Raw genomic sequence first — 248,486 nt, forward strand, 5'->3', positions numbered from 1 at the left:
CAATCACTTCCAAATCTAAGCACATAAATGACTTTCTCCCCCAGAAACACCAATGCCCTCAGCTTAACTGATGGCAAAAATTATGCCTATATTGGAAAGAAACAGAGCTGAAGGCCAGTGAATGTCTCTAGGGGTAACGGGTAGAAGACAGTGAAGGAGACAGAAATGGAGGGACATTAAGGAGAGACCAAAAGGTATTTGGAAGAGCAAGAGGTCTTCCTGGAAAAGATGTTCAAGTGACTGGCCTTCGTGGGAAGCTCCACCCATGGGTTTCCTGCATGGGTCCTTAGACTATTAATAGCTACCATTTATTGAGCCATTGCTATATGCTAGATATTATGGTAAGCACTTTTAGTATATTGCCTCATTTTAATTCTTAGAACAATCTTGCAAGTTCAGAATGGGTACCCACCCCCCTCACCCATTCATAGATGAAATTAAAGGTCAGGAAGCTATAGTGATATGTCCATGGCCATACAGCTAAGGAATGCAAAAGCCAGGATTTGAATCCCTGTGGATTTGATCCAACTCAAAGCTTCTGCTCTGAGCCCTTAACTATCTTCACAAAACCATTTTGAGGTAACTAATATTTCCTCTACTTTACAAATGAGGCAACTGAGGCCCAGGGATGACCCAACTTGCCTAAGTGACACAGATAGGAAGTGTCAGAGCCAAACCAGGTTTGACTCCAAAATCTACCCTACCTCCCATATAGAGGAAAAGCAAAAGCCAGGGATCAGGAATGTGCCTGAAAGCCCCTGCATGTCAGGCCCTACCTTTTCCTATCCACCCTTTGTTTCTTATCCTCTCCGTCCTTAACATTTAGGCCCCTTACAAAAATCTTTTCACTGTCTCTCCCCAGTGTGACCCCTGGGCTAAACAGGGACTGGTTAGTTCTTGGGAAGCTCTAAGACACCCCTCCCCCCAAGGAAAGGAACGACTAGCTTGGAGGAGGGGGTCCCATACCTACACATCTGAGCAAGTCCTGTGCATAAATCTTGTGGGTGCTTGGATCTGGAGCCAGCCAAACTGGGTTCAAATCCAGCCTGGAGACTGGCCCATAACAGTAGCTCCTCTTTAAAAAAAAAAAAAAAAAAAAAAACAGCACAAAAAACCATCTATCCTAAGACAGACATTTCACTAGGAGTTTCCTCCATATTTAAAAATTTTAATCCCTCAGCCTCCATGATTGGCCTTGTTTTACAAAAGGAGCCTGAGTTCCCCGGAAGGGAAGTAAGTGACCAGTGTAAAGACCGCAAGTCTATATAAGCCTGGGACTGGAACCCACCTAGGCCCCAGATTCTGATGTTGAGCGGAAGAGGGAGGAGCTGCCAGAGCGGAGGGAGGAGGTGGAAAGAGAGAAGAGCTCAGCAGCGCGCTCTGACGACAGCAGGTGATTTTTTTTTTTTTTTTCTGCAGCTCGCTTTCTCCCAGCATCTTTCCTGGATTTTTTTCCCCCTGCCGAGCGGCAGAAAAGGGTGGGGCCGCGTTCCTGCAGCAGATATAGCAGCGACAGCAGCAGCGGCTGCAGCATCAACGAGAGCAACCGCAGAAGCAGCAATGCTCCGTCTCTGCTGGAGGTAATCGCCTCCAAGCCCTGCTGGGTGGCCGGCTGCGACAGGACGCCGGCGGGAAGGAGAACAGAGCCTTGTTCACGGATTCTGCGGCCACATTGCCTGGCCTTTCCTCTGCGCCATGGCTTAACCCGGGGGCCACCTCGCCTCACGTTGCCTGGCTCGGGCCGGGGTCTGCGCGCCGCCGCAGCCTCAGGGAGGGGCGGGTCCCAGACGCCTTCGCCCTGGAACTCTGAAACTCGCGGACGCTGTGTCTCTCACCCTCTGTTTCCTGCTGCAGACTGTGTTCCCAAGACCTTTGCAGGAGGCTCCCGCAGGCCTTTGCAGCCGGTAATCGAGGGACTTTACAGACTTTATCTCAGTGATACCTTTGCCGGTCCAGCCTGCCCGGGTGCTTCCTAAGAGAGAAGAGCGAGGTAGCTCAAGCCACCAAGAAAAAACGGTGGGAACTAGGTTGGCTGGTCGAGGGTTAGGGCACTTAAGGAAGATTGGAGACTTGTTTTAGAACCACATAAAGAAAGGGTGGGCCAGCTTTGCAGCTAGCATCATGGCGTGGCCGTGCATCACGCGGGCCTGCTGCATCGCCCGCTTCTGGAACCAGCTGGACAAGGCGGACATCGCAGTGCCGCTAGTTTTCACCAAGTACTCGGAGGCCACCGAGCACCCCGGCGCCCCGCCACAGCCGCCACCGCCGCAACAGCAGCAAGCGCAGCCGGCGCTCGCGCCCCCTTCGGCGCGGGCGGTCGCCATAGAGACACAGCCAGCCCAAGGAGAATTGGATGCAGTTGCCCGGGCAACAGGGCCGGCGCCTGGGCCCAGTGGCGATCGCGAGGCAGCGGCCGCCTCTGGCCGGAGCGCACTGGGCCCGGGCCCCGGCTCCGGCTCCACCTCCGGCGCTGGCCCCGCGGACTCAGTGATGCGTCAGGACTACCGCGCCTGGAAGGTGCAGCGCCCGGAGCCGAGCTGCCGACCGCGCAGCGAGTACCAACCTTCTGACACACCCTTCGAGCGCGAGACTCAGTACCAGAAGGACTTTCGTGCCTGGCCATTGCCGCGCCGCGGGGACCACCCGTGGATCCCCAAACCCGTGCAGATCCCCACGTCCTCCCAGGCTTCGGCGCCTATTCTCGGGGCGCCTAAGCGCCGGCCTCCGAGCCAGGAGCGGTGGCCGGTGCAGGCCGCCACTGAGGCCCCGGAGCAGACGGCGGCCCCTGGCGGAGCGGGTGTACTTGCAGCGGGAAAGGCGTCTGGTGCGGACGAACGCGACACACGCAGGAAGGCCGCGCCCGCCTGGATGGTGCGTCGCTCCGAGGGGCTGGGGCACGAGCAGACGCCGCTGCCTGCAGCCCAGGCCCAGGCCCCGGCCGCGGTCCCCGAGGGTGGCAAGGGACGTGCAGCCGCGGACGCCCTCAACAGGCAAATCCGCGAGGAGGTGTCGAGTGCGGTGGGCAGCTCCTACAGGTGAGACGCGGAACGCAGCTCCTGTGACGGGGCTGGTCACCCTTACCCTCTCCCGAAAACTGTCTGGAGCTCATTCTCCTCATAGCAGGCTTCACATCCAGCCTCCCCCTCCCACCCCGGACCACACCCTCTCCCCAGCCCCATCCCAAGCACGCTCGCATAGCTGACTTCCTTCTGCTCTTTCTTACGTGCTCTTATTATCTATCAAGGCCTGCCCAGGTCTTTCGCTTTACCACTTCATCCACCTTTTCCCCGTCCCCACCCTGCCTCAAGCCCCTGCCCGTCCAACCAAGACCGTTTGCAATTTCTTCACAGTCTGTGCTTCCATTCCATCCTACCCGACTTCATTAGTCTGGATGCTACACCTTACTGGCTCAGCTGCCACCCACCAGCCTTCGTGCCTTCCTGCAGGGCCCCATTCTCCAAGAAGAGTTCTTTCCCAGTTACCAGTACCCCTCCTCCATAGCCCAGTTCACTTGGTCTTTCATTCTTCACTCTGCTCTCAGTCCCTGGATGATATCCAAGCACCACACCCTTTTTTTGATTCTTCGCAGGCAGGGTCCTTAGAGATCACCCTCCTTCAGTTGGGCTTTGAAATCAGACTCTACTTTTCATAGCAAGTGGCACCTCTCTCTCTTTCTTGATCTTTCTTTCTCTCCCTCTTTCTCTGTCTTTCTTTCTTTGTTTCTTTCTTTCTTGCTTTCTTGATTTCTTGCTTTCTTGCTTACTTTCTCTCTTTCTTTCATAATGATTATATCTGGGCTGAAGGACAACTTTTATTTTATTCTTTTCTTGGGCAAGTTTCTTAACCTTCTGGACTTCAGGCTCTAATCTGTAAGATGTGATTGATAATAAATTGTTCTCTTAGAATTGTTCACTTATTTATTAATTTAATATTAAATATTCAGCATATATTTGAGCACCTACTATATGCCAGTCACTATGCTAGACATTGTGAAAATTAAATGAGATGCTTCAGGGGGAAAATTGTGCCTGGCATATAGTGGGCGATTAGTACATTTTGGTTTCATTCCAACCTTCAGCATGATGCTTCATTATTCTGATTTTCACTTCCTGGATATGTCCAGCCTTCTCTCCTTTCTCTTTATGTTTTGCATCTCCTTTCTCTCTATGGTCTCCAGATGTGTTTCTCATTCTCTTACCACCAAGAACTTCCTCTTTAATGCATTTAAATTCCCTGTAAATGAATGCCTTCAATCAAGGGCATAACCTCTCTCTTTCTTTCCATCCTTCTAGAATTTTCCTTCTGCTGCAGTCTTGGCTTTTATGGACTCTTCATACATCCAATATGTATTCCTGAATGCTTAGCTTTCAGTCCTGCCCTTAGGTTTCAACCTGAATTCATCAGCTAACAGATCACAGTTGACTCTGAACATGTAAAGTTGGGCATGGAGGTCTCTGGGGAAGCAGATGTGCATGATGAATAATTAAGTTCGAGGTTTTTCCAAATGTGATTTACGGGATCCTTCATCAGCGCCACAGCCAATTGCCTCCTGCCAGCCAGAGAATGTGGCCAGGACTGCAGAATTAGTGACTTTTGCCAAGACCCTATATGTAGTAGCCTCAAGTTATACTGATGCCTTTCTCTATGAACATAACAACTACTCCCTTGTATGGTTGGGAAAGAATAGCATAGATAGGCATTCTCTCTTATTAAGACAAAATCCACACACACACCCCAACCCAGGTTTTAATTCTGAAAAGCATTTTCCAATGAGAAGGATACCTAATCAGTTGGCCCCTACTTCATCTTCCCGAAATCCACTTCCCACTTGGCATTTTTCTCTTGGTTTATTGTTATTGTGAGCACACTGGTCCCCCCGGGAGTACACTACTTCCTTTTAAAGCTCTGAGTCAGGCAAGGACACAGATCCTTTTCCTTGGTTCATAACCATCAGGAGGTAAAATTTTCACAATATCTTTATGCCGCTACCAAAGGAAGATCAAAAAGAAAAGAAACGAAGCAAATAAGCAAGAGGCATTAAAAACAAAGCCAAGATGTAATTTTGCAATTCTGTCATGGCTTTCTTATTTATAGGATCCTACTTCATTCCCTGAGAACCCTAAGGTTGGCCCAGAATCACAGATTCCTGGCCTGACTTCTTCATCTTCCTATTTTTATTCTACCATGCTGTGGCAGGAGGAACCTTGACATCCACAAGGCAGGAACTACTTCTCCTCACTTCCATAGAGTCAATGCTAATCAAGAGACATTCCAGAATCTCAGGTCTCTGTGGGTGGTCCCACTCAGTTTATGTTTCAGAGTTGGTGAGACTTGCTTTGTCCATTGATGACTTGCCAGATAGTCAGGGAATGACCCACCATTCAGATACAACTCACTCAAATATTTTGGTTTGTACCTTTGTTCCATATTGCTCTTCCCCTGAAACAACACCTTACCTGCACAGTAAGCATATCATGCTTTATAGTTAGAATTACACACATATCGAAAGTGATTGGATTGAATGGGGGCAGGCTATGCTCTCGTAGCTGGTGAGAATGCTTATTTTTGTGTGTATTAGTATTCCACCAACCTGTCAAAAAAAATCTCTGAGTACCTCAAAAATATTTTTTCCTAATTTGGATTTTCTGTAAAATTTAATTATGCATATTATTTCGGGCAGCAGTTTTATTTTGTTGTATAATCAGAAGAGTTTTGAAACATTAAGATAATGAGTATTGCTAAAAGACATCAATTTCTTTAATGGACAATACAAATGTATGACAAATTTGATGTGAAATTTCTAGAAAAAAAATAAATCAATAATAGGTAAATGTACTGTGGGAAAAAAGTAGATATGAAGAAATAAGATAATCAATTAATTAAGTATACTATAAAGAAAAAATGCCTGGAAACTATAGGCTTATTTGGAACGATGATTTTCCTTCTCTATTGTCCTCACATTCTTTTCCTTGCTATGATTCTGAATATCTCCTGAATTTAAGTATGCCCTGTGTCTGCTGTAAATGAACCTTACATTTCCTTAGAAGCCAAGTTGGGCTCCATTTCAATGATAATTTGATTTATACACCCTTTTCTTCTGCCACTCTACATAAATCATGGTGGTTTACACCATGGTGACTGGCTCGTCTCTTGAGCTTTACAAAGGACATCTGTCACATGATATTAATACAAGCAGTTTACTTAGAAAAAGGACACACAATCCATCAGCTTAATATATTAGTATATAAGGTAAAGTATACATTCAACATCCAGAGTCATATACATACTAATTTGTTTTCCAATACAATATACAGTCGGGAGATAGCATTAGGTGTCCTTTGACACTATGGTTTTGAGAAACCTTCCCTGTTCAACGGTTCATCTAATTTATAACCTATGCACACTAGCCTAGGATTTTTGCATTCAAGTGACATCTAAGGTATCTATAAAATTATTCACAATCATGAAGTTAATTTTTAATACATATTACATAGATGATATTATAAAATTGAGAAGCATGTCTTTGTTATCATTTTTAATGCTCAGGATGGATTTCACTAGGCAGCCATTTGTGACTTTGGATCTAGCATTCTCAATTAGAAAATAGATGGGTCATAAGGAGGGGATTAAAATTCCCCTCTCAGTCAAGCCCATTGCCCTAGCCATCAACCTTAATAGGGATAGATGGGTTAGCAGGTGCTCCCCATAGAAATGCTAATGACAACTTTTCCTGGAAGAAATCAGTTGAGGCACCAGGAGGTAGAATTAATAAACCAGAGGCAAAATACTTGAAAAATGAGAGCAGTCACAAGGAAATCAGAAAGAAAAGGAGCCTTTAACATCTGCCCTATAGTCTTCCACGAAGGTTAGAGAAAGGCACATCTGACTTGGCATGTGTTGTGCAGACCTGCTTTATGCCTATAATTCAACTTCCCTAATTTCTTTCTGGGTAAGTCTCAGCAACACTTCGGGGCTACTCTTCAACTATGCTTGCCAGGGTTTGCTGTTCAGAACTAATTTTTCTTTTATTTCCTTATTATATTCTGTACACTTCTCATTGTCTGTTCATTGTCTACTTGTGAGATACTTTTGTCCGTATCTGCCTTCCCCACCAGATCATGAACACTTGAAGGACTGTATTTTGTTCATCTCTGTACCTCTCATAGCATAACATTGTGTCCGTGTGCCATATAAGTTTGTTGAATCCCGTGGAATTTTAGAGTTTGGTGAAAATTATATTCACCTACATATTGATTCATTTCATTCAGTTCTATTTAGTTGAATTTATTTCAGAAAATGACCACCAAGGCCCTATCAGGATGCTGGGAATACCAAATGAAAAAGTTATAACCCTTACGTAAGGAAATTGTGCCTTCCTTAATCAAAATAAAGTCCAGTTCCTACTTGGTTAGCACTAGAAGTAAATGTTCAAATGGGGAAGGGCAGCAAACCTTACAGACTTGACTTTAGATGCACCCCCATCCAGGGCAGTGGTCCTCAATCTTGGCTGCACATTGGAAACACTGGAGAACTTTTAAAATGTATAGGTACCTTTACCACAAATTCTGATTTAATTTGTCTGGGGTGTGGTCTGAGCATCTGATTTTTTAAAAACTGTCCCAGATGATTGTCATGCAATTCAGGTTATGATCTACATTCCTAAGGCAAAGGTTCTCAAATTGTAGTACACAGGGGAATCATCTGGGGAATTTTCTAAAGTGCAAATTCCTGGGCTGCATCCTCAGACATGCTGATTTAATAGGTTTAAAATGGAGCCTAACGATATATATTTTAAAAGGTAATTTTGATGCAGGTGAACTTCAGGCTTGGGAAAAAATTGCTTGGAGAGATTTGCTATATTTAAGGTATTGCATTTTCCTATATACAAACACGGTATTGCTTGCAGTTAAGTCTTTTATGTCTTTCACTTACATTTTGTAATTTTCTCCCAAAAAGTCTCACACACGTGCACATATACAGTAGTTTGTGATTTCCTATATTTAAATCTTTAATAATCTAAATGGATTTTAACTTTATGTGTGGAATGAGGTAAGGACCTAATTTTCTTTTTTTCCACATGGAAAGTCATTTATTCCAACATTCTTTTTAAAAATTTAATGTTTCTCCACTAATATCCTCACTAATATCTCCTCTATCACATAAGGCTCACATATGATTGGATATATTTCTGAAATCTCTATTCTATTCCATTAGTTTGAGCTAATGCTACACTATCATCTTTTTTTTTCTAAGCTATTTTAAATTATTCTTTCTGCCATACCTTTAAGGTATCTGCAATACCTTAATGATATAGCAAATCTCTCCAAGCACTGTTTTCCCAAGTAAAGCCTGAAGTTTACCTGCATCAAAATTGCCTAGAGTGCTTCACAGACAATCTAAGATAGTGTCTATTTTTTAGCGAAGGTATTTCATTCCAGTGTGTGTGTGTGTGTGTGTGTGTGTGTGTGTGTGTGTGTGTGCGCGCGCGCGCGCGCATATGTGCTGCATTGGTGAGAACATTTTGATAATAGTAGGTGATAACAGGTTTCTTTGTCTTAGGTATGGGCATGCTTTTAAAGTTTTATGATTAAGTATAGGGTTTGCTCTGTGTTTTTATGAGTTAGCTTTATATCAGATTAAGAAATTGCTCTTTATCCTGGTATACTAGATGTTTCTAAAAATGTGGATGGGTATTGAATTTTATTGAATGCTTTTTCTGCATCAACTGAGATGATTATATGGTTTTTCTTTTTTAATCTGTTAATAGATTTTTCTGATATTGAGTCTTTGCATTCCTGGAATAAACTTTGCTTAAATGAAAATGTATTTTATGATGCTGAATTTGCTGATGTTTGCTATTTTTTTATTTGAAATGTTTTCATACATAGTCACAAAGAAAATCAGTTTACAGTTTTTTTTTCCTTTTTTATATTGGTCTTATATGATATTGAGATCAAAGTCATGTCTATAAAATTAGATAAGTAGATTTCTCTCCTTTTCAGTTGTTTAGAACAATTCGTAAAATAAGAGCTGCTCTGTAAATATCTTATAAGCTTCTCCAATAAAGCTTTCTGTACCTTGTGTCTTTTTCATGGATAGGTTATTTTTTTTTACCATCAATTTGCAGTCGTTAATAGTGATTTATGTATTCAGCTTTTCTATTTCTTCTTGAACCAATTTTAGTAATTGACATTTTTCTGGAAAATTTTACATTTTTTTCCGATTTTTAAATTTATTGACTTAAAATTGATCATAGCATTATCTTGTGGATTTAAAAATAATCTCTACTTATCTGTAATTATGTCTCCTTTTCATATCAAATATTAACTTGTGTCTTCTCTCTTTTTTCATGATTCATCTCATTGAGGTGTATTTAGTTTTTTAGTCTTTTCAAAGGATCGAATTTGGATTTTGTTGATCATCTCTTTTTCTAGTAAATTTGGCTCTTCTTTTTTACCATTTTGTTTCCTTTTGATGCTCTGAGATGTAGGAATAGGCCTGGTTAGGAAGAGTCTTATATCTCTGGATAAGGAGTTTGAATTTTCCTCTAAAGAAGTGAGTAACAAAGACAGCTCCCACTGGCTGGTGACCTGGGGAGGTTAGAGAAAGGGAGGCCAATAAGGAAGCTATTGAAATAATCCAAAAAGGATGATACAGTTTGAACTGTAGCTGTGGGGTTGGAGATTTATAACATTGTATAGTTACAAAACAACAGACCTTAATGACCAATTGATTTGCAAGGAAGAGGATGTAAGAGGATATAAGCCAGGATGACTTGTTTATGGTTTGGGTAACTGGTAGTGGTGCTAGTCATCAGAACAGACTTTTATTTAGACTTCTGTAAGAAATATGAGTAGGAAAAAAAAGTCAGGAGTGAAAGCTGAGTTTCTTTTTTTGTATCCAAAATATGGGTTGTCTATAGGATATCTGACAAGAAGTGTTTATGGACCACTGAGTAGAAGAATCTGAAGCATAGGGGAGAGATGGGCTGTAAACATAGATTCGTAACACCCTGTGGATATTATTAAAGCCATGGGAGGAGGTGAAATCATCTCTAGAGAAGGAGTAGGGAAAATTAGCCATCAGACAATGGAGCACTATGGGATACAAGTATTTAGGGGTACTGAGAGCAGGAGGAATAGTCACGAAAAAGACAAAGGAATGATCATAGGGGAAGGAAGAAAAACACGAGAGAGATATATCATGGAAACCACAGTGAGTACCTCAGTAGTGCCTTATGCCCATTTTAAAATTTTTACTGAGGGATTACTGTGTGCAAAGCATTTGGCCAGATCCTTGGTTGACCTTATGCGGTCAACTCAGAGATCTAATGCTGACTGAGATTAACCCACAAAGAAGAGAGGACATAAGATACACACAATCAATTCTTGGTTGCATTCACAGGAAAAATTCGCATCTAATACATATATAAACTTGAAAAAAAAATCTAGCCAGTAATAGTTCTAAATCTATAATCACTAAGAGTCACTCGATGTCCCAGACACAAAATTAAAATATTCACTAGGATTAAAGAGCCATCTCCATAATCAATGCAGCTTTGGCTTTACAAATTATGTCGGTTGTATAAATATAGACAAGTGAGTTTCTAAATCTCTACTAAATGAAGAAAACTGCAAGATGGGCCACAATCAGCAAACTAAAAATTCTCTTGATGTTCACTGAGGATGCTAGTTTTCACCATTCGAAATAATAATAGTGGCTAATTGAGTGCATATTGTGTGCTTGGAAGGCTGCTAGAAACCTTAGGTTCATTTTTTCCTATAATGTCCATAGTAGCCCCGCAAAAATGGTACTGTTACTTCCCTGTATAGCACTGTCTTCATGTCCTATTAACACATATTGTCTCAACTCAGTTTTATTCCATTGATTAGTGTCTATGATGTATCAGTCTAATGCCTAGGATGACATCCTAGTCCTTGCTCTTGAAAGGCTTATATTTATTAGGCAGAGACAGTGTAATGAAAAGTTATAGGTACCCTAATAAAAAGTCTATGCAGGGCATGGTGGGGCACAGAGGAGAGAGATGTTGTCTACTTGATTTGCGGGTTATCAGGGGGAAAAGTTAGGTAGAGAAGGTACTAGTAGGCCGACTCTTTAGAGATGAGTGGACATTAAATGGGAAAGGATCAATTTAATAAATTGTAAGCAGTTCTGTGAAGGTAGAACTTAGAGGTCTCTTTGAACAAGGATAGAATAGTGAGAGGTAGATAGGCTAAGTAGTCTGGGGCCAGCTTCTTTCTCATATAAGCAAAAAGAAGAAGCAGAATTAGGTTTTGAATTTTAGAAAAGGTGACTGCGACAACAGTGGGAAGGATGGATTGGAGGAGATTAGACTTGGAGCATGGAGTCCAGGAAGGAATCTATGGTCTAGATGATGAAGACCTCCGTCAAGGAAAGAATGTAAATGAGGATGTAATGAGAATGTAAATAAGAATGTATGTATGTCACAGGTAATTGAGAGTAGGCAGAAAGGGAAGAATCTAGAATGCTTCCCTGATTTCATGCTTCGGATGTCTAGGGAAACAATCATACATTGACATAGATGACACAGTTTTGGACAAGTTGAATTTGAAGGGTCTTTGGAAAGTCTACATGGAGGTGTTCTGTAGAAAGTCAAAATAGAAACCCACCATGGTGGTAAGGGTGTAAATTGGTACAATCACTTTACAAAACTCTTTTAGCCTTATCTACTCAAGTTAAATGTATGTTTTACTCTATGACCCAGCAATTGCATCCTTGAGTATATACCTAACAGAAATGAGAATGTGCATATCAGCTTTATTAATAACAGTTAAAGGTAAAAAGTTCCCAAATGTCCATCAACAATTGAATAGATAAATTGTGGTATATTTATACAGTGGAATACATATGGCAGGGTGTGGTAGACAGAATAATGCTTCTCTCCTCCATCTATATTCAAATTCCTGGAACCTGTGAATGTTACATTACAAAGCAAAAGGGAATTTTCATATGTCATTAAGGATCTTGAAGTGGGATGATTATCCCAGATTATCCAGATGGGCCCACAGAATAATCACAGAGATCCTTATAAGTGAAAGCGTTAATGTCAGTGATGCAGTATGACAAAGACTTGGCTTTGAAGACAAAAAAGGGGAAGAGCCAAAGAAGTCAGGCAGCCTCTAAGAAGCTGGAAAAGACAATGAAATGGATGCTCGCCTAGGGCCTTTAGAAAGAACACCTCGTTTCTGCTAACACCTTATTTTAGCCAGTGAGACCCATTTCAGACTTCCTAATTACAAAATTATAAAATAATACATTTGAGTTGTTTTAAGCCATTCAGTTTGTGGTAATTTGTTACACCAGCTACAGGAAACTAATATACAGGGTTTCTCGATCTCAGCACTATTGACATTTTGGACCAAATAATTATTGTGAAGAGCTATTCTGTGCATTGTGAGATGTTTAGCAGGATTTCTGCCCTCTATCCACTCCATGCCAGTAGCATTCCCTACCACACTCACCCCAAGTTGCGACAATCAAAAATGTTTCCAGACATTGCCAAAAGCCACGCACCCCCAGGGGTAGCAAGATTGCCCTAGATTTAGAGCTACTATTATGATGCAATAAAAAATAAAATTACTGCAATATCAATAATATGGCTAGCTCTTCATGATGATGAGTGAAAGAAACCAGATACAGCATACTTACCAAATGATTCCATTTACATGAATTTCAAAAACAGGCAAAAGTAATTAATGGTGGTGGAAGTCAGAATAGTGGTGATCTCCGGAGATGGGGTGGGTAATTGGCTGAGAAAGAGCACAAGAGAACCTTCTGAGATACATCAACCTTCTTGATGTAAGTGGTGGTTATGTGGGTCTATACATACAAACAATTAGGATTTATGAACTTTATTCTACATATGTTATACCTCAACAAAAAATAAAAAAACAAATTACAAACTAAGTAAATGGAGATATAGGTTTGATGCTCAGGAGAAAGAGCAGAACAGAAAGACCTGGACATTGAGCTGTCAGTGAGGATCAAACCCATAGGTGTCAGGGTGGGTGAGGAATAAAGAGACTGAGAAGCAGAGAAGATGGCCAGAGCCCAGCAAACTCATAGCAGGGACGGGCAGAAGAAAGATCAGTCAGGGATTGACTTTTGGTGTCTGAGTATCATCCCCATCCAAGAGGAAGAACATAGGCCCACCAGTGTCCCAATTTCCAACCTCCCCTGCCTCTGGTCTTGTGTATTACCTGCAGTATCTACCCCACGTGTGTATAACATAAGAGTACTCCTCTCTATCCTACCTATTTTGGCATCGTTCATTGTCCATGTGTATTTGTTTCAAATTGAATGAAGAGGCTTTTGCAGGACCAAGCCTGGTATAACCTTTTTTGGTGGGAAAATTGGGCCCACGCCCTAAGCCACAAAACCCACCGTAAGTGCCTCTTCCCTGTGGTCACTGTCTATTTCTTGCAATGACTTCAAAAAGCTGGACCATGTGGTGGCATATCCTAGAGTGCATTTTTACAATCTTCTTAGCCCCTAAGAATTATTCTCTGTTAAACTGTAATGCTAGACAAAGACAAACAATGGCAGAATGCAAAAGAGCAAAACAGAGATGAACAGAGAGAACAGAGATGTAATTGAGTTTCAGCCTCATTTGCTGAATGCTTAATCTGTGCCAATTGCTTATACATTTTTTTTTTATTTAGACTTTACAATGATCTTTTAAGGTAAACATCGCTCTCTCTAAAGATAAAGAATAGTCAGGGAGGTCTGGGGACTGCGGTCACACAACCGGTCAGTGGCTGAGCTGGCTCAGCACCTGGTTCTCCTCATTCCAGTCTACAGCTGTGCCTTACTTGTGCAGCTCACACAGACCCCTGCCATGTCCCCCACCTCAACATACCATTCTTGGGAGGGCTGCTGTGCACCCACCCCCTTCATGCTGTCTTTGCGGTTTCAACTCTCCTAAGCCCAGGCCATCCTCCTTTACCAACCTGTTTCTGCAGTGGGAGAGGAGTGTTTGGTCTCACAACTCCTTGTCCTGAAATCTCCAAGATTCCCCTTCCTCTCCAGGGCAAGACCCAGATACGTTGGCCTCAAGGCTTTCCAGGATATGACCTCTCTGGTGCTCCCAGCATTTTTGCCCACTGCTCCTCACACATACCTGATGCTTTTTCCTGCGGGTTCTCAGTTTTGGTTACATATTAAAATCATGGGGCCCCAGCAAGTAATCTGGCCAAATCACAGTTTGGGCCGGGCCTTAACAAGCACCATGCTGCTGGATTTTGCTCACAGTCTTCCCCCCTGCCCTCCATCCATCTTCTTCCTAAATCCTTCCTATCTTTCAGGGGTTTTAGTCCATTGTGAAAGAGGCTTATGCTATAAAAGCAGGAAATTCAGTTGGATTTATTTGATCACAGTATCATAATAATAATGCATGGGGCTTAATATTACTTTAATTCCAAGTTCAATGCAGCATCTTAAAAGCATACAAAAGCTGGGGCTATGGGCCCTGAGGATTCAAGGTGCAGAGCATGTGATCCCTGCTTGCAGGAGCTGACTGTCTTGTGAGGGAGGTAGCATGGATGTGAGTATCTAAGTACCAAGGAGGGCCTGGTGAGGGCTGAAATCAGGGGCCAGAGCTTTCTAGGACTACACAAGTGTCAGTTAATTGTTGGTCAGTCATGGAAGGGATGGTTGTATGAATCCTGGAAGGTGTCTTGGGGTCCTCTGAAGGATTCGATGACCATTAAAACAATTTGAATCATCTCTCTGTAACTTAAAATCTATTTGACCTTAAGATAATTACACAGTAGTGACTTCACAGAATCATGATGAAGATGGAGGGAGATAATACTTTTTCCCAGTACATACTCATCACGGTAAATACTGGCTACTTTTATTATTATAATGGAGAGAATGGAATAGAGTAAGTTACCAATGAAGTCTTTCACTTACTCATTTAGTAAACATCTATCACGCCTGTGTCGGGCACTATGCTAAGACCTGCGGATACAGCAATGAATTAGACATATTACCTGTCCTAAAAGAGCCCCACGCCTAGTGAGAGAAACATTAAGAAAATTATAGAAATGGTAGTAAGTGCAATAATAGAAAGATGCACAGAAGATTTAGAGGAAAAGGAGGATCCAACTCATCTAAGTTAGGCACCGTTACTGAAGGAGGTGTATCTGTGCAGTATGTCAGAAAATCGTGGAGTTAATTCCATTGGGAATGCAAAGATAAGTAACTCTATGTTCCTTCCTAGAGGTCTTTAACAATGAAATAAGAACAAAGAAGGCCATTTAAGAGTATAATACTTACAGTACTTCCAGCTCCTCTCAGATGTCTAGTTTTGTTTGGGGCTTTACATTCAAATCCTGCTCACCACTTATTAACCATATGACTCTGGGCAAGTTATTTAACCTCTCTTCTCTGATCTTGTTTCCTCATTGGTAAAATAGAACCAATAATGTCTACCTTGTAAGATTGCTGAAAGACAACATTCCATTAAGTCTGCAACTCTCTTACCTGTCTTATTTACCATTGCACCCTCAGAAGCAAGCTTAGTGCATGCTATTTAGGAGAAGTTTAATAGATCTTAACTGAACAAATGAATGAATGCTGTATGTATGGTACTTAGCACAGTGCATAGCACATAGTAAGCACTCAATAAATGCCAACTCTTTCCATCATCATTATCCCCAGTGGGTTTGAGTACCATTTGGCTAATCCAAAGGGGTAATTTGTCCTTCTCTGTGCACACATTCTGAATTTCTGGGAAGAGAATCATGAAATGCTCAGATAAAAGATTTTCTACAAGTATTTTTTTAGTCTGACTTGATGGATTATGGAAGGCTTCAGAAAGGAAGGTAGCAATCAGGTGGACCTTGAAGGATCAGTCTGATTTCAGTAAGTAAAGCAATCAAGTGGGCAGGGAGGTGGTACATTCCAGGCAGAGGGGACAGCTAGAACGTGGAAAGCAAGGTGTGTATTTGGGGAAATACGGATATTCGGATGTGACAAGTATTCCGAGTGTGAGGAGTGACATGGCAGGAGATAAGTCTGGAAAGGTCTACATCAGTGATCAGCAAACCTTCTGTAAAGAGATAGATAGTAAATATTTTTGGCTTTGTTGGCCCTTATATATAAGAAGAGAACAAATTTCCCAAAAGTTTTTTTGATGAAATTTAAAAATTAATAGTTGGGTAAAAATCTTTTGTAATATAAGCCTACTAATAAGAATAGTTGTTTTTTTTTTTTTTTTTTTAGGGGAATAACATTTGCTGAAATGGGATTCAAAAATAGCATTTCTTTTCATAATATTAATTGCAAATATCTACAATAAACTATTCTTAGCTCATTCATTGCTGAACAAAAACAGGTAGAAGGCCAGAGTTAGGTCATGGACCATAGTTTGCCAATTTCTAATCTCTATTATTGAGTACAGAATACTGTACTACCAAGTTTCAGACTCTGTATTTAAGTATCAAATAACCACCTGAACAGAATGCCTGAGAATACTTGGTTTGACTGTGCCTTATTAAAGACATCATTTATTCTTTTCAAGTGACATAGTAACTCTCTTGTTTCCTTACAACTGAAAGCAATAGGGCACTGACATACGTGTGAGAGTTTCTTTGTCTTCATATATAATGGGTACCCAGCCCATCCCTTATAGCAACCAAGGATGCAAGGTACAGAAGTCGTCATTGTGAAACAATATTATTCTCTGGCTGCTATGACCATTTGGTGTGGGGTTTCCCTGGGAGCTAGAACAAGGCTTTATAAAAAAAATATATACAAGGAATAAGTGGTATTAAAAGGTGCCCGGGGAGTTATTCCACTTGTCTAGGATTCAGCACCTACTAAAAGCACAGAAAAGAGCTCTACCATGAGAGGATTGCTATGACTCCTCAAAGAAGCCCTGACCCAGTATTTCTCCAGAGTCTGCCAAGGGCTGGCTGTGAACTGGAGAGAGGCTTGGTGGTTCTAGCTGATAAGAATTTAATCTAGCAACACCATTCTCCAGGGAGCATTTTAGCATCTCATAATAGTCCTAATCCAAATTACATTTGGGAGGAAGTAATGCTTTATAAATACTTCTTTAATCTCTATCTCAATAGAGGAATTTTGGTAAAGAGTATTACTTTCTTAATAAACAATTGCAATTTAATTCAATTCATATTCAATTCATTCATTCAATGTAATTTATATATGTTGAGAAATTCCTATAAATAAGACACTGAGCTGGGTTCTGGGATATGACTGTGAGGTCCACAGTTTGGGACATCCTGATTTACTCTGTGTCCACTCCTACTTCAATAGGGAGAGATATTAAGATGAAGATGATGGCAATGATGATGACGATGATGATGACTGATGATGGAGGAAAATGAGGAGGAGGCAGGGAGAGATGATGCAGTGGCAGAAACATGAATGATTTAACGAAGAAAGGTCTTCAGGGCTGAGGGTGCTAGAAGAGGGAAGGTTTCCAAAGAAAGTGAGAAACATAAGGTAAATTAGTAATCACAGCTGCTGATCCGGTAGCCATGGTGCAGTGGATCAGCCAAGCATTTTGACATCAGATAAACCTCACTTCAAATCCCAGCCTTTCCATTTACTATTTATGTAACCCTGGTGAAGTTATTTCAAGTCTCTGAACCTCAATTTCCTCCTCCAGAAAATGAGGCAATACTAGTCATGTAGTAGGTTGCATGGTTGTGAACATGTTTTATAAACCATTAGGTCCTTGTAGTTGTAATTATAAATATTAATACTCAGAAATGAGCATGGGATCCAAATGCACACCAGTTTAGATGCCAGGAAAACAGTCACTCAGACAGTCTCTGAAATAAGTTCTTGGATTTTAGCTATGAACAAGACAAGCAGTTCCTCACGGAGTGAGAAATATAATAGTAGATACAGTGGTAAGCATACATTCCAATGACTATTTATTATAGTTATGTGATGAATTTTAGGCAGGGAAAGTACAAGGTGCTAACAGAGCAAATGGAAGCCAACAGGCTTACCTAGACCAGGAGCTGTAGCTGTTAACCGAGGAAGTGTCGTTAGAGCCGAGCCCTGAAGGAGGACGATGAGCCTTGATGCCTGCTGTACCTCCTATGTGACCCTGGACAAGGCTCTCCTCCTTCGCTTCATTTTCTTCACCTGTCACTAGGTTGCTGGCCCAGTCCCTTCTCACTTAACCACACTCCAAGATCCCCTTAAAGACTCCAGTGCACGATACCAAAGTACCCATATCATGCGGCTTGCAGTAGAGAACATAGGGTAGAGGAGGGAGCACAATTGTGGCCCAAAAATCTGATGACATTGAAGAGGAGGGAGCTAGTGGCTGAGGATTCTGTTCCATCCATTTGATACTATTCTCATTCCCTCTGATGGTACCTTGTCCGAGAAATTGTCAAAGCATTTTCTGTTTTTTGTAAGAACTTTAAAAAATATACTGTAAATAATAGTATAACATCTATATTCTCACTACTCAGAATTTTTTAAATGAACAATTTATTATATTTACTTTCAGTCTTTTTTATGTTAGACCATTTTTTTCTTTCATAGTAAATTTTTCTTTGTCCACCTAAGCCAGACCCATTCTGCTTCCCCCTCTGCCCTGAGGAGGTTACCACTGTCAAAACTTTGGTGTGCATACCTCTTTATCCATATACTATGTGTAAGTAATTGCTGTGTGTGTACATGTTTTTACTTACATGACATCCAACGCTATGTATCATTCTGGGACTTTATTTTTGTCACTCAACATCATCTATCTTGAAAAAATACAAGCACACATACATAAATACCCACTCACATACAGTTCCTGCTTTAAATGGCTTTATAATCTGTCACCATATGAATATATTACATATTTATCTTTCTCTATTTACATTTAGGTTTTCTTAATGCTGTAATAGATATCTTTATACATGTCTCTCTGTGCATGGATTTAAGAGTTAGAGGTGAAATTGTTGGATCTTGGGTTATATATATTTTACTAGGTATTGGGAAATTGCTTTTTTTACTGGCTGGACTCATTCGTACTTCAACTAATGGTGTATAAAAGTATCCTTTTTTCTTATAATATCAGAATTTTAAAGTTTCACCAATTTCATAGTGTGGACATGGTCTATTGTTTAATTCATATCTACCTGGTGTTCAACAAAATTGATAAACTTTTCATGTATTTATGGATAATTTGCATTCCTCTTTCATGGATTGAATATTCAGACACTTTGCTCATTGTCCAGTTAGAGTATCTTTTTTTAAAACTGATCTACATTGATTCTGATTACTAACTTTTTTCTATGACTTGCCTTTTACCTTTGTTTAGTGTCTTGTAACACAGAAAATATTTCATTTTAATGTATTCAATGTGTTTAGTCCTTGCCTTTACAGTTTATATTTTTTTATTCTTAATTTAAGAAATACTTTACTATCTCAAAGTGATAGACATATTTTAAAAATATTTTCTTTGGTTTCAAGGTTTATTTTTCACATTTAGGTTTGTAATACACCCGGAATTCGTTTTTGTGTATAGCGTAAGGTAGGAATGCATCATCATGTTCTTCTATGTAGAAACCCAAATCTATTTAGTTGACAGGTCATCCTTTCCCCCTGATTTAAAAAGTTCCCTCTATCTTATAGCAAGTTCCCTCATTTGTGTGGGTCTGTTTCTGGGCTCTCTAATTTGTTTAATTGACTGACTTGTGTACTCCTAACAAATACCGTGCTTACCTAATTATTATAGTCTTGTAATATGTTTTGATTTTTAGCAGGGCTGGTCTCCCTCTTGGTTGTTCTTTTTTAGAATTAGTCTTTCTTACACATTTACCTCTCCATATATATTTCAAACTCAGTTTTCAACTGCCACAAGAATTACTATTGAGATTTTCATTGGGCTTAGGTTAACATTACAGATTAATCAGAAAATTGACACCTTTGATGCATAAATCGAGTCTTTTGATGCATAAACAAGATGTCATTCCATTTAATAGGGTCTTTTTTATATCCTTTGGAAAGGTCTTTTTTTCTTTGTCTTTTCCTAGATGTTTTCTAGATTATTTTGCTATTGTGAATGAGATTTTTTTCTGTTATATTTTCTAACTGGTTGCTGCTGATGTATAGACAGGGTTTGCTATAATGCTGTGGGGCAGTCAGCAAGGTGTCAGGTAATGTCAGTCAAGAGGTAAGGGACATGCATTTCAGACATCTAAACAGCATGTGCATAGGCTTGGGGTATAGAATCCAAGCACAGAAACAGGGATAGTGTGAGAGGCCTGGGTATAAACTTTCTGCCAGGAAGTGGCAGAGATGTGATTGGAAACCTGGGCACAGTTAACACGACGTCAAGATCTCTTGTGCCAGTGGATGTGTTGGATATAGTCCTGCTCATGAGGTGCACTGGCAGGAAATAGGGTCAGTGTTTTGTACTCTCTCTGAACCAAGCTATTGAATAATTGCTGAGTCCTTTGGCTCACCTAATTGGGCATTTGGCAGATCAGAGCTGTATGAACCAGCCTGTGAGGAGTTGACCATCTAGGTTCTTGTTATGCAACGAGTGGTCCGTGAACCTGTAGCATCAGCCCCACCTGGAGCTAATCAGAAATGTAGAATCTCAGGTACCGCCCTAGACGTGCTGAGTCAGACTGCATTTTTATCAAGATCCCAGGGGAACCCTAAAGTCTGGGAATCCCTGAGCTAGAGAAGGTTTTCTCTTAAGTGGTCCAGACCACTGGTATTGGAATCACAGGGAATACTGTTTGCCCTGTCCCAGACCCCTGCGTCCTACCCCAGATCTTCTGAATCTGAATTTCTAAGTTTGGGCCCCAGAACCTGAAATTTCAGTATGCTTCTGAGATAATTCTTAAGCATATCAAAAGTCCACACTAATGCCAAAAAGACTTAGCCCACATAGTCATGTTTGAACTGGGTAGAAAAACTGAACTCCTTAAACTGTCCTGGTAAATTATTTCTTTCCCTTTGTATGCAAACTATTTCATAGGTAATTGTCTGGCAGATAGTAGATGATCAATAAATGTAAGCAATTGTTGTAGTATTTGTGATATTTGAAACATCCTGAGTTCCTCGTCAAAGCCAGACAGACCAAGCAGGATCCAGGGTAAGACATGTGTGTGTGCATGCACAGTGTGTTGGGGAAGGGGTGAACAGAAGGATGCCTGCTGGATAACTCAGATATCCCCTCAGCCTGTTCCCTGTTCAGTACTGGTGACCATCTGCTCTGAGCAGCTGCCTGTCTGGGAGTTGAGGGTATCCATGGGAACCAGTGTGGAGGTTGCCAAGAGGCCTCCATGGCTGCCAGCCAGAAGGGAGAGTGGAAATCAAGTGGAACCAAAGTGACAGACTGGTGTGTATTCAATGGAGTGAGAGGCAGTCAGCTGTGAGAGCAAGGGTGGACACGAGCACAGCCAGCGAGCATCCAGGCATCTCAGACCGCACTGTGGCTTGCAGAGCTGTCTCCAGGAGGATCACTTGAGGCAATGTGAACAGCAGTATTTCACTCTCTTTTCCTCCTTGCCTCCTTCCCTCCCTCTTCTTCCCTTCCACAGTTACTCTCTCCCTCTTTTTTTTTAATAGGAAATTTAGTGTTTTAAAAAAGTACAGCAGTAGAAAAGTAAAACTCAAAAATTTAGTCACCTCAAATCCCACCGTTCATAATCAGATACTTTAATATGGGTATTAGTTTTTTTTTTCTCTCTCTATTTTTATCTCATGTTTTTATAGGGTTGAAATCATGCATTTCTAGTTCTGTATTCTACTTTCTAAAAATTTCTTTTGGGTCAGGCATTTAGCTTTGAGGAAAAAGCATGGGATTTGGTATGAGATACCCCCTGCATTCACATCCCAGATTGGCATAATTAAAAATAAATGGCTAAGACAAGGTCAACATGACAGATGTAAAGTGGATCTTCCCGAGTGAACGCTACTGTGCCATCTTAGTAGGTGATGCCTATTTTAGTCGTTTCACTAGGTTTTGAATTGGGTATTTCTGGTGTATACAAGCCTGTGCATAAAGACAAAAATTCTTCCCATAGAGAGAAAAGAATAGGGGATTGTTTTGCTTACGTATTTCTGAAAAGAACATTAAAATGTAAAATACTGTGTTGACCCCAGATTGTGTCATTCGTAATGGGGTGAGCAATCTGGATCATTTCTCCCTAATTTACTAGTACAATCAGAAGCCTTGCTGTTTGTGTTACCACCACAGTACTTATGCCCCAGTGGCAGGTGCTGCATCCTGAGCGACAGGTCATGTTTGGGAGGAAAGTGACCATCACCAGCTGAAATGTGCAAACCTGCCGGGGAGACCAAGATGCCATTTCAATCAGAGCATTTCTCAGATCAATTTATTGTTTAGACCAGTTCTTTTTTGGATCAATTCATCCAGTTGTGTATGACCTTGAGCAGGATACTTCATGGAGATGATAATAGCCACCATGAGAGCTGTAACGTTTGCTAGCTGTGATGTGTGGGGGGAGCTTGAGTTAATAGGGACTCAATAAGGGCCACTTCAGTATTATTGGATTTTTTCTCAGGGCATCACAAACTCCTTATTTACATCATTTCAGTGATTGCATACCATTTCATCATGTGGATGTAGCACATTTTATTTAATCGTTCTCTTATTACTGGGCATTTACTTGCTTTCAATTTTTCACCACTGTTAATTCCAAATTCATAATGAACTTCATTTTCTCCCTCTCCTTCCTTCCTTCCTTCCTTCCTTCCTTCCTTCCTTCCTTCCTTCCTTCCTTCCTTTCTTTCTTTCTTTCTTTCTTTCTTTCTTTCTTTCTTTTCTTTCCCCTTTCAAAGCCTTAATTTTTATACACTGGAAAGTAAGGCTGGCAGCTAGATTTGCCCAGTGGGACACAGAGGTGGGTTTCAGAGTCGAAAATTGAATACGATTTTTTAGACTCCTGCTGCAGTGCTCTCTTCTCTCTCACCCGGCGACCTGCAGCTCCGTCTCTTTGTTCTGCTTGCTCACTATATTTTACATCCCACGATCAAGAAACATTTTAAAGTTAGCTCATTCAAGACACTATAAATAGCTGGGTTTATTTTATGGGATGTGTTTCTGCCCTTTTAAATATTTCTGTCCTTTTAAATATTTATTTATGAGTGAATACTAGTTTCTAGTTTTCATGGCAAACTAGAAAGACGAACTACGTTTTTTTTTTTACTTAATATTAATAGATACTTTCTTTTCATGACTGGAGGGAGCCCCTGATAACCCAGCCATTCCATATGGTCTGCCATTTGCTTTTACACTTTCACTTAAGGAAAGCGACATAAGTTTGGGAGCAGTTTAAAAATCGACTTGAAATTCTAATCCCAAAGTGACCACAATTACTGATAGAAGGTCTCATTTAAGCTTCTTGATTAATTTTTTAAATTAATTCAACAAATATTTTTTGAACACCCACAGTAAACAAGACACTGAATTAATCGGGTAGCTGTTTGAAGAGAAAGAGTTTGTCCTCAATTTGCGTCTAGTTTAACAGTATGGGAGGCTGATTTAAAATGTAGGCTTTATTATTATCAGGTATGGTAAACCAACAGATCAGATGCCGACTGCCCTTAAAGAGATATTTGTTCTCAAGAAGAGGGGGCAGGCCACACCATGTCATGCAGGGCCTCATGAGGAAGCACCAGGAGTGTTTACTATCTCAAGGAATGCCTGGCTCTGAGGAGGGGGTGGGGTCAGTTTTCCCAGGTTCAGTTAGGCCCCAGATGCCAAAACACCAGCATAAAAAGGAATACTTGCTTAATACAGAGACAAAGCTGACACTTAATTCTAGCATTGTATAAGGTAGAAAGCTGTAAGTAACAACAAAAGAAGCATACTTTTTTTTGTGACGAGAAAGAGAATATTTCAAGAATACTTGTTCTGACAAAAGCTTAATGGAGGAAATGGCTTTTCAATAGGTGGGGTGAGGGGAAGAGTCCCAGCTCCCACCACACACTGGCAAGTTGCCTACCTTGGGCAAATTATTTAAACCCTCTGAATAATGTTTATTCTGTTTATATCTCAAAGTTGAGCAGATGAAATAAATACCTCAGTGTTTCTCTCACTGTGCATGTCCATGGACCTGTGTCAGATGGCATGAGGGTTGGTATAAAATGCAGCTTCCCGGAACCCAGAATCAGACTATAAGGGCGGGCCCAGGAGTCTGCATTTTAACACTCCCACCCTCGGGTGATTCTTAGGAACACTAAAGTTAGAGACCAGCCTGGAGAAAACGAATGTTAGGCACATTCTGGACCCTAAAGGGTAAAGTACTATATATATGTAAAGAAATCTTTATGTACTTATTACAACTCTAGCCTTCACTGTGCTTCAGTATCTTATACGCTTCCACTTCTTAAACAAGAATTGTGTTTGGGTTGCCTGCCTCATATAGCATCGCTGAGCTAGGTATTAAACACATGGACAGCATGCCTCCTGCTGCTCCGGCTGTCTGAGGCTAGCTGCTAGGGGAGGCTAATGTTACAGATGTCAGGATAGGCCTCTGGAAGGAATGCAGCCAAGGAACCAAGTCCTCAGACTGGGAGCTCAACTCACAGCTTGGCCTCCAGTGCAGCTGTGTGATTTCAAATTCCATGTTTATCCCTACAGGTTTCTATTTTTATCTCAAGTTTTGAAAATATGAATTGACAGACTAACTGAAAGTGATTTTGACATGTTTAGGGGAAAACATGTGGGTAAGAATTATTGAATAATTGCTAAGTCCTCTGGCGTTGCCTAATTGGGCTTTTGGCAGTTAGGCACCATATGAACTGATGGTGGTTGAAAGAAGTCACGTAGAGTAACACTTAGTAAGCACCACTTTTTTGACCTTGGTGTTGATGTTTTTAATCCTCACACAAGACCCAGGAGATATGTTTTTCCCATTTTACTTTAATAAATTGAGGCTCAAGTGTATCCAGTTACTTGTCTGAGTTTTCATGGGAAGGAAGGTATGAATGAGATTTCAGGTGGGCTCCGTTCGATCACAGAGGCCCCTCGCTTTCCCACCAAACTGCCCGTAAGAAGATGCTGGATCCCTAGGGTGAGAAGGTTAAAAGCCATGCTTCCAACTAATTACTTTTATAAAACTGGTGATGTATCTGTCATTTTATGAACTGAAAAACTTTCAGTTTACTTTCACAGAGATAATTCTCACCAAGTCTCTGACAGAGCAAACCAAATCCTGGCTGCTTATTTTGCTCCACATTTTTCTTCCCACTCCCCCAGTAATTATGCAGTAATTATTATGCTGGTAATTACCTCATTAGTAATTTGGTGTGAGGAAGCTCAGTGAAAGAATAATAAAAGGGCGTTTCTTTATAGCTACAAGATTGCAAATGACAGAGTCTTAATAGCCCTTAAAACTTCATTAAAAAAAAAAGGAGAATTTTTCCTGCACAATATTTTGAAAAGTGTCAGCATATCTCTTAATCAGTACACACTTCTCTAAAGAGTTCAAGCTTTCTCTGTGGTGTGGAGAGCTCATTTCTAAGTGAGCAATGGCACTGTGAGAGTTCTAATACAGAAGAGCAGCAGCCACACCGTGACAGGCCTCCCATGCCCCAAGCCTCCCCAGCCCAGGGTGGAGAGCAGAAAGAATGGGAGATGGCTTCATAAAAACTGGAAAAGCCACACTCCCTGACAAAAGAACTAGTTTCCCAGGTAGTTGGTCCCCAGCACCTCAAAGTTCCCTTTACTGAAACCAGGTCGGAAGCCCCTGGAGGCAGAAACTTTATTTTGCTCAGCCTACCTGGCCTGGCTCTTGGCACCAGGAATGGAGAAATTTGAGTCAGGGCTCCTCCCAGTATAGGCCTGGCGCTTCCATATTCCTCATCCTCCAGAATCTCAACCACAACCACACTGTGGGGTATTTGTAAAAATAACCTTCACCATTTTGGCCATAAAAAGCCCTATGTCTCCCATCTTTGGTGACTTCTTAATAATTGAGAATCAATTCACGTCCTCGTCTACATTTCTGCCCCTTCTCCTGTAGGGTAGAATAAATCTTTTTATTTATTTGCCTTTGGCTTTTTTTTTTACATACTTCTCGTAATTATTTAATAAATAATTATTATTTATTCCTTCAGCAAATCTCTTCACTCAGAGTTTCTTCTGCCTGGCCTGGGGATAGGACACAGCTACTATGGCCCACTCCACTCATCTCTCACCTGGGTTACTGAAGTGGCCTCTTAACTGGTCTCCCTGCCTCTTCCTCACACAAGCAGTGTGAATTCTTAACCTCCTGAATCAAAAGGCAAATCACGCTGCTTAGCATTAGATGGAGCCTGCTCAATTCCTCCAGTGGCTTCCCATCTCACACAGAATAAAATCAAATCCCTCATGCTGATGTTCAAGGCCCTATCCCATCTGCCCTTCCTTCTCTGATTTTATCTCCTATTCTTCCCTCTCTTCCCCTCATTAGCTCCAATCCCTTGACACTGGCCTGGGTTCCTCACATACATCTTTTGCCTTAGGGTCTTAGCGTTCTGCCGAAGGGCTTGTCTGGAGATGTCAATCCACAAGGCTCATTTCCTCCAGGTCTCTGCTCACACGTCACTTTATCAGAGAGGCTGCCCTTGACCCTAGGTAACACAGCACACATATATACACACGCACAAGCACATGGGACTGTCTGTGACCTTTATTGGTCTTGTCAGAACATAACACCGTCTGACATATTATAGAACTGCTTATTGGTTTACGTCCATCTCCCCTCACTAGAAGGTACATCACTGCTCTCCCAGATAGCTATTCTGTCTATTCTGTCCTCTGTTGTATCCCAATCATCTATCTATATCACCTAGGTTAATATACATTGAACAAATGAATGAGTGAATTATTGAGCATCACACAAAAAAGTCTCAGCAAACATGGATGGAAAATCCTGAGTTTGCTCAGAGTATCTTCCAAAGGAGGCAGATTTAATTTTTGGTTACATGAGGATTAACATATAGAACAGGCAGGTGGATCTGTTGGAAGGATCATTTGCCTTCACAAGTTCCATGGGATGGGGATTTGTCAACAAATACCAAGAAACTTGGAGAACACAGTGGAATAATTTCTAATGCCCTGTAAATGGTAATGCAAATGAAATACTTATGTAAAAGTACATTGCAAACTGTTAAGTTTTGCGCAGATATTATATATTTTTTGTTTTTAATGACAATATATGTTAACAACTTTAAAATAATCAGTCTATCCTGGTGGAAAAAATTAAAAAACTGGACTAGGAAATCCGAGGCCTGAGTGTGGTTCCAGGTCTGCCGCTGTCTGCTGTGTGATTTAATGCAGTTGCTTTCTTTCTCTCTCCATTTCATTTTCCCAATCTGTAAAATTAACATACTGGACTAAATTACCTCTGGAATGTCTACCAGCTCTAAAGTTCTAGGCTCCAGGAATTGCTGGCCGGCCAGCTGGCTGGAGGGGTAGGTAGAGGACCCTAAACTTCATGACATTTCCCAGCCTTAACGCTCCTGGTTGGTTCTGGTTTCTTCTTCCCACTCTCTTCCCACTCTTTCCTAGCTCAGAAGGGCCTTTTTTATCTGAAAATTTGTTATGTGCATTCCTGAGCTCTTCTTTGAGTAGTAAACAGTTAAAAAAAAAAAACTGTAGTTATTATGATCATAAAAAAGCAGAAATGATGGTAACCGAAGGAAGGAAGCGTGATAGATATGCTGACTTACATCTAAGAATGAGGGTAGCATGTAAAGTTCATGGAGCCTGCTTCATTTGTGACTATCTATTTTCGAGAGGCATTTCTTTACACGCTTTGGTACAAGAATCACAGAGAATTAGACATCGAATCTTTCCTCTGGCAGACTATAATCTCAGATGGTTGGACATGGAACAAAAAAGAACATCTGAAAGAGAAATCTTGCCCATCTAACTTGGTGGCCTTGGGGAAGTCCCCCGAGTCGGAATGGATGAGAGCACAGAGAAAGCCCACTTGGGTTCAGGTCTACCACTCACTAGCTAGATGACCTTGGTAAGGCATCCTCTACACCTCATTTTTTTGGAAATAAAATAGAGTTAATAGCGTTGAAATGAGAATTAAATAAGAAAGCTCAGTGAGGTAAAGTAATTTGCCCCTAAGGTCATAGAACTAATCATTTAAACCCCAAAGCCCTAGCAAGAAACAGATATAAAAGGAATCAAAAGAGACTCTCTTATAATTTTAGATGACCTGTTGACTAGTGAATTTAAAGCAAGAGATGTCTAGATAGTGCCCACAAAGGTAATTTCATCATTGTTAGAGATTTACCCACATACTTGGTGTCCGTTGCAGCAACATATACCAGAAATGCCTTTGCAGGTAACATTCGCTGGATGGAATTATGTTATTTCATCTAAGTAACATAATTGGATACTCAGTGCCTATCTCCTGGGACGGCAGAAATGATCACTTTTCATTGATCTCCTTTTAGACCTGACCTTGATATTCCTTCCTGCATCCCCCTAAATATATCAAAGCACCGAGGATATAAGCATGTTCTCTTTCAATTCACTTTCACTTGTCTCATGTTGAAGTTTGTGTTCAGAAGCAAGCAATTGAAGAGGCTAGATCTAGATCTGATTTTCTAGTCCCCAGCCTTTGAATCTGCCTCTTTTTTTCCCTTTTCATGTTTGAGATTTCTTAGCTAAGAAAGCCACTTGACAGCCATCGATCATCATAATTATGAAAGTGCATTTGTGCTATGTCCTACTAACCCTCTGTTAAATGATCCCATCTGCAGGAGGAAGGGTGGAAAGGGGGCTAAACAAAGGGCAATGGTCCATTAAGAAACATACTTCTGTATTTCATTAAATCCTAATCCTCACATTGCTACACAAGGTAGATGACATTATCCTTATTTTGCAGATGAGGAAACTCAAGCTTAAAAAGGGCAGGTGACTTTCTTGAAGTTACACAACTGATAAATGACATGTTTGGGATTAAAAACTAAAGTTCTTTCTGACAAGCTATGATTCATTATTGTTGAGAATGAATGGAGATTGTGTAAGAATTACCAAAAATACCTAGATATGGCCTCCAATTTTTACCCAGGTGTAACAGTCTTCAAGGTAATTCAGATTATGCTTAAACTAGTCACACTGGCACCCACAGCATGCACTCTAGAGCCAGGTACTGTTCCTGGACCTTTAAGGACACTTTCTTTTATTTAGCCACATGGCCATAACTTTAAAGTGGTCTTTCTCAAAGTGTGTTCCTCTGACCAACTGAGTTAGGGTCAGCCCAGGAGCCTGTTAAAATACAAATTCCAAGGCTTCATCTGGGAAAGGTGGAGGTGGGAAGTGAAGAGGGTACAGTGGAATTTTCATCATTAAGAAATTCTCTGATAATGTTTGGCATTCAAAGTTTGGTAACAGTTGTTCTTAAAAGGTAATAGATCCTTGTTATTAATGAAATATTTAAAATCACACTACCTTTTTTGAAACCTTTCTAAGTTAAGCATTTTGTATTTAAAATGTGATTATGGATTCTTTTAATGAATAATGAATTTAGGAAGGATACAGGTAGTGAGCTGGAACTCAGTGCAGGGCTTAGCTGAGTGAATTTTACTCGGCACCCAGAGGAATTTGAGGGGATTTATTTTTAGGACAATTAGTAGGTCACAACTTTAAAATTCAAGTCCTGGTATAAATTGTCTGAAATTTGGCCTTTGGCGTAGGCTTTTGTAATATTCTATGCTCTATCAAGTATATGCTTTGAAATATTTAAGTAAAATATTCATAATAAATTATATCAGATAAGGTATGAAATTATAGCAATAGATTCATTTCAACTCAGTATCCTTTAATAAACATCAACCATGTACTAGGGACAATGGGTCACAAAAATAAATAAGCTGATGAATTCTAGCAAACATTTAAAGAAGAGTTAATACCAATCCTTCACAAACTCTTTCAAAAATAGAAGAGTACACTTCTCAACTCATTCTGTGAGGCCAGTAGTACTCTGATACCAAAACCAGAGAAAGACATGAGATTCACTGGTGAAGGTGGCAGGTGTTTAAGCCCAAATCATCTACTGGCTCTCTGACTCTGGCTGGCGGATTTCAGAGAGAGCACCTAGGCAGAAAGAACAGTTACAAGAGCACAATGAGGACAGTGAGAGTGATGGTGGTGATGGCGACAGTGGCAGTGATTATAATTACAGCAGTGCGCGCGCACACACACACACACACACACACACACACACAGTTTCGAAATCCAGCAGTGTGTTTTTGTCAAGGATTCTTCTCTAAGATAGGTCCTGGACTTTTCTGTGCTCTAGATAGCTCATTGCTGGGTTATTTAAACTGTATTCACAGAAGATGTTAAAATCAATATGTAACTTATGAACTAGAATTGGGAATTTTGCTCCTGTGTTGACAAAATTTACTCTTGCTGACTTATTTTCTTTTTTCCCCATCCTCCCCGCTCTGCTGACACTTCCCTCCCATTATTCTCTCACTGTCCTGTTATAAGAGCTCCCTCCATATAAAACCACCATCGCCCCCCTGCAGTGTATCTCTAGCCTTGTTTTACAAACTTGAATTCAGATCTAGATCTAGACTCTTTGATCGTTTTATTTGGTTATGACTGCAAACAGTCAAGTGATGGCAGCTATGGAATAAACTGTTTTCTTTCTAATCCCTTTGGTCTCAAAATAAAAAAAATACATTTGTATCACTTAGTATTTAGAGAAAAGCCTTTTATCCCTTGTGGTGAAATCTTTATTGAATGCATGAGAGCAAAATTAATTCAAAATAAATATACTTGTGATTTCAGGATCTCCAAATAGCTCCCATCCTGGGAACCACTTTTTTTTGGCACATGTTAACCTGCTGGAGTCACAAGCAAAGACACAAGAGAAAGGTCTGGGTTTGGAGTCTTCGTGAGTTTGGGTCCTGGCATTGCCATTTGCCAGCTTTATGACTTTAGACAGGTCACTTTATCTCCCTGAGCCTCCATGTTCTAATCTGTAAAATAGGAATAATAACTTTTATCGTGAAGGGTTGGTTTGAGATTAAATTAGGTGAAGTATATAAATCAATTTATTAAAACTTCTGGCACACAGTAAGTTTTCACAAATTGTGAATGGAACTTTTACATTAAACAAATGCAACTCATAGGACATATTGTAAGGTGAGTTTATTTTTTGCTTCCCCCTCTTCCTTTAAATTTATTCTGTGGAGGAAGTTCCTCCCCAACCCTTACACAAAATTTGTGGCAATTTCTATAACTTGTACAACAAATTTCAGTAAATAAAAGATCTCCAGTCATTAAAACGTCCAGTCCCATGTCATAATCAAGATGCCAGTCTTCGTAAAGTCCATACTGTCTCCCTCCTGCAGCTCTGGCCTACTCCAGATCAGAAGCCTACGGTGGGGCTTCTACCCACCCCGTCCTACTCCCCTCCCCCAGCATCTAACCAGGGCTGGGGTTCATGGCGCAAGAGTGGAAGATGATGGGAACAGGAGAGTTCTTCCTTGGACTGCTGTGGTCACAGTGATCTGTATTCTCTGTACCAGCAGCCAGTGTTTAGAGTGGACTCTCGTGGGCCCTCTGCTGCTGATGAAGTATGTAAATAATTGATTTAAATCATCTAATTTAATCTTAAACCAACCCTTCAAGATAGAAAATGTTATTCCTATTTAACAGATTAGAACATGGAGGTTCTCTGGAGGCCCCCACTCATCACTGCTTTCTCTCCTTGCACATCCCTTGATAAAGGTGAATCCCTTTGGCTGGTCTCATACTCCTTCCTCCACCCTGGGCATCCTACATTCCCTCCAGCTTTTCTGTTGAGATCCGTTTGCTCCTTGAGGTGGCCCTCTTGACCCCCTCTGACCACGGAAACTGGACCATGCATTCTTTGCCTCAACCAACAGAGAGCACAGGTCTCCCTCAACACAGCCAGATGTCCTTCTCTCTGCTCTGGCCAGACTAGCCAGCCATATCTGACCTTCAGATTTCTCAGGAGGGTCACCATTGGTCCACCACATCCCCCAAGATTCACCACCCCCAAGACTCAGGTGTCCTTGAACCTCTCTCTTGATTTTAGTTGAAGTGACAGTGGCTGCCCTTTCACAGCACATAGAGTTCTCACCAATATCCTCTCCCTCCACTACTCCCAGGCTTTCCTTTGAAAATCCTGCGTTGTAATCTTGTGCCTTATTTTGGGATATGGTATAATCTCAGTGCCTCAGCTGAATTTTCCATTCAGTCCTAGGACATGGCTATTATTGTATTATTATTATGTTTAATCTCAGCATCTCCACTTATTGCTTTCCGAGGCCATGACCATTAATTACCCTCAGCTCTGATTTCCTCATCTGTAAAATGAAAATGATAATAATAGTGCTTGACTCATAAGGTCTCTGTGAGGATTAAATAAGATAATGCATAAAATGTACTTTATACAGTTCCTGGCACCGAGCAGGTTCTCTTTAATGTAAGCTGCTTTCACTATCATCACCATTATCATGATTAATCTCAAAGCAAATCAGCTTCTAACTGGAAAGGGCCCCTTATTTACATTATTACCTTCCCTCCTCTTATTGCCTATCCAGAGCGCGCGCGTGTGTGCGCGCGCGCGCACACACACACACACACACACACACACACATAAACATGTACCTGGGGCACATACATACGAGCGTAGCTACATGTGCAGAGTAGTGACTGTTTGGGGGTGTCAGTCTCTGACCACCTTTGATGCTGGCTCTCCTGTAGCCAGCACCCTGGGTGCCCTGTACCCCACTACCACTAACTTGTTTATCTCTTTACACTATCCTTCGCAGCAACCTAATTAAGAAGTGGGCCTGTGTGGGGCCATCTGCTGCTGGATTATCTACCATTTCTCTTCCAGAGTCCCTGGGGATCCCCTAATGGCTCCAGAGTTTCCTGAGGCAGAAAAACAGGGCTAATCCCATTGCTGGGAAATCCTATGCAAGAGCTCCCATATAAAATGATTAAAAATATGAGGAGTGTTCTGCATACTTTTCCTTCTACTGGTAGTCATTTCCGTTTAAGCTTGGCAAAGTCTGGTTAGGCTCCAAACGATCTAAGTGTTAGGATGGTAGGCCTGTTTCCAACTTGTGATCATTTTTTCCTGTCACGTATCACAATAAGACTTCATCTAATCATCCCCTAAGAGTTGTTAGAGGCCCTGCTCTGGGCCTTTTCAGCCCCTGTGTTTCTTACCTGTCGTACCACATGACTCAAGTCTGCCCCTCGCTAGACAGCGAGCTCCTCATCTTTTATCACAGGTGCTAACACAGTGCCTGGCTCATGGTCTCCCTGACCATGACCTTAGACGGTAACTTCACCTCCCTGAGCTTAGTTCCCTCATCCATAAAATGGAATGTAATAGTGTCCATCTCAAAAGGTGTTCCCGAGGATTAGATTAAACACAGCAAAGCACCAGGCGCACTGTAGGCCTTCTGTAAAGGGTAACCATGTTATAAATGCTGCAGTCACTCAGTAATTGAATTAAATAATTAGCTAGCAGAGTTGACACTAAATCAATGATGATTTAATTCAAATCATCATTAAATAAAACATATGTGAATCTTCAGCCTCCAGTCTCTCTCTATCCCAGCCTTAACTTTTGGTAAAGATGAGGAACAAATTATACCTATTGTGTATGCTGATGGGAGTATAAATTAGTATAACTACTCTGGGAAACAGTTTCACATTATTCAATAAAGGAAAATTGTACATATCCCATTGTCCTAAACTGGCCTGAGTCACCCAACCAAAGTACCCCCAGGCCACATCTCCACATCACTCCCCTGGTTGCTGGCCCAGACAGGTGACTAACGAGACTGAGTTTTACGCTGCAGCCTCATAAAGAAATTCTAAACCTCATTTTTGAAGAAACCCCTCAGATTTTGTGGCCTGAAAAACAGTCTCACATTTCTCAGACTCTGATGCTTCTAAGCATGTCTATTACTTCCTTAGAGCTAGCAGGTTGCCGATGGACTTGCTGCAAGTAAAATGACATTGTAAAAAGATAGAAAGGTATTGAAGCCAGGAAAGGTTAGTTGTGCCTGGGTAAATGAAGTCCATAACTCCACTCACCAGACTGCCCACTCCTTTCCTGCCAAGCTGACTCTCCCTGCTGCGTCCCAGAGCGCCCATTACCTCGAACGAGATGGAGTGTGGACAGCCTAAGGCAGAATTTAGTGGGTATCGCTTCCAATGCATCATTAGCAACAAGAAAAAAAAGCGACGTTTAATGTACCCAAAAGGGCATCATGGGGATTACCTATAATGTTCGATATTTATGTTCGGTATTATTTAATGATTTCTGAGGTCTAGTCATGCTCCAGCGCTGTCAGACTTAGAATGCATTTGTGTTTCCAAACAAAGGACTGATGTGCAGCCTTCACACATGGTGATAATCAAGAGTTTGTCATACACAAAAAAGTGCTTTCGTGTCGTTATTTCCTTATGAAATGGAATTGCTAGATCCAAAGATAGCAATTTTAAAGGCTTCATTCACTAACTCACATATTCAACAAATATGCATTGAGCACTTACGGTGGACCAGGCACTCTGCTGAGCCCTAGCATTACAGTGGTGCCTGCTGTGCTGATCCAGTATCCTTGCCAACAGTGGATACTGTTACGCTTTTCCCCTTTGGCAGTCTACATGAAAATAGTTATATATTCTGATTTTAAATGTAATAAATAAGTACATAAATGTGCAAAGAAGATAGATATTTATATGATTGTGGCATAAGGAAAGACTTTCAAAGCATAATCTCAAGAGTAAACAGGATAAAGGAAAAGATGGATAGCTTAGGCCATGTACAAATTTAAAGCTTATATACGTATATATAGATATACATATATCCATATCTTATCCATATCTCTCTCTAATATATATATTCATATATATTAGGCAAAGGAAAACTGAGAAACGTAGTTGCAAAGAACTATCATCTTTTATTTTTATCTCTAATATTTACAGAGAATTCTTACAAGTTAATAGGAAAAAGAAAAATGGAAAACTGACTAATTGCTGTGTTATTTTACAATTTAAAAAGTAAAGACGAGTGTTAAACCAACAAATCAATGAAAAAGTTCTTGCCCCCACTAGTAATAGATAAAAGAAAGTCAAAACCAATATGAGATATCATTTCAAAAGTTAAGTCTTAGAATTTAACTGCTGGTAAGGATGAGGAACAAATTATACCCATTGTGTATGCTGATGGAGTATAAATTGGTATAATTACTCTGGGAAACAGTTTGGCATTATTCAGTAAAGGAAAAATGTACATATCCCATGACTCAGTAATTCCACTCCTGGTTATATACCCTAGACATGTGTAAGAATGTTAACTGCAGAGCTGTTAATAATAGCAGGAAAATAAAATCAATTCAAATGTCAAAAAAAAGAAAAGGATTTGTTCAGCAACACTGAGTGCATGCTGAACCGTTCGAGCCTTCAAACGAGGCACCAGGGACACAGAGATGGCTCAGAAGCCACCTCTGCCTTCCTGAGCCTCACAGATGGGCTCGGAAACAAATGACTAAGAACACAATGTGAGAAATCAAACAAAGAAGCTAGTGCAGGGCAGTCCCAGGGCACCATAGGAGGCAGGCAGCACCTCCCTGAAAGGGGAGGGGTTCCGGGGGAGAGGACTTTGCGCATTTATGTTCCAGTTGGATTTTTTAAACAGCTTTATTGAGTTATAATTTACATAACAGAAAATCTACTCCTTTTAAGTGTGCAGTTTGATGAGACTTAAGAAATCTATACAGTGGTACAACCATCTCTGAAAGATAAGGTTTGCTGCCATTCCTCATGTTCTATTACACTCAGGCCTCCCTCCTGGCCCATGCCTAGGCAACCACTGATCTTTGTGTTTCTACAGTTTGTCTTTTCTAGAAACTTCATGTAAATGGAATCATATAATAGATGGTGTTTTCTGTTTAGCTTTTCTCATTTAGCATGATATTTTCAAGATTAATCCATATTGGTTCATTCCTTTTTACTGCTGAGTATTATTTCATTAGATGGATTTACCCATTTTGTTTACTCGTTCATCAGTGAACAACCCTTTGGGTAATTTCCAGCTTTTTGCCTGGCATGAGTAATGCTGTTATTAACATCCGTGTACAAATTGTTCGTAGGCGTATGTTTTCATTTCCCTTTAGCACTTAGGAGTAGAATTGCTGGGTCATATTGTAAGTGTATTGTTAGCTTTAAAAAAATGTAGAGTTTTTTTCCCCCACAGTAGCAATGTATGAGAGATCCAGTTGCTCCACATTTTTGTCAACATTTAGTGTTATCCGTATTTTTTATTCCAGTACGTGGTGGTATCTTACTGTGGTTTTAATTTGTATTTCTCTAAAGACTAGTGGTGTTGACCATTTTTTCACGTACTTATTTGTCATTTGTATACCTTCTTTAGTGAAGTATCTATTAATAGTTTTCCCATTTTTAAATTAGATCGTTTGTCCTCTTATTACTGAGTTTTATGAAATCTTTATATATTCTAGATATAAATTTAAAGCTTATATATGGATATATAGATACAGACATATCCATATTTTATCCATATTCATAAGGTATATGCTTTACAAATATTTTCTCTCAGAATATAGCTTGTCTTTTTCTTATTTTAATGGTATACTTTGAAGAGTAAAAATGTTTAATTTTGATGAACTTGAATTCATCATTTTTTTCTTTTATTGTTTTAGGTTTTGTGTCATATTTAAGAAATCTTTGTCTACTCCAAGGTCACAAATATTTTCTTCTCTGCTTTCTTTTAGAAGTTGTATGGTTTTAGGATTTCCATTTAGGTCTATAGCCCATTTCTAATTACAGTCATGCTCTGTATAAGGACGATTAGGTCAGCGATGGACTGCATGTATGATGGTGGTCCCACAAGATTATAATGGAGCTGAAAAAGTCTTATCACCTAGTAACATCGTAGTTGTTGGCAATGTCATAGTGCAACACATTATTCACATGTTTGTAGTGATGCTGGTGTAAACAAACTTACTATGCTGCCAGTCCTATTAAAGTATAGCACATACAATTACAGTAGTTAGCTATACCATCTAGGTTTGAGGAGGTATACTCTATGATGTTCAGACAATGATCGAATCACTTAAGGACACATTTCTCAGAACATATTTCCAGTTGTTAAGCAGCACATGCCTATAATTTTTGTGTATGGTGTAAGGTAATGGTTGAGATTCATTTTCTTTTCATACGGATATCCAATTTTCCTAGCACCATTTGTTGATAAGACTATCCTTTCCCCATTGAATTACCTTAGCACCTTTGTCAAATATAAATCAACCGTATATGTGAGCAGGGGTATGATGGTGAATGTTTAACAACTGGCTCTCTGGGAAAAAGGAGGGACCTGATTTGTAGTGTTGGCCAATTTCTTGATGTGGTTGATTTCAAGCTAGCAATAGTTTACAATTAGCTCAACAACTTTGTAAAAATTTAACAACAGGCTCTGTGATCCAGCAAACAAGCTCCAACAAACAAAGATTGATTTCTGACCTTTCTATTTTGTTCATAGATCTATGTGTCTATATTTATGCTAGTAACATATTTGATTACTATAGCTTTGTAACAAGTTTTGAAATCAAGTAGTGTGAATCCTCAGACTTTGTTTCTCTTTCTCAAAATTTTTGGCAAGTCTAGATCTCTTACATTTCCATCTAATTTTTAAGATCAGCTTGTCATTTCTACAAAAAGTCATCCTGGGATTTTGATAAAGATTGCTTTGAATTTATAGATAAATTTCTAGAATTGCCAGTTTAATACTATTGCCTCTTCTAATTTATGAACATGGTATATGTCTTTATTTATTTAGCTCTTCAATTCCTCTCATCAATGTTATGTAGTTTTCAGTGTGCAGACATTGTACTTCTTTTGTTAAATTTATTCTTAAGTATTTTATTATTTCTGATTCTATTGTGAATGGATTTTTTCTAAATTTTTATTTTCCCAATGTCTATTACTACTCTATAGAAATGGAATTAATTTTTGTATATTGATTGGATATACAGCATCCATGCTAAACTCACTCATTTGTCCTAGTACTTTTTGTAGATTCCTGAGGATTTTTTAAATTCAAGATCATGTTATATGCAAGTAATGAGTTTTACTTCTTTTCTAATCTATGTAACTTTAATTTCTTTTCCTTGCTTTATTATACTAGCCTCTAGTGCAATGTCGAATAGATAAGAGTAGACATCTTTGCCTTGTTCCTGATCTTAAAGGAAAAGGATTCTGTCTTTCACTGAGTATGATGTTAGTTGTACGGTTTTTGTAGATGTTGTCTTTTAGGTTGAGGAAGTTCTCTTTTATTTCTAGTTTGCTGAGTTCTTTAATCATGAAAAAATGTTTGATTTGTCAAATGTTTTTTTCAAATTTATAGACATAAATCAAGAAGTCATAAAATAATGTTTTCTTCAGTACCAGCTTTATTTGTTTAAAAAGATACTTATTAAGTACTTATTAAGATACTTATTAAGTGCACAAAACAAAAAGTGAGGAAACAGATTTATTGAGTACTTCACTAAATGTATCATCATACAACGTCCTTGGCACTTTGCGCAGATCATCTCTTAAGAGTGTACTCCCCGAATTCTATGTATACCCGAAGGAGGCAGCACTTCCTCCCACCTTTCAGGACACACTCGCAGTGTTCCCATTTCCTACCTTAGGAGACATCTTTCTGCAAGTAATGGACACAGATTCTCAGGGACCCAACTAACCAGAAGGGTGCAGCCTTCCTTCCTCGCCCTCAACCAGATAACTCTGTGGCCTTTTGGCATAGGCACTCCAGCATAGGAAAGGACATTCCTATGCCTAACAAACCCAGAAAAAAAAATAGAAAGATGAGGGATGAGGCAGAATGAAGAGAGGAATTGTAATTTTCTTATAACTTCATAACTAGCTCTTATTTTTTTTCTACTTGAGGTATATTTTTTCTACTTGAGGTATATGTACTTATTTTAATCACCACACTCCTCCATTCTAATCTTTCACCTCTGCCAACCGTAGGCTTCTTATTTTACACCCTTTTTCTCCCCTACAGTTCCTAGTATAGTACCTAATAAATACTGAACTAAGATTAGTTTGTATAGAATCAAATTGACTCCTAGTTTGAGCAGTTTTCATTTTTAACTATCTGTCCTCATAATTCTATATATTGTGTACATGGGCTTTCTTTGTGTGAGACATTGTTTCCCAGGTGTACAAGGGTCTGTGAGCCACGTGCAGCCTATGACAGGACTCAGCAGCTTCCAGCAGATGAGCTATTTACCTAATGAGGGGACTCCAGTCCTTACAGCTGTTATTGCCAAATGTTGCCCGTGTCAGGTCTTTCTATGTAAGGGAAAGGGATGATTTTTTTCCACTCATTCTCTATTCTTACTAGATTAGCGTCAACCTTTTTTTACATACAGTCATCTTTTTGCCTAAAGATTTCTTTTTCTTATTTTAGCAAACCATCATACATGGTTTTATTGGTATGCATGTGTCTATTGGATATTAATGGATAAGAAGAGCAACCCTACATGGTTATAATGTCGGCATTCTCTAGAAGATTCTCTTTTCTCCCTTTCACACAAAAGAAGCTGAAAGGTGCATTCAAGCATATACTCATGCATAGATTATAAATCTCCTCTCTTGATCCAGTCATTTCTGCCAGGAAAAAGCAATCTCCTACTCCTCTCTGAAAGGGGGGAGAAGCCTTTCCGAGGCCTCCTGCAATCCTCTAGTCTCAGGGACATTCTTTCCTTTTTAATCTAAAAATCCTACTTTCTTTAAGCAACCCCTGGCAGCCGACAGTGTTCACTGACTGCCTCCGTCAGAGTTCATGAAGGAGCCTGTTTCCCTTCCTCGAGAGCACTTTAATAAAACAAATGTAGACAAGATTTTTACAGAGATTTAGTATGTTTCCATGACAACATAAATTATCTATGAAAATCTCTAGGAAATTTTTAGACCATTAAAATCTTAATGCACAATTTTCTTCCTTCATAAAGCAATAGAGGAATGTTGAAAGTTTTGTTGTCAAGAAGTCGGAGAAAGAATTTTATTTCCCAAGGACTTAGATACATAAGAAATAAATCTGGGACTTATAGGCAGAGAAATAAAATTTATATATGATTGTAGTTGGCAGTAATCCATTATTCTAAGTCTCCATTTTTGTCAAAAAAGATTTATACTAATTAACACATGTATATATTCTTCACAGCAGTAAAATCGTTCCTTCTATAATTCTATGTCATTGTATCTTGTAAATGTCAGGTTTTCAATTTAGAAATGAAAGGCCGGCCTCTCTTCTTTTACTATGCTTCTTTTCCAGAGCCAAACTCGCATGCCATTTTCCTGATGTCTCCCCTCCTCCCGCTTCTGGGACCGGGCTTCATCAATCACCCGGCTCTCGCCTATCTCAGTCTCTCTCTTTATAATTGCTCTTTCAATATCTCCCCTTGAATCAATGCAAGAAAATGTGCTTAAGTGGGATGAGGCCTTAAGAAACAAACATCTGTTTATGGTGGACACTCGGTATTGGAGATTTCATTTAATCAGGCATTCATTGAATGCGATTTTGTTCAAGTCTAATGCAAATTGCATTCAGAAATAAATCTGGCATTGAAAGCTGCTGCCCGAATTTTGCCCACTCTGGATGCCAAACTATTGACAGCAGTAGTTGTAAATATAGCAATAGCTAAGCATATTTGATTGTGTAATTGTTCAGATCATCATACCTAACTACAAGGTCAGTGGGGGCAGAAGCTGCTTCTGCCTGTACCTGCTGCAGTTCTAGCTCTGTGCCTGGAAAATAGAAGATATTCAATAATTTTTCTCAAACAAACAACGCTGTACTGTAAACCAAATCCATTATTATACAGTTATCCACCGTGGACTTTGCAATTCTAACACAAACGTCCAGTCCTCTTCTGAGACCTTGTGTCAGTCCTTCCCAGATGAGCTCATTGAAGTTCAGAGCAGGCGAGCGACTGGCCCAAGGGTTAGAGCCAGGATCAAGCCCAGGTTTATCTTATTCCAGAGCCTGTGCTCTTGCCAGTGAACCACTGGCTCTGTTCTGGCCCAGGCTCTGTGCTTCTCGCCTTGGTAAACTCTGCTTGCACTTTCCCAAGCCTTGTATGTGCTGTATGCACTGAGACCACTGAGGCCCATGAGGGCCTGTCTTTCCTTGTTTCTGCTTATGAGCTGGCCCCAATGCAGGTGCATCTTGCTGCACAGAAGGATGTGCTACCTACTAGAGAACACTGCAAAATGTTCGCCCTCAGTTTCTTATGACCAGAGCATGACCAGCTTTGTTAACTTGATGCTGCAGCTCTGCTGGGAACTCAAACTTCCTGTGTTTTGCTCACACCAGTGCTTCCTGCCTTGCGAGATGGAGCCTGGATGTCTTAAACCCCTTTTAATGGGAAGAATAATTTCCAATTGGGATCTCTATTAGACTCTATGGCTGTGTGGCAAATTATTCCAAAACTTAGCAGCTTATGCCAATAAACATGTATTGTTTTATATGATTTCTGAGGGTCAGAAATCCAGGAATGACTTAGCTGGGTGGTTCTAGTTCAGGGCGTCTTATGAGGTCACCTGAACTGTTGGCTGGACCTGAGAGTCCTCTTTAAAGATGGCTTACTCACATGGCCTTTGGACCTTGCCACACAGGGGCTGCTTGAGTATCGTCATTACCTAACAGCTTGCTGTCCTGAGAATGAGTGATCCGAGGGAGAGCAAGGAGGAGGATGCAAAGTCTTTACCCGTCCAGTCTCAGAAGTTGCATACCATCACTTCCACTAAATTGTTTGTTGGAAGCAAGTCCAATCACATTTAAGGAAAGAGGAATTAAGCTCCACCTAAGGGAAGAGTGTCAAAGGATTTGTGAACATCATGCGAAAAGTGACAGATGGATGCCAGATGCTATGAGATGCTCGTGTAGCAACTTTATGCCCCTCCCTGGCTGGGGCAGCCCAGGACTTCCTGCTTAGCTGTTCACACGGGTGAGGCGGAGGCTGCATTCTTCACACCTGTCCTACGCATGGTGAGGGTCATACCGATGCAGAAGGACAGTCCTCACCCTTAACAACTGCACAGTCTGGGAGGGGAGAATGATGTCTGCACAGGTAGCCTACTGTAAGATAGAGCATGGTGAGTGCTACAGAAATGAAAACAGGAGAGCAAGCTTGATTCAGTGGTGGGACTGGGGAAGGCGCCCTAGAGGGGAAGGCGCTTGAGCTCGGCATGGAAAGTCATGCAGATATCGGTAGCTGAAGGTGTGGAGGGAAGGGTGTGCCAGGAACGGGAACAGTATGGGCAAAAACTCAGTGGTAGGAAAGTACAATACATGTTTGGGGAAGGGTAGCATATGTTCTCAGTGGTAAAAATTGGTGATAGTACCTGTGGCACAGGGTCGTTGTGAGTATTACACAAGATAATGCATTTAAAGAGTTTTGCGCAGTGCCTAGCACACGGAAAAGGATCACTAAATGATGATGGGAATAAATGACTGATGAAGATAAGTAAATAGGCTGCAAAGGTAATTTGGGACCAAGTCACAGGGCCCTACATGTCATCCCGAGGAATCATAATGTGTGGGGACTAAAGGGGACCTTAGTTTGGAATTCATCATGTAGGAAACTGAGACTTGCTGAGGTGTTTTAGCAGGGGAGCGGTGTGCTCCCAGCCAGGCTGGAGGAAGGGTTCTTCTGCAGCACGTACTGGATGAATCAGAGTGAGGAATGAGGAGCCAGGATCCAATGTGCTGTGATCCTGGTGCCACAGTCCAGGGACTGGAGGTACTGAGGGCCCAGGTGAGATGGGGCAGAGGGACTGGACGGGAGATGAAGATAGAATATTTTTTGACTCCTTTAAAAACTTTGCCTGGTCAGCAAGATCTTGAAGTCCCGCTTTAGCAGCTGCTTTGAACGTGACTATAAGTTGCCTAAAAGTCCCAAGGGAGCAGCCCAGGAGCATCTTGTCCACCAGGTCTCCAAGAGATGGCTCACACTGGGCCTGGCTCTGCCGCTGGGGAAGGGGGTGCTTGGAGGCTGGCCCGGCCTCTTCCTATAGACTTTCCCAGCACAAATGAGCCACCAGAGGGGTCTCCGAACCTCAGACCTGAACATATTGATCAAGCCTATTTCTGTATGCAGTTTACCGCACCCCCCCCCCACACACACAGAGGGGCATCATAGTCCAAAACCCTCCTCTGCCCCTGCAGAGAGTGTGCAGGAGATAAATCATGCACCAAGCCGCAAGTGATGGTGTCCACCCACAGATCCACTGTGGAAGGGACAGCGGGCCCTTGACAATGTAGTGGAAAATCATCCTGTCCCCATGACTCCCCCACATCGTGATACAGGAGAAGGCGTGGCATGTGGAACACCCTTGGGATACCAGGGGCAGCAGCCCGCCAGTAGGGACTTTCCCAGTGTCTGCTCAGACTGAAGGGAAGGGCTCTGTTGTGATTGCTGCCAGGAGTCACGAGCTGAAAGCAGGTATTTGGCAAGCGTTAGTCAGGTTTTTCTCTCCTTATCTGCCCCCCGATTCTCAGGTGCTCCTTCCTACCCCCAGCCCTTTACCACCATGGCAGCTTCACTCAGCAGCGGCACTGGGCTGCTTCCTATCAACCTAGGGAGAATGGGTTTTATGAAAGCTTGGGAGACTCCAAAGGTTTACTTTAGTAAGGGAAACTCTTCTCTACAAAGACTTACAGACACAGCGCGCATGCGTATTAGGGGATGGTTTTAGCAATGCGAGAAGCCCCAACTGTGAGCAGCCTTTGTAAGTATCTTAAATAGAACAGAACACTTGATTTTCTCTAATTCTCCAAGTGTTTCTTGAGTGTTTTGTTCTGTGCTGTGCAGGGCACCAGGGAAACACAGAGCTCAGTCCCTGTTGAGGAGAGACTCCTTTTAGAGCAGGAGACAAGCTTGTGAGCACATTATCATTTCAGCATAATCAGCACTGGAATAGAAGCACATTCGGGACCTTTTCATGTCTCTAAGGAGCAAGCACCTGCCCTGTCAGGGGCAGGGCAGGAAGGGCTCAGGAGGAGAGCCATGAGCTGACCAGAAGTGAAACCGAATAATAGTTACTCCTATTAAAAGCTCACTCAGTGCCAAGCCTTTACATCCTGTGAAGGATGCGAGAAAGATATGGAGCGTGGCCTGGGTGAAGGAAGGGCCCTGGCAAAGCAGGCAGGGACTGAAGTCCTAGTTCAGGTCTGCCCCTAACCTGCAGTCCGACACAGGGTAAGTTCAAGGACATCCCTCTGCAACCACGCAAATGAGATTAGACTCGAAGGTAGAGTCCTGTCATGAGTTTTCTATTAAGTATCTTATCTCTCAAGAGAAACAAAATGAATTCAAGTAAGCATTAAAGAACAACTTGAAACTACATAAGGAACCACAAAGTTGGGCAGTAGAGTAAAGGGTTCAGGAGCTGAAAGAGGGGAAACTTTGGGCTCAGAAATCCAGGAAGGGCTCCTGGAAGAGGAGAGCCCTGAGCTGAGCTTGAAGAACTATTATAATTGGAGCAGCCTGAGAGGAGAAGGACACCATAATGGAGGAATAGTGCAGCTTTTCTCAGGAACATTCAGTGGCTCCCCAGACCTACCGCACATGGCATTTCAGGGTCTGTCCAGCCTGGCCAGCTTCTACCTAGCCCAGTCATCTTGACATCCCCCCAAGAACCTCACCCTCCTGCACCCTGAGCAGTCCACCTGCTCTCTGAATGTACAGATACAGACTGCCGCCTGAATTCCCTTCATCTCCTGCTCTGCTTCTTTCAGTGCCCCCTTCCCCACTCCTCTGCTTCAGAATCAGTCTTTTCCCTTTCCCTCTGATCTCTCTCCCATTTGCTTAGGGTCACACGTGGACAGAGCCTAACTCACTAAACTACAGACACCTCAACTGTGGTTTACCCCTCCCCGTGGACCACACATCACACCAATGGCTCATGTTTGGCAAATGTCAGATGAATGAATGAATGAATGACCAAGCCAGAATATGGTTTCACAGAAAGGGAAGTTCATGGCTACAGGGGTTCATGAACTTGTAGTAAGAGGCCCTGAACGTGACTGACCTGAGTGTGTGGCCCATACTGCTATGGGTGGGGTATCTCAAAGCTGGAGGAGCTCAGGTGTCATCTAGCCCAGTCTGTGTCATATGAACCCTCCACAGCATTGCAGACAGCAGGCCAGACCTTTACAAGCACCTTCAGTGCAGACCCATGCTGTAGCTATAGCACGTTGCCCAAGTGCCGTGGGAAGGATGTAGTCTGTGGAATCTGACTGGGTTCAGATTTCAACTCTGCTATTTGCCAGCTCTTTGGACTTATGCAAGCCACTTAACCTTTCTGAGTCTTGGTTACTCTTTTTTTGTAAAAGGAATATAATACTACCTCCTTTCAAAGGTGTAAAGATTATAGAAAATATACCAAACACACACACACACACACACACACACACACACACACACACACACACACCCCAGATTATAAAAGGTGACTAATGAATAGCAGCTAATTTTATTTTTATGATGTGATTAGTTGTTACATATGGCTGGGAAAGTTTAGTGGAGAGTTCAAAGTAACAAAATTTGGATTTAAACCTAACGGTCTGTCATAATTACAATGAACTTAATATGGGACTCATTAACATGGTCTCATATGAAGACGATGTGCCAAAGATGTTCAGGATCAGGGGTAACCACGCTTTTGTCCTAAGGACACACCGCATGGAAAATACTCACACTGAGACACTTGCCAGCCCACAGGGGCTGCTGCAGACATCCAGAAAGCTGCAGAGGCTGGCCTGGGAGAGATGGCCCAGAAACAGTGATCAGAGCCAGTGAACGCCAGTCTCAGTCCTAATTCTGGAATCAGGCAGGGATAGGAGCAGAGGACGCAGGTCTCTGCCATCATATATTTAGGACCCAGGTTGTTACTTGTTTGGCTGCTGGGAGGTTTAGGACAAGTACTAGGGGCACATCCAACAGACAGGGCTTCGGTCCTGAGGGAGGCAGCCTGTAGCCTCAAGCAGGTAATGGTGCCCAGAGCCCCAGATATAACCAGGGCCAGCTCTAGGCCTGCGTATAGCGCCAAATGATTCAGAAGTCAGGTCTTAGTAACTGGTTGAAACTTTGGAAGGTGGAGAAGGGAGGAGGAGAAGTGAGGAAAGAACCAAAAGGTAGCTTTGATGCCAGAGTGGATGGGCGGCATTACCAGAATCAGGAGGTTCTCAAGTCTCATCCCAAATTCTTTCTCTCAGTTTTCCAGTCTCAGTGGATAGCACCCCCGCCCACAGCCCAAAGCCCTGGAATTTTCCCTGGAGTTTCTCTCCCTGACCCTGACCTCCCACAGTGCGGCTGTTGTCAAGTCCTGCCCATGTCCCTCTTGAAACAGTGCCCTATTCTCCGTCCCCAGTGCCACTATCCTGGTTCAGGCCTCCACTTTCCTCCTAGCTTCCTGCCTCACCTCCCCTTTCTGTCCACCATTCACACTGCTGCAAAATTCTCTTTTCTAAAAGTATTCTAACCATACTCATCCGTAGCTTGAAATCATTTTGTGACTCCTTGTTACAGTCCTAAGCATCTTAGCATGGCTAGCAGGACCTTCATGATCTATCCACCTTCTTATGCCCTTCCCCATAAGCTTCGACCCAGACATCTGAACTTCCTGCAGGTCCCCCACAGGGGCCATGCCTCTTGTGACCCTCTTCCTGTACTCCCCACTCTGCCTGGGCCTGTTTCCCCCTCTTCTAGCCAGCACCCTATCAGCCTCTCTGACTTCACTCCAGAACCAATCCCCCCACGCACCTCCCTGACTCCTGGGCTGGCATCAGAGAAAGTTCTGGCACCATAAGAAGCAAGCCCTCTTGGGGAGGAATTATCCTTAAGAATTCTGGATAACAAAGGGTCTTCATCATGACAAAGCAGGAAGGGAACTGGCGTTTGTCATTTGACTGCAATATACCAGGCACATTGTCTAACAAAACGCCTAACACATTCTCATTTAACTTTCTCAACTCTAACCTCACACACAACAGACACTCAATTAGATGTGTTTAACCCATGAAAGACTGAATGGATTGAGTTTTCAGCCTCATTTTAGATATCGGGAAAATAAGGCCCAAAGATTAGAATTGCCTGTCCTTGATCATACAGTGGGAGCTGGGAGCTCTTCTCCAAGGTACTACTGCTATTGCCACAGCCCGCATTAACTTGGCAGGAGAAAAACTTATATATTTATCCGTGAGGACAGAGTGAAGTTAATTCTTCAGCCACACATCACTCAGCGCCACAAGCACTAAATGCCAACTTTCTGAGTTTGCAGCCCTGTGTGAGGAGCGCTGCTTCTACGCATATGACGTTTCCTATCCCTGTACTTTCTTTGATTCACAGGAATGAATTCAGAGCATGGACAGACATCAAGCCTGTGAAGCCTATAAAAGCAAAGCCCCAGTACAAGCCTCCAGATGATAAGATGGTTCATGAGACCAGTTACAGTGCCCAGTTCAAAGGGGAAGCCAACAAGCCAACACCAGCTGATAATAAGGTCACTGAGCGCAGAAGAATACGCAGCCTCTACAGTGAACCTTTCAAGGAACTCCCAAAGGTGAGACAGATCTTGTGGGGAACCCATTAGCACAGGCTGGAACTGAGGGGTTCACTGCAGCAGAGCATGGGGACCCAGTCCCCAAGGGCTCCTGTAAAATCTCTCCTTTTCCTTGTATCGCTCCGAGACAGAAGGGCTTTCTTTTTCTTTTTATTAAATTTATTGAGGTAACATTGGTTAATAACATTATATAAATTTCAGGTATACGGCTTTATAATTTAATATCTGTATACTCAATTGAATGCTCACCACCAAAAGTCTCGTTTCCGTCTACCATCATATATTTGACCCCCTTTACTCAGTTCGCTCTCACCCACCCCATTTCCCTCTGGTAACCACCATTCCGTTTTGTGTATCTGTGAGTTTGTTTTCATTTTGTTAGCTCATTTGTTACTTTGTTTTAAATTCCTCTACGAGTAAAATCATACAGTTTTTGTCCTTTCTGTCTGACTTAATTTCACTTAACATAATACCTTCAAGGCCTATCTATGCTGTTGCAAACGGCAGTATTTCATCTTTTTTATGTAGTATTCCATTGTGTGTGTAAGCGTATGTGTGTATACACATTTTCTTTATCCATTCATCCATTGATGGACACTTAGATTGCTTCTATACCTTGGCTATTGTAACTGCAATGAACATAGGGGTACAGACATCTTTATAAATTGGTGTTTTCCTATTCTTTTGATAAATATCCAAAATAGAATTACTGGGCCATATGGTAATTATAGTCTTAATTTTTTGATGAACCTTCATACTGTTTTTCATAATGGCTACACCAGTTTATATTCCCACCAAAACTGTACCAGAGTTTCCTTTTCTCCATATCTTCTCCAACACTTGTTATTTCTTGTCTTCTTGATAATAGCCATTCTAACAGGTGCAAGGTGATATCTCATTGTGGTTTTGATGACATGATTTTATATAGAGAGAACCCTCAAGACTGCATCAAAAACTATTAGAAATAATAAATGAATACAGTAAAGTTGAAAGGTAAAAAAATCAATATACAAAAATCTGTTGCGTTTCTATATACTAACAAAGAAATATCAGGAAGAGAAATGAGGAAAGCAATTCCATTTACAATCACACACCAAAAAAATTAAATAAAATGCCTAGGACTAGACTCAACAACAGAGGGGCTTCTTAACAGGAACCTTCATTCAAAGGGAATGTGAAAAAGGAATATTATCTAAAATAAAAACATCTTGAAGACTGGCAGATGTCTAGAGAACTAGCTCTTGATTTTAAGAAGCCCAGGAATAAAGTGGCAGAAAATCTCACCTGGGCCCTAAATCCCTTGTCTTAAATTAATTGCATTTGCCCCCTGAAGTGCTGGCCCAGTATTGGAGGCATCTTTGCCTGCTTCCTTCCCACCCTGGCCCCTGCTTCATCCTCAGCCCCAGTCACCGGACACTTCCTCTCCGTACCCCCCCCCCCACCTTTTTTATCCTTTCCCTCAATAAACACCATCCATCAGCAATTCTTAGCCTGTCACAGTATGCCTGTCATATCAGCTGCAAGATGTGTTCTGAGTAACTTATTACTATAATAAACAGCTTGTGAAAGATTTACATTTCTAAATAATTTACAGTGGATTCAGGGATTTTCCTCTAATGACACTACTTTGCCTTATTTACATCCCAGAATGCATGAGAGAGAAAGGGGGAGAGAGAGAGAGAGAGAGAGAGAGAGAGAGAGAGAGAGAGAAGCATGTTGGAGATTAAGCTGCTAAAACAGGAATCATACACCTTAGAGTTTATTCTTTGAAGTCAGGCCACAGGGAATTGTCTGAATATCAGCTCTCCCATCTGTAATAGCAGAAAAAGTCTGAGAACCTCAATAGCCTTTTCTCTGCTTTGCCCTAAAGTCTTGCACTCAGTGGTTTGCTCTTTGGCCCAGGACTGGTTGACAGGTAAGATAACTAACTGACCCAGTTTGCCTGGACTCCTCCTCCAGTTGTAGCTCTGAAAGTTTCATGTTCCGTGAAAGCCCTCAGGCCCAGGCAAACCAGGATGATCGGTTACTTTACACACAGCTTAAGGGTGACTGAAAACTCCTGGACCTCAATGAGTAAATGACCTAGCCTGTGAGGCCCGATGTCATCTCTGTCCACCTCCCACAGATGAAGTGAGACCCAGGACGTGGGGTTGACTTTGCACAAAATAAGATTCAAGGAAAATAAATCTAGAGATGGATGGGAGTGTGGCATATTGAGAGACCATACCCAGTGACCTCAGAGTTCTTGAGAAAGAGAAGGCGAGGCCATCTCCTAGGAATAAGGGGGACAGAGCTTGAGGAGGGAGCTTAGGGAGAATGGAGTAGGCTTGAACAGCTGCTCTGGGGAATATGGTTCAGGGAGCCAGCCTGAGAGGAGGAGAAGATGGCTGGGCTGGGTAGTTCTAAAGGCCTCACTGAGACAAGATTGCCTGTCCAAAGCATCTCGGTGAAAGCATTTCTCCATATGCACTCACCAGTCTAGAGACGGAAACAGAGGAAAGGCCAACTTAGGAATTGTGGTAATAAAACACCCTGGAATCTCTGTGTCTTACATCAACAAAAGTTTATTTCTTAAATACACAACCCATCGTGAGTCAGCTGCAACTCTCCTCCTTGTCACCTCTTCAGTCTGAGACTCAGGGTGAAGGAGCGGCCTCTCTGTGGCAGTGTAAGGAGAGCACTGGGAAGCATAAGCTGATCGGGTCTGCCTGGAGGTGACCCGAGTCACTTCTGCTCACATTTCACTGACTGCAGTAAATCATATTCCTGCCTGACTTGAACAAGGTGAGGAGGTATAATCTTCCCACAGGGAGGGAAAGCAGATAGTGCACATAATAACAGTCCACTCATTGCCTGGGTGGTCCGGGGTGAGAGCTGGCAGGCCAGGGAGCCCATGTGGTCAGCAAGAGTGTTGCCAAATGACTGACCATGGGAGGAGCCGAGTGACCTAACGTCACTGAACACAGTTTCTACATTGTGCTTTCTCAGTGTCAAACGTCACCCTTACCATCATTTAATTAATCATGTCTTCTCTCTAAATTCTCTCTCCCACTCCCTCCTCTTTTGTGTTTCTGTATTTGCGGTCTGTCTGTCTGTCTCTTCGTGCAGGTGGAGAAACCTAGTGTTCAGAGTTCCAAACCCAAAAAGACCTCAGCGAGCCACAAGCCCCCGAGGAAGGTCAAAGACAAACAGGCGGTGTCGGGCCGGGCCTCTAAGAAAAAGAGCGCGGAGGGCGCCAGCGCTGCCCGAGCCGAGGACAAGGAGCAGAGTAAAGAGATGAACAATAAACTGGCTGAGGCGAAAGAGTAAATTTCACTGCACTTTCCTTTTATTCTTCTCTCCTTTTTTTTTTTTTTTTTTTTTTAACCAACCAACAAAAAGGCCACAAAATTGATTAGAGGCTTCTCATCTGCCTTGGTCCTGAGAGTTCCAGGAGCTCTTTGGTTTTTGTTTTTGTTTTTGTTTTTAATGGAGGAATGCTCTTTCAAAGACCGTATGGCATGCCTCCTCTGCAAATCTAGACCAGCAGGGCGAGAGCGGCCCGTGTCCACGTCCAGGGTCCCTGGAACCCCAGGAAGTGCGGCTCACTGGCTGGCTGCTCCTTCCCATGGCAGGTGAAACTGTGTGCTGGTGGGGAAGGCAGGCAGGGCTTAGTGCGCAGAGACAAGCCCAGGTGACTGCAGAAGACCTCTCCTGGTAGTGCTTAGAAATGTCTATGGGGTGTCCTCTTCCTGTTTCTCCCCAAGGTCAGTGTCAGTGATCAACTTGGAACTTTAGGTAAATGTGTTCTTTTCTAAATTTGAAGCGTTATCGTGTGCTAGAGAAGCTCAACTTGGGCTTCGGCAATTGCTAACATTTGTGGAAATATTTGAAAAACAAACACAAGAAAACCTCGGCCTTAACGTCAATAAATAAGTTGTGTCTGATAAGTTTAAGTGATTTTTTTAAATAGAATCGTCTGTTAGAAATGTGTGGCTGCGTTTAGTTTCCTGTCAGTGGGCTTTAAATTGTACAGCAAGTGAAAGATATGCCACTGATGACTAAAAGTAGGTCAGGGTAAAGATGAGGAATTTTAGGTACATTCTAGACATCTTCATAGGAAGATGACAAAAATGAGAGGATTGTTTCCTGTTCTTCCACAGCAGACTGTCTATCCATTGCTGCCGATTTTGCAGACAGCTGGTTACAGGTGACTGAGGAAGAAGGTTCAAGATAGAGGGATAGTGTGTTTAGAACGTGATTTTCCTGCTTCTGAGAAACACAGGGCGGGAAGCAGACGTTGTGGCAAGTGTGGCAATGTTTACTCTCCCTTCCTGAACTGTTTTTGCTCTGCTCCTCAGAGAGGACAGAGGATGCTGAGCTTCAGGTTATAGGAAATTTCTGCAACTTAGCTAAAGACTAGGAGAGTTTCCTGCTAAGTGATTAGCAAGCATTTTTGACCTCATTAATGAGTAAAAGAAGCTCTCAGTGAATTATGCGTTGCGTTTCTGTGTGGCCAAAGGCCCCAGTGGTGTCCAGTGCCACCTTAGCTGTGCTAGAGCTGTGTTGTAGGCATTAGTCAGAGAGTTGTGAAGAGACCCCAGTGCTTGTGAAGGACCCCAAAATATCTACCAGAAAAATTACATTTGCAAACCTCGTGATGTGTACGTTGCTCAGTATGCTTTATTTCTTATGTCCTTAAAGTGCTTACTGTTGCCAGCATTTGGGAATTGCTGGACCGCTGTGTGACTCCAAGCCTCTGCTCAGGCTTACTTCTCTTTTGTAAAGAAAGTGATGAGTGAAGTTCTCACACTTCCTTACCTTAAAAATCCCTGAGGTCCTTTCTTTGGAGGAAGCTGAGCCTCCACATGCTCTCTCATATTCTGACCATTTAAGTAGCAAAGTCTCAGTTTACACCACTTTGTTTCTCGCCTTGATGTTGATTGAGAAGTCTTTTGCGGATTAATTGGGCATGAGCTGTGCGGGCCATATTTCTTCAGAGAATAGGTCTACTAGAAATGCAACACTTGGCCAGGCCCACTGCCATCCTCCTTTCTCTCTGAGGGTATGGAACTGTGAGGAAGGAGAAGTACTGAGGAAGGTAGAAAATGTTAGTGAGTTTAGTGTTCATGAATCACAAATTTTGATGCCTATCTGAAAATGACCAGAGTCGATCTCTGTACTAATTCCATCTATTTGCTAGCTAATCTTAACATTAACCAGAGAACTCTAGCAATGTGGTCTTAACTTCACCCAGAGAATTTGCCAATGTACGTTCATTTCCTCAAGATTTGGCATTAGTCGGGCATGTCGATATTAGCCACAATTTGGATTTCTCCATAGAATAGTCATATATTTTTTACAGAGCAAGTAAATCAAACTTTACAATGCACAGGGGACTGTTCATTCAATGTGTACTTACTGAATGCCTGTGTCAGAAGTTGTGTTAGACATGGCAGGTAGTAAACATAAGTCTGTCTCCACGGCAGCACGATCAGAGCATACAGGAGACTTGACCCTTGTGTCTGATTCAAGTTTGTGTTGCCCAAATTGTAGAGTTCTCCACCCAGAGTCCTGGCAGCCCCAGAGACTAGGTTCCCAACCTTGCGGCACCTGAGGCTTGAGATGACTTGTATAAGGTATTTTTCAACCCCTTCAGTATCCCCATCTTTTTAATATCTGCTTGTAGTTCATTTTGACTTTTGAATGTGTCACTTCACTGGCAAAAAAAAGCTTCCTTTGATTTCTACTGTTTACAAATAAAACTCAGCCAGTCTTGTTCTGTACCCTGGACATACTGATAGAAACTGATTTCAGTTTCACAAGCAGTATTTTGTTTCTGCCTTTCTGAAGGTGACCAAGCTTCCAACGCCTGTTCTGCCCATTTTCGTGCATTTCTGTATGGTTCCTCAACTCCCCTTGCAAAATAGGGAGGACTGAAGCATCTCCACTGTCTGCTTCGCTTGCTGGCAAAAATAATCCTAAAAATAAAGCTGGGTGTTGGCTCCCACAGCTTCGCGTTCCCTGTTAGCACTCCCATTCGGTCCATTATATCTTTGCCTCCCCAAGACAGACAGGAAGTGTCTAACTACAATTTTGTGGCCTGAGTTTTGTTGCATACCACAGATTGTCTATGTAATGTGTAGCGCACACCTCTCTTGGTGCTATTTCATTCCTGCTGTTAGTAAGAAATTGACAAAAATATTCATGTATAGCCAATTGATTGTGACGTGCTTGTGGTCTGTGCCTGCTCAGAAAAAAACAAACTAACTAACAAACGAACAGTTTTCCAATTATAAATAAATGCTAAAGACGAATACCACTTTCTTGATCTTATTTCCTTGGTAAGGCCCAGCTGAGGAGGTGAAGGAGCTGCTCCCCACGAGAGGAGCTGTGCCCCGCAGTTTTCCGGGGTTCTCCATAATGCAGCTTGACTCTTTTAGATTGCCTCTCAGGTTCTAATTGCGAGCAGTCAGAGCTAAGTGTTGGGAAAGGCGAAGATGGACCGGGAGACCCACCGGCCAACAAGGTAGTGTAATGTTTTGATCCCATGTTGCTGGGGACGAGTGACCACCTGCACCCAGCACGTCCTCGCCACACTGGGAGGCTGGGCCCTGATTCTCCATCCCCTTCCTGTAGACCAGCAGGTCTGTTGGTTCTGGCTTTTTTCTCCTCCCAAGGGATGGTAGGAATGCCTTCACTTAGTCATTTAATCTGGTCATTATGGAGGTTCTACCCTCTGGGGCTGGCTCACAGTGTGGGTTACAGGGGTGACAGTCTTGTGTGTGCCTAACATGGGGGTGTGGAAACAGCCATAAGGGAGGTCCAAATAAGGTAACGACAGATCAGGTAGTTAGGAGCTCAGATAAGGACGGGCTTCTTCCTGCCTAGAATAGGGAATCAGAAGACTTCACAGGGGAGGGAAACTTGGATAGTTGGTGGGATACAGGCATGCAGGGCAGCAGAGCCGATCTGGGTGGGAACCTCAGAGCTAGGGCCAAGTTTGCCCACTTTGATCTTCCTCTGCTAAAGTAGGAGACAGAAGGTCCTATATGGGATCTCTCGTCCTTTTTCCAACATATGTTGGTTGAATATCTATTCTGTGCCATGCACTGTGCTGGGCACTAGGAAACCAGGATGACTGAGCTCCCATCTCCGATCACAGCAGGGCAGGAAGGAGGAATTTGTTGTAGCTGGTCCCATGGATCAGGGAGGACCTCAGTGGATGGGCAATGATGACCAGGTGGTCAAGGCATGCCTGACAGAGGGAGCTGCATTGGTGTGGAGAGGTCCAACACCAGGTGAGCTCAGGTCCTGAGGTAGTGTAGTTCATTCAGGGAGGGTCAAGGCAAAGGCTGCAGAGTGGCAGAGCCCACCCTGGAAAGGCCTGGTGCCATGTGAGTGGGCAGCCACGAACCGGGACCTCCATTCCACATGCCCAGACCACACCCCACACCTTTGCATGCTCCCTGCCGCCATGCTTCTCACCTTCCCTACATATCGGGCAACACACCCACAGGTCTCCTCTTACTTTAAGCTAGGAACTCTAGGTTGTGACCTTTATTCTATTGCCATCCCTTATTTCTGGATTTTGGGGAGGAGGCTTGGTAGAAATCAATCAAGGCTTGTACATATCAAAAAACCACAATGTATTTGTTTTCCAGATAAACAGAAAAATTCCACCCACCTGCCTGCTTTTGTATGAGGCAAAAAAAAAAAAAAATACTGTTAAATATATAAAACGTACATAAAAATATATTATTCAGCTTTCCTTTGATCAATTAAGGATTGTTTTGATCAAAACCAGAGATTGAGGGGTGGAAAGAAAGACAGGAAAGAAAGAGAGAGAAATAAAGACAAAAAGGGAGAAAAACACAAGATGGAGACACTGAGAATAACCTGAGAGAAGGTGAGATACTCACAATCAGAGTGAGGACAGGAATCAGGCAATAAAGAAGGCAGGAAGGTGGAGAGCCCCGCTAGCTTTACCTTTGCTGCCCAGGAATCAAGGCTCACCCAGAACCTGGCCCTGCACCTCCCACCGAGCTCCCTGATGCTGCCCAAAGCCCAGGAGGTGAATCTGTAACTCATGTCTAATATCACTTCCCTAAAACAGCAAACAAACAAAATTAAAACCAGCCCTCTAGTTTTAAAATAGGTCATCATTGCTAAATTGGTTATAAGTGTATTTTAATTCTTCCTTGATGTTTGTGTATTCTTAGCGAAATTTCTCTCTCTTTTTTTTTTTCACTCGAATTTAAAAATTTATAACCTGCTTCTCATAGATCTGGGGAGTTTCAAGCCTCATTTCACGAAGGCTAGAAACTCCCTAAGCATATCATTGTGGTTTCAAGGTCGTTTTACTGCTAAAATGACTTACATTTTCAGTACCACAGATGTAAAAAGTTTCTTTCAGGATGTAATCACTTACGTGTGGACTATCTACATTTAGGGCGAGGCTCTACCCTAGCCCCACCTGAGGTCCACCTGAGGCCAGCAGCTGAGGACACTGAGACAGGAAAGGCAGCTATTTCAAAGGACTGGAACAATCCCTCTCTTAGGCCCTACTCATGCAGAGCCAGGCACACAGTCCAAACTTCCTTCCTCCCACTGCCACTGATGCGTAGATTCTCATGATACCTGGACTCTCCTAAAATACCTGTAATACCAGAATTAACATAATTACAGACAGGCATACCTCTTTTTATTGAGCTTTGCTTTATCAAGCTTCGCAGATGTTGCATTTTTGCAAATTAAAGGCAAGACCTTTCACCAGCAAAAAGATTACGATTTGCTCTACTGTGGAGGTCTGGAACCAAACCAGCAATATCGCCAAAGTGCGCCTGCCTGTATTTTATTCTTTATCGTGTGAATACTAGTTAACGCCAGCAGTGCACAAAGAGAGTCACAAGGTTCATGGGTAGAAATCGGTGCGGGGTGTACAACCCTGTGTCATTCACTAACCTTCTTCAACCTTGGCATCCTCCTCTGAATATGGGAACTCTAATGACCCCGTCGGAAGAGAGGAGCGAGGATGAAATGACACGATGGCTGCAGGGAACCCATAGTGGATCCTAAATACAGGTCACTTCAGGCCCCTCCCCTTCTCTTTCTAGTACTTGAAAAGTCTGTGTTCACTGTCTTCCTGATAAATAGTTACCTGTGAGTAATCTCTGACAATACATGAGGTTGACTGAGGCAAACCCCAATTAGGAAGATCATTTTAAAGAATTCCAGCTATCGAATTACCTTGAATCCACAGACCTAAACAATAATGTTCTAACAATTTATATTTATTGATCACTCGCAAAGCATTTTTTTCTGTGCCATTCCATTGGCCCCTCCCAACGCTGTGAAGTGGGTGTTTGTCCAGGTAATAGGAAAGGGAAGGAAGTTTAGAAAGGAAGGATACCTGCCAGCACGGTGGGCTCAGAGAGACGAAGGAAGCATGGAGCCCAGGTCTTCCGCTCCACAGCCTGTGCTGTTTCTCCCTTCCCTGAGCAAGGCTGAGGCTGACCTGCAGTGAATCAGGTTGGACTCAACTGAACTACCGTGCTATACAGTGCCAGTCTGGTCAGGCCAAACAGGCCCTCTAGAAGGCTTACCGAGATCCTCTTTAAATCCTGGGATCCAGATACAAATCAGCAGAAATAGAATTTGATGAGGAATTCATACACAACTGGCTCAAACATCTTTACTGAGCTGACCACTTGTCTGAGTCAAATATACAGGTTTTTTTTCCCTTGGGTACTAAATTGACTGGGTTACTAAAATGCATGGTTATTGAATACAGAATGATCCAACAAATTTTTCATTCATAAGAAATACTTGGTACTGGTGATACCAAGGTGAAGTTACTGTTACCTGAGGCATTGGATCAGAGACCACCATTTTGTGCATTTAATTTCGAACAATGGAACTAAGCTTAACTCTTTGTCCCTTGTCCTCACATAAGCGGCCCTCAATCACTTGTGATTTTAGCATTGTATTTTAACTATCTCAACCCAGACATCTTATCTGGGGCCAAGGGAGCTTCAGATGCTGAGAGAAATAAATTACTGCCATTGCTACTGGCTTAAACTGCCAGAGAGATCTTTAGAACATGCAAGTCTGACCATGTCACACCTGCTTTCAACCATTCGTGGGCTTCTCAGAGCCTACAGAAGCTCTTGTCCCCTCAGTGCACCATGCTGCTTCTCACCTCCATGCTTTTACCCACGCCACCCTACCTGCTCAGATTGCCCTTCTGCTTCTCCACCTGGCTAACTCATCCTTCAAGACTCCGCTCAGGGGACATCTCCAGGAAGCCTTTCCCGCACCTCCCAGGCTGGGTAAGATGCTCCCTGTGTGTCTTCATCATGGAACTTACCACATGTGCTGTGTCATCTACTCATGTGTGTGTCCCCCACACTGGACTGTCCTCCACCAGGGCAAGGACCAGATCATTCTGTTCATCTCTGTAGCCCTAGTTTCTGGCCCAATGCCTACCTCAGAGAATGTCTTCTAAAGTGTTTGTTGAATGAATAACGAGTGAGTGAATGAATGATGACATTCACCACCTGCCTCCATATTCACCATAGTGCCTCCGCAAGGCTTCCTTCTGCCTAAGAACTGGCTCAGCTCACGTGAAAGGGGTGGTTTTGAGAGAGGTCACGGCCAACAGCAGAGCAGAGAGCGGTCAATGGCTGGTTTTAGAATAGTCAGCTTACCTCTGTACTTTATGTAGCCACTTTTTCTAAACAGTCTTGACTTCAAAAAACCATAGACTCTTGGTTAGAGGGTAATGTTAGGAGACTGGCCGAGGTCCTAACTCCATGATGGCAAAGAGGCAGGTCTTAGGAAGCAGGGCTGGGAGTTAGAGCCATCAGGCCAGGCTCCACTGTTTACTAGCTGTGTGTCCTTGGCTGAGTGTCTTAATTGCTTTGAGCCTCAAAGAGGTAACAATAATACAAGTATCCATCACCGTCTAAATTTATTTGGTTCTCAAATTCAGAAAGTAGGAGTTTGGTCAGTAAGGGATATGGTGTTATCCGAACCTGTTTGGTTCCAGAGTTTGGGAGAGCAGGTGGTAAGAGTTCTGATGGCAGAGGATACTTGTTTCTGATTTACAGGAGTTATAATGGCCCAATGAGGATGCATGCGAAAGTCCTCTGGAGAATGTAAAGTGGAATACCCTTGTCAATAGTTCACTTAAGGGTAGTTTTGCTGACCACCACTTCCCAGTCGCTTATCATCCTTGGGCCCAAAAATGTGAAAGCTGGAACTACATGTGTTTAACACACTCGCTCTGCCACACAACGGCCTAACAGAAAAACCATGTAGTGTGGCTCTTGCTGTCCTGGCCCCAGCCCAGCCCTTCCCCTGGCCCCTCTTCTCTGAGCACAGCCTATAAATCACCCGGTACAGATTCCATTTTTGCAATTACTTGTTCATTTTCATCGATCCCCTCTGGACACATGAAGCCAATTTTGATTAATTGCTTAAGATTCCATCTGTCATTTTAGGTGGGATAGGGAGAAAGGACAGAAATGGATCTGCAGGTTCCCAGGAGTACAGAGCTAGACAAGAACTAAGTCATTAGGTCTGCTTGCTTAGTTCTAGCACTTTATATTTTAAAAGGGTCATTAGCAGAATTATCAGATTCTGGCAGCCTACTGAGATAGTCAGCTCTGCCCTTGACTTTGTATTCTTGGTGTTAAAACAACCGAGGATGCTTTTTAAAATATTTATTACACAAGAGGGAATTTATTTAGTTCTTAGCGGGTCATCTCTAGAAAATGTATTTAACAGGAAAAAGGACAACAGCAGCAGCAGCAACAGCAACAACACAGGACAGAAAGCATAAACCGTCTAGCTACTTAATGCAACCTTTTCCAAGTACTTCAGGAGAACACGTCAGCCTGCAGGGAACCTGGGCTGGGGGTGGGCAGGGAAATCTGAACTAGGAATCTGACTCAGGTCTCTAGTCCCACTTTCGTAAAATGCAAGTTGGCACAGCCTAGTGGGGAGAGAATTAACATTTATTTGGCCTTTACACACTTGTTCTCATTTAATCCTTACTACAGGGCTAGAGAGTCTATATAAGTATCATCCTCGTTTACAGATAAATCAAGACTTGGCAATTAAATAACAAGGTCACACGCCTTGTAAGTGGTGAGCCAGGATTTGAACCCAAGTTTGGATGACTAAAACCCATTCTTTGTCCAGTACTTGGTACCATCCCTGGGATCCCTATTGTAAAGATGTACATCTTCCAGAAATAGCAGTCTCTGCATCCTGTCCCTTCCTTCCTCCAAAACCTTCAGTGACTCCAAGTACTCTTGTCGTCTACGGAAAATGAGTCAGATGAAGGTCACAGATGCTGAGTTGAAGCAACGCAGTTACCATCCCCTACATACCTCCTATTTCCCACCCCACCCCTGCATAGAATTAAGCCTTGTGGTGGCAGCATTTTTCCTAGCTGTGGTCCTAGCTGCTCTTCCTCTATTGATGAGCCACATCTGGTGGACTCTCTGTGTGGCCCCAGGCCGGTAGACTGATTGGCAGCCATGCAGGTAGGGCTTACAGGTGTGGGTGTAGATGGGCACTATCATCAGACCAGGATGCTTCTGCTTTCTGGGCCTATCTTCTGCACCAGAGTCTGCTGAACACCAGGAGGTAAACCTAGGGCAAGGGAAGGTTCCTTTGGTAGTAGATTCAGGAAGGACCAAGGTGAAATGGGGTGGTTCTTGGAGGCCTGGCCCCCAGAAGGGCTACTCTCAGGAGATGTGGTCGGGCCCTTGGAGCTGGGGACCTGCTAAGGTCAATGGCTCTAGCCTTTTGCACCAGGCAGAACCAGTCAGGGTCATATTAGGCCAGACCCAGTTCAGACATGTGCAGACAAATATGGATTCTCTGTCTTTGAAGTCATACCCAGGAGGCATATTGTCATAGAGAGGAAAGAGCTCGACTAGAAGCCTGTCATCCTCCATTAAGGTATTGACATGGCCACAAACTCACTATGTGACCTTTCTGAGCCTTATTTCTACCCATATCAGGAATACAGGGGTACGGGTGACCCCTGTCTGCCTGGCTGACAGGGCTGCTGTAAAAATACAATGTGCCATGCGGTACGTAAAATCCTCATAGAAAATCATAAAGAGAAGTTACAGTTTAGAGGGACAAAAAAGGTGCTAAGACACTTAAAAATAGGAAATCATTTGTGTGTCATGTTAATGTGGTTGTTAGAATTTGTTCTTGTGAGAGTTCTTTTTAAAACTTCTCCTCTAAGTCTACAGCCATGCCACCCTGAACAAGCCTAATCCCATCTGATCTCAGAAGCTAAGCAGGGTCAGGCCTGGTTAGTACTTGATTGGGAGACCACCTAGGAAGACCAGGTGCTATAGGAATAAAATATAAATTTAAAAAAATAATAATAATAAGAGATTGTAAGCTGACAAGGTCCTTGCAATCTGTGAAGTCAACCAAAGGTTGCCTCGCCTAAAAAAAAAAAATCTTTTCATCTAGAATGGAGGTCCCTCTGTATGTGCCAGAGCTCTATGCTCCTCCACTCCATTCAGTGGCCTGGCATATAGTAGGTACTTATTAAATGTTTGTGGAAGAGGGGAGGGAAGAATGAGGGGGGAGAGAGGGAAAGAGAGATGAAGCAGACATGGTCTCTGCCCTCACAGAGCCCCCATCTGGAGAGGCAGCTGCAAAAACAGTTGGCCACTCATCTGAGGGGGTGAGGGGTTGGGGGTGTGCTGTGGAGTGACCCTGGAACTGATTCTTCAGTTGCAGAAGAGGGGGTTACTAGACAGATGGAGAGGGCTGGTGTTGCAACTTGCACTGATGTGTGTGAGAGAAAGCTGAAGCAGCCAAGGGCTATATCGACAGAGGTGTAGACTCCAGGGCAGAGGTGGTGTGTCCTGCTTAGAGAGCACTCCTGCAATTTCCCTTTCAGCTCTGGGGTCACACTTTCCAGAGGATGAGAAGCCATCTGAGATGCGTTGTGGAAGAATAGTCAGGACAGCAAGGGCTGTGGAAACCAAATGTCTGAGTTGTTGTGGGGCATATGTTGCCCAGACAAGCCAGGAATAAGGACACAATTGCTGCCCCCTCCAAATATCCTCAAATATCTGAAAGGCTGTCCTGGGGCTGGCAGCTTGGCATTCTCTGGAAGGGTGGCCCCAGAGCCCAAACCTGGATCAGGGCAGGAATGGGAGGCAGTAGAGCTGACAGAAATACAGGTTTCCACTCAAGGTCTAACACCTTGTCTGCCTCATTGGGTGGCGTACCCCACCCTGGGGTAGTATAGGCAATGGGTAGGGCCAGCTGGCAGGGAGACAGCAGAAATTCAGGAGACCAGTGACCCTCAGGTCTGTCCTTCCAGCCCTGGATACCTTTAACTTGGCTCTGTGAAGTGAGCTTTCATAGATCAGAGAGGGAGGACTTCTTTAGAAAAGTGACATTTTTGCCCCTGAAGGGAACTTGGAACCTCTCTAACTGAAGAGACACAGGCTAACGAAGGCGTAGGGCCAAGGCTAGCGCTGGTACCGGCACCCTAGTAGCTTAACAGTGTCCATGGTACATGTTTACAGGTTTTTCTCCTGCTCCACACAGGGGCTCCTCAAGTCAGGGCCCCGGCCTCATTCACCCCTGTGCCCCCAGCACAGGGCCTAACACAGACTTTGTCCAGTGAATGGATAAAAGAGAAAAAATAGAATAAAGAGGAAAAGTTACATACCAGCCATCTATTATTCCCACAAATGTCTTCCAGGTACTACTATGAGCCAGACACTAGGTACTGGTGATGCAAAGATGAAGAAAACACAACCCACAGGCTAGTGGGAGAGGCAGGTAATTACCAAACGCCATGATGATTGCTAAAGGCTACCATGGAGTCCTGTGGGGGAGTCAGGCAGGAGCGAGAACTGTTGTTTTGAGAACGCCTTGTCTCCTGCAGATTCTTCATGAGAATAATAAGCCTTTTAAAGACGATTTCCTTGGCACTGCCCCTTGGGCTGCTGTATTTCCCATAATGGCATTGGGAGCTTTGTTTGTGTCTGGGAAACGTGGGCACCTGTACAGGGCCCATGGAGGCAGACAGGAGGAAAACAAAGCCATGATATTGCCCTGTCCACTGTCCCTGCAGCCTCCTGCCAGAGCCCCTGAGGTGCAGTCAGCCTGGGCCCAGGCTCCGCCCCGACTGCCCATCTTTGCTTCTAGTGAGTTCGCTCCATCCCTTCTACCCACCCACTGAGATGTTGAAAGGCCTGCGTTTTAGTCCTGGACCTGTTATCTGTTAGCTGTGTGGCTATGGAGAGTTGCTCACCCTCTGGGCCTAGCTTCCCACCTGTAGAGTACCACGATTGGACCAAATCACTGAGTCCCTCTTAGGAACTAACATTTACTACTATCGCCTGTATTCCAGGGGTCATGCTGTAACAAAGCCTCCCTGGAAGGTAGGCACTGCAATCCCCAGTTTATAGATTAAGGAGACTGAGGCTCAGAGCCTGGTACATCCATGACGACATCCCATGGCTAGGAAGGAGTTGGGTCAGCATTCATGACCCATTTTTCTGTCCTCAAGTCCAGTCAGTGTGCTTTCTCCTCCAGCAGGCCACCCTTTCCCTTATGAGAAATGATCTGTGTTAAAACACCTAGGACCAAGTCTGGCACATAGTTATTGCTCAGGAAATATGAGCTTCTTTCTTCCTCAGGGCTTCTCCAAGCTATGGAGGCAGGGATTCAAGGACGGGGTCTACAGGCCCCTGATTTCTGAACAGGGCCCTACTTCAGGAGCACGGCCCTAGTTCCGAGCTACTTCGATGTTCAGAAATAGTCTGGGGAGAAAAAAACCACATGGTGGATTATGGGATTAGAATTGTGTGCAAGGGCAGGAATCAGTGGGAGGGAAGGAAGCCTTTTCTGCAGATAGACTGAGACAGGGCTGGATAATCCTGCTTCCAGACTCTGATGAAGCATGGATCCAAGGTCAATGTGCATGCATGAACTCAGGAGGGTCACCTCTCTCCATGAAAAGAAGAAGGGCAGAAAATCAAGTTCCTAAGACTCAGGATGTCTCATGTAAACTTGGACCATCGCATTTTACAAATAGGACAGAGGCTGACACAGAAAAGTCTCTCGATTATTCATTCATTCGGCAAGCATTTAGTCAGGGCCTTCCCTGGCCCAGGTACTGTTTTAGGTACAGAGGACACAATGATGTGCAAACGTGACAGGGTCTTGCTCTCTGAATGCTTCAATCTGGTAGGAGAAACAATCCAAAAGAATGTAAGTAATTTGCTGTGATAAGGAGTAGGAAAGAAAGGGCCAGGGACTAAGAGACCCTGTAGCAGGAGACCTGTGGGTCAGGAAATGCTTCCCTGAGAAAGAACTCCAGTGAGTACTGGAGAGAGGGATGCTCAGTAGGCATTAACCAGGGGAAGAGGGAGCAAGAGAAGGTTTCAGAAGGAAACAAAAGCATGGAAAGTAACAGGGCAGACTGAGAGCAGAACGAAGTCCTGGGAGGCGATGGGAGCAGGCTGGTCAGCCAGGTGGGGCTGTGTAACAGGCTTTACTCTTTATTCTAAGTGCAAGGAGAAGCCACTGGAGAGTTGCAAGCAGGGAAGGAATCTGCTTTTTTGAAAGAACATTCTGATGTCTGTATGAAGAATGGATTGGAGGAGGAACAGGGGATACCAGTTAGGAGGCTGTGACAGTGTTCCACAGAAATTATGTCACAGCTGGTGGGAGGAAGGGAAGGACGGAGGGGAAAAGTGGAAATATTTAAGAGATACATGCTAGGAGCTGAAACAGATGGTTCTTGATGGGCTGGGTGAAGGTTTTGTCGGAGAGAAAGATCTTGAGGATGACTTTGGGTTTCTGGCTGGGGCCATAGGATAGTAGATGAACCAGGTTTCAAGAGAAATATGTAAATCTTTCCATTTGACCTTCTTTGTTCTAGGTATTGTGCTGGCCACTGGGGCTGCAGGCCAGAAGGATGGCCCCTGCCTTTAGGGACCATCTAGTGGGGTAGACCTGACATGTAATGGGGGTCTCTGAATGTGGGCAGAGACTGTAAAATGCTGCTACAGGAGAGATACGGACAAAAATAGTGTGGAGAGAGACATCTAGGAGGACCTTGTGAGGAGATGGGATCTGAGCCAAGTGAACAAGGACAGACAGGGCGAAGTGGGTGAAAGAGGGCAATCCAGGTAGCAGAAACAAAGAAACAAAACATTGGGAGTGTGTGAAACAGCATGGGGCGGCCAGAGGACAGTGCGAGGAGGGTGAGGCTGCAGGGCTGGCCGCCACCTGCCCTGCTTTCCACCAGGGCTGCCGTGAGGGTCCAGCGTGTGAGCATTTAATAAACCATTTGTACATTTATTATAGTAATGGACTTATTCATGGGATGCACCAAAGCACTCCACGAATATCAAGAGTTATGATTTCAGATCCCTGACTAAAAGGATCATTTGTTCCTCTGTCGTAATAATCCCTGTCATTTGTATTGCTCTCCCTCTCGTGCAGGTGAGGAAACTGAGGTCTCCTGTAGTTGAGTAATTGCCCCAGCTCTTGCAGGCCATACGCAGCACAGAAGCTGAGACAAACGCAGCAGTCATTTTAGTTTCCTAAAGGGTACACAGGCCGGGAGGAGAAGGGGTTTGTGCCATGTGCTGTCTGGAGAAGAAGTGTATCTGGCCAGGATGCCAGGCTTGGTTGTGCAGGCTGGACCATGCCCAAGGACAGCTGGCCTGTGGGCTGACTGGGGCTGAATCCAGCCCATCCAATTCACCAGCCCTGTGCCAGGCTTCCCCACTAAGGGCACGGCTCTTTGTACTGCACACAGAGGGCACTCTGAGTGTTGCTTTTGCCAGCCTTACTGGAAGTGGTGGGGCATTGAACAGCAGGGAGTCTGGCAGGGCACTGTGGAACCGAGTGATGGCCAGTCAGTGTCAATGAGACTTTTATGTTGCTCTTGAGGATAGTTTTGTTCATGAGAAAACCAACCGTGGCTGCTGCGGTTTTAAAAATGAATGCTTACTTGATAAAAGTAACAAATTTAAAAATCTTGTAAATTTAACAATCTCTTTGAAGGGGGATTTTATAACTTAATTAATACAATTCACCTGAATAATTTAAAACAAATTATAAATAATTTAAAATAAACTAAGCTTAAAAATATGAAAGCTATTAGGTTGTCATAAAAGTTCCATTATCATTTATAAAATTTGTATAGTTGTCATCTTTCCATTTAAAATCACAAGTCTAAATTAGTTATTCCATTACACACTTTATATTGGAATCACAGTCATTCTGTTACAGATTCTAATATGCCAAATTATTTTAAACATTGCAAATAACATTCAAACTAAATCCATTCCTCAATACCAACAAAAGGTATTATTGTAATTTATTGTTTCTAATCTTAATTCTAAACTTTCCTATGACTAAAGATTCTTATCCACTAAGGAAACAGCTTTACTAACCCAAGCAATATAAGGATATATATTTAGGCAAATTATATATATATATATATATATATATATATATATATATATATATATATATATAATCCATCTATCTATTAATTTACAGCTGACCGAGAGTGCTTATGAGACAGAAATTTGGGCATGACATGGGAGCCAGTGCTGCAAACATCCAGGGAAATGTATTTGTCAACTCAAACTGTGCAGCTGGCCCTCAGACGACACTGAGTTTATATCCTGCCACTGGAATCAGTTTTGCAATCCAAGCCCCTGAGATCAAGTTAAGCCGAGGTCACCTTTTTCCAGTCTCCTATCTCAGCTTCATTACCCCTTCAAGACGACCCCACCCAGATCATTCACTACCTGATAGGATCATCTAATCAATTTCCTGCTTGATTCTATTCTGAGTTAGGTTTTTACTGTTTCTCTCTAGCCAGCCACAAAGTGTTAGAGGTATCTTAATGTCATCCTTGGGTTCTGTATGCCTCTGGTGGCCTTGCCTGGCTCTCTCCACAAACGCTAAGTTCTTACTGATGGTAGCCAGCTGTGTCCATCTGGCCAGAGCAGCTGTGCTCTGTGTCTTGCTGTGAGCCAGGGAGCTGCACTGGCTTCTCTCTGTCCACTGTGATGCTTATAGGGACTAGACAGACAGGCTGCCTGTGCCACCATGTACTCCGCTGAGAGACGTACATCTCTGATCCAAGAAATGTCAGTACCCTGGTAGCTTGAGATGCTAAATACAGTAAAAAACTTCTGGATCAAGATGATATGACAGAGTGAAAAAAGTCCAAATATGTGTAATTTTACTTTAAGTAAACAGAAGAATAATTATATAGTACTATCATAGTGCAAGGTGCACTACATACATGATCTCTATTTATAAATTAAATAAATATCTTTATACCCAGTTAAATAGATGACAAACTTGCGAGGCTCAGAGAGATGAGACCATAATGAGCTAAGGAAGTATAACTAAGTAGAGGTCTCATTGCACCAGCTTTAATAAGCAGGTACGGCAAATTCCTAAAAGCCAATAGAACTGTTAAAATGATGAAGTGGTTTTAAAGACTTGAGTGGCCACAAAAGGCAAAAGAGTAATAATAGCTCCCCTGTACTGAGCATCTACTAAGTCTCAGACTGGGGGCCATCCAGGTCCCCTCACTTTCCAAATCAGTTGCCCTCCCTCTCTGGACCTCAGTTTCTTCCTCTGACAAGTAAAAGTGATAAAACCCCTCCCTGTAGGCTTTATAGGGTTGCCGGGTTGCTGAAATGAGCTAAGAAAAGAAGTGATTTGGAAAGTGGAATGTGCTATAGATGTGCAAGAGTTTGTGACACGGGCTGAGTGGTGACTTTCTGCTTGGCCTGCAAGGAAGGAGAGTACATACTAAACTAGACTGCCAGGGTCTGATTGTGGCAATGTTTACCCTTGACATCAGTGATGTTACCTGCTCTCCACAATGCGAGGCGGGGGTGGGGGAAGGGGGGAGGTGCAAGGATGTGGTGGGGGTCCATAGTGAGGCAGATAGAGTAGGCTGTGAGGATTCTGGTGAGAGGCTTGGTTCTTGGCTGCAGGGAAGTCAGCCCCAGAGATTTGGAGTAAGTGTGGGCAAGGGCCCAGGTAGAGAGAACTGGAAGTAGGGATGGAGTGAAGGACGCAGGCCTCTTCACTACCTGAATGAGGAGTTTCAGCCACTCACCTACAAAAGGTGGCGGCGATGGCAGTGGCACGGGCAACAATGGGGCGCATTGTCTATAGAGAATTTAAAAGCAATAATAAAACTGATTAAAAGTTGGTCTGCTTATTATTATCACCATTTGCTGATTGTTCTAAACAACATCAATGATAAAATACTTTTCTGCTTGTAAGGAATGGGGGAAAGAGACATTCCTATTGCCCTCTTTCTTGGCATGCCATGAACCCCTTGTCCCTCCCCACTGTCAGCCCTTAACAATAGGGTTGGGGAGAGGAAGGAGCCCTGGAAGGCACTGAGGACAAGAAAAGAGCACTCTGGCCTATAGGGTCATCTGAGTGGACAGCTAAGATGGGTACCCAGGATAGGCCCAGCTATCCTGGAGGAAGAGCAGCCTGAGTACAGTGTGGGGTAGATGGACTGCTGGGATGCCCACTGCAGGACTCTGAGTCCCGTTACAATATTGCCATTTTCACCTGGGTGCCACCCTCTTTGCCACGTGCAAGTTATAATCAATTGGCAAGCACACTGAATGACTAATTCCCGAGCCTGCCCCTCACCCCACCCCACATTCTATACTAAGAACATGGAAATCAGGTCTCCTCCCGGCTCTCCAGCAAGAGCTGCCCTGCCCAAGCTCCACAGGCAATCTGTGTTCTGCCCTATCCCTGGCCCAAGCTCTGGCCCTCACAGTGACCACCTCTCTCTCCTCTGCAGGAGCCAGGTTGAAACCACCAGTGATTCACATAAGAACCAAGGTCCTGTAGCCACAGAGCCAGACAAGGATCAAGGTCCCGTGGGCTCCGGGCCTCTGAAAGATCAAGGTCCTGTGATCCAAGAACCTCTGAAGGATCAAGGCCCCATGGTTCCAGGGCCTCTGAAGGATCTAGGTCCCACAGTCTCCTCATCAGTTAAGGATCAAGATCACGTGATCCCTAAACCTTTAAAGAGTGAAGTTTCTGTGGTCTCAGCACCAGTCAAGGACCAAGATTCCTTGTTCCTGGTGCCTCTAAAGAACCAAAGTCCTGTGGTTCCAGCAAGAGTTAGGGATCAAGGTTCCATGGTACCAGAGCTTCTGAAGGATCAAGGTCCTGTGGTCCCAGTACCTGTCAAGGATCAACGTCCGATGGTCCCAGAGCATCTGAAGGATCAAAGTGCCATTGTCACAGCACCTATAAAGAATGAAGGTCCTGTGCTGTCTGAGCCTATAAAGAATGAAGGTTTAGTGGTTCCAGAGCCAGTCAAGGATCAAGGTAGAGTGGTCCCAAGGCTTCCAAAGAATCATGATTCTGTGGTTGCTGCGGCTGTAAAGAATCAAGGTTCTACAGTCCCAGCACAAGTCAAGGATCGAGGACCCACAGTCCCTGAGCCTCTAAAGACTCAAGGTCCTGTGGTCTCTGCTCAAGTCAAGGATCAAGGCCCCATAGTCCCTGAGCCTCCAAAGACTCAAGGTCCTGTGGTCCCTGCACAAGTCAAGGATCAAGGCCCCATGGTCCCCGAGCCTCCAAAGACTCAAGGTCCTGTGGTCCCTGAGCCTCTGAAGAATCTAGCTCCTATGGTCCCTGTACCTCTGAAAGATCAAGATCCTCTGGTGCCACCACCAGCAAAGGACCAAAGTCCTATGGTCCCTGAACATCTGAAGACTCCAGGTCCCAGGGGCCTTCAGCTTCCCACTGTCTCACCTCCACCCCCAGTCATGATCCCAACTGTCCCCCATGCAGAATATATTGAGAGTTCCCCTTGATCCTCACCCCTCAACACACCAAAGAAGGAGCTAATAGTGAAAGTGCTCCCTCCCCGGGGCGGGAAAGACTCACATTTAATCTGCATGAAACATGTACTGTATAGTCTTGCCGGAATCTAATAAAACTGATCCCTCTGGCTCAGCAGTGTCTCCGGCTCCATTTGAGAGAGTGTGTGTCTGTGTGTGTATGTATGCACGTGCACCATGCACATTTGAAAGTGGGCATGCAGGACTCTGCATCACCTAACTGGGCCAGAGAAGTCTGAGAAATCCCAGTTTAGATTAGATTAAGTGCTAGGAGATGAAGGACAGGGCATGCCTGTTTCTCCCTTACTCTCACATTCTTATACTTCACTTCTGACACAAGTGTGTGTGAGTTTCATATACTTCAAGCAATTATCCGACACCAGCTGGGTGCCCCACAATTTAACTCAATTCTGACACTATCTACCTGGAGATAGCCTCAGCTCCTGCAGGTTAAGGGAGTCCCATAAGACTGCCCCCAGCCCTCTCACTTCAGATACCAACTGCAAGTCCCAGGATGTCTCTCCCCTGTACATCTAACTGGCTATAAGTCGGTATACCCACAACCTCCTACTTGGGCTCAGTTTGCTAGAATGGCTCACAGACCTCAGAAACACGTTTACTAGTTTATTATAAAAGGATAAAGGATACAGATGAACATCTAGATGGAAGAGATGCATAGGCTCCACACTGAGCTCCCCCTGTGGTGGGGTGGGGCATCACCTAAGTCTCACAATGGGGAGAGCCCCAGATTGAGCTCCCCAGGGATAGAATGGAAATACAACTGGGTGCATCTCAAAGCTCTGGAGACTTTTAAGAGGTAGGAAGAGAAATAAGTGCACAAAGGAAGCTGAGAAGGGCTGGCCCTAAACTGTAAGGAGAAACCAAGGGCCTGTGGTACCAAAAGTGTTTAATGAGAGTGATGCCCAGTGATAAAAGCTGAGAGTGCGGATGAGGACCAGGTGGCTGTCGAACAAGGCAGTTTTCACTTGGCAAGAGGGTGTAGATCTGGGCTCCAGCCCAACAGCAGCCACATCGATTTTCTCATTTGCCAAAGGGTCCTGATGATGATTAGAGGAGATCCTGAGGCAGAAAACCTCTAGCTCAGGGTTCAGCTGCAGGCAGCCACTCCACCGTATCATGTTCTGTTCTCCACTGCATATAAAGGAGCCCAGTGAGGGAGGTGATGGCCAAGGCCTCTGGTCCTGGACTGGGGCTGTGAAAGTCCGAAATGAACTAGACTCTCTTCGTTCTCCCCAGATGCAGACTTTATTCAGGGCCCGGTTCTTCCTTGCTGCAGCCATTTCCCAGCTCCTCCTCAGCATCCATCATTTCCATACCTCCTCTCTCCCACTTCCTCCCTTTGGAGGCCTGGGGAACCTAGGTAAAGAAGGACCTTGCTGGCCTCTGCCAGGGACTCCGCTTGTACAGACTCGTCCGCCTGGGGGAGAGGTGAAGAGGCTGGGATGGGGTGACAGGGCGGGTGGGAGTCTCTGCCAGGGGAGGTCCCCACTGCTGGCCCACAACCAAAACCGGGTGGGTCAGCATCCCAGCGCCGATCTAAGACTTAGATTCCGAAGACGCCCAGACTCCGCTGGAGAGCCCCTGAACCTGGCTCTCTGCTCCAACTCTTCCTGCCCACATCCCATCCCAAGAGCTCACTCCCTGCCCGGCCGCCTTGCCGCGGGCACCAGGCAGTTTCCCAGGGCCCAGGCCGGGGGTTTCTCTGTGGGTGCAGCCTGCAATAGTCTCTGCAAGGTCTTGGGACGCGAGGTTGGGCCATGGGGCAGGCGGCGGGTGGGGGTGGTGGTCGGGGTTGGGGCGGGGGGGGGGGTGAGGGGGAGCTGGGGTGGGGATGTGCTGGGGCCCAGGTGAGCGAAAGAAGCCTAAGCGACAGCGAGCACAGACTACGCCCCCCACCCATCTGCCCTAGGAGGGGCTGGCTCTACCTGGAGGCCGGCCTTGGAGACAGGCCTTGGAGACCCCAGAGGAGTTGGGCCGAGGCCTCGCGTGACCCCTGGTGGTTGATCTGGGGAAAGGCTGCGATTTTACCCCTTTTCTCAAAGCGATTCTCTCTCCCTTAAAGCTAACCTGGAGGTAACATGGCCGGGCCCGTTAACAACCAGACCCTGACCTATCCACCTCCACCATCTGCCTTGCCACCTTCCACACCCAGCAACTCCACCCCTCACTGCACAGTGGAAGCAGACCTCTCACCACCCCGGTTGTCTCTGCACATCTCTGAGCTGCACCTGTATGATTAGGATGACCTCCCACCTAATTGGGCTATTGTAGGGATTAAAGGAATGACATATATAGACTATAAACAGATCATGCGCTTTTACTATTAGAATCTGGCCAGTTCTTCTCTTGCCCTTCCTGTGTGATGTAGAGGGAGAACAATCATCTAACTGAATAGGAGCAATTCCCAGGGCCTCTGGCAGATCACTTAATCTCTCTTGGCCTCAGTTATCTCATCTGTAAAACGGGGAAATCTCTACCTCCCCAAGCTGTTAGGAGGCTGGGATAAAATGTTATGTATATTTATACATACAAATATATAATCATATATTTTTATAATTATATATAAATCATATATTTATATATATAAAATCAAGTGACTTGACATGGCGTTTAGCACAAAGCAGAAGCAAAACACAAAGGTAGTACTAGCTGTATTATTAAAATGATCGCTTTGATTAAGAAATACCTACTCACCCTTCAAGGCAATGCATGTTACCTCTTCCGGAGAATCTTTCTAGCAGCCTTTTCCCTTACTTAGCAAATATGTGTTTAGCGCCTTCTATGTACATGATGCTGAATCTGAGTGCAGGACATAGTGATGAACAAGACGTAGTCCCTCATGGTGGGGACAAACAGTGAATATATCAATAAGTGGATAATTTCATAGCACTAGGGAGTCAGTAAAATAAGATAACATAGTAGAGAAACTGAGGTGGAGGAAAAGCTGCTTATATTGGTTGGTCAGGTAAGGCCTCATAGAGCAGATGACATTCAAGCTGAGTTCTGGATGACAAAAAAGGGGCCATGCAAATAACTAGAAGAACCACTTGCCAGGCGGAAAGAACAGCTAATGCAAAGGCCTTGTGACAAGGGAATACATGTCTGAGAGCAGAATAATCCAGGGGACTGAGATACAGTGAGTACTGAGCACACCTGCCATTGGCCCTAAGTCTCTACGTGTAGATAAAACCCCTTGAAGGTAGAGACCTAATTTACTGAGTCCACAGTACCAGACAGAACTGGAGCTCTTTAACAGTTAAATTTCTGTTGCAGTAATAATGGGAGTGAATCAGCTGGCCTTTCTGCAGCCCCATTCTCATCTTAGAGCAGTGGTCCCCAACCTTTTTGGCACCCAGGGACCAGTGCTCCTATGAGAATCTAATGCCTGATAATCTGAGGTAGAGCTGAGGCCGGGGAGCAGCTGCATATGCAGATGAAACTTTGCTTGCTTGTCTGCTCACCTCCTGTCACACGGCCTGGTTCCTAACAGGCCATGGGTCAATACTGGTCTGCAGTCTAAAGGTTGAGGACCCATGTCTTAGGACTCCAACTGGGTTGCCCAGACAGGCAAGGGCTCTCTCCCAAGACCAAGAACCACCAGGCAGAGTTGTTGAGACAAAGAAGCCAAAAAGGTGCCCAGAGAGAACTGACCTGCCCAAGGTCACACAGCCAGCGAACAGCAGAGATGGGGCTCGTATCCAGTTTCCTCTGCTCCTCTGCCTCCCTGGCTATGGGTCTTCTGTCCTGTGCATCCTACTTGCCCTCTCCCTCTCAGAACTGTGCCATCAGGAACCCCAAGGACCACGAAAGGAAACCAAAGTGATTGAGATTGTGTCAGGTACCTCCTCCTCTCCTGTTACAAATGCAAAAACACAGAGCAAGGATCCCACAAACTCCTTTCTTCCAAAGCCCTGCCCAGGCAGGCAGCCTAAACTTGTACCCTCTGGCCCTGGATGTGAATGAGGTCAGTTCGAAGTAAGTTTAAGAGGCCAAAGCAGGACTGGGCTCCAGGTCCAGTGCCATCACTGTAACCCTGCAAGCCATCTTTCCAGGACAGTCAGAGCTGAAAAACAATCTTCTGAGTCAGCAAATAGCAGGCCTACTGCTCAGCATCATCTGCAGTCAGCTGCCAACATTTCGGGGTCTGATATGGGCTATTAGTAGCAAACCTAGCTTAACAAAAGGAGCCCTTGTCCCTAGGGAAGAATGACATGGGAATCTCTGATCCAATCATCTTCATTCTCCCAACGAAATTTCATTGGAAAAGTTTTATTGAAAAAAAAAAATTGTACAAATCAAGTTCTTGGTTTGACAGCAACAAAGGCTCATTTTCTCCCTTCCTTCCCACCTTTGAAAATTTATTAAAGGAAAAAAAGAGTTCATCCCCATAATGCCTGACCAGAGTCTGCCCAGGAGCCCCCCTACCCATGAGCCATTTTCTGATCCCCATCACTAGGGCCAGGGCCATGGTAGAGGTGCCTGTCCCAGGGGCTGCAGCACCTAGTTTTATAGTTGAGGGAAGTTGGGGAAGATTGGGATAGAGCTGGGGGAGGGGGCTGAGGTGGTAATAGTGTCAGGAAAAGAGGATCCCCATTTCCCGAAGGCTGGGCTAAACCCCCCAGCTCAATTCTATCTCACAGATGAGAAAGCACTTGGCTATAAATATGAACACTGACTGAGGCAGGCTTGATCCTAGGAGTCTGAGGGCAGGGCAGGACGACTATTGCCCAGGTCCCATAGGATGTGGGGCTGGGCTTGGCATCATCAAGTCTAAGCAGAGTGAATTCTGGCTGGGAAGGTCTGCTCAGACACACAGGAAGTCTGCTGGTCCCCCACCCACCCACCCCACGGAATTTCCAAGGTCAGTTCCTCAGTTCCCCCCACCCCCATAGCACCCATGTGTTTCAGGAGCCTTTAGCTGCCTTCTGCCATCCCATGCCCACCCAGGGCCCTACAATTCATCTCTCATCTTATCACCCTTGGGCCGGACCAGGCGCCCAATGAACAGCAGGGAGCCACTCTGGGAGTCTTGAACCAAGAAGATGAAGGGGTGGTCAGCATAAAAGAGCTTGGGGCTGCGCAGCTCCTCACGCCCATAGATGTCCTGGTCAAAGGGGTTCCCTTCCGTATCCCACTCGAAGGCGGTGGCATGGAACACACTGGCCAGGTACAGGTCCTTCTTGCCCGACATGCGTGACAGATCTGCCTTGTTCTTGTCGATGGCTTCAGTCAGACCCAGGCCAGCCAGGTGTTTCTATGGGACCAGGTAGATGCCAGGTGAGGCTACAGTAGGCAAAGCTTCTAGACCCTCACCCTCCACCCACACCACCTGCCACCTCCTGCCTTGTCTGTTCCTCGGAGCAGAGGATTTTCACTCCTTGGCCACTTTCTGTGTGCCAGACATGGCATGGGCACTTCAGTTCTCATGACAACCCTGCAAGTGCTTCTAATTGCCACTTCGCAGATGAGCAAACTGAGACTCAGGGGAAAGGCAGAACTTATCCCTGGCTCTGCCCAGAAATCCTGACGAGTGCTTCTCAAAGTATGTATGGGTCACGGACAGTCTGCATCAGCTTATACGAAACACACATTCCCTGACCCCAGCCCAAAGCCACTGAATCTCTGTGGGTGCATCCAGAACCTTTTTAACAAACTCTCTAGGTAATTTCTGGCACACTGGAGTTTGAAAAAAGACTGATCTAAGGACAGCTATGACCACATCACACTGGGGCGTAAAACCTTTCCAGAGTGATATGATGTCTGGGATTTGCTTCAAAATAATGTGATGGGGGAAGAATGGGTGTGTATAGATAAATCCTTGTTGGTCATTGGGTGATATATACATGAAGGTTCATTACATTAATCCTTTAATATATTTTAATACATTTCTATAGTAAAAAGTTAGAACACACACACGCCCTGTTCACAGCTCTACATAGCTCTCGGAAGCCAAGCACAAGCTCTCTCCCATATGAACTGTGCTTGCATTGCAATCTCACTTCTTAAGCATACACCACTCTGTTCTCCATTGGACAGCCTCATTGAAAAACGAGCCTCCTGGATGGTATCTCGATGGCCACCCCTTTTCCCATAGGTTTCTTTGGATACCTTGCCGTTCAGAAAGCCTTCCCTATCCCACAGACTGGTGCCGTGCCTCCCTGGGCCTCAGTACCCCTGGCCTCCCACTATCTTGTCTCTCCTTCCTGGCTCAGAGCTGCCCCAAGGCAGGACCTATGTCCAGGGCCCTCCTGGAATCTCAGTGCAAAGAGGCAGCAGTAGATGACTGTGGGCTGAGTGAATAGCAGCCCCTGGAGCCAGGTTTCTGCAGGGCAGTCCACCTCCTTGGCATGGCCAAATAAGGCACTAGATCTGGGGTTCTGAGACAGACCCTGTGCAAGTTACTCACTTCAGATTTCCCAACTCAATTTAACCCAAGGACTGGTGGGTAGTGTGGCCACCAGGGTTCCAGGAAGACATGGGAGAAAGAAGGGGAGGAGGGGGGCAGAAAATGGCCACTGTAGAAGAACAGGCTGGGGAAGAGTTAGGACAAGCCCAAGAGGGAGACACCAATGGCTCCCCAGTGGAAGCCTCAGTGCTATCTACAGTACAGACCATCCAAGATCCATTAATCTCTGGTTTGGAGCCTGAAACCCATTTCACCTCAAGCTTTCTCTCTCCATGCTCTCTCAGCAGCAAGTCTGAATCAATTCTGTGGGCGAGAGGCCTGCCAAGGAACCATTTCCGGCATTCAAGGCAAGAATGAGATGAAAGTTTCCATTTGGAATAGGTAAAAAAAATCTCTCTCCTGATTCACAAAAAGGCCACCCTGAGTTTTCACCTTGAGGACTAATCATAGTTCCACCTCTTACTAGCCAGAATGACTTTAGCAAGTCACTGCTTCTCTCCAAGCTGCTGCCTCTCACCCAGGTGGTCATAAGGGGGAAATCACATTGGGTAGGTAGGTTAATTTTCTAGCCATCCCAAGTGACCCACAGCTGAAAGCCATGATTAGTCTTACTGCTGCATGTGGGACGATCCTCCAGCTTAAACAGTGTGTAACTGGGGGCCTGTTAGACTCTTAGAGGCGGCACGGGAAATGATTAAGGGCATGGCTTGGTGCCAAATAGCTGAGTTACTGGCCATGTGACTTTGGGTAAGTTATTTAACCTTTCTGAGCCTCAGTTTCCTCATCTGTAAGACAAGATTGACAGTTCTACTTAATAAAGTTGTTTTGAATATTAAGAGTTTGATATACATAAAGTGCTGAGGAGAGAACCTGGCATAGAGCAAATAAGTGCTTAATTTAGCTACTGATGTTATCATCATCTTCCCATGGACAGAGCCCATGCCTCCTCCCCCAGGTACCCCCCACAGCCAAGACGAGTACTGCTTGGATACCCAGAGGGGCTCAAGATAGACCTGCTGAGCTAGTGAACGGGTGCCCTACATATCTCCCTCCTCTAAGCCTAGAGGCCCCCAAGTTGGGCCACCCCTCACCTGCAGGTCATGGGTCACCTCCACCACACCCTTGGGCAGGGAGATGGCAACGGCCTTCTTCTGCATCTTCCCCATCCATATCTTCAGTTGCTCTTTGGTCAGCATCTTTTCAAGCCGCTCGAGGGGCTCCACATGGTGGGGCATGAGGATGATGAGGCTGGAGAGCTTGTGGGCCAGGGGCATTTCCACCATTTGCAGCTTCTCTTTCTCATCATCATAGTAGTTGTAGAGGCCTAGAAGAAAAGCAGAGGGGGCACTGGGCACAATGCAGAGCTGGGGGGCAGGGCAGATCAGGCCCCAAGCACCCTCAGATCCCCACCTTGGCCTCCACTCTGTAAGGCACCTACCTGTCCGGTGCATCATGGTGACACCCACGGTATAGGAGCGGGTTACCATGAAGCCTCGGTTGTCCACCATCTTGTGGTGGAATCTCTCATCCCAGTGTGCTGTAGCGGAAAGTAGGATACAAGGTCAGGAATAGATGCCCCACCTCGAGACACAATCCCAACTGCATACCCTGGACTTACCCCTGCCACAGGCCTCTGTTCCAGTCTTTGGGCCTTGGCTGTAGCCTGCCTCCCCACTGAGCACCCAGCCCCCAGAGCATGTGCTCCCTGCTTTGGGGGGCAGAGGTCCTGGCCCCAAGACATGCTGCCTGTAGATATAGCTCTCTACAGTCAGGGCCTGGCTACTTCCACATGAGAGGGAATTCTTTCAGAAGAGGGACACTCAGCTCAGCCACAGCCCTGTCCACCCTCAGCCCTAGTGCCTGTCAGGCATTTGGGCAACATGTGCTAAGCTGGATTTCCCACCCCACCTGCTGAGGGGTCTTGCCCTGGGCAAAGTGTGCCCCAAGGCCACTCCTAAGTCTTGTCTGCAAGTCCCATCCATCTCTGTGGCCAGAAAAATGACCCAAAAACCATGCAGATGTGACAGTGGCCTGAGCCCTGCCCATTGTCACAACCTGACCTGTGTTCAAATCTAGGCTCGGCTGCCGACTGCTGTGAGACCTTTCACTCTTCCTACTTTGGTCCCTTCATTTGTAAAACAAGGGTTAACTCATCCCCAAAGCACACCACGAGAGGAACAGTACCATCCATATTAAGTACTCAAAAATATGCAGTTACCCCAAATCAAATCTTCAACACAGATGCACCTGGGCCTGATTCTTGGCTCTGCTACCTCTAGCTAAAACTGTTTCCTCACCTGTGAAATGGAGGTAAAACTGCCTGCGCCCAGGGTACCTTTGAGGATTAGGCATGATCACAGGTGTGGGGCCTTTCTACAGCTTACATCTGAGGCAGAAGAGATTACTCAATTTTCTTGATTCTAAGACAAGCAATAGCACTTTGCTGTGACAAAACACAGTAGGAACACATCCTCTGGAGTATCTGCTGGGCTTGGATCTCTGCCACTTCCTTTAGACACAAGAGCTACACCTCTCTGAAGCTAGTGTCTTCTATGTAAAAGGGTTTAACAAGGCCTGCCCCCATGGTTGTTATGAAGATTCAAACACAAGCAGTGCTCAAGAATAGGGATCTCAGGTGCCCAGGGGCTCCAGGGAGCCGGGAGGCCCCGCCCAGACCCCCCATGCCCGGCTCCGCCCCTCCAGACTCACGCTTGAAGAACATGGCATTGACCAACAGGGCGCCATCCGTGCGTTCCACCTCCTTGGTTACCTCAGGCAGCTTGCCATCAGTGGTCTGCGCAGCCCACTCATTGATAGACTGCAGGGCGCTGCGTTTGTCACGGAAGTTGATTTTGGAGTGTTCGCAATTGTAGTGCTGCTTGCTGCTACGAACGAAGTCATCAGCAAAGCTCACAGAGCTGGGTCCGTACAGGCGACTGCCCAGCTTCCAAGTCACATTGCGCGCAGTGTTGTTGCTGAGCGAGCGCAGCAGCTCGCCCAGGCCCGCGTGTACCTCCTCATCGCGCAGCTGCTCGGCGCTCAGTACAGCCTTGGCCTGCGATGCCGTGGTCGCCTTGCCGCCGAGCGACACAAGCCCCAGTGATGAGGCCACCACCACCGGTGACAACAGGATGTTCTCCACTGCCTGGTCCTTGGCCATGGCCTGGTAGAGGCTGAAGGCCAGGCCAGCACTGCGCTCAGCCAGTGTGGCTGCCTTAGGGCTCAGCTTCTCCCCAGTGCCAGGGGCTGCTGCAGCCACCGCAGGTTTCTTCACCTCCGCAGCCAGGGCGATGGCCAGGAGGCAGAAGGCGCTGGTGAGCAGAAGAAAGCGCATGGCTGGGAGGTGGGTTGTGTGCACCACTGAGGACCTGTGAGGACTGCAGAGAGAGTGTGGCCCTGAAGCCCAGGGTGGTCCTCCCCAATGACCATTCCCCACCTTCTCGCCACCAAGTCTCCTGAAGATGGGAGCAAGAAAGCCCAGAGTTCTGGGGATCCCAGACCTAATTCAGGCAGGGGGAGGTCTGCCAATCTTGCAGAGGCCTGCTTTGAGTTCTAATTCAAAACAGGGTTCCAGGCAAGTCACCACTTCACCCTTGTGATTTCTAATGCTGGACTCAGAACACTTAGTCTGACGTGTTTCGCATGTGTACTTCCATCCCTAACTAGTCTGTGACCTCCAGGAGGCCAGGAAAGCTAGCCAGTCTGGCTTTCCTCTATATCCCCAGTGCCTAGCCTACAACAGGCCTCAGCTGTTTCTAAAGGAACAGAAACCAGGGCCACCTGGCCAGCCCTGGGGTCCTCAGTTTGTATAGTTTGTATAAAGGTTAGTTCTGATCTCATACAAGCCTTTTCTAGTGGGGAAAAAAAAGTGGCAGATGGCGCTTAATGTCTGCATGAAGCCCAAGTGCCTGGGCATAGGATGTCTTGTGGGACAGAACTATAAGCCTGCTCCCTCCCCTCCATGCCTTTCATTCTGCCCTGGATGTTAATGAGTCATTGGCTGTTTCACTCATTAAATGAGAGAGCCCAGATGCTCCACTCTACTGTCCCAAGGGTGACCTTGAGAGTGTGTGCACATGCATGTGCATGTCCACCCCTCTCCGAGCCTCAGTCTTCATTTTCCAAGTTGTAAGGGTCTTGGTTTCCACACCTGAGGCCTCTGTTTTGCTGAGGACTTGCCTGCCCATCTGCCCACAGCCCCTGGAGCAGATAGGAAATCCCCAGGACACAAGCTGGGTTGGGTGGGGGAGTAGGTTTCCTGAGAGGAAGGATGCTGGGGGAGGGGGTAAGTCACAGCTCAGTGGAGCAGCAACACCCCCTACCCTTTACCAGAGGCTGGCCAGATGTGTGTTCAGTCTCCCAGGAAGCTGGGACAGCTGCTGCCACATAGGCCATCTGCTCTGTGGCTTCAGGGTTGCCCTCAGGCCCTGTCCCAATACCACAGCAGTAGCAGTGGCCCCTAGGACAAACCTCACTCCTCTCTGGGGCCTCCAATCAGGACAATCTTTCTACATGAGACATTTCCACACTTCCCCTCCTTCAGGCCATTTCCCCCTCTACTTCATGCAGCAGGACGGAAGAGGAGATGACAAGGCAAAGGGAAGGGTTGGAAGGAACAACGGTGAAGGCTAGGATCCTACTGCTCTGGCAGCTGCCATCTCGTGGTCCTCAATGAAAATGGAAATTTCAAAATCCTGGTGGAAGACTCTCAGGACTTGGGCCTGCCTGTGGGAGCACTAGGATTCTGGGAAGACTCTACTGCTGAAGAGGTCCTATGAAACCCTCTCCCCCGATTTCCAGTCCCCTTCCTGGGCTGCCCCCTCCTTGAAGGTACAGGACTAAAGGGAAGTAAAAGGTAATTAGGGAGAGGGGGAGGGGGAGGGAGGAAGGCCACTGAGATCCACAAATGCCTGCAGGAAGGCATAAGAGAGATCTGTACCCTAGAGCACATATTGTGGAGGTACAGACTTACCCTAAAGTACAGCTTGGGGAGGGGCTATCTCAGGGCCTCGCCACCTTCCCCCCAGCCCTAATTTCTTCCCCATCAGGCCTGGAGCCTCAAAGACAGTGACCATATAATTACTTTACAAACAAGGCCACTTAAAAGAGTAGAATGAGGCCCTATGAATTATTATGCCAGGACAACAGGGACACAGTCACCCTCTTCAAAGGCCACCTCTAGTCCAGAGAGCTGATGCCACAGCTCAGAGCCCTGCATTCTCTTGAGAGTCAGTCAAGAAGCCCAACTAACTCAGCCCTGCCACGTGGCAGATACCATCGTGACAGCCCCTGACCCCAGCCAAGCAGAACTTCAAAGTGCTAGGAGGGGCTTTTCAAGAAAGCTCCAAATTACTAGTTTGGGATTCCTGAGGCAGCCACAGAGCTGTGCTCCTGCTCCTGCTTTAGTGACCAGTGACGTGGCAAGCTGGAAAGTGAATTCTCTCCACCAGCCAGGGAAGCCTGAGAAGCAGGCGGCCTGGATTCGGGTCCCAGGGGGTACCACAGAGCCCCCCCTTGCCTTAGCTTCCAGTCCACACAGGGAGATGTGCGGTTGTGAAGGGCTGCTCTGTTAACAAAGCAGCAGGAACGGAGGAAGGCAAGTCACTGCAAGCAAGCCAGCCTCCCACAGCCCGGCCCATGTTGCCACAGACAAATCCCAGCCCTGAGGCCAAGGTTAGATGATTTACAGTCCCACAGAGAAAAATACACAATCACATGATGCCCACAGTGAGCAAGATCGAGTTGAGACTGGATTCTGGGTTTTTGTAAGAAAGAGAGAAGGAAAGCAGCTGCCGGGGGTGGGGGTGGGGTGGGGTGGGGGTCACCAGAGAGGGTCTCAAACACTTGAGGGGGTCTAAGGTACCTTGAAACTCTCTCAGAAGGAGGTCAATGCCTGCCTTTTTCATTCTGAAAGAAAACAGAAAGTGAGGAGGATGGGATAGGGCAGAGCTGGGGTGGTGATGAGATGAGACAGGGCCTGGAAGGGACCCAGTCTGCACTGCAGGAGGGCAGGCCCAACCGATCCCAGATCTATGGAGACCTTGGAGGTTGTTCATCTCACTTTACTGAGGGAGGTGGGTGTGTAACTGAGGCCAGAGAGGGGCAGGGAGCCGCCCCAGGTCCACAGGGATCAGTGTGTGGTCAGGCCTTCTAGCAGACTCCTTCCTCCCAGAAGCATCTATAGAGTCCCTCCTGAGGGCTGGATGTGGTGTCGTGTTACATAGCCCGTAAAAAACATTTCTGCTGGGAATCCTGGTGACCAGAGACAAAAGAAGGGAACTGGGAGACCTCAGGAAGGGGAAATAAACCGTCTGAGGACAGGAGGGTGTGGTCCCAGCCTTCGACTTCCTCGGAAGCAAAGCCCCCTCATTTTCCCCCAGCCTCCATCCGGGTCCTGCAGCCCTGAGGGACCAGCGGGAAACTGGGTAGAGGAGGGGCCTGTCCTGGAGATGGTTTCATTCGTCCTCCACTCCAGCAGCCTCAGGAATGTCCCTAAGCTGGGGGCAGGGAACTCCAGTATCTGGAAGTAGTCTTAACCCTGCTCTTGGGGGAAGTAGGGGTGATTGGTGCTGGTCAAGTCCTTCCTCTAGCCGCCATCAGCTACACATGCAGGCAGCTGATGAGAAATGGAGCCACCGCTGGTGACTCCTCCAAAACCAAGGGGACAAGAGCCAAAACCCCCACAACCCCTGGAAAAGCTAAGACTATTTAATCTCTATTCCTACCACCCTACCTTTAGGAGGCTCACATGCCCCCAATAAGCCAGTAAGGAGCTGGCCCACCAATCCCTGCGGCCCCTGGGCCTCAACCCCGCAACTGGAGGCACCCGACCTGCAGAGCCGGCCCAGCCCCATCTCTCCTTGTCCCTGCAAAGAATCGAATCTCAGAGTGAGGCCTTGCCCCGGCCCCACTGTTTCTTCTCTGCCATCACACCCCTGCCCCAAACTTTCGGGGAGTCCTGCACCTTTTCCGAATTCTCCGAGTGCCGGACTCCCCAACACACACTGGTCGCTGCACTAGCCCTCAGACGCGGTCCGCCATCGCCATCTAGCCCTACGTTCTCGATCTGAACCCTCTAGCTGTCCCCAAAGTGCCAGGGACTCCAGTTTGCGGGATCTGGGTTTGGCCTCCAATCACTCCTGGGGGCCGCCCGCGATTCTCGCTGGGTTGAGGGCCCCCAAGGCAACCGCCGCTCCCCGGGCGCACCCCGCCTCCAACCTCCAGCCCTACCCCGGCTGCCCCCGCCCCTCACCTGGGCCGGGCCGGGCTGGCGCCGGGACGGGACTCACCGACCCGAGCCGCGGACAGACTCCACTTTCCGCCGCTCCCCTCTCCCCACGTCTATATATGGTGTCCCCTCCTCCCGCCCATCCCGAGAAACTTCTGGAAAGTTGGAAAAGCTTCCGGAGAGCGCAGCGGCTCACCAAAAAAAGCCAAAGACCTCCCCCAAATCGCCTCGCTCCCGCCCCCTCCCTCTGCGAGAGCTCTCCCGGCCGCTGGGTCCTATTGCCCCCCTCCGTCGGATGAGGCGCGGGGATCCCCCACCCTGGGGCCGGCGCCGGGACCCCCATGACCTGCAGAGAGCTGGGGTCCTCCAACTCAGCGGAAATTCGACCCTCGTGACCCTCGAAGTGGGGGCAGGGGAAGTTCGGACTGTGGAGCTGGAGGGGACACAGGGATCCAGGGTCCAGGTCCTCGGAGAGGAGCCCCTTTCGATCCCCAGGCTCTCCGCACAAACCAGCTTACTCCTGATAGCACATTACTTCCAGCGTCCCTTTTTCTGCAGGGCTCTGCCCGGAATGGATCCACTCCCTTCTCGTTTTCGAGCTCAAATTTAATTGCATCCCCCAAAACACCTCCTCCTCAGTCAGGGCCCCTCTCCTTTGTCTCAGGGAAGGTAGTCAGAGGTTGGGAGGCAGAGTCCTCCACCCACAGTTTTTCCCAAACACTTTGGCTGAGCTCCCTCAGTGACTGCCCTGAGTGGAGAGGGTTTGGACCAGACCTAGTACCTGACCCTCACTTGGTAAAAGTCCTGGAATGATAAAAGCAGAGACACCTGGGGAACATCGGATGGTTTGGCTGGGCCTGGAGTGGGGCACGGAAAGGGAAACCCTGGCTGTCCACTAATCAATTTGCTGTGTGACCCTAAGCAAGTTACTTCCCTTTTCTGGGCCTCAGTTCCTTCAGCTATGAAAAGTGATGCTAAGTAAGGCCTTGCTTCCTTCCCTATCTATCTCTATTTATCTTTCTTCTAGGTCATCCCTGCTCCACTCCCGGTCTGGGTCCCCTCCCACTGGCTCCAGGTCTCACTATCAACTCCTCCCATCCCACCCTTTCGCAGCTGATAGCCCTCTAATCTCTGAGTTAAGCTAGGGTATTCATTTCTGTTCTAGGTGCTGAGGACGCAGCAGAGAACAGGGCAAAGTCCCTGCCCTCAAGGATGTACAATCTGAATTAGGTATGTAAATGTGAGGAGGGAACTCAGGAATGCAGATTATTTAGAACACCCTCCCCCCATCTTCTTTAATAGTGAAATGATAGATAACAGATAGGCATGATAGGGAGAGGAAGGGACAAGGTAGAGAGACATTTTATTCATCCACTCCTTCGGTCAATCAACAAGCTGTATTGAGCATCTTCTTTCTTCCAGATAATCCCTGTATCTTGGGAGCAACTGAATCCTAGCAATAGGCTGATGAATCATCTGGATCCCTGGCAGCGGGGGTGGCAGTGGGCCCTTTCTGGCCACCCCAGCCTGGTAGGGGTGACTAACTTCTCAGTCTGGGTTAGGCTGCTCCTGCTCAAAGTCTGATTACAAGGATTGTGGGAAATGTGAGATCCCAAGACCTTTAGACTATTTGAACTGGGGTCAAAGATTTGGAAATTACTTGAATCCTAAAGTGATCATCATAGAATATGACATCTTACTCGAAGCCCCATGGAATCTTTGAATCCACCTAAAGAATATTAGAATTTTAAACCTCAGAGTCAAAGACTCTTAGAATAAAAGTATTAAGGACTGCAGGCTTCAGGGCATCTCAGAGGTCAAGAATTCCTGTTTGTAGCCCCAGGCAAAAGTCCTCTCTGTAGTATCCCAAAAAGCCAAGCATCTCCAAGGACAGGGAGCTCACTTCCTCAGAGGCAGCCTGAGATTCTTTCTTAGGACAGCTTGGATCATTAAAAAAGCCTTCCAGCCTTAGAGTATGTCCATCTCTTTGGGGTGGCTGCCCTAGTTCTCACATGCTTTCTTCCTGCCTCAACTGTGTATTCCTCTTAAGGATAAGTCCTTGCTAGCCAAAGAAAACACCTGGGTCCCTGGCCAGACCCCACCCTCTACCCTGTGCCCCACTTCCCACTCCCAGCTTGGCCCTCAGATTTTATTAGTCCCGGAAGCTAAGGGTCCACCAAAGCTGGTAGAATGAAGGAAAAATTTGCCTTGGTTTCCAACAGGTGTCAAAATCTCAGAGGTTTCTTTTCTTTCACACTCTTTCATCTCTTAGGTTTCTTTAACACCTCGCCAGTACTTTAGGGCAGGAGGTGGGCAAGCCAATGAAGCTTCATCTGTATTTGCAGCCCCTCCCCAGGCATCATCAGGCATTAGATTCTTATAGGAGCACCAGTCTCTGGTGCCAAAAAGGTTGGGGACCACTGCCTTAGGGGAAAGCTGAGTGCTATGATTTTCAGTGACCACCCTGAATGGGAAGGGTAAACTGAAGCTTATGCTGTTAGAGAAACCTGGAGTCTTAGAAGGACAGAGTAGAAAGAACCAATGCTCTCCATTTATAGGTAGGAAAGTTGAGACCTAGGGAGCGGGCTGGGTCTGAAGACCATCTGCTAGCCCTGCCAGACCCCTACTACAGCTCAGACTGGGTCGGAAGCCTCCCCTATGTTGCATTATCTCTGTGTCATCACCCTGTACTGTCATTAGAGACTTTGGACAGGGAGGGCCTTTTCCTTCTCACTCTGAGCCCCCAATACCCAGCACAAGATACGCCAGGAAGAGGCACTTGGTAAGCGTGGCCAGTGATGCTCCTTCATTCACTAGTGATGAGAAGTGGCTGTCTGAATCTGCTGGGCTCCAAGCACTTTGTTTCCTCCCTGAAGAAAAGCAAGGCTTCTTTAAATTTCCAAGATCAGCAAAAAAAATTTCAGGAGCCTTTGCCACATTATTCTTAGCTCTAAGCCCAGCCCAGGCCCTGATGACTGCGGCCCTTCCCCCATACTCCCAGACTACACTCTTATCGGAGGAGGAAGAGGATCTGAAATACAGAGAAATCCAGCATTCCACGTCTGGATTCCTCCAGCACCTGCCAATCCCCCGATCCCCACCCCCCCAAGGAACTGTTCCTGCCCTCCCTCAAGGGCTCAGCTGGAAATTCCCTAGGTCCCAAGAGGGGTGGGCTACAGGAAATAGAAAACCATCAAGTTCAACTGCATCCACACTGTACAGAAAGGAAAACTGAGGCCCAGAAAGGGACAAAAATTTGACTGAGGTCACACAGCAAGGCAGAGGTGGAGCCGGTCCCTCCCCGACGTCTTGGACCCCCAGTCTTCCCTGCACGCCACCCCCCCCCCCAGTCTTCCAACTGACCCAACCAGGTAGGCAGGCCCATTTTTGTCAGGCATTACACAAATAGCTTTCTTTGGTATCAGTGACTAGATTCCTGTACTTCTTACCTTATATTATTCTAGGACAAAAGCTAATATGTTATTTAAGTGCCCAACACATAAATATTATAATATTGAATACTTTCGGGTTAAGTAAAGATGTCCTTGTTTTAAACATGAGGAAACCGAGGTTTGAGGCTAAGAACGTCTAAAGGAATATAACAAGTTTCAGTCAGAACTGGGATTTGAACTAGGTCTATTTATAAGTAGGAAGGCGGGGGAGGGGAGAAGAGGAAAGAGACATTTATGGGACACTACACTGTGGCCAAGCCCTTCCCTGGGCACTCTAAACAGTATCTCACTTTTGATTACTGGATGTTAATTGAAAGAAAGTGTAATCCCTGCCTTTTTACATGTCATAGAGCTGGGGCCTAGAAAGGCTCCACTAACCAGGCCATGGTGAGTCCCCTCCCTCAGGAGCCCAGGGCTGCCACAGGCAGTTTTCTGAGATGCTGTCCAGGAGCCAAGAATCTGCTCACAGTCCAAAGCATGAGTCAGGGAAACGCAATTTCTGCAATTTCTGATTCTCTCTCTCCCGAGTGTGGGGCCTTCCAACCAAATAGGCTGTCCAGTAAGCTGCCACGTTGGAGGGTGGGAGGCCAGTGGGGGTGGTCGGGCAGCACATGATTCCTCTTGTCTCCTCCCAGAGCAGGCCTGCCCCACCCCCACTCCTCTGCAGTCCTGGTGCTGAAAGAAGTCACACAGTGCCTCCACCCACACGCCTGACAGAACACCCAAAAGGCACATGCCCACTGACACAGGACACTGCAGATACACGTGTCCACCCCCCCCCACCCCTGTGGCTCTGTCATGCAGTTCGTGAATGTCTATGTAACTCCGAAGCAACAAAAATGCACCAGGCGCGGCACACACACCAAATAGGTACCTGTACACAGGTAGACTCAAGGGGTTGGGGAAAGAGCACAGCCCAGAAGTCAGGGATTTCACTCTCACCTCTTCACCCCTTGTTAGCTGTGAAACCTTGGGGAAGTCACTTCCACTCTCCGGGCTTCAGTTCCCATTTGTAAAATGAGAGGAAGTGACTTCTCCTTGCCACCCCACTCCCCGCCAGAGGACATTCCCCCAGCGTTCATATCAAAGCCTTCAGGCATTTCTTGAGCATCTCTCACGTGTGGGGTGCCAAAAACCCAACAAGGTAAGGACATAGGTCCCATTGGGAAATGGAATGAGCTGGGCGCAGAACACAGGAACAGGGTTCCTGAGCCAGCCCAGGGTTCCATCCACTGCACCAACTCGAAACCCTTCTGTGGCCCCCAGTGCCCCTGGAGAAAGTCCCAGCACCTTCATTGCCCTCATTGCCTTGTAGCAGGCATGCCAGCTTGCAAATGCAGGTCCTCTGTGCCTATTTAGGGACAAAGCAAAGGAAGACACTCTTTAAAAAGCTTAGCTTTGGGGAGTGGGGTGGACTGGAGGCTCCCTTCCCTGTCGCAGCTTCCCCCTCCTAGGCCTTCTTGGGCAGCCGTGGAAGTGGCTCCAGCTGCCTGCAAGGCCAGGCTTGGAAGGCTGGTAGGGCGGTAGGATGGTTGTTAAATACTGCCTTGCCCTTTCCCTTCCCTTGTTGCCTCTCCTCCCATCCCCTTGTCCAGCACCCAGCTCCTCTCTCCCCCAGGTGACACAAACAACTGTAATAATAGTGATGTTCAGATCAGCCACAGGGCTGTCCCCTCTTGTCCCCCCTGTTTTAGCATCTCTGACACTCAGAAAAATGACCCCTGAGCTCTGATCCCCTGCCCCACCCCTAATCTGCTTCAGCCCAGGGCAGCTTCTCCAGTGTGATGAAGTGTAAGAAGCCCTGGCTTGGGGGTCAGAATCCCCAGGATCCTGTCCCAGCTCTGCTGTGTTTTAGCGAAGTGCCCATGATCTATCTAGTTCTCTCTTCTGTAAAAAAGGAATGATAATCTCAAGGTTGATGAGAGGCACAGAGGAAACAGTGAATTGGAGAGCACTCAGAGAACTCTAAATGATGTTAAGATCTCCACTCTACACTCTGTTCACCTCTTCCAATCCTACCTAACCTTAAGAAGCCACCTCTGACCGTTCCCGCTCTGTCCTCTAAATACCATCTTGTTGGATGCGCTCACATCTGGCCTTGCACATATATCTGAGAATAGCAAATGACTGTGACTGGAGTGGGGACTTCACTGGGGGGCACAGACTGGCAAAGGAAGAAGAACCTAGCCTGGGAGTCAGGAAGTCTGGGTGCCGCCCTTCGTTGAGTGACCTTGGAGAGTCACTGCACCACTCTTTGCCTCAATCTCCTCATGTGTAATATGGAGGGTGAGCAGAATTTGGAAGGATCTGAGGGATTTTATTCAAGAAGAAGGGTTTATTCACATTGCTGGCAGGAGAAATTGGCACACCCTTTCTAGAAGGCAGGTTTCACTAGGAGCTTTAAAAATATGTTACTGAATATTGCACTGCAACATTGTAAAACAAAAATTGGAAACCATATAACTATCTCTTGGTAGGGGGTGAGAATACCAAGAAGCTGGGAAAAACAAAAAGTGGGAAGTTCTTCATGTCCTGACAGTGACAGGATCTCAGAGTGGGAAGAACAGAGGGAAGGAGAGTGTGCGTGATGTGCTGTTATTGCTTTATCTGCTAGAATGATCCCTGCTGGCCTGTGAGAAACTGGTAACATTGCTTGCTGGCAGGGGAAGGACTGGATGAGAGGGGAAGAGGGGGAGGAACGAGAATTATTTTTTACCCCTTATGAAATTTTGGACTGTATGAATGCATTACTTATTCACACATTTTTTAAAATTTAAAATGATTTGTGTTCTTTTTGAAAAAAAATTTTTTTTAGGAATTTAGCCTAAGAAAATGATTTTTGAAAACGTGAGCATAGATATATATGTACAAGGATATCCGTTACAGCCTCATTGGCAGGCCAAAAATTGGAGACCATGTCAAGAAGGGATGAACTGACTATTGGCAGCCATCATAAAGGAGGAAGCGATTTTAATCCTTGAACACAGAAAAATCACTCGGTGGACTGGTGGATAGCAAGTGGAGTGGCTTATAAAACAGCATGTTTGTGGAAACTGTATGTGCAGAGGCACAGATGTATGAAAGAATGTTCACCAAAGAGTCAGCTCTTGTCATTAGGTGATTTCCACTTAACTTTAAAAACACTTCTGCTGTTTGGAGGTGTTTTTTTCCCCCAAAAGAATGTGATTAATAAAAATATAGATAGATAGATAGATAGATAGACGTATATAATATTCATAGAAAAAAGTTCAGAAAGAAATATCCTTAAATCGTTTAATACTGTTTATCTCTGGAGATGGAAATACACATTATCTCTGTTTTCCCCTCTGTTTCCCTAATTTTTTTTCAATAGCGTATATCGCTTTTATAATCAATTTTTAAAAATCAATAAAGTGAATAGAAAAGAAACACCCAGTGGAAGGTCAAGCCAGGCCTGAGCCGTGTGTGGGCCGGGGCTGGGGAAGTGCAGGTGGTGATGGGACCTGGGGCTCGGGCCCCCCACTGCAGCAGTGGGGGAGAGGGGAGGCTGGAGCTGCGGACTCTCAGGCCAGGCACGGCATTTTCCACCACAGGCCCGCTGGCTTAGGCCTCAGGCTAACACAAGCTAGATCCTGGTAGGATTTCTTGGAGAGAAGCCAGGGTGAGCAAGCAGGAGTCCCTACAGAGAAAAAGTCACTGTGCAAGGAGGCAGGAGTATGTGTGGGAAAAGCCACAGAAGATGACCAACCAAGGCCAGGGCTCAGAGATTCCTCCTGAAGGCAGTTTAGCAGGGAAGTGACAATGGCACATCCATGTTTTTAAAGTTCTCTGCCTGCTAAATGGTGAGTATCAGAGGGAGGCCAGAGAGGAGAACATCACAGTAACCCAGAGTGAGACGCTGATGCCTGGGCCCAGGCAGGGGCAACGAGGCTAGAGAGGGCTCAGGAGCAGGAGGAAGGAGGACTCTGGGGTGACCGGCCGGTGGGAACAAGTGGCAAATGAGATGAAGATCCTGAGGGAAGATCGTGAGCTCCGTTGTGTGTAGATTGGATAACCAGGAGGCTGTAGCATCCCAGAGTCTGGCATTGATTGAGAGAAGGCCAGGCTGGAGAGGACAATTTAGGAGTCATGGCACAAAAAAAGTATAGTTGCCATGGAGGGAATATGTAGGTGAGAGCAGGTACAGAGAGTGAGAAGAACAGGCTGAGGAGAAACGGGCCCATGCCAGGTAGGGGGGCACCTCTGCCACCTCCAGGAAGGAGAATCAAGGTGGAGATACCAGGGCTGCTGGTGGGGCGGGAGTAGAGGGAGGAAGGCCAATTTGGATTTGATGGAGCAGTGGTACCCTCTATCCCCGCCTCCCTGGCAGAGAATGCTGAGGAAGGACCAGGCTGCCGCGTGGTGATTCTTCGGCAGTGGGGTGGGGCAGAGTCTGGATCTGTACACTCGGCCAGGCCCCATTGGTTGGTGGGCAGGAGCCAGTGCAGAGACAGGCTGAGCTGATGCAACGTGGGCCTATCGTTGCAAGCCCTGCTGAGGGGATGCAGCTGTGCTGGCCGCTGCCCAGAGGTTCCAGCAGGGAGGGGAGGCCTGCTCTGAGGCAGGCTGGAGGTCTGGGACTGCAGCCCAGTCAGGCCCCAAAGCCGTCTGCTCTGGATCTGCTCTGACTCAGGAGGGAAACACGCCTTTCATGGAAGCACCCAGAGTCCTCAGCCCTGTGCCTGTGCGTGTGCACGAGGTGGGGGAGGGGCCCCAGCTGACAACGCTGCTGCTGGTACAGCTGTCCCTCTCAGGCTCAGAATTTTCAAGGCCTGATGGGAAATGGGAAAGGAGGAGCCGGGCACCAGCAGAACCCAGGCTGAAAGTCGGGTCCTGGGTTCCAGTCTGTACTCCGCTCCTGACTCTGTATGTGACTTCAGGCAAGTCTCTGATCTCTCTGAGCCTTAGTTTTCCCATCTCTTTGGCTGGGACAGAGAGTTGTGAAAAAGAACTCAGATGTTGGAGGCTGGAGTGGGAAGGGGGTCACCAGGGGCACAGATGACAGTCTGAGCATCCAAACTAGACATAGGAGAAAGGGAACTAGCATTTATTGATGCCCGCTGTATGCCGAGAGGTCTTGAATTCTATGTAACTACCTGCTGTGAGAGAGGCATTTTAATTCCATTTGCAGATGAAGAAACTGAGCCTCAAGCAGCCCAAGAATGATAGAGCCTGGATCTGAAGCCAGGTTTTCCTGCTTGGGGTCTGCAGTTCTGTCCACTGCAACCAGCTGGGCCATCAAGCGCCCTGACACAGAATCCCGGCCCTGCAAGACTGGCAAGGGTAGGCTGAGTGGCAGAAAGGGTCTCAGCTGCAAATCTGGACAAGACCTGGTCCCCAGAACGAGGCATAAAGACTGGTTTGTGCAGTGAGCCAGTGGGTCGGTGAAAGGCCACAGGCCTAGGGCAGTGCAGCACCGAGATGAGGCCGCGTTGGCACCAAAATCCCAACAGCACGGCCACTCAGCCCCCATCCGTACTCACAGCACTGAGCCATCCCCAAATCCTGCCAGAGGTCTGCCCTGCTACCTGAAGTGCGGGTGGGTCTGCATCCCGGGGGAGGGGTGTGGAGGATGAGCAGGCCCGGTGCCCACACAGCTGCTTCTGCCACTGCTAGCGCTTTCAGAGATGATCCTATCCTCGTTAAAGGGTTACCCCTATAGAGGTTCTACCAATGACTTTCTAGACACAGAAGGATTTGACCCCAAGGCATCATGTTGACATAGCAATCCAAACACAGGCAGGCCATTCATTTTCAAAAACATTTCCTAAGCAACCGTTTTGAGCCAGGCTCTCTGCTGAAAACACAGAAACAAATCAAATCCACTCCCCGACCTTAAGTAAATGGGGCTCACACAGGGTGCTCGGGTGTGACAGAGGACAGGAGGAGGAGAACTCCAGAGCCCAAAATTACCTAACTCCTTTCAGGGATGGGGCAGGGAAGATTTCCTGGAGGAGGCTGCCTATGGTTGAGAGAGAGCTCACAAGAAGCAGAGAGGACCTGGGGAGGGTAAGAAAAGCGAGTCTCTCTCTTTGGGTGTACAGTTAATGGGAACACCCCAAACACAGTAATTATGATAACTAATATTTTCATGCAATATTTTTTAAAGTAAAAAATCAATGCAAAAAAATCCATGATGAACAAAATATCAAATTTTTAAATAAAGACAGGATTCAGGCTAACTTCATGGGTGCATAACCTGTGCAGTTTCACAGGGCTCCAGGCTTGCTTAAATGTTCTGCCATTGCTCTCTTGAAATTCTGAATAATTTTTGAAGAAGGGACCCCACACATCATGTGGACAAGGTCAATAAAACAATACTGTGTCAAGCCATATTAGAGACTAAGCCAAGAGGGAAAAAGTAGTGATTTAAAATGTTTGCTATCTTGTTCATCGTGGAATTTTTTTTTTTGCATTGACTTTGATTTTTTTAAAAATGTTGTGTAAAATGTTATTTCTCTTAACTACCGAGGTTTTTGATGCTCCTTCTAAAATTATTTGTTTGTTTGTTGTTTGTTTATTTATTGCCTCCCCGTTTTAACTGGCATGCCTCACTTACTTCACCCTAGTCCCAACCCTGACAGGAAGCAAGCCGAGGAAGGGCATCCCAGGCAGGGATGCATTGGCAAGGCTGCGTTTCTTCTGGAGGCTCTTGGGCCAAATCTGTTTCTTTGGCCTTTCCAGCTTCTAGAGGTCATGCTTTCCTAAACTCATGGCTCCTTCCTCTGTCCTCAAAGCCAGCAGTGTAGCTTCTTCATATCTCCCCGTCTCTGTCACCTCTGCTCCTGTCATCAGATCTCTTTCTCTGACTCTGAACCCTCCTCACTCCTTTCCTCTTGTAAGAAACCTTGTGATGACATTGGGTCCCCAGGTTAATCTCCTTATCTCTAGACCCGTAATTTAATAACATCTACAAAGTCCCCTTTACCATGTAAGTTAACATATCCAGGGATTGGAACATGGACATCTTTGGGGGACACTATTCTGCCTACCACAGAAGCCAATCCTGTGAAGGCCTTGGAGTAGAGGTGAGCACCCCAAGCAGAGGGAACTGCATGTGTAAAGGCCCTGAGACTGGAATGAACTGGGCATGTTCTCAGAAGACCAAGGCCACCCTCCTAGAAAGTAATGCTGCAGTTACTTTGATTTTAATCAATTTCATCCATGGGGCCAGTCTCACCTCTGTAGATGAGTGTAGTGTACTCATCAACCCAGACAACACTTACAGAGCATCCTCTTTAAGGTCATCTCCTCCGCTTCTAATCAGCCCACCCTTCACATGCTTAGCCCTGGATATTTGAAGAAGGTGCCTGCCTGGGTGCTTGCCTGGAGCTGGGATCCAGACTGACTCTGGTGGAGGAGTGGGCCCAGCCCCTGGTACCTGCATATAATCCTGTTCTTTCTTCCCTGTTGAAGGCCAGGATTGTGTGGCTGAGGGAGGATGGGAGCAAAAAAGGTTGGACCTCGAGCAGTGGCAGCAGCCTTCAATAGCCATATTGTTAGCTCTGGGCGGTGGTGGGGAGGGTGCCAGGGTCTGGCTGAATGAGGCATCTGTGCTCTCTAGGTCAGGATGCCCAGGTCAGGGGCTCTCCTGGGAGACGCCTCCCACTCCCCACCACTGCCCAGACCCTGCCTTAACATCCCTTGTACTGGTCCCCCAGCTATCACTGACTGGCTTGTCTTACCATTGGATGTTGGAGGGTGGCCTTTGCTGTTAGAACGGAAGCCCTCTGAGAAGGCCAGGAACTATCTGTCTTGATCACCACCAAGTCCCAGCACCCAGCTAGAGCTTGACTCCGAGAAGTTGTTCCATAAAGTGTGCAATGAATGAATGAATGAGACACTGTTGCCATTCTTCCTTGTCTGATAATCTGTTCCTGGACCATTATACCAGTTCCCTCACTAGCTTCCCTACTCTGGTCTCTCCTCTTCCTCACCATTGCCTGGGAATCATACTAATGCATCATCTAGTTAACAGTTTCCTGGGCTCCTTGAGACCCTCAGGATCCAGCCAAACCCCTGCCAGCCTTGCCACCAGAGTATTCACCAAATTCTTGTCCCTGCCCCTGTACTACTCCTTGAGTATACCTGACAGTTCCCAGCCTTAGACTTACGGATTCCTATGCCCAGAATTCCTTTCTTCCTCTTTTCCCCACCTGGGTGACTCTTACTCGTTATTCAGGCAACAAGCTCCTCCAGGAAGGCTGCCTGACTACCCTCGGCCTCCTCTGTGTTCCTACAGCCTCCCCACCCCACTGCACCCCACTCCATGCTTCCCATCACCTCGGCACCAAATGTAATTGCCGGTTAACCCCTCTGCCGCTCTCTCCAGGCCATGAGTTCCTCAAGGGAAGATATTGAGTCCGACTCATGTTTTTGTCATAGCCAGGGCCTGGGACGTGATCAGGCACGGAGCAAATACTCAGCAAAGATGTAAACTTAGCTCCAAGACGGTGGGTGCAGCCCGAGGCCTGACTAGTGTGCGCTTCTGCCCTCTGGTGGTCATTTTGGATCACTGCGCTTTTCTGTGTTCTTTACAGGCTTCATTAGGGTAGCGGGGCCCCTAGAATAATGGTTCTCAGAATGTGGCCCCAGAACCTAGAGCATCAGCCCCACTTTGAAACTTGTTAGAAATGAAAATTCTTGGGCTCCACCCCAGACCAGTGAATCAGAAACTTTATGGGTGGGATCTAGCAATCTGTTTCCAAGTGATTCTGATGCAGGCTAAAAGTATGGAAACCCTTCTCCTAGGAGCCCCAGGTAGTGTAGGAGACATCAGGACCCACCTGATAGAGTTGCTGGCTAAAATCCAGGACTCCCAATTAAAGTTTAATTTCAGGCTAACAAGGTTTTTACTGCAAATATTGCACCAGACATTTTTATACTAAAAAATTATTAATCCAAAATTCAACTTTAAATGGGTGTCCTTTTCTTCTTCTTCTCCTTCTTCTCCTTCTTCTCCTTCTTCTCTCTTCGGCTACGTCTTGAAGGGAAGGCGTCCTGAGAAGATCTCCTCGGAGAAAGAGCACGAGGAGAGATTCTAAGAGAGCTAAGAGGCTCCTTCGGCGAAGAAGGAAGAAGCAAAGAAGGAGAAGGCGACTTCTCCTTTAGGCTCCGGTCCCTTCTCCTTTCGCAGGAAAGAACTTCTCCTTCCCTTCTCTTCTTTCGCTCTTCTTTTCTTTCTTCTTTTTTCTTCTCTGTACTTCTTCCTCCTCTTCCTCCCCTCCCCTCCTCCTCCCTCCTCCTCCTCCTCCTCCTCCTCCTTCTTCTTCTTCCTCCTCCTCCTTCTTCTATCTAACAGCCCTATGCCCAGGACTATACTCTTGATTTAATGCTCTGTCACCATTTTGAAATTCTTAATAATTTTTGGACATGGAACCCTGAATTTTCATTTGGCACAGGTAGTCAGTCCGGGGAAGGACCCTTCCTTACAAAGCCTCGCCTGGAACATTCAGGACCCGGAGCTCATCGGTGGAAGGAATCAGACCTCTAGCAGCTGTGCTGTGTCTCTAAGCTGTCCTAGCCACCTTGTCTTCCACAAACCCCCTTGTTCCCTTCCCAGATCAGTCAAACCTTCATCCGTTCCTCCCAGGTGGTGGTACCTGTCTCCTCACTGTCTCGCCGCCTCTGTTCTTGCTCCTTCTATTCCACCTTCCACACAGTGCAGTCCCCATAATGTCTGCCCATGTCACCCTCCTCCCCAAAACTTTTCTCTGAGTGTGTTCTTACCACTGCTTTTATTATAACAGCCATCTGCCGTTACAGAGCACAAAGTTAGGCATTTTCCCTCATCCTGTGTTCTGCCAACTAATCCTGCCTCGAGTGGATGCCTGGGGGTGGGGGTTGCCATGGGTAGGACCTGCCTGCACCCTTGGATGAGGAAATAGGGAGTTATTGTTTAATGGGTACTGAGTTTCAGTTTTACAAAATGAAACTTTTCTGGCGAGAGATGGTGGTAATGGGAGCGCAATGTGTATATACTCGCTGCCACTGAACTGCATGCACACTTAAAAATGGGAACATGTAATTTTTATATTATGTGTATTTTACCACAATATTTTTAGAGCTTTATTTTTTAATTTTGTTTTGTTTTTGTAGGTAATCTTTAATAAGCACTTAAAATTTTCCAGTTTCATTTTTATTCTTGTGTTCGAATGTGAACTAATATTAACTTTGTAACAAGTTTGATATCTGTCATCTATTCTCTTCTATCCCCTAAGTACAATTATCTTTTCTTTAACTACCAAACACTTTCTTGTCTCTTTAATTCCCACTTCCCATCTCCTCCCCTTTGGGCAACCATCAGTTTGTTCTCTATCTCTTTGGATCTGTTTCTATTTTGTTTTATTTATTCATTCTTTTTTTTTTTTTTAGATTCCACATATAAATGGGATCATATGATATTTGTCTTTCTCTGTTTGACTTATTTCACTTAGCATAATACCCTCTAGGTCCATTGATGTTGTTGCAAATGGCAAGATTTCATTCTTTTTTATTATGGAATAATATTCTATTGCATATATATATACATCACATCATCTTTATCCAGTCATCTATTTATGGACATCTAATCTAGGTTGTTTCCACATTTTGGCCATTACTAGTAATGCTGCAATCACACAGGGATGCATATATCTTTTCAAATTAGTGATTTTGTTTTCTTTGGAAAAATAGCCAGAAATAGAATTGCTGGATCATGTGGCAGCTCTGTTTTTAATCTTTTTTAGGAATCTCCATACTGTTTTCCATAGTGACTGCTCTAATTTACAGTCCCACCACTGCACATCCTCCCCAGCACTTGTTATTTGTTACCACAAATTTTTTTTTTAAAAAAAGAGTAAAACACTTGGACCTAGTACATTGTCTAATACATAATATACACTCCTGAGCAGACACCAGACCCTTTCAGGTCAGGATATGAGGCCCAAACTCTTGTCATAATGACACTAGGCATCCTTGGCCCTTTCACTAGCGTGCAAGAGCAATGGTAGCACACCTGCTGGTGCCCCCCCCCCCAAGCTGTGCTAGAAGTTATTGTATTCTTCCCTGCCCTGCCCTCCCAGTAAAACACTGCCAATTTCACTCAAGAAAGTCATTGATGAAGCAATAACATTTATTTAATTTACTACATATCGACTCTTAAATGCACATTTTAAAAATATTCTGTATGACAATTCTTTGAATTATGAGCCGAACTGACCACTTTTTTTTATGGAACACCATTTTTACTTAAAGGAAATATTAACGGATAAATTGTGATTATACAGACTTGAGTGTCTGGCAAACATTTTCTCAAAAATGAATAAAGTAAGTCTGTCATTTCAAGGCAAACTGACAATATTTGTTGCTAATGATAAAATTCAAGCTTTTAGTAAAAATTCAAATTTTGGAAAACTTCTGTTCCTCCCTGTGGGCTTGACAGATTCCCAATACAGAAATACCTAGGAGACATCGTGGATTCAGTTCCAGACCACCACAATAAAGTGAATATTGCAATAAAGTAAAGTAAATAAAATAAAATAAAGTAAATGAAGTAAAATAAATTTTTTGGTTTCCCAGTGCATATAAAAGTTATGCTTACACTATTCTGTAGGCGATTAAGTATACAATAGCATTGTGTCTACGAAAACAATGTACATACCTTAATGAAAAAATACTGTATTGCTAAGAAATGCTAAACATAATCTGAGCTTTCAGCAGGTTGTAATCTTTGTTGGTGGAGGGTCTTACCTTCAATTTGTGAAAAACACAACATTTGCGAAGGGCTATAAAATGCCACATGCCTTACTTAACTTTTCTGATGAGATTGGTGGTGACATTCACAAAATTGATTTTTTAAATATTATGTACTGAAACTGATCAATATTTGAAAGACTGCATAACTTGGTGAACCATTTTTTCCCCAGAGGGCCAATGCGTACTGTTACAAAATCATGCAAGGGTAAAAGACATATTCAAAGTGCAATGTGTCTTTGGATTTTAATGTAACTGAGAAATAAAATGTCACTGATTTGTTTTCAGATTCTAATAGCAACTAACCTTCATGAAATTTGGGTTTTGAGTTTGGGTTAGTATCAAAGAAGAACAGCTACAATTATTTTAAAAGACCATTAAAATACTCCTCCCTTTCTAACTACATATCAGTGTAAGCCTGTATTTTACTTCATAAACTTCAACCAAAACAATATATCGCATCTGTTTGAACGCAGAAGGAGGTATGAGAATCCAGCTGACTTTCATTAAGCCAAGCATTAAAGAAATTTGTAAAAACATAAACAATTCCACTCTTATCAGTAACTTTTTTATTTTGCAAAATATATTTTTCGTGAAAATATCTTAACATTTAATAAGATTGTTATTGTTAAATTACTTACGTATTTTTAAGAGTCTCTATTTTATTTTCTAATACTGTAAATACTGATATAAACCAATTAAACTGGAGTTCTCTGAGGTCTTCAATAATTGTTGGGTGTGAAAAAGGGTCCTGAGACCAAAAAATCTGAGAATCAGCGTGCAAGTGTTAATGCTTAATATTATTCTGCACCAACCAGTATTAGCCAGCAAGGGGCAGCAGAGGCAGCCAAATGAAGGTGTCCCCTTTGCACTTTAGTTGAAGGTATTGAGAGCCTGCCTATTAGGTGTGACCCTCGCACTGAGGTAGAGACACATAAGTAGATCTGCCAAGGAGTTCAGTCCAGCAGGTAACGGACCCTGGTGATCGACAATGGTGGGGCCAAACTAGACAACCCCTCTCACGAGCATTGGGAGGTGCTAGTAAAGGGTAAACTTGGAGTTGCGATCACCGTGATTGCCACTTCAGGGGAGGAAGCCTGCAGGGTCTGGGATCAGAGAGGACCCTGAAGCTTCCCACCCTTTCCGTACTGGAGTCTGACCAGGGATCCAGGAGGAAGAAGGGGGCCAGGTATTATTTTTTTATTCAGTTGACACAGACATTTCCCAGAGCCACCTCCAACCCCTCCACCATGGGAAAGGGGCCACCAAGATTTATGGCTCCCGCCTCATATAGGCTCATTCCTTCCCTTTCAGGTTCCACAGGCGTGATTCTGAGCTTCGCATCTCTCCTCAGGCCCCTGCTCTACCTGGCCTTCTCCCCAGAGAGTAGATCCCTTACCTCCTGCTTCACCGAGGCCTGTAGGCCTGATGTTCCTCACCTGCCCCATCCCCACACTGGTCATCCTGGAGGTGGAAGTGTCGCCTCTCAGTCTCAGATCAGTGCCCTGCCTTTCCATTACACTCACCAGTTACTTCCTCTCTTCCACATGGCTTTAAGTCCCCCTCTAAAATCTTCAGGTCTGTCTATGCCTATGCCTTCCTGAACACACCCCATCTCGTCTGATTTCAGAAGCTAAGCAGGGTGGGGCCTGGTTAGTACTTGGATGGGAGACCACCTAGGAAGACCAGGTGGTGTAGGGTTAAAAATAATAATAATAAAATAAATAAAATCTTCAGGTCTGCCTCATCCTCCAGCTGCCACTGAAGCACACCCTGGGAAAGGCGGTCCACACCAGCTCCAAGTGTACCCCTGCTCCTGCCTCCACTTCTCTTGGCCTTCCCAGCTGTGGACCCCGGGACACTTCAGTCTTGGTACTCCAGCCCTTACTAACCTCTCCGTGCAGCTTCCCTCCTCTCCCCTTCTCTAACCAGTCCTTCTCTGGCTCCTTTCTTGGGTTCCATCCCCTGCCCACCCTCTCCCTGTGGGTTTTCCTGCCTCCTCGCAAGCCCATTCCCTTCCTGGGGCCACTCACCTCTGATCCCAAAAGTGGTCTTGGGCTGTGGCCTCCAGGCCTGGCCCCTCTCCTGAGTTCTAGACCCCTCAAACTCTCTATCTTTCTTACACCATACAGACACAATCAGTAGCTTACCTCTTTTCCCTAAATATTCTATGTTTAGAACCTCATCTGGATTCTCAAAACAGGCCCTCACCAATCTGGTCCCCCTGCCTCAGTCACTTCTCTGAACAGTGACCAGGATCTGGGATCAAAGCAAACCTGACCTTTTTACCCCTGCTTAAACCTCCCAAGGCTCCTCTTTACCCTCAGCACAGAAGCCATTCTCAGTGACAGAGACCTGTGTGACATGACCCCTGCCTACCTTTCCAGCCATGGACCATCCTGACCTTTCTGCCTTGGTACTATGGCACTGACTTTAGTCTACACACACACACACACACACACACACACACCCCATACTACCTCTAGCCTGGCTGACTGAACACCAGATGTCATTTAATCTGCACCACTTTTGAAGGACCACTATTTCATATCCCTTTTGGTCACCAGGAAGCTGAAGGATAGTGGGAAGGTGTCTCAGCCAGGACGTGTGTCTGGTGCCTGAGCCGACAGCGTCCTACATCCAATTTTATCTCCAGTAAATGCAAGTGACTTTGAAACCCCCCCACCCCCCATCCATTCCCCATTCTTGTCCCATCCCACCGTCCTGTAAGGCCAGCCAGGGCTTGGATGCTCACCCTGCCCAGGTGCCCTGGACTCCCTCAGAGCACATCCTTTGGCAATAAATTGGATCACAGCTTCCCCAGTGGTGGGGTGGGTGTGGCCCCAGCCCCTACAGTCCCACTATACATGATTGATGCCACAGGGCCACAGGGGGCACCACAGGTCAGGGAGAAAGACAGGCAGGCAGGATGCCAGTAGAAAGCCCTCTGAGTGTTCATGGGTAGGAGGAATAAGGCTGGATCCAAGCCAAGCCTCCTCCTCCCCTTCACTCTTCCCCCTTTGTTAATGCTCTCATGCCCTCCGAATATAAAGTCCGAAGTCAAAGCCCCACTCAACATGGCCTCTGCCTGCCCTTCCTGCTCCATCTTAATTATCAGACACATGGTGGGACTGACCATGTACCAACACTACCATAAACTTTTCTAGCTTATGAAGTAGGTACTAGCATCATCCCAACTTTACAGGTGAAGAGACTGAGGCACAAAGCAATGACAGTAAAGGTAGAGCCAGGATGTGACCCAGGCCATGAGGGTCCAGTCTGTCGCTCCATTGCATGACCTCAGTTTCTTCCTTTGGCATTCCTGTCCCCTCAAACACACCAAACTTCTCACCAAGCGCCAGCCTGTTCCCACTTTTATACCCTTGCGCTCAGTGTTCCCTCTGCCTAGAAGACTCTTCTCTCCTTATCCTGACAAATTGTGCCAACCCTTAGAGAGCCGATCAAGTGTCACCTTCTCTGTGAAGCTGCCCTCAACCTTGACTTGCCCCGCCCCTCTGCAAACTTCTATGTTCACTGGGTACTCTGCACGCACCACAGCAGAGAGCCCTGGGACTAGGGGCTCCTTGATTGTCTCACCCCTCGATGTCCATTGTTTGTTATAGGACTTTGTTCAGCTCAGGGATTATTGGAAAATATGAGATGACCTGGGGACCAGAGATTCCATCCCTTGCCATCTAGAAGCTTATACTCTGGTGGGGAAACTGACCCACAAACAGCCTAAGATCTGAAGGGCTCCAGTGGAGGCACAAATAGCCTGCAGTGTCACCAGCTCCAACGGACAATGCCGTGCTTCCCACAGGGGAGTCGGGCAGGCTTTCTAGAGAGGTCAACTTGTGTACTGGGTCTTGAAGGATGAAGAAAATTCCAGGGGCTGAGTGGGGCACATGCAGGCAGGAGGGCTGGGGAAAGGCTTCCGGGCTGCCAGAGGCAGACAGGAAGTAAAGCAGGCCATACTGTGAGGGCCAGGAGTTCAGCAGAACCACCGACCCCAGTAGACAGTGTAGGAGGGCAGGGCGGCATCTGCCTGATGCTCCATGGTATCCCCCGCCAGCACCCAGCACAGTGCCTGCATAGTGGGTGCATGGTAAGGATTCGTTGGAAGTCGATCTCATGGGATGTGAAGTCTTATACAATTCAGTGGCTCTGTGAAGAAAGAGAATGCCAAATTCCTAATATAAATGTAGGCACAAAAGTGAACTTTCATTTGGGATGAGAACAGGAAGCCATGTAACAGAACTGAAGCTGCAGTAGCTTTACTGTTAGTCCTCTGGTGAGAATACAAGGAGGGCGGAAGCTTCTCAGAGTGGTGGGGCGCCAGGCTGACAAGACCAGCCTTTTCTGTCAGTCCCCTGGAGGCTCAGGTTCAGAGGTGCCTCTGAGCTCTCAATCACCCTCCCAGACAAGCCACAGTGACCATGCGCCTGTCACGCTTTGCGGGCCTCTCTGGCCACAAAAAGGTCTGATTCTCCCAGGTCAGGAGACTTCCTCTCCCTGGGAGGGTAGCCAGAGGGCAAATGTGGGCTGTCTGAGAACCCTGTGCTGGTCACCTCCTGGAGACCTTGGGCACGCCTCTCGCAGGCCTCAGGGGCCATGGAAGGTCTGTTGTGAAAGCCTCCTTTTCATTCTGGCCGTCTGACCCGCTCAGGGGGCTCTCACAGCAGGGGTGGCAGAAAACTGCTCTCTGAGGGCTTCATTCATCTCCTAATGCTGAAGTCTTACAAGCGCCTGCTGGCACTCTGCTGATTGGGGGTGGGTAGGGACGCACTGCCATGGAGGTGCTCCCTGCCCATGAGGCCAACTAGACATGAAAGATGTAATTACAGAGCCTTCAAACTGAGAGATTCTACACTAAAGACAGGCTTCCTAAGGGAGCCCAGGAAGGTTTCTCAGAGGAGACACTTGATTTGAGAAATAGAGCATTCACTCAACAATTATTTACTGAGCACCTACTATGTGCCAGACTCCAAGGATGGAGCATGAAGAGAACATGCCCCAAAGTTTCTTCCCTGAGTCCAGCAGGGAAGTAGGAATTAACTCAGGAGAGAAGGGGACCACTGGCTCCCAGACAAAGGGAAAAGTAGGAACAACCACGCAGAAAGGAGAAACTGCATCGTGCCTGTGGATGGGGTGGAAAGAAGTTTGGTGTGAGGGGTGAGGGAAGCAACTAGGAGGTGAAGATGATTGGGTCGGCAGAGAGCAATAATGGAGGAGATGGAACACTAGGCTAGGGACTTTAGGACTTGATTATGCTGGCAAATGGGCCCCAGAAGGTTCTAAGCAGAGGGAGAAGTCACAAGGTTTCATAGCACCATTATCAAGCTCAACACATAAAGCAAAATAGCCTTCTGCTAGTCCTGAGGTTGCAGCCACCAGTGGGAGCTTCCTGGGGCTAACCTCCCCACCCGCACCCCTGGGCTTGGCTAGGAAAGGGCAACCCTTCAGCCTCGATTTCAGCCTCCAGCTCAGCCTCTTCCTTGTTCTTCCAACCAACTCAAAGGCTGGTGCTCTCTAAAGAGGAGATGATAGGTCAGAGTTTCTGCGTCCAGGCCTCACTAAGGACTCCAACCCATCATCATGCAGGCCCCACATGATTTGCCTCTTTTGGGCTTTAAATGTTTTCATGCTACCTGGTTTCCCTATAAAGCTCTGTCTTTCCTATGGTAATACCTGGCTTCAAAACTTCCCAGGACATTCCTTCTGACAACCAGTGAGTCTAGACTCAGGGTCTTCAAGACTGGGGCCTTGGCATAACCCTGCTGGGTTCAGGGTCATGAGTAAGACCCCAGCAGAATTCTTGGCCGTTAAAATAAAGTCTGAACTCCCTCCTGCTTGGCTCCACTTGCCTCTCCACACTCTTCTCTTCCCATCAGTTCTGCTGTCCCTTCCCTGGGAGCTCTAGCCACCCTGAATTTGTGTTTTCCAAAAAAGCAAAGCTGCCCCTCACCTCCAGGGTTTTGCCCAGACTGGCCTCTGCCCAGAGCACTGTTCATTCCTGGGGTTCCCTCCTAACCTAGCTAACCCCTACTTTTGGCTTGAGCTTGCCTGTCACTCCCTCAGGGAAGCCTCTTCTAATCCCTCCAGAATAGGCCAGGGGTCCCCAGAAGTTTTCTTTCAAACTTCATGCCTTTGTACATGCTGTTTCCTCTACCAAGAATAGTCTTACCTCCATCCTTTGAAGCCTGATGCCTGCCCAGTCTCTGCTAAGTGGCAGCATCTTTTTGCCTTTTTACAGATGAGCAACCAGAAGCTCAGAGAGGTCCAGTAACCTGTTGAAAGCCACACGGTTTAGTCCTAGAATGCGATAATGATGAGTGGGTAGAATCCTGTGCCAGCTATATGGTCTTGGGAACATCACTTGACCTCTCCATGCTTTGGTGTCCTCATGAGTGAAATGGGGTACCTACTGCATTAGGTTGGTGTGAGGCTTACAGAAAAGCTGTACAGTGTGGCCTCCATTCCTTTGCTCCCCAGGCCATTTAGTGGCTTTCACATGGCCCCAGCAGCACATTCAACATTCACTCCTTAATTCATCAAAACCGTCCAATGCCGGCTTTGTGCCTCGCCCTGTGCTGGGTGCTATAAATCAAACACAGTTCCTGCCCCAAGGCGCTTTGGGAGGGCAGAGTCAGGAGCTGAGGGCTGAAAGTCATTCACACACCTCTCTCTTGACTTCATATTTTTTAAAACTGATAACGATGTTCTTCCTCGCGAACGAGGACTGAAAAGGGGGAGATGCTTATTAAGAAAGACCCGCTTTTTATTTTCAAAAACTTATTTTTCACCGCTTTCTGACATCTGAGTATTGCACAGCATCTAACACCTCCTCGCGCTGAGCCCTAGAAGCTGGGGAGGGAGAGTACTGTGAGAGCTGTTTCTCACCACTCTCGAGGGCTGTGCTATCCCTGAGGATTCCACTACCATGGATAACCCACCTCGCCTCCACCCGGAGGCTTGCCCTAACGCTACCCCTGTTCCTATCCCATGACTCGCCCTCTCCCACACAGGGATTGTCCCCACGCCCCGTTCCCAGACAGACCGGTCCGCTTCACTTCTCCCTCCATCCAGGTCCCCAGGTTAACCTCCCTCCCGCTCGGCTCTTTAAAACCGCACAAGCCGCCTGCACCGCCAGGTACCCAGCCTCACGTGTCCACTGTCGGTCCTGCCCACTCCGAGGTAGAGTTCGCGTTGCGCAGAGCTCCGCTCTTTTCCCACTGTCTCATTGGCTCCTGCTGCCTGACAGCGCGGGGGAGGGAGGGGCCTCTGGAGCGCGCCCCGCCCCTTGCCCCAGGCCCGGGCGAGGGGCGGGGCCCTGAGCTGACTCCGCCCCGTCCGGGCGGGGCGGTGCTGGCCTGCACTCGGGCGCTGGGCGGCGCTGCCTCGGCTCGTCTCGCCTCCGGCCCCGGCCGCAGCTCCTGTGGGGGTAGGCGACGGGAATGACAGAGGCTGGGGTGGCGGCGGCTGCAGCGCGGAGCTGAACGAGCGGCGTGCGAGCTGGGAGAAGAGGAGGAAGTGGAGCTGCGGTCCGGAGCTCCGGAGTCAGCCGCTGCACCGAGGTCCGCCCCATTTTGCAGAGCGAGCGGAGTCCGGACCTAGGAAGACTTCCCCGTCGTGCTCTGGCCCCGGCGGCTCCTCGCTGGCGTCCTGACCTGCCCCGTCTGCCCCGGCCCCGGGTTCCGCGCCCGGACACTCTCAGCCCTGCGGTCCGGGGCACCGTGAACGGGACGCTCGGAGCCCCCGACCCCGGTCCAGTGCACCTGGGCGGGACTCTCCTGGCCCGCCATACGGGTCCAAGGTTGCGGGCTCGTTCCCAGCCTTTCCACAGTGTGTATTGGAGCCCCCAGCCCACCGTCCGGGATTAATGCAGGGTGTCCCCAGGGCCCCGATTGAGAGCTAAGGAGCCCGGACAACCCCCAGACTCTGTTAACCCGAGACCCGGACCTCCAGCTGCCTCCGACACGGTGCTGCTTCGCCCAGGAAGCCCCGGCCCGGGTCCAGCGCCCCGATCCCACGCGGGCTGGACAGTCTGACTGAACCGGACCGAGGTGGTGCTGCGAGCTGAAGTTGCCACCTTCCTGCCGTCCCAGGCGAGGGGCGAGGGGCTTGCCCCGAAGAGAACACGAGCCCTTCTGCCCCGGCGGCTGGCAAGAGCCGAGAGCTGCAGGTGAGAGAGCCCCGGATGCCGAGGTTAGGGCAGCTTCTTGCTGGATCGGGCAGCGCGGGGGCCAGCTGCGAGGGTGTGCTGGGCACTAGCCGAGGCTGAAACTGGCTAGGAGGGGGCGCGGGAAAGTGAGGCAGGGAAAAAACGGACACTCACCGAGCGCCCATTGTGTGCGAGTCCGCGCCCCACCCTTATGCAAGTGGTCCCTCACTAAGGCTCACTAATACTCCGTGAGATAAAAGGTGTCGTGTACTGCTATGGGCGCTTACAGATGTGTAAACTGAGACTCATTGGGGTTGAGTGACCCTGCTCTTTTTACTCTGGGGTGAAATAGGTTGGAGACGGAAAGAAGCAGAAAATGAAGAGTAAAAGAGAGGAAGGCGGAAGAGGTCAAGGTGGGGCCACGGGGGGTATTCTAGAGCTGATCTTGAGGCTGGGGAGGTGGCTTTTCCTGACCTCCTTCTCTCCAACTCTATAGCCATGTCACCTCCCAGGAAAGGTGACCCAAAGTTGAGGGCAGAGGTAGGAAGCTTCCCACTTTCACAGCTCCCCTCTCTATGAGCCCAGGACTGGAGAGCAGCCGCCCTTGGCCCTTGTTTGCCAGGCACCAGGGTCTCTGAGGCACTCTGGAGGTCCTGAGACGCTGCTTATCTGTTGAAGAAACTCACTGTAGACGTCACCAAGTCAGAACCCATCAGAGCTTGAGGAGAAGAGGCCCCTCAGCACTCACCCAGCTCACATCCTTCACATTACTAAGGGGCCTCAGTGGGGAGCTGCCAGTGAGTGGTCCAACCACAAGTGTACTTGAGAAAGCCTTCCCAAACAGCCTTCAAGGTATTCACACCCCCTCCCCAGTTAGCATCTTCTGGGTGGGTAGCTGGGGCTTTCCTCACCCATGATTCGAGGTCAGGGTGACCACATATGAAGCTGTTATAAGAGTCTCTGTGGTTGGTGCTGGGGCGCAAGACATGCCAGCGGCCCCATAGCCTTTGGCCCAGACTAAAGGTTGACTTTAGCCTCTCCTGGGCAGAGGAACCTGCGAGACACCTCTGGCCCAGGAGGGGAGAGCTTGCTCTAGGTTACAAGGTTGGGGCTGCCAGGGCTGGGGGCATAGACCCAGATGTCCGGATTCCCAGGTAGGGGGCTTTTTCTGCTACTTACCACCCTCCAGACCATGCAGGGAGAGAGAGGAGTGTTGCGAAAGAGGTTTTGCCTGAACTTTGTAGGCTCTTGTTCTAGGTGGGGAGGGAGGGGACATGGCCTTGGTCTGAGCCCTGTGGCCTTAGCAGGGACTAGTTAACCCCTGTTGTGCCTGGCTTCCTGGAGTATTGGGGAAACCACCATGGAAAGCCCCTGGGAGGTAAAGGATGGCGGAGAGGTCTGCTGACAGCTAGAAGCTTAGTCTCTGGGGGTGGAGGGATAAGGGAACTGCAAGAGAAGGTGACTGAAGGGTTTGGGATTCCACCTACCCCCTAATCCTTAGCGATTCAAATTCTCATAATAATCCCTGCCTCTAAACAGAGTCCTCTTTGATGAGATAATTTCACACCTGTGATCTCATTTCATAGTATGATGGAAAGAACCTCAAGCATGAGGCAGAACAGTGTTGGGGAGCCACCTGGGACTTCTCAGATGCATTCATGGTGCCCAGCCTCACCTATAAAATGGGGTCAAGGCAGATGTGTGTTATCTGCTCAAATAATAGGGTCATCTTATCCAGCAGACTGTCAAGAGCTAAAAGAGTTATTTGTGTTTGCCAAGACAGGGCTTGTTATTGATGGCTACCTTGTAATGGGAAAGTGAGGTTCAGGGGTGAAACCACCTGCCCAGGGCCTTTGTGTTTGCTTCAGGAACTGTCTGGGTGCCAACTGCATGCCAAGTCCCCAGAAGTTACCCAGATGGAAAAGGCAGTGTGATGACTAGCTCACAATTGGGTGAGCTAAGTGGCATAGGCAGATAATGATGAGACAGACCAGGTGGGCATGAATCTGCTCTACCGCCCACTGGCCATGTGGCCTTGCGCAAATCACTTCACTCCTTGGAGCCCCAGCTTCTCTATAAATTAGAATTCCTCCTTTATGAGGTTGTTGTGAGGACTGAGATATAAATATACAATGGTTGGCCAAATATCTATTTCCTTCCCTATAAGGAAAGGAAGCTTGAATTTTGACTAGAAAATCTGGGAAAATTCTCAGACTTGCCTTAGATTAGGATGCAGACTACTGTTGCAGGCACACACACCTGGGTTTACTCAGCTGGGAATCTTGTGTGGGTCAGACCTGCCCCTCCCCCCCGCCCCGTACCGTGCTACCTTCCTGGTCTCATAGCCCTCTAAAATCTGCTTGAGGACCCTGGCAAGGGGCTCTGGATTCTGACGCCCCAACCCCAGGGCCAGGGTTGCGGGAGCTGGTGTTCATTCACTTTGGCTCATTGTCTGGCTTCCCTAGGGCACAAAGGTGCAGTGAATAATTTATGGGTCTCCTCATGCTGGGAGGCAGGCTCAAGGAAATTGCTCTATGCTTAGCCAGCCGTTGATCCCACCCCCTACCCCCAGGAGGTGGGTAGTTCCTATTAGGGCTATAAGAAGTCTTGGATAAGGTGGTGAGGGAGGAGGACCAGAAAAAGTGAGCTATATTATTAACCCTGGCTCTCTCCCATTGGCGGGCCAGGTGGACCCATAGAAAATAATGGAAACCAAGCTAGCTGAGTTAGGGTCAAGCTGTGGGCCTCTGATTCCAAATAGGTGATGAGATGTGGCAGAGAGAGGCCCCTTGAGGACTGGAATAACCCTGGAAGGCTTCATCAAGGAGGAAAGTGTCCAGGCTAGGGCTGGAGGCAACTTGATGTAGACAGTTAGGGGTCCTGATACCAGTTCCGGGCTGTGCCACTTGCTCACTCTGAGATTATGAGAAAGACACCTAACCCTGCCAGGCCATTTGCTCCTCTACAAAGTGAGGGTAGTTACTGGTGACTGTTGGGTCATAAAACACATGGCGAGATAGGTATTTAGTGAAAGGGTGCTTCAGTGTGAACATGAACCATGGAGTGGGCCTAGAGTTGTAGAGTGGGATGATGTGTCAGCAGAGAACCAGGGAGAACTCTGGGGTAGTGATGCTGGGGTCTGTGGGGTCGGTGAGGGGTGTGAAAGTCAATTCACAGTTCAGAAAATGTCATGGAATGCCCACTCAGAAACCTGCATGGCTCCTTCTTGCCTGTAAGATGGAAACCAGGCCCCTTCGTTGTGTATTTGAGGCCTTGCTCATTATAGCCACTGCATGGACCCCTGGCTAATTGCTCATAAATGTCTCCTAAAAATACCACATGTGGCCCTATTGCTGCCCCTATGCTTATGGGGTTCCTCCTGTCAGAACCACCATCCCTGCCTCTTTTCTGCTCACCTCCCTACCTCTTAAGGCCCAACTCAGTCATTCCCCAAGAAACATTCTTGACTTAACCCTCTGGTCACACCCCCTCTGAATCTTTAACACTTCACAGTAATAGTAATAAATAATATCTGCCATTACATCATATTTTATAGTTCGTAGAATGTATCCACATAGTCATTAATAATATTATGATGATGGTATTAGCAACAACTAAAGCTTTGAGTAGTTATTATGAGCCAGACACTGCTAAGCTCTTTATGGACACTCATTCACAACTCTGGGAGGTAACTGTTGTCATCTCCTAGAAACTGGGGCTCAGAGAGGTACATTGTCTTGCTCACGGTCACACAGCTAGATAATGGGGAGTGAGGAGTGAAGTCTGTGCTCCTCTGACTAAACAGACAGCTTGACAGCTTTTAGAAGTATTCTGTCTCCTCAACTCTGTCTAAGTACCTTGAGAGCATACTTGGCATGTAAAAAACCTAGAAATGAGTCTTCTTAAGGCTTAAAAAAAAAAAGTGTTAGGGTGAGCTCGGGGCCCAGCAAGGAAACCTTGGCTGGGTATCCAGGGCCCTGGGTCCCTATACTGGCTGACTGTGTGACTTGGGGTGAATCAGCCCCCTTCTGTGATCCTGTTTTTTCACAGGTAAGTGAGTGGGGTGGTGTCCAAGCTCCTGGAGCTCCAACTTCTGCAGTGTCCTTTGTGACCCTGTAAGGTAGAGGAGGAGACCACAGCATCAGGGCCAGAGGATGTGGTATGCTGGGCGGCTGTGATTCTTGGCCTAGTTGCTGTCTGGGCCAGCAGGCTCTGTAGTTAGCTGCTGCTTTTTCTGAAGAAGGGCGGTGCCCTGGGTTGCTGGCAGCATGGTCATTAGCTGGGCAGAGTAGACCCTGTGATTGGGAGCCGGCTGGGCCAGGCCAGGTTGGCAGTGCTGGAGGCAGGCTGGCCTGGCCACAGCAGGGTCATTGGCAGGGCAGCTGCTGCTCCTTCCTTTGCAGCCTCCAGGGCGGTGGCAAGTTCCCACTGGGCACCATAGCTTTATAGGCCAAGGCTTGCCTGTCCTCCCGTTGTGGTGGTCGTGGGCGTGGAGCAGTGAGGAATCTAGCCAAGCTTGAAGATGCCTCTTCCTAGAAGCTTCCAGGACTCTTCCCAAGCAGGAGGAATCCAACCTCCTCTGCAGATCCATACCCCTTGCTCGCTGACTATGGTGTGTGAACTGGGGCTGTGTAGGTCTGCTCTCCTTGCCAGCCAAAACTAGATTCTATACCACCAAAGTGCCTGGCAGCACGCCTGGCACAAAGTGGCAACCCCCACAGGAGAGGCAACGTGAGCTGCCCCTTGGGCAAGTCATTCAACCTTTGTACTTGTAAAATGGGGCTGATAATAAGTGCTGTGGGGGTTAAATGGGATGAAGGGAGGGAGGTACTCTGTCAGCCTGAGTCCACATGCCTGTCCTCTTGGTAGCCTCATGAATGAGTGACTCAGTAGGAAGCTGATTAAAGAATCCAGCTTGTGATGCCAGGAAGCAGAGTGTGCCAGGTGGCAGGGAGGACTTACCAGAGGAGGACCCTTTGCTGTCTGGGGAGGACTCTGTCAGACGAGATTTGCATAGCTGCGATTCCTACCACCTTCCCAGTGAGCAGACAGTTGAGAGACATGGAAGGCTTTAAGCTAAGTTCAGAGCAAGGAGTGGGATATCCAGGGACCTGGTTATTCTCAGGCCTTAACAGCAGGAATGACCCATTTGGGAAGAGCCATCTGGGTCCTGCTCAAAATGTAGTGTGATTGGAGATTTTAGTCTGTGGGGGAAGCAGACATAAAATAAGTAAACACACAGATACAAAACTTCCAAATTGTGAAGAGTGAGCTCCTGAGGTGGGGGCGGGCCCCATCATTGTCTGTGGAAGCTGGTGCAGAGTGATGCTCAAATCACAGCCCCAAAGCAAGCACTAGCCGTGTGACTTGGGCAAATTATTTAACCTCTCTGGGCCTCATTTCTCCATCTGTAAAACAGGACAATTACAGCACCTATTTCATAAGGTTGTGATTAAACCGAATTATACATATAAAGCACTCAGAAAAATACCTGGTACTAATAAGCACTCAATGCTTGTTAGCTGTTTTCGGCTGTATCTCCAGCATCTTTCAAAGCGTCTGAAAGAGAACAGGTGCTCGAGAGGGATGTATAGAATGAATCCCGGGGAAAGGGCAGCTGCTTTGTGCAATGAATGAATGGGCGGCCTGGATGGGAGGACATAGAAACAGTGACAACACAAAATGTGACAGAATGGGGGCAGGGAAGGCCAGAGGCTGGGGTTATCCAGTATTGCATAGGGAAGGAGTCAGGAAAGGCCTCCTGGAGGTGGTGCTCCTAGAGCTGAGTTTGAAAGTATCATTTAACACTTGTGTGCGCCCCGGCACTGCCGTGAGGTCAGTGCTGGGAATGAGCTCAGAGGATAGTGGTTCCTGTCTCAGCGTAGCGGACTGGGGTAGAACCTGGGCAGCCCCCAGGTCTGTTGGAGTCCACAAGGCTCCCTCTTCCCAACACCTCACATTGTCTCGCCATCTGTGATATTCTGCTTTGAGGGCACAAGGAAGGCAAGAAGGTAGGTGGGGGAGGAAGTATGAGCTGTGGTCTGAGCATCCCAGCTCTTCCTAGGCCTGGGACCAAATCTCCTACAGAAAAGAATAAACAGGCCTTGCTTGGGAGTTCTTTTATATTCTTGCTCCCAAGGCACACCCACCAGCAGAGGTGGTCTTCCAACATTAATCCCGCAGCTGTTTAGCTTTGAATGAAAAGACTATTTAAAAAAAGTCATGAAGAATTCCTCTCACCCTCCCACCCAGGAGGCTCAAAAAAAAGTTTTCTTCCACTGACGAGGGAGCCAGGACCCCCCAAGTATCTTAAAGGAGGTCACCCCAGAGGTACCCTGAAGTCAGAGTCCCCTTGTGCTGCTTGAACTTGTGGCTAGCTGTAGAGCCTTGAGGATACAACCTTTTCCCTTATATTTTGCCTGTTTCTTTGACCTCTCCTGTAAAATGGGACCAGAGTAGTAAAGCCCTTCTCTCCTTCAGAAGGTGTGGGGTTGGGAAGCTTGTGAGGTAGGAGAGGTTATAGTAGGCATCTGAGCCCATGGCTTTCAAACTTTGCCGTACACATTAGAATCATTTAGGAAACTTTTAAAAGTCCTACCTGGGCCCCACACCACAATCCAGGGAAAGACCCAGGCATCAGTTGTTTTTAAAGCACCCCAGATGATGTCTCAGTGGGCAGTCAAGATTGAGAACCACCAGCTGCCTTTTCGAAGCATGCCTCCTACAGCCTGCCCAGGATGGTACCTGCACAGCTTGTGACAAGGAGCTCATTGCTTCCAGGCTGCTCTGTCCTCTGCGGCACTGTTCTCCCAGGACCTCCCTGCCTAGAGAAATGGGAGTGGAAAAACTTTATAGTCCTGTACACGTGGGTTCCAGCAATCCTCTGCTCTCTGCTTGGGTGTCTTCTCTGAGCCTTGGTGTCCTCATCCGAAAATAGAAATTACAATAATATCTCTCCAGAAGGGCTGCGGAGATCAAGCAAGGCTATGCACAGAAAGTACCTTACAGTGCCTGACATATTTATCAGCAGTGTACAGTAGATGGTCACAGACAGAGGCAGAGCCAGGCTGGCCTCAGACGCTGGACTTCCTTCCCATTGCAGTGCTGTACCTCCTGCCGTCACCACCTGAGGCCAGGTCTCAGAAATGGTGGCTGGTAGGGGGAGAGATCAACACCCAGTCTTGAGGCCCTTCTCTGTCTCCCTTGTCTCTAAGAGATAAGACAAGACAGCAAGCATTTTGTTTTGCTTGGTTTTGTTTTCATGGCCCAAGTGTTTGGCTCTCCTCAACAATGAAGCCTTGTCTGAATCTGCTTGTTTTTCCAACCAGATACCCAATTGCACCGCCCGCTTGGGGCCCTGTCCCACCTGGGAGAACTGAAAAATGTCAGAGTTTTTTTTTTTTTTAATCTAGGGGAGGAGACTGGGGAGACACTGGAGGCCTCTGTCTGGCCCTCACCAATAACTGACCCCACTTAAGTTAGCTGCCTCTGTAGGAAGCTAGTTCACTAAAATTATTTCAAGGTAGTTACCAGGATGAGTTCTGGAGGCAGAAAAACTTTTGTTTGAGTTTTGGCTTTGTTACTTACTGGCAATTTGACCCTGGACAAGTCATTTCAGTTTCTTTAGCACCGGTTTTTTTCTTCTGTAAAATACATATATAGGATGTATTTCCTTGGGTTGTTCTGAGAAGCGAGTAAAGTACTTGGCGCGTAAAGCTCAGTGCCTACCAGATAGTGAGCACTCGGAAACTGTCCCGGATCATCCTCATTAGGCGCTGAACTCTGCGCCTGCCCCTCTCTTTACTGGCCGGGTCCTGTTCCCTGTCCACTCCATGTACTTGGTCAGGCCCAGGCTGAGACAGGGGAGGCCTGGGCATCCCTGCAAACCACATCTGTAATCACTTGTTTCATGTGTATTTAGAGGAGGCCCTGAGGGCATTTGGTGGCTGTGCTTGGCCTCCTCTGCTCTGGCCTGGCTAGAGAGGGTATGTCCACCCAGGGTAAACTGCTCTGCCAATAGGGGTGTAGCAGAGGAACAAAGGAGAGTACAGCACCAGGACTAGCAGCCCCTGAGAGCAGTTATGGCCCAGGCTGAAGCTGCCTAGGGAGGAAGTGGTCACCTCTGTGGACGAGGGCTATGGCCTATAGTAGAGGGAACCAATCAGCTCAGGGGACCTAGCAAGGGAATAAATCCAACTATCTCCTTTCCTCCAGTCTTCCACGGGGGCTTCCCATTAGGTGAACCTATCCCAAAGCCAGAGACAGTGCAGTCCATTGAGATCAACCTCCAGGACCCCAGACAAGTGGGAGAGTGGATCCGGAAAGGCAAGCAGGAGACATTCCTTATTCTGTCATTCAGAAGCCAAGGAGTCCTCAGGATTTACTCTCCTTAGAATGCAGCTTAAGGATCATGTATTGTTCCTTGGGCAAAGGGGGTCTCCACCCCCACCCCAAAGATAAGTCAAAGCATTCTAACCGCCATAGTCCTCTCCAGGAGAGGAGTTCTGGAATACCTTGTCTTTCTATCTCTGCCTCTCCAGAGGTACCTTAGCATCCCTTCGATATTGGTTCCCAGGCACCTACCCACCATTTCCATCGCTTTGTCCAGCTCTGCTCCCACTGGTCCTCAGAGGACCTGGATCTAAATTTTCTCCAGCCTGATCACATGAACAACCTATGTTTCTGTCCCTCTTAAGCATGCAATGTAGAATAGTGGTTAGAACACAGGCTCTGAAACCAGACTTTCTCCTGAAATCCTGACTCTGCCATAATATGGCTGAGAAACTATATAGTGTGCCCCTTAATCTCTCTGTGCCTTGGTTTCCTCATCTTTGAAGTGGAGATAACAGAATACTTCTAGGGTTATTGTGAAGACTGAAAGAGTGACTCCATGTTAGGTGCTTAGGATGGTGCCTGGCAAGCAAGAAGTGCCCAGTAAGTGACAGCCTTCACCATCATCACAAATAATACAGTTAGAGCTCAGAACAAACAGCGTGTGGCTGGACCATCAGTGAAAGGATGGAGACTGTCACTGCTCTCAGTCTAGATTCTGATCCAGTGACAAGGCTGTGACAGCTTCCCACAGCCTTGCTACATTGTGGACACTTACCTGTCAGCCCTTCCACCCCCCACCTCCACCCCCATCCTCTCCTGCAAATCATGTCATGTGAGAAGTGGCCTCTTGCTCTATCAAGCTGCAGTTGCCTCATCTATGAAAGAAAGCAGTTGAACTAGATGTTCCCAAGTTCTTCCCCCAAGTCTATGCTGGGAGCTGGGAAGAAGAGGACTTAGGTTGTTCCTGTGGAGGAGCCCTGGAGGCTGGGGATAGATGGGAGTGGTCAAGGCACAGTCCACTTCTCTTCCTCATGGGCCAGGCTGGGCAGCCCTGAGTAGGATGCAAGCAAAACACAGGAGCTCAGAGGAGAATGAGAGGAATTGAAGAGGCTTCATGGAGAAGGGGGCATTTGAAATTAGTCTTGAAGGTAGGCTAGGACTTTACTGGTCCAAATTGGACAGGAAAGGCATTGTAGAAAGGGGGAAGAGTAAGCATGAGGCAAGGAGGCATGGCTCTAGGGCTGTAGTAGGGAACGGGGCATTCAGCATTTAGGGCGCAGAGCAAGTCCTCGGAGGTAGAGTGATATGGCGGGAAATATGCAGTTTCTAGAATTGGGCTGGCCTGGGTTTGAATCCTGGCTCAGTTTCTTCTTGGTTCTTTGGGCAAGTCGCTTGCCTTCTCTGACCCTCCATTTTCCTATCTGTAGGATGGTAGCAAGCCCTCCTAGGGCTGGGTCCATGACATGCAATGTGCTAAGTGTGTCTGGAGGAGTCAGGCTGCTTCCACCCTGGGGCTACAGAGAAGTCAGGGACCCAAGAAGTCTGCCTTGGTCCACGCCTCCTCCCTCAAATTAGGCTGCAGGTGGCTTGGTGGGTGGCCTTGCCAGGGACAGCTTTGTCTCCAGAGTGGAGCAAAGATCATGGGTAGGCTGGTGTCAGGTGAGCTCAGGTGCCTCGGCCAAGAGCTAGCTCTGGTGTAGCTACCTTATGTTCTCTCCTTAGAGCTGGCCAGCCATCAGCAGCTTGGGGGATCAGCCCTGGGTTCACATCAGCCTCTGATCCCCAGAATAGGCCATGCTGCCCTGAACTCAGGTGGGTCGCAGGAGCCTACGAAGACCAGGTAAGGGGAGTTTGGGGCCAGGCAGGCCATGCAGACATTGCTGGGCCAACACCACAAGGCCCGTGATGTGGGAAATGGAGAGATATATTGGGGCACGCTTCATGGAAAGCCCCTGTGAAGCCCCCACGGAATGATGTGTTGAAGGCAGCTGGGCAGGGCTACCACTGAACATTCCCTCTCCTCCCCCACAGGAATGCTCTGGCATCTCCAGCAGCTCAGCCCTGGGCATCTTAGGAGGAGCCATAAGATGCCTGTGGTGGCTTCTCAGAGGCCTTCCTAAGAAGGGAGCTGTGTGGTCTTCTCAGTCGGTCCTGGCTTTGAAGCCTAGCTCTGCCTTTTTTGAGCAGAGCTTAACACTGGGCAAGTCACTTAACCTCTCTGAGCCTCATTTGCTTCCCTATAAAATGAGGCAGTAACATTTATACCTTCTATGTCTGTTTTGAAGCTAAAAATGACATAATGGATAAGACAGCATCTTGTATTTTAGAGGAGACTCTACAACCACCCCCATCCTCCTCCCTTTCTGTGTGCACTGTTAATTTTTAATGCCACCTCAGGAAGTTCTGTCTTAAGTCTAACTTAAGTCCATTATGCTGCAACCAGAACTGCTTTCCTCTTGTTGACCGAATTCATCCTCTATACATATGTGCTCCATCAGTACCTGTAGTAAGGCAGGGAATGGAGTAACTCGAATGTCCATTTTCACCTTGTGGCTTCAGGTCCCATCTATCAACGGCCAGCACTTCCTGACCAACATGGAGTGGGGGTAGTATGTCATCTTTACTGTTCACACTTGCTTCATCCATGCTCCAAAGGGATGACCCTATGCCAACGGAGAGAGTCCTGGGCTGGGCCTAGAAGGTATGAGTCCCAGCATCCACTTGACCCATGGCTTGCTGTGTGGCCTGAAGCCAGTTAGCAACCTCTCTGAGCCAAGGTAGGCCTGTGAGGATGTCTGTGCCCTGGAGCTCAGTCTCTTCAGTGAAAATGTATTCAGTTCAGCTGGAAGACCCTTTTTCTCCTCCACCTGGGCCCCAGCCAGTCTGGGAAGCCTGCTGCTAGCTGCTGGTGGGAGGAGCTGCGTCCAGCTCATACCAGGGCTTCCATGGGCAGGCAGTGAGTTGGGATTCCTGGTGGGTGAAATAGTGCCTTCCTCAGAACAGGGATTTTGAGAGCCTGGGTCTCCTTCTACCCACCCAGCTAAACTCATCCAACTCAAGGTCAGGTGTGTCCCTCATTGGAGTTCCTCTCTTCCCATGTGAAGTGTGCTTTAATCCCTCATTTTGTGGGTGGGAACCGGGGCCTTGGAGAGATGAGGCGATTGTCCTGAGGTCCCACAGTTGTCAGTGGGGAGTGGTGAGGGAGCCTCCATGGCACCACTGCTAGCCTGTGCCATCTGGGGGTACAAGGGAGCCAGCTGATTATGAGCTGGACAGTTTCTGGTATGGGAGGGGGCCCTATGGGCTGTGGGTGAGATTAACTGGGTCCCTTCGTCCTAGGAAGAAGTTGGCTAAGGAACTCAGGAAATGGAGAGATCAGGAACCCAGGAGTTCTGGGTTGCAGCCAGTTCTGAATGCACCCATGAACTTCAGTGTTTGGTTTCAGGGAGGAATCAAGACTTCTTTCTTGTTGGCTTTGGACACATAATAGTTTACCTTTACAAAGTGTTTTGATATCCATGAACTCACTGAATCTTCATGGCAATCTATGAGAGGCAGCATGGGACTTATTTGGGAGGGCAAGGGGAAGGTGAGCTCTGGAATCGGACAATCTGGAGTTAAGTTCTGGCTCTTATACCAACTCGGCCCTCAGGCAAGTGAGTAACCAGCTGAGCCTCAGTTTGCTCATCTATAAAAGGGACAATCATTCCCTATAACAAATAGCAATTGCTGTCTCTCTGGCTGTGTATTTTAGATGAGATAAGGTCCGTAACTACTGGCCCAGTGCCTGGTACAATGTAGTAGTCTTCTTGATTTTTATTATTAGCCCACTTTACCAATGGGAAGGTGGAGGCTCACAGAAGGAAGATGACTTGCCTGAGGTCATTTAGTAGTTCAACTTGCTCCTCCAGAAATTCTGTCCGTGCCTTTTTTTCTCTAATACCTTCCTCTCTGTCCTTGAGTGACCAAGTGACCCAATACCTCATTTACTCAGTCTTCAGTGCAGAGAGGCCTTGTGCCCCCACCCCCTGCCTAACCACATTTGTCTGGCACACAGTAGGCACTTGAAAAATGTCCTAAAAATAAATAGATAGATGGATAGGCAGATAGACAGACAGATACAGACGGACAGATAAAATGTTTGTCCTATGCATGACTATGTGGATGAGTTGGTGTAAAGATATAAGAAGTATTTTTCCAGACAGCTAAGGCTTATGCCCTTAAGCCTTCCTTCTGCTCACTGTCCCCTTTAAAAACAACCATTTAGAGGATTTGCTTGGAAACCTTGTGAAAAGGTTTGATCATTTCCTTTCCCTGCACAATGCTGACACAGTTAACCTCTCAGGGATGGGCCTTGGGAACACTGACTGCTTTGCTGGGAATGCCGGGACCTGTTGGCCCCCGCAACCTGTGACCCTGGACTGCTGCACCTGTTCAATAGTTTCTGCCTTCGCCGGTTTCTGGCTCTTCTCATCCTGACCCTTCAGTCTGCTGCCCACAGACCTGCCTCCGGCAGCCCAGAACCGATTACTAATTTTTTCTCCCCTCCTGCCTGTGGGTGTGTGTGTGTGTGTGTGTGTGTGTGTGTGTATTTGTGTTCATGTGTCCCTCCTAATCTGCTGCTTCTATGAGTTGGGGACTGGGAGATGGGACAAATGAGCTTGTTAGAATCGATTCATTCATTTATACCTGCTCAACCAGTTTTTGTTGATCCTGGATCTTGCTAGGGATTCATCTACCCATCTACCCACCCACCCATTCTGATCGAGGACCTCTGAAGTGGCTTATGATCAATCAAAACATGATCACCCCCTCCTAGCAGTGCAGGCAGAGGAGTAATGATGTATATAGCAAATGCCAGTACAGGACTTTACAGTTTATAATCTGCCTCTTTGCATCACCGCAATAATTCTTCACAACGGTTCTGAGAATAGCATTATCTCCATTTAGCAGACAATGAAAGCAGAACTCAGCAGGATTTGGTCTCCTACCTAGTGGCCAGTAGTAAGCACCGTATTGCAGTTAGAACTCAGGTCTCCAGCCTGGCCTGTTACCCCTTCTGTTCACCATTTGTGAGCTATATGATGCCTCATTCATTTTCTGTATCTGTCACAAAGGATTGTTATTGGTGGCTTAGATCAGACCTCTGCCTCTGTAAAATGGTCAGTACAAGGAAGTGTGACTTTGGCTGGGTGCCACAAACACCCTTCGGTGCACATACCTTGTCCTGCAGTGGACCTGCGCACACCATCTAGTCCACACTTCTGAGACTGTATTCTGAGGGGCCCTAGTTCCCTGGGATGGTATCGGGTCCTAGGACGCATGGGCATACAGAGTCTGGAAATGCTAGGTTGCATAAGTCACAACAAGACTTCTCAGAGCCTTTAATATATCAGTATAAATTAGGGATCCCCGAAAGGTGGTACAGTGTGCAGCCAGCCAGCCTTTCTTAAGCTTGTTTGAACATGTAACTCCTTTGTCACATAGCGTGGTCTGGGACTAATAGTCTAGAGAAAACATTTTGGGGAGAGCTGATTAGGAAACCCTCGCTTTCCCATTTTGCACACAGAAGCCTCCAGCTAAAGCTTCTTTCTTGCCTAGGGCTCTTTGCATTTTGAGAGGATCATAGGGAGCAGAATTTAGTCCCAGGAAAGAACTGATAATAATGGTGGAGTTTCAGGCAGCTCAGGAAAGTAGAAGGTGGAGATATTTTTATTCTTTCATCCACCAGATGAAGGAAGGGATCTCAGACATCTACTGTGTGTCAGGCACAGAGCCAACATTTGGAAATGCCAAGAGGCATCTGACTAAGAACCTTCCATTTCATTTCCCGTGCCACTAAGGGTGTTTAAAGAAAGACAAATACAAGCCTTAAAAGGAAGAAGTAATTTTTAAAAATTGTTCTGGGTCTTTGTGGTGGGTGGGTGTGCGACACATTTTACTCAGCTCAGCTTGCTTTAGTCTAGGTCCTGGGGAATGCGCTGAGCCGGTTCCAGGAACAATTAACCTGGGCAGAGTACATAGATGATGTAAGGGAGGTCAGGAGTGTGGGGAGGCCCTGAAGAGGGAGGGAGAAAGGGAGACAGGGAGACTTGCCCTGGGATCAGCCTGAGCTTGGGGGTGGGGAGCAGAGGTGGGGTGGGGGGAGCTTGAGTGAGGCTCCGCAAAAAGGGCAGAGGTTACCAGTTGGGAGTGGGGGCTGGGCAGGCTCTGGCCAGCTGAGAAGGGTATTCCTAGAAGATCAACAACAGATAAAAAATATAGAGGTAACAACAGGTGGGTTACACCTTCAGGACACTATAAGGAGCCTGAGGTGATGGGTGCAGAGGGAGGAAAAGGAGGGTCTTTGGAGATTGGCTGATGTTGGCCGGGGCAGATCATGAGGTTCCAAACACTGGCTGAGTGGGTGCCCACCTGACTAGGCATACCTTGGAGGCCAGACTGTGTCACATTCATCCTAAATGTCCCCAGCTATGGCTGGCACTTGGTAGGTTTGTGGACTGACTAGACTCTTTCACTGTGGGACCTTGGACAAGTCCTTTTCCTTTTTGGACCTTGAGTTCCTCATGCTCATGATTGAGCAAGGTGACCTGGCAAGTCCCTTCTAGCTCTGAAGGGCTCTCAGGAATTCTCGCATGTGTGTAGGGGAAGACCAGACTGTTTCTCCCCAAGGCTCCATGTTCACTGGGCTGCCCTGGTGGATCCTAGGTGGGAGGCAGGATGTTTGCTGGGGTGGCAGTCAGGCTTGCTCTGTTGGTTGAATTCTCTTTCTCCCTTCCTTCAATAGTTGGCCCTCTGAGATCAGGATAAAATGCCTTCTTGTCCTTGCTGATGGCTCTTCTAAGGCCCCAAACCATGATTTGGGGGAGAGGGGTGTGGAGCCAGGCTGGGGTTGAGGGTTTTGTGCGTATAGCAGCTTGGTGAAGGGCAGGAAGTTCTTCCTTTTCAGTGAAAGTGGGTAAGTTACTTAACCCCTGAGCCTGTTTCTTCATCTATAAAATGAAGACAGTAGTAACTCCCACACTGGACTTTTGTGAAGATGCAGTAAGATACTTTGTGAAAGCACATGGCAAACTTACTTACCCCATATACATATACACAGTTCTTGTTGGTAATAATATTTATTGGTCCAAGTTTCATAATCTCCCAGGCCTCTGGTCCACTAACCCCTTTCTCGAAAGTGTTCCCGGGTGGCTGCTCACTATTCTCTGTGTGGCTTCTCCTGCTGGGTACATTTTATCCAGGCCAAAGCATAGGAGCCCATGAATTATGTACAAGTTGCACATGCAGATCAGGCTGTGTGTTTGCACTCCTGTGTCTGTTTGCATTTAAATAGGAAGAGAATCAGCCTGCTGGGCCCTGGAACCAGATACTGCCCCCACCCCAGCCACAACCCAGAGGCCTGGAGAGTGTTGGGTTTGGTCTCTGGGAAAGGGTGGGGAGCACATGTCAGGAACTCCCCCTCCCCAGCTTATCTGTGCTGCTCACAGGCTAGGTCCAACAGGGCTTTCCTGCATGCAGGGGACTCTGCCTCCTGTGTCCCATGTAGCTGCGAGTTGGGGTATGTAGGGTCTGAGAGACAGAATAAGGCTGTCACCCCTCCATCACCTTCACTTTCCAGTTGATGCCAAAAGGTGTCAATTGGGGAGACTCGGGTCTCTGGTATGGATGCAGCTCTAGAGGTCCTGTGCAGCCCGTCACACAGAATGCTTGGTCAAAGCCACCCTGTCCAGGATGGGGCACATGCGAACAGGGCTGGGCTATACCCAGCATCTTTTTCCCCAGAGTTCTGTGGGTCCCTCTCAATGTCCTTGTTCCTGAGTGGCTTCCAGATGGTGTCCTGGACCCTCCAGGGATGGGGTTGGGGGCACACAGCTGGGCTCAGCTGGTACCCGGAAACATCACAGATGCTTCCTCTGCTTAGTTTAGCATGGGACAGAGGGAGGTGGACAGGGAGCAGGCAGAAGAATATAATGGAGCATCAACATAAACTTAACCAGTGTATTGAGAAAAGAGCCCACTGAACATAAAGATCATTTCTCTCTCCTCTTGAAAAGGCCTGACACTCTTGGGTTCCTGTTCCAGCTCCATCCTGTGCCTGTGCAGCTTTGGATTTGTGACATGGCTACTCTGAGGTTCTGCCTAGACCAACTTCACAAAGCTAGTGTGAGGTCAAATCAAACCACCTAGAGAATGGGCTACCCAGTAGGATGCCAGGCACATAGGAGGCCATTGATTTGCAGACAGGATCTAATTCCAGCCCAGAGCAAAAGAATTGGATTTTTAGGTACTTGACCTGTGGTCTAAGTGATAAAGAGCTCCTTGAAATAGTCGGTGCAGCTTAGACATGTTCTCAATTTATGACCCAATGAGAGGAGCCTCTAAATCACCTGGGCAGCTTCCCTATGGGACCAGGAGAAGTCATGCAACCAGGCAGCCCTGGGTGCGAGTCTTGACTCTGCATGGTCGCCTGTGGCCTAGAGTGAGTCCCTAATTTCCCTGTAACTATAAACAGATGGTAATAGATACCTAACTCTCAGTGCTGTGAGATTCTGATGAGAAATTATAAAACTTTATTGGAAAAAAAGAGTAACTGGGGAAGTCTGGGGGAAGGCGGCCTGGTGTGCAGGCCGGTGGCTGAGGAATCTGAGGCTGGGTTCCCCTCGCTGGTGACAAGCAGACTCTGTGACTGCCAGCCAAGCAGAGCCTCATTTGCTCTCCTTAATGGGACAGCTGATTAATTAGCCTCTGAGTATTCCTGACAAGTACCCAAGTGCATGTTCCTGACATGTGTCAGGGTCAGCCCTTGCCAGACTGTGCCATGCTCAGCTGGCCAGCCTTGGGCATGAGGCTGTGACCCACTGTCCTATCCTCTGATTCTTGGCTTGTCCCTCAGATGACCCTGCAGAGCAGTTACTTTACTGGGGACCAAGAGAATAGGAGACAGCTCTGCCACAAGAGCCCTGGTTCTGTGTGGCTGGAAAAGGGGAATCCAGAAGAGGATTACTGTTAGGGACCTGGCCAGGGGATGAGGGCAGTCAGTGAGAATGATTCTCCCTGGCTCTGCCACCAATTTCTGTGACCTCGAGCACCTGACCTTTCTCTTTTTGGCCTCAGTTTTCCATCTAAAAGCAGATGTCAGAAAAGATGGTCTGGGAAGCTGTGGCCTAAAGCGAAGCAGTGCGAATGAATGATTTCTGAATCCAGCCGGGGCTTGTGTTCTCACCCTTGCTCCTCCATCTCCTAGCCTTGACCTTAGGCAGGTTGACGAGCCTCGCCAGGCCTGTCTGACAGGAGTTTGCTGGCCGTGCTGGCACAGGCAGACGCTAATAGTGGATGCCCTGCGCAGCACTCTCTGGCCTCAGGATGGCTTAGGCCTGTCCTCTCCTCCTTTTCCTGTACCTTTTGCAGTGCATAGAAGTTCCCCAGGAACTCTGGGAGATCTAGAAGACTCAGAAATGTTGCTGACCTCAGTGCTGAGTCCTCTAGGGGCCCCAAGGTCAGGGTGGAGCTGGCCATCCTCTGCCTCTCAAGGGGAAGGGGAGGTGCATATACAAGCCCAGCCTCTGGTCATCTCTAGCATCTTGGACTTTGATTCTCTAGTTCCATGGAATCTTTCTATTCCCAATCTTGGAAGCACTGGATTATGGTACCTTAGAATCTTGGTCATTTGAAGTCAAGACTTTTGGAACCAGATTGAATTTGGAAATGACTTTAGGGGTCATCTGATCCAGACCTCTGTCCAACCCAGAAAGCCCCTCTGCAGAACCCTTGGACACCTGGGTGTCAGGGGCTCACTCTGAAGCTCTCTCATGTGGGCCTCAGGCTTCAGTCAGGTCACAGGGCTGCCCACCACTTCCCTTGTGGTCATGATTGACCCCCAGGGCCTGTACCTGGGGTGGGGGTGATAGCACCTGGGGTGGGGGTGATAGCGTGCTGTCAGCCTGAAGGGAAGGAAATAGCCCCTTCTCAGCTAAGAATAGAAGGCTTTGTGTAATTTAAGTAGCCTGATCATGTCAGGCTTCCTAGCCAGGCTCCAGGAAGCTTATTAGCAAGATCTGGGGCCACCATGGGCCCTCCTGGGTGAAGGAGAGGGGGGTGAGAGTACTGGGGCAGCACAGTGTTTCTCCAGGACTTCTCTCTTGTTTCTACCTGATGATTTTACTTTTTCCAACAGGCAAGGCTCATTGCTTCTCCCTTCTCTTCCCTGGGGATGGCTGGAAGCATCACCAGCATCCCTGCGGGATAATCTCTTCTGGGAAGAGTTCAAACAAACAAACCAGCCTCTGAGAGGAACAAGCAGATAGAGGAAAATGGCTTTGTCTTCAAGGAGAGAGTTCATGATGGCAGCCATTTATGGAGCATCTACTATATTCCAGACCTTGGGCTCAGTGCTTTGTGCCTTTGCTTCATGTAATGCTCACCCAGGGCGCTGTGGGAGGTATCCTTATCTTTACTATGCAAATGAGGACACTGGGGCTCAGCTAGTACTTGGGAGAGCTGGGATTGGATCCAAGAACCATCCCATCTCATTCCTTCTGGGGCACAGGATTCCTGCATCAGGGGAAGAGGTGAGAGTCAGAATTCTTGGAGAGAGCCCTAGGCACAGAGGACATTGTCACTCAGTACAGTGACTCATGCTTTGCCCTATGTTAGAGTCTGTTCTACTTTTGGCAGCCTGGAGTAGGAGAAACAGGACTGGGTTGGGAGGAGGAGTTATGATAGTATCACAAACATAGTAGGTACAGGTGTCTGTTTGTTGAGTCAGGATGAAACCAAAGCCTCCTGGGTCTCGGATTCTCCTCTGTGAAGTGGGCAGAGCCTGCTTGGGGCAGGATCATGAAGCTGCAGCACCTGGTCCCTGGTCCCCCTCTCTGGTGCCTCCCAGAGATTATACCCAGTGTGAGAATGGAAAGGAATTCTGGGCCACCCTCTGATTATCCAGATGGGAAGACTGAGGCCCCAGAGGACAGGGGCTGGCCCAAGGTCACACAGTAAGTGGGCCTGGGAACACATAGTAGGTGTTCAAGAAATCCTTGCTTCCAGGCCAATGCTGTTCTCTTCTAGGTCACTGCTTTTGTGTGGAGATCTGGAGGGCCTGTGATGGGCAGGGAGGTGGAGTCACTGGGTCCTGGGAGGGAGGAGGGACTAAAGGCTTGAGCCTATGTAGTGCCCCAGACTTATCTATGCTTACCCAAATCCTGCCTGACTCGAATGACCCCTTTTTTGTGAAGCCTGCCTAGACTCTCCTACTTAATACCCCTCTTAATTTCCCTCTCTATGCCAAGAATGGGAATTATTTTTAACTGTGGTTAAAACAAACAAACAAACAAAAATGTAAAATTTACCTCCTTCATCATTTTTAAGTGCACAGGTCAATAGTGTCAACTGTGTTCATGTTGTTTCATGCCAATCTCCAGATCTTTTTCATCTTGCAAAACTGAAACTTTATACCCATTAAACAATGCCCCCATCGTCTACCCCCACCATTCCCTGGCAACCCCCATTCTACTTTCTGTTTCTATGAATTTGACTACTTTAGATACCTCATACATGTGGAATCATGCAGTATTTGTCTTTTTGTGACTAGCTTATTTCACTTAGCATTTCCTCCAGGTTCACCTAGTTTTGCTACATGGTTGTAGCATGTGACAATAGTATTTAATGCTGAATACTATTCCAGTGTGTGTATATACCAGATTTAGTTTATCCATTTGTTGGTTGTTGGGCACTTGGGTTGCTTCTACGTCTTCCTATTGTGAAAGGAGTGGGAGTTTTGAAGTTGAATAGCCCTGAGTTGGATCCTGGCTTTCAGCATCACTTGAGTTGTAAGTCTGTGTCCTTTGTCACTTGTTACTGTGCCTAATGGGGTTGCTGCAAGGATTAGAAATTGTGCATGTACAAATGTCTGGCACATTGCAAGCTCCCAGTGGTAGGTGGGATTCATTCTCATTATCCACTTTACTTCCAGGGACAGATCCCTTTGGGGTCTTATAGGACCATGGATTATTGGACCCACACACCCCAGCTCACCTCAACCCCCATTCATGAGGCCAGCTCAGCATCTGGTGAGTCTTTAGAACAGTGGAGCTGGAGAGCACCTGGGTCCAGAGAGGAGCAGGGACTTGCCCAAATTCACACAGCCTGTCAATGGCCATGGCAGGATTAAACCCAGGTCTCTAGCCTCGCAGCCTGGGACCTTCCCACTGTAGTCCCCAGGGTCCACAGGCCTTACCCTTAGGAGGCACTGGCTTTCCAGGGGCCTGTGTCAAACCCTGCAACATGCAGGGTTGGGGGCAGAAAGCAGAGAGATGAGCACTGAGCTCAGGCTCATCTGTGAGGGGTAGAAGTGGGTGGACACCTCTAATTGTTATCTTCTCCCATGGCTGTGGGCCCTGGGAGGGAGGCAGGGACTAAAGGCTTTAGAACCTCTGTCTGCTCCAGTATGAGGTGATTATGTCAAGCTCATTTGCATGGTGCAGGCTTGTGCAAGGTCCCTGCCTTATACCTGAGAGGTCGGTCATGCTCTGCTTTTGCTCATTAAATTTTCATTTACTTATTCCTTCCCTCAGCCATTTATTCAGCAACCACTCCCTGGGGCTTCCTTGTGGGCCTGGAGACCAATCAGACCTCAGAGGCAGTTAGTATGGCATAGTGGTGAATACTGTGGATTCTGGGACTAAACTCCCTGGATTCAAATCCTGGCTCTGCCAGTTACTTGGGCAAGTTGCTTAATCTCTCTCTGTGCTTCAGAGTCTTCTCCAAAGTGGGGATAGTGATATTCCCGTTACTATTGTTACATAAGAAATCGCCCTGAAACATAGTGACTTTATATAACAAAAACCATTTTATTCTTTCACAGTTGCTATAGATCAGAAATTTAAGTTGTGATCAGCTGAGCAGCTTAGGCTCAGGGTCTCCCACGTAGATACAGCCAAATGGTGGCTAGAGTAGCAGGGAGCTGAAGCAGCTGGAGACCGGCCAGGCCTCTGTTGCTCATCATGTAGTCCTGGGGCCTCATCCACTCTGCAGCTGGTCTAGGCTGCCTCACATCTGGCAGCCTCGGAGCAGTCAGAGTGTATACATGGTGGCTCAGAGCTCCAGCAGCAGTGCCCCAGTGAATGAGGCAGAAACTGCATCACATTCAATGACCGAGCCTTAGAAGCCTTGTGGTGTCACTTCAGCCGTCAGTCCCCAGCCCTTCCAGAAAAGTGTCAGAGTTACATTGTAAGAAGAGCAGGTGGGATGGAGATATTGCCAGCAGATGTGTTTGGAAATACAGCCTGCCTCAGTCGTGAGAATTAGATGAGTCAAAACATGGGAACTGTCTAGACCAGGGCCTAGATGTTGTATATAAGTGAGTTGTAAAAGTAAGGTAATTTTGATCACATGCAATTTACTCGGGACTTTAGGACCTGACTCCCACTACAGAAGCCAATTCACTGAACCACAGCCTTTCCCATTTGGTATTGAGAGATCTATAGGAGTTCACCAAGCAGAGAAAGAAGGCATTCCGTGCAGAGGGAACTGGCTGTGTAAGGGTGTAGAGTTGGAAAGGGGAGTTGCTGGGGCAAGGACTTAGTTCCAGGTGGCTGGGGCTCCCCTGGAGGCCTGGGAGGTAAATCGAAGCCAGGATGAGAAAAAAACTTTGCATGTTGGGTTTGATCCTGTGGGTCCCACGGAATCCTTGGTTATTTCTCATGTAGGATGTAAAGGGCTGGAGTGCCCTAATGGGGAGTCACTTCTGATATGGAATCAGCAGGACTTGGGGGAGTCCTGGACTTAGTGAGTGTAGGGAGAGGTCAGAAGTGATGGGGCTCAAACCCAGGTGTTTGCCCGTGCATTTGCATCAGCTTTGCCTGTGATGTGCATGCCCACCCTGGCTTGCTTTTCTTCCCCTTTCAGTATGTCGATACTTTGTGATTTTCCTCTGCTCACATCCAGTCTCCTGCAGGGGGAGTTAGAAAGGTTAGAGGGTGACCACCTTGGCCAACCGGGTTGGAGGAGCCTGACAGCCAGCTCTTGTGTAACAGGCAGGGCCTCATCTGCCCCCAAGACTGTCTGTGGAGAAGAGCTGCTGCATCCCTAATGGTCTCCCCTTTCCACCTCTCCCTACTCTGTAGCCTTGCAGGGTCCAAATGGAACAGATCTGAGAGTTGCGGTACCCAGCCCCCATCACATCACATCGGGAAGCTAAGGATCAGTGACTTGCTCCAAGTCCCACAGTAAAGGAGCCAGCCTCAGGCTCTTCCAGTTGCTGCAGCCAGGTGCAGTGGCACTCAGGGCTGCTTCCAATTCAGGTGAGAAAGGGTGCTCTTTAAGAGCAGGAGCCCTCCCTCTCAGACCCTCCATCCTCCACTCCACCTGCTTCTAGTCATCCTGGAAGGCCAGTGCTCCATCCAGAGGGAGGTCATGTCTAGGAACATGATTTCAAGAAAAGAAGGACTTAGCAGCTGTGTGGCCCTGGAAAAGTCACCTCATCCCTCTGAGCCATGGTTTTCTCATCTGTCAAAGGAGTGAGAATGCAGATCCCAGCAGGGCTGTCCTGAGGATTAGATGAATCACCACTTTGTTTGTTTTTTATTTGTTTGTTTTTTGAGTTCTCAGATGCTGGTACTGTATCTGGGAAAGGGAACTGCCAAGGGTCACTCAGAAGGGTACTTTGAGTTGTGACTTGGAGGCAGGGCAGGACTACAGCTGGGAAAAGGGAAGGATTTTGATTCGGAAAGTTGAGCTGTGTCTGGGCAGGTATAGCCCTCCACTTGCATATGAGATACTGCTCCTGCCCTTCCGGAGGCAGCCTGGGGCAATGGGATGTGCAGCTGTACACTAGCACGGCTAAGGAACTGAGGGCTATGTGTGGCGCTCAAAAACAGGAAAAGGCATGCCCACGTCTGACCGGAGAGTTAAGAAAGGCTTCCCGCAGGAGGAGTTTGAGCCGAGAGTTAAGGGATGTTTGGTGCGAGATGAGGGAAGGGAGGTAGAGAACAGAGCAAGGCTTGGTGCCGGATGGGATTTAAGGGTTTGAGGAGGTGGGGAGGGTTATTCTCATCTTCCAGGTGGCTTGAGATGGAGGAAGAGGGAAGAGCAGGTTTAGAGAGATGCGATGGATTCCCATTTGGATACCGTGGGTATGAGATTTCTGTGGGATGTCCAGGGTGGGACGACCTGAGGTTCATTGGGTACTTGGGCCTTGATCTTGGTCTAGGCAGAGACAGGGGTGGTAGATGATATCTTCTAAGGAGAATATGAAGGGCAAGGGAAGGAAAAGATGCTTAGGATGAAGAGCAGCAGCATGAGAGGAGTCAGCTAAGGAGCTGGGATAGGGACTGGAGAGGGAGGAGGGAAACTAGAGTAACTGGTATCCTGGAAGCCCAGGAAGGAGGACATTTCCAGAAGGAAGGTCAGGGAGGTTGAGAACTGTCCTTATTCACACAGGGGTCATGACCGAACTTGGTGGGAACAGAGGGTGGTGAGTTTGCAGCAGGTGGGAGGGAGGGAGCGGAGACATGAGTGTAGACACTCTGAGAAGTTTCGATGAGAAAGAAGGAAAGAAAGGGAATGCTGGCTGAAAAGGGACAGAGTGGGACAAACTGGGTGATACTCAGGCCTGTTTATTGCTACCTGGAGAGGGGAGACGATGTGCATGAGGCAGGAAGAGGAGCATGAGACTTCATCTAGAAACGCTTGCTCTAGTCCTCAGAAACAAGGGAGGGCTCCTGGAGGAGGCGGTGGGGACTCTTTCTGGAGGGGTGGTCGTGGACAGCAGGAAGTGAGGAGGAGCCATGGTGGCCCTCAGGCCTGCCCTGAGCTCTGCCAGGCTCCAGGGTCTTTGTTCACTCTGGGCGTGGGAGGATCACCTGTGGAGACTTTTGACCTAGGAAGCAGGAGCCCCACAAAATCAGAGCATCCTCATAAACCAGGTTCCAGGTCAGTGGATGAAACTCAGGGCTGGGTGGGGTTGGCCTGTGGTGGTTTTTGTGTCTTCTGTGCTCACCAAAGTGGCTTTGTAGATGCTTCAAGCAAGAAAGGCCCTGGGAAGGTCAGGACATGGATTCTTCTGCTTCCGAAGAGGCCATGCCCATCCCCATCCCTGGGCTCAGTTCCCAGTTTGTGGGAAGTTCTTCCACTGGGTCTAGCCTAAGTCTTTCCTGCTGTGTGTTCCCTTCCAGTGAACTTGTTCAGTCCAGCTCTGTGGAGCCAAGCCCATCAGCCTGCTGCTTTGAATGGCGGCCAGTGTTTTTACAACTTGTTTTCATGAAGTTGGTTTGAAGTCTCCCTGCATTCCCAGAATGTCAGACCCGCCCCGATTCACAAGGATTGACCAAAACAGGATCTGGGCCAACAGAGGAATCCGAGACTTAGTCATTCCCCTTGGATCATCCCCTGATTCTCCATTTTACTTCCAGTAAAAAAAGAAAGTAAGTTAGCTCAGCTGGCCAGGAGGAGACAGGGTTCAAGGATGTAAACAAGCTCAGATAATGCTGGTGGTGGACAGAGAGGGGTCAGTGCTCAGGCTTTGCATTTGGCTGACTTCAGTTCACATCTTGCCACATGGGGGGATCTTTGATGACTCTCTGAGCCTCATTTTCTTCATTTCTAAAATGGAAAAATTAGTGGCACTTACCTCATAGGTTGGGTGATGGAGAAGCAGACCCTGAGACTAGGATTCATATCACAGCAATTCATGTCAGAAGTTTTCCAGAAAAAAAAAAAAAAAAGAAGTTGAAGGAATAGGGAAGGTAGAACCAGAAAGAGAAGGAGAAGCAAGACTATTATTTCAAACCAAGCCCCTCGAGGGGAACTGGGCTTAGTCCCCAGAGCTCTAGGGACATGGAGCCAAAGCTGACAGCCAGGGGCAAGGATGTTGGACAACTCAGACCTCCGCCCACTGGGGCGCTGGTAAAGGGGGATCTGGGGATTATGGGACCACAGGCAAAGGGATTCCAAGAGCCTGAGGGCAGTCTGCCCACGCACCTCCACAGGTGTTGGCCATTGGGCAGGATCACACACCCCAATGTGTCCCCAGGATGGTATAGGTGCAGCATGACCGAGGCCTCTCCCAAGGGTTAGTGTATAGAGTATGCATGATAAAGTATATACGATACTGATTATGCCAAACCTGGCACAGAGGAAGCACCAGTAAGTGACAGCTCTTCTCACCTGTTAGAAAGAGGGGTGTAGAATTGGTGTCCCAGGATTGTGCGGTCAGTGAAAGGCAGGACCTCTAAGAGCTGCCCTGTGCCCCCATTGCTCCCCCAGCCCCAGGTGCTGGCTCACTGTCTCTCAGCTTCCAGAGGCAGAACCCCACAGACCTCCCCAGCTGGGCAGACGGGGCACAGCCCCCAAGGTTCTCCACATGACTTGGTCTCAGGCAGTCTCTCCTACTCCACTAGGGCTGGTCTGGTGCTCTGCCATAGCCCCTTCCAGAGAAGTCTGCCTCTGTGCCACCCCCATCTCTGCCTGCACAGCCTAGGGGACAACACAGGGCTCATGCATGGTCAGGGCTAAGGAGGCACCGCATGGAGGAAATTGAGGCCCCTGGAGCCCATCCCCACCTCAGTAGAATTCGGCTGTTCTTCCCAGCCCAGCCCACCCCACCCCACTATGTCTCCTGGGCTTATGGAACTGATGTTGGTCAGTGTGTCCTAGGAATGAACAAATAGGAATTGTGCTTCCAGGACTGATGACTTTAACTGGTGATGTCAGCCTGGGTTGGCCCTAATGGAACCTGCCCCAATCTCTTGCCTGCCTTCCCACTACCCCATGATATCATAAGGGATGTCACCCATAATCTGGCCTCTCCACTCAGGCTTCTGGGAGTTAGCCCTACAGAGCATGACAGGCCTGGGTTCTTGTCCAGACTCCATTACCTGCTGCGTGACCTTGGCTAAGTCACCTCCTCTCTTTGAGCTTCAGTGCACCATGTTTCTAACCAAAGTTTTGTATGTGCTCACCTAAATTGGATGATTTCAACACATAGAGGTAAAATGATTTGCCTGTGATCGCACAGCAAAAGGGTAAAGGTGAAAGAGCTGGAATCAGCTCCTCGCCCCATGGCTGGTTACATGAGCACCTTGCCCTTTATAAGTTCTTCTCTGGCCCCTTGCCTCCATCTGATTCAGACGTGAACTAACCTCCCATTGGCCAGGATGAACATCCTGAGCTGGGCACCAGAGTGGTCAGTCACTGCTATTTAGTCATTAGCTCATCTGAAACCATTTCTTAAGCACCTACTGTGTGAGGGGTTCTGTGCTCAGATGGACAGGGTCCTGCTTTCTCCTTAATGTCTAGACTTAATGTCTTAGACTTAATGTCTAGACTTAATGTCTAGACTACTGTAAGGCTGTACATACCCTATCCTGAAGCCTGGGGAACCCACAGACTCCTGGGGTGAGGGTGGACATAGGGTGGTGGCCCCAGAGGAAGAAGTGTTCTAAAATGTCTAAAGCTTCTCCCTGCCTGCTCTGGGGCAGAGCAAGCAGGGCGTGGCTGGCTAGGGTGGTGAGTGCAAGGGAAACAAGTTTGCTTACTTCCAGGTAATTGTTGCTGCCTGTGGTGGGTCCCCACTGGGTTAGGCTGGAAGATGGCTTTGATCCACCATCAAGGCCTTCCTGTACCCTGTCCTGGCTCCTGCCTCCTTGGTTCGCACACACACTCTAGCATCTGTACATGATTAGACCTCTTCTCCAGAAGGAGTTCTGTCTGTCCACTGGGGTCTCAGGGCCTCTCCTAGCACACAGAAAGGCTCAGTAAACATGTGTTGGTGGCTGGATTTATGTTGTCTAGGCTGGCTTGGGAGTCAGACAGAGTATGAATCCTGGCTCTGCCACTTGCTTAGCTGAATCCTTGAGCAAGGGACCCAAACACCCTTGAACCTATTTTTTTTTTTTTTTTTTTTTTTTTTGCCATCTGTACAATGAGCTGCAATGGGAGACTAAGAAGAGAAAGCAAGAGAATGGACAGAGAATCTCGGCTTTGTACAAGGCTGCAGCCAGCCCTCTGGAAATAGTATTATGATGGCTAGACTCTGCATGCACCAGACTGTGTAGGAAACACAAGAGAGATGGAGTTAGGCCCTGATCGCAAGGTTACAGGTTACAAAGCCCCGTCATGTCTTGCTTGCTGCATTCTCCCAATCACCCCACAAGGCAGACTGGGCCGATTGTAGAACCCCCATCTGACGAATGAAGATTCTTAGCTTAGAGAGGAGGCTGATCTGCTTTCCAGTGGCCAACCCAGACCCAGAACCCAGGTCTTCTGACTCTTAGTCTCCTGCTCTCTCCTTGACACCCCTGTCCTCTCCAGAACCGAATTCCTGCTGTCGTCTTTGTGAAAGATGCTAGGAAGGAAGGGTGGTGGGCAGGGAGTATAGAGAATCATTAGCCCAGATGTCAGGGGCTGAAGGTGCAATCTGGTGGCTTTAGCCCAAAGGGGAGTCACTGTAGGCCCAGTGTAAGGGGGGCAGGAAGGGGGCCTGGGTAGAGGTGGACTGAGTAGGGCCACAGAGGAGGAGAAAACCAGTCATGGGGGCCACAGGTCATTCACTTGGCCCGATGGCCAGAGGGCTAGCAGCCTGGTAGACCAGAGGCTACCGAGCCCTCCCATCTGGGTCTCTTCACAATGGTACTGGAATGTAAGGGACTTCGAGGAGCACCAGATCTGTGGGAGATCCTAGTCAAGTCATGGTCACTGCTCTTGAGCATATTTGAGTTAGCTCTGGAAATAAGATCCATATGTAACTAAGCGTGAGAACATTTCCTGTAAGAGTACTCCCTAAAAGGCAGACTCTGGGCAAGGCAGGGCTGGCTGGCAGCCAAGATGATGCTTAGCAAGGTGAAGTGACCAGCGTAGGTAGCTGGGGCCCCACAAAAGTGAGAGCTGGCGGGCAGTGAGTGGACAGGCAAACCTCGCCCAAAATTTTCAGGGCCCAGGACAAAAATACAAATAGAAGTCCCTGTATCTTTGTCAGATATTTGAAGTTTATAAAACCAAGAAACTGTTAAAATAATTTGCTTTTCCCACCTTAACAAATATATCTTCATAAGGCAAATTGAAATATATATGTAAAGTTATGGTTTTATATGACCGAAAGTGATAAAATATCAAGGAATGTAATTATTATTATACATCTGTGTGTTTTGATGGTGGGCTGGTGATGTTCAGATGAGTAATAAGACTTATAGTTCATACATTATTTCATAAAATATGTTTTTTTGTCTTCATTTTAGCAAGATTACTATAATTACTATAATCAAGATTTTGACATTTGGAAATTTTGTATTGAAGATAATAAAGGATTAAAAATAAAATGCAGTTGTATTTAAAGTATATAGAATTTGAATATATTTTCATCAGAAATGTAAATTAAAGAAAATGTAAAGAAAGGAAAATTTATATTTTCACAATTAATTTTAACTCTTGAAAATGCTATAGAAATTAAAATGCTATGGAAATTAAAAGATATGGAAATTAAAATGCCATATAAATTATCATAATTAATATCAGATTTTAAAATGAAATTATTTAAAGAGAGATTAAATTTAATTCAAATTTTTGAAGATTTTATAAATATGAAACTATTAACAGTTTTAGTATTTAATATTTTATCTAGTTGCCAATGTAAATAATTAGTATCATGCTTCATGTTACATTGATTTGAGTAATATGAATTTTTTAAATACAGTAGTCCTCCCTTATCCACAGGGGCTATGTTCTGAGACCCCCAGTGGGTGCCTGAAACTACAGATAATACCAAACCCTATACAATTGACCCTTGAACAACTTGGGGGTTAGGAATGCTGACCCCTGTGAAGTCAAAAATCTTTATATAACTTACGTCGGCCTCTTCATGTGCAGATTCCCAACCTCATACAGTTGACCCTTGAACAACACAAATTTGAACTGAGTGGGTCCACTTATAGGATTTTTTTTCAAATTTGCATATAAGTGGAACTGCCCAGTTCAAACCCATATTGTTCAGGGTCAACTATATGTACTTTGTTTTTTTCTTATACATATACACTTACGATAAAGTTTAACTTATAAATTAGGCACAGTAAGAGATTAATAACGATAATAATAAAATAGAACAATTGTAACAATATATTATAATAAAAGTTATGTGAATGTGGTCTCTCTACAAACTGGCTCAAAGCATCATAACCGTTTATTTTCTTTTAAGTTGAAACTTTCATCTTTTTACTTAGGACTCATCTGAATCACCAGCATCACTGCCCTTGCACTGTGGGGCCATTATTAAGCAAAATCAGGGTCACAAGCACTGTGATACCATGATAGTCAATTTGATAACTAGATGGCTACTAAGTGGCTAAGGGAAGGGAGGGTACACAGTGTGGACAAGGCATGGACAAAGGAGTGATTTGTGTCCTGGACTGGACAGAGTGGTATGCTGTGAGGTTTCGTCATGCTGCTCAAAGTGGAGTGCAATTTAAAGCTTATGAATTGTATGTTTTTGGAATTTTTTTATTTAATAATTTCGGATCATGGTTGACCGCAGGTAACTGAAACTATGGAGAGTGAAACCGCGGATAAGGGGGGACTACTGTACTGGAAGATGTTCCTCAGCCACCACGTGCATTTATTGTGAATACCGCACTAATTCATAAGCACTTTCAGAACCACAAATTGGAACAGGGAGAAAAGCCAAAAAAAAAAAAAAAAAAAAAAAAGATGCTTCACATTACTGGGAAAGGATACAGTAAGCCCTCATTTAACATCATTAATAGATTCTTGGAAATTACGACTTTAAGTGAAATAGCAATGGCAAAACCAATTTTACCATAGGCTAGCTGGTATAAATAAGAGTTAAGTTTCTATGACACATTCCTGGTCATAAAAACATCACCAAATTTGTAAATAAAGACCCAAAATCCTTCTAATAGTAAACATTGACATAAATATAAGCTATACATACATACATTTAGGGAAGGTGAATTTAAAAAAACAAGTAAAATAACAAATTTCCAACCCGCTTATTCCAGTTTGGAGTCTCTCCCAGCAGCTGGGGCCTAAATCTAGGTATCTGCATTCATTCATTCATTTCATTCATATATGCATTTGTTGATTTATTTAAAACCTATATTCACTTTGTTCAATTCTTCATTTCATCATAGAATGCCAGGCCATAATAGTCTTGTATGCATTCCCATCATCCTACGGATGAGGGAACTGAGGCTCAGAGAAGGGTACCGATGCACCTAAGATCACACAGTAGAAAAGCCCCCTCCTGACCAGGTTTCACAATGCAGAGGATGGGTATTGTGTTTGAGTTTCAGGTAAAATCTGAATAACTGCTGCCATATCCCAATCTGCTTCCCTTTCTTCATCAATCTCTGCTGCCCAGGCCACCTGTCCCAGGGTCCTGAGGAGATCCTGCAGGGGGTTTATGTTTGAAGAGCCACTTCCTGTTTGGGACCAAGCACTTCCTTTTAGTGACTCAGAGTCTTCCACTGGCCCCATGCTGGGAAGTCAAATGGGAGGGGGGGGGGGCAGGAGGAGGGGGAGGCCTGGCAGGCTCAGGCTGTGCCACCCTCTGCCTGGGACCCCAGCTGGATGACCTGAGACTGAGCAGTGACACAGACTAGGAGGAGAAGGAGATGGAAGGAGGATGCTAGACTGTTCTCTTCACCCAGCTCGGCAGGCAGGGCTCTGAGAGAACATGGAACTTGGGCTGCCATGGGCATGGGGGCAGCCTCCACATCCATTCATTCCCATATCCAGTTTCTAGGTGAGGGCTGACAGCAGAGCCAGGATCCCCCAGGGCAAATTTGTGACACTTTCTCTTCCTTGAGGGACAGTGAGGTGTGATCAATAGAGCACTAGGCTTGGAGCCATAGAGTCATAGACTTGGATTTCTGACACCAACTTTCTGGTGACCTGGTCAGTTCCCTACCCCTCTCTGGGCCTCAATATCCATGTCTGTCTAGTTGGGGAAGGGCTTTCTGGCTGTGACATTTTGTGGCAGGTTGGTATTGCAGGATTTACATTAAGAGAATTGGGTTTGACTTCTGGCTCTTCCTACTTTTCTGGGTGTGTCTGCCTCTCAGAGGCTCCATTTAAAAGTGAGAAATAATAATCACTTTAGGCATTTTACATAATTTAATCCTCACATCAACCCTATGGGATAGGTTTTTTATTATTGTCTTATACATAAGGTGATTGAGGCACAGGGAGGTTCACTAACTTGCCTAAGGTCACATAGTAAGAGCCAAGATTCTAACTTGGGGAGATTGACCCCAGCGCCCATGCTGTTAACAAGACATTGCTGGTCTTCCTACTCAGACGGTGGTCCCCTGTACCTGTAGCATCGGCATCACCCAGTAGCCTGACCAAAGTGTAGGGTCCCAGACCCCAGCCTAGATGAGTCAGACTGCATTTCGATGAGATCTCTAGGTGATTTGTTGACATGTTAAAGTCTGAGAAGCCCTGTTCTATTTAGATTCTGTCACTTATGCCTTAAGATCATGGTTTTGTAAACCATAAAGTGCAGTACATTCAGGGCACTCCGAGAAACCTGGGGACTGGAGGTGGAGGAAGACAGGGCTGCGGGTGCTTCAGGAGTCTGTTTCTCAGTAGCTGGATGTCATTTCCAAGCTGTCTCTAAACCTAGCTCTGCCCCATTCCCGTCCAAGACTGAGTCTGAGTTGTGTGTTTCTTCCTGGTGTATGGCTCCAGAGCCCAATCAGATAGGAGAGAGTTCTCACTGGCATGGCCTTGGGCTGGACACCAGGCCTGAGCCATTACTGCTCTGGGTCTACTGGGCCCCCAAAGACCTGGGTTCCAGCCCTGGCTCTGCCTCTGACACTGTGGGTGACTGAGGCAGGCCTCTGACCCTGCCAGCCTATGTCCCTTAGTAGGCAATGTAGCAGTATCCTCTGAAGCCTGCAGTCTAGCCCAGAGACCCCTCCCCTCTCTTGCTCTCCCCGTGGCCCGTTGGCACCATCTCTCCTCCCAGTTCCTGGGCAGGACGGCTGCCTTTCAGGTTATAAGAGCTGATGATGGGGGAGGCAGTGCATGAGTCAGAAGTCAGCCACGTAATTGTGGTGCCCCAGATCCTGCCTCCAGCCCGTTGGCCCTCCCTCAGTGGTTGCTTTAGAACAGCTGGTTTGTCAGAGAAGCAAGTCCCTGGGCAGCACAAAAGGACCTCTGCCCCCCAAGAGCTGGGCACAGCCCCAGGTCTTGCCCCAGGACGGCTGGGCCTTGGATCATGTTTCCATGGGACCTAGGGTAGAGGGAGTAAGAGTGGTTCATGGAGCAGGTTATACTGGGTTTGGGGTTAGGGCTGGTTTGTGGGCAGCATGTGTAGAGGTGGGATTGCATATATGGGGTGTCATAGCCCACAGCTCATGCGCACAGCTCACCCACTAGCTTGGCAATTTCTCTAAGGCAGGGACTAGATGTGACCCATCCCTGGGCCCCACACCCAACACAAGGTGGGCACAGGTTCACTAAGTGTCAGGTGGGAGGGGAGAAGACAGGGTGAACTGATAAGTAATCTGACCGGGTTTGTCTCCCTGCCCCCACAGCTCTCCCAGTGAAGTGACATCACCAACTCCGTGGACAGGACACCTCCTGGGAGCCTAGCTCACTGCCACTGGTACCTTCTTCCAGGTAAAAAAAAAAAAGAAGAGAAAGGCGGAGAGAAGGCGTTAGAGACAAGCTGCATAGAGCAGACCATTGAGTTCTAAAATAATGTCTTTCTTAACCATGGGGGCAGCACTCTACGGTTTACAAAAAAAAAAAAAAGGCAGGAGGAACAGGGCTTATTGCCCCATTTTACAGACAAGGAAAAAAACCTGAAGCTCTGAGTAGAGTTGTCTGTTGCTTACTCCAGTGTACCTGGTACTAATCTAAGCACCTCACATGGATTAGCTCATTTAATCTTCACAACAGCCCATGAGGTTGGGACTATTATTATCTCCACGTTATAGGTAAGGGGACTGAGGTATAGAGGCATCAGGGAGTCTACTCTGTTAGTAAATGGGAGAACTGGGTTTCAGACCCATGCAGGTTGTCTCTTGGGTGCCCATTCCCAACCCCTATGATTTACCGCCTCTCTAGAGCCAAGAACTGAACTTAGTTTCCTTGCCTTCCAGTTTGGGGGTTTAATGGGCTCTCATTTCCAGGGGGAGATTTGTGTTTTAAGAGTGAATCCTAGAAAAAGTGACACGTCAGCCAAGGGAATGAATAGCAAATGGTGGAATTGGCAGGAATCTTCAAGATGTGCTGGCCACCAACTCCTGGGACTGTCTTCCTCGGCATTCGAGCGAGGCTGGTTTTCTTTGGTTACCAAAAGGAAACCTGGAAATTTGAAAGAGAGGAAGGAAAGTTTAGGCCCCAGGTTCTCAGCCTCACCTGGAAATAGAGGGGCTACCACTTTTCCCAGAATACCACAGTGAGGAGAGATGGAAATGACAGTGAGGAGATCAGCATTCTTTGCTAAATCTGAGGTCATCTTATACTAGGCCAGGGACAAAAATATGCAAGCAGATATCAGAAGTTTAAGAAAAAATTGTGGAAGAAAATACTTAATTGAGACTTTTTTTAGTAACTTAATTTTTCTGTAAATAGGGAAGGCTGATTATTATTCAGAGGCAGAATTCAGAGCAGGCTCAGAAGTGCCTCTGCAGTTGTGTGGTTTAAGAGGCTCTGATCAGTTCCTTCTTTCCTTCCTTTACATATTTAACAAGCTTTTGTGAGTGACAAATAAATGAGCGCCTCCCTGGTGCCGGCCCAGTGCAGGGACACAGGTCTCCTCCCCAGTGATTCTTCTAGCGGGCCCTGGGCCTGGAGTATCTTGTATCCAGTGCTGGGCCACAGACACTGTGACTCTTCAGAATAGCTTGGCTGAGTGTATCAGAAGTCTCTGCCTGGGGAGGCTCTCAGCATAGTGGGCAAGGCAGCCATGGAAGCGGATAATTACTGTGCGCAGAGGCCTGTGATCATGTCTCATGAGTTCTGACAGATGATGCGAACACAAAGGGAGGAGGCAGTGGGCTTCCATGGGGGCGTCAGACCAAGCAGCTTTGCACAGCGTCCTAATGGGATGTGCATTGGGGTGGTGGGGAGGGCTTTCCTGGTAGAGGGCTCAGCATGAGCAAAGGCATGGCGGTGCAAGGGTAGGTAGTGTGGTGTGCTTGGAGCTCTGCAGTGTGAGGAAGGAGGGGGGAAGTGAGGTGAGACAGGTAGGTGTGAGTGGAAGGAAGCAAGAGAAAGCCTTCTTAAAAGGTAAGACTGGCTTCTCTTGCCACCCTAGGGCTTGTTTGGCAAGCCTGTTTGTATAATAACTCCACTATTTTACATAATAAATAAAATAAATCATTGTTTTCCATTCCCCCAGGGGGCAAAAACTAGTCAGAGACAAGTTTGCTCAGTGCAAGTCTCTGCCAGACTCAGCTTCCTCCTCCTCCTCTCAGTCAGGTGGCCCCCCTTCCCAGGGACTCAGGCAGAGGCATTGGAAAAAGCCAGCCTGACAGAATCCCTGGGCTCCTGGGAGGGGCTGGGGTGTCAGCCCAGGGTGAGAGGACTGAGAAAGTCTCTCCCCTTACCAGGTCCTGGGCTGGCCTCAAGGCACAGCCAGAAGCCCTGCCAGAGGCCCTGGGGACATTTGCTCACCCTTTCTGCTCCAGGAGGACACTGTCAGTATCAGTCTTGGGGGCTTTTTTGGTGGCAGGGGGCAGGCGGCTCTTCTTAGGAGGGTCCTCTTACAGCCCTGGCTTAAGGTGTGAACCACTCAGGCCTCCAGGGAGGGAGGGGCGCATCACAGAGAGTATGTAAGCCTATGCAAGCCTATACAGGCTGCTCTGCTGGGGAACCACCAATAGCAGCCATACTAGAGATTTCTGCATGGGAAGGGAGGCTGGGTGGAATGCCTCCAGGTCTTTCCTGGTGCTGACATTCAATGGCTTTAATTGCCTGAGATCCAGGGGTAGTTCTAAGATCTCTGTTGGATTGCACCAGGATTCCATGTTGTGTGAGTCTTGGGTGAGGTGATTCTAAGACTCTTGTTTAGAGAGTTTGCTGCTGGAGATTTTGAGTCTGAGATGCTAAGCTCTGCATTGTGGGCAAGGTCAGGTTACACCTGGTGACTATTCAGCGCAAGCTCATAGCTCTGACTTGGGAAAGAGGTCCTCTTTGTGCCAGGAGAACCCAAGGCAGGACTGGGCAGGGTCCTGAGCCTGGCTTCTGTCCAGCCTGTAGCCCCAGACATGCTGGTCTGTCTCCCAAGGGTCTTAACTGAGGGCGTGGCTCAGCAGACCTGTTTTGACCTCCACCAGCTTCCTGCCTCATCTGTAAAACAGGGATCTGGTACTTACCTGTGGATTTGGCAAGATGCTTCAAAGAGCCAATATGTGGGGAGGCTCTTTATCAACTGTAAAGTACTGGGCATGTGGTTATAATTATAGCTGCTGTTGCTGTGATAAGATTGTCCCCTTAAAAGGAAGGTCCGTATCTGATTCTCTGTGATTCTCTTTTGGCTCCCAGCGGTGCCTGGCACACAGTGGATGCTTCTTAAACATTTACTGAATGATCTAAAGAGCCTTAGATATGCGACAGATGGTTCCAGAGGCCATAGTTCCCAGGGAAAAGCAGGGAGCACTTCCTACAGGAGAGCAGCCAGGAGGGGCAAGGGAACTGGCGAACGCATGACTGGGGCGAAGCGAGCCTGCTCAGTGATGCCGTCAGCCTGGGCCTGCTCCCTGGAGGAAGAGCAATCAGAGGTCTCTGGACAGAAGTGTTGGGTAAACAGGAGGCTCTGACACCACTGTGGAAAGAGATGAATAATGACTAATTATGGCACGATTGATTCTTTGAGGGCTCCTGCTGAGCCCCAGCCCTGGCCACTGAGTAACTTTTTCCTCCCAAAATGAGCACACATGACATGGGGACAGGGCGCGGGCCTGCCTTGTCTTTTTACCTCGCAGGCTTTCCTCCTGGCACCTCCTCTTCCAGCCTCTCCCCACTGGCAGCTGCCTCAGTGATTTCCTTCCTGCCCTGTGTCTGCCTACCTTCTCTGCTGATTTCATTAGAATCTAGGTCTTTTACTGAGGCCCAGTGAAGTGGAGTGACATGCTCGGGGCCACAGTGTGGTAGTGGAAGCCCAGGTCTCTCAATGTAAGCCATCCGGTGAGGCTCACACGATGAAAACATAGTAAATCTGCGAGCACTCCTCAAAAGTGAAGTGTAGAAGGCCGTGCTGGATGGTGGCAGGGTGGGGCCTGCAGCTGGTTGGTCCCACATTTCTCTGGGCTTTTCAAGCCTCACGGTCTCCGAATTAGCCCTGTCCCCTGACCTCCAGCCTCAGTCCTAGGGCCAGGGATTTGCCTTATTGGTTTGCATTAGACTATTAGTTTGAGGAAACAGGCCAGCTGGTGAGAACTCTGCTATCCCTGAGCCCCCAGAAGGTGGGGAGGATCCTATTGGCAGCAGACCCCCACCCCCATACACACACCAAATGGAACCCACATGGGTTAACTTTCTGGCTGGAGCCCTTGGCCCTGAGAGAGGCTCTGCCACCGGATTCTTTCACCTAGAGCCCCCTTCTTCCCTTTGTGTTACAAATCTCTCTCATTTCCGAATTCCGCTTAGATTCTGCCCTCTCCGTGAAGCCACTGTGCAGTTATCAGTTCCGGGACCCGAGAAAGCACAGGAGCTGTGGGTCCAGAAGACCTTGACTCAGGCAGGGAGGGTTTGCTAGAAGAAGGGCCATCTAAGCTGAGGAGGAGTTTGCAGGCCTGAAGGATGGGCAAAGGGCCCCAGAGCTACGGTTGCTTCCCAGGCATACTTGCACTGGGAGCAGGGGATGGGCAAAGCAGCTAGGAAGGACCACAGGGAGGCCCTGGTCTTGCTCCAAGGCCATGTTCCCAAGCATGATGGGAGAAGTGACTGTAGCCTTTTATGCCTTAAGCTTTACTCTAAGTGAAGTCAGGGGTCATTGTGAGTTATACAGGCTGTGACTCCTTGTACCTTTGTCCCTGTCAAAGATGGTGGCGACACCTGGGTAAGGGCAGAGCCCTGGCCTGGAGCTCAGGATGACCAGGCCTTCAAACATGTTGTAGGCCTTCAGCTTTCATCCTCATTTTATTCGCTCCCATCCATAGCAGGCTTAGGCTCCCAGGCATTAGTCCTAGGAACGTAGAGGATTCTTCCCCTCAGACCAGGCAAGGACTGTGGGATTGTCCTTCCTTCCTTCCTGTGCCAGTCCATCTCAGCTTTTCTCTTGGGCATGAGGAAAGAGCTGGTGGTTAAAGTGTTTTAGAAGCTGAGTGCCAGAAGGGCCCTTGGAGATCATCGGGTGGTGTTCAGACCCTCTCTTGATACAGACGGGAAGGCTGAAGCCAGAGGTTTATGGAGGTCACCTTGCCTCTTAGTAGCTGAGCTCAGCCTCAGCTCATCAGCCCCAGGCCTGGACTGGGGTTGAGGTCCCAGGGAAGGAAGTCATAGCCAAGGAGAAGGGGAGTGGCCTCTCTTGCACGTGGGTGCCCTGCCTCCTTCCTTGGGGCCCTGGCGGACTGCTGGAGAAGGTCAGGTTTCCGTCAACCCAAACCTTGTGCCTGTTGTGGCAGGGGGGTTCCCTTCCCACATACCCCCCCAGGGTTCTTGGCCCCAGACCATGCCCTTGCTCTCCTGGTGCCAACCAAAATATTGAGTTTGGCCCTTCTAGGTGCAATTTACAGTGACACAGATGCTGTGGCTGACTTAGACATAGACAGCTGCAGAAACATGGGCAGACTCTCCCTCTGAGGCTGGTGCCATGGAAGGGCCGGGCTATAGGCTTGGCCACCCTGGGTTCAAATCCTCCTTCTGTCCCTATTAGCTGTTTGGCCTTGGAAGAATCACATACTGTCTTGGATCTGCTTATCTGTTGACCGATCAATATAATCTAAATTAAATACATATGTATTTCATTAATAGACTTTATTTCTTTAAAAATAGTTTTAGATTTATAGAAAAATTGATCGGAAAGTACAGAGTTCCTCACAAATATAGAGGACAATACGGTGATGGCCAGAGGTGAGGAAGGTTGGGGGCTGGGAGAAAAGGGTGAAGGGTTAAAGAAGGACAAATCAGTAGTTGATAGGTGGTCACGGGAATGGGGAGCACAGCATGGGAAATGCAGTCAGCATTAATGTATGGCTGTGTGTAGAGCCAGAGAGGAGAAGGAGTAATCGGGGAGCATTTCATAAATATATAAATGTCTAACCAATGTACTCTATGCTTGAAATTAATAATAAAATAAAATAAAATTTAAAAAAATCTGAGTTCAGCTCCTCAACCAAGCAATGACAGTAAGACATGACCAAGGTAACAAAATTAAGCTTAGCTAATTTGCTTTCCTTTTTATAACTGAAGGAAAGCATAGTTAATAATTTTCTTTTCCATCCATCTGTAATCATTACGTATCCATTAATATGCTGTTGTTTTCATTCAGCATATTAATATTTTTCTAAATTAAAAAGAAGTACAGAGTTCTACTCGCTCTCCCTCCCCACAGTTCCCCCTATTAGTAACATCTTACATTAGGGTGGCATGTTTGTTACAACGATGGGCCCACATTGGTACAATATTATTAACTGAAGTCCGCAGTTTACATTACGGTTTATTCTTTGTGGTATGTTTTCTATGGGGTTTGACAAATGTGTAACAACATGTGGTTTATCATTACAGCATCATGTAGAATAGTTTCACTGTCCTAAAAATCCTCTGGCCACTGGCGACCACCAGTCTTTTTACTGCTTCCAGGGTTTTGCCATTTCCAGAATGTTATATAGTTGAATCATACATTATGTAGCCTTTTCCGATTGCCTTCTATCACCTAGCAATATGCTTTTAAGGTCCTTTTATGTCTTTTTGTGGCTTGATAATGCATTTCTTTTTATCATAAAATAATATTCCATTTTCTGGATGGCCACAGTTTGTTCATCTGTTCTCCTGGGGCCCAAGTTTCTAATCTATAACAGAAGTCTGTCATGCTCTACTTGGAAGGTTGTCATTAGGCTATGACACAGATACAGTGCTCAGCATGGGCCCAACAAGCCCTATATTACCTTCTGTGACTGATTTCTTTTACTTAGCATAATGTGTTCAAGATTCATTCATATTGTAGCATGGATCAGTGTTTTATTCTTTTTTATTACGGCCTTGGGTCCTTTTATGTGTTACTCCATCTAGTTCCTATTTCTCAAATGGGTAAAGTAAGATTCAGAGAGCGCTAATGACCAGTCTGAGGTCACACAGCAAGTCTGCTGAAGTAGACCAGGCTGGAACCCAGGAAGTGACACCTGGCCTGATAGTCTCAGAAAAGAGAGTGTGCTTAGGGCCAGAGGCAGTGGGATCTGGCCTGGCAGCCTGGTGGTCATGGAAGAGAGGAGCAGGGAAGTGTGAAGGGTGCCTTCCCAGGATGTCAGGGCGGGAGAGGCTCAGTAGCAGACGCTCACTGCTTCTCAGGCCGTAACTCCTTGAAGACCCTTCCCTGTGCAAATAGGAGGCTGTGGAAGTTCAGGGCAAGGACCAGGAATTCAGAAAGAAAACAGAACTTTGGGCTGAGGAGATCCCTCAAACATCAGACTCACTGGTTTAGTCTTGTTCCAGAGCCAGCAGGGGCTCCAGGCAGATTTCTTGGGAACTTGGCTGATATCAGCAGCCTTGGGAGGTGGCTTGGAGAAATCAATCCTAAGTCATGCCATTGCCCTGGCAGGAAGGGCAGTGGGGGAGGGGGCAGGGGGAGGGGAGTTGGAAGAGTCTGGTCCTTGAGAGCTTGTCCGAATGCCCAGGTTCTGAGCAACTCGTCTCTGTTAGCAGAATTTCCAGGTCTCCTTGGATGTGTAGTTTAGGAAGCCCCAGGGCCTCCTCCTCTTGCTTCCCTGTGCTGACCACCAGGGACAGAGGAATAACTCAGGCCATCCCATGGGAGGAGGGGGTGGACATGTCCACAGTACTCACACAGGATGCCAGGAAGAATCAGGGACACCCAGGGCTATGGGAGGCCAGGGAGAGCTTTCACTAAACTTGGGGCTCTGGGGAGGCTCCCTGAAGAAGGTAACATCTGAGCTGAGATTCGAAGGGTTAGGAGGTGTCAAGGGACAAGTTCTGGAGGGGTGAGATCCTGGTCATGTACTTGTTAAAAAGCTCAGTCTGGCTACAAGTGAGAGCATGGATTGGTGGGCCCTCCACCCCCTAATCTGGCAGTGGCCAAGGGCATGGTGAGAAAAGGGCTTTGAGGGATGTTAGAGGCAGGTTGGGGGTGGTGAGGAGGTCAGTGTGGCTGTACTAGGTATTAGGGCCTGGGCGACACCACCCAGAGGCAGCCAGGAGCCTGCTATCTCGACTGAGAGGCAGAGATTGGGTGGCCTTGGCTGCACCTGGTAACTGAAGCCGTGGGAGTGGACAAGATGGCCCAGGAGAACTTGAAAGGGAAAAAGAAGAGGTTTGCCTCCAAAAGATGCCCCTGAAGTTATGAATAGTATGAAAATTCCTTTGGGGAGAGGCCGTCCCAAGAGCCACAGTCAGCTGAGTCTTGGGCTGAGGCCTGGTACAGGCAGGCGGTTCTACTTCCTTCTTTTCCAGGTTTGAAATGGAATTTCCATTCCTGGTGGGCTGTAATGCTCGTTTGTGGGGGCAGGGAGTGGTGGAGGGCAGAGAACCTGTGGGAACCAGTCCCAGGGTTGAGGGTCCTGGGAAAGGAATGTGAAGCAGGGGAACCTGGGCATGGACTCCTGCTGGCAGAATACCCACCTGCTGTACCTCAGTCACTGCAGCCACGTGTCCTCCTGGTACCCTTCGCCCCAATTCATCTAGCCTTCTATATAAGTCAAGACAAAGGCTGTTACCTCATATTACAGATTCAAAAAGCAAGGCCCAGGGAAGAGCTGAGAGGTCCCAGCCACGGGGCAAGTCAGTGGCTGACACAGGATGAATCCAGGCCTCTTTCTACTTATCAGCTGCTTCTTCCCTGCCTGGGGAGGAAGGGGCAGAGGTGGCGTTCAACCTAGCAGAAGAGGTCCTAATCTAGGGGTGCACAGTGTGCAATCTGGCTAAGTAAAGCTGACAGCTGAGTAAGCCTGCTCCCCAGGCCTTCCTAACTCCATAGGAGCTAAACCAGCTACCGCAGCATCCCCATCCCTTACTGTCCCCCAAGGCCTGGGTTCAGCTCGGCTCAGAGAATGCCCAGCAGCTGCACCATATTCCACATGGCTCCCCTGGAACCATGGGCACAGAGGCTGCACCAGACAATTTCCAGCAATTAGGAGGCACTGGGTCAGTCGATACTCCCAGCAAGCTGCCAATACATCTTTCCCCTCAGACCAGAGGCTGTAATCCTTGTGTTGAGGTAAGCATTTGAGGGAGAGGGGCAGGTAGGTAGAGGCTATGAATGAGGCCTAAAGATGGAAGTGGTGGACAGACTTGAATCTCAGTGTGCCCTTACGGTACAGCCCCTGGGCATTTAGATAAAGGCATCTTAGAGCTTACCTTATAGGCCTCAGCTCAGCTGCCTCCAGGAAGTGTGCCCTGACTCTCCCTGCCCTGGGTTAAGTGCCCACAGTCTCCTTTTACTCTCTCCACTTACAAGTCATAATAGCCTGGTAGTTTCAGGGGTCAGCAAATTCTCCCTGTAAGGCAGCAGTCTCCAACCTTTTTGGCACCAGGGACCAGTGCTCCTATGAGAATCTAATACCTGCTGATCTGAGGTGGAGCTGAAGTGGTGATACTAGCGCTGGGGAGCGGCTGCAAATACAGATGAAGCTTCACTTACTCACCTGCTGCTTACCTCCTGCTGTGCGGCCTGTTTCCTAACAGGCCATGGACCAGTACTGGTCTGCTGTAAAAGGTCCAGGCAGTCAGTATTTTAGGCTTTGTGGCTATGAGAGCTCTGTTGTAACTACTCAACTCCACACTTATAGTTAAAGCAACCATAGACAATACACAAACAAATAAGCCTGACTGCATCCAATGAAACTAGTTTATGGTCACACTGAAGTTTTACTCTCGTATAATCTTTATGTGTCATATATGTGTTCTTGTTTTGATTTTTTCCTTTAATCATTTAAAAATGTAAAAACCATTCTTAGCTTGTGGGCTATATGGAAATAGTTGGATGGCCAGATATGGCCCATGAGTCAACATCTTGCCAACTGCTAGGTTACAGCAAGGCCCCTGGAGCCAGACCGCCTGGCTCTGGGGTGTGACCTACAGCAAATGGCTCAACCTTTCTGTGCTTTAGATGTCTCATCTGTAAAATAAGGATGATAATGATAATAGTTTGGGACTGTAAAATGGTGCAGCCACTTTGGAAAATGGCTTTGGGAAGTTCTTCAGAAGATGAAATAGAGCTACTATATGACCCAGAAATTTTATCCCAAAGTATGAACCAAAAGAAATGAAAACATACATTCACAACAAAAACTTGTTCACAGCAGTGTTATTTGTAACACCCCAAAAATGATAACAACACAAATGTTGTTAACTGATAAATGGATAAATGGTATATCCATATAATTGAATATTATTCAGCCCTAAAAGAGAATGTAGTACTGATTTGTACTACAACATGGGGGAACCTTGAAAATATTATATTAAGTGAAAGAAGCCAGTTGCAAAAGGCCATGTGTTATATGATTCCATTTATATGAAATGTCCAGAGTAAGTACATCCAAAGAGACAGAAAGCAGATGAGTGGTCGTCAGAGCAGAGGGGTGGAAGTAGGTGCATGGGGGAGTAACTGCTATTGTGTATGGGGTTTTTTGTTAAGATGATGAAAATGTTTTGGAATTGGATAGAGGTGATGGTTGCACAACTTTGTGACTATCCTAAAAATCGAATATGCTAAATACTGAAGTATACACTTTAAAAGGGTGAATTTTATGCATTGTGAATTATATCCCAATTAAAAAAAAAAGATAATACTTACCTCATAGGTTAGTACATGGATGGCACTTGGAATGGTGCCTGGTGCATAGTAAGGGCCTGGTCATGCTCCTCACTAGTGCTGTGAAGGCCCTAAGGGGGTCACTGTGGGTCACTGTGGGTCACTGTGTCTGTCCTGTTCACAATGTCTCCAAAGCCTAGGACAGGGTCTGTTTCAAAACAAATGGCTTCAAGTTTCTGAAGTTCCCCAGATGAGGAGTTGAGTCCTGACTTCTTGGGCAAATTATTTTGCTGCTCTGACCCCCAGGCTCCTCATTTAATAACTCCTGTTATTAAAATGGACAATGATAACAGTAGTGTTAAGGGTAAGTTGATGCCTGACATCAGGGTATGTAAAGTGCCCACGCCAATACCACCTGATCACGCTTGGCCAATGCCAGCCCCAAGAGGCTGAGCCCTAGCAGGTATGTCCAGGGCACCAAGCAGGGCTGGGGCAGTTGTTCTGGTGGCAGCAACTCAATCTGCAAACCTCTATCATTGTTCCACCAATCTCCCACAGGCCCCCCTGGGCTGAGTCTCCCTGATCCTGAAGGAATGAACACTTTGGGGCCCAGAGCAGGTTCTCAGGTTGACTGTATCCAACAGTCACTGTATCCAACAGTGACGGCAGGCCAGGCACTTCCCATTTCTCTCTCTGAACCTCAGTTCGATCAATTATCAAATGGGTTTAAAACACAGTACCTGCCACTTCCGGTGGTCGTGACAGTGAGATGGAACAATGAATATAAAGTGTTCACACAGTACCTGGAGTATTTTTTTTTAAGTGCTCAATACATGTCAGCTTTATGAGCCATGTGATAATTTATTATAAAATATTTATTTGGAAAGTCTATGTGTAAGGCACTGTTATAGTTATGTTGGGGATACAACAGATAATAAAACAGACAAAATCCTTGCCTTTATGAAACTTACTTTATAATGGGGTAGGCAGACAAGAAACAAAATAAGTAAATTACGTTTGAGAACATAATCGAGAAAAAATGCTGAGAATGGCTGAGAGAGTGTGAGAAGGAGCTGCAGTTTTACAGACGGTGACCTGGGAAAATCCGATTGAGACAAGGACATTTGAGAGAAGGAGACCACACGGGGTTCTCAAGGAAGAGCACTCCAGGCAGGGCAGAGGAAGCAGCAGCAGTATGCTGGGCAACTGCGGCTGGAGCAGGGGGTGTGTGGATTTGATCAGGGGTGGGTGGCAGGGGACTGTCCTGGGAGACCTGCAAGGGTAGGTCTCTGACTCCAAGTGGGACTGGGACCCACTGCAGAACTCTGTGCAGAAGCTGGCCCACCCTGACCTAGGCCCCACTGACTTTCGCTGTGTCTGGTTCTGACTCCCCACCCCTCCCCTGCCTCACAGACCTGTGCTTCCTCCCGCAGGACCAGCCTGGGGCCTCCATGGGCTCCTGAGGGCTGGGCACCAGGGCCTCGGGCACGAGCATGGTGAGACACCAGCCCCTGCAGTACTATGAGCCCCAGCTGTGCCTCTCCTGCCTCACGGGCATCTACGGCTGCCGCTGGAAACGCTACCAGCGCTCGCATGATGACACCACGCCGGTGAGCCATGCGGGGACTGGGTCGGAAGGACCTGGGGAGCCTCAGAGTCTGGGGAGAGGGTTGTCAGCTCGGTCACTCTGTGGCATGGCTCTGGACAGGTCCCTGCTTTTTCTGGGTTTTAGTTCTCCCTCTATAAAACGGGCCTATGGCAGTTCTTGAATCTACCTGACTAGGTAGGCATGGTCACCCCGCCATGGCCGGCGGGGCTGGGCTGCTCCTGAGCTCTGGGCAGGGAGGGGTGCTTTAGGAGGGGCACTCCAAAAGGAAGGGGTCACCCCAAGGTGAATAGAAGTTCTCAGCTTGCTGGCAAAGCCGATGGGCAGGCAGGCAGGCGGGGGTGGCTAGAGGGGAGGGTAAGGAGGTAGGCCAGGCCAGCAAGGAGCCTGGGAGCTGGGATGACCGTGGCCTGGCACCGGGGCCGAGTCACCTGAGCCATAGGCCTGCCAGAGCTGGCAGCAGGTGCTCAGCCGGAAAAAGAAAGCCTTCTTCATGTTCAGCTCCCCAGGCCAGACACTGAGCTGCACTTCATCCCTGGAGCACTATCAGCTGGTAAATCTAGTTTCTTCTTTGAAGGAACCCAATTCCTTTAAGAAGGAATGAAGAAAGAGATAAATTGTATTTATCTAAAAGCTTTGCTGCCTGAAAAACAACTTTCCTCTCCCTTCCTTGTCTGAACAAAGAAGCCAGCCTCCAAATTCAGCCAGGCCCAAAACAGGCAGGAGTGACTGAGGGTGGGGTGGCAGCTAAGGTCAGAGGGCAGGCATCACAGGGCTATGTGGATGGGAATGTTGGGGAAGCTTGTCCCCTGCCTGCCCTTTTTCTCTGCCTGTGATGGTGAGGGACAGAGTACTAGACTAAGTCAGGAGCCTGAGTTCATGACCCTCGAATGGTGAAAAGCAGGTACCACCTGGTGGGCACCTGGCCTGATTCACTTCCATGTCCCCACTCCCAGCACAGAGAAAGCAGTGTGCCACACTGAGGCAAGGGAGAGGAAGGGGCCTGCCCAAGACCACAGAGCAGGTCCCCACACTGCTGGGACAGCAGCCCTGGTCCCAGCCCAGGCCCTGCCTAGACAGCCTTTCCCTCTTGCATGGAAATAGGGTCTACCCGACAGTGGTGCAGGCTGTGAGATTGGGAGTTAGGCAGATCTCAAGTTCAAACTGTGCTTCTTCTACTTGTACTGTCAACGTAAGAAATGTCTACACCTGTAGAGAATTTTTGTGAGTTTATTTGAGCCAAACTAATGACAGTGCTGGGAAGCAATATCTCAAATGCTCTGGAGAATAACAGTTTTGCAGCTTCTTTTATGTATTTGGAATTAAAGAGAGAAAATTACATGAAGGTAGAAAGCAAGGTAGGGATTGTATTACAGGAGAGTTAACAAGATTTTGTTCTCTCTTAAGGGTGGTTATCGTCCCAGGGGTCTGAAAAAGAAGCATTTCAAAGGGGTGTTAACTTAGATGCACAAAAAACAATGGATAAGGCTGGCTTAAGGCAAAGATGAACCTTTTATTAAAGAAGTTATAGACCTGGGGCATGACTACCCACCTTGACCTGCCCAGTTAGGAATTTATGATCAGATCCCCCTGTGAAGTTACTTTTGGTTAGATTTATTACAGTGCCCTTTGAATGCCCACAACGCCTACTTGACTTCGAGCTTTCTTGCCTATGAAATAGCACACACCCCTCTCAAGTAGCTGCTGGGCAGATGGCTTCTAATAACAGCATGAAGTGACCAGCACAGTGCTAGCTGTGACCAGTCATTAAGAGCAGTCATTCCTGACTCCCAGCCCTTGGCCTCACCATCTCTGATATGGAAGAGAGGGCAGGTTAAGACTTTAGAATTCCTTGGCCACTCTACTTTGTTCCCAGCTCCAGTTTCCTCAGAGACTTGGGGCAGGCAGCCAGGGCCTCCCTGGGTTGGGAAAGTCAGGAGGCCAGCAGCCAGCCCGCACCCCATGTGTCTTGCGCCAGGTGCAGTGCTGAGCACTGACACACAGCCATTCGTGTTCTCCTAACAATTCGTGAGCTGGGCGTCATGGCCACCATTTCACGTGGGGAAACAGAAGCGGGGGACATCAGGGACTAGGCCAAGGCCAGGCAGCCAGCGAGGGGAAGAGCTTGGATCCGGCCCCGCGGTATAGGAAGACAGCTGAGGCGAAGAAAGGGAGGAGAAGGATGGCTGAGCTCCTAAGCAGAAAGCCCTTGGCTGTTGGAGTAGATTCTGGATGAAGGTGTATCTCCCAAGACATGTCACACCCCTTGTTGGGCCTGGGGCCAGCCAGTCATAAGCTGTGGAGTCAGGAAGTGATGAGTCTGGGCTGTAGACAGCACAGGGCCCAGGGTGGAGGAAGTGGTGTGGGCTGAGGCTGAGTGGTTTTGGGCCGACTGGGAGCCCGAGTGGTACGGGCTCTGCAAATGCCAAGGTCTGGGGTCCCAGGTATGGGGCAAAAGCAAGAAGAGCCTCAGGAGGCCACAAGCCATCTTGTCTGGGAGAGGGGAGAGGGTTTTGCACCAGCTCTCGGTGGCAGGGCTCCTGCAGAAAGAGCTGAGCTCACCTCAGGTGACCCCAGGCTCCCAGCTGAGGATGAGCATTCTCCCCCTTTCCTGTCTCTCCCTCTGCTCCTGTTTCCCCTCCCACTTCCTGGGCTCTAGTCTTAGCTTGCTCTCCCTTTCTCTCTCTCTCCTCTCTTCTTTTCTATTCCCAGTCTTTCCAGAGACAGCTGCGTGAGGACCAGGATGCGGGGCCGGGCTCTCTGGCCTGACACAGTGAAGGGTCTCAGAGTCAGGGCTGGCACAGAGAAAGTGCGCCATAAATTTTGCTGAGGCCCCGGAGAGAGCTCTGGGAGCACAGGTCGGGTAGTGACTGGAGAGCTGTTCGGGCCCGGGGTGGAGGAGAGGCCCCAGAAAGGGAATAAGGTCTAACTCTGGGCTTGTGCCTCTCCTCATCCCACCTTTACCTTTTCTTTTGGGGACCCCTTGCCCCACCACTCCCACCCAGGTACCGCCTCACTTCAGGTCCTCTTGGGGAAGCCCCCCTGCATCTCTCAACTCTGAGAAGCCCCAGGGTTCAGTTCTCTGTGAAGGTGACCTCTCTGGGCCTCACCTGCTAAATGGGGTCACAGACCCGTGGTATGGCACAGAAACATTTTACTCTCATCCACAGACTGGGAAATGAAGTGTGAAAATAAGGATAATAGTTAACATTTATTGAGTACCTATTGTATGCAGGGAGCGTATGGCTTACACGCATTGCCCTGTTAACCGTTGTAACACCCCTGTGGGGCATGTTTAGTTGTTATGCCCCATTTATGGATGGAGAAATCAGGCTTAGTGTCACACCTGGAGTCCATGATAGATTTGCAGCAAGAGCATCAGGAGATGGAGGCTCTGGAGGAGGACGTGTGTGTTTTGAGTCTGAGTGTTTTTACATAAGAGCGTAAGAGCGTGTAAGGTGAAGGAGGGGTGGGGAGGAGGACTTGGGAAGTTGCCGAATGGAGGAGAAAGGGCACTGGACGAGGAGCATTGGGAGAAGATAGCGAGTTGCCTGAACGCCACACACGAGGGACCGTCTGCATTTCCCTGGCCGCATCTGACCCTGCAGTACTGGAGTGGATCCTGGGAAGGGTAGAGAGTGGCGGAGGGCTTGGGAGGGAGCCCCCTCCTCACTGTCCAAGCTGGCCTCCTTCCTTCCTGCTCCTCTGAGCCTTTGCTCACACTGCCTCCTCCCCCCAGGACACACGCATGACAAATAAGGAAACAGGAAACTGAGGGCTAGAGAGGTGATATGACCTAGTCTCCTGTCCCCAGTACAGGGAGTATAGGAGCCTGACAGCAGAAGGCTGGCTCACTCGACCTCTCAAAAGAGGAAGCAAAGCTTTTTATAACTGGGGATAATTAATTGGTTGTTGTCTGTGACTCATTGCTCTAACACTGCCAATTAAGGACTTGATAGGATAGAAGACAGTTCTCAGGCCATCCCCACAGGACCCCCTGAAGACTGTACATTTGTGGGAGGCAGCATAGTGTCAAAACCAGCTTCTCTATAGCAAGAGAGGGATATAGGTCAAATACCTGGAGGAGCTTTCCAGCCTGAGACACCGAAGGTGACACTTTATAGTATGTTCGCCCTTTGAATGCTGCTTTGAGCCTGTTTGACGCCCTCCATCTTACAGATGGGGCTCCAGGAAGAGGAATTGATTTATGTAAGCCAAGGGTAGAAGGCACAGCCTGCTTTGCCCTTCCTTGTGCCCCCAGTACTGTACCCTCTCTTCTGTTCCACATTAGTCTTGTCTGAAATGCACTGGTTACTTATTCAATCAACAAACCTATCATGACATCTGCTCTGGGCCCCAGGGTCGCAGGTTTATCAGCCCTGGTCCCCCTCCCTTGAAGGGCTCCCAGGTGGGCATGGGAGCAGACAAGAAGCAACACACCCAGACCACCCAGGTGATCACTTCCAAGGCCAGGAAACCCCAGGCAGGAAAGCTTGCCTGAGCTGGTGTCTGCGAGAGAGTTAGTCTTGTCAAGCCAGAGTGGGGAAGTGTTCCAGGCAGGGTAGGGGTGGGGGTGCTGCATGTACAGAGTGTTTTGTGTTTGGGAACTGAAAACAGTTTGACCCCAGTGTGGCTTTGGTGTGAGGAGGGAGGATGTTGTCTGGAGGTGTATGGGGAGCCTGCACTCCACCCTGGGCAGTGGGAGCCCAGTCAGACTTGGGCTGGACAAGGACCACTCTGGTCAAATCACAGAGAATGCATGCTGAGGGCCTTTGTGGAGATGGGAAGGGCAGGGAACCAGTGAGAAAGGCTGGGTCCTCAGCGAGGGGAAAGGAGATACAGGTAACAAAGGGAGAGATTCTACAGACACCTAGAAGGGTCAATCAACAGAATGGCTGTGGAAGAGACTGAGAGGCTCTGATGATGCCCCCCATCTCATGATCCTGGCCTGGAGGAGGCCATTCCTGGAGATAGCAACCATACTATGCCCAGAGGTGAATGAGACGGACAGAGTAGTCTCAGTAGAGTCCAGGAATAGTGCAGTGGATGTGGGTGGAACACAGACAAAATAAATCTCCTTGCTCTCAATTGCCTGCTTCCTCTGATGGGAGCAGGAAGACACCTGCTGTGGGGAAATCCATCAGCAGTCCTCCTCTGTGTCCCCCCGCCCCACATGCCACTGAAGCCATTACAGGACCACCTTACCCTTTCACAGCTCTGTCTTTGCTCAAGCCATCCCCTCTGCCTGAAATTCTCTTCCTGTCTTATTTCTGCCTCTCAAGGCTCATTGCAAATGTCTGTTCTTCTAAGAAGTTCCTCCACATCAAACAAAAAAAGTCAGGCCTCCTTCCCTTCTTCCCTCCCTCCCTGGGCTCCTGCAGCACCTTGGGCCTGGGCTGCGCACATGGATTGTGACTTTCTGTGTCTCCCGCTGGACTCTGTTTTGAATCCAGGGCCAGGCTCACAGGAGGGGCTCAAGCAAGGACTGGAGGGATGACCGAGGGGAGAGCTGAAGAACGAGGGAGGATGCTAGTTAAGGATGCGCCTGTCATCGTACTGACCACGTGTGAGGAGGCAGGACCGCAGTGAGGCCTCAGGTGTCAGGTGGTCCGGACAGTGCAGGTGCATGCTGCATTCCCCTGGTCCTGGCTGTGGCTGTCAGGGAAGGGTGCTAACCCAGCCGTGGGACCCCCCTGGGCTACCCTTGCAGCAGGGGTTAGGCTCTGCCAGTAGGCAGGAGGATTCCCAGCTGGCTCCCCATTTCCCTGTTTTACCAATACCATGTGGGCCTATGACAGGGATGTGAGACAGGGAAAAGTGGATCCCACTCAGAAATCAAGGTGAGCTCCCTGGATGAAGCAGCCTTTGAAGTGGGTTCCAGAGTGTAACTGGAGTCAGCCAGAAGCACTCACCCATTCCTGGCCAAGGAAGCTGCAGTCTGAACTCTACCTTGCCTCTTCCAGTGACTTAGTGTGTGACCTTAAGCAAGGCCAGACCCTCTCTGGGCCTCAGCTTGCTTGTGGGTTAGATGGAGGTACAGGGTGTGGTTCCATAGTGTAGCGGTTAGCACGTCTGCTTATGCGCAGAAGCTGCTGGGTTTGTGCCCCAGTAGAGCCTCAGTCCATGGTCTATGGCCATGCCACCCTGAACAGGCCCGACGTCTGATCTCAGAAGCTAAGCAGGGTCGAACCTGGTTAGTACTTGGATAGGAGACCACCTAGGATGAACAGGTGCTATAGGCATAAATTAAAAAAAAAAAAAAAAAAAAAGATGGGGGTACACATTCATGCCCCGAGAGCCCAATTAGATAAGGGATGCCAATGTGCCTGTACCAAAGAAACCATTGCTCCAACCTTGGGGGAAAACAGTGCTCTCTACAAACTGGGAAGGGATGGCTGTTCCCTTTCCTGGTGTTCTGGAGAAAATGGCCCCAGCAGGTCAGAGAGGCATTTTCTGAAAATGAGAAGACCCCATTTTGTCTTTTAAACGTTACAGAGTTGCTAAGAGGATAAGAAAATGAGAGATGATATTATTGCATCCGTGAGAGGGAAGAGAGGCTGGCAGCGCAGGGAGCTGACGATTTATCTCTGCAATAAAGCCATGCCATTTCTGGCTCTCAGGAACCCCTACACCCCACCTAGCTTCTCTCTGACTGTTGCTGATGGTTTCTGGCATAGCCATGCCATGCTCCGGGGAAAGTGGCTAAGCCTCTGTGTTCATAACACTCGTGACCACCTTGAGTGGCTGCTTAGGGGGTATGGATGGGGCAGGATGATGATGGGGGATCAGCTGGGGGCGCAACTACCCACCGCCCTGTGGCCTTGGCAGTGTCCTCTGAGGGGCTCTGGGATAATCTTTCCTATGGGCCCCCAGCTTTTCTGCTCAGATCTCCCCATGGGTCCAATGCAACCCACAGGATGGGCGGGAGAGATAGGGTGCTCCAAGCTGGGCCTGGCTCCATTCTCCTGCCTAATGAGCGGCTCTGAGTGCCCCCCAGCAGAAGAAGGGCAGACAGAGGCCTAATTGCCCTGCTCTCTGGAGCCCAGAAAAATAAATCCATCCTCTTAAGCTGTCAGGAGCTGGCTGGGGGTGGGGATTCTAATCCCTTTGCCTGCTCAGCCCTAATGCTGTCATACATCTCAAAGCTCCCCATGCCACCCCTCCCCCAAATCTCCTGTGTCAGGCCCAAAGTAATCCTGCCAGGGCCTGCCCATCTCTCCCTTCCAGGAGCTCCCCACACCCTTCCCAGCTGATATTTCCTAGGCTTTTTCTGTGCATCAACCCCCCCTCTTGTCTCCGCCCTCCTACCCCCCCCCCCCCCCCCCACACACACATTTGGAACTTAGTGAGGGTGAAATAGGCTGGTGATTGTAGGAACTGGGTGCCCAAGATCCGGCCTGCAGGTGAGCAGACTGGGTAGGTATACACCCTTCAATCTATCTTCCCAGTCTCTGCAGGGCTGTGTGGTGCCGAGGGTATGGCTGGACTCGGACCTCAAAGCAGAGCCAGGACCACAGGGGTGGCTCAGGGACCATAGCCCAGCCACGTGGAAGGAGCTGTGCCAGGCAGAGCCAGCACAGAGGGAGAGGGCTGCTTCGTGGCAGACTAGACAACCTAGAAACAGTCCACACACTCTGAGGATGTGCTGTGTGCTAAACGAACGTGGGAGTTATTGCAAATCTCACACATCATATAGGGACAGCCAAAGGATCCATTTGGCAAAAGTAAAATTAGATCCCTGCCTCTTACTTACCTCAAACCAAAATAAATCCCAGATGGATTAAAACGTATTTTGTTCTATTTTTAAAGTTTTTTTTTTCTATTTAAGAAGCACACATTTGTTGAGAAATTTCAAACAATGTAGAAAGATGTCAAGTAGCAGAAATTCTAATCTTAATGCTTTAGCGATAAGTCTTTCAAACCTCTCTCCATACATGTAGACATCCATATGAAGCTATAGATAGACGAATATAAATAGATTTAAATGTAAACAATGAAGCCGAGAATTATGAGTATAAACTATGAGTTAGATATACAATCTTGGGCCACCTCCCATAAACATGATAGATACCAAAGGCAAAACCTATAAAGGAAAAGAGATAGATTTGACTGCATAAAAATTTAAATGTTTATACGAAAAGCATGATAAACAAAATTAAAGTCAAATGATACAATAAAAAATATACACTATGCATGGAAATTAATACTCTTACACAGAGAAAGTTTTTATAAGCCCATCAGGAAAGAAGCCAGTTCCACCCAACGAAGCCTGCCTGGCTCTGCACTTCCGCACTTTCCACTCCCTCCCTCTGCCTGAATCGAGGTTCCCTAACCTTGTTATCCCAGCAAGCCCATTTCTTCCAGCTTTGCTGCAAGCAGGTGTCTCCTCTTCCTGGAAGCCCTCCAGACCGTCACTCTTCCCATAACTGGCAACATGCTCCTAAGCAGCCCATGCTTTCCCCATTTGCTCCGCTCATTCCTAAGAATCGAGTTGCACGTTGGCTGGTCAGTCATCTATGCAGAGTGGAGTCTGGGCCTGATTTATATCCCAGGGTCAGCACAAATATGTAGAGAGTAGTGTCAAGGACAAGGAGGGGAAACACTGGAATATAGTTTGGTATGAGGTGTGAGGTAGAGGTGTAATCGTATTTTTCACCAAATAGGTGTCATCACCGTCTGTTGGATTCTCTCATTTCTGTACCAATTTATCAGGTACAAATCCTGTGTCCATGCTTCCAGGCCATTTACTTTCTTTGGTCTCAGTTTCTCTGTTTTTTAACTGGACCTTTAGAGGACAAGGCAAGATGATCTCTGAAATCTTTTCTAACTCTGAAATTCTAGGGATCCCTCCCTGGCACTACCTGTGATTTGTAGCATGACCTTGGGCAAGGACCTGCCTCCTGAGCCTGTTTCCTGTCAGACAAGGATAATTACACGTCCTACTTCTTGTGGCTTTGGGACAGTTGGAGACTGGAGGCACCCAGGCCTAAGTGTTTGCCTGTTGTGACCTTAGGCAAGTCACTTCCCCTCTTTGAGTCCTGATTTCCTCTGACTTTCCCACCTACTTTGTAGAGTTTGAAGAGGATGAGATGAGATGGGCAAGTAGAGGGCTCTTAGGAGTAACCCCCAGCACGATGAAGAGCTCACGTAGAGCTCTATCCCCCATAGCCAGCGATGGGGGTGCTGTGAGGCAAGGTGGGGCAGCTGCCATGCCATGGTCTTCTTCCTCCATCCACACTGGCTCCGAAGACTGCTGCCTGGAGAGCCAGACCTGACCTCTGCATCTACTGGCCATGGCACCTACGAGCCTGGGCTGAAAGCGGATGATCTACTGGCTGTCCTTAGCAGCCGGAAGAATTTGGGGTAGAATGAGGGGTCGGGGAAGACTTGATCACTGCCTTCACATAATTAAAGGTCTGTCAGACGTGAAATGATAATTACAGGAACGATCATGGATTTGGTGACTTACAGCTTACATCTGTAATCTTATTCGGGCCTGGCAGGCCTCCCGTGAGGTAGAGGTGATGTCATCCCCGTGAACAGAGGAAGCTGAGGCTTGAGATCCTGTTCAGTTGGCCCACAGCCATGCAGCCAGTGGGTAGAAGGGCCTCACCCACATCCTGGTCATTTGACCCCAATATTTCTTGCCCTTTTGCGGAACTTATCCTGTGTGGTATCAGAGAACCAGCTGCAGGGTAGCAGTCAAGGAGGCAGATTTTAGACGCTCCTCAGGGAGGGACAGAGGGAAGGGTAATAACTCATATTGCCCTTCAGTCACCAGACACTTTGCAGGTCCTACAGGTCTGCGCAGCACTCCAGCACTGTTGTCCCATTTTATAGAGCTGGAAGCTGGCTCTCAGAGAACATAACTAAATATTTTCTCCAAGGCCATACATTTAGTAGGTGGTCAAACCCAGTTTTGTGGACTCTCAAATGCAGCCTGCCTCCATCTGGCTGCTGGCTTAGAAGGAAGATGTTTCAGTCCAGAGGAGGACCAGGCAGCATCCAGAGGGAGAGCGCCCATCCCTGGCGCTGCAGGAGCAGAAGCAGGGTAGACTCTTGTTCTAGAGGCTGCAGAGGCAGTCTCTGCCTAAAGGCGACAGGCAGGGAACAGTAGTCTAACAAGACAACTTCGGCTCTGCGACTCTGTGAATCTGAAGTCTGTGATGCTGTCAAGGCCAGGAAGGCGGCTCCTGCTCAGGTGCGGTCCTGACGCACAGAGTTCAGGCACCAGCTCCTGTTCAGGAACCCAGGGGGTGTCTACATGCATCCTGGCTTGGAGCCGAGGTCTGGAGCAGCAAAGGCAGCAGCAGGGCCTGTGCCAGCACTTCCTGTGTGGGTCCTGGGTTTGTGGCTACAGCCATGCTGAGCTGCTGTATGAGCCCCAGCTGCCAATAAGCTCTTACCACACGCATGTTTCTTTCTGAATGCAGAAGGCTCTGGAGTGGGCAGGACAGAGAGGAAGAAGAGTGAGGAGAAGACGTGACAATCAGCGTGAGATAGGGAGGAGCAGCAGCAGCTTAAGGAAAACTGGAACACGTTGCTCAGCACAAGATCGAGGGTCTCATCTTCCTGGAGCATGGGAGCAAGAATAGGAGATGAGGCAGGGGGCGTGGGGCTGAACGCCCACAGCCTCTGGGGCTGGGGCCTCTGGGATTCTGTCACAGCCTCCCCTGGGAGCACTAATGGAGCATTCTGCCCCACCCACAGCCAGGGCCCATCGCTTTCCCAGTTGCTCTCAGCATCCTCTCTGCCTGCTGCACCCTTCAGCTCAGGAACTGCCTACCTGTTCCCAGGTAGCAACAAGGCTTTGAAGAAGGCTGGGGAGTCCCAGGAGCTGGTTTCCTTGGTTCCCTGAGGCCGCCAGGCTCGGCCTGAGGTTAAGTCTGGGATTGGATGATGGCCTTGTCCACTGGTGCCCTTGAAGCCTCTCTGTATGACAGTCACATTCACGCCTTCTGTTCCTCACACCATATCTGAGCACCACCTTGTGCCCTGAAGGAATCCACAGCCCAGTGAACTGTTCCTTATTATGTACCTACTGTGTACCACTTGACTTTATGTCACCTCCTGTAACACCAACCCTTTGAGATAGGGGTTTTTATTTCCATTTTATAGGTGAGAAAACTGAGGCTCAGAGGTGCCGAACAGCTTGCCCAGATGACAGAGCCAGGTCTGTCTGTCTCTCAAGCTTGGGCTTTTTCCGCCTCCACAATTCAGAATGTGGGCGAGGGTCAAATTAGTGGGTAACAAGAGTCTGTGCAGAAGTGGTCAGGGAAGGGAGGTCTTCAGGGGCTGGAGCGGTGGGAGAGTTTCTCAAAGGAGAAAGGGGCTTAGTCTGGGCGTGGACCCTGGAGAGAGAGAAGAACCCCGGTAAGCCGAGCTGCGCCGGGGTGGCCACACTGGTCCCAGGGGGTGAGGGTAGGTTTTGGAGAGAGATGGGCAGGGCTGGCTCCTGAGGGGCCTGCGGAGGATTGCCTCCTGTCAGGACATCTGGGTTCAGTCTCACCTCCCCTCCCCCTTGACGTGGTGACTCTGGGTACATCGCCCCACCTCTGAGTCACCTCCATTCACCCATACTGAGCCTTTGTGCAAATTAGCAAAAGGCACGCCTTCCCCAGGACTCGACTCAGCATCTGTTGAAAAATTGTCGTGACAAATATGCACACCGATGGTAACCACAATGTGAATGGTACTTTTCATCCTTGGGGTCCACAGCTTGCCCAGCTGTGCACGGTGGCCCTTCTATGAGGCTTGGGGTTTTCATTTGCTCTTGGATGGGGATAAGTACCCAGAAACAAATACCCCCAGGCATTATGTAGACTGTGAGGTTGTGACAGAGGGCCAGTGGACCCACCATCTCTCTCCTGACTCCTCAGCCCACGTCTCCTGGGAGCAGAGCCAGGCTGGCTTGTTAATGGTGGAGCAGGCTCAGGCTGCTCCGCTCTTCGGTAAGGCCCTGACAAGGACCATTAGTGCCATTTGGAGCCTCTTTGTCAGTGGAGCTGCTCTCTAGGCCACTTCCTCCCTGCAGTTCCCTGCCTGCCCCTCCCCCCTGCCATTCAGTTTTTTCCTCTGATTGTTCTGAGAGTGACCTGCTGTCTCCCTCCCCACTATGTTGGGGCCTCTTCAATTCCATCTACAGGTTCCCTGTGGTCATAGGGCCTCTGGCTTCCAGCTCCCAGGACTGTCATCTCTAGGTGACCACAAACCCCATCTTGTATTCAGTTCTGATAATGGGGTTCCTAGTTCCTTGTAGCTTACGCCCTGCCCCCATTCATGCCATTCCCTGGGTGCCTCACCCATCTGTCAGTTCTAATCTAGATGCTTCCCAGGGGCAGGGCAGTGTGGCCGCTTATTCCTGCCCTGTCCTCCTTGCCCTACTCTCAGGATCTAGGCAAGTGCAAACAGTGGTCCCTACTGTACAAGACTCCTGTCTGCCATAGGCCCTCCTGACCCCTGCAGTCTTCCTGGCCATGTATCAGCATTGCACCTGGTCCTACGTCACACCTCGCCACACTAAATCTCCCGACACTCGTGGTACTGTCCCCCATCCCTCCAGCCAGCCGCCTGGTCCTGCTACCTATCAGCCTTCAAGCTGCTTGCCTGGGATAGGACCTGTCATAGGCCAAGGCTCCCTTCCCTCACCTGGGCCCCTTTCAGAACTTTATCTACTGACCAGAGGTTCAGCAGCCTTATGCCTGCTGAGGTAAAGCAATCTCTGGACAGATGGGCACTTACCACTGCCAGCTTGGTCCACAGAAGACCAAGCGCTCCTCTGTGGGAGTGGAGTGGTAAGCCTCTAGTGAAATCTCTCCTCGGTAGGCGTACTCATTCAGGGGTAGTAGAAAGGGTGTTTCCTCACCTACTGTTTCATTATAAAATCTTTCCTAAGTTCCCACCCTACCCCGGGAACATGGAGACCACCCAGATCTTCAAGGCTATACTGTACTTGAAGATCTGTAGCAGGGAGACCCCACATAGAGACAGTTACAGAACTTTGGGGGTGTGCCCTAACAGACATGGGGAATGGGAGTTCTGAGGAGATGGGAGTCTCCCCGTAGAGATAGGGAAGCCCTCAGGGAGGAGGAAGGTTTGTCCAAGGGCCAGCTTGCTTTCTAGTTGGGAGGGTATGGCTCATTGAAGGCACAGGGCTTGAAAGAGCCTGTTTGCGAGACTGTGGGTGATTTCGTGCATGGCATGTAATTGCATGTGTGGGGCAAAGGTGGGGGCTGGGGACACAGAGCTTGGCTTGGGCTGAGGCGCTCAGGCCAGTGCAGCTCTTAAGTTAGTGCATGATGTGACCAGAGGTTGCTCGGGCTTGGGAGACCCAGCTGTTTAGGCTGGCCTGGGACCCAGCAGCTGCACTCTGCAGGAAATGTGGCAAAGGAATTTTTATTTGTGAGCAAAAAAGAATTGGAGGCAGCAAGAGGGACTCTTAGAAGGACTAGACCTGGGTAGGGGGATACTAGACCAGCCAGGGTAGGGGTGCTGGCTCAGACGTGGCAGTGTGGGCCAGCCCCTCCAGAGCCAGAGTCCCATGGCCTAGCTGCAGGAAGCAGGACTGAACTGTGCCTCTTCTCTGTTTCTTAAGACAGTACAAGCCATTTTCTGGCTGGAGGCTGCCAGGGTTCCTTGCTTCAGAATGGCTTGCCCTGCTCTTAGCCAGAGTTTCTCCATTCCTGAGCAAGGCTGGGTCACGCTGGGCCTAGAGCTGGGGCTCATGCCATTCTGTGTCTGGGTGGGGCAGACGCCAGTGGCCTACTCTCTGAGAAGCCTTCCCTTCCTCGTGCTAGAAACACGGTTTTAGAGTGTCGTCACCTTCATATCTCTGTTTTTGTACAAAGTGGGGCTAAGCAAGGCAGTCTGGTTCCTCACGTAACAGTGAGTGGAGGAGGCTGCTTTAATTACACCCAAGCTCGAGCCCTCCTTCCCAAGGCTAGGTCCAAAGCAGAGCTCAGTGTATATAGTCATGATTCGTCAGAGTTTGCAGGCCCTTCCTGCATGCTGGGGAGAGGCGGAACATCCTTACAGCTGCGTTCATAGAATGCTGACTGCCTGGCGTGGTCCTCAGCACTTGACCTGTACTGCTTCACCTAATTCTCACATCAGCCCCATGGATCAGAACTGTTATTGTCCTCACTTCAAAGAGGGGAAACTGAGGCACAGCGACGTTAACGTTAGTTTGTGATGCCCAAGGTAATATAGTTAGCAAGTGGTGGAGAGGGAGTCTGGCTCAGGCACCAGCATGACCACCCTAGCGTGGTGTGTCTTGGCGGTGTGGGATGGAGGCATCCCGGGCACTGAGTGAATTCTCCCTCCTCTTCTTACAGCCGTAAAAACTAATGGAGTGGTGCCAGGCTCAGTCCCTGTCCTTGCAGAACCCAAGGAGATGCAGGGTCATCATCTGGGAGACGCGGTCACGTGAGCCACATTGTACACACCTTGTACAGAGCGTGACTTTAAAGACAGGGACACGGATGCTGTGGGGCGCACCGAGGAGAGAGCATGGGTGGCAGGAGCATAGTCTGGATAGGCTTCACAGAGGAGGTGACATTTGTGCTGACTTAAAAAGTGAATGGGAATGTTAGGTGACAAAACCCAGGGGCAGTGGCCCTTCCAGAGTGAGGCAACTGGTGAGGGATATAAAGCTGGAGAGGTGGGTGGAGTACCCCAGGAGGGGACCCCAGCTTGGCCAAGCAGTGAGGAGCCATCAAGAGGGTAAATTGGGGTTAGAACTGTAGCTCAGGGCTGGCTATCCTGTGTGGGTGGAGGTAGCTGCAGGGAGCCTGGCAAGGGGCTTCCTGGGCAGTCCCTACGTGAGAGGTGCCTGGCCGCTCCAAACCCTCCGGCCCCTTTAGGAGGGCGCTTGTGGTCCTCTCCTGCACTGACTTCCCTCAAGGACTGTTGGTTTGTTCTGATGATCTCAGCAGTTTTCCCAGAGAGCAGGATGTCCAAGCTTGTTGTGCTTCTGAGATAAGAGGACGGATGAAAGCAAGGATAAAGCCAAGGGCCCCGAGGAAGCGCCTGCAGACCTCTGGGCTGGCCTTTGGGGAAGCAGCAGTGGAGGGTCAGAAGCCCCCTCACCCTGCCCCCTGCAGGAGACAGGGGTGTCCTGGCCCAGCCTTGAGAGGCCAGTGTCCTTCAAATCTCAGGGGTAGGGGTGGGGGCTCTTAAATCCTCCGCTAACTTGCTATGTGACCTGGGCAAATTGCTTTGCCTCTCTGGGCTTCTGTTTTGTTTTTTGTTGTTGTTGTTTTTTGTTTGTTTGTTTGTTTGTTTTTATCAGTAGCACTGGACAGGGGTAGGGAAGAACAGTACCTGCTTTGTAGGCCGTTGTGAGGAGGGAAGGAGGTGAGGGATGTGACCTCACAGACTACAGATCACCATGTGGGGGGAAGACTCAGGGCAGATGCGGCCTTTGCTCCTGGAGCCATCACCAGAATGGGGAGACTGGCGCACACTGAAAATACCTCAGGCTGCAGTAAAAAGAGCCCAGGTCTCGGGTCAGGTGGACCCCTGACCCTGCTCCTAGCTCCCCACCATTTTGTGACTTCAGGCTCTGTGATGTTGGACAGGTTACGTCCCCTCTCTGAGCCTCAGGTCCCTACAAGAAGACAGCCATAATCCCTGGCTATGGAGGGGCAGAAGGAGGGGCAGAAGGGGGCACATTCGGTGGGAAGCAGCCTCGGGGGCCAGCCCCCGACCTCACTTGACCCCTTTCCTGCTCTGCTCTTCCAGTGGGAACGCCTCTGGTTCCTGCTCCTCACCATCACCTTTGGCCTCACGCTCACCTGGCTCTACTTCTGGTGGGAAGTCCACAATGACTACGATGAATTCAACTGGTGAGTGGGTGAGGGTCGGCATGGGGACAGGCCCCAGGTCCCTGGGTCCCAGGATCCAGCAGTTGGACCTGGGGGCTTTGGTTTGAGCCTCTCAAGCTGGCCCTCAGAACTCTACTACCTGCTCTCTGTGGCCTTGAGGGCAGGATCCCCTGAAAGAACAAAGCCTAGCAGGAGCTGAGACAAGCTGGGAAGAGCAGGGAACTCCTTCCTGGGGCTGCTATCTTGGAAAATTGGAATGGAAGGCTGAGACAGAACTCCAAGGCCCAGAGAGACCAAGGCCTTGATGGAGAAGGTAGCCCCAGACCTGAGCAGTGCCTGGGGCAGGGCTGACAGATGCTGTGGTTCTGGGACAACTCAGGTTCTGGGTGAACGCCAGCCCTAGACCCAAGGGCAGGGCTGTCTGGGCGCAGTACCTGGGTCCAGGAGGGCACCCATTTCTATCCTATCCCTGCCCCCACCACCTGCCTTTGTCAAACAGTGGAAAACCGCAGGAGGAGGGGAAGGACCCTGGGTTCTAGTGGGAGCGCCTCCATGGACAAGTGTAGAAATTAAGTCCTAAGATCACACAACCAGTCAGGGTCAGAGTTGGGGATTGGAAGCCAGACCTCCTTACTCCCCGACTCAGTGCTATGTTTTCCTCTTGGTGAGAAGTTCAGCTCAATATGACTCTGAGCAAGTCCCTGGTCCTCTCTGAGCCTCAGAGTCCTTTTTTGTAAAATGGCATAACTCCGACCTCATCAGATCTTTTTCTGAGGATGAAATGGGGTGATAGACTTGACAGGCCTCAAAGCTCTACCCAGACTCAGGGCTGCTTCCTGGGAGGCTGTTCTCTAGCTGGAAGGCAGCTGTGATGTTAGAACTGGAGATTTCTAGGACTCCGGGCTTCTGATGGGCCACGGTTCTAGGGTTCTATGATGATCCTAAGATTCTGCTCATGGAGTTGGGCATCCACTCCCCTCAGCATGGCCCTAGGCTGTGCCTCTGTTATTAATGAGCACATTAAAGGACTTACGTCTGTCCCATTGCAGCCTGGCAGGATGAGCCTGAGCCCCAGCTGAGTCCCAGGGGTGGCCTCTGACCTTTATTAAATACCATAAATCAATTATTCATCCTTGCAGGTATCAACAGCACAGACACTGTTGTGGGTATATAAGAACATTCCTTGCTGGCTCTCGACTACAGACCTCAGACAGTTCTGCCAGGACTGGAGGTCTGCTGCCTGGTAGATCACTGGGTCTATCCCCCTCATGTACAGATGGGGAGACTAAGGTTCAGAGAGGACCAGGACTCACACGTGGCTGCACAACCAATTAGTACCAAAAAGACATATTGAGGACAGCTTGAAGAGACAGGGGCTCGGAGAGGTTAAGGGCCCTTTCCAAAGTCACACAGTGACATGCAAACAGTTCTAGGTCAGGGCCTTGCGCCTGACTGTATCATGACTGCATCATGCTGCCCACGGAGCTAGCCCACTCTTCCCAGAGAGTGAGCTCCCTGTTGCCAGATGGCTCAGAGAATGGGTGCCTGCTCTGTTGGGAAGAGTGCAGAGGGAAGGCCTGCCTGGGACTTAGGGATGGCCTGAACACCTACAGCTTCCTCAGCCTGTTACCACAGTTTCTTACAGTCGGTGCTGGGATTCAGGAGAGGCTGGCCCAGGCTTCATGCTCTCAGGTCTCTGGGGATGGTTCAGGCAGTGAGAGGATGCAAGTGACCCAGGTGGACAAGGCAGGACAACAAGAGCCAGGGAGGAGCTGTCTGGGCTGTCACTGTACAGGGCCCCCTGTCAAAAGTGAGCCAGGACACCTTTCAGGGGTTGTTACCAGGAGCAGGTCCCACCCTCACTGGGCTTCAGTTTCCTCAACTGCACAGTAAAAAGAGAACAGTCAGTGATCTTCTAGGCCGCGGATTTTCTCCTGGAACCTGAGGGCGAGGGCCAGCGAAGGGCACAGGGGAAGGAAGGCAGTTGCTCCACAGTGCCCTGCTGGTATCTCCTCCCAGCCCCCTGCCAAGACTCAAAATGGCAGCAGGCCTGAAACTGCCTGGCAGCAGCTCAGATATTCTGATGACGCTGAGCAAGCTGCTACCTTCTCTAAGCCTCAGTTTCCTCAGTTGTACAGGGGGGATGTGGGTGGTTCGACCTTTCTGGAGAGCAACCAAGCAGTATCTCTCAGGAGTCTTAAAAATTTCATTCCCTTTGACCTATACTGGTAGGAGTCTATCCTAAGGAAATAATTACTAATACAGAAAAATACGTGCAAAATTTTCTTTTTTGTATGTTAATTTATAATAACGAAAAGTTGGAAACAATTAATTGCCATTAGTAGGAGATTGGCTACATATGGTACATTAATCCCAGAGGACCATGTGGCTGTTGAAAAATCACATTTTTTTTAGGACTTTTTATCGACATCAGTGAATGCTTGTATATAATAAAAAGAGAATTGATTGAGTATTTATCATGCACCCCACCCCCTTCCTCAGGAAACCCTATGAAGGGCATTTTATCAATTCTAAAACCCTTTATTTTCATTTTCACATTTAAACATTGAAATTGAGATGAATGTCATTGATGGATGGCATCTTAGAATCAGCGAAGCCTATCGCCTCCACAGGTCTCCCCTACAAGCCAGTAAGAGGCAGAGTGGGGATTTTAATCTGCATGCACCTCCCTCTAAGGCCTAAACTCTGACCACTATACTGTATGCAGCAGGTCCCAGCTCTGCTGTTTGCACAAATATATAAGGATAGAGGTGAAACCCAACGGAAGAAAAGTCAGCCAAGTGTTACTTCTGAACAGTAGAATTATAGGAAATTGTTGCATTCTTTGTGCTCTTGGCATGCCCAGGTGCCCACCAGGAGCCTTCTATAGGCCTGACTGATGATCAGGAGCACAATGACATTACTACAGAGCAGGCAGAGCCTGGTCCCTCCCTGAGCCAGGCTGGCCCAAGGGAATGTTCTATTTCTGGTGGAGGTCTGACCCTGGCCTCTTCTCCTGCAGGTACCTCTACAACCGAATGGGCTACTGGAGTGATTGGTTTGTGCCCATCCTCATGACCACGGCTGCTGCCTTCACATACATCGCAGGCCTCCTGGTACGTGGGGGCTGTCTCAGAGGGCAGGTGGCCCCGCTCTCAGGGGAAGGGAGACTTAGCCTGTGCCGGCTGATGGAGAGGTCCACGCTGGTCTAAACAGGGAAGCTGCCTTTTCCCTGGGCCTCTTAGGCTGCTGCACCTCCGGGGCTGGTTCCTTTGAGGTAGGAGTTCACCTTCCTTTTGCCCCAAGACTGTTTTCCCCTGACCCAGTTAGAGCCATCCCACTATTAGGACCCATGGGAGACTTCATCTTTTAGGAACTTTTTCTTTGGTTCCTGCTCCCAGATCTTTACTCTCTCAGACTCAAGTCAATCCCCATACTGGACCGGGGGCTCCTTAGGCACCAGGCTCAAATCTGTTTTAGCATCCCGGGCCCTGGAACTCCCAAAACATTAATTGGGCATTTCAAGTGCAGCAGGGCCCAGTGACTTCTTGAGGGAGACATCCCAGAGGAGGAAATACATAGAGGCATGGAATAATCTGGGAGGAGGCCAGGCTTGGGCTGGGCTGGGCATTCCCATCGCCTATTGAGAGGGTTTGCTGACTGCCCTGAGCCAGGCCTAGACAGCAATGGGGAGAAGGGTGTCTAGGGAATTGGGGAAACCTTTGAGCCACACATGGTGCCTGACTATTGCCCTGCGGGCCCCCTCTTCAGGTCCTGGCACTATGTCACATTGCCGTGGGGCAGCAGATGAACCTGCACTGGCTGCACAAGGTAAGGGCTGCCTCCATGAGGGTTGAGAGAGGGGAGAGGAGGCTGGAGGCCACAGTGACAGAGGAGGAGCCTAAACACATCATCCCTCTGGATCGTGATTGTAATTGTTCTGGTAGCTAACACTGAGTGCTCACTATGTGCCCACAGTGTCCTCACAGCTGGACCTGTATTAACTCATTTAACCCTCACAGTAGCCCTATGATGTAGGTACTGTTATCCTGTTTTGCACTTGGGAAAACTTGCCCAAGATCTCCTCACTTAATAAGTAGAAGATCCAGGATCCTAACCCTGTAACCTGGCAGTTAACCAGCATGGGTCACAGCTCCAGCCCTCGGTTGGGGCTCTGCCTCTGGCCCACCCTCTCTTCATTCTTCAGTGAGCTCATTCTAAAACTCTGATCCAGTGATGTGATTCCCAGCTTAAAGCTCTTTCCACCACTCCCATTGCTCCCAGGATGATCTAAACTCCCCCACCCAGCACTCAGATCTTACGTGTCTAGGCCCCTATTGATGTCTCCCAACTGCTGTCATGGCACCGTCACCTCCCCCCTCCCCCTTCTGCCACATGAGACTTCTCAGGGCGTGTTAGCATGTCTGCCTCTTCTCTATTTTACCTATTCTCTCTTGCTCCCCTTTCCCTCTGTTTTGGATCCTTCCTTTCTCCCCCACCTGCACAGGCTGCTTGGACTCCCTCAGCTCCTGCAGGCTCCCCTACCACAGTCCCGAGCATTTGTGTTGTCCATTTCCATCTAGCTCCTGACCCCAACCCTCTCCAGTCTGGAAGCTCCTTGCAGTCCAGAATTGTTCTCAGTGCCCTGTTTAGGGCTAGGCCCAAAGCAGGGAGGCTTCGTACATTCCAAGCCTCAGCCCTCTCGCTATTCATTGGTACCTAATTCATGTGCCTGATGCCTGCTCTTCTTGAGGCTCCAGCTCTGTGCAGGGGTGGCACAGAGCTGACCAAGAGAGAGCCTCTCCCTTCCAGGAGCACTTAGGCCTTGGAAGGAGTGCTGAACCATCTCTTCTTCTCTAGGGCTTGGTGCAGAGTGGGCATGCCATCTAAGAAGGGGCAGAAATGTCCAGAAATAACCATGAGCCCATGAGATGGGTCCAGAGGACTCTGAGGGGAGGGGCTCACACCCAGCTAGAAGAGGGACATGGAGCAGGAACCAAAAGAAAGACACAGTGAGCTCGAATTGGGCTGTGTAGAGTGGGAGGTGCCTGCGAGCATCCAGGGGGGCCTTTGAGATCAGGAGCTGGGGAGTCAGACCCAGTCTTGGAGGGATGAAGAGCAGCCCATAGCCCAGGTGTCCCACCTTCCTCCTGTTCGTCACTCTATCCGGAGATCTCTTCTGGGCTTCCGAAGTCCCCTCTGTGAGACACTTTCTTCTCCCATCTGCAAAGCTAACACTTGAAAGAACTGCACCAGCTGGTACCCCAGGTGGGGCTGGTGCACACTGTGGTCACCTCCTCTGGGTCATGCCTAGTTCTCAGCAGGCCAGGTGACACCTGCCTAATCCCGGTGAAGAGGCCTCCGGAGGCATTAAGCCTGTCAAAGTGGCAGAGTACTGCAGGGAGCCTTCTCCTGGTTTGCGGGGGTTGGGGGGGCAGATTCCTTTATCTGCACCTGTGCTAGCTCCGGGTGCCAGCCCTGCCTTGCTCTCCCCTCTGCCCCCTCCCACGAGATATCAGCACGAGGAAGGTCCTTCCAGGCGTTGCTGACACATAGCTGGACCCGCTGCCCCAAGAGGGAGGGAGCACCTTGGGGTCAGAGTACTCAGGTAGGGACTGGACAATCTACTATTCTGTTTCCAAGATTCTATCATTTGATTCGAAGAGTCTAAGGAATCCTTACCCTTTTTAAAATTTTAAACCAACTTTTGACCGTCTCATACATTGACATGGTTCAATATTTAAAAGATGCAAAAAAAAAAGTACACAATCTAAACCTCCCTACTATCTTTCCAGAGATATTTTAAGTACATACAAATACACATTTCCTTTTTCCTTTTTCTTTAAACACAAGCCTAGCCTACTATACCCTCCATTCCTGCATCTTAACAAAACTCTTGGAGTGCCTTCCCCTCAGTACATTGAGAGCTTCCTGTCAGCGTCCAGCCCCTGCTCCTGTCCCCTGATCTAATCCCTGGGCCAGCCTCGTGTTGATGAGCCTGATGATATCCCAGATGATTTCACTTCAGTGCCAGGACAATGTGGCAGTGACCTGGGTGGGGAATTCTGGGTAAAGAGTGTGTACTTTTTTAATTGTGATAGTTCTTGCCAAATCGCCTCCTTGCCAAGTGACACCAGTTCATGCTCCCTTGGCAATCTGTGATTACGCTTACAAAGTCATCCTTGCCCATAAACTGTTCAGATTTCTTGACTTGTGCCAATCGATGAGTGAAAATGGTACCTCAGTGTAGTTTTGATTTGCATTTCTCTGACGATGAGTTAGATTCAGCATCTTTCACATACTGAGTCATATGCATTTTTTTCCTATAAATTATGTCTTCATATCTTTTGCCCTTTTTGTTACAGAGTTTGCTTTTTGCTCTCTATAGTTTCGGAAAATTAGTCCTTTGGCTGATGAACTGCAAATAATTCTTTATAGTTTGTCACTCATCCTTTTTTTTTTTCTTTTCTTTTTTTTTTAACACCTACAGTACTCGGTCTTCCTAAGTGGTCTCCCATCCAAGTACTAACCAGGCCTGACCTTGCTTAGCTTCTGATATCAGACGAGATCGGGCATGTTGAGGGTGGCATGGTTGTAGACTGTCACTCATCTTTTGACTTTGCTTGCTGTGTTTTTGCTTAGGAACTTTTTTTATTCTTAAGAACGTAGACCTGTCATTTCTTTTTATGGCTCCTGGGTTTTGTGTCAAGAATGTGTTCCCCATTCCAGGATTATAAAAAACTGCTCTTTGGTGTCATTTGGTGATTATATGTTTCCACATTTTTAACATTTAAATTTTTTATCTTTTTGGAAGTTATTTCGGGGTATAGTGTGATCTTACATTGTTCTTCTTAGATGGCTTCCCACTGTTCCCAACTCTCTCTATTGAGTAATCCACTCTGATTTGAGATGCCACTTTTATCATATACTAATTTTTTTATGTATTTAGATCTGTTTCTGAGCTTTTTATTTACTTTCATTTATCTCTCTAGTCTTACACCAGTATCATATGGCTTTAAATGCTACAGTTTTATACTATGTTTTAATTACGATCTTTATTTTGAGAGTCTCTGGTTCCCCCAAGTCCTGAGTAGGGGAGTGCTGGAGGACAGAGGTGCCCAGGACGTGTCAGGCACTGTGCTTATTGTAACAGCCATGGCCATCGCGAGCATGAACTCAGATCATATTGGGCACTGACTCTATGTTTCAGGCACTTTCACACAGTATTTTATTTACTCTTTATAATAATCCTGTTTATCCGATTTTATGCCCACTTTTAAGAATTGTACCACTGACATTTAGCAAGCATTTACTATTTTGGTGCCAACCGCTGCGCTGAGCACCTCATTTGCGGTTTCTCATTTTCCCCAGTCCCCGCTCAGGCAGGCACTCATTCTCCCCTTTTCGCATCTCAGGAAACATGCTTTAAAAGGTTAACTCCTCCCACTAAGCGGCAGAGCTGGGATGCGACTGACAGATATGATTCGAATGTGGCCCTAAGCCCTGGCCAGTCATTTGCCATTTGGGCTACAGAATTCAGATTCCAGCCACCCCCAGGAAGCTGACCTGTGGCACTTCTGCAAGCCTCGGTTCCGTCTCCTCTCGGGTCCTGGCAAGGTCCTTCAAGGCTCACTGAACAAACACGTGTATCTCCTGTGCCCCTATCCCTCCCACTGTCTTCACAAACCACAGTCCCACCAGCATAGAAAACCAAAGGCCGCCTTCTCAGAGGACAGTGGACTGCCTCTGGACCTTCTGGTTGGGGTTTCTCCTTTCTAGTCAGATTTGAGGAACAGTGATCACATTGTTGGGATTCAGTGCTGTTATTGTGGCTTAAGGACACGTGAGGTGGGGGGATCCCACAGACATTGAACCTTATAGCAATGTTGCTGAGCGTGATGATGCCACTATAGCAACTGTAAAATGCAGAATTAAAAAAATTTAATTACATTAGGTTTATGGGGAATTAGTTTTATTGCAAGTATTTCCACTAGCAATTAAATATTGCAATAAGGTGCTCTCAAAAACGACCCTTCGGAGATGCTTGCTATGTCCAGGGCTCGCCTGGCTGGGGCGGCAGGGGGCAGGGAGCCTGCATATTGAAGGGATTTTCGGGGTTGGTTAGGAGCCTGTTTGCCCTCCCACCACTGCAGTATGACACCCTAGAAAGAGAAGGACCTCTGAGACCGGCAGAATGGAGGTTTGGGTCCAGATCCGCCCCCTCAAAGCTACATGACCAAGCAAACCCTTGTTTTGAGCCCCGTTTCCCTATGTGTAAAATGAAGGTGATAATACCTCACCTGGGATATTAGGAGAATAAACATGAAGAAAACGGCAAGTGCCTTCCACAGTCCCAGGCAAATGCAGACCCTCTGTGAACTGCATTTTTCTCCTTCCTGTGTCCCCCAGGAACACAGTCCGTAAAGGCCTCTTACCCATCGCAACCTTATTACCGTTTCTTATTGAAACATTCGTTTTCTGGCTGATGGGGGCGGCCACAACCATCCTGCAAAGGAAAACTTCATCCCAGGCAAGAATGAATCTTCCCTACCTGGCAGGGAACCAAGACAGATAGGCCCTTGTATCCACCCTCGTCATCTAGAAATTCATTTAGAGTTTATTTAGTCATTGGAGGGTTCTCAGAATGCTACGGAGAGAGGGCCAAGAAAGGCAAGAAGAGAAAGAGGGACAAGGGCCCCGCTGGCAGATAGAACAGCTTCAGGCAGCTCGTAAGAAGTCAGTCGGGGGTGGGGTGTGGTGGCCTTGGCTCGCCCACTATGGAAAGAGAGGGGTAGGGGCTGGGGCAGAGGTGTGACCTGGGTGTTAGGGGGGCCTGGTACTGTGGGGAAAGTGGGCAGAGAGAGAACCAGGGCTCAAGATGGGGTGATGGGGCTGAGTAGCCAGAAACCAGCCTTCGCTTAGTTTTGGGGAGCACCTTGTGTTGACAGATCCTGTCTGTCCCCAAATATCTCTGTCCTGCAAAGGTTCCATCTAGTCTTTCATCAGAGCTGTGCTTGTTTCTCCAAGAGGATGGGGCAGCCCCCACAGCACAACTGAAGCTGGAAGCTTGGAGGCTGGGGCTGAGGGCAAGGCGTGGCGATGGGGCAGATGGGGCAGAACCCTCCCTTACCTGGCTTGCTTTACCCTGAAGGGCCACTGTGAGCCTGGCTGGCTGGGTGTAAGGCTGGGCTGGGTATTGTGCTCCTGCAGAAGACCTGGCTACTCACCCTGGGACCTGGCTCCTCGGCCTCCAGCCCCTGCAATCTAGACAAGTCACCCTTGACTCCAAAGGTTGCTTGGCAGGCCGAGGCTTGGCAGGGCTGGGTGAAGCCTTGGATGTGACCTGCTGGGCCCAGGAGAGGCTCGCACCCCTTCCCCGCCATTCGCTGGGTGTCTTTCCTCCTCACACCCTCAGTGCGGCTGAGCCCTGGGCTGTACCTCCACCTTACACCAGCTTCCTTTCACGTTGTCTTCTCTCCATCCTCCCTTCTGTTTCTCTTGCCATCCTTGGTCCTTCGCTGGGTCTGCCTGCCTCCTCCTGCCTCTGTCTTCTGTCATCTGCCTGGCTATCTTTGACTTCTTTCGGTGCACGCCTATCTCTTTCCTGCTTCCCCCTTCCCCGCTTTGTCAGCCTGTCTTGCACCCTCCATTTCTTCCTGTCAGTCTCTCCCTCTCTGACACACTGGGGACCGACCCTCAGGGTGTCTAGCTAAACCTGCTCTGATGCCCTGTTTGGCTTTTCCCCTTCCAGATAGGGCTGGTGGTCATACTAGCATCCACGGTGGTGGCCATGTCAGCCGTGGCCCAACTGTGGGAGGACGAGTGGGAGGTGCTGCTGATCTCCCTGCAGGTGAGTTGGGGAGGGGGTCCTGCTTCCCCTAGACCCTCAGAACAAGACAGCGCCTCTTCATCCCTTCTGTTTCTTCAGACCCAGGCCCAGAGGGGGGCAGGGAAGAGTCCAGGCCACATAGCAAGTCAGGCAGGGAGGGCGCTACAGCCCAGAGTCCCTAGACTCCCAGTTTCCTCCAAGACAGTTTGCCTGCCCCCTGGATAGAGATGGGCCATCAGGATGTTGGTGACCAAGAGGGTCTGGCATGGCTGGGAGTCAATGGTCCCTCTTGCCCCTTCCCACACACAAGGGCACAGCGCCGTTCCTGCACATGGGGGCCCTGGCCGCCATCACTGTGCTCTCCTGGATCGTGGCAGGACAGTTCGCCCGCACAGAGCGGTCCTGTAAGTACGACTGGGCAGGACCTGCCCCACCCCTCAAACCCTCCAAGTGCCAAGCCAGCTTGTCCTGCCCTCACCTAGACATTACCTGGGTGGCCTGGGGATGAGGTGGGGCCCTCACTGTCATAGTGGGAGGTTCTATTCAGCGGGTTCCATAGAGGGCTGCAGCCTCATTCAGCCTTGCGTGTTTCCTCTTCTGCATCTCTGTCTGTGTCTGTGTGTGAGTTAGAGTTCAGGGTCATCTTTCCAGCAAGAATGGGGGCTGCCCCTGGGGCAGGGTCCCCTCAGAGCATCTGGGTCCTGACAGGTGGAGGGAAGAGGGATCCCCCCACAAGCTGCCCAGGGCTCATGTTTGGGCCTGGTGGGAGCCAAACGCTCACCAGGCAGTGCTCATGGCCTGTGTCTACAGCCTCCCAGGTGGTCATCCTCTGCACCTTTTTTGCCGTGGTGTTTGCCCTCTACCTGGCCCCTCTTACCATCTCCTCTCCCTGCCTCATGGAGAAAAAGGACCTGGGCCCCAAGCCCTCCCTCATCGGCCACCGCGGGGCCCCCATGGTGAGTGCCACCTAGGGGCCCTACCAGATGGGGGTGGGGAGGGGAAGGGGAAGGGATTGGAGTGGGGACAGAGAGGACATTCTAGGGGGAGATCAGCAAAGACCTATCTCCCTCCAGGGAGGACCTCGTAGGGAAATGAATACATGTAATATAATAGCAGCAATTTTTACTCTTTTCAGGGGGTATGTGGGATGAACTGATGAAAAGCCTGGACAGGCTTAGATGGGAACAGGTCTTGAAGAGACCTGAAGGCATCTTGCTAATAAAATGATGAACTTTTATCAAGAGGGCCCTGAAAAGACACAGGAGGGTTTTAGGCCAGAGCCAGACACTGCCAGCGTGTGGGTTAGGAAGGCCCATGAGAGAGGAAGCTGCTGGGTGTAGGGTGGAAGCAGGGCCCATGGGCTGTGACCAGGCAGCAGGAGAACCCACCAGGCTGTGGGGTCAGGAAAAGGACGGGGTGCAGCTCAGAGCCCACTGCTCAAGGGAGGGCAGTTGAACTGAGTTGAAATGGAGGGAGGAAGAAGTCAAAGTCAGTGACCTGCTCCTCCACTGATGCCCTGTGACCCCGCAGTAGACCTTCCCCTGAAAGGGCACACTCCAGAGCCAGGCTTCCTCGGCCCTTTGACAGCTGTGGGAGCGTGGACCAGTTCCATCTTCTCTGTGCCACCTTCCTCATCTTGTACCCTGGGCTAATGCGAGTGCCTGAGCCGGAAGGCCCTGTGAAGCAGGACTTAGCATGTGTGAAGTGGCCAGCTATGAGCCTGGTAGACAGTCCTGTTATCTTGGGCAGGCTCTTCCCCTTCTCTGGCCCCAAGTTTCCTTACCTTGAACCTTGGTTCTCATAAGAGACAGTACCACTCTCCACCCCCATGGGGTGCTTGGGGGACCTTGTGAGAGAGTTTTCTTGGCAGTCACAATGATTGGGAGTTCCAAGGTGTCGCTGAATTTTAGAGTTATCAAGGTGGCTTCACAAAGTAACCTTTAAAAAGAGGTGTTGAGTTTGACAGGGCTGCAAATCATCCTAAGGTCCTGCCCCATTGTGTGTGGTGGGCATTATTATGCCTCGTTTCTAGGTAAGACTCAGAGACCTGTGTCCCCGAGATGGATGCTGGTGCCTTCCAACCACACTGACCACACTGTGTGCCAGTCCCAGCACCTCCTGGAGGCAACCAGCTGGAAAGGCCATGGCTTTGGAATTGGAGGGATCTGGGTAAGGGGTCCAGGTTTGCCATATGCTGCCTGTGCGTCTCAGAGAATCACTTGTCCCCTCTGAGCCTCACGCCCCTGTCTGTATGAGGATAATGGGAAGCACAGCCTTCTTCCCAAGGAGCAGGGCCTGAGATTACATCTTCTCTTCTCCATGACTCAGATACCCACCCACCTGCTCTGGAGGCCAGGGAACAGGAGGGTGTTCTAAGGCAGGGGAGGAGGGGGTAAGGGGAAGGAGTGAGGTGGCCCAGTATAGATTGTTTTTTTTGATAGAAAAATTTCTAACAATCACCGAAACAGAAAGAGTAATATAATGAAGAATAGCATAATGAATCCAATACCACCTTAGACATCTACCAGTGTTTTGCCATTCTTTTTTCTTTTTTCTGCTGTAATATTTTAAAGTGAATCTCAGACATCAGGTCACTTTACCCATACATACTTCAGGATGTTTCTCTAACACATAAGGACTTTTTCTTAAAACATAACCACAAACACAATGCTTTTATTACACCCAACCAAATTAATAATAATTTCTTAATATTTTCTAATATTGAATCTGTGTTCACTTTCCCATTTTCATTTCAAAAGTATCTTTTTACAGTTGAGTTGTTCAAAATTAGGATCCAAACAGGGTCCACATAGTGTACGTGGTTAACATGGCGTCTAAGCATCTCTTAGACTATAACAACCCCCATCCTCTTTTTTTCCATATGTAGTTTATTTGCTGAAGAAACAGAGTCATTTGTGCTATAGAATTTCACACATTGTGCATCTAGCTGATTGCGTTCTTGTGTCTTGAGAGTTGGCAAAGGTATCTGGCACAACTTCTCCATGTGTTACTGTGACTGCATGTGTATCTGTGTCTATACCTGTGAACGCCCTGCCCTCCTGTGGGAGGTTCTGACTTGGTCCACACATCTATGTGTGTGGTAAGCCCAAGTGCACATCCCTGTCATGGAGATGGGTGTCCATGTGCCCTTGGATATATCGCGGTCTCTGTGTGTGCACTCATACTTTAATATTTGGTTGGACTAACTCCAAAGCCTGCCCACCTGAGTTTGTGACAACCTTCTACACACACATACATACTCCTGACAGCAGAACCATGCATGGGTTTAGGCCTGAGTCAGTGGGAGCCCTGAGATGGGGATTAAGAAGTCACCCTAGAATCCTGTGTGCTTCTTGGGACCCTTCTAGAGTCCTATCCTAAGGCTGGTCAAGGAGGGCCAAATGTCCATGGCTTTCTCTGGGCGGCTACACCTAATGTAGGGATACCTGAGTGGAAAAAAGCCTCTAGAAAGAGAGTTTGCCCCTCCCAAACTCATTTTGTCTACCCAGTCTATCTTCTGCAGCCCCAGCCAAAGCAGGAGAGTGCAATATTACTTCTTGGATGGTCACTCATGGGAGGGCTGGCCACAGGACATTTACAGACTAGGTGGGTGGGAACTCCACTGAGTCCATACCTCTTTCAAGATGCCTCTTTGTCCCACTCCACCTCTGGACAGGGCCTCACATAGCCCACTTGACTGGGAGACAGCACTCTCCCTAAGGTTGCTCTGCACCAGGGAGAGGGAAAGAAAGGAAACCGTGTTATGGAAACTGCTGATGTCTGTTATCTCACCTATGAGGTTGATAACACTGACCCGTTTTATAGCTAAAGGAACTGACTAACATTCCAAAAGGTGACTGGGAAACAGAATTGCTCCTTGTCAGCTCCAAAGCCCCAGCCATGCCAGGCTGCCTCCAAGAGGAGGGGAGTGTGTTGCATGTTGGGGAACAGCACGGCCAGAGGGAGAGAGGATGCAAACAAGCGTGTCTTATGGGGACCCATTCCACCCCATCCCTCACTGTCAAGAGTCCTTCCTCCCTCCGTCTCCTAGCCCAATCCTTGGTATGGTGCTGACCCCCAGTGGCAGCAAAGGGCACGACAGGGTCCTCAGACCAGACAGAACCTAAATCTGCAACTCTCTCAACTGGAAGGACACTCAGTGAACAGTGACTCTACACTCCCAAGGGGAGAATGAGGGAAACTGAGGTCCACAGGAGAAAGAGATGCACCCAAGGTCACAAAGTTGGTCAGTGGCAGAGTCAGGGCTAGAACCAGGATCTTCTGATGTATATGCTTTAGGGTTAGCAGTTGTCATTTATTAAGCATTTATCGTATATCAGGCAACATGCTAGGGGCTTTTAGTCCATGTAATGGTCTCAGAGATGGTCTTGTTATATCTGCGTAGATGAGGAAACTGGTCACCCCTTTGAAACTGCCATCCTGTCTACCCTCTCCTCTCCCGCCGCGATCTCCACCTGGACTCAGGGGAGTACAATAAGGGGAAAACAGCATTCAGCCCCAGCCCAAGACTGCCATAAGGCAGAGGACTATAAAAAAGTCTTTCCACCCTGCATTTATCTACATGAACACTAACCACCCCTGCCTCTCCCTCCCCGCAAAAAAAAGCTGTGAGGCAGGCATGATTTAACAGATGAGGAAACTGAGCTTCAGAGAGGCTATGTGAGTGCCCGGGTCACACAGCTACTGCTTGGAGGAGTTGGAATTAGGACCAGACCCAAGATGGAAGATTTTCCATTGGCCGGGGAGGTGTGCATCAGCTAGATCTCAGCTCTCCCTTCACTACACCATTCTTCCCCCAGCTGGCCCCAGAGCACACACTGATGTCCTTCCGGAAGGCCCTAGAGCAGAAGCTGTACGGGTTACAAGCTGATGTCACCATCAGGTGGGTGTTGGGGTGGGGAGGGTGGCACCACCTCCCATCCTCACTGCATCCACATCTGATTTCTGCTAGAGAAACCTCAGGTCCTAGAGCCTCGGAGATGGAAGGGCAGAGGCTTGGATTATCCACTGCAAGACAGGCACCTGGTGCATGCAAAAGACTACATTAAAATGATTTATACATTTTCTACATGTAGATGTATGTGTATACTAGTATAAAGGGCAGGAAGAATCCACACCAATCTCATACCAGATTATCTCTGAGAGGGGGAGAGGGACAGGGCTGCTATGTACAGTTGTACAGCTTGTGTACTGAACAATGGCACCACATTGCCTTCTTAAAATTATGTATTTATGTCTTCTATATCATAGAATTATGTATCTATTAAAACTTTCTTGTAGATGGTGATAAAATGTCTTGAGGAAGGGGGCACAGTCCCTTTTACTGTTTCACAACACACAGGCTATTGGCAGCTGCAGTGGGGCAGACCAGATGGTGGTGGGGTAAAATTTGTCAAAGGCGCCTACATTTAGACCTTTCTCATTATGGCATCACATGGAATGGGTTCTAAGCCAGGTTCCACCACTTACTTAATGGACCTTGAGCTAGGTACTTCCCTCTCCCCAGCTTCATTTTCCCCATTATTAAATGAGGCAGCACCTACCTTCCAAGGTTGCTAATAGTCCCAGCCCTCCCTCCCTCGAAGACCCCATGCCCACCTGGCCCTCACAGAGAGCTTGGGGGAGTCACCCACCACCAGTCCACTGCCCTCTAAGTCGAGAGATCTTGAGGCCAAGAGGGGCGGAGCCTGCCTGGATCGGCGGTGGGTTGGTGTAAGTAGGTGGGGAACAGTGGGGGCGGGGCAATTATTGTGGGCAGGTGACAGTCCTGGGTGGGCAGGGACTCAGCGGCCCCACCCTCCCACAGCCTGGACGGCGTGCCCTTCCTCATGCATGACGCCACCTTGCGGCGCACCACCAACGTGGAGGAGGAGTTCCCGGAGCTCGCCCGCAGGCCCGCCTCCATGCTCAACTGGACTGTCCTGCAGAGGCTCAACGCTGGCCAGTGGTTCCTGAAGGTCTGGCTGCACCTCTCCCAGTCGTAGGCACAGAAAGCACAGGCAGGAACCCCATGGAGTGAGAGGGCCGGGGCGGCCATCAGCGCAGTGACCCCTCTTCCTCAAGCTTCCCTCACAGCCAGGCTGATTAGTAGCCTCCTAGGGATCCTGCCGCTGTAGTCCTCGTATCATAGTCGTCATTACTTGTGCTGGTTCTGTCTCCCTTTCAAAGTTTCTGGTGATCACAGTTAACAGTTAAAATTGTCAACTCTGTAAATCTCTAAAGGGAGGTTGGTTCTCTGGTTTGAAATGCTACTAAAGGTGAAATGTGCTGGGGTCTGGGAGACGCTCCAAGTAAATCATTCTTTCAGTAAGGAGGGTGTGGGGTAAGGAGGTTAGGGTTGGGCCCTACTAGAGCCCCCACAGGCCCACAGCTGTCAATCCGCCTGACACGCACGCACCAGCAGACACTGGCAGCTCAGAGGTCTCCACGCTCAGTAGCCAGGAAGGCACGCAGCCTTCAGAGGGCTGGTGAGGCAGCCATGTGTGTGTCCTTGTCTCTGCCAGACGGACCCCTTCTGGACAGCCAGCTCCCTGTCACCCTCCGACCACAGGGAGGTCCAGAACCAGTCCATCTGCAGCCTAGCGGAGCTCCTAGAGTTGGCCAAGGGCAACGCCACACTGCTGCTCAACCTGCGTGATCCTCCACGGGAGCACCCCTACCGTGGCAGCTTCCTCAACATCACACTGGAGGCTTTGCTGCGCTCAGGCTTCCCCCAGCACCAGGTGAGGCCTGGCAGCCCAGCCCAACCCAGCCACGCCCCAGGGGAGCCCTGCCCGGCCCCACCTCCCCCTGGACCCAGGCCTGGCAGGAGCAGGACTGCAGCATAAACTCACCGTGTCCCCTCTCCAGACCTCAGCTTCCACATGCCCCTCTTTTCCCTCACAGGGTCATCCTTGGGTCAAGAGTGGAACAAGAAAGTCTTTTAAAATGTACAAAGGGTAGGAACAGGTCCAGGTTCTCCCAGATACTATAACTTCCATGAAGCATTGCCCACCACATCCTTGTTATATAATATTTGGAGACCAAGTTATAATGCACACTAGATGTGCAGAATTGACGTTTGGGTACCAGTCTTGTGACAAAGATCTAGAAGGAAAGCTCCATGGGCTGTTGCCAAAGCAATTCAGTCTTCCCCTGGGATCAAGTCTTCCCCTGATGGTGATTCTTATATGTAAGCTTTCACCGTGTGCCAGGTCCCGTCCCTTTTAACCTTTTCAGGTGCCCTAGAAGAGTAGGCATTTTAACCCCATTTACAGATGAGAAATCTGAGGCTGCCCCCTCTGCTTGCAGGTCATGTGGCTCCCTAACAGGCAGAGGCCCTTTGTGCGGAAGGTGGCTCCTGGCTTCCAGCAGACATCAGGCTCCAAGGAAGCAGCCACCAGCCTGCGGAGAGGCCACATCCAGCGGCTGAACCTGCGCTACACTCAGGTGTCCCGCCAGGAGCTCAGGTGCCCACCTGACCTACCCTGGCTTACCCAGAGAAGAGCAGGACTGAGTTCCTCCATTCCTGTCACAATACACACACACACACTCGTGCACACACGCACGCACACACACGCACACTGGACAGAGGGCTAGAAGCACAGGGGCTTCTGGTTCCAAGAAGAGAGGTAGAGAGCATTAGACAGACCTGGGTTTGTCCCTGAGCTTGGCCCTCTGGGAGTAGAGAGTCCTTCCTTGGTGGACAGTTGTGAGGGTGGCATTAGGCTGTAAAGAGGACATGCTTTATAGGCTTCGCATACTGGACCTGGAGGCCCAGATCTGTGGGCCAACGAGCGTGTGTCCCCTGCCCCACAGGGACTACGCGTCCTGGAACCTGAGTGTGAACCTCTACACGGTCAATGCGCCATGGCTCTTCTCCCTGCTGTGGTGTGCGGGGGTCCCATCCGTCACCTCTGACAATGCCCACACCTTGTCCCAGGTGCCTTCCCCTCTCTGGATCATGGTGAGTTGGAGGAGCAGAGAGCTGCCTATGGCACCCAAGAAGGGGCAGGCTCCACACTTGGGGCTCTTTGGTTAGGTCGCAGGGTGGGGGGAGTGCGTGGGGGTACAGGCTTGGGGCATGAGGCCTTTGGGTCTGTGCTAAGGTGCTGGGAGGTGGGAGGAACCCAGGCCCGACCCACAGGGAGAAAACATCACTAACACCCCTAGAGAACTAGTCGACAACTACGTGGGTATTTGGTTTGGTGTTGTTTATTATATTTTGTTTTAAAGGAAAGGAAGGCATTAGAAAAACAGGGTAACAGGATATGAATAGGGAACATTAAAATCTGCTCAGAGGTTATAGCAAAATCAAACCAGTTTTCAATTGATAGACCAAGCACCTGCAGACAGGCCTAAATTACATTCCCAGCCCTGCCACTGGGGGGCCTGGGGAGCCCTTGACCTCCCTTCTGTGCTTGGGCTGCCAGCAATCTGAGGAGGTGCAAGGCAGATGGAGGGTCTCATTAAGGCTAAGACGGTGCCAAGGTCGATGAATCGGATTTAGGTTGTAGACAGTTAAGTCCATCCACCTGCCCATTGTTCTTTAAAACTTCCAAAATCTCAGCTCAGATGAAATAACACTCAATGAGATAACACTGTGGCAGCAATAACAAAAAGCACACTCGCATTTTTGGGTAACAGGAATTGACCACTAGCAAGAAGGGTCGCCCACCCCACCCTTCCTCCACAGTTTACCTGCGGTCCAAGGGGTTTGCCCTTCTGCCCCTCTCCACTGTCCCTGAAGGACAGTGACACTCTGTACACTTAAACCCACATGGATGCCAAACACCTGCCATGTTACACTTTCACACTTCTCTGTCTTTCATTATTCACCTCTTGCTTTGAGCCCCCTTAAGCACACAAACCCTCCAGCCTTAACACAAACCACCTCTACCCTAAACACTGTACACACACATACACACACACCAGGCCCACAGTGCCCACTCCTCCAGGTCCTTCCCTGCCCCTCCCCAGTGGTGACCGGGGCCCTTCTGTCCATGGACCCTTAGTCTGGAGCCTGGTGTGGACCAGCCATGACTGGAGGCTGGCCTTGGGCCATCTCTCCACAGCCCCCGGATGAGTACTGTCTCATGTGGGTCACCGCCGACCTCATCTCCTTCATCTTCATCACCGGCATCTTCGTGCTCCAGAAGTGAGTAGGCTCTGACCACATTCCACAACCTTCCCTGCCCCAAGACAGGCCCGACCCCAGCCAGGTGACCCTCCTCCTGAGTCAAGAGGCCTGACCATATAGCCTGTGCAGAGAGAAGGGCTCTCAGTGGCCCCCAGCCCATCCCCCTCAGCCAGAGCTGGGTGGCTTCTAGAATGAGCACCCAGCTGGAGCCCAGAGACATCTGCCGTGATTTGCTTTGTGGACTCTGGCGAGTTTCAGCTCCTCTCCCGCTTGTCTCCTCAACTGTTACTCAGGGCCATGGGTTCCCACCAGCCCTGGGTCGTGCCACACTGGAGACCTCTCTACCCCTCAGGACAACAGTTGGGATGATGGTTGCAGTGCAGAGGTGGGGGTGGCCCAGGGGATGGTTCGGGGCCAGGCTGGGATCCCAACCCAGCCATGAGCCAACGGGGAAGGGGTTTTATTCTTGACTGACGTTCTCTCTCTGTCCCATACTGCTCTGACCCGGCGCATGTCCCTCCTCTCTCTCCCCAACCTCCCCCTCTCTGCTGCACTCTGGCATCTCACAGCTATCACTTGATCAGGTAATTCTGGTGTGGTCTTCCTCCTCCTGTCCTTCTTTCTCCCTCCTCCTCGCCACCCCTTTCTCCAGTTCCTCTGAAAACCTGCACCAAGCCCTGTGCCTGGGTCAGGCTCCCTCACCATGACCCTCCCAGACACCTCGCTCGCCTGAAGTCTCCTCCCCTCGCCTGCCATCCTCCCTTCTCTTCCCCTCCTGCCACGTGTGCCCCTCTGCTCTCTGTTCTTCCTGCTGTTTCTGCAGATGGGGAACCAGTGTTTCCTTGCAGATTGCTGACCTGGCCTCCCAGTTACCAAAGCATCTTTGGGGAGGGGGCTCTGCCTAGGCACCCTGCCCCCAAGTCTGTCACTTGTAGGGCCTTCACTACTGCCCAGCACATGCCCTACTTAGTTCTGTCTCTCCTTTCCCATCTGTCACCTTCCCCTTTTCTGAGTTTACCCCTCCCATAGCTCTATCTTTCTCTATATCTCAACTCTTTTTACTTGTCTCTGACTCTCCCCATACACACAGCCCCCCTCACTTTCCCCCTGGGGAGAGCCTCAGAGTGGTTGAGCTTCCTGTCCTAGATGTGCCTGGCTGCAAAGACCCTGGCCTGACACTTTCTTCTCAGAGTCGACATTAATTCCGAAGACAAGACCTAGGTCTTAGAGATCCCCTTGGTCAAGTGCCTTGGGCCCTCCTGGGTCAGGAGGCTTCACTGACCAGCTAGTAGGAGAAACTCTGTGCTCCTTGGCCATGGGACTGAGCCCAGTGAAGGGGCATATACCCGATCTTTCCCCCATTCTTAGTCAGCGGACATCCACATGTGCTGGCTGGTGCTGTGCCGGTCTGCAGCAAGGCCTCAGGCCTTCACACGCAGAGCCCCAGTGTACTGTGCAGGCTGGCCCTTGATGGCCCAGGTCCTGGGACAGACATGCTGCACCCACTAAATACACAGCCAGGACAGTATCATTGTCTTCCGGAGAGGGCAGGGCGGTGGGGGGAGTGGGTATGTCAAGAGAGGCCTATGGAGAAGGAGACCCTTGGGCCTCATGCTTCTATTCATTCACTGAATAAGTACTTAGGGCCCCCACCCCTGCCACAGCAGGCCTTGAGGTTGGTGTCAGGGACACAGTGATAAAGAAGAGACCTAATCACAGCCCTCAAGGATGTGTAGGGCGCTAGCCTAGCCAGAGTGCAGGCTGCCTTTCCCTCTGCTTCCTGCTTTCCCGTTCTGTCTACTCTGTTCTTCCACCCATCTGCCTGTCCGTTTGTCTATTTCTGCTGCACTGATCCCATCTGGAAACAACTGATTTCTCATGGAGTCTGGACTCCCTCCACCCCAGCAGGGCTCAGGGCCCTAGGGGGTTGGGCTCTTGTTTCCAAGCTGACCCTTGCTTCTCTTGGTGGGAGTCGGGGTGGTGGTCCAGTGAATCCTTCTGTCCAGGTTGCAGGAAAAGTCTTAAGTTCAGAAGCCAGGGTTTTGTGGCTAGTTCAGAGAAACTACAACAGGAAAAACAGTGCCCAGTTCTGCCTGGCTAATGCATGCCCGGGCAACCCCACTTCTCAGCCCACTTGATTAATTTTACACCCCCATACCCTGGCCTTGCCCCTGCCTTGACCATCAGAGGGATTAATGCTTCAGCTTTTCCCTCTCCAATAAGGAATATATACCCTACTCTTCCATGGTTGCTGGAACAGAGTAACAGCACACCCAACCTCAAGTCACACTAATGCTCTTGGCCCTGAGCCTGTGACCAGTTCTGAGCAAAGCCCCGTGCCATCTCCCCTCACCTTCCTGCTCTCTTCCTTCAATTCCTCTCTGGGGTTTCCCTCTGGCTTCACTCAGCCTGGTCATGATGGTGGATAGGAGACAGCAGCTGCAATTCCCCAATATTGGTGTGTACCCCAGGGCAGGTCATCAGAGTCATGCCTGCTGAGTCCTCCCCCACCCCAAATTCATTCCATCCAAAGAGACAGGTGCATAACTGAGGGCACCTGAGATAACTAACCAACCCCCAAACATCTCCTTGGGCAAGCGGAGCTGACTTCAGATTCTGGAAGTCAGAGGGAGGCAGGAGACTCCAATTTAAGCCCCAGCTCCACCTATCCCTGGGCCTCAGTTCTCCCATCTGTATAGTCAGACAAGAGTATTGCTGGTCTCTCAGGCCAAATCCAGAGAGGCTATGGAAGTGGGCAGGATCCCTGCTCCAGGGAAGGACCTGATGCCCACGGGGCCATCTCTGCAGGTGGCGCTTGGGTGGCATACGAAGCTACAACCCCGAGCAGATCATGCTGAGCGCAGCAGTGCGCCGGACCAGCCGGGATGTCAGTATCATGAAGGAGAAGCTCATCTTCTCAGGTATGCAGCCCTATGGACAGGCACTGGGCTCCCTGGTGTCCCATAGCCCTCTGGCCATCCTGGGGAGCTCCTGGAAGGAAGGACCAGTCCAAGGGATCCCCAAACCCCTGTATAGTGTGTGGCTCAGAGAAGTCAGAAGAGGCCAGCAGAATGAATGGAAAGCAAGAGGCCCACCCCTAGGCCTGCCAGGTTCTGCCCATCCAAACCCCCCGCCTCTCCTATAGTGCCAAAGGCCATTCACTGAGCATCTTCTGAATGCAGGATCTGAGGAGTCAGTCACAGTCCTCACCCCCTGCCCACTCCAGGTTAAGAGGTCCTCTCAGTGACCCTCAACCCCATCAAAGCACCATAAGTCCCCTCAGGATGGACTCGGCTCTACTCAGCAGTCCTTTCCTGAGCCTCAACTCTATGGTCCAGTGCTATGCCAGGCACTGGGGACACAGAAGCCCAGACCTCATCCCTATCCTCAAACTATACAAGATGATGGGGGCCAGTCACAGTGACAGTATAAGATGTGATGGGGCCAAGGGAAGCAGGGGCTTGGGGGGCTATGAGGAGGCCCCATTCCAGCCTGAGGGGATCAGGGGAGGCTTTCAGGAGACTGAAATAACAAAGATGAGAGGAATTAAGCCAGATTTTAAGAAAAGGTGTTGATGAGGAGGTCATTCCCAGGAGAGGAGTATGTGCCCTAAGGAAAGAAAACACATGGATGCCAAGCTCAGGAGGATTCAGATGGTTTTCTGTAGCTAGAAGGTAGAGTTCCAGGGTGGAGTAGACACCAAGGGCCTTGAATACCAAGCTCAACACCAAACCTGAACCCAGTGGTTTCATCAGCTTCCAATCGCCTAACCAGGAGTTGTTACAGGATACCCTTCCCACAGCATCTGCCAGCCATCCTCGTTACCCCTCACCTGTCCCCACTCACATTCTCCTTCCCTCTGGCCCAACAGAGATCAGCGATGGCATGGAGGTCTCCGATGAGCTCTCTGTTTGTTCAGACAACAGTTATGATATGTACGCCAACAGCGCCACCACCTCTGTGGACCCCCGAGGGATTGGCAGCCGTGCCAAGACCATTACAGACCGGAGTGGCCGTTAGCTGAAGACCTGTCTTCCCAGGCTATACCTAACATGGAGACCGGGAAATCCAGGAGGGCTGGCAGAAGTGTGTCTGGACTCTGAGTGCTCTGGGAGCTGGCTCCATGGCCTCCTTTTTGGTTCCAGCCCCTTGTCTGCCATGGCCTCTCTTATAAGGGGCACCACTCTCTCCTGAGGCCCAGCAGGGCCAGGACTCCAGCTTCTCAGATGCCCCTGCAGGCCTGGGGCACCTTCTCCTGGGAAATGGTGGGCCTGAGGCCTAGTCCTCCTCTGAGGCCCTCCCTTGTATCCTGACCTAGAAGCTTTGATGGGTCACTGGGCCATGCCATGCCTCCTGTGGCAATGGAGGATGTCAGTGCTAACATGTGACCATTGTCCTATCTGTGCTGTGAGGCAGCTGACTTCTCTGAGTTTCTCCTCCCTCGAGGGCCTGGGCTGGGCCTCTGCCCCCAGCAGCTCTACTCTTCATGTTAGTCTCAAAGCACAAGAAGGTTCAGCTCAGGAGGAAAGCATCCTACAGTGGTGGATACTCCTCATGACCAGCCTTCCACTCTACTGGTCCTGCCCCAGGCAAGCGCCTGACCCATGTCCTCTAGGAGCAACTGGAGATGACCAGAAGAGCAGGCTCAGGGCTCAGTCTCATGCCCAAGTGTCCAACAGGCCCCTGGGGCAGAGTGGCCTGGAGGCCCTGGAGATTCACAGACTGACATGGCCTCAGTTCTCAAGTCGGCCACAGGGCAGGGGCCACCTGAGAAAAGTGCTTTGGGCATGGTCAAGGGTTGGTGTGTGGCCCTGGGGCATGCAGTAGAGGGAGCCTGAGGGGACTTGGCCAAGATGATTAAAGCTGCCAACTTGATATATGTCATCTCTTACCTGGCAGTGGGAGGGTGGGAACAGAGCTTGCTGGGTTTGGGATTTAGTCTTGCCCCCATGATTTGAGGAGGAGCCATTTTTGGAAATGAGAGTGGCAGGGTAGGTGAGTCTCTCTCCCACATTACCAAGGCTCCAAGGGTTTCTTAATAGCCCTGGGGTTGGGTACCAGTATCCCTGTATTTGGCTGGGGGAGACAGTCTTGGAGAGGTAAAGTGACCATCCACGGCCACACAGTTCAGAACAGGCAGGGCCAGAATCTCACCCAGGCTCTGGCCCTAGAGTGTGCACATGCCTTCTGTTACCAGCCGGGAATGGCACAGCAGATGGGGAGGGCTCCTGGGCCTGAATGTAAGGGTGGGCAATGGGACCAGGAGGTCCCTTCACAGCTATATGGAGGCTTTCTGAGGTTCCTAGCTTATGGAGGCACAGGCCCTCAGCCAGAGATGCCTTTCCCCCATGGTAGAGGTTTGGCTTGGACTTTGCAAGGTTTGGGACCTGACTGAAGAGAGCCCACACCATTTCTGGTACAGTGGGGCGCCTCTTAGCTTAAGGCCCAAATACAGCCCAAGACCACAGATGTCCTTTCCTGTCTTTCAGTCCTTGGATCTCTGCACTCCATGAAGGTCAGTGGTAGAGTAGGGCAAGTCTGTAACTCCCATTTTTATCCTGAGACTGTGTGGTCTTGGGTGTGTCCTAAAGGGGAAGGAGGGAAGCTGAACCCTGGCACCAGCCTGCATTAAATAAATGCAGTGCTTCCTGGCAGCCAAGGGATGTATGTGTCTCTTCTCCCAACAGGGGTCTTCTGGATGGAATTCTTGGGGTCTGAGTGATTCTGGCACCTTCTTGAAAGAAAGGAAGAGAAACCCCTCCCAAATGTTGGAACCCAGATGCAACACCCACATTAATCTATAGGACTGCCCCTCAGGAACCGTGAAGGATTCACCCCTCCTTTCCCCACTACTGAGCATCTGCCAAGTGCTTCCCTTCCTGGGGCAGAGGTCACCTCTCGCTTCTCCATGGGTACCAGGGAATATAAATGGAACCTGGAATGGCTGGGTCAGGGGTCAGGTGGGGTACACTGCCCTACCCAGAGTGCCCTAGCTCCTCTTCAGCCTCTGGCAGGCCCACCAGGAAAGGGGATCTGATCTATCATGCCAACCCCTCCCTGTCCAGTCAGGACCCTTGGCCAGGATGTCCCAGGCTCCTGGCCAGACTTGAACAACTTGAGACATCCTGGAGTCTTCAGGAAGGGGTAGAGGGGGCAAGGAGTTCTGAGTGGAAGAGCCAGAGTCCCACACTGTACCCCCCGCCCCCCCCGCCACTCCCCAATGCAGAGGCAGTCCAGCTGCTTGCCCTCACCCCAAACAGTGGAGGGAAGACAGTAGGCAGACGGCCAGGCTGTCTCCACCCTCACCTGAGCCCACAGTGTGTGGTCAACTCTGACTCCTATCCCTTGACCTAAGGTGTAACTGAGAATCCCACCTTCTTGATGTCCTCCCCTTATCTGTAGAGAACAGCCTGACTGCCCATTCACAGGGAAACGAGTCAAGTCCCCTACCTTTCCTGCCACCCCCTATAGACCCGTTCCTCTTCCTCCCTTGGACCTCAGCAGCTGAGGTCTTCTCCAGTCTGAGCTTACCTTCCACTTCCTCCAGGGCCCTCCATGAACTTTCAGCCCCTTCTTCCCAAGTATAGTATAAAGGTGCTCAAATCTAGAGATCATGGCAGTGTAGGAGAATGCTGAACTCACCTCTTACAATGAGAAAAATCAAATATACGCATATACAAAAAGTAATTACTCCTATGAGACAACTGAGGACTGAGTGAACAACAAACAAGAAAAAGAGACAATAGAGAAGGCTAGGAAGCTGTGAGAGCTGTCTGGGAGCTAAGGAAACTCCCAGCCAGAGGAATCTTTGAATACTGTTGTTTAAGTCCCCCTCCACTTCGATAGGGTGGGTGGAGCTCTATTTGGGGGCTTTGGCCTACCTGCAAGATCACCCCAGCTACATTGCCTGCAGCCTTTTTCCTCCAATGAAGGGAGCAACTAGGAACAACAGGGCAACACTACACGTACTTGGCCTCCCTGCCTGGCAGGAGGCCACTCAGCCTGGAAGGCCAGTGACCCAGGTGCCATAAGCACCTGCTAGGCTGCAAAACTACAGGGCACATAAAGCCTACACAGAGGTTGCTTCTACACAGGACCACTTTTTGTACAAGAGAGAAGCTGTATAGGGAAGACAGGGGAGCCACGGGAGCTTTCCTGGGGCTGCAGGAATTCTCCAGGGTTGGAGGAGCAGGTGAGCACCATTGTTTATGTCCCCTCCACCTCTACAGGGTGAGCAGGGGCTCTAACCAAGAGCTCCGACCTACCTACAAGGTTGTTGCTGTGCATTCCCAGACATATCACTCAAGCCTATTTCAGCCCAGAATAAAGGGAGCAAACACAATTAGCAGGACATTACTACATGCACTTACCTGGCCTCCCCACCTGGAGCCACTTCAGCTTGGTAGGCCAGTGCCCTGGATGCTTTAGGCATCCGCTTGGCTAAACAGAGGCCTCTTCTACATAAGGCCACTTTTTTGAGACTAGGAGAGAGACCTATTTTGTCTAATTCATATAAACAAACATAAAAGTCAAATAAAATGAAAAGAGTCTCTACCGAATGAACAAGAAAAATCCCCGGGGGGTGGGGAACCCCTAAGAAAATGGAGATAAATAACTTGCCTGATAAAAAATTCAAAGCAACAGTCATAAGGATGCTCGTGAGTGGAATAAAGGAGCTTACAGGGAACTTCAACAAAGAATTAGAAAGTATAATAGAGAACCTCAGAGAAAAAGAATATGGGATCAGAAATGAGAAACATATAGAAGGAGTTGACAGCAGACTAGCTAATACAGAACAGATCAACAACCCAGAAGACAGACTAGTGGAAATCAACCAATCAGAACAGCAAAAAGAAAAAGTGTTTAGAAATGAGGTATAAAGAGACCTCTGGGATAACATTAAGTGCTCAAACATTCATATTATAGAGATCCCAGAAGAAGAGAGAAAGGAACAGAAACTTTATTTAAAGAAAGAATGGCTGAAAATTTTCCTAATCTGGGAAAAGAAAGAGACATCCATGAAGCACAGAGAATTCAAAATAAGATGAAACCAAAGAGACCCACAGCAAGATATGTTGTAATTAAAATAAAAGTTAAAGAAGCAATCTTGAAGGAATCGAGAGGAAAACAATGAGTTATATACAAAGGAAATCCCACAAGACTATCAGTTGATTTCTCAGCATCAACTTTACATACCAAAAGGGTGTGACAGGACATCTTTAAAGTACTGAAAGAAAGGAATCTACTACCTGGAATAATTTATCCAGCATGGTTATCATTCAGAATTGAAGGATACATGAGAGTTTCCTGGACAAGCAAAAACTAAAGGAGTTTATCACCATTAAACCAGTTTTATATAAAAAAAAAAACATTAAAAGGTCTTCTTTAAACTGAAAAGGGAAGACCATGACCAGAAATAAGAAAATTTAAAGAGGAGGAAAACTCACAGGTAAAGCCACATATTTAATAAATATAGAAAATCAGACATTTAAAAAGCTACCACAAAGGTCAAAAGAAAAAAAGTATCGAACTCAACTCAAACTATAATAAGTAGTTAGGAGATACACAACACAAAAAGATCTAAAACATAACATCAAAAACATAAATCATTGAGGGAGGAGTGAAAATGTAGTCCTTATAGAATATATTTGAACTAAAATGCCTATCAGCTTAAAATAGACTGCTGTATAGGATGGTATACATAAACCTTAGAGTAGCTACAAACCAAAAACCTATAAAAGATATACAAAGAACAAAGAGAAAGGAACCCAAAGAAAATACTAAAGAAAAAGAGCAAACCACAAGGGAAGAAATTAAGAGAAGAAAAGGAACTGAGAACTATAAAAAAAAAAACCAAAAACAATGAACAAAATGGCAATAAGTACTTACATGTCAATAATTACTTGAGATGTAAATGGATTAAGTGCTCCAATAAAAAGACATAAGGTGGCTGAATGGATTAAAAAGCATGACCTACCTGTATGTTGCTTATAAGAGATTTCAAATTGAAAGACATTTACAAAGTGAAATCAATAAGGAAACAATGGCCTTAAATGACACATAAGGCCAGGTGGACTTAACTGATATTTTTTTTAACATTTCATCCCAAAGCAGCAGAATATACATTCTTTTCAAGTGCACATAAAACATTTTCCAGGACAGACCACTTGTTAAGCCACAAAACAAGTCTTAATAAATTTAAAAAGACTGAAATCATATCAAGCATCTTCTCTAATCACAATAGTATGAAACTAGAAGTCAATTACAAAAAGAAAACAAAAATACACAAACACATGGAGGCTAAATAACATGCCACTAAACAATGAATAGATTAACAACAAAATGAAGGAGGAAATCAAAAGGAGGCAAAAGCAAATGAAAACACAATGATCCAAAAATCAACAGGGCACAGGCAAAGTAGTTATAAGAGAGAAATTCATAGCATTATAGGCCTACTTCAAGAAACAAGAAAAATCTCAAATCTAGCCTTAAACCTAAAAACTAGAAAAAGAACAAAGCCCGGAGTGAGTAGAGGGAATAAAATAATAAAGATTAGAAATAAATAAAATAGCGACTAAAAATGCAATAGAAAGGATCAATGAAACCAAGAGCTGGTTCTTTGAAAAAATAAACAAAGTTGATAAATCTTTAGCCAGATTCATCATCAAAAAAAAAAAAGAGGGCCCAAATAAAATCAGAAATGAGTGGTGACAAATGACACCACAGAAATACAAAGGATTAAAACAAAAAAATACCCCAACAATGATATGCTAACAAATTGGACAACCAAGAAGAAATGAATAAATTCCTAGAAACATACAATCCTCCAATACTGAATCAAGAAGAAACAGAAAGTCTGAACAGACCAATAACTACTAATGAAATCAAATCAGTAAACAAAAAACTCCAAACAAAATTCCTGGACCAGATAAAATTCACAGGTGAATTTTATCAAACATTCAAAGAATTAACACCTATCCTTCTCAAACTGTTCTAAAAAATTGAAGAGGAAGAAGGCCCCCAAATTTATTTTAGAAAGCCAGCATTAATCTGATACCAATACTAGACAAAGACACTACAAAAAGGAGGAGGAGGAGGAGGGGGAGGAGGAAGGGGAGGAGGAAGAGGAGGAGGAGGAGGGAAGAAGAAAATTATAGGTCAATATCCCTGATGAACATGGATACAAAAATTCTCAACAAAATATTAGCAAATAAAATTTATCAAAAAACTGAAAAGATCATACACTGTGATCAAGTGGAATTTATTCCCAGGATGCAAGCCTGGTTCAATATCTGAAAAACAATTAATGTAATATACCATATAACCAAAATGAAGCATAAAAAACACATGATCATATCAATAGATGCAGAAAAAGTATTTGATGAAATCTAACATCTATTTATAATAAAAACTCTCAGCAAAATAGGGACAGAGGGACCATACTTCAATATAATAAAGGCCACATATGATAAACCAACAGCTAACATTATATTCAAAAGCTTGAAAGCTTTTTGTTTAAGATCAAAAACAAGATCAAGATCACTTTTATTCAACTTAGTATTAGAAGTCCTAGCCACGGCAATCAGACAAGAAAAAGAAATAAAAAGCATCCAAATTGAAAAGGAAGAAGTAAAACTCTCATTAGTTGCAGATGACATGAATAAATAAAGAATGCTCAAGATTACATCAAAAAACTATTAGAACAAATTAGTTCAATAACAAACTATCAGAGAAATTAAGAAAAAAATCCCATTTACAACAGCATCGAAAAGAAGAAAATATCTAGGAATAAATTTAACCAAGGAGGTAAAAGACTTGTACTCAGGAAAGTAAAAGACACTGAAGAAAGAAATTTAAGAACACACAAATAAATGGAAGGATATACCTTGTTCATGGATAGAAAGAATTAACATCATTAAAATGTCCATACTACACAAAGCAATCTATAGACTCAATATAATCCCTACTGAAATGGCATATTACACAGAACTATAACACATAGTTCTAAAATTTATATGGAACCACAGAAAACCCCAAATAGCCAAAGAAATCTTGAGAAGTAAGAACAAAGTTGGAGGTATCATGCAAATTGATATCAAACTATACTATAAAGCTATAGTAATCAAAATAGCATGGTACTAGCATAAAAACAAACAACAGATGAATGGAATAGAATAGTGAGCCCAGAAATAAACTCACATCTATATGGTCAATCTATGGCAATGAGGCAAGAATATACAACGAGTAAAGACAGTCTTTTCAATAAATGGTGTTGGGAACACTGGACAGATACACATCAAAAAAATGAAATTGCACCACTTTCTATATCATATACAAAAATTAACTCAAAATGGATTAGAGACTTAAATGTAAGACCCAAAACAACAAACCTCCTAGAAAAAAAATAGGCAGTGAACTCTCAGACATTGCTCTTAATAATACTTTTCTTGATATATCTCCTCAGGCAAAGGAAACAAAAGTAAAAATAAAAAGAACTACATCAAACTAAAAAGTTTTTGCAGTGAAGAAAACCATGCAAAAAACAATAAAAACCAACTGAATGGGAGATCTTCCGAAATGATACATTCAATAAGGGATTAAAATCCAAATTATATAAGGAACTCATATAACACCAAAAAAACAAGCAATCCAATTAAAAAATGGGCAGAGGACCTGAACTGATGTTTCTCCAAAGAGGACATGTAGATGGCCAATAGGCATTTGAAAAGATGCTCAACATCTAATCATCAGAGAAATGCAAATTAAAACTACAATGAGATACCACCTCACACTTGTCAGAATGGTTGTCATCAATAAATCAACAAACAAATGTTGGTGAGAATGCAGAGGAAAAGGAATCCTCGTGCACTGTTGGTAGGTTTGTAAATTAGTGTAGCTGCTACGGAAAATAGCATGGAGATTCTTCAAAAAATTAAAAATAGAGTTGCCATATGATCCAGCAATTCCATTTCCAGGTATTTATCTGAAGAAAAATACTAATTTGAAAAGATATATGCAGCCCTATGTTTATTGCAACATTAATAGATCTGGAAACAACCTAAGTGTCCATCGACAAATGAATGCATAAAAGTGTTATACACATATACAATGGACTATTACTCAGCCATATAAAAGAAGGAAGTTTGCCATTTGTGACAACTTGGATGGACTTAGAGGGTATTATGTTAAGTGAAATAAGTCAAAGACAAATACCATATGATTCCCCTTAGACATGAAATCAAAAAAATAAATAAAACAAAATAAAACAGAAACAGACCCACAGATATACAAAACAAGCTGACAGTTGCAAATGGGGAGGGGGGAATGAATGAATGGTTAAAAAACAAGTGCCAAAATTTCTCACATCCTTTAACAAACAGCAACACATGCCATCCTTTTTTTAGGCAGAAGGGGTGTATACACTATTCCCTGGAGCAAGTCCACAGAATAGGCTCTCCACCAGGCTTTGGGGTGCACTCATATACTTGGCCACTATCACGATGACTCCTCCCATCATAGCTCCTTCCACAAATTGCCTGCCTGAATCTGGCTGGGGTGGGCTCCTGCAGTACCCTGGCCTCAGTGACTGCTCATGGCACATGGTAATTAGAGCAGGAATCTCGATTATCTTTCCTGCCAAGATGAAAGGCCAGGGCCAAGGTGAGTTGCCTAGGGCTGAGGAATATTTCAAGACAGTGCCAGGAACAAGCCACGGGTGCCCCAGGCCCATGCAGGCTCTAGTCAAGGCAATCTCACAAATTGCTGTCCTCTTTCCATGAAGCCAAATCCCCTCAACCACACCGTGAACACCAGGCTCTGAGGCCCTTTGTAGAGGCAGCAAAGACCCAGCACCAGTTTATGGAGTCGCTTCCCTCTGGCCGCAAGCCAGCCCAGAGCTGCCTCATTCTCCCCACCCCAACCAGGCCTGCTCAGGACCACCATGCCAATCTCATTGTGCTCCCTCAAAGGCAGCTACATTGTTGAGTGAACACCACCTCAACTGAGACCATACCACAGAGGACCACATGCCGTCCACATACACCACATTGTCCAGAGACACAGATGCCTGTCACACAGAAATGAACAATCACATAGAGACAAAAAGAGAGGGGCACGCAAGGCATATAGCCAGATGCAGTCCCACAATGACATGTCTGCTATTAGCAGGAACAGATATGACACAGGAAGAAAACCTAGACTTCTAAGCCATGCAGTCACATGTTTAGTCACACCTGCAGCTGCACAATCACACGCCCACCCCAATGCTACACAGCTGCCGAGTCCCAAGCACTTCCACACTCTCACGCAGGTCCCCTGGAACACCTGCATGCTCACAACCACCAGATTACACACCATCTCCCCAGGGCAGGCACTCCCCGACACACACACCCCCTCACACCTGTGCATCATTCAGGGGGCACAGCTACTGCCAGCTCAGCCCATTCCAGGCACATGGATTCCGGAGTTGTACTCGCAGTCAATCCTACCTCCTCCCTCTTTCCCTCCCTTCCAGGGTTGGTCTAAAAGCGGAACAAAAGCCCAGTGTCCCCTCCTCCCCTCCCCCCTCCTCTCCCCTTCCTTCTGGCGTCCAGCCCCTTTGTCCTCCTGCAGCAGCTGAGCCTGAGCAGCAGTCCAGGCAGAGCGGTAAGGACATTGGAGCCCAGGCTGCCAAGGGTGCAGGCAGAAGGACGGGAGTGGCCGTGTAAGAGCAGTAGCTGCAGGGCACCTGCAAGAGGGTGTGGCCAGGTAAGTGCCAGATACATCCTGGGTGGGACTTAGGACACAGGACTGCCCCAGCTTTGTGGTGTCTGAGCATGTCTGTGTGAGTGTGTGTGAGTATGAAGAGACAGGGTGGCACGTCAACTTTTAGGGGCTGGGTCCCTCAGTCTGCATCAGGACCTATGGCTTGAGGTGTCAAGACTCTTAGCTGGGATGAGAGAATGCCAGATTATGCTCTGCCTGAAATTCCTGCCTTCCATCCTCCAGCTGCGCATCCTCTAGCCCCCAGACTGAGAATCTCCAAGATGGAAGTTCGGTCTGATGTCCCCATGTCCACAGTGCCCAGAGCAGTAGACAGCAGCACAGAATGAATGAAAAAGTACTGGTGCACTTCCCAGTAGGTGACACCCTTGCTCTCTCAGACAGTACCTTCTGCCATGAAACATCTCTGCAGGGGGAAGTCCTTCCTTATGCTGATGAGACCTACCCTCTTGGATCTCATTTCAAAGTGCTGCTGTTCTCAGTCTGAGGAGAATAGAGTGGGGCAGCATGCTCTGATGACCTCTCTTACTACTGTCCCCTGGTCCTGGGCTGTTCCTTGGGACATGCCCCCACTCTAGCAATGTGGCTTTGCTGCTAGGCATGCAGAGTCAGAAGGCAGGTGCAGCGTCCAGCCCCTCTACTTAGGCAAAGGTGTTAACTTCTTGGGAACCTGACCACCAAGAAGCTCGTTTTCTATGATTCTGAGGCAGGCGGGGGGAAGGCGGGGGGGTTTCACTGCCCAGAATGACCCTAGCATGAGTAGTAAAAGCCAGGCTGACACTGGGCAGGATCTGACCTCCAGGGCAGAACGGTCTTAAAGGAGGCAGAGCAGCTGGGATCAGCAGAATGGAGGGACAGGCAAGGGGCGGAGGCCAGAGCTGCACTCCTGTAAAGTAACCACATAAAGGAGTAAGCTCCCTGTCCCTGGAGGTGTGTGAGCCGACGCTGTATGTTCACAATGGCCAAATCATGAGCAGCACCATATAGACCTTCAGTTTGTAGAGTGCTTTCAACAACACCCCTCCTCTGATTTTCACAGCAACCTCTGAGGGGCAGGTTCCCTCTGTGTACTTGCTTCCTCAGACAAAATTAAAAGAGGATGGGGCTCTAAAGAAACTTTTCGGGGCCCTGAGGATCAAATGAAATTATTTACAAAAAAGCAACAAGGTGTGCTCCTTTCCTCCTGAGTAAAAACAATGTAAGGAACATTTGCTGCCTTGGTACTTTGCACCCAGCACTTTTCATATATTCCATTTAAAAGTCACAAAATCACAACTCTTTGGGGTAGGCATTCCCATTTTGGATACTGAAACTGAAGGGGAGTGATTTGCATACGTCACATAGAGTCAATGTTAGAGGCAGGATTAGAACCCTGATCAATCTTTAGGGCTGAGCTCTTTCTACTTCCCCATAGTGCTTCCTTGAGAACAAAGGGCCAGTTTGCCTGTCATCCTGGGGTCTAACCTCATGCCCTCCTTCCGCTTGAGCCTTTGCACAGACTGTTCTCTCAGCTGAAAACTTCCTCCCTCCATTCCCTTCCTGTCACTGGGGTAATTCTACCTATCCTCCTCAGTCTGAAGGTCCCCTCCTCAAGGATGCCTTACCTGACTTCCCACCACTGGGGTTTAGTCCCCCTTCTAAGAGCTCCCTTAATACTCTGTACTTCCCATGGGACCCCCACCGAGCTGTGAGCTCCCTGAGGAGAGGGACCAGGAATACCTACCTACCTTGCTCACTGCCTGGCACAATACATACTTGTTTAACATATTCACTGGACCTTGAACAGGTATTGAGTGTCTGTGCTGTTTGAGGAGGGGTGGGTACTAAATGGAACAAAAGGTCAGGATTTAGTCAATTGGGAGCACCTACAGGAGATCAGCAGGAGACAGAACAGAGTGAGGAAGAGGTAGAGTTATACCCACACACACACTGGGGTAGCCTAAATCCCTTGACCAAAAGCTACAGCTCCTATCAGGAGATACTTTGTGCGGGTTCCAGAAGCTTCCTAGCCTTGAAGACCTTGAAGAAGTAAAGGCTCCCTGGAGTTGGTAGCCACGTGGCATGTCTCTATCCCTTATGGGAGTCCCTAAACACTGTTTATGCTTTTGTAAATCATTTCTTTATTAGAATCTCCTCAAATTACCCCAATTGAGAGTGTGCCATCTGTTTCCTGCTGATACTAATTGAAAACAGCTTAACAAGTTTGAAGAACAGGAAGGGTAATATGGCTGAAGTGAGTAAACGAGGAGGTGCTACAGCTAAGGCAGGCCCAAGCCCCTCAGTTCGGCAGGGACTAGATGCTTGCAGCCATTAGGAATCTGGGTGGATGGGTGGATGGGTGGATGGGTGGATGGAAGGAGGAACAGTTGAATGAATGAAAGCACAGTACTTACATTCATGCAGCCTGTGATGAGGGGCCTCCTGCCTTCAATCAGGCCCCAGCCAGGATTTCCCAATGCTGTTTGTGTTCTCTACCCAGCAGGATGCTGGAGGGAAATGAGGCGCCGTGCACGGGGTCCTGCCACGCGCAGCGCGTCCTGCAGACCCTCAACGCGTACCGGCAGAGCGGCACCCTCACCGACGTGGTACTGCGCGCCGGCTGCCGCGACTTCCCATGCCACCGAGCCGCCCTCAGCGCCGGCAGCACCTACTTCCGCAGCCTGTTCGCGGCCGGGCGGCCGGAGCGCGGCCTGGCCGTGGTGCTGGTGGTGCCTGAGACGCTGGGACCGGCCGCGACCGCCGCAGCGCTGTCTGTGGTGCTAGACTACGTGTACGGCGCGGGAGTGCGGCTGTGCGCGGAGGACGAGGCCGCCGCGGTGCTGGCGCTGGCGGGGCGGCTGGGCGTGGAGGGCCTGCGCGAGGCCTGCGCACGCTTCCTGGAGAGCCGCCTGCGAGCCGCCAACAGCCTGGCGCTACGCCGCGTGGCCACCGCCTTCTCGCTAGCCTCGCTGGCGGAGCGCTGTGGCCGCGTACTGCGCCAGGCCTTCACCGAGGTGGCGCGCCACGCGGACTTCCTGGAGCTGGCGCCGGACGAGGTGGCAGCGCTTCTGGCCGACCAGGCGCTGGGCGTAGCGCGCGAGGAGGCCGTGTTTGAGGCGGCCATGCGCTGGGTGCGTCACGACGCGCCGGCCAGACGCGGGCAGCTGCGGCGCCTGCTGGAGCACGTGCGCCTGCCACTGCTGGCGCCCGACTACTTCCTGGAGAAGGTAGAGGCTGACGAGCTGCTGCGGGCCTGTGGCGAGTGCCGTCCGCTGCTACTGGAGGCCCGTGCCTGCTTCATCCTGGGCCGAGAGGCCAGCGCACTGCGGGCCCGACCGCGGAGGTACTGATCCCACCCTCGCACGCCCCCTTGCCTCCTGCCCTTCGTTATTCCCTTTCTTTAACCACTCACTCATTCCTTCGTTATCCTTTGATTCAATTACTTAATCATGCCTCTTGAATGAAATTCATTCATTCAACAAACATTTCATAGGCTTGGTGCTGGGCAGTCTGCCCTTGAAGAGTTAACAAACAATCCAGTAAGGGAAGTGCAGGGATCTCATACCCTATGCACATTCTTTCTCTTGCCTATCCATTCATAATTCTGAGTGCTCCCTGTGCAGGTCTTGTGCTGGGTGCCTAGCACTCAAGAGTAATTTGGAAACACCCAAACACCTATGCGTTCCAGGAGCTCAAGTTCGTAAGGCATATAAATAGCCTGGAATATCACACTGGGAGACTGTGCAGTGGATTAGTCCAAGATGGTCTGTCATCCACCAAGAGATAGAAGACAGGGACTCCTCTGTCTTACCACTGTATCTCCAACACTAAGCATAGGGTCTGGTGCAAAGAAGATGCTCAATATTTGTTAAAGGAATTAGGTAGGAAACCAATGATTTTCTAAAACTAAAGGGTTTGGGAATTCTGGTGGGGTCAGAAGCTCAGTGGGAGGAGAGATTGGTTTGCAGAAACAGTGCATAGCCTGGTTCAATGGGATTAGTAATTAGGGTATGGGTTTAGGAGCTGGTTATAGGAGGAGGGAGGCAGCAGAATTAGATCATAAAACCATGAAGAGAATGGGTTAGCGTCAGACAAATTTGAACTTGAATTCTAGCTATTTCACTTGCTTGCATGACTTTGGATAAGCCAAAGTCTGAGCCTCAGTTTCTTCCTCTGTAAAAAGAATAATAATCCCTGCCCCATAGAATTGGTATAAAGATTAAACCAGGTGGTTTTTCAAAGTAAGGTTAAGGGCCTATGTAGAAATTATTTCTGTAACTAAGAGGTCAGTAGAATGGAGGTAAGGATTATTGACCCTCGTCCCATCAGTGCCCAGAGGGAAGGTTGAGGGTGACAGTGTCCAGTGTGGGGGTTAGAAAGGGGTCAAAAGGGCATGGAAGGGTTGTAGGATGGTACAGGGTGGGGGTGAGAGGGTGAGGAAGTAGAGAAACTTGAATATGGATCAATGGATATTGGGCATATCCCCACGCCAGATTCATGGATCTTGCTGAAGTGATCGTTGTCATTGGTGGTTGTGACCGCAAGGGGCTCCTGAAGCTGCCCTTCGCAGATGCCTACCACCCAGAAAGCCGGCGCTGGACCCCACTACCCAGCCTGCCTGGCTACAGGCGCTCAGAGTTCGCCACCTGTGCTCTCCGCAATGACATCTACGTCTCAGGTGAGGGCAAGGCTGAAGTAGAAGCCCCACGGGATTGGCTCATCACCCGCCCCTTTGCTTTTCCCTCCAACTGGGAGATAGGGGCGGGATTTTTCCTGATACCCTACAGTTATTGGCTGAAACGGTATGTAGTCTTGCTGAACCAGTCACTGGTGTGACTCCCCCTTTATTTGGCAAAGAGAGGTTAAGAATTTCCCCACTGTCTCGAAATTGGCAAAGCTAGGAAGAACACAGATCTGTTTGATACCAACAGACTGTGCCCTCCCGAGATTCAGGCCCTAGAAACTCAGAATAAAACACAGTCCCTACTTCACTGGAATGCCCTAGAGAGGGAAACACAGACTTCACTTTACCACCAGGCAGAATTTGATGGAGAATCCCACTCAGGGAATCTGGCCCAACTTGGAGGGAACAACATAGGCAAAGGCAGGAAAGTGTGGAAAGGAACTCAGGGTATTAAGTGTTCTAAAATGCAGATTGAGTGTGTCTGGGAGAGGAGGGGAAGCCACTGTATATGAGGCAGGAAAAGGAGTCTGGAGTCCGATCAGAGAGGCTTCGACTCCAGGCCTAGGTAGACTGCACTTGATGTAGGGAGCTATGGCTGCCTGGGAAGGATGAGCAGAATGAGCCAGGAAAACCTCAGAGACCATCCAGGCTACACTTTATCACTGACCAGCTTATTGGAGGCCACAGATGGCCTTTGAGCAACATGTGAGGCCTCTGCTGGATGCCACTGGAAATACAGAAGCAAGGACTACAAATAGATGTAGCTCAGACTAAGGGATGCAGTCAAACTTGCCCCTGGAGAGGCTACTCCTGAGATGTCAGGAACCCTGGGGCAGCCAGATGGGGGGCACCCCACAGCCTGCATCCCCAGTGCCTGACCCATGGGGTGTGCTGCATCCTTCGCTAGCACCAATGTTGGGCTTGAGGGCTGGAAACTCTGGTCCTGATCAGTGCTCTGGCTGTGAAAGGCCATGTAATCTTCAACAGGTCCTTCCTGGTGTTTTAAGCCTCATCTGAGTAGCCTATCTGTGAACTCGGTAAAATAATCCCAACACCTCACAGAGGGAAGGGAATAGACATGGAGTTATGAAGGCAAAGGCAGAAGTGAGATATGATTATTAGGTTACCCTCTACTCCTCCCCATCATAGTGCAGTTGGCTCTGCTTTCTCTCTGCCCCTGTGCATTCCTGACACTTGTCTTGGGCACCCTTTGCACGCTTACCTTCAGTAGAATTCTACAGTGTCCCCTTCTTTGCCTTCCTGAGCACAGAGCCTGGCACATCACCAGAAGGCACCCAGTAAAGATTAATTCCTTCTCCCTGAATCTCTCAGGCCTCTCCGCTCGAGTTTCTGCCTGTTGTCCTAACTCAGACCTTCCCAGCACTCATTCAAAGCACACCATCTGGGTCAAAGGACTGAAGTCTCACTTGAGCCCAGAAGGATGTCCTTCCTGCTGTCTACTCTTAACCCTTCCTTTGGATCTAGGGGCCACAGCTGTTTCTCTCTCCCCAGGAGGCCACATCAACAGCCGTGATGTGTGGATGTTTAGCTCCCATCTACACACCTGGATCAAGGTGGCCTCACTGCACAAGGGCAGGTGGAGGCACAAGATGGCCGTCGTGCAGGGACAGGTAGGGATATGAGCACCTGCTGCCCTGGTGCCCAAGGTATAGATCTATGGATATCTTTATGAAAGGCCCTCTAAGACCCTCTCTTTGTAAGAAGGGATCTGAGGCCTCAAAAAGGAAAGGACTTGCCTAAGATCACATAATAATCCTAATAGTAATTACTGTTAATAGTACAGCCTAGTGGTCAAAGGTGTGGGCTCTGAGGTCAAAGAGCCTAGGTTTGAATCTTGACTCTGCCACTTAAGACCAAATAACCCTACAGAACTGCCAGTTATCTTTGTAAGCTGCATCCTCAACTCAGAAATGCAAATAAAAGTGCTTCTTAGAATCATTTAGGTAAGGTAGCAAACCCTTAATTACTAGCTATTATTAAGCATCAGCTTGGGGCCAAGTATTTTACAGATCAGTTCAGCATTCAGTACCCATCCTAGAGACTCATCTTATCTCCTGCTAATAAGAAGAAATCTGCTAAGGGAGGTCAGTAACTGGGTAGTGGTAGTGCTGGGATTCTCTCTGGGTAGGTCTGGCCCTCATACTGGAGTGAGATAGCTTCAGTCTTGGCATTGGGGCCAAGAGGTAGCTGGCCCTGACTCTGGGCGGGCCCTGTCCTCACCTGCAGCTTTTTGCCGTGGGCGGCTTCGATGGCCTGCAGCGCCTGTGCAGCGTGGAGCGTTACGACCCCTTCTCCAACACCTGGGCGCCTGCGGTGTCCCTCCTGGAGGCTGTGAGCTCTGCTGCTGTGGCATCCTGCGCTGGCCAGCTCTATGTGATTGGGGGTGCTGGGCAGGCCGGCATCAGCACAGACAAGGTGGGCATGGAGAGGGTATTGGGGGCTTGCTGTGTTCAGGCCTTGAGCAGGCGTGTTCCTGTCCTAGTCCATTTTCTCACTTAATCCCATCAACGATCCTGAGGATCCATGTTTGAGGTGAGAAAGTGAGTTTAGAGATGACCCCAAGGTCGCACTGTTTGTTATAGGCCATTATTTTGGCAGCGAAAAGGGGGAGTACGGGGGCGGGGGGGGCGGGTCTCCAAAGAAACAATGGAAACGGAGTAAAGGTGAGCAGGCAAGAACAGGTATTGAACCCTCAGGAACTGTAAAAGGCGTCTTAAACACCTATGGGACAGGGAGGCCTGCGGACAGCTGTAGGAATGTGAGCTGCAAGACACTTCAGCTGGAATCTTGTCATGACCTCAGAGCACCAGGAAGAGGGTTGATTGACGAGTGACGATGTATGCAGCCAGGAACATATCTCCACGGGGACCTGCTCTGAGGACCCTCTATAGTGCTAATGCAGATGGTACCTCCACCTTCTGGGATGGAAGCTTCTCCTTGGACCTTGAAAAATGAGGAAGCTTTTGACACAGGGAGTCCAGGGGTAGGGGACAGAAAGCGGAACTAGATTGAGCATACTTGAGGGCAGGGACAGTGGGTTTCCTCTACCCTCCCAGATGCTAGCTCAGATCTGTGGGACACAGGCACATGTTGTGCTGGATGAGTTCTCCTGACAGAGAGAGGTGGGAGTGCATGGGAAACAGGGTGGTTGTGGAGTAGGGCTTTACTACTAATGATCCTCCTGCCCCTCAGGTGCAGTGCTTTGACCCCAAGGAGGACCGGTGGAGTCTGCGGTCACCAGCGCCCTTTTCACAGCGATGTCTCGAGGCTGTCTCCCTTGAGGACACCATCTATGTAGTAGGGGGCCTCATGAGCAAAATCTTCACCTACAACCCTGGTACAGACGTTTGGAGAGAGGCAGCTGTCCTCCCCAACCCTGTGGTAAGTGGACACCCTTGGGCATGGCCCTGGTACTGCTCCCATTGAAGAGAGGGAAGACTTACTTCTAAGGATCTGGATCTTGGAGGTAGTGAGTCTGGTGTCTGACCCCATGTTATGCGGTTTTACATAGTTCTCTAGCTTCATCCTTACAATGATAATAAGCCCTTCATTTCACAGATGAGACTAGCCTTAGAGAGACTAAGGCCACCAGTTACATCATGTAAAGGCAGAGCCTGGCCCCCCAGTCCCAAGTGCTATAGCCTTGGATGGGGGTGGGGGTCTAAACGACCCTGCACTTTCTATTTTGAAGGCCACCAGCTGATAGCCTTTTGTAGGGGTTTGCGGGGCATGGAGAAGGGACTTGCTAAATTGCCCTGCCCCAGTGATATCAGAGAAGGAAGGCCCAGGCCCTGGATGCTCTGGCCTCTGTATACCTTGCCTATCGCACCTTCTGTTACCTCTCCTGAAACTCTGGAGAGACTATATATTGGTGTGGTTACACTGGTGGTCCCTACCACTTCTGACCTTCAGTGATTCTAAGAGCCTGAGATTTCTGGCTTCTCTGAGTCTGAGACCCTAAGATGGTGGTCATAGTAATTATTATTGTTGTTATTGAAGTGCTTACTGTATTCCAGGCACTATGCTAAATGTTTTACATGCTTAACCCCATTAGCTGTTAAGGGAACCTTATGATAAAGGTACTATTGTTCTCACTTTTAAAGAAACCAAGGCCCAAAGAGGTTAAGTGACTTGTCCGAGGCCATTCATTTAGTAAGGGTCAACCCAGAGCTTCCTGCCTTCTATCCAATTTCTTGTCTCTACCATCCAGATTACATGCTTATATTCTGTGGGTCAAGGTTTTGTTGTCTGGCCTGGCCAGACAGGGATAAAGGGAGCCTCAGGCTGGACCCCATAGCTGATCGTCTTTCTGTTTGTCCATCCAGGAGAGCTGTGGCATGACTGTGTGTGACGGGAAGGTCCACATCCTTGGTGGGCGGGATGATCATGGGGAAAGCACCAATAAGGTCTTCACCTTTGACCCCAGCAGTGGGCAGGTGGAGGCCCAGCCGTCCCTGCAGCGCTACACCAGCTCCCATGGCTGTGTCACCATTGTCCAGAGCCTGGGCAGGTGACTCAGACTTGGACTGCCTGAGCTGAGAGGCAGAGAGAAGAGGGAGAACTCAGGATCACTACTCTGCTTCTCTCATGGCACCTCCATGGAAATAGCCCCTTGTTGCCTGCCCCCTTTTTTGTAGAAATAAAACCTCATTCAAAGGTTTAGTCTGTGTTCCAGCTCAAGCCTCCTTTTCCTGGAGAAGTATCAACTCCCTGCTTTGACTCTGTAAAGCACCTTCATACGTTACCTCATTTATTTTCATAACAGAAGTGTGGACATTTTTTTAAATTATGAAATATTCCATGCATAAAAGTATATTTTTTGTACAGTTTAATAATAAAATGTGTTCTTACCACATAGCTTAAGAACTAAAACATTACAAATGTCTTTTTAAGCTCCAGTTTCTATCCTCAAACCCATGCCCTTCCCACACTCCTCCCAGAGGTAATCACTATCCTCACTTTGAGATTATCAACACTTTTAGCCAGAAAATTATTACTATCTGTATTTTACAGAGAAGGAATTGCTTTGAAAAGGTAAGGAGAATCACCCAAGGCCGCATACTTAGTAAGCTGCAGAGTCTTTGATTCTTAAAATGTCATGAATCCTCAGGATCAATGTGGTCAAGATGGTTCACTCTTTCTATACCACTCCACTCCAATTCAAACACCTAAGCAATGACAGACAAAATTCAAAGCCAGACAACTGAAAAGACAGAGGCATGGGCTCATAGGTAAGCAAACATGCCTAAGGACCAGAAACAACAGAACTGCAAAACCAAGAGGAAAGCACAAGTTTGAGCTCTGGGGTTCAGGTTCTGTGGGATAAAAGCCTTTAAAAACAAGATTCTAATCCAGGCTCACTGCTAGAAGCCAAGGCCAAGTAGGGGCTTCCTCACTCAGGAAAGAAGCTGAAACAAAACAGAACCTGAATAGCCTTGGGGTCCGAAGCTTATAGCAGAGTGGTAGGCACCAGAGCCATAGCCAGCCAGGCTCTGCATCTGGACCTGTGAGACCCCCAATGTCAAAAGAAGTCCCTGATGCCATTATAAACACCTTGGTTGGCCTGTGGCTCTAGGAATAGAAACATAAAATTGCCAGATAGGGAGGGTTGAGCTCAGAGGAGGAGAAAGGGAACAGAAGATGCCGTAAATAGATTCTGTGATGTGGAGGCCCAGTAGTTCAGGTTCTGTGCCTGTATTTTTAAGGCCTGCACCCGATGGAGGAGCTGGTCAGACTCCATCTGGGGCTTCCTCTCATTTGCACTCAGATTGCCTTTTGTAGCGCTATCATCTGCTCCTTGCACTCCCCCAAGCACAGAGCCAGCCCCACGCCCCTCCCATCTTCCAAAGCCCCAGGGCTGTTCTGTGAGATCTTTCCAGCTGGGGTTGATCCTTCATAGCCCAGCACAAAGGCCCAGGTCCCAGCTGAGCTCCTACTCTCTGATTATCCCAGATTAAGGAGCCTGTGACCATCTGGACACAGCTGATAATGGCAGAGGGAAGAGGGGGAATGCAGTGGAAACCCAGCCCCCTCAGAACCTGCTTGCCCCCACACCATGGATAATACCCACCACAAATCAAAGGTTGTGCTAGTCTAACCCAGCAAAAGCCCAGAGTAGAAGATAGGGATAAATCCAGGACAATCTCTCCCTAGTACATGGGCACCTCACCAGGGATGGGCAATTTCTGTGTGCCAAGCAGATGTTCATGCCCCCAGTGCTCTCTCATGCAAGTGCTGATGCCCTTTCCTGCTGTCTGGGCAGACCCAACACCCTCCACTTCGAATTTACCACTCTTTCCTTCCAGCCCTTCCTTATCTGCCTCTCTTCTATTATATGACATATGGTCAGGTCTTTGTGTCTCCAGTCTCCCAGCACACCCATTTGCCCTTTGAGGCAGGATAGGTGTCAACTTCATCTGTGTCCCCAGTGCCCGAAATAAAGCCTCCCACTGAATACATTAAATCTAAGTTCCCTGGTTTTCTACTTTAGAGTACCTGTGAGTTGGTACTAAAGCCCACCTCCCTCCTTCACAAATGAGTAAACAGACTGAGTTGTGAAGTGACTTGCTTACTAACGTCACTGAGCTGGTGAGTGGTGGCAGAGCCGGGATTCCAACCTGGGTTCAGCTATCTCTGAAACCTGCTCCTTCCTTCCTGCAGCCCCGCCCAGGCTCTGCTAATCTGAGAGTGAATCAGAAAATGGGTGCTGAGTGAAGCATAGTTGTTGAAAAGGATACATCATTTTCACCATGGGAAATCCCAGCCTGATAGAATACTGTTCCTGCCCTTAAGGCCCTCCGTGGATGAGGGCAGAATGGTTCATGTCCCTGGTGAGTGAGGCTCACAGGAACACAAGCAAAAGGTGACACCCCATATGTCCTAATTTCCTAGGACTATTGTTTAGACCCAGTATATTGGTCTCTTGGTTTATGTAATAATCCATATGTGGAAGGTCCCCCTGGCTCCTAGTCCACTGTTTCCCCACCACAAATCCAGAGTGTGAATGCTGAGCATGGCCCCTCAGCCATGCAGGTTTGCCAAAACAAAGACTTGACTCTTGGTATACCATCAAAAGCCACTGGAGCCAAATTTAGCCTTTGAGTTTCTTTTTTGGGCAGTTCTAATTATTTGCAAAGTTAATATTTTATGACTTATTCTTAGTGGGCTTCCAAGGAACGAGAAAATTTATTTATTTATTTATTTGGACATTCCTCAAAGTTTTAACTTCAAGTCAAATTCCCGCAACTGTTTCCTGGTTAATTTACTATCCTTGCTTGACTTTCCAAAATGGTAGTGTATCAAAAGATTTGTGGGTTAGGGAGACCTTTTTAAGCAGCACTGCATTTATTCACCTTCTACAAAGCAAAAGAGTTGGGCATCTGTTCAACAAAAACAAAGCTTTAACAGCATTTGGGAGGGCGGGCAGGCAAAATCAGACCAGAGAAAACCTATTCCACACAGATATGAAAGGTATCACCATTCATCTTTTTTCTGTTGCTGCAATTTTTCTTTTAATTATATCATGTGGTTTCTCAAGTGCTTCCTTTAGTCCATCTCCTATGATTGCACAGGTGGGCTGCAAATGCCAGGGAACTGATGAGCTCAGTTCACCCACTGCTGACAATTTCTCAATGAGTTCCTCAGGTCTTGTTAGCAACTATTAGTACAGGGATTCCTTGATTTTCTCATATCCTAGTTATTTTATGAAGTTCAGTTTTGACTTTTTCCATCCTTTCAACATCAACGGAGTCTACAATAAACACAATGCCTTCTGTGTAACTGGTATATGACTTACACAGTGGCCTTAATTTCTCCTGACCATCTACATCCCAGAAGTGAAAAGCGACTGTTTTAGAATTTCCCAAGGTTACCTTAATTTTTTATTAAATCCTTTGGTAGGTACAATATTTGCAAATTCATTGAACTGCTGCCTGTATAATACAGTTGTCTTTCCAGCACAGTCCAAACCCAGAGTAGCAATGTGGAAGGACTGAAATGAAGGCAGGCTGGACAGAAGTCTGGTCTGACAGTCTGTTCCCCATTTCCAGTTACAAATGAGTATTCAAAATTGACATGCTTTCTTACTGCTTTCAAATTTCTCTTCTTGGAGGAACCAGCTACAAGACCACAAAACTAGAGTCTGGGTCCAAACAAGAAAGCTCTGGTAGGCGTTTTTATTTGGTGGGGGGATGCACCCTACATCCGCTGAGCTTAGCTCTCCATACAACTCTTTACTTACTTAAAAAGAGAATAAAACTCATTCTGTCTTGCAGTCACCATATCTGGATTCTTTTATAAATATTCATTGGATTCTTTTATACATCTAAAATATGAGTTCTTGATGAATTTATTTTTCCTATATCTTGAAAAACTTTGCTATTTCACCATCCCAAAAATTAGTTCATATTACTTAATTATTCCCAACAATGCCAAACAAGAGTAAGAAAATGGGAGAATGATGGTATTGCCTACAGATAGATGCAATGAAATAAATATCACTATTACATCATCCTTCAGTTTCTATATTGCAATGCTCAAAGTATTATCTTTCAAGAAGGTATAAGTCTAGAAACATCAGTTAAGAGTTCAGGATTTTTCACTTTTCACCCATAATGACAGAAGAAAATTGACAAAGGACATTTCACACTTATTACACAAATTAGAAAATGAATGCAGAGGTACACTGCAGTTCTCTAGTCTCTAAGGATGAGGAGGAAATTGGTCACATAAGGAAAATCCTTCCTGGATAAATTTTCTCAAACTCGCAAATTAGTGTATAAATATTTCTAAAAACTGAAATATGGCATTTTAAGTCATTAAGGCATTCAACAGGAAGGATTTTTATGACAAAACCTGGACTATCCTGCTTTGCTAAGAGGTGGTGTGACAGTGTTCTTTCAACTTCTATGATGTTTATGCCCCCAAATTTACTTGATACAGTTTGTTACACTTCATAAGTGAAGACATACTTCAGATAGTTTTGTACAACCATGACTGATTGGAGGGAAATAGATGCTGTAGAAAATTTTTTTCTTAATTCACTGGTTTGGTCATTCTCATAAATCTAAAAATGAAAATGTTTTAAAATTATGGAGCAAAGAAAATGGCTGTCCTTTCTTTCACAAAATTATGAGCCATCAAAAATATTCCATATTGACAATGCAAGTACAAAACTAAACCAGAAAACCCCCAGAAGCAATGATAAACTTGAGCCTATGAGAGATGTATTTGAAATCTGGAATCAGTAGTTACATGACTAAGTTCCAGCTTTACACACAGCATTGCATTCAAAGAAAGTTGCTCATTTTGGGTATATATACCTTCAAGACCAGGAAAATTTGTAATTGTTTAGCATATATATATATGCATACACACGTTTTATATATATAATCCGATAATTCACATAATACAAGTCACCCTTTTGAAGTTAATTCAATGGTTTTTAGTATATTCGGAGTTGGGCAGGTGATGACCCACCAGTGATGGAATGAATCCATCACAGGAGCCCCCCTTGGACAAAGGCAGGCTGCACCTGGTTAGCTGAGCTGGTATACAGGACTCAACAGCAGAGGCCCAGTGGTTTCTTCGGAATTTCTGAGCTACTGGGCTCCATTTTATTTGTGAATGGGATCAGATAAGTTGTTCCCAACTTAGGGTCTCATGTTACTTGTTCTCAAATCAAAAGTGAGAATCCTGAGATACTCTAAATACAGGCTCAGGGAACGTAACAATTATCTTCGCACCATGGTCATTCTGCTTATCAAGTTATATAGTTTTAATAACAAATATGGAGATGGTTTGTTTCAAAAATTAATTTAAAATCTGATGTCCTTGTGGAATATCAAGAAAAAAAATCTTTGAGACTGAAAATGTTGACTCTGAAGGATACTTAGGTTTTCCTGCTGATGTTGGCAGGCTGATATACAACAGCTGCATTTATACACAGCAACATTAGAGCTCTGAAACAATCACTGGATGGTACATGGAACAGTAAAAGGCCAAGTTCACCACCTGTAAAATAAGAATACCTACTCAGCTACACCCACTTCACAGTAGAAGCAGAAAGCACAGTCCCTTGTCCTTGTGGTCAGGTCTCTTTATAGTTAGGATTGGGAAACTCTTATTACCATGTTAGTTTTAATGATTTCCAAGAGAATATCCATAATTAACAACTAGCATTTACTGAATACTTGGTATGAGTCAGGACTTGTGCCAAGAACTCTACATGTAAGTGAGCAAATTAAGGCAGAGATATAACTGAAGTGCCCATGTTCACGCTGCTAAATTATAGACATGGTTTTGAATCCAGAGTCTGACTTTAAGGCCTGGACTTTTAACTGTCTCCAAAGATATTAGATAATAAATACTTAAGAAGAGCCATGTATTGGCATTTAGATATCTTTTAATTCCCCCAGCAGCCCTGTGAGATAACTAAGGATTAGAAATGTCTAAAGTCAGCTTCACAGTGAATCAGTACTGGTGCCAGGATTTGATCCTAGGTTTCTGATTGCAAAGCCCAGATTCCCAACTTTAGTCCCCTTTGTAAAATGCTCTGCAGAGAAAGGCATCCTCCACCCCACCCATTCCTGGCTGACAGCCTCATAGCCTTTGCCTAACTTCCCAGCTAGAGTGGGGAAGGATGGTTGACTGGAGGTGGTGAGCTGGGGCCGGTGGCTGGTTTCTTAGACCTACCCTTGGGAGTGTGAAATCATAGATACAGGATGAGGACAGGATCCACAGATTATCACTCTGCCCTGAGATCTAGCAGCCTTTGCAAGTTATTTGCAAGCCGAGATTCTAGAGGCAGAAACCCCACCTCTAAAAGGCTTCAGTACTTGCTTCCATATTTCCAACAGCCATATTTCTACCAGTGAGTCCTAAGGGCTGTTTCACAAATTTTGGCTGCCCAGCATCAAGACCTTGCCCACTGAGAGGAGCAATATGTATATCTGGACCTCGCCTCCACTGTGAAAGCCAAAGGGGCCAGCTGTCTTTCACCTCACTTTTGTCAGCTGGGTCAGATTCTAGACTTGGCCAGTGAGATGCTCATAACTGGAACCTTGACTTTAAAGAAGTGATGTAGAGAAAAGGACAGCTGAAAAATTATTCATTGGGAAAACCTGGGGGATGGTGGCGATACCTCTGGGTAGCTTGCATCTCTTGATAGGCTGTGGTTACTGAGTGCTCACCTAACCACTACATTTATTTTGTGTAGTTTTCTGAAATAGTCTTAAAAATCTCTCTCTTTTATGTAATGGCTTTATCTTAAAGTCTCTATCTAAGCAACATTAATACAAGGGTATTTCAAGCTGTACACTAATTTGCATACTTTTCTGCACGCGTGTTAACAGTCCCCGACTTACAATTGTTCAACTTATTTTTTCAACTTAATGATGGTGCAAAAGCAATACCCCTTCAGTAGAAATTGTACTTCAAACTTTGAATTATCATCTTTCCAAGGCCAGCAACATGCAGTACAATACTCTCGTGATGCTGGGCAGTGATGGTGAGCTGCAGCTGTCAGCCACGCAATCATGAGGATAAACAACCAACACTCTATAGTGTCCTGTGTTGTGTTTTTTGGACGGTGTTTTGTTTTCACATCCCATCATGTCTACAAAATGCCAATCTGTGTTTCCTGCTTCTGGTGAGATGAAACTCGAGATAACTGCAGAACTGTAGGTTAATGTAAGTGTCCTAAGCAAGTTATAAGGTAGGCTAGGCTATGCTATTTAGTTGGTTATATGCATTAAATACATTTTTGATTTATAATATTTTGAACTTATGATTGGTTTATCTGGACATAACCCCATTTCAAGCCAAGGAGCATCTCTATTTCAATAAATTTATTCTTCTCTTTTCAAGATGCTACTTTGGCGCACATTTTTGTTATAGCAACACCTGTGGGAAGTTAACAGCACTACTGAATCCCACAGACCAACTTCCAATTTTAGTGGACAGAGCTTTGCAGAAAACTCACTAGGAAAGTTAGGAATTTAAAAGATTACCTAATATAATATATGAAGACCTGTGATTGGCTATGCCAGTACTAGATGCCAAGATCCTAGAGGACCAGGATTGTCTTAACCTGTTGCTAGCACCCAGCCCTCTGGATGCTCAAATTAGCTGAACTAGTTTCACTAAAAAGAATACCCTCACAACCAAACTACGCAAGTCCAGAAATACAGGAATAAAGTAATTTAGCTCAGTTCAAACACATTTCCAGTAAATTGCAAAGTGTCAAGAGTTTTACCCACAAGGGATAAATAAAGCCTTATAAAGAAGAGTACCTCTATTGAGATGAGGTCTCAATTCCATCAATACTGACAAAGATGTTAGCTATACAAAGTCAATATAAACATCAAAGGCTCTTTTTTAAAAGTGGGGAGAGGGGGACCCAGAGATAACATATCAGTGCACTCCCAATATAATTAATTCTCTCATATATTAAGCCCTGTCCACGTGCGGCTCACAGTCTAGTCAAGAAGACAACCAAATAATCAGAGCACCCACCAGGCAGTCTTGTGAAGCCAGGGTTATTTCGCAGCCAGGCTTCATCACCAGGATGATGTGGCTACCCAAGTTGGCCTTCCAGGCCCGTGAAAGTTGTGACTAGGAAGGAAGAGCTCCTCTCTGTCATAAATCAATCTAGTTATCAGTCTTGTAGAACTATCATGCCAGTCTGTCCCTCAGTAGTTTCACCTGAGTATACCAAGAACACCCGACTACTTTGTAAATAGACATCAGCAGAAAACACTTCAAAACATGACAGATAAAACGGCAGTCAAATGTTCTTTCCTTCTGTGCTTCAAGCTCTTCATCAATGGCAAATTCACTTTACACTTTAGAGATATTGAGGATTAAATGAAAAAATGTGAAGCACAACACCCAGAGAGAGCATAGTACAACCCAAAATATAATGACCGGTGTATTTATTTTCTATCTGCAATGTAGATTATTACCTTATGCATCAAGAAAATCATCTTACAAATATCCCTCTTCTAAACCTATAATCCTGAACTACAGATGAGTTAGTCAGCCCTAACTGTCACCATTTACCCCCAACAGGGTATCTCTCTGGTTAGCTCTGGTTGGTCTGCCTGTTCTGGCATTGCCTCGTAAGTGCAGCTGAAACCAAGCAGATTTCAGGGAAACAACAGAACACTGTGAGCCAGGCAACCCTAAGATCAAGTAAGGCTCCGATGAGACAACATGACCCTCAGTCTGAATACTGGATGTACAGTCTAATCAGGCCATGCATCTTTTAAAAGGATTTTATTTAAAGGTCTTTATAGAGCAACATCCAGACTCCAGATCCAGCTGCCAAGGAGACCCTAAAACCAAATAAAGCACAACAGTAAGAAAAGAAACTTCATCTGAGTATGGAGCTCTTTCATTTACTAAATGAGTATACACTACCACTTACAGAGTTAGCATGTAGATTAGTAAGCACACGCAGAACATTTAGAAAAACATAAAAGGTGTTGTTTCAAGGGGGTTGCTTAAGGATATTACTAGCAAGCGTGCCTTGAAATATCTGAGCAAATAAGGGAGGACAATGGGGAAAATTCTTATTTCAAACACCCCTAACAGCCTGGGTTCAAAGGACCCTTTGGCTTCAACCTGCGTTCTCCCATGTAAATCCAATTATTGTTCACCAAGTGCTTACAGAGAGACAAAGGAACAGGGTCCTATTCTACCCAAGAGGCTGCTACAGACATACCTGTTATGCTGTGGGTACTGGCTGGGGCATGGCAGGCGGCTCTGGCTTCCCACCCTTCTGTTCTGAGATGGGAGTGGTGGGCAGTATCTCATCTTTGGGTTCCACAATGCTCACATGGTCAGGCAGGGGCTTCTTAGGGCCAATCTTACCACTTGGGTCCCAAGGAAGCATGATCTTCACTTTGATGCCCAGTACACCTAGAGGACAGGATCATGGTTAGAACTCAGCTGTGGTTTCACCAGCCACCCCCCTACACAATAGGATAGGGTAGAGGAAGAGAACATTAAGTTACTTTAGCACCACTGGTTTTGGTCCCTTCTCAGACAAATGCCTCTAATCAATCAATGAACAGGACACTTTTGCAAAAGGAACTCATGTACAGTGCCACAGAACGTTGCACCTACAAGGACCAAGAGCAAGATATGACCTTTCTGACTCGTCATCGTGTCATCACTGAAGGGTACACAGGTGGCTGAGACAAGGACAAACCAATGCTTGGATCTGACATCTCAACAATTTACTTCTTACAGTTTAGTGCAGCTAATCAATAAATCCAAGGAGTAAAAACATGCTCTGCTACTCCCAAAATGAACTCCCCAAACACTGAGGCATGTATGGAAAACCACACCTATATACTAAGGCCCTTTGCCCAAACCCTGGCTGCTCACCCTGCCTGAGCAGCACATGGCGTACAGCAGTGTCAACGTAGTAGTTAACGGGGTCCCCACTGTGGATCATCAGACCATCGACAAACTTCATGGATTTAGCTCTCTGTCCTCGGAGTTTCCCAGACACCACGACCTCGCAGCCCTTGGCCCCACTCTCCATGATGAACCGCAGTACACCATAGCAGGCCCTTTGGGAGAGTAAGAGACAGATACCCACTTATCACCAAAGATAGAATCACCCAACCCCATCCCCATTAAAATAAGTAAATAAAAAGACTACACAATTTTTAATATTCCTTTAACGGAGAATAAATCTGACCAGAGCCTGGTCCGAAAGAAAAATTTTCTTCCACGTCCATAAAACCTAATCTTAGGCTAATTCCTTCTAACCAAATGTTTTCCAACAATGGCTGCACATTAGAATCACCTCAAGATTAAAACAAAAAACAAAAGAATCCCATTCCCACTCCTGAAGCCTAGGGCCTATGCCAGGCCAATTGACAATTTGGGAAGGTAGGCATGGTACAGTTCAGGCATGGGTATTTAAAAAATACTCTCCAGGCAATTCTAATGTACAACCAAAATTGAGATCCGTACACTCTTAAAGCCATAATTATCATGCTGATTTGCCAGCTGATTATCACCCTCCATCGTCCTGGAGCAAGCCTTTCCAGTCCAGTCTATCTCTGCCAACCCTGGATTTCTGAATCAGGCAAGCAATCAGTAAGAGCCCAGAAGTACCGCAGTTACTGAGCGACCCCCTTTAAGGTTTATTAAAATATTCCTCAATCTCCAGAATTCATGTTCATTAGGAACTCTAACTACTAATTTAGGTAACTATTAATATTAACATGCTGGGAAAAACATTTCTATGTCTATAAAATTGATAGTAAGCCTTAAAATATCATGTAAGCCTCGTTCATTAGTTTATACCTGGGAGCCAGCAGCCACTTTCAACAGGAAAGGAGTAGGATCTACCACTATGCCCCATGCCCTTTCACATTATCTCATTTAATCATCACAAAAAGGGGGTGGAATAATGATCCTTAGAGATAGGAGATCTAAGGGTCAGAAGTTCAATTAAGTTGCTGGAGTCTCAACTTCTCAAATTTTTCAGTGCATGCAAAGGGCTTAAGACGGACTACGCAGGCGACACCCTCACTTTCTAAATCAATGGGTCTGGGCTATAGACTAAAATTGTTTTTATAACTAGTCCTCAGATGATGGCCCAGGGACCAAACTTTTGAGAGTCACTTTTCTAAGAGGTGAAATTGGCATTCAAACCAGGTAGGCAGTCTTCTACATATCCTTGCCTATAGCCTTTTCTACCCATCATACCTGCCTACGGCTCAGTCCTCATGTCTCTCCTCTGCTGAAAATCTTCCCAGGGATCTTATGACATTAAGTACTGACTCAATTCTAAACACCCAAGTAAGGCATTCCAATCATTTCATAATCAAACTGCACAAATGCCTACTAGAATAGTATCTGTAACCCCAGCTTCAGGGCCAATCTAACTACCTCGTGTCCTTTATAGTCCATGCCTCCTAACATTACTGTCTATAAGGAGCTTACAAAGCGACTAGATTTTGAGTTCTCTCCCATTTAGACTGTCTCATCTCCTTATAGTCCCCAGAAAAGTAACACATGGAGGTAAATCCTAACCTCCCTTCCCTGGAGCTTTATTTTTTAATCTCAAAGCATTTTGAACAGTTCTCCATTATAATAGTGATCACTCTTTTTAAAACTTGCTTCTTTATCAGTCTTCCTTGCTAGACTGACAGTTCAGTGAGGACATGAACTGGCAATCTTATTGTTAAAACCCTCAGAGACTAGCAGAACCTGTGATGTAGAAAGAGTTCATTTGTTTAATTAACACAATGGCAGACACACTATATTCTGATCCACAAAAAATGGGACACTCACCTCCGCACAGCAAGGCCTCCTAGGAGTTTGTAACGCAAAGACTCTGCCTGGGCAATGGCACACAGACCTCTTGTGGCTACCTTTTCAGCATAAAGCTTTAAGAAAGAAGGTATATCTTTTTAACGCGTTACTTTCACCGTTGTTTTCTATTAAAATTCAGCATATTCACCATACAGGTATATCATTTGTATATATATATCACTGTAGTAACCCTAAGTACTAAAGCACATCTATTCACACCCAGCACACTCAGTGACATGGGCTTAGTCATTCCTCATTGCCCTCCCATCCCCTAGTTCTTCCTACAGCCACACCAAGGAGAATAATGGGGCAGCCAATCCAACATATGTATCTTTACTATACCCAAGATGAATGTAAAATCCCTTAACCACCAGAAATGAGCAATATTTACTGATCGTGAACAAACGAAGTCTTCAGTGTGATAGTAAGGGTTTTTAGGAGTACCTCCCAAAAGAGCCAGTTTTAGGTTCACAGTAATCTCTAGCATAACCCAGGATCACTCACCTCTACACTGCCCTCAGGGAAGCCAAACCTCTTCTGAACCACAGCAGTCAATTCTCGGATCCTCCGGCCCTTCTCACCAAGAACATTCTGTGTCCTGGAGAAAATAAGTGAAAATTCACAGCTCTTAAAATATCCCAGACGTAAGTTCAAATCTTGCATGCAATAGTAAAATCTAGTCCATATAACACAAGCAAGTATAAAGTTTAGATGACAAGTACTAGACTTAGATTTAAAAATGAAAATAATATTAATTCATTTCCTAAGGCCAAATTCATTTCATTGGTTGTCCCCTTGAGTTTACAGAATAAAGGGTGTTAGAACATGTAACAATTATAGATGACTGCCAGGAAAATGAGTTTTTACCTGGTTGCCAAGATGATGATTTCTGTCCTGGTTGGTGTAACTCGGACCTCAACTCCAGAGTAGCCATCTTCAGCCAGCTCCCGGGTGAGAAACTCATTCAGTTCAGCTTTGAAGATGCCATCAGCAACAAACTAACCAAAAAGTAAAATTCAAATAAGGACGTGGCCAGACTTATTTTTTCCTTCAGCCAATGCAACCCTCACCAAAATTTGACACTTCCAATAAATGCCCCATCATCATATTACCCTATTCCAACAGGAATGTAACAACCCTTCTCAGACAAATGCCTCTAGGTCATCTTTTGGAAGTTACTTTAATCCAAGGCCCTTAAAACTGTGTCACAGAACGCGACACAGCGCAGGGACACCTGGACAAAGATAACACTTCCAGTCAGACTCGTCATCTTCTCTTCATTGAAGGGTTAAGGTTATCTTTATATGTACATACATTAAATGAAAAAGTTTAAAAATGGCACAATGCATTCAGTCAGCACGGCAGGGATGCCACCCAAGTGTAAGCACTTTCATCGTAGACACAACTTTGATCATTAAAAGAATCCCAGGTATGTTTATCTTGCCTTATTGATGTACCTGTCTTACAAAGCTGGCAAATCCTAACTCACGGAAGCGTGTGAATTTAATTTTAACATGGATGTATGTATACAAAAAATGACTAATTGATTATTTCTAAAGCAAATGGACTTTAGACTCCTCTCTTGTGGAAAAATAAAAAGTTAAACTCGAGGAAGCGTTCTTCCCAGGTCCTCTACCTCCATTAGCCCATGGCTTCTCCTTGGGCCCTAGATGGAGCACGAAATTATCAGCCACCTTTCCAGTTAAGGTCTTTGCAGTCAGAAGCCTGCACCCAGACGCAACTAATAAGAAGGCAAGGATACACTGCTACTTCCTCCTCTCAAAGCCATGCTCTTAAGACGTGAGTGAAGGGAATAGCTCATGCCCTCAAAACATCACACGTCTACTAACTTAATATTTGTTGACCAAGAAATGCTCACAAGCGCCTTATCCGGGGGAGGTGAGGTGCCCGGTGCTTCATCTCTGTTTTCCGCCCGGAACCGACAGAAATCGTCTCACCCTTCCCCCGTCACACTGTGCTCGGCCGGCTCGGGCCCCACACTCAATCCACCGCCATCCGTGGCCCGTGAGAATGCCTCGCAGCCCAAGCCACTTCCCGGAGCAGGGCACAGAGCTGCAGGTCTTGCAACGGCACCTCAAGAAGCCCCTGACCCGCGCGGCGCTACAATCTCCTGGACTCGGGTCCCAATGTCTTACCTTCCTCTTCTTGGAAATTTGCACCGCCATCTTGCCGCCGCGCGCCGCTGAAAGGAAAGGAAGTGGCTCGTGGGCGGAAGTGGGTATAAAGGGGCGCGGAATGACGACAAAAAACCGCGACGTCGACACCTGTGGGGCCTCATGGGAAATGTATTTTTTACTTTCGGAAGATCGGTCAGGGAAAGGAAAGCGTAAGGAAGGCACCTATAAGCAGAAACGGCAGCAGCAGATAAATCAGAATTTCGGAATTGCAGCGGAGCTTAGAGTACAATTCTCATTACTGTAATTTAAAAATTAACAGCGTGAGGCGCAGAGATGAAAATTACAAGTATAAACTCGTAGAGCAACGGAATTTATTAAGCATGGAACCCTACACTTTATACAGTAATGAAAATTGACTGAAAGTCCTCAGTGAAATTCATTTAGGCACCCAGCTCTTCCAATCTGTTTTCATTTCCTCCATTCCAAATGATAATATCCAATATTTATTAAGCATGCTAGGGATTGATCTATGATGTCCTTTATATTATTAACTTGTTTACCTCCTAACTCACTTTATTGAAGTCTGTTGCAACTTGTAACAGAAGTAACAAAGTATTAGCATATAGGCTCACAATTTTTTTCCAATTAAAAATATTTCCCCCCCACACATTTTACCGTAAATGTTTTTAAACATTTTCAAGCATACAGAAAAGTTGAAGGAATTGTGCAGTGCACACACATATATGTATCACCTAAGGGCTGCAATGAATATTTTTGCTTTATTTGCCTTATCATATATCTATCCATCCCTCTATCTACCTACCAATCTTTTGATGCATTTCGAAGTAAATTGCAGACATCAGGATACTTCACCCCTAAACACTTCAATAGTTTTATTTTACGTTTGGATAGTTTGCCTGCATTTCAAAATCAGGAGATTTCTCTATAAAGTTAGTTTAGGTTTTTCTTAAAAATATAGAAAGATCTAGCAAAATACCAGGCCCATGTTTCCTCATGACTATGCTCTCCTTCCCTGTTAGATGGTTTTGTCATGTGTCACAGTCCCTGGCAGCTTCATTCATTTCTTGCCTGGTCCTAGAAGCCATTTGAGCTTTCCCCAGCCCTAAAACAACTCTAATACAAAGATCTGTCCTATAATCATGGAATTAACAGAGTTTGGGGGCAAGTTGAGCAGAGGGACCAGGGAAGATGAAAAGAAATGGATGAACCAAAGATACATATATGGATCTGAAGTATATTGATGATGGATTGAGGTTGAAGTGGGGGATTGAGAATGGCACCCCACTTTCTAACTCCAGTGTTAGATGCTTAGCAACAACCCTCACTGAGATGAGGAACCCAGGGACAGGTTTGTTCTTCATGTGTCATCTTCCTCTGCTCTTTTCTGTACTCTTCAGCCAGCTCTATAGCCTTTAATTCAGTGGTGCTAGGCTGCTTAAATCTCGACCTGGATTAATCTGCCTACCTGACTTTACTATGCCCTCGCTTGGGATGTGGGCACTGTGAGAGAGCATCCAGTCTTGCATGCTGGGGCCAAAATATTTCTTTATTCATCTATGCCCCCTCATTCTCCCGCGGTGCCTATTTTAATCTTTGTCAAATCAGAATCCCCTTCTCATTATCGGCAGTCAACTTGCCTCCTAACCTATTGCCCCTCAAACAGATTGTACAGGCAAGAACTGCCTCTCATTTAGGAGTATAATTGTATGTGTCCTTGGCCATTCTTCCCTTCTTTCCTCCCTGCTCAGGAAAAAGACCCTCTTTTTGACCAAGGTCAGCCTCCCCTATGTGTTCTAGTTCAAGTTTAATTCCATTCCTTTGAGACCTTGTTCCACCAATCATGCCTTCCCTTTATTAACTCTTTCTTTCACCACCCTTCATGTTAAATATGTCACTTCTTCCAGGGTTGTAACCATTCTGGTTGTTTCCAGCTGTAAACAAATTAAAAAAAAAATTTTTTTTTTTACTGTTTTTGTGTCATTGCTTAGGGACTCACATTTCATATACCCCTATGCACAATGAAAATAAGATTCAGTGTATGAAAGGGTGTGAGGAAACAAGCATCCCCATACTGCAGGTGGGGTGTGAACGGGGCTTTTTTTTGGAGGGCAGCTTGATGGTACTCACCATAATTTAAGATCTAGATTCCCTCTGGCTTGGCAAATACATTCCTTTTTATCTGCTCCAGAAAAACATCCACACAAATGTAGATGGAGGTAGATGCAAGAATGCTCATTATAGCCCTATTAGTAATAGTGACAAAATAAATTACGAACAGCCCCAAGGCCCTTCAGTGGGGGAAGTGTTTATGGATTATTGTGTAGTGATTGAAAGGAATGAGGTGGCTGTATGTTCACACATGAAAAGAACACCAAGAAATATTGTTGCATGAAAAAAACAAGTTGTAGAAGAATACGAATTGTATAATATTGATGTACAATAAAATACACCATATATGCATGCAAATGCACTGAAGAATCTATACCCAACTAATAGATAGCTAAGCTTACCTCTGGAAATGGAGCAGTTCTTGCAGAAGTTAAGAAGCAATTTATTTTATTGCTCACTTTTCTTATAATAAAAATATATTCATGTATTACTTGTGAAATTGAAAATGAATAAAAAAGGAAAAACATACATATATAGATTTCTGATCATATGGCTACTTGTGAAACAGTGCGAATGGCCCAGCCTCCAACACCAAATACTATAATCCTTTCTTCTGAAAGCTCAAGGCAAGAAAAAGTTTATTCCCTTAATCAGACTATAAATCTCTACTGTCTGACACAGTAGCTACCAGCCTCACTGGGCTGCTGAGTACTTGAAATGTGGCTGGCCTGAGTGGAAAACAGCTCTATGTATAAAATACAATCCAGATTTCTAAGTATTAAAAAAAGAATATATCAATAATTTTTATGTCGATTACATGTTAAAGCAATAACAAAACCATAACATTTGAGAAGTACTGAGTTAAATAAAATAGGCTATTAAGTTCATCTGTTTTATTTTGCTTTTTTTTCCCATGTGGCTACTGGAAAATTTAGAACTATGTGGCTTATCTTCCTGTTGGGCAGTGCTACTATAATCTTTCGACCACAGAAATCAATAGTGTTTTATTTTTCTTTATTTCTATGAAATTTGGCACAGTGATTGGCAGAGAGAGGGCACTTAGTTACTGTTTACAGGCTTATTGAACAAAACAAAGTAATGAGGAGTATTACCCATCTTGCTCCCTGTTTGCCTGAGGCCCTGGGAAGCTCAGCTAAGTTTCTTGTTCAGTTGAGTTCCTGGGACCCATCCCTGGCCCAGATCAGCTCTCCATGGGTGGGGGAGGCTTATCCTGTAGAATTCAGGATTGTTTCTAGAGCCCTGAAGACAGGAAAGTGAGAGCATCATAGCCCCATCTTCCACATACACCCTTTCTCCTATAAACTGAGGACCAAGTGGTCCAGTGGACAAGTAGAGGTAAACTTAGTGAGAGCAACCATTTAACCTTGTTTACATTTTTCTAAACAAACTGCCTGTGTGGCCACTGGATCCACACAACACTGAGTATGGATTTAAATCCTTGCATTTGGGGCCTGACAAAATCTTTCAGATTGAATGATGCTTTGGTGAAACTCCAGGTTTTTTCACTCAGCAAAACTTTTCAAAGCGTCTGTTCAGGGTGGCGTAGTGTTTAGGCTCACAGAGTTGATACAGACATCCTGGGTCCACATCCCTGGTCTGGTTGTTTGCTAGCTATGTGACCTTGGTTATCTCATGTAAAATAGGCTGAAAATCATAATAAACCCACCCCATGGGATGACCGAGATTAAATGAATTAATACAGGCAGAGTGCCTAGCACATAGTAAAGCATCTAGAACATGTTAAGTGCTCAATTGGCATTCATTTTATTGCTTGGATCCACTGCCTGTGCTATGTCCTGGGGACATTGATGAATTTGATTCAGCTCCTGCCCTCAGGAGCTCATAGCTGGGGGTGAGGGACTGGGACACAGGTAAGTAAGTGTGATAAGTACCCTGTCATGACAGGGACAATAGAGACTGAGGAGGGCAAGGTGTTGGAAAAGATGTCACAGAGCTCCAATCCTTGAGCTGAGGCTCACAAAACACTCAGGTGTTTGCCAGACCAGCTGACATATCAGGCAGAATGAATGGGCTGAACCCTTTAGGAGCAAAAGAAGGACCCTCCTCCCCGAATTATAAAGATAGTTTTTTCTTCTGATTCAAAAAATAAACTACGTTAATAAAAAAAAATGTTGAAAAGGATAAAGAAGCAAGTAAGAACAACAGTGTTCTGGTTAAGCCATGTAAACATTTTGGGGTACATGCTTCCAGATTCCTTCTTAGGCAGCGAGATGTACTGTCAAGAACGTGTGCACCTGCAATGTCACACAGGTGGAATCACCACAATGCACGGGTGCCATGAAGGATGTGGGTGCCACACCAGGAGGGTGCCAAGACGGTGGACAGCTTGGTCAGAGGTGAGACAGTGGGAAAATATGGAGCCAGCTCAATTTGTCTCATATCCCACTTATAAGCTCTGCGATCTCAGGCAAGTCACTTAACCTTTCTGAGCTCAGATTCTTCATCTGAGAAGTGGAGAAACTGTCATTAACCTGGATGAAAAAGGGGTGCTGGGATCAATCATAAATTCCTAACTGGGCAGATCATAGTGGATAGTCACACCCCTTTAGTGAAAGGTTTTAAGCTAGCCCTGTCCATTGCTCTTGTGCAACGAAGTTAGCACACCTTTGAAATGCCAGAAGTAATACCTCTTGATCATGTAACCTCCTTCAAGAGAGAACATGATTTTGTTAATTTTCCTGTAATCCTAACCCCACTTTGCTTTCTCCCACCTTCATGTAATCTTCCTTAAATTCCTTCCCTCATTCCAAAAACATAAAAGAGACTGCAAACTGTTATTCTCCAGAGCATTTTAGATCTTGCTTTCTGGCGATTGTCATTTTGGGCTCAAATAAACGCATAAAAATTCTCTACAGGTTTGGACATTTCTTATGTTAACAACTTCATAGGATTTCTATTGTTGAATTAGTATCTTTAAAGCACTCAGCATAGCACATGGAAAGTGTTCGTAAAATAGGACAGATTATCACTGCTTTTAGTGCAAATAAACAACTTGGCATTTAGGTTTACAGTAATCTTCAGCATTTTTGGTTAGAGTGAGTCACCTCACCAAGTACTACCCAACACCAACACATGGGCTCTCCTCTCTGCTCTTTGTGGAACACACACATCAGGCACAATTTGACTATAAGCAAAAGGGCTATACTACTGCAATGTACAGGGCAGAGAAACTTCCTTAGAGGAAAGACGTGAGAATAATTGGGCCAGAGATCAGATCGCTGAAGCAGAAAGATGCCACCAAAGGAAAGAAAAAGACCATGGAGGTCCCAAACCATCAGGCTTCCTCCAGGGATGTGGGGTCAAGGTCTGGCCTGAAGAGGTGGGGCCCAAGGACAATTATAACAAGAACCTGCCAAGAACTAGTGAGCACTAGGCTGGGGAGAGCAGTGTAGGGGGGAGGGGCAGGTAAGAAACACCAGCTGGAGTGTCGGGGAACACAGCTGCTGTACCCAGCAGTACGTTTGTGCAGTTTAATTTTAGAATGCGGAAATTCCACTTTTCATAAATTGGCTCTCCCAAATCGCTGCATACTTCACTCTCTGGCAGCAATGACTGGCAACTACAGCACCTTGGTCACCCTCATTCCCAAAAAAAAGGTGGTGCTGCTGCTCCACCCAGACCACACTCCTTACCCCTTCAACTAGTCCACGAACCAAGCAGGCATCTTTGGTGACTCATTCCAGAGGCTGAGAATATGGGATAGATATAGCTGGGGAGGTAGAATTGCTCCACAGAAACAAAAGGCAGGAGGCTGGCTTCCAGTGAAACCCACACATAAGGGACTGAATTTACTGTGACTCCACAGAGGTGACCAGAGGACAGGAACAAGATGGTAACAAGCCAGTGCTACCAACCGCCCAGCTCCCTGCCCAGAGCAAGGCGTGTGAACAGGAGGCTAGTTAGCTTGGAGACAAAGGGGGAAAGGTAAGAGCCAAGGGCTGGCATGCAGCCAATGCTGCTCAGGGACAGGAGCCAGGCCTAGGGTATGATGGGGCTGGCTCTTAACAAAGCGGGCTTTTTCTTAGAGATGACTGTTTTGGGCTTTTGTAGAGAGAAGCCATTAGAACCCTCTAATCTAGTTCTCCAGACCTTGATTCCACAGGCTCGGAAGGCCTGGGGTTCTGGCTCCAAGTGAACTCTGTTAGCTTTGTGCTTCTGCAGAGAGACAATGGACATCTCTGCCTTGTAAATGCTGCAGATCTCGACACAGTTCTCCAGCACTGGGGAGGAATCTGAGCAATGGAACTCACCTGCCTCCACTGCTGGGGGGGGGGGAACGTAAATTAGCACAGAGGCTTTGGAAAGTTTTTTATCCTGAGGAATGTTGATTTTGCACCCCAAGCCCCAGCAATTCCACTCCTGGGTATATAGCCTACGAACCGATCTTCAAAATTTTGTGCTCACATTCTCCCTTACAAGAATGTGAAGGCTGCAATTTTCCTTTGTATAGTCTAAATTATGTAGACCTTTAACATATGTAGAACTTTTCACCATGTTTAAATAAACTTGCAAAGACTATAATTTCCAGCATTATCATAAAGTCAACACTTTAAAATAAAGCAGTTAGTCACTCTTTCAAATGTCTCCATAAGAATATACATGCCACAGTAATTTGATACCCACAACTATCCACTTAAAAAATACACAAATTTTTCTTGAACGGTTGCACATTTTACAGTGTTCTATTTTCTCTTTGAACTTACATTTCCACTCCGCACAGGCCTAGGAATGTCTTCATGCACCCGGGTAAATGCAGAGTCCCCGTGGAGTAGATCTGTGACCTCTGCCCTCCCTGTCCACTCTCCTTGCCCTGGTTGGCTGAATTAACTTGGGTCTGGTCTAGCTGGGTGATTGTCCAGGAAGATCCCAAACTAGCTGGATGTTTTCCCAGCTCAGTGACCCATTGAGATTTAGTTTCTTTCCATTGTCCTTTGTTTACTCATCAGGAAAGTTCTAAACCAGGGTGCTAGCACACAGGAGCACAAGTGCTTCTAGCCCTAACACTCTTAAAAGGTCACTACTTATGTAAACATCGAGGAATTTCACATACTAATCACTACATAGATCAATAGCTTACCAAGTACTAGGAACTGTGCTGAGTACTTTATATGCATTATTGCCCCATATTCTTCATGATGCAATCTAACCTATTTACCATACTGTTAACTCATTTTACCAACAAAAAGAAATTGCCTTTTGAGACTAAAAATTTAGTCCCCTAAATAAAATTACTTAACATCCAGGAATTTAAAGGGTTAGGCAATATCATTTTCCAGATGTTATTGATAATTTTCTTCCAACAAGAAACCACAGTTGAAGAGAAGTTAAGATGTGAATATCTTAATTGTATTGATACTTGTTGAGAAGATAGTAACTAGGCGCCAGGCCATTTTTAAAACTATTTCTGTAAAGCGACTTTGAATCAACTAAAATCACAACAGGATAGTAGGTAAGTGGAATAAATGGTCGGGGACCAAACGTGTTTCAAGATACCAAGTTCGGTTCAGTCCCATCACAAAGATGGAATTTCGCAGAACTGGACAGTTTGGAAGAGGAGCCGCTAGAGGGTAGCAGAGCGCAGCGGACCGGACTGCTCCCTAGAAACACAGCCTCCGTCCGGTTGTCGAGTGAACTCAAAAAGCCTGGCAGAGAACACATCACAGTGCTCACCACAGAGCCCACAGCTTCTCACATAGGGAAAGGAAGGCAGGTGCCCAGACTAACTCTGTTCAATAGAAATACATACATAACTTCAAGTTTTCCAGTAGTCATTTATAAAAGGAAAAAAATTAATTTTAATATTTTTACTCAACCATAGACCTAAAATATCATTTTAACATGTAATTAATAGAAAAATTATTAAGCTATCCTACTTTTTTTGGTATTAAATCTGAAATAAGTTATGTATTTTCTATTTACAGCACTTCTCAATTTTACATTGAGAAGTATAGCCACTTGTGACTATAAACATTCAACCTCCAGCAAGTAAGTACTCCCTTCAGGACAAGGGCCTTAGGAGGATTCCAGTATCCTGTGGGGAGCAAGGTCAGGCCAAGGACCTCTCCTGGCCCTACCTATAGCCTTGTCCAACAGCCACCAAACACCTGCAAATATTTCTGCCAGGATGCTGCTCTCTCTTTCATCTCTCAGGCCCCCTCTCTGCTGTACCAGAGCTGTTTTCTAAAATGCTTTCTAAAATTCCAAGATTAGGAAACTTTCATGGCTCCTTCTGTCCCCTGTGCTCCCCTGTGATCTGAGACCAGAGCTGTTCAGGTTTGAGGAGGTTTTCTGTTTTAGATTGCCTCACTTCAAAAGAGCGCAACGATTGGGAAGATGACAATAATAACTTGATTCTAGATCCAGTTTCCCATCGAGAAAGGCAGATAGGCAGAGAGGTGAGAGCAGGCTGTGGTCTCTCCAAGGCTAGTGTGGATCCCAGCTATGGTGGCCATTAGGAAATGGCTTAAGAGTCTCTTGCTGCCTCAGTTCCCTCATTCATAAAATGGGGATGATAATAGCAGTTACCCAACAGGCTTGTTGTGAGGATCAGACAGGATACTTGAAGTTGTGCTTACCATATAGTAAAATCTAAATAAATGTTAACTCTTAAAAATCAACATTTGCGTAACTGCATTTCAACACTTTCAAACAATTATTATTTGGCAAAATGTGTAAACTACTGCCAGCCACTGTGCTGGGCCTGGCATTGCTCTGATCAAAACTTTGTGGTGCCTGAATCAGTCTGTTATAACGTTGCCTCCTGTCACCTTCAACCAAACAATGAATCTCATCATCACCAGTCTGCCAACTAATGTTTTTAAACAACATACAGAAAAATATTATCAATTAAAATACCTTTGAAAAAGATTTAGTTATTCACTAATAAATGGCTAATGCTTGTTGAATGCTTACAAAATGTCAGGTGTTTTTTCCTTTTTAAGCATACTTTAACACATTTAATTACACAACTTCATGATTTATATTCTGTATTTTATAGATCAGGCAACAGTTCATACAGCTAGGAAGCGGCAGAAGTAAGATTCTAATCCAGACAGTCTGGCTCCTGAGTCTAAGTGTGGACACCCCTCTTCTACTTTTGATCAGCAAAATCTATTCCTTCAATCCTTAGATCTTACCTCAAAAGCTCTCATCTCTGTAAAGTCCTTTCAGCCACTCCAGCCCACCCCACCCCACCATGTATTCCCAGGCCTGTGTTCCCAGGCACTTGGTTCGGGCCTCCTTGCACCTGTCATGTGACATCTCCCTGAGTTATCCTGGAATCTAGTTCCTCACAGTCAGCCTCCTGACTGGTGACAAGGCCCAGACCAAAGATAGGGAGTCTGACAGGCCAAGGTTTGATTTCTGGCTCTGTCGCCTACTTCACGGTGCCTTAAACAAAAGGCTTGATTCAGTACCTCATGGGTGTCATGAGTGCTCTTGGCAATATGTGTAAAGTTTCTGACACATAGTAGATGTTTCATAAGTCATGGTTTCTTATCATCAAAGACAATGACTGCTATATTTTTCTTTGAATTAAACAATAAGATAGTTTCTTTACAATCATGAAATGACATAATCAGTAAATTGATAAAGAAAGCAATTTGGCTACCACCTAAAATGCTTTACATATACTTGCCCTTTGACCCAGAAATTTCACTTCTTGGGAATTACCTACAAATGTATTCCCATATGTGAGAAATTATACATGCACAAGATATTCATTTTAGCAAAAAATTGGAAGGCACCAAAATGTCCAACACTAGGGAATTGTTTTTAAAAAATTGCAGTGTACCCATCAGATGAAATGCTATGAAATCAGGAATGACATAGCTCTATGTACAGTGGCATGAACCACTTTCCAGAGTTTAAAAAAAAAAAAAAAGCGGCGTAGAACAGTGTGGAAAATGTTACAATTTGTGCAAAAACTAAAGAGAAAGGCTATATATATAAGTACCTACTGCACACTGAGTATCTCTGGAAAGAAACGCCAAAAACTGCTTTTGGACGTTGTCTCTGTGTAGGGGCTGCCAAGCTGGGCTCCAGACATGGGAAGAAGGCTGATTTCTCACTGACTCCCCTTTTTTGAATGTTGTATGACGTGTATGTACATTGATTAAATTTTTAATTAATTTAAAAAATGAACACCTGAAGATATTCAATCTCAGTGGTAACATTTTTCCAAAGATGACATACAGATAACCAACAGATATATGAAAAGATACTCGACATTACTAAACATCAGGAAAATGCAAATCAAAACACAATGAGTCTATGGCCATGCCACCCTGAACACGCCCAATCCCATCTGATCTCGGAAGCTAAGCAGGGTGGGGCCTGGTTAGTACTTGGATGTGGAGACCACCTAGGAAGACCGGGTGCCTTAGCGGAGGTGGGGGTTGGGGTGGGGGGGGGATTTCTCACCATATACACACAAAAAAGGGTAACTATGTGAGGTGATAATGTGTTAACTAATCTTATTGTGGTCATCATTTTGCAAATAAACATATACCAAGTCGTCACACTGAATACCTTAAACTTGCACAATGTCATATTTCAATTATATTTCATTAGCAAAGCTGGGTAAAAAATCTCATTCATAATAAAGGAAAGACAAATTAAAACAATGAGATTATACTTTTCACCCATCAGATTGGCCAGCATTTTCATGTCTGGTGTCAAATGTTGGTTCACGCTGGTCCTACCATACCTTGTTAGTGGCAGAGTAAACTAACTTTCAAACAACTTCGTTATATCTAGTAAAATGTACTTGCCCTATGACCACACAATTCCACTTTCCAGTGTCAGTTCAAAGCCAAAGGTAGAACCACGTCCTGCCATAGCTGGACATGAGCTCTGAAGCGGCGGCGGCAGCAGCAGCAGCAGGTACCTCTGCAGGGGGCTGGGACCAGACAGGGGTGCTGGTCAAAGGAGACTGGACTTGCTGTACTGTTTCCATTTTTTTTTTTTTTAATACAAGGAGAATGTCTTCATTCAATACTTATATAATTAAAAGTTTAAAATTCAAAATATTTTACAAACATAGTTCTCAGGAAATGTGTGGGAAAAGAAAAAAAAATGAGAGGAAAAAACATTTCAGTTGCCTAAGGTAACCATCTTGACGTTTTAGTCATTTTTTTCCTCCATTGTTTTTAGCGCGTAGTTTACCCCTGTGCAGTGTTGAGAAGGCACACAATTTTGTATTCTATTTTCCTCATTAACTTCATAACTCAGCCTTGGCTAACATCTGTGACAGGTCTAAGATCTTTCTCAATGGCCTGAGGAAAGGAAGGCAGGTGGGCAGGGGGTAAGAGGTGGAGGTGGTATGGAGGGTTCTGTGTGGTCTAGGTACCCACAGGGAGAGTTTCTCAGCCTCGGCACTCTTGACATTTTGGTCTGGATAACAACTGGTAATGAGGAGCTGTCTTGTGCACTGCAGGATGACATTTAGCAGCATCCCTGGCGCCTCTATCCACTAAATGCTGGTAGCAACACCCCATCCCCAACTATGACAACCAAAAATGTCTCCAAACATTGCCAAAAGTCACCTGGAGGTAGGGTTGCTAGATTTAACTAATAAAAATAGAGGACACCCAGTTTAAATTTGAATTTGGATTTCAGATAAACACCAAATAACTTTTTTAGTATAAATATGACTCAAAGAAGATACTGGCTGGGAGAGATACTTATATTGAAAATTTTCTTGTTTATCTGAAACTCAAATCGAACTGAGTGGCCTATATCTTATCTGGCAAAACCTAGGGGTGGCAGTGGAGGGGTTGCCCTCCTTCGACAGCCTCCGCCACAGGGTGCCAGACATAAAGGAGAAGATAGAAGAGATCCTTGCTTGCTTCGTGGGGCTTACAGTCTCATCATGGAGGACAAACAGCAGGATGCTGTGCTGGGAAGAGCCACTAAGCTCCCTCAGGTGCCTGGCTGGTTGGGCCCTTCAATTCCCATTCTGCTTCTCCCTCCTCTTCCAACTCAAACTGCTACCCCAAGGGTTTCCGTGACCTATTCACACTCTGTCTTCCACAGGCAGAAGTCACTGAAACCCAAAGAACAATGCTGAGCCCCCCTCCAGTGGGCAGGTATAAAAGGCCAGCGGCCTCCTGGGGTCCAAATCTCCCCAAGAAGCACACCTTAGTGTCCAAGAGAGCTTTGAAGGGAGGCTCATGGGGCCTCCTACACCCAGGGTTTGGGGAGGTGAGGGCCCTGGGGGGTGGGCCCACCTTGCCTGGGGGAGGGGAACAGACTCAGAAGCTGGAGGCAGTGGGTGAGACTACTCAGCCATTTGATAAAGTTTATTGAGCACTCACTGTATGCCGGGAGTTGTACTAGATGCTGGGAAGGCATCAGTCATGAGGCTGAACGGGTCTCTGTTCAGCTGGACGGGTATGGAAGGTGCAGGCAGGATGCATCAGAACCAGCAAGCAGAGGGCATCCCAAGGACCAGCCTGCTGGGTCTGGAGGGCAGAGGGGTGATCCAGTGGGTGGTGAGTAACATATGCAGAGTCCAAGGTGCCTGAGACATCCAGGACAGATGTCCAAGAGGAAAAACATCTGTGTGCCTGGCCTTGGGAGAGAAATGTGGGCAGAAGCCCTGGGGCAGAGGAGGCAAGAGGTGGTAAGAGAGAGAAGAAGGTAAGGACAGAGACTGGGAGCTTGGTGTGCAGGGTCAATGAAGGAGACTTAGAAGAAGCGGTCAGAGGGATTGGCATTGGGAAGCCAGTGGCACAGAGCTCCCAGCTGGGGATGGCAATGGAGGACACCGAGGACACTAGTCAGCACAGTTCTGGGCTTCACACTTTAGGATGAACATTCACGGACAGAGAAGATCCAGAGGAGAACCAGGTGTCGTTAGGTGAAATGTTTGAATGAACTGGGGAGGCCAGCATGAGAAGGGAGTCTCCCAAGGCCATGAGCCACCATAGCTGCAGCCCCTCAGACTCAGGGTGTCTGGAGTGGAAACACAGGAACACCCTCTGCCTCTTGCTCACTTTGCTCCAATCCAGCTGGTCCCTGTGCTGGTCCTTGGGCATGTCAGAGGGCTCCTACCTCAGGGCCTTTGCACCTGCTCTTTCCGCTGCCTAAACACATCCCCAGTATATCCTCATCTCCTTTAGGCTCTTACTCACATGTTATCTTCTCCATTACGCCTTCCTTAACAATCAGTGTGAAATAGCAACACCCTTCCGAGCATTACCTAGTTCCCTACTGTATTTTTTTCCATAGCACATTTATCACTGTCTAATAAAACCCATATTAAATCTAAGAATCTTTTGGTGTGATCTGAGTGGATACTGTGTTCACATGGTTCAAGATTCAAAGCTGTGCCCACTCTTTTGCTATTACAAATAGCACTACAATCAACAACCTTGTGCCTACATCATTTTACGGTGCAGATGAAGCTCTACCCTAAAGTCCCAGAAGCCCAGAAGTGGCATTGCTGGGTCAAGGGGTAAATGCACTTATAATTTTATTTGACTTATTAATTTTTTTCCTGTTTTCCTGACTAGAATATCAGCTCTAGGAGAGGGCAGGAATCTTTAAAATTTATTCATTGTTATGTCCCCAGCATTTCAAACAAAGCTTAGCACTTCGTAGGTGCTCAATAAATAAAACATTGAACGAATGAATTAACTCATTCCTGGAAGCCTGGAGATATGTTCCTGAAGACCATTCCAGTCTGCTTCCTTCCCGACCTTAGGGCCGTGTATCCTTAGAAACCCTTGAACGCCTCACATAGTCCCTGCTGGCCCCACTCTCCCTGCAGAAATCAAAACCTTTTCCCTCAGCAGATATAGGGGTGCTGTTCTAAGGCTGCTTGTTCTCTTCCTCTGCTTCCCTTACTTTACCAGAAAGACATTTAAAAAATATGTCTACTAGGCAGCAGACCTTGTTTGACCTCTCGGTTCCCTTCCCTGACTACAGATTCTTGTTTTTTAAACATTTGAAAAATCACTAAATGCTTGAAGAATGATCAGGTGGTGGAAAGACTGGGCTAATTTTCAAAAATGAAATTCATTCATGGAGTGAGGGTTTATTTTGTGCCCAGCCCTGTTCTGGCAATGAGAATAGATGATGAGAATGTGATTAAAATCGTCCCTGCTTCAGAGGTCCCTCATTCACAGGGAGAGAGCACCCAAGACGTTTCCTTGAGGGCAGGGACTCAGTATTCACCTACCCCATTCCCATAAAAATGATTTGCTTTCCGTTTGAGTCCTCCAGGACTCTAGGGCAACAGTGAAGAGGCTGACTTGAATAATTCTCTGATTTTCCCTCGCCTGTCAAAAGGACTGCTTTTGTTTGTTGGTTGGTTGGTTGGTTGGTTGGTTGACCTTTGGTTTCATGTTTCTGGGAGTGTCTATTGATATTTTTCTGAGTCAACTAACTGTTTAATTGCAGGAAACTTGACCATTCTCATTCCAGGTGTTCTCCTTTGGGCCCCCTGGGGAACAACTGGGTTGCATTAGGACTTTTCCTATTGGCTTCCAGGTTCAGTGGGAGTGAGGAGGAAGGAGAAAGGAGCCAGACCCACCTGGGTTCAGACCCTGGCCTGACCACTTGGTGGCTGTCAGGTTCTGGTCAGCTAAGGTCAAGGCTCCTTTTCTCTTCTGTTCTAGCGCCACCTGTCTTTCCTGCCCCTCCTATAACTAGCTACCCCGATAAAGAGGAGGGAAAGTGTAAAGTCCAGAACTATCATCCGGGGTTGGGCAGAAGATTCCCTGATGGCAGTCACTGTGCCCCAGGCCTGGCCACATTCTTCATCTTCTTGGTCAAATTGGCTCTTTATAACAAAATCTGGGACCCGTGGCTGCGGACAATCCCCAAGGGTCTTTTGCAACTAACTACAGCTCCAAACATGTTTTGGTTCCTAACCTAAACTTTCTGGATTTTCTGAGAAGTCCAGATATAAATTAGAGCATTGTTTGGATCTCTTTAATCCCAAACTGGCACTTAAGTATCCATAACATGAGTAACCAGGGGCGCTCTCACTAAGCTTTGGTAAACAGAAAACTCCACAAGATTTTTAGACATTGGACATCTGCTTCAGTGTTTATACTAGAATGGTGAATCTCAAATTTCTATACAGACTGGAAACCAAGGCAAAGTCCTTTAAGAAACTGGAGATTCTTTTGACTCTAAAGAAACTGAAGATTTGAGAGAGCTTGAAGCAGCCTGAACTTGAAGGCTACCCAGTGGTTATTTCAGGAGATGTTAGTGATTAAGACAAAAGGTTTGGCCTTGAAGTAGGAACAAAACAACCCCTGCAGATCTGAGATGGTGACTGGATCAGCAGAAAAGGAAATGTCATTTCAAGTCCCTGAACAGGGGTTATCTAAAGTAGAGTATTCCTCTGCAGCCTGGGAGAGATTTTGGAGACAGTAACTATGTGCAACCTATAGACCTTGTTTGGATTCTGACTCAAACAAACCAGCTGTTAAAAAAGGGGGAAAATGAGACATTTAGGGAAACATGAAAACTGACTAGATATTTGAGATTGAGAACTTGATAACCATGGACGCTGAGTGATTGCTATCTTTTCTACCTCTGCATGTGTTTGAATTTTTCTGTAATAAAAGTTAAATAAAATAAGGCCAAACAATGGAATAATATTTCCAATATTAAAATCAAATACTTCTCTTTCCTTACATAGCATTAATTGCTTTAAATCATGCCACATTTTTGTTTATTTCATAGTTCAATCACAATTTTCTGGTATAGTTTTGTGTTTTTCCTGGAGTTTCTTGGTACCTTTTCCATTACTTTCTGAGAGGAGAAACATGTGGGGTTTTGTTTTTTGTTTGTTTGTTTGTTTTTCACCATATGACGAAGAGCTTCTAGTTTCTTAATCGTACTATCTGTGGACTGGAATTCACTTTATTCTTGAAGACAATTTTAAGACACTGTTTTCAGAGCCTTCTGTTTTCCTGTTCTAATTTAAATTAAATACTTCCAGGCAAACAATTATCACCCTGACAGTTCTTGTCAATGAGTATCTGGGTTAGTTCTACTGTTTTGTGGCTATTATGTGTCTTAGGTCAGGTCCCCCAGAAGCAGAGCTTGAGACAAGGATTCTGGGTAAAATTGAGACCATTCTCTCAGTTAATCACTGTCATCAGGATACAGTAGGGCAAGAAAGCCAAGCAAGGAAATATTCTTGGCAAGAGACTAGCTTCAGCTGGTCCCATAGAGATTCCAGAGTTTGTCTCCCTTGAGACAGGGGGGCATTTTGTGCAGCAACTTACAGTAGCTGGGTGATGGGTGTACCAGGCTGGTGAAGGTGATTTGAGATTACCATCCAAGACTCCAGTGCTTCTCAAACTTGTTGAAACACAGATCGCTGGGCCCCACTCATTGAGTTTCTGAATTGGTAGGTCAGGGGTAGGGCCTGGGAGATTCTTCTCTTGTAAATATACTTTGAGAATCAAAGAACTATATTATATCTTCCTTTTTTGTTTTCCTGGAGCACTAGCTCAATTAATTTTTTTCAGCCAGAGTTCATGGGAGATAAACTTTACTCCTTCTCATAAGTCTATTTTTCCCCTACAGTTGTCTTTTAGTTTAGCTGATTCGAAAGCATTTCTCCTCAGCATTTTGCAGCCATTGTGTATAAGTTTCTAGATTCAGAGACGCCTGAGGCTAATGCGATCTCTATTTCCTTACAGATAACCTGTTTATTTGCTTTCAACTTCCAGAAGCCATTAGGCTTTCTGAAATCTCATGTTTAATTTGATTCTTCTCAGCATTCAATGGGCATTTTAAAATCTAAAGTCTATTTTTTTTCTTTGCTCTGAGGAAATTTTCTTCTATTATTTCTCTGACTATTTTCTTGCCTCTCCTTTCTTTTTCTCTCTGGAATTCTTATTACATAGATGTCAGGCTCTTGAATTGATTTTTTAATGACTCAATATTTCCCCCCCTCATTAAAAAAAAAATATTTTTCCCTTTATATTCTTGGAGAATTCTATGACTTTTGCTTCTAGACCTTTTTAAAACATGTTTTTTATTTTGAAATAATTTAAGATTTATAGAGACATTGCAATGATAATACAGAGAGTTCTCATATACCCTTCACCCAGTTTCCTCTAATGTTAGCATCTTACATAACCACAATATAAGAAATGAACATTCGTACATTACTATTACCGAAACTCTAGATTTTATTCAAATTTCAACAGCTTCCCCCCAACATCCTTTTCCTGTTCCAGGATCCAATCCATGCATTTAGTCATCATACCTCCTGAGTCTACAATGTGACAGTTTCTCAGTCCTTCCTTGTTTTGTGCCATTTTTTTTTTTTTAATCACTTTGACAGTTTTGAGGAGTACTGGTTAGGCATTTTGTAGGACATCTCCCAATCTGGATTTTTTCTCATGATCAAACACCCTGGGGGGAGAATACCACAGTGGTGAAGTGACCCTCGCATCACATGACATCAGCTGGTGACCATAACCTTGATCACTTAATTAAAGCAGTTCGTCAGATTTGTCCACTGTAAAGTTACTATTTTTTCCCTTTCCACACTCTATATTTTTGGAAGCAAGTCACTAAATCTAGCACACAGTCATGGCAGAAGAGCCAATTAAGCTCCATCTGGAGAAGAGAGTAGCTACATATGTTATTTGGAATTCTGCTGTAAGGAAGATTTGTCCCTTTCTCCGTGTATTTATTTATTCAATCATTTATTTAGATCGGCCTGGACTCATGTATATTTATTTTAGACTTTGGCTTATCCTCAAACTACACTATTTATTTTGTTGCTCCAATTGTCCCAGCTGTGGCCATGAGAGCTCTTTCAGGTTGGCTTCTGTGTACCTTTGACACGCCCCATCCTGATTTATTTAAGCACTTCCTTACTTTCTGGCACTAGTGTCTAGGTTGTCAAATTATGTATTTTTATTTTGGCAATTATATATATATTTTTTCCCAGACTGTTTTTGTGCTTTCTTATTGATCCTTTTTATTAGCAGCCCTTTCCTGTTTTATGGACCTGATATACTCTCAAATTAGAATTTACTTCTAATCATAACGTTGTAGATGCTGTTTATTGAATGTAAATGATCAGAATTACTCTTTAAATAAAGCATGAAAGACTTAATTATAGTTACAGAACATATGTAAATATGGTATTTCTTGGCAATGTAAAGGTAATAGTATAACTGTCAGAGTCAGAAGGTTGGGGTGGAGGAGAGGTAAAACAGAGAACAGGTGCTAATTTCATTTTAGATAGTAGAAATCATGAAATAGCTAAAGCAGATGCAACTGGAAATAAAGGTTTTAAACAATTATTGAGCTTAAAGATGTAATCACTAGGAAAATAAACTGACACTATAACGAACACAAGGTGGAAGGAATTAGAAGATGAGCAATAGTGTAAGTGAGAGGATTTCTTCATGTTTTTCATGAGCAGAGTCAGTCAATGTTTATTCAGTTAATCCAGAAATGGAGGTATATGCATGTTAATCAGATTTGTGGGGAAAGCCATCATATCTCAAAGCAGAAAAGATTACAGGTTTCCTTTAGAGAGGGGCGCTAGGATATAGCAAAATAAGATGGAACAAAAATGAATTTTTCCCTAGTAACATTAAAAAAAAATACTTAGAAGCATTTAAAAAAACTAACATGTATTACTTCGATAAAAATATTTTATAAAAATAATTTCAGTGTATGTAAATGTTGAATGCAAAACATTCTGGTGCTTGACAGATGTGCAGGGTGGGAAGGGAAAAATGACAAGACTAGATGAGGTGCAGTGTATACATGGTCGTGGCTGCAGAAAACAACCCGCTTTGGGTCGGGGTGGGGGTTCCTAGAGGCAGGGCCCCTTTCCCCTGCTCCTTCAGCCTGTTCATTCATCCAACAATCTGCCTAGAACTGGCTGAGATTCAGATCCTGTTTTGGGCAAAGCCTATGGAGCTATCTTTGCTCTTGACATTTAAACACAAAAGATGGCTCCCCTAGAGCTGGCGCTTCCCCCACCTTGAGAAAGGTGTATAGTCCACGTGCACTTTCTTTTTCGGGATGAAGGAGGTGGGGAGGGGGGGCGGATTCCTGGCAGGTATAGTGACCAGCCCTCCCGGTTTGCCTACCAGTGTCCCAGTTTTAAAACTGGAAATCTTTCGTCTTAGGAAACCTCTCTGTCCTGGGCAAACATAGGCACTTGGTCATCCTTTCAAGGAGATAGTGCTGCCCTAGCCTCTCACTTCTCCTTGGTCTTTGTTACGCTGGAGGAAGTCAAAGAACCCAAGGCTTGTGGGTGTCACCTCTAGAGTCCACAATATGATCTGCTTTCTGAATTTTGGGAGCATCTGCAGTTGTAGGGTAGGTGAGGCGCAGATTAGGGAGCTGGTGATGGTGATTTCTGGATGGCTAAGGTGAAGGGCAAAGAGGACTCCAAGGAAGAGAACTAGGAGAGGTGGAGAGGGGTACATTAAAGTAGGGTGGTTTCTTTGCCTCCAAAATTAGATGGCTGTGGGCATACCATTTGACCTTGGGAGGAAACCAGATTGTTATATACAACCCATTCCTTAAAATACATGTATTAAATATTTATTGAGCACCTACTATGTCATAAGTTACATTGCATTACATTCATTCATTGTTGCAGTGACTAGGATCTCTGTATCAAATAAAATAAAAGTAGTGAGAATTGAGATCCTTGCCTTATTCCTGATCCTAAGGGGAAAGCTCTCAGAAAGGTACAGAGATTCCCCATGTGCCCCCTATTCCCACACATGTATAGCTTCCCTCACTACCAACATCCTCCATCACAGTGGTACATTTTTTACAAGTGATAAACATATATTGCCACTTCATAATCACCCAGAGTCCATAGTTTACATTAGGGTTCACTCTCATATAGCACATTCTAGGGGTTTGGACAAACTTATAATGAAATGTATCCACCAATATAGTATAATAAAGAGTATTTTCACTTTCCTAAAAATCTTTGTGATCATCTATTCCTCCCTCCCTTCCCTCTCAATGCCTGGCAACCACTGATCTTTTCACTGTCTCCATAGTTTTGCCTTTTCCAGAATGTCATGTAGTTAGAGCTGTACAAAATATAGTCTTTTCAGATTGGCTTCTTTCACTTAGTAATAAGCATTTAAGTTTCTCCCATGTCTTTTTATGACTTGATACCTCATTTGTTTTTAGCACTGAATAATATTCCATTATCTGGATGTACCCCAGTTTATTTATCCATTCACCTACTGTTTTCAAATCCTTTCTTTCTTTTTTTTATTTTGTCCAAAGTTTATATAGTTATCTGTAGTGGGTTGTTCTGATGCAAGATACTTCACCATTATTGGAATCAGAACCATTTCTCTCTCTTTTTTTTTTTTTTAGAAAACTAACAATAGTAAGACAACCTGGTAAAGGCCTCTCTGTTAACAAGGATATCTGTCCTTTGCTGTCATGTCCTGGCTCTGAGCTGTTACTGTAGCCCTCTTGGCTACATTTCACAGTAAAGGGATATTTGTATTTTTTGGCTACTCAGCCTCTAAACTCTTTTCTCATGTTTGGAGAATTTTCTACCCTATGATTCTTGGAGTAAGTTAAAGCCCAGGTCCTATATGGAAATCACAAATGTCAATAATAGAGTGCCTGTGTTCTTGCAGCAAGGGCAGAGTCACATGACCTAAGGCAAGGGTACATGACTAGGCTCAGCCAGTCTGATGCATGGGGGACTTATTTATTTTTTTTATTAAGTTTATTGGGGGTAACATTGGTTAATATAATTATATAATTTTCAGTTGTACATTATAATTTGACATCTATGTATTCTATTGTGTGATTACCACCCAAAGTCCAGTTTCCTTCAGCTACTATATATTTGATCCCCTTTACCCATTTCGCCCTCCCCCTACTCCACTATATTTGACTCTCTTTACCTCATCTACCTCTCCTCTCCTCCCCTACCTTCTACCCACTGGTAAACACTAGTCTATTGTCCATGTTTCTGAGTCTCTGTTTGTCTTGTTCATTTGTTGCTTTTAGGTTTATATCCCACATATCAATGATATCATGTGATTTTCAACTTTTTCTGTCTGGCTTATTTCGCTTAGCATAATTATCTCGAGGTCCATCCTGCATAGGGGACTTAGACTCAAAGATGTAGATCCAGTAAAGAATCTTTTCTAGTGAGAGGTGACAGTGGCCATTTCTAGTTTCTGGGGCTAAGTTTGGTGCTGGCAAAAGTGGAGGTATGAGTTGTGGTGTTCTTTATTCAGCAGTAGCAGCTACCTGAATATCCTGTCAATACTTTCTTTATATGTTTAAGTCAGCCAGAACTGGTTTTGTTGATTATAAATGAGAACCTTGAATTGTCCACCTTGCGATAGTTAAATAACAGTAATCTCATCATGGAGAAATCTTGTTAGATGAACTTAAAACAGCCCCTGTCATATTGGGAGCTGACCTGTCGGGGAGCCTGCTTCCTCAGGATATGGGCCCATCCTTCTTTCCAGTCCCTCCTCTCCCCTTTTGTGCTCTGGCCACAGATCCATTGAATTCCTCCACACTGTCTTGCCCTTTCCTTCCTCCCTGGCTTTGCAGCTGTTGAAAATCCTCTCCCCGGAATGCAGTTATCTTCCCTTTCCTAAACTGCCGACGCTGCCTCCTAATTGGTCTCCCCCTCTGCATTCCCTCTGGCCCATGTCCAATCCATTCTTCACACAATAGCCAGAGCCAGAACCATCTTCTCAAAATGCATGTGTGAGCATGTCTCTGCTCTGTTTAAAATCTTCCAAAGCTTCTTCATTGATCTTTGGATAAAGACCAAATTCCTTAATATGACCCTATAGGCCCAGCATAATCTGGCTCCTGCCTACCTCTCCAGCCTCAGAGGAAGACAATTGGGAGGTAGACGTCGCGGATTGGCTTGATGGGATTGAGGGGAACAACAGAGGAGTCAAGGATGACATCCAGATTTCTTGTTGGGGCAGAGCTAGGGAAGCTCCTTAGTTTATTAATATTTAACATCTCCAAGGCATGCATCAGTCAGCCTCACATCCTTTGTTAAATGTGGAAAACTCATCCACCCACCTATCCGCCTGCCTATACTTCAATCTGACATTCACCTACCTGACCAGCTAAGCAACAGCTTTCAGTTTGAGCTACAGCTTTATCTTTTATTTGCTATGTCCTTGGCTTAGGCACTTTCCCTCTTAAAGCCTGTTTTCTTATCTATAAAGCAGGAATAATACTTCCTTTCTCTCTATGTATTACCTATCTTTTGGTAAGAAATTATTCTGAGTGATAAAATTTCAGGCATGTGACTGGCCCAAGTTGGGGCATAGTTGGAAATGACCATCTCCTATTAGCTTCAGCAGTAGAATCTATTGGACTTTTAGAAAAAATTCTGGTTTTCAGGTGGAAGCTATATTACAAATGGGGTTGAGACAGGAAAAAAGAAGCCTCTGGTTCACTCAACCATCAGTGCCCTTGGAGAAATGCATGGGGCAGTGGCCTGCATGGAGGGTAGAACGAATAGACCTCAGAGTATGTCTGGATCCTCCACTGTCCACAGTCAGTCCCTTAGCAGGTGCCGTTGGCTCTATCTCCAAATATATATAAACTCCTTTACTTTTTTTTTATTTCTGCTGCCACCACCTTAGTCCAAACTACCATCTGCTCTCTCTTGCCTGCTGCAATAGTTGAATGCCTTGCCTCTGCTTTTGTCTGGCTCCAAGACATCTCCGTCCAACATCCAGAATGGCCTTTGAAAATGTAAAGCAGGGTACTATTACTCATCTCCTAAGACCTCCACTGTCTCCCCAAACTCTTCAGCCCTGATCACAAACCCTGTGTAGTCTGCCCCATTCCTTTCCTGTTCACCCGAACCCAGGCACCTTATCTTTTTCCTAGGCGTAGGAAAGGCCCAGCTTCTGTACTTACTGCCCTTGCCCTCTGCCTGGGCAGCTCTTCCCCTGGCTCTCCCCACACACTGCACAATGCTGGCTCCTTACCTGCAGGTCTTAGCCCAGATGTCATCTCCTTGAAGATCCTCTTTCTAAGTACACTTGCCCCATCTTGCTTTGTGTCATCACTGTTCTATCTTCTTCATAACACTTATTACTGCTTGAAATTGGATTGTTTATATTTTTAGAGGTCTCTTCAATGACTATATTTTTATTAATTTTAATTATACTAGGAATATGTAACAACATTGTCTGAAGAGTCTGACAAGTAAAGCAAAAATACTCCCTTTATTCTTCTTTCCCCACCCTAGATCCCTCACTGTTTATAAGTTCCTAGAACGATGCATGACGCATTCGACACAGCTACTGAATAAAGAGTAAATCAAGGGCCATGTTCTGGCTCTACTACATATTAGCCTCCCTTTGGGGAACGCCCAAAGAGGGGAGGTCAGAAGCCAAGGTCCAAAGAAAGCTATGGATTTGGGCAAACTACTTAACATCTCCAAGTATCAGTTTTCTCATTTACGAAAAAGGGAAAAGAGCATTTATCTCATAGAATTGTAAGCATAAGGTAGTGCCAGGCACACCATACATGCCCTCACAAAGTTTATAGGCTAGTGGGGATGTACCTGAAAGACTTCAAGTTGACTCCATTCAGTGTCCCAAGAATGTTAGAGTCGTACTTTCCAAACTGGTATAGGAAGAGCTATGTGCAGGTAGGAGTTACCTGAAACCATCTGATGCATCTTCCTGGGTTTTTTGTTTTACCTGGAAGTAATTTACAACATTATGTTTTATATTGAGTCAAATAATGCTTTGGGCATCATCATGGGGAGAGTCACTGGAGACCATGTGGTTTGGTTGAACCTGTTTTCGATGTGGGAAAACTGATGAAGAGAGCGACAGGAGTTGGCCTCTCTATCCTGGTAGGTTCTCTCAGGCTCACATAGTGAACCTCCTGTCATCACACAGGTCTATGGTGTACTCCTCTCAAGATCCTTGACCTTAGCAAAAATAGCAGGTGACTACCTCTCCTTCCGCTGTGGGACTGAGGATGAAACCCAGACATCAAGGCCAAGAGGAGAGTTTGGGGCTTTAATTCACACTCTCCTAACATTGCCCAGACACTGGAGCACCCTGCCTGCCTATCAGTACCCTCCTGTTCCCACAACCACCTGCCTATCTGAACATAATTGTAGTGATTCTACTGGGGTATCCTTACCTGACTATATATAACCAGCATATGTAACTGTTTCCGCGTGTAATTACAGATGTTTACAGACCCACAATCACAGCTGAGCAAGTGATAGCTTCCTTTCTTCCCATTAACATGCCAATTATTAGGGTTTTATCAAGGCCAGTTAGCCAGATCCCAGGAGTGAAAGACCTCACACTCTCCTACTACCTGAAGAACAAGAAGGGACTTCAGACAAAGCAAGGTCTCAGCCAGGATTTCGCAGGACACCAAGAGGCCTGCAGAAAGATGGGCTAACATCTACTGGGAACCTACTGCGTGTCAGGCACTCGGGGGAAACCAGCAAACACCTTTGACCAATTCTGCAAGCTGGAATTAGTACCCCCATTTTATATATTTGGAGATTGGTTCCCAGAAGGCTGGTGTCAGGGGCCACCTACAGCAGGCAGTGGAGCTGGGCCAGAGTGATTTCCATCATGCTACCCCACTAGGCCAGCCTCCCAGAGTAGCAGGCCAGCAGGCCAGCTCTATGCCCCCTTCCTTATCTTCTCTTCTGACTGCTTCCTCTTCCAGGCTGCAACGACTTTCACCCTACTCCCTCCAGTCCCCCACACTTCCTTCTCAGTTTCTCAGGTTGACACTATCTTCTGCCCTCCACCCCACCCCCACAGGCCAACCCTGCTTCCTGTCCCCGTTGGGTTGTTGGTTGTCATCTCTACAGAAGAACAGAGAGCTGGGGTGGGGAGAGGGTGGAGCAGAGGGCTAAGGCTTTGACAGACACCCAAAGTCACCCACCGACCTGCACGCCTACCCTACCAGAGGTACCTGAAAGAACTCGTCTTTGGGGTGGACAGAACCTCGGCTTTCACCTTCCCGCGCATACATACAAAGGCCGCCCCAGCGTGCGCGGGGAAGCGCGCCTGCACACTCGCAGAGCTGCACAAAAACGTGTACATGGCTTCATCCGCAAAAATACATTCCTAATCGCCCCGCGCACGCGGCGTGCACACGTACCCGCACCGGCACACTCTCGCACGTATACCCACC

General features: G+C 47.0%; 5 protein-coding genes, 2 non-coding genes and 4 pseudogenes across 12 annotated transcripts; 6 read left to right on the forward strand and 5 right to left on the reverse strand.

Annotated features, from left to right (window-relative positions):
• The first annotated feature begins 1,229 nt into the window (after positions 1-1,229).
• On the forward strand, positions 1,230-69,689 carry MAP6 (microtubule associated protein 6). The gene is made up of 4 exons (XM_016161600.2): positions 1,230-3,035; positions 47,458-47,671; positions 50,780-50,976; positions 68,532-69,689. The coding sequence occupies exons 1-4, from the start codon at positions 2,122-2,124 to the stop codon at positions 69,556-69,558; spliced, it is 2,352 nt and encodes a 783-aa protein (XP_016017086.2). The 5' UTR covers positions 1,230-2,121; the 3' UTR covers positions 69,559-69,689.
• LOC118603423 lies at positions 60,920-61,038 on the forward strand (annotated as a pseudogene).
• Positions 69,690-73,831: 4,142 nt separating the features above from the next.
• On the reverse strand, positions 73,832-83,418 carry SERPINH1 (serpin family H member 1). 2 transcript variants are annotated; one of them, XM_016161617.2, is made up of 6 exons: positions 83,265-83,359; positions 81,876-81,919; positions 78,722-79,389; positions 77,451-77,549; positions 77,104-77,336; positions 73,832-74,860 (listed from the first exon to the last, which is right to left on the reverse strand). In XM_016161617.2, the coding sequence occupies exons 3-6, from the start codon at positions 79,344-79,346 to the stop codon at positions 74,558-74,560; spliced, it is 1,260 nt and encodes a 419-aa protein (XP_016017103.1). In that variant the 5' UTR covers positions 79,347-79,389; positions 81,876-81,919; positions 83,265-83,359; the 3' UTR covers positions 73,832-74,557. The 2 variants fall into 2 exon arrangements, with proteins under 2 accessions (XP_016017103.1, XP_016017102.1); XM_016161616.2 differs by lacking the exon at positions 81,876-81,919 and having other exon boundaries at positions 83,265-83,418.
• A 16,607-nt stretch (positions 83,419-100,025) lies between these two features.
• Positions 100,026-100,144, forward strand: LOC118603523 (annotated as a pseudogene).
• Positions 100,145-105,838: 5,694 nt separating this feature from the next.
• Positions 105,839-191,878, forward strand: GDPD5 (glycerophosphodiester phosphodiesterase domain containing 5). Of its 4 annotated transcripts, XM_016161563.2 has the most exons (18): positions 105,839-106,625; positions 139,487-139,571; positions 151,260-151,436; positions 167,174-167,277; positions 170,279-170,372; positions 171,028-171,087; positions 177,008-177,106; positions 177,396-177,489; positions 177,896-178,041; positions 181,906-181,988; positions 182,913-183,063; positions 183,610-183,828; positions 184,397-184,554; positions 184,904-185,051; positions 186,160-186,242; positions 186,794-186,808; positions 189,033-189,145; positions 190,096-191,878. In XM_016161563.2, the coding sequence occupies exons 3-18, from the start codon at positions 151,320-151,322 to the stop codon at positions 190,242-190,244; spliced, it is 1,833 nt and encodes a 610-aa protein (XP_016017049.2). In that variant the 5' UTR covers positions 105,839-106,625; positions 139,487-139,571; positions 151,260-151,319; the 3' UTR covers positions 190,245-191,878. The 4 variants fall into 4 exon arrangements, with proteins under 4 accessions (XP_016017049.2, XP_016017048.2, XP_036076759.1 ...); XM_016161562.2 differs by lacking the exon at positions 186,794-186,808 and having other exon boundaries at positions 186,100-186,242; XM_016161564.2 differs by lacking the exon at positions 186,794-186,808 and having other exon boundaries at positions 105,840-106,625.
• A 10,449-nt stretch (positions 191,879-202,327) lies between these two features.
• KLHL35 (kelch like family member 35) lies at positions 202,328-209,463 on the forward strand. Its single transcript, XM_016161591.2, has 6 exons — positions 202,328-203,307; positions 204,458-204,642; positions 206,161-206,279; positions 206,896-207,084; positions 207,862-208,050; positions 208,995-209,463. The coding sequence occupies exons 1-6, from the start codon at positions 202,469-202,471 to the stop codon at positions 209,181-209,183; spliced, it is 1,710 nt and encodes a 569-aa protein (XP_016017077.2). The 5' UTR covers positions 202,328-202,468; the 3' UTR covers positions 209,184-209,463.
• A 2,330-nt stretch (positions 209,464-211,793) lies between these two features.
• On the reverse strand, positions 211,794-212,731 carry LOC118602963 (annotated as a pseudogene).
• Positions 212,732-214,096: 1,365 nt separating this feature from the next.
• On the reverse strand, positions 214,097-223,241 carry RPS3 (ribosomal protein S3). Of its 2 annotated transcripts, none has more exons than XM_036220899.1 (7): positions 223,164-223,241; positions 221,875-222,005; positions 221,512-221,605; positions 220,987-221,081; positions 219,061-219,248; positions 218,393-218,589; positions 214,097-214,680 (listed from the first exon to the last, which is right to left on the reverse strand). In XM_036220899.1, exons 1-6 carry the CDS (start codon positions 223,191-223,193, stop codon positions 218,396-218,398), a joined length of 732 nt encoding a protein of 243 aa, XP_036076792.1. In that variant the 5' UTR covers positions 223,194-223,241; the 3' UTR covers positions 214,097-214,680; positions 218,393-218,395. The 2 variants fall into 2 exon arrangements, with proteins under 2 accessions (XP_036076792.1, XP_016017076.1); XM_016161590.2 differs by lacking the exon at positions 214,097-214,680 and adding an exon at positions 217,928-218,003.
• Positions 218,707-218,851, reverse strand: LOC118603283. Its single transcript, XR_004951160.1, has one exon. It is a non-coding gene; the product is annotated as a small nucleolar RNA SNORD15 (small nucleolar RNA).
• On the reverse strand, positions 222,145-222,293 carry LOC118603284. The gene has a single exon (XR_004951161.1). It is a non-coding gene; the product is annotated as a small nucleolar RNA SNORD15 (small nucleolar RNA).
• A 10,343-nt stretch (positions 223,242-233,584) lies between the features above and the next one.
• LOC118603458 lies at positions 233,585-233,704 on the forward strand (annotated as a pseudogene).
• Positions 233,705-248,486: the final 14,782 nt, after the last annotated feature.

Source organism: Rousettus aegyptiacus, unplaced genomic scaffold, assembly GCF_014176215.1.
Source record: "Rousettus aegyptiacus isolate mRouAeg1 unplaced genomic scaffold, mRouAeg1.p scaffold_m13_p_5, whole genome shotgun sequence".
NCBI classification, from domain to species: domain Eukaryota; kingdom Metazoa; phylum Chordata; class Mammalia; order Chiroptera; family Pteropodidae; genus Rousettus; species Rousettus aegyptiacus.

Coding starts and splice junctions, on each gene's coding strand:
- MAP6 (XM_016161600.2), top strand. CDS start 2,122: ATGGCGTGGCCGTGCATCACGCGGGCCTGCTGCATCGCCCGCTTCTGG. Junction 3,036..47,457: donor GCGGTGGGCAGCTCCTACAG/GTGAGACGCGGA, acceptor TTTGATTCACAG/GAATGAATTCAGAGCATGGA. Junction 47,672..50,779: donor CTTTCAAGGAACTCCCAAAG/GTGAGACAGATC, acceptor CTCTTCGTGCAG/GTGGAGAAACCTAGTGTTCA.
- SERPINH1 (XM_016161616.2), bottom strand. CDS start 79,346: ATGCGCTTTCTTCTGCTCACCAGCGCCTTCTGCCTCCTGGCCATCGCC. Junction 77,550..78,721: donor CAATGCCATGTTCTTCAAGC/GTGAGTCTGGAG, acceptor TTTCCGCTACAG/CACACTGGGATGAGAGATTC. Junction 77,337..77,450: donor CACCATGATGCACCGGACAG/GTAGGTGCCTTA, acceptor CTTTTCTTCTAG/GCCTCTACAACTACTATGAT.
- GDPD5 (XM_016161562.2), top strand. CDS start 151,320: ATGGTGAGACACCAGCCCCTGCAGTACTATGAGCCCCAGCTGTGCCTC. Junction 170,373..171,027: donor CATACATCGCAGGCCTCCTG/GTACGTGGGGGC, acceptor CCCCCTCTTCAG/GTCCTGGCACTATGTCACAT. Junction 183,829..184,396: donor CAGGCTTCCCCCAGCACCAG/GTGAGGCCTGGC, acceptor CTCTGCTTGCAG/GTCATGTGGCTCCCTAACAG.
- KLHL35 (XM_016161591.2), top strand. CDS start 202,469: ATGCTGGAGGGAAATGAGGCGCCGTGCACGGGGTCCTGCCACGCGCAG. Junction 206,280..206,895: donor TGGCCGTCGTGCAGGGACAG/GTAGGGATATGA, acceptor CCTCACCTGCAG/CTTTTTGCCGTGGGCGGCTT. Junction 208,051..208,994: donor CTGTCCTCCCCAACCCTGTG/GTAAGTGGACAC, acceptor TTGTCCATCCAG/GAGAGCTGTGGCATGACTGT.
- RPS3 (XM_036220899.1), bottom strand. CDS start 223,193: ATGGCGGTGCAAATTTCCAAGAAGAGGAAG. Junction 222,006..223,163: donor AAATTTCCAAGAAGAGGAAG/GTAAGACATTGG, acceptor CTTTTTGGTTAG/TTTGTTGCTGATGGCATCTT. Junction 221,082..221,511: donor TCCCTGAGGGCAGTGTAGAG/GTGAGTGATCCT, acceptor TCTTTCTTAAAG/CTTTATGCTGAAAAGGTAGC.